The sequence below is a fragment of the Tamandua tetradactyla genome, chromosome 19 (genome assembly GCF_023851605.1).
Source record: "Tamandua tetradactyla isolate mTamTet1 chromosome 19, mTamTet1.pri, whole genome shotgun sequence".
Lineage (NCBI taxonomy): Eukaryota > Metazoa > Chordata > Mammalia > Pilosa > Myrmecophagidae > Tamandua > Tamandua tetradactyla.
The window spans coordinates 52,671,882-52,919,748 of record NC_135345.1 but is presented as its reverse complement, the minus strand read 5'-3'; the positions used below and the strand labels follow the sequence as shown (position 1 = coordinate 52,919,748).

Here is a 247,867-nt window from a genome sequence, read left to right as displayed (position 1 = left end):
AGTCCCTGTGTACCAGGGTGCTTCCATTCAGGGCCTTGCAGCTGCTACCAAGAAAATGGGCCTTGAGCATTTGACATTTCAAAAGAAGCTGACAATCTGGATTTTCATGAGAAATCTCTTGCTTTCCAATGTTGGCATTACTCCAAATGGTTTTACACCATGATAGTTAAACTAAACATGTCTGTGGGCCATGGTGTCAGGCTCTTGCTTTAGGGGATGCAGTACTTTAAATTAATACCACAATGAATATAAGATTACTCCTTTTTCCCAGATGAAGATGAGTGCAAGTTTGAGTCTACAGCTGGCTTGCTGATGCCATTAGTAGAGACTCAGGTGATAAAACTTATAGAGATAAATTTACTTTATTCTGGTCAGTAGACAGAAGCTAGACTTTTGCAGTTGTGCACCATGTGTCATGTAGGAACTCCGGATGAATGTGTATGGATCGGTGTGGAGTTATAACTCAAAGACCATGCTGTGCTGATAGTGGGCCAGCCGTGATATCTTCCTACAAGAAAGCTATCATGTTACCAAGTAAGTCCCATCTTGAGTTCTCAGAGGAAAACAGAGCTGAACATTTACATGGACAGCTTTATAAAACTCTAAGCCTTGACTTGCTGGCAAAGAAGATAGTGGAATTCAGACAGACTGCTTTTGTCCTTCTCAAGGGTGATAACCAGATAGCATGTTCCTTTGGAATTGGATTTCAGTGTTGAATTTGTCTTCTAATTAGTCAGGGAAAAAAAGCATGGCTATACAATTACAACATATGGACATACTGATCTTTTTTATGGTTAGCTAAGTGCACTTAGAAAATTAATCTGAACTTTGGGAAATTAGAATTGAGTTTAAAAGGAAATTTTAGTCCTAAGAAAGTAAGCCTAATAAAACCTGGGTACATATAAAAGGCTATGGGAGGCCTGCCTGTGCAAAAAAAAAAAAAAGAAAAAAAAGGCTGTGGCAGGTGCATGGGTGGTTCAGTGGTAGAATGTCTGCCTGCTATACAGGACACCTGGGTTCAGTCCCTGACCCATGCACCCCAAAAAATAAAAAAATAAGCAAAAGGCTATGGGTATATGGAATCGACTTCATCATTTTCGTTTTGGCTCTGCCTCCAAGTGGTTGTGGATCTTAATCATTTAACCTTGTCTGGCTCCAAGTTTGTTGATTTAGATATTCAGTTGTTCTACAGTTACCTTTCATTTTAAAAAAGCTTGTAGTTTCTCTGTTATTGCTTAAAGCCTTTGAATATCCAGTTCTCTATCTTGTTTTGTTTAAGAAAATATTAGACAAATCCTTCTGTTTACCAGATGATTCAGATGGACCTGCCACATATCTATGTTGCTGTTTTTGATATGGGCAGGCTCCGGGAATCAAACCTGGGTCTCCGGCATGCCAGGGGAGAATTCTGCCACTGAGTCACCGTTGCACTGCCCTATTTGCTGTTTTTATATTAGTTGTGACATGAACAGATTATTAAGATGGGCCTAAAAGGAAAGAAGATGTGAGCACATGAACAAAAATATTTTGCAAGCACCCTGTAGTCCTATGTGGTTATGTCTGCTCTGCTATAAAAGGAAACATAATTAGTTGTTTGTTAAAATATACCACTTTAATACTATAATGAAATATTACTATATACTCCCCGAATGGCTAAAGTTAGAAAGCCTGACAATAGTGTGGAGAGGACGTGAAACAACTGAAGCTCTGATGCTGTGCTGCTGGGAATGTATACTAACACTATCATTTAAAAAAACCTATTTGACAGTATCTACCAATGTTGAACATACATGTGCCTATATGACCCAGCAACTTTAAGTCTAGGCCTATACCCAGCAGTGATGCTGGCAGACAAGAATGTTCACAATAGCATTTTTGGTAATACCTTCAAGGTTGAATCAACCTAAATGTCCATTAATGTCGAATCTGTAAATAAATTGTGGCATCATCATATAATGGAATAATTTTCAGCAATGAAAACCAATCACATTCAGCTTTTCTGAAATACATGGATGAATTTCACAAATAAAACACTGGATAAGGGAAACCAGATACAAAGAGGACACATCGCTTACTTTTATTTATATAAAGTAAACAACAAACAAAAAAAAACTGGCAAAATTGAGCTTGGTGTCAGAAGTCAGGATGGGAGTTCCCCTTGGGGAAGAGAGGAATAGTGACTGGGAAGGGTTAAGAGGGGCCCTGTGGTAGTTAGATTCAGTTGTCAACTTGGCCAGGTGAAGGTGCCTAGTTCTGTTCCTGTGGACATGAGCCAATGGTATGTGAACCTCATCTGTTGCTGATTACATCTGCAGTCGGCTAGGAGGCGTGCCTGCTGCAATGAATGATGTTTGACTTAATTGGCTGGTGCTTAAATGAGAGAGCGCAACGCACAGCCTAAGCAGCTCGGCATTCCTCATCTCAGCACTCGCAGCTCAGCCCAGGCCTTTGGAGGTGCAGAAAGAAATTACCCTGGGGAAAGTTGTTGGAACCCAGAGACCTGGAGAGAAGGTCAGCAGAGACGACCCTGTGCCCTTCCCACATAAGAAAACCTCAGTTGAAAGTTAGCTGCCTTTCCTCTGAAGAACTAATTAAATAAATCCCCTTTTATTAAAAGCCAATCCGTCTCTGATGTGTTGCATTCCAGCAGCTAGCAAAATAGAATAGGCCCTTCAGGGATAATGTCTGGGTGTGTTCACTTGGTGACAATTCATGGAGTTGTGCACTTAAGATTTATGCACTAATCTGTATGCATGTTATGTCTTCATTAAAAATAGTTAAAAACCTAATGGAAAAACTAGGATGTTTTGTGTTTGAACATAACAATGGTTCTTTAAAAAGTTGTATTAATCTATAGGAATCAGTAATGGCTATTTTTACACTATATGAGTTGAAACTCATTATTTTATAAAACTGCCTTTGACCAAATGGTGCATAATTACCCCTCCAAAAAAAAAAAGATAAGAAAGCTCTGCTAGAATTGCCCTTTTCATTTAAAAAAAGGTCGAAACAGCAACAAATATAGTGTGCCTAAAATGGAAACATCTGCAATATCACTTTTTCAGAGATTCCAGTTGAACCAGAATTCTATCAACAACAACGTAAAACATTTGTATTGTTTGAACCAATCACTCCTTGGGAAACTTTTGAATCCACTTACTCTGCTTATGTAGATTTTCAAAGGCTTAATAGAATGAGTATAGAATACTGAGCAAGTCAATTTCCTTACAGCTCACCTCTTGTTGGCCACTGGTGACAGTAACAATGACCAGCGTTTTTACAGTGCTTTTCGGAGTACCACACCCTAAGAGGGTGCTCCTAAGGTGGGCCTTTCAGCGTAAACCGTAATCTGACCGCCTGACAGTATTTTTCAAGAAGAAATGGAAGGGTGGAGCCCTAAGCCCTGGCTGGAGACAAAGCTGTACAGTGAAGAGAGTCTGGAGACAAAGCTGTACAGTGAAGAGAGTTGAGAACAGCGTTACCTTGTTCTCAGTGGGCTACATAGTTTCCAGCTTTCCTGAAGGGCAGGAACACAGAGAATTTTAGGTGTCAGTTCTGAATCCTATGCCCTTCTACCAAGTGTTGGTAAAGCTATGAGTGTCATCACTGTAGGCTGGGGAGGATGCTGGCATATACAATGTCAAAAGTAAATGTTTCTTTTATTGTAAAACAGTGTTTATGGGCATGGAAGGAATGCAAATACCCCCATGGAAAGCCTGTTCTAAATTGGATCAGCCTATAGACCAACTATTCACTCTGCCCTATAGTATCTATAATTATAGTTCTTCCAATCTTATCCTTTTCCCACCTCCCCTTCGACAAATACTATTTTCTCTCAACAAATTCTTACTGTGTTGGATTTTAGAAAAAAGAATTCTAAGTACTAAAAGAACTCTTGATGGAGAGCCCTTTCAGCCCCCCTCCTCAGTGTCCTTGGTAGGTCCAAGGACCCAGATATGAACCACTTGCCATACTAGCTGGCATTGTATCCTCCAGACAGTGAGTGAAAACATCCCAGATAACTAGAAATACGGTTACAATTTGTTTCTGCTGATAACATCCTTTTCTCCCAGTTTCCCACCCTGCCCAGTGCATGCAGTTGCACATTAAAGGAGGGTAATGTGTCACTACCCCAGCAACCTATCATATCCTAAGTCAATAAGCCCCTTTGTTAGTGCAGTCTTGTTGGCACAATTTTTTCTTTAAAGGGCAGCCCCCCAAAGAGGGTGTCGGAGCCAGTTTTCTAACTTCCGCAGTCCTTTGTGTCGGTGGCTCCTGTCTGCTTCTTCCCGCTTTCCCTTCTCTAATAAATTTGTTAAGCTTTGACTCGCTGTCTTGTGTGGAATCCTTAACGACTCAATGCCTAACACTGAACAGTTACTATGCACCTACTGCTCTGTGGGATACAACAGTGACCAAAACAGTCAAAACTTCTTGGGGTCTTGGAATTTATATTCCTTCCTACTTTTCACTGAGAAAATTGAGTCCATCCCATGTTAATTTCCTCAACCTAATGGATGGGCTTCCTCCTTTCCAAATCTCCTGTGCTCTTGAATCTCTACTCCTACTTTCTAAAAATCATCCACACGAAGCCTCACTTCTAGGTTCACTGGTCCCACCTCCCCCCTTTGCTTTGTATGCTGTAATGTGGGGGTCACATTTCATTTTTTTTCCCATGTGAGTATCTCATTATTGTAGCACCATTTGTTGAATTTTTGTTGTTTGCTTGCTTTTTCCTTTGTTTTGCCAATGTTTGTTTTTGGGACATGCATGGGCTCGGAATCAAACCTGGGTCTCCCACATGGCAGGCAAGAATTCAACCACTCTTGCACCCCCTAGTCCCTCCCTTTTGATGATAAACATGCCATAAAATGAAACATAATGACAAAGTCTTCACTGATTCCCTTGTCCCCCTCAAGTTGCTGAGTAAGTCTCTTCTTACTTTATGGCCAAACTTCTCTAGCATGTCTTATTTCTCAGGAAGCTCATTTGCTTCAACTTCCTCACCACACACTCAACTTCTAAGTCCTGCCTTCTGAGCCTATCAGGGCCAGCAGTTCTATGCAATTCAGAACAGAACTTCGAAGAGAGAGAACGCCGTGAAACCAGGATGGTGAGTAAAGGGGTGCCAACCAAGTAAGCCATGTGTTTCAAGTTAAATGAGTACCTGCTAAGTTCTGAGAATCTCCTGTGTAGGTGCCTGGCATGGAGTGAAGCATTTTAGGTTTCTAAAGAAATATAAAAAATAATGTTTGATTTAGTATCCCTAAGGAAGATGAGAGTGAGAAGACTTCCTGTAGAAGGAAGGTGTGAGTTTTGAGGAATGAGTGGACTTAGAAAGAAGAATAACTGCCTCAGGTGGGGGACGTTGGGCTGCAAACCTGGAAGCATGAATAGCGTGTGTGCTGGTTTGAAAGGAACTATGCCCCCTAGAAAAGCCATGTTGTAATCAAAATATCATTTCATAAAGGTAGAACAATTTCTATTCAATACTGTACGTTTGAAACTGTAGTCAGATCATCTCCCTGGATGATGTGATTTAGTCAAGAATGGTGCTTAAACTGGATTAGGGGATCACATGTCTCCGCCCATTTGGGTGGGTCTTGAATGGTTTATTGGAGTCCTATAAAAGAGGAAATATTTTGGAGAATGCGAGATTCAGAGAGAGCAGAGCAGAATGACATAGCCACGAGAAGCTGAAGTCCACCAGCCAGCGACCTTTGGAAATGAAGAAGGGAAATACCTCCCAAGGAGATTCATGAAACAGGAAGCCAGGAGAAGCTAGCAGATGACGTCATGGTTGCCATGTGCCCTTCCAGCTGAGAGAGAAACGTTGAACGTCGTCGGCCTTCTTGAACCAAGGTATCTTTCCCCGGATGCCTTAAATTGGACATTTCTATAGACTTGTTTTAATTGGGACATTTTCTCGGCCTTAGAACTGTAAACTAGCAACTTATTAAATTCCCCTTGCTAAAAGCCATTCTGTTTCTGGTATATTGCATTCCAGCAGTTAGCAAACTAGAACAGCGTGTGATGTGTTTGTTTTACTTAGAGGTTGGAAGAGGTGGGACAGAGGTTAGGAAGGGTCTTACAAACCAGGCAGAGAAACCCTTACTGAAGATATTTTGAGCTCTGCCATGGTATCTCTATCCTTCTCTTCAAACATCTTTAGAGTTACCCACTTTTGTCAGATTTCTCACCTCCCTTTTGCTTATTAGCCCATTCCAGTATGTATTCTATCTAAATATTCCATCCAAACTGCTCTTGATGGAATTCAAAAGACTCTGATAATAGGTGAAAGAATTCTTACTTGACTCTCGGCAATTTACTTAGACCCTCTGAGCCTCAGTTTTCTCTTCTCTAAAATAGGGATTATATTATTTCTTCCCTCATAGTGCTGTTGGAAAGATTAAATGTCTGAATGCATGTTAAAGCCTTGTTAAAGAAGTGGATGTTGTTACCATTATTATTTCTCTTCCTTGATCTCTTAGCTGCATTTGATACATTGACCACTCTCTTCACTTTGAAATCTGCTTGGCTTGCCTTTTGAGATTTTTATATGGTTGTTTGCTTTCCTCCTACCACTTTGAAAGCTTTGTCTTAGCTTCCTTTGGCTCCTCTTCCTCCACCTAATCTTTGCAGGGTGGAGCTTTTCAAGACTTGATCCTAGCATCCTGTCTATTCCTACTCTATATGGTCTCCCTAGGCAATCTTATCCAATGTCCTCAATTATCTTCTCTATACAGTTACTCTTAGATTTTTATCCCTACTCCAGATTTTCTTCAGAGTCCCTGACTTATTTAGTCAAGGGCTTACTTGATATAACTATTTGGATGTGTCACGATTATCTCAAACTCAATGTATCTGAAACCAAACTCACTTCTTCCCAGCCACATATACCTGTAATCTCCTCTTTCCACATTTGCCATCTCAAAAAATACATTACTCTTCATTCAAGTCAGAAGCCTGGAACTTATCCTCAACTCATCCTCGTCCCTCATCCTGGCAATCACCAAGTTCAGTCAACTACTTCCCAAATAAGTCTTTAGTCCACCCATCTCTCTCTTTTTCCTTTGCTACTTATCTAAGACAAGGCTGCTAACAACTCACTCTGGGAGACTGTCCTCACTTTAGATTTCTAACTGGCCTCACCTAGAGCAGTCTTGCTTTTCTCCAACCCTCCTTCCTCATACTGTGGCCAAAGTAATGTTATCTCAGTTATTCAAAATGTATTATTGAATAAAAATCTAATTATGTTCCAAACTAGCTTAAAAATCCTTCAGTGCTGCTTTGTTCCAAAGGCTTAGGAAACCTTAACCGCACATAAATATATTCATAATTTTAGAGGTAGTTTCCTTGTTGGAGGAATTCTAATTTGCTCACTCCAAAATGTTCCTTATTTTATACTAGTAGCACACAAAAAATGGCAAAGACATTCATAAACAATGCCAGTGTCTCATATAGGGTCTGGCACAAAGTGTGTCTTTTAAAAAATATTTGTTGAATACATGATGAATAAAGAAAAAGCTTGTCAAACAGTTCTCACAGAATCAAAATATAATCCACAGAAACCAGTTTGGTAATTAAACTCAGGCCTACAGCCAGAAAAATGCTTTTTTCCCTTTGAGAGCCAAACATTTACCAGTCATTTATATATCAAATGAGCTGCAATAGTCTATTGCCAGTGAGAAAAAAGGGAAAGGAATTCATGTGCCAGGCATAGTGCTTAAGATTCCATGACATTAACAAAAAAGAGAGATTTTTAAAAAAGGCTCCTCCCCTCCAGGAACTTCCAGATCACTTACAGAGAGGCAGTTGTTCAAATAGTCAGTATTTGCTTTATTGATTCCTCCTAAGGACAAGACACCATACGTTTTACTGGTGTAAAACAGTGAGCAAAACCAGACACTGTCTTTTTACTTCATGACTGTAATAGTTAGATTCAGGTGTCAACTTGGCCAGATGATGGTGCTCAGTTGTTCTGTTGCTGTGGACTTAAACCATCAGGATGTAAAATTCATCTATGGCAGATTACATCTGTGGTCAGCTAAAGGGAGTGCCTTCCACAATGAGTGAGGTTTAAAAGCAGTCAGAAGAGAGATCCAAGGAGCTCAGCACAATGCAGCTTAGAGCTCAGAGCCAGCTCAGACCTAGACGTTTGGAGATATAGAAAAGACACTCCCCAGGCAAACCCGACTGATCCCAGAAGTCTGGAGATAGGACAGCAGATGTCACCTTGTGCCTTCCCATGTGATATAGAATCCCAGATGAAAGTTAGCTGCTGTGCTGGCTTGAAAGGATTATGTACTCTAGAACAGCCATGTTTTAATCATGAACCTATCTTGTGGGAGCAACCATTTATTTTAATCCCTATTCAGCACTATAGGTTGGAAAAGTTGATTATATTATCTCTATGGAGATTGTGGGGGTTAACCTTTGATTAGAGGGAGATGTGATGCCACCCATTCCAGGTGGATCTTGATTGGTTTACTGGAATCCTTTGAAAGAGGAATCATTTTGGAGAAAGCATCAGAGTCACTAGAGAGAAGAGCCACAAGAACCACTAGTGCCCATGAAGCCAGAGACCTTTGAAGATGAAGGAATATGCCCTTGGAGGAGCATCAAGAAACCAGAAGCTTGGAGAGAGAGTTAGCAGACATTGCCATGTTTGCCATGTGCCTTTCCAGTTGAGAAAGAAACCATGAATGTCATTGGTCTTGAACCATGGTATCATTCCCTGATAGCTCAGATTAGACATTTTTATAGCCTTGCTTTAATTTGGACACTTTCACAGCCTTAGAACTATAAACTAGCAACTTAATAAATTCTCCTTTTTAAAAGTCATTCCATTTCTGGTCTATCACATTCTCTGAAATCTTTCAGCCACTGAAACTGTATTTTGTCTCATTTCTCTCTTCTCCCTTTTGGTCAACAAGGCTTTCACAATCCCATGATGCCAGGTCCTGGCTCATCCCTGAGAGTCATATGCCATGTTACCAGGGAGATTTACACCCCTGGGAGTCATGTCCCATGTAGGATTAAGGGCAGTGCGTTCACCTACTGAGTTGGTTTAGAGAGAGAGGCCACATCTGAGCAACAAAAGTTCTCTGGGGGCAACTCTTACGCATAATCATAAGTAGGTTTAGCTTCTTCGCTAAGTTTCATAAGGGCAAACCCCAAGACTGAGGGGTCAGCATGTTGAATTGATTGTCCCGTGTTTGTGAGAATATCAGGAATTCCCCAGTTGGGAAAGCTTAGCATTTCCACCTTTCTCCCCTAGTCCCTCAAGGGGACTTTGCAAATACTTTTTTATTCTCTGCCCAAATTACTCTGGAATGTAGTAGGGTATCACACTAACCTGTACAAACAAGAAGATCTCACTTCCTATTCAAGGTTCCATGTAACTATGGTGTTAAAGTAAACTGACCCTACAAGTTAAATTAGATACTGTACAACCCAAAATATAAATTTTGCACCAAATAAACATTCCTTCCTTGGTTTCACATAAAGTTGAAGTTTTAAAATAGTATCATTCTTTACTCTGTATTCTGATTTAACTTAGTCCCATCCAGATCAGCTTCATTCATACCCATAGCCGAAGTCTGATCACTTTTTCAACTTTTTCAATAGTTGCTGACTTTCATAGCTTCAGAGCTCTAACACTATCTCATGTGTCATATAAATACTTGAAGGTCCAGGGAATGACCAGGCTATACACAGACAGCTCAGCATCTCAGAATTTAGAAATAACAGTTACAACTCTGGACTAGATATGACTGCTCCAAGAGCTTACCATCTAGGACCCTTTACAAAAGGACCCAGCCTGAGAACACATGCTCTCTGGGTCTGTATTTTTAACAAGTGCCCAGGTGATTTGTTAGCCGATGGACCACACTTTGCACACCAAGGAGATGGAAAGATTTCTTCCTTCAAACCTATTTAGGCTGTTTAAGCAAGCCTTTAACTCATCACTCCATCTGCCTGCTTTTCTCAGTCCTCACTCTACTGGTCCCTGTAAGGAACACTTTCCTCAAAGTTCTCTCATTAGCTTGTCAACATTTCAAAAGTTTACCTCTTATCACCTCCAAATAATGTTTACTCAACTGAGTAGAGCTGACATGATGATTATTCAGCCCAAGTCTCTTCAAATTTAAACCTGTGAACACCAACCTTGTAGTAGTGTAAAAATGTATTATTATTTATGAGTCTGACAAGATCTGCTGTGTGCAACTTATTAGTTGTGTATGTAATTCACTGCCTGATTTCAATCTGGATGTTTGTCCATATTTGAACACCTCAGTCTTAGGCTGTTAAAAAGACTTTTAACTTGCTAATATAGCACTCAGCAATGAGTGTTTTCAATCCTGTGAACTCTAAATCCATCATGCCAACGTCAGAAGATGGTATACATTTTCCATATCATGTAAGGCTTTGGATTAACATCTTTATAGTTGAACATCTGTGCAATTGAGTACTGAGGCCTGAGTTTCAGCCTGAAGTTGCTCCTGAACTTGTTTTATGACTTTCCTCAGAGCTTTAAAACATCCTGGACATCAGTTACACAATTGCCCATAGTCTGAGTGTCTTGCTTGTCTTCCCCTCCTCCTCCAATTTTCTTCAGCCAAATGAGCACACCAGCTTCTTCTGGAATTTGGGTAATAAGCTCTGGGTAGGATACTTGATCCTCTAAGTCTAATTCACTCGCCTGCAAAAAAGAGATAATAGCATCGACATCAAACACCTGATAGCTATTGTGCCAATGAAGGTGATCATGAATATAAAGCACCGTGACTGACAATAGTAAAAAAGCAAAGTTAACTATAACCATTGGCATTCTCAGGATCCATTTGGAAACAAGATTAAGGTAGAATGATATAAAATAAGCAGTAACTTTTTTCCTTAAATCCGTTGAAAATTATGTTCCCTCAAAATTTCAGTCAGCAGATGAATTTATCTTCTTTTATTTCCACCCTAGTTCCTGGGGATATTAGACATCATCTTCTTTCAAATCTTATGTGCATAACACTAAATAGATAATGGAAGATAAGGGTGGCATTTTCCTAGCACCCTGGTTAGATAAAAAGCTTTTTTCAATTATAATAATTCCTCTTCTAACTTAACTTACTAAATACATTTATTGGTTTAAGAATTCATTACGCGTTTAACATGCAAGAACTTCTTTTTGAAAGCATGCTTTGTATGGAAATAGGCTCCTTCAGTTCACCGAAACCTGTATCTGCTAAGGGGTGTACAGATTCGCGCTTTGAGCCAGTAGCCACGACCTCTATGGAGGAAATGAATATAATACGCTGGTACAGCATCCCTCTTAAAAAATAAAAAAGTTGGGTGCCCCTGGGAGAGTATGTTTTTCTTGAAATGCGAAAAAAGTTTTGTTTTTGCACTTTTCGGATTCAAATAGCTCCTTTGACAGTCCTTGCCCAGAACCGGGACTTTTCCTTTGTACCTGCTAATGTCACAAATTGGCTGAGTGCACCGTTGCTGGCCTCTGCTCAGATTCACTTTCCTGTCCCCTCCCAGCGCCCTTTACCAGGCTGCCGGTTCGCTGCCGGCCAGGGATTTCTGACCACTCCCTGATCCTGACCCCATTTTACTTTTGGGGTCCTCACCGGTACCATGCGGCGGAACCAAGGGAAGAAACGAAAAGCTAGATATAGTCACCCTGCCCCGCGCCAAAAATAAAACCCCAGGGTTGATGGCGTGGGGGAAGGGGAGCGGCGCAGGGAGGAAAAGGAAAAGCAGAAAAATCCAACACGGAAAACCGCCCCTTGTCCCTAGCGGCCCTTTCCGCGGAGGCCGGAGCCGGCGCCCGCCGTAGGCTCGGCCCCTTCCGCCCACCCCGTGAACGCCAGGCGCTGTCCCTCCTTCCCCGGCGGCGCCGGCCGAAGTTGATCTTTCAGTGTTGCCAAAGGCCCAGCGGTGGACCGAGGGGACCGCTGCTGCCGTGCCGGGGTCTGCTCCGGGGTGCAGGGCCTGGTCCTGCATTACTGCCCAAATAGTGAAGCAGGAAATAAAGGGGAAAAGAGCGAGCCCCGGCGGTGCGGGGCAGGGGCGGGCGGGCCACGGAAGGAGGAGCGGAGGCGCAGCGGCCGCGCAGGGGCCGCGCTGGGGCCGGGCCCGGGGCAGGGCGCACGGCTGGAGTGCTCGGAGGAGCCGGCGCGGACTCCACGCGGCGCGCTCGGGCCGCCCCTCTCTCCGCGCCGCCGGCCTCGGCCCAGGTTCCCCAGCTCCGCCACTCCCCGCCCCTCCGCTCCCCCTCCCCCTCCCCCGTCCTCCCCGCCTTCCCCGCCCTCCCGGCTGCCTCCTCCTCCTCCTCCCTCCCGGCCGCCCTCTCCCAGCCAAACTGAAAGCCGGACCCCAAGCCTGCTCGCCGCCGCCGCCCCGTCCTCCCGGCGACCGCTCCACCATGGACATTCCTGTTTTCACCTTATAAAGATGGCGGTGCGGGATCGCTGCAACCTTTAGACTAATGACTGTCCGAAACATCGCCTCCATCTGTAATATGGTGAGTAGTCGCCGCCTCGGGGGTCGCGCCCGAGGCGCGGAGAGGCGAAGAAAGGGAAACCCGAGCCGCACACACGCCCTGCGCGAAGGGGAGGGGTGGGCGGCGGGGTTGGGGTTCGAGGGGGCGGCAGCGCAGGCCGCCTCCGGAGGGGTTCGCCCCACCGTGCGGCTGGAAGTTGTCGGCCCCGGAGCTGGGCGGGCCGGCTGCAGCCCGGTGGAGCAGCCGTGGGAGGGGCCCGAGCCCCCCCCCCCCCTGCGCCCCTCTCTCAAACCCCGGACCCGGGAGCGGGCCCGCGTGTCCCCGGCCGGCACCGCCGTTCCCCGCCCTCGGGTTGCGGTGGAAGCGGCTTGGGGGGAAAGGGGAGGCCGAACCCTGGACGTCCCGGAGGAGGGGATTGGGGGATAAGGTGGGGGTGGGTTAGGGGGCACCCTCCTTTCCTTGCGATATAAATCAAGCCCTGCAAGGCTCTCTGACCGCTCCCTTCTCATTTTCGGTGCATTTACTTTGCAAGGGCGATCCATGTGTCTGGAAAAATTCGAAATGTAATAAAGCTGTAAAAAAGAAAAAAAAGTGTAAAATTGTGGTGAGAGGAATGAAGTTCTACCTGATTGGGAAAAGCCAGGTTGTTTGCTGTGGATATCCCAGTTTCCCCATCTCTGAAAGAGGCACAAGGTTATCTGGCAGTAATATTCGGAGGCCCTCAAGGTGGGGCTGGCAGTGGTCGTGGCGCTCCACTGTAGAGGAGGTGGATGGGCATGGGCACAGCAAGGGGACATCACTTGGTCTCTGATGGAGTCAGGGTCCATGATGCAGTGGCCACTTCAACTTGTTCCTCCCACTGCTTTCCCTTCCTTTTCATTTTCTGCACGAACTGCTTCCTGCCTTTAGGTCCCCAGAGTGCATTCTGCTGGTGCCCCTACTTGTTGGAGCCTTGGGGAACCCAGGTTGCCCTTAGAAGTGAGACATCACTTTCCTTTGCAGGAGGAAGGATGTGTGCTTTGCCTTCACTATGGAGGTTTCCCTACCCAACCCTGACCCCAATCCTCTCCCTCCACCCTCCTCCAGAGCTGGGACACATGCTTTTTTAAACCAGTTTTGGGAAAACCTCCCTTGAAGCTAGTAATAGAGGTCCCTAAAGGGAATCTGAGGTGCTTGGTTGAGAAGCCTTGGGGAAAGGTGATCTGGCTGCCCTCCCCCCATCACACAGCATTTTAATCTTCTGTCTCACATTCTGTTGCAAGATAAACACATGGCAAAGGAGCATTAAGGAACCGTGTGTTAGCTCAGGGGTGGAGTTGAGTCCCACTGATGCCGCTTCAGTTTTCAGCATTGTAGGGCCATTCCTGGAAGCAGATGCCAGGCTTCCCAGAGTGAGGCTGCAAAGGTGTTGATGCAGGGAGAGTTAGATGTAGTGGGTGGCTCCTGGAGCCTTTGCATTTGCTCTATCTTCCTTTCCCATGGGAAGACAGCTGGCCTGCTCCTTTTTGAGTGGCTTTAATGTTACTTGGTGTAGTGAAAAGGTGATGCCTTTCTCTCAAATTCTTTCTCTGCTACAACCAGCTCCTGAGGGGAACCATGAAACCAGAACAGTTGAATACTTTCTTTCATGCTTGCTGGGGTGGCCTCAGGCCTACAGGGGTGTCAGGCACAGTCCCAGCCCTTGGTGTGGTTCCTGTTCTGCCTGTGCTGGGGTGACACCTCTGCACTGAAGCAGGATGGAAACTGGAAAGCTATCATGACTCAAGAGGACAGCAGCCTCTAGCTCTTTCTTTTGTCCTTAGTGCAGCTGGGGGCTTCTTGGCAGACCTGGGCAGAAGGTCACAACCTGCTTCCAGTGAAGCTCAAGGCTGAAAGCCCCAGCCAGGGAGAAAGCTGTGGGAGGACACAAGAGGAGCAGCAGGCCAGGTACTGTTGTAGGCTCAGAATTTGTCCAGGGACTTGACATCTGATGTGAAGGTAAAAAGGTAGCAAATTTAGGATCATCACCAAGTGATGAACAGTTTGGGCTCGGAAGTCAGACTTGCTTCAAGTCCTGCTTCTACACATAGTAGGTTTGTATCCTTGAACAAGTTACTCTCTATCTTACTTTCCTTATCTATAAAATGGGAATGATAATGATTCTTACCTCATAGAACTATTGTATTACATAAGTTTTTTTTTTTTTTTGAGGTGGGTGGGTACAGGGCCTAACACAAAGCAAGTGCTCAGTGTTTAGCTGTTATTGTCAAAGTCATCTTCCTCATTATTATCTTGCCTTCTGATTATCTAAGGGACAGTGATTATGTCTTCTTTTCTGAAGGAAGCAGCTACTAATACAAACAACCTTTCAGCTTGGTTTATGCAAACCAAGCTGAAAGGCAGCTTAGAGAAAGGGCTGGGTGAGAATCCTTAACTCCGCCCCTTTTCAAACACTGCTCAGGTCACTCCTGCCCCACCCAGTCTCACTTACCAGAGGAGAAAACTTGGTAAAGAGACTGCTGCCTTCACCTGATCAGACGTAAATTTTCATTGGACCCCACTTTAGGTTCTTCACTCCATGATGAATTGTTTCCAGGTAGGACTTTTATGGGTCTCTCCTTACTGTTTAGCACCTTTTTGAGGCTCTTAATGTCCCTCCCCATTCTTTATTTCATTTGGTCCCAGCTAATTTGAATCCTTGTAGTAAAATCAAGTGGAGATTGCATTTTCTTTTAAGTAGGTCATTTGGAGTATTTTAAACATGCTGATGTGCATCCTGGAAGGGTGTTCAAAAACGCTACCATTCTGAGCGAGACTTGAACAAACCAACACCTAATATTGAAAAGCAGATTTGTTGTAGGGGGAACAAAGAAAGGACCAGGCAGGGCAGAAACAAAAACACGTAGCAAATCCTTTCATGTGCTTGAGAAAGGAACACCTTCTACTTCCCCGAAGTCCTCTAGTGCCAGTTTTTAGATACAAGGTACTAGGAAAACATCTGTATCTCTCCACCTCTCCCCTTCCCTGCTGAAGTTTTATTGTCCATTGGAAGTTTAATGCTAATCCCCATTTGCTTTAATTTTTCTTCCATGTGAGTTTCTGTCATAGTGATTCTTGATCAGCTTGCTTAGGGCATGTCAGCTTGGCTACACAGCAGTGTCTGGTTCAGAGATACTGAAGCTTGTTTGGCTGGTGTGTTGTAATTTTTTAAATGCACTAACTGCTACCAAGCATGAGGAAATGTCCCCTGTTGATAATCCACTGATTTTTGTCCAGACCAATGCATTTATCTTCCTATGTATTTTACAAAGGGAGGTTTTTTTCTTCTTTCTTTTAAGTTTTCTATTTGAAGTTGAAGAACTTGAGGAATTTTCGAAAAAGGAAGCATTTGTTAGGAGAAACTAAATGTGCCCTCCAGAAATGTGACATGTACCAATGCAAATTGGTTTAAATCATGTAATTTTCATTTCATTTGTTAATGTTGCTGTAGGATGTACTGCCGAGGAAATGCCATGTATCAAATAGATTACAAATGTTCTGGTAAATGACTGTTTGTCAAGGACCTGCTTTGTGAGTGCTGGCACTTGCTATGAGCAGGTGCTTAGTAAATGAATGAGGTGAGTTCCTATCCCCTAAAAGCTCACTGGTTCCTTTTCTTGTGGGCATGACATTAGTAAGAATGTCCATTCAATACAGTGTAATATCTGCACAGATATGGGTTGGATAGAATATTAAAAGCAATGCAATGGAGCGACTGATTAACATAACAGGACTTATCTTTAATATATTTTTGTTTGAACAAAATTTGATCTACTTTCTATTTGTGGTTTTTATTTTATATGAAGATGTGATTATAGTCAACATAATTTAGAACTGTAATTTGTAGCATGTCTTCAGTTAGGGATGAGTCTTATGGTACCCTTGAGCAAATTGTTGTATTTTGGGGGACTTTTAGTTTTTCTCAACTTGTAAAACTGATTTTTTTTTAGTCATCAAAAACTTTTTAGTTAATATTTTCTTAGATAAATGTTTTATAAAAATCTATGTTTCTTAATTGTTTAGCAACCACTTGTGTGCCTAACTACCTTGCTTACAATTGTGTCATTTACCAGATACTAACACTTAAGCGTCTGTTGAAAAAATACCAAGTATATTGTTTGACACCAGTTGAACACCAGATCTGAATTCTTTTAAATAAATGCAGTCACCTTCATATGAAGGGAAAGTAAAATTAATAAAAATTTGGAACAAAAACTAGGATTTGCTACAAATTTTTGTTTCTGTTCTACTGAGTCCCTTATAAAGATAGTTTCATCTTGGTAAGTGATTAATTTTCCTGAGGCAAGTATTTGAGAGTAGTTGGGAAATTTTTAAATTATTGAAAAATGTGTAGCCTTTATAATTTGGGGGATGAGAGAACTTTCCTCTTCCTCTGTTACTGTTATTCATGCTTTCCATTCTCAAAGATAAATTTGAAACTAAGTTCAGTTTAATGTATCAACTAGGAGTGGGTAAATTCACATATAGGTTCTACATTTATAGTTGTCAGATTTTAGAAACTGCAGCCTGAGGTGGCGTAGATTAATGTTTAAAGAAAAATTCTCTTCTGGCCCTTCGGGTCTAATTTTCAGGAATGTGTGTTAGGTCAGGACCTGACTTTTAGGTCTGCTGATTTTTCTCTGTTTTTCTTGGAATCTCAGGGAAAGAAACAAAGTTGAATGTTAATCTTTACTTAGAAGTACAGATTGTTATTCCGTTTTTCTGGATATCAAGTGTATGTTTTCTAGTTCACCCATATAATAAAATCTTATTTATTTGTATTTCACTAATGTGGAATTTTGGTATGGTCATATTGTACTTGAAAATAATTTTCAATTTTCATTCTCTCAGCATTAAAAAAAAATTCTCTCTAATTCATATGACTCTTTGTTCCAGGCTGGTTTTTCCAGTTAGTTTGAATGGGTTGAGGTTTTATGGTTATATTTAATTCTGGGTTATCCTCAGAGCAGTATCTCTTGGCTTTTTTTTTCATCTCTAGTCTGTTGGTGAAGCCAGCCCAAAGCAAACTGACTGAAACAATTGTGAAAGATAGTATCTTTTTGTCTAGTTAACCTCTCTGGTGTAAATACTTTAAGGCAACATTTTATAGTAAGCTTTCAATTGCCGGTAAGAGTTTGGAAGTCCTTGCTGGTATTTTAAGAGCCAGGCCACCAGCAATAAATTTTTTGCAATAAGTAAATTCTGTATCAGCACTAAAAGAATTTTGGAATATGTTTCTATTCTGGGATTATGGCTTAGCATTTTGGGGACATCAGAAGCTCTCTACATGGAATTTTACCACAATTCTGAGCATGATTATTTACTGTAGATAGTATTAACAGCATGGAGTGGGGATGGGGGGGCCCTGTTGGTTCCCAGGATTTCACTTTCTGTTCCCAGGTCCAACCATCCTCTCACTTGTGGCTGTAAATCACCCACATTCTGATGCTACTGTTAGACTCTCAAATGTTTTAGTAAAATTCAAACTCGGGACTTTTTTCTGGGTGGCAGTAAATTTCAGGCATCCAGAAAAGTATGGAGAATAACATAGCAAACACTCACAGACCCATCACCCAGTGAAGAAGTATTAAATATTACATATGCAATTGAAGCCCCCCCGCTATGTGTCCTTCCTCATCTCATTGCCTACTCTTCCCAGCTATTTAACCACTGTTCTGAATTTGATGTTTATCCCATGTTTTTATACTTTTACTAGATGTGCACATATTCATAAACCAGTACAATATTGTTTCCTCATGTTTTAAAATGCTCTGCATTACTGAACAAATCCTTCTCTGATTCATTTTTTTTTTTACATGGGCAGGCACAGGGACTCGAACCCAGGTCTCTGGCATGGCAGGTGAGCACACTGCTGAGCCACCGTGGCCTGTCCTAGCTTTTCTTATTGTATAATATAACATATATACAAAGCAAAGAAATAAAAAAGCATTAGTTTTCAAAGCAGTCTTCAACAAATAGTTGTAGGACAGATCCCAGAGTTTGTCATGGGCTACCATACCATCAGCTCAGATTTTTCCTTCTAGCTGCTCCAGAACATTAGAGGCTAGAAGGAATAAATATTTTTTTGAGCATCACAACCTTCTTTTCTATTTTGTGAAAAACAACTATATACAAAAAAGCAATAAATTCCAAAGCACAGCGCAACAGTTGTAGAACAGATTTCAGAGGTTGGTATGTGTTACAATTCCACAATTTTAGGTTTTTACTTCTAGCTGCTCTAAAATACTGAAGACTAAAGGAAATAATTAATGTAATGATTCAGCAATCTTACTCATTTGTTAAACCTTACCATCTCTGTATAACTCTACCGTTATCTTTGATCTTTTTCCCACTCTTTAGGGGTTATTTGAGCTATGCCCATTCTAACTTTTCATATTGGAAAGTGCTGTCAATAATATGGGGTAGGGAGATGGAACTAGCTGATGTTCTAGAGAGGCTGGCCCTTCTAGGTTTCAGGACTTACCAGATCCAGGGACCCATCTGGAGTTTGTAGGTTTCTAGTTACCCTAGTACATGAAAACTTTGTAGAATGTTATATATTGCCCAAGGTGTTCTTTAGGATTGGCGAAAATGGTTTTGGTTGGGGTTTGGCACGTTATGAGAGGTAGCAATGTCTAACTGAAGCTTGTGTAAGAGTGACCTCCAGAGTAGCCTCTTGACTCTATTTGAGCTCTCTTATTTTTATACTTCTTTTCCCCTTCTTTGTCAGGATGGCATTGTTGATCCCATGGTGCCAGGACCAGATGCATCCCTGGGTGTCACCTCCCACACCTCCAGGGAGACTGTCACTCCTGGATGTCATGTCTCACCTATGGGGGTGGGCAATGATTTCACTAGCAGAATTGGGCTTAGAGAGAGTGAGGCTACAACAAAAGAGGTCCTCCAGAAGTAACTATTAAGCATACCTATAGGTAGGCTAAGCTTCTCCACTACATACAAAAGCTTCACAAGAGGATGCCTAAAGATCAAGGGCTTGACTATTGATTTGGGTGTCCCTAAGGTTTGACACAATATCAGGGGTTTCCCTGTGGTAAAGTTTAATAGTTCCATATTTTTTTCTCCCATCCCTCAAGGGACTTTGCCAATACTTTTTGATTACTGCTTAAATTACTCTAGGATGTATCCAGATATTACATTAAGCTATACAGGATTAAAGGCCCTAATTGTTATTCTAGGCTCCCTGTGTTTGGGTTGTTTAAATGATCTATCCAGACAGGTTCAGTTAGATTGTATACTACAGAAAATTTGGGTTCCAGACTCAGTTTGCTTTTATTGCTTAAATTATGATTTTTGAGACTTATCCATTTAGATATCTGTAATTATGGTTTCTTTTAACTATTGTATGATATTCCATCATATGAATATGTTATATTTCATTTTACCATTGTAAACTTAGATTTACAATTTTGTTAGTACTATTATAGTACTGTAAATAGCCTTGAACTTGTCTCCCTGTGTATATGCTTGAAAGTTTCTCTGTGGTATATACCTGGAAACGAAACTGCTGGGTCAAAGGAAACAGGCATCTTCAACTTAAATGTATTGTCAGATTGCTCTCCAAAAAAGCAGCTGTACCCATTTGCATTCTAACTAGCAGTGGATGGCGGTTTAGTTGTACCATATGCTTGCAGACACTTGCTTCTTCTTAGCGTTGACATTTAACCAATTCAATGGGTATGAAGTGGTGTCTTTGTGGTTTAAAATGTGTATTTCCCTATTTTCTACTGTGGTTGAGCATCTTTTTATCTATTTATTGTGCTATGTTGTTTCGAATCCAGGGGCTCAGGAACACTTTTCCAAGACTGGAAGGTCAGGGTTTTGTCTGAAAACAGGGAAAGGGATGATAAAGAGGAAAATTGGAGAGACCAAAGAAAAAGGCAAGGAAGGTAAGGATGGAATGGAGTTTATAGGCTGAGGGAATGATGCTGAGATGGTTGCTGTAGTCATCAGGTGAAAACTATAGCGGAAGGATTATGGACTAGAGTCCACAAGATAGCCAGTGAAACATTGCTGTGCTAGTCTGGCCTTAGCTCAAGTCACCTTTTTCATGCTGGAGAACAGTTTTATTTAATAAAAAAGGGCTTTGGTGAAGTATGTCTGGGTCTCCTCTGGGTGAGAATAACAGCAGGGCTTGACTTGGGGGTTTTCCTGTTTACTAGTTGCTTTTTGAAGTTCTTTTAGAAGGACAATGTAAAATTTTGGTATTCCTCAAAAACATATTTCTTTGTCCATTGGGTTAAATATACTGTGCTGAAAACCAGCGTTTATCAGGATCTGCTTAAACATATTTGTGGAATTATTATCTCAAACATCTCAAAAACATTCCCTCCATTTTATTTTACTTTGTGTAGGATGACAAATGTCACCTTATTGAACAAAGATATATCAGCTTTAAAAATGTTATCCTTTAGTGGTTCTTTGGTGTACCAAAAAATTGTGCCCATAAGTGGATTACTCTTAGTAAACATTGAAACTCTGGGATTCTACCTCCAGAGTTTTTTTTTTTTTTTTTAATTGTGAAATGGAACATATATACAAAAAAGCAATAAATTTCAAAGTTCATTGTAACAAGTAGTTATAGAACAGATTTCAGAGTTTGGTATGGGTTACAGTTTCACAATTTTAGATTTTTCCTTCTAGCTGCTTCAAGACACTGGAGACTAAAAGAAATATTGGTATAATGATTCAGTAGTCATACGCATTGGTTAAATCCTATCTTCTATGTTATAATTCCTCCTTCTCCTTTGATCCTTCTCCCAATCTTTAGGGGTATTTGGACTGTGCCCATTTTAACTTTTTCATTTTGGAAAGGGGTGTTGATACTATGTGATGCGGGAATGGAAGAGTGGATGTTCTGGAAGGGCTAGACCCTCTGCATTTCAGGACTTATCTGGTCCAGGGACTCATCTGGAGGTTGTAGGTTTTGGAAAGTTATCCTAGTGCATGGAACCTTTGTAAAATCTTATATATTTCCTTAGGTGTGTTTTAGGATTGGCAGGAAAAGGTTTGGTTGGGATTTGGCAAGTTATGATAGGTAGCAATATCTAACTGAAGCATATGTAAGAGTGAACTCCAGTGTAGCCTCTTGACTCTGAGCTCGCTCAGCCACTAATACCTTATTTATTACATTTCTTTTCTCCCTTTTTGTCAGGATGGCATTGTTGATCCCATGGTGCCAGGGCCAGACTTATCCCTGAGAGTCATCTCCCACACTGCCAGGGAGACTTTCATCCCTGGATGGTCATGTCCCATGTAGGGGGCAGGGCAGTGGTTTTACTTTTTCTCTCTAAGTTGGGCTTAGAGAGAGAGAAGCCATATCTGAGCAACAAAAGAGGTCCTCTGGAGGTAAACTATAGGTAGTCTAAGCTTCTCCACTACATACATAAGCTTACAAGAGCAAGTCTCAAGATCAAGGGCTTGGCCTATTAATTTGGGTGCCTAATGTTTGGCACAGTATCCAGGGCTTCCCCAGTGGTAAAGTTTAATAGTTCCATAATTTTTCTCCCATCCCTCAAGGAACTTTGCCAGTACTTTTTGATTATCTGTTTGATATACTCTGCAGTGTATCCAGATATTACATTAAGCTCTACAGGATTAAAGGCTCTCATTCTTATTCTGGGCTCCCTGTGTTTGGATTGTTTAAATGATCTGTCCAGACAGGTGGAATTAGATTATGTGCTACAGAAAATTTAGATTCTGGACATAATAAAACTTTCTCCCTTTTGTCTCAAAGAGTAGATGACATTCTAAAATACTGGCAATATCTTCCTTACCCTTGTATTCTGAATTGCCTTAATCCTGACCTGATCAGCTTCTTTCTTATCTGTAAATACCAGGTTATACATACAAAAAACAGCCTCTCAAAATGAAGAAATAACAAATACCACTCCAGACTAAATGTGAATGCTATAAAAGCGTACAATCTTGGCCCCAGTTTTCTTATAAGTATTTTCTAAATGAGATTGTACAATATTTGTTCTTTTATTTCTGGCTTATTTTGCCTCATCAAATGTCCCACAGTTTCATTCACATTGTTGCATGCCTCACACCCTCATTCCTTTTTGTAGCAGCACCATGTTCGATCGTATGTTTATACCATCGTTTGCCGATCTCCTTCTCAGTCAGTTCATCTTTCAGCCTCCTCCATCTACGGAGCCTTATGTATAATGTCCAAAATCAACAGTCTATCAGTGCTCTCAATTTTAGATAATTTTATTGTTCCTAAGAGAAAGATAACCAATAAACACACCCTCACCAAATGGAAAATCCAAACCTCTCCTTAACTCTTGTCCCTGCCCAGAAATAGTACCACTGCTATTTCTGTGGTACAGTTGATGTTTTCCTGTTAAACGTAGCCCAAAGCATGCAATAGCAGTTTTCCCCTATACCCAGAAATTATACACTCTTTGTACAAAATTCACACCTTTGTAGTAGTTCATGCAAGAATTTACTTATATTTGTAGTGTTAATTGGTGGGACACATGAGTCTCCACAACCCCTTTGAATCATGTTCACCTTCAATGTGGTAATATTACTTATAGATCCACTAGTGAACTACCTTCATGTCTATCTATTCCTTTACAATTAAGTTCAACCTCATTAGCAAACTGTTCACCCATCTTAAGCTTCTGTGTATCTTTAGGTTCTCTATATTATAAGCCTCTGATTTTACCTTTATCATGGTCATAAAAGTGGAATCATACAGTATCTGTCCTTTTGTGTCTGGCTTATTTCACTCAGCATTATGTCTTCAAGGCTCCTCCATCTTGTCTTGTGGTTCAGGACGTCATTTCAGCTTATTGCAGCATAATATTCCATGGTATGTATATAGCACATTTTGTTAATCCACTTTTGATGGGCACTTGGATTGTTTTCATCTTTCAGCAATTGTGAATAGCGCTGTTATGAACAGTGGGGTACAATATCTGTTTGCATTTCTGCTTTCAGGGTATATATCGAGTAGTGGTATTGCCAGGTTATAGGGAAACTTGATATTTAGTTTTCTACATTCCCATCAGCAGTGCATAAGTGTCCCAATTTCTCCACATCCTTTCCGATGTTTGTAGTTTCCTATTTGTTTAATAGCAGCCATTCTTATAGGTGTGAGATGGTATCTCATTTTAGTCTTGATTTGCATTTCCCTTATAGTTAATGAGAATGAGCATCTCTTCATGTGCTTTGTAGCCATCTGTATTTCTCTTCAGAAAAATGTCTGTTCATATCTTTAGCCCACTTTATATTTGGGCTGTTTGTTCTTTTGTTCTTGAGTTGTATGCAGGGTATCAAATCTTTATCCAATGTGTAATTTCCAAATATTTTCTCCCATTGAGTGGCTGCCTCTTCACCTTTTTGACAAAGTCTTTTGAGGCACAAAGGCATTTGATTTTGAGGTGTTCCCATTTATCTATTTTTTTTTTCTTTTATGTTTGTGCTTTGGATGTAAAGTTCTAAGCTACCTCCTATTACTAGGTCTTGAAGATGTTTCCATATATTTTCTTCTAGGAACTTTATGGTACTGGTTCTTATATTTAGGTGTTTGATCCAATTTGAGTTAAATTTTATTTTTGTATGCTGTATGGCGGGGCCAAATTTCATTATTTTTCCGTGTGAGTACTATCCTTTTGTGTCTGGCTTATTTCACTCAGCATCATGTCTTCAAGGCTCTGCCATCTTGTCTTGTGGTTCATGACGTCATTTCAGCTTATTGCTGCATAATATTCCATGGTATGTATATAACACATTTTGTTAATCCACTTTTGATGGGCACCATTGTTGCAGCACCATGTGTTGAATTTTTTGTTTTATGGTTTTTTTTTTTTGCTTGTTTGTGTGTGTGTGTGTGTATGTGTGGTGGGGTGGGTGGTGGTGGGGGTGAGAAGTGCATGGACTGGGAATCGAACCCAAGTGTGCTGTATGGCAGGTGAGAATTCTACCACTGAACTACTCTTACACCCCCAAATTAAAGTTAATTTTTGTACAGGGTGTAAGGTAAGCGTCCTCTTGCATTCTTGTGGCTATTGATATCCCGTTCTCCCATGCTTATTTATTGAAAAGTCTTTTTTTATTGCAGCTCAGTGGATTTAGAGACTTTGTCAGAGATCAGTTTACCATAGATTTGGTGGTCTATTTCTATGCTTTCAGTTTAATTCCATTGACCAATACGTCTATCTTTGTGCCAGTACCATGCTGTTTTGATCACTGTGGCTTTATAATAAATTTTAAAATCGGGGAGTCTTATTCCTCCCACTTTATTATTTTCTAGGATGCTTTTAGTTATTCTGGGTCTCTTTCCCTTCCAGATGAATTTGGTAACTGGCTTTTCCAAGTTTTTAAAGTAGGTTGTTGGAAATTTTTTTTTTTTTTTTTGTATGGGCAGGCACGGGGAATCAAACCCAGGTCTTTGGCATGGCAGGCGAAAACTCTGCCTGCTGAGTCACCATGACCTGCCTGGTTGTTGGAATTTTGATTAGTACTGTGTTGATACTGTAGGTCAATTTGGGTAGAACTGACATCGTAACTACATTTAATCTTCCTATCCATGAGCATGAAATGTTTTTCCAGCTATTTAGGTCTTCTTTGATTTCTATTAACAATGCTATGTAGTTCTCTGTGCACAAGTCCTTTATATCCCTGGTTGAGTTTATCCCTAGATACTTGATTCTTTTAGTTGCTATTTTGAATGGAATTTTTTCATTAATTTACTCTTTGGTTAGGTCATTGCTTGTATATAAAAACATTACTGGTTTTTGCACATTAATTTTATAACCTGCCACCTTGCTGAATTTGTTTATTAGCTCAAGTAACTGTTGTAGATTTCTTAGGATTTTACAAGTATAATATGTCATCTGCAAATAATGAAAGTTTTACTTCTTCCTTTCTGATTCAGATGCCTTTTATTTCTTTTTCCTGCCTGATTGCTCTCGCTAGAACTTCTAGTACAATGTTAAATAATAGTGGAGGAAGAAGGCATCCTTGTCTCATTCCTGATCTTAGGGGGAAAGCTTTCAGCCTCTCACCATTGAATATGATGCTGGCTGTGGGTTTTTTATATGAGCCTTTTATCATGTTGAGGAATTACTTTTGCTCCCTATCTTTTGAAGTGTTTTTATCAGGAAAGGATGTTGAATTTTCTCAAATGCTTTTTCAACATCAATCAAGATGATCACGTGATTTTTTCCCCTTTCAATTTGTTAATGTGCTGTCTTACATTAACTGATTTTCTTGTGTTGAACCATCCTTGTATTCCTGATATAAACCCCACTTGGTCATGGTGTATAATTCTTTTAATGTGCTGTTGGATTCAATTTGCTAATTTTTTTTTGAGAATTTTTGCATCTATGTTCATAAGGGAGATTCATCTGTAGTTTTCCTTTCTTGGTGCATCTTTACCTGATTTTGGTATTAAAGTGATGTTAGCTTCATAAAATGAGTTAGGTAGTGTTCCTTTTTCCTCAATTTTTTTGGAAGAGTTTGAGCAGGATTGGTGTTAGTTCTTTTTGGAATGTTTGATAAAATTTCCCTGTGAAGCCATCTGGCTTTTATTTGTTGGAAGATTTTTGGTGACTGTTTGGATCTCTTTTCTTGTGATTAGTTTGTTGAGATCTTCTATTTCTTCTTGCATCAGTGTAGTTTGTTTTTGTGTTTCCAGAAATTTGTTCATTTCATCTAAGTTGTCTGGTTTGTTGATGTATAGCCGTTCATAGTATCCTCTTATGATTTTTTTTAAATTTCTTCAGAATCTGTAGTAATGATCCCTCTCATTTTTTATTTTGCTTATTAGCAACCTTCCTCTTTTCTTCTTGGTCATCCTTGCTAGTGGCCCATCGATTTTATGGATTTTCTTGAAGAACCAACTTTTGGTTTTATTAATTATTTCTATTGTTCGTTTGTTCTCCCATTCATTTAACTCTGCTTTAGTCTTTGTTATTTCTCTTCTTGTATTTTCTTTGGGGTTAGTTTGCTGTTCTTTCTCAGGTTCCTCCAGGTAAGCAGTTAAGTCCTCAATTTTTGCTCTTTCTTGCAGTTTTTTAATATAGGCATTTACGGCAATAAATTTCCCTCTCAGCACAGTCTTTGCCATATCCTGTAAGTTCTGATATGTTGTATTCTCATTTTCATTCATCTCCAAATAGCTACTGATTTCTCTAGCAATTTTGACCCACTCATTGTTTAATAGTGCATTACTTAATCTACATAAATTTATGGAAATTCTTGTTCTTTGGTGATTATTGATTTCCAGTTTTACTCCATTGTGATCAGAGAAAGTGCTTTGAATAATTTCAGTGTTTTTCAATTTATAAAGACCTGTTTTATGCCCCAGTGTGTGATCTATCCTGTAGAATGTTCCATGAGCACTAGAGAAGAATGTATATCTTGGTGTTTTGGTATATAACGACCTATGTATGTGTGTTAGGTCTACTTCATTTATCAAATTGTTTAAAGTTCTCTATTTTCTTGTTTTTAATTTATTTTATTTTATTTTCTCTATTTTATTGTTGATCCTCTGTCTGGTTGTTCTGTGTATAGGAGAGAGTGGTGTATTGAAGTCTCCTACTATTATTATTGAAACATCCATCGGTCCCTTCAGTTTTGCCAATGCCTGTCTCATGTACTTTGAAGCTCCTTGATTGGGAGCATAGACATTTATGATTGTTATTTCTTCTTGGTTAATTGTTCCTTTTACTAATATATTGTGTCCTTTTTTGTCTCTTGTGATGTCTTTACATTTAAAGTCTATTTTGTCTGATATTAGTAAAGCTGCTCCTGCTTTCATTTGGTTACAACTTGCATGGAACATCTTTTTCCATCCTTTCACTTTCAATCTATTTGTATCCTTGTGTCTCAGATTGAGTCTCTTGTAAGCATTATTTTGATGTAGTTCTTTTGCTTCCTTTGGTCAGGCAGGCATTGATGATCCCATGGTGCCAAGGCCAGGTTCATCCCTGGGATTTATATCCCTTATTGCCAGGGAGAATTTCACCCTGGGATGTCATGTCCCATGTTGATTTTACTTGCAGAGTTGGGCTTAGAGAGAGTGAAGCCACATCTGGGCAACAAGAGAGGTCCTCTGGAATTACCTAGTAGACGTAAGTATAGGAAAGCATCGCTTCTCTGCTATATAAATAAGCTTCAAAAGGCAAACCTTAAGATCAAGGGCTTAGCCTATTGACTTGGGTGTCCCTAATGATTGAGACAGTATCGGTTTTTCCCCAGTGGTAAAACTTAATTCCGTATTTTTTCTCACGTCCTTCAAGGGACTTTGCCATTATTCTTAATCATCTGCTCAGCATAGTCTTGGATGTATCCGGGCATTATATTAAGCTATACAGAATTACAAGCCCTCATTCCCATTCTGGGAATTCTGTTGCAAGTGAACTGAGGACCACACTTGGAGAAATATTGCTATACTTCAGTAATAAGCCTTGGCCTCCTAAAATATATTGCTTGTAGAAATCACCTGCCAGGTGAAAGTTTCTGAAAATCTGTGTACAGTTATTTAAGATAGTAGTTTAACTTCCAGAGTTGCGAATTAAATTATGAAACATTAACACCTACATAAATATGGGGAAAAGTATGCAAAATAATATATTATGTACTCCCATACCCACCCACCCCCAGATTTACTACATATTAAATTTTAACCGTATTTGGTTAAGATCTTTTTTTTTTCAGACCAATGTTTTAAGATACAACTAATCACCTCCATCTCTTTTCACTCCCCTCTCCTAGATCTAACCATTTCAGATCTAGTTGAATTTGGTGTTTTTTTTTCCTTACCATGCATGTCTTTATACTTTTATTTCATATTTCTGAATCCATAAGCAGTATATTGAAATTCGTATTTGTTTATGTAAAATATGTAGCATTTTTGAAACTTTTTCACTCAACAATTACATTTGAGATGATCTATTTTGACACATATAGATACTAGTATATCCGTTCTAACTGCTCTTTAACAGTATTCTTTAACTTAAACTTGGTTTTCTTATCTATTACTTTGTTTCCAAAATACTGTTTGCAAAGTGTTTTCTCTGAGATATTTTTTTCATATGTTCTTCCTGCAGTCCCTACTGTACTAAATATTCTTGTTCTTGTCTGTGCGCCTTCGTTGTTTTCAGGATATAAGTATGCCTCTCATAGGATATGTGTATGTACAGCTTTACTAGGTAATGTCACATTGTTCTCCAAGAGGAACTTTTTTAAAATGTAGGTTTCTAGAGCCCAGCCCCACAATTTCTGACTGTAGATAAGTATAGGTATGTTTGGAGTGGGTTTTAGGTACCTGTAGGTGTGTGCAGTCCTTTTTTAAGTGCCATAGCTGATGTTGATGAACATCCTGGGTTGAGAAACATGTAAGGCTGCAAACTTCATGGAGGCAGGAGCTATATTTTTCTTATTCACTATTTATTTCCCAGCTTTTAGCAGAATGCCTAGTGCATATGTGGTGGCTGCTCAGTAAATAATTATTAGATAATCGAATGAAGGGAAGTTGCTTAGTAGAATGGAAGAATTATTTTGAATGCAGTGAATCAGTGCACCCCAAATTTTAATAGGAATTGCCCGGAGATCATGTTAAAGTGCAGATTCTGATTCAGTTGGTCTGATGTGGGGCTCAAGAGGTTGCATTTCTAACAACCTCTGCTGATACAGATGCTGCTGGTTTGGGGAGCACACTCATATCAGCAAGTCCCTAGGGAAGAAATAAACAATTACTTTCTTCACTATAATTGTAAAGCAGAGGATATTGGAGTTTGAGCTCCTGCTCTGTCAATCTCAGAGCCTATTTCCTCATCCCTTTATGACAAAAACCCATCTTTTTTTTTTGTTAAGGCTCAAAGGGGGTCCTGTCCATGGAATCACATTTCAACTGTGATTCCTTCACACACGTTGTTTCATATGATTATTTTCACTTTTCTAGTGACGTTATATTTCCTTGCAGTTTGCTTAAAGCAATAGAGCCATGTTCCTGTTAGTATTTCAGGAACAAAGCATAGTAGGTAATTCTACTTTCCTTTGGCCAACTGCATTAGAGGGTGTTTTAGGAAGAGTGGGATTGGAGGAAGCTGGGCAGAAGAAGTAGAGGCAAAACTCACTGAGTGGCTTGGTTCTGACAATGCAAGGTGATCCTTATTTACTCTTTCTGTTGTATTAGGGAGAAAAGGACTAGAGGGAGGTCTGCTGCTTTCTTCTAACTCAGTTCTGCACTGTGGGAGATGATGGAATTTTGGGAGGACCCTCTCACATTGTCAGAAGCTTTTGAAAGTGAAGGGGGGCTTAAAAATAGTTTAACAGATACTAATTGATCTGCTTTAGGTGTAATCAGAGCTGTTGAGGGCAAAGTGGGTCCTCTGGTCACCCTTAAGTTAAGCCATCATAAGACAATACCATTTAAATCCAGGATTTCAGGAGGTTTTTGTAACTGGGGATCCTGTCTCATCAGTCTAGAAGAAGCAGTAAGGGCAGGCTCTGAAGAGAGCTGCCTGCATTTGGTAAGTTATGTAAACTCTCTGTGTCTTGGTTTCCTCACTTAAAAAGAAGGCTAACAGTAGTACCTGTTTGATAGAATTATTGTGAGGATTAATTGGAGTTGTATGTATCAAACACTAAGCAATAACTTGTGCTTACTTAATGTGCTGGTTTGAAATTGTTATGTACCCTAGAAAAGCCATGGTTTTTTTTTCCTGGTCCAGTCTTCTGGGGGCAGACCTGTTGTTTAGGGTTTAACCTTTGATTGGATTGTTTCCATGGAGATTGATCCACCCAATTGTGGGTGTGGCCTTCTGATTAGATTCAGATGTGACCTCACCCATTCCAGGTGGGTCTTGATTAGTTTACTGGAGTTCTTTAAAAATGGAGACATTTTGGAGGAAGCTTAGATGCCTGTATTGCTGACAGAGAGATCAGATGCACAGGAGACCTAGATGTTTGGACATGTACATAGAAAACGCCCCTGGGGAAGCTGTTTGAAACCAGAAGCTCAAGACTCCAGCAGACACTAGCCACATGACTTCTTAGCTGATAGAGATTTTCTGTACACAAGGGCCTTTCTTGAGTCAAGGTATCTTTCCCTGGATGCCTTAGTTTGAGTATTTGTACAGCCTTAGAGCTGTAAACTTGCAATTTAATAAATCTCTTTTTAAAAGCCATTTCATCTCTGGTTTATTGCATTCTGGCAGCTTTAATAAACCAATATACTTATGAAGTGTTCAATTAGTATAAGTGATCAGTAAAATAAAATTCAGAATTAGTATGCATTGTATGCTGGGATGGGGTGGGGGCGGCATACCCGTTATTCCTGTTTCCCTTCCTGTGGAGAAAAACTGTGGAATGGACCTAGTTCCTTAGTGATTCTCAAATATTGGTTTCTTGTCCTTCATGGTTTGCCACCTGAACTTATTTACTTAATAGTTCTCTTTAAATCTGTTCACCTTTTTTTTCTTTTTTTTATTTAGAACCATTCCATGCCAAGACACCTGTGAAATAATGGGTGTGATGAAATAGTTCTATGATTTTTAATACACATCAAATACATAATTGCTCAAGTTAAAAATGTGCCTACTTGTGTCACCTAAGATTATTTTGCATCTTTCCAGCATTCATGGACCAAGTTTGGATGACACTTGCCCTGGTAAAGATTCTTTATGATCATTCAAAAAACTGACTATTGAGGGAATGCCATTTAACTGGTTTCCTGATTATGGGTGAGTGAGCTTCCAGGTAAGGCAGGATAGCATTGTGGATGAGATCTGGTTGGAGTTTCCACAACATACTTAGTTCAGTGTGAGAGCTTGAAGTTATCTATGACATGAGAACGATGAGAGAACTTATTTCAGTGGGTTGCTGTGACCGTACATGGAATATGTCTAGTACTTAACCGACTGCCTGTCCATTTTTATTACTGTTTTCTTCTAGCACCTTTTTTTTTTTTTTCCCACTAGCAAAAGAGCTCAGACAATGTAAGGGAAAGAGCATTGAGTTAGGGATATGAGGTCTTGGGCTCCAATCCTGACCTTACCAAGTTAGTGATTTTGGTCGGATCACTTAGCTTCACAGGGTCTGTAAAATCATCAGAACTGTCCTTCCTGGCAAGGATGAGATAATGTCTATGCAAGCATATTGTTGGATGACTGTGGCTTTCAGTCAAAGAGAAGACCAGGGAAGGGAAATGGTCAAGGGGAAGCAGCAGCCATGGATTTGGACTAGAATGTCATTGGAAGATGCCATGCTGATGATGCCTGGCAAAACTCTTGTGATCATCAGTCACGATAAAATGTTTTTCCTTTTTCTGATAATGAGGGCACATCTAGTAGTAAAGGGAATTTAGTCATCTAGTAAGCTTATAAAATAGCTCTTTGTGTTATTTGGTATAGAATGTTGTGTTCCTAGTTGAACAGTGCATGAAACAGCTAAACGCAGTTTCTTTTCTTTTTTATTTTTAAAGAAAGTTTTTAAATATATAATGAGAATTCCCACAGTAGAAATTTAAAAATGTACAAAAGAGTGTATGTTGAAAATACGTGTTCTATTCAGTTCGTTTCTCTGGGATCTATCAATATTTGCAGTATTTATGGTTCCATCCAGGAATGTCTTACTCCTATGCAAGCAAATATATGTACAATTTTTCCCTAGTTGATTTTTTTAAACCCACAAGTAATACATATAATATATACTGAACTCTTCTGATCAGCACCTTGTTTATTTTGTTTTTGTTTTCATGTCTTGGAGTTGAATGTGAGCTAGTGTGTAAAGAGCATCCTCATTCTTTTTTTATGACTTGAGAGTATTCAATGTCTTGAGTGTATTGAATTCACTTACCAGACCCCTACTGATGAAGATAGTTTTCCAGTTTTTGGTTTTTACAGCTAAGGCTGTAACAACTTTATCCATACATCATTTTGTTTATTTGGTAGTATATCTGTCTGCTGACTTCCTGGAAATAGAATTGCATTTATACTTTGATGGATTTTCCTAACTGCCCCCCATCACTAATATGTGCAACTCTTGTTTCCTGCACCCTTGCCAAAGCAGGTATGCTATCCAAAAACTTTTTTGCTCTTTACCAGCCAGGGGAAAAATGGTGCCTTGGTATATTTTTACTTTGTATTTGTCTTATTCAAAGTGAGCTTAAGCAGGTATTCACACGTTTTAAGAAAACAAGTTCAATTTCACTGAAATGTTTTGCTATTGGCAATTATTTTCAAAGCTGGTAGGGAAGGGCAAGTTTTACTTTTAATCTGTCACAGATTGACTTTTTTATTGTATTTTACAAAAATATTACTAGGCTCTGCCTTAATCAAGTGATGGAATTAGATGTTTTAGTCCTCCGTCCTGCTACCAGAAGCTTTGAACAGCCCCAAGAAGTGGCAGAGACATTTTTCACAAAAGTTCAGAATATAGTTAAAGGAATGTACTAACCACATCAGTAAAATGGCTACTGAAAAGTGGTAGGGTCTTACGGTGCTCTGGCTGGCCGCTTCCCCACCCTCACCAGCCCAGTATGGAGCTGACCTTTGTTTCCAGTGCAGATCCCTGGTCCTGGTTGTGGAGGCTGCAGAGTAACCCTCGTGAATGTATGGTGAGCATGTATGTCTGGGCCCGTCTGTTTGTTGGTGGCCTGAGGACCTTGCTGTTCCTGCCTGTAGGTGGTTCACAGAGCTCTCTCACGGAACTGTGAAAAAGCAGCAACTGGCTGCCTGGGGTAAAGAATTACCGGTCCTAGGGATGTTCATATGGTATAGTGCTGGGACCTTGAGGAAACTATTTCCTGGGGCAGAGGAGGCAGTGAGACCATGCAGAATGGAGGAATTCCTAGGGCCAAACAGACATGCCAATACAAGACAAGGAGCATTCACAGAAAGGATCAGGCAAGCCTGGAAGTTTTCGCCTCAAGCTATTCTTTAAATTCATTGTATGGATAAATCCTGAAGGACAGCACTGGCACAGAACAATCTGCAAAGATAGAGAAAGGTGTTTTTCTTTCTTTATCTTCTTTTTTTGGTTCCTAACATTCAAGGAAAGCTGTGTAGTTAACGCTAAATGGATACAAGACTAAGGAACTGATGTGTCAGACTTTAAATTCCACAATAACACATTAAAATATCAAAATATCCAAATTTCAACAAAAAAATCCAGATCATAAAACACACAAAGAAACAGGAAGTGATAGCCCAGGCAAAGGACAAAATTAAACCTTGATGAGGAGGACCAGACCTGTGACACAACATGGTTTTCAGTTTGCTCAAAGAGCTAAAGAAAAACATGGACTAGTTTGTATTTCTCTTATTCGAAGTGAGCTTGAGTAAGTATTCACATGTTTTAAGAAAACAAGTTCAGTTTCACCGAAATTGGACTAATGGAAGTCAGGAAAATGATTGATGAACACAGAGAATATCAATATAGAGATAGAAATTATTAAAAGGAACCCTACAGAGCTGAGTGCCACAGTACCAGAAATTTTAAATTCCCAAGAAGGTTTTAACAGTGGGTTGAAGCTGGCAGAAGAAAAAAAATCAGAGAACTTGAAGATGAAACAATTGAAATCATTCAATAGTCTGAGGTGCAGAAAGAAGAAAGAATGAAGACAAGTGAACAGAACCTGAGGAACCCGTGGGAGATACCATCAAGTGTACTAGTCAAGAATTCTTTATCTGGTCAAACTGCCTTCAGAAATGTGAGAGAGTTAAGGCGTTCCCAGATAAACAAAAGATGAAGGAGTTTGTCGCTATTAGATCAATCATATTTGAGATGCTACAGAGAATTTTGCAGGTTGAGAGGCAAAGACAATAGACAATAGATTAACACCAGCTGAAGAAAATATCTGCAGTAAGGGTAACAGCATGGATAAACATAAGTGCCAGGACTATTGTATTTTTGGTTTGTCACTCCGCTTTTTAACTTCCTATAGGATCTAAAAGGCAAATGCATAAAATGTAATGATAAATCAGAGATTTTAGACTCGTAATATATAAACATGTTAGTTTGTGAAAAGAACTGTGTAAAGGTAGAAGGACAGTGGAGTACAGGAGCATAGTTTGCACATTCTATTGCATTAAGCAAATGAGATTTTTACAGATTCAGGGTGTTAAATGTAAGCCCATGACAACTGCAAAGAACTCTCAGAGACTGTTTATAGATGCAGAAGTTAAAAGAAGGTTGTCAAGGATGGGGGTGGGCAGGGGGAATGGGAGTTAATGCAGAATGGCTATAGGGTTTCTGTTTGGGGAGGTAAGAAGGTTTTAGTAATAGAAGGCAGTGAGGTACTGCAATCTGTGAATGTGATTAATCTCATTGAACAGTATGCTTAGGAGTGGTTGAGATGGGAAAGTTATGTGGTGTATATGTTCCCACACGAAAACAATAAAAAAAGAGCAGCTAAAGAGTCAATGGCAAATAAAGGCAATATATGATGTTGGACAGGACCTACAAGGGGTGGAGAAAAGGCTCAAAAGGACATTATCAGGGCATAAGAAAAAATTGGAATATAGAATGTAAGCTTTATATTAATGTTAAATTTCTTGAACTGATAACTGCACTTAAGATGGACACAAGTGAAAAATCTTGTTCTTAGGCAATGTACATGACAATATTAAGTATTCAAGGAGCAAATGTATATAATCTACACTCCAGTGTTCAGAAAATGGACTGATAGATGGATAGACAGACAGACAGATAGATGAACAGATGATTGATAGATTGTTGGATAGTTATAATGATATGGCAAATGTGGCAAAATGTTAAAATTGGCAGATCTGGGTGTCTGGGGGGATGGGGTATATTGGATTTCTCTGTTTGGTGTTTGTGTTATTTTTGTAATTGTCTTGTAAATTTGAAATAATTTCAAAACAAAAAATATAAAATTAAAAAAATTTCTAGAGAAATGAAATTTAAAAAACCCAAAGATATTAAAATACAAACCCCAATTTTTTTATTACTGTACTATAAAATGACTCTATCCATTTGTTAAATATGTTTTGGTTTCTGAACTTGGCTCATGGAAGACTGTTAACACTTGAAATAATCTTGCTGTCAAGGACCCCTTGTACATCTCTTTTCCCTGATTGCTACCTGATTTGGGTGTGGGAGGAAGGAACACATTTAAAATTTTATAAGTACATTTCAGGATGTTTCTGTTGTATTAGATTAAATTATCTTTGATGGTATGCATTTGCACTCAGACAAGTCCCCAGCACACTGTGAGAAGGGAATACTGATGTCACTGTTTTTACTGACGTGCTTGAGCAAGCTTGAGTTTGAGAAAAAGAGATGCTCAAACCGCCCTATTAATAATAATTGGGTCCAATGTGGGGCTTTGCCCAGGTGCCATGTCATCCATGCCACCTTTGGGAAGCGATAGGAAGTATACCTCTGGGTAAAAGTAGGGGGCAGATCCCCAAAGAGGAATCTTGGTGACATTGCAGAACACCAGATCTGGAATGAGGTTCCGGCTTCTGCCTCACTGGTTTCTGTGACTGGGTGAACATTGTATCTTTCTCCACCATTGGCCAGAAAACAGGCCCTGGGCCAGCTCTTTGTTCTGCTTTTGAATTAAAGTTTTACCTTTACTAGTGAGGAATTCTTTTGGCTCTCTCTCTATGTTATGAGTTGTTTTGCAAAATAAAGCCTATGGCTGTTCCTTCTGTAATGACTTGCAATAATTATAAAGTCACATATCTGTGGGTCATTTGTCTTTAGTAGATATTTTTGTTTCTATGTGCCATGAGCTAAAGGTTATTTAAAAAAAATCGTGTGTGTCTATGTGTTTTCAGTTTTATTCCCACTCCAATTCATGTTAGGTGTGGAAATGACGTGAGGATGCCCCTTACCTGCCTTCTTATTGATGATTGGCTCCCCAGGGAAGCCTGGAGAATCAGGGCATGCTGAATGAATGCAATTGGACCAGGAGTTGGGGTTGTGGCTGCACAGTATTAAGACTATACATTCAAATCTGACCTCTGCCCTGGTCTCTGCCCCATCTGTCCTAACTCTTGACCTTGGCAAGTACCTAACCTCCGTAAACCTCATCTTCCTTACCTAAGAGATAGGAACAGTGATTCCCTGTTAGTGATTTATCTGGAGAGGGAGAGTTATGCCCAGCTCTGGGCAGTTGGACAGAGGCTCTGTGGTGACCTGCCTGCTAACTAAGTGGGACCAACATCAGTAGCTACTTTGAATGCTGTGTGCTCAGCAGTCCACTAGCACATGACAGCCAGCACCCCCAATGGGTCATTGTTTTGGGTCTGGCCATCAAAACAAATAACCATGCAATGGATTGACTTAAACAGTGAGAATTTGTTGACTCATGGTTTTGAGGACAAGTCCAAATCAAGTTGTCATCAAGGTGATATTTTCTTCCTGGAGACTGGTGTTCTGGGGCTGGCTGCTGGTGATCCTTGGTCCTAGGCTGCCCGATCACATGGCAGTGCATGTGGCGGCCTCTCCTCTGCTCTGCCTTCTCTTCCAGTTTCTGTTGACCTTAAGCTTCTTCCTTCCTATGGGTTTTCTATGTACCTGAATTCCATTCTGTAATGAAGTACTCTAGTATTAGGGTTAAGACCCATCTGAATGAGATGGGTCACACCTTAACTGAAGTAACCTCATCAAAAGGTTCTAGTTACAGGGATGGATTAAATTAAAACCATGCTTTTTTTTCCTGGGTACATAAGGTTCTAAACCATCAAAGTCATGTTCAGAAACTGTCCTGGATATCTGCCCAGTCCCTACAGCTGCAGGGTGTAGGAATTACTAAAAGTGTGAATGAAAAGTTTACTGCTATGACTCGTGGTCATACTCAGAGTCTGGATCTGCATGTCTAGGTTTGAATCCTGGCTGAATAACTCTGGGCAGTTTGTTTATACCTTCAGTTTCTTTGTGTGCAGAATGAAGATAATAAGAATAATCTGCCTCGGGTTATTGAGCAAGATTAAATGAACATATGGATATAAAGTTCTCTGAACAATGAGTGGTACATACTGCTTACCCATCCCCTGTTTTCTGCATTAATTCAGTTAACAAGTTTATTGAGTCCCTTTTATATGCCAGACACTCTACTAAGTGCTGGCTTGTTCTTTTGGACATAATCCCTTCTCTCATGGAGCTAATGATCCAGTGTAGAGGTTGGCAGGCTTTTCTGTAAAGGGCTAGATAGTAAATATTTTAGGATTTGTAGGCTGTAAGGTCTCTGTTGTGAATATTCAACTCTGGTGTCATAGCATGACGATAGCTACAATTTGTAAGGATTGTGGCTGTGTTCCAATAAAACTTTATTTACGTATGTAGTTGGCAGACTTGATATGGCCCTGGTTTGCTGACCTTTGGTCTAGTGTGAAGACAGACATAACACAAATAAATATGTTATTACAAATTGGTATCAATATTATAAAGGAAACATATAGTATTCTGTGAGATAGGAGGTTAGGAAAGGCCCTTTGAAGAAGTGACATTCAAGCCAAATATGAGTAGAAGATACGTAGAGAAGTGAAGGAACAAGTGTTCCAGGAAGAGCCTATAGCTCCAAGGGGCAAGAGAACTGACTACACTTGTTCTGAGCTTCTTAAATAATCACCATATGCACTAAAGCCACGATAGATAGACTGCATGTTTCTTTAGATAAAAAACCATGTATTTTTCCCTATATATAATTCATATCAGTTCTCCCTACCTCCACCCCCTTCCCCCAACAATCCCAACACTGAGACATGAGCTATATTAACACATTTTGGTCTATATATTTCTGGTAGGGTTTCTTTCTTCTCCTTTTTTAAGTTTTTTTTTTTTTGTGTGTGTGTGTGTGTATGTGTTTGTGTGTGGTGGAATTATTTATTTATTTACTTTTTATTAGGAAACATAAAAGTTTACAGGAAAATCATGCAGAAAATACAGTTCCAATAAAATTCTCCTCACCCTGTTTTCCCTAATATTAACTCATTGCATTAGTATGGTACCTTCGTTACAATTGATGAAACAATATTATTATAACTATATTATTACTATAATCTATAGATTACATTAGGGTTCATTGTATAGTCCTATAGTTTTTTTTTTTTTTTTGATTTTCATTCAACAGGACTATTCCAGCCAATCCTAAAGAACACCTAGGGCAATGTATAAGATTCCATAAGGGTTCCATGCACTAGAGTAACTTTCCAGAAACCTACAACCTCCAGATGGGTCCCTGGTCCAGATAGGTCCTGAAACCTAGCCCAGCCTCTCCAGATGTTCTAGTTCACTAGCTGCTTGGTTCAAGAAGGCCAATGAAGTTCAGGGTTTCTCTTTCAAGTGAGAAGGCACATGGCAAACACAGTCACAGTTTCTCTCTCAGCTGGAAGGGTATCATCTGCTAGCTTTCTCTCCTATTTCACTTTCTATTTCATGAAGCTCCCCGGAAAGTGTTCCTTTCTTCATCTCCAAAGGTCACTGGCTTGTGGGCTCTCTGCTTCTTGTGGCTATATCGTTCTTCTCTGCTGTCTCTGAATCACTTCATTCTCCAAAATGTTTTCTCTTTTATAGGACTCCAGAAACCTCTCAAGACCCACCTAAGTGGGTAGAGACATGTTGTCATCTAAACCAGTTTAACAACCATTCTTGATTAAATCACATCATCCAGAGAGATGATCTGATTACAGTTTCAATCATACAGTATTGAATAGTGATTATTCTACCTTTATGAAATGAGATTTTGATAAAAACATGGCTTTTCTAGGGGGCATACATCCTTTCAAACCAGCACACCAGAACATCAGACAGTTCCATCTCCCTACCCCATATTAGTGACGGACCCTTCTAACATGAAAAATTTAGAATTGCCATAGCCCCAACACCCCTAAAGAGAGGGATGGAAAGATCAAAGGTGATGGTGGAGTTATACAGTGGAGATAGGATTTAACAAATGAATGTGAATGCTGAATCATTAAATGGATCTCTCTTTTAGTCTCCAGTATTTTAGAGCAGCTACAAGTAAAAACCTGAAATTGTGGAATTGTGACCCATGTCAAAATCTGAAATATGTTCTGCAACTATTTGTGTGTTGTGCTTTGAAATTTATAGCTTTTTTGTATATATGTCATTTTTCACAAGAAAAAGAAGGAAAAAAAAGTTGATTGTGATGATAAAAAGTATTTAAGCCCACTAGCCTCCTATATTCTGGAGCAGCTAGAAGGAAAAATATGAGAGGATCATATGGTAGCCCATGACAGACTCTGGAATCTGTCCTGTAACTACTTGTTGAAGAGTACTTTGAAAACTATTGCTTTTTTATTTCTCTGCTTTGTATATATGTTATACTATACAATAAAAAAAAGTTAAAAAATTTTTCATTCAAGTAACATATATACAACATAAAATTTCCCCTTTTAACCACATTCAGATATATAATTCAGTGTTGTTAATTGTATTCACAATGTTGTGCTCCCATCACCGCTATCCATTACCAAAACTTTTCTGCCAACCCAAACAGAAACTCTACACCAATTTAACTCCCATTCCTTATTCCACCTTGGTTGCTGGAATCCTGTATTCTAGTTTTCTCTATGAATTTGCTTCTTCTAATTATTTTATATCAGTGAGATCATACAATATTTGTCTTTTTGTGTCTGGCTTATTTCATTCAACATGAAGTCTTCAAGGTTCATCCATGTTGTCACATGTATCAGAACTTCAACTCCTTTTAAAGCTGTGTAATATTCCATCTGTAAATGGACACATGGGTTGCATTATCTTTTGGTGATTGTGAATAATGGCACCATGAACATCAGTGTGCAAATATCTGCTTGAATCCCTGCTTTCAGTTCTTTGGGGTCTGCATCTAGGAATGGGGTTGCCAGTTCATATGGTAATTCTACACTTTCTGAGTACCCACCAAACTGTTTTTCCTCCATGGCCATACCACTTTACCTCCTGACCAAGTGAATACCAATAGTGAGTATTCCTATTTCTCCACTACCTCTCCAGTGTTCATGATTTTCTTTTTTAAATAGTAGCCTTTCTAATGAGTGTGATCTGGTATCACATTGTGGTTTTAATTTGCATTACCCTGATGGCTTATAACATCGAGCATCTTTCCATGTGCTTTTTAGCCATTTGTGTATCTTCGGAGAAATGTTTATTCAAGTCTTAATGCTCATTTTAAAATTGAATTGTCTTTTTTGTTGTTGAGTTGTAGAATTTCTTTGTGTATTCTGGATATTAAATCCTTATTGGATATGTGGTTTCCAAATATTTCTCCAGTTCTGTACGTGGTCTGTTTACTTGAAGTCTCCTGCTATTAAGTAGAACCATCTACTTCTCCTTTCAATATATCTGTCAATATTTGATTCACATATCTTGAGTCCCTGCTGTTAGATGCATATATATTTGTAATTGTCATGTCTCCTTGATAAATTTTTCCCTTTATCAGTATATAGTGTCCTTTGTCCCTTATAACAATTTTTGACGTTAAGTCTATTTTATCTGGTATTTAGTATAGCTACCCCAGCTCTCCTTTGTTTACTACCATATGGAATATTTTATTCATCCTTTCATTTTCAGTATACTTATACCTTTAAATTTAAGCTAAGTCTTTTGTAAACAGCATATAGTTGTCATATTTTTAAAATCCGTTTTGCCAGTCTCTTTCTTTTGGCTTGAGAATTCTGTCCATTTACATTTAAAGTAACTACTGATAATGCAGTACTTTCTTCTACCATTTTGCTAACTGGTCTTTATAAAAGACATACCTTTTTTGTCCCTCAATTTTTCCATTAATGCCTACTTTCATATTTATTTGAATTTTTTGTAGTGCACCATTTGGAGACCCTTTTTCATAATCTTTATATATTTTTCAGAATTTTCTTTTGTGGTTACCGTGGAGCATAAATTTAACATCCTGAGTCTGTAACAGTCACCTTTAATTTGATCAGTAGCATACACAGATAATATTACTTTATCTTCCCATCCTTTCCTTTTGTTGTACTTTTTACAGATTATGTTTTTTCTCAATTGTGTTTCTATACCATAGATTTATCATTACATTTTATGCATTTGCATTTTAGAACTTGTAAGAAGTAAAAAGTAGTGTTACATACAAAAAATACAATATAATGGTACTGGTATTTATAATTATCCATGTTACCTTTACTGGAGGTCTTTATTACTTTATGTTGCTTTGAGCCACTGCCTAGTGTAGTTTCTTTTCAGTTTGCAGAACTCCCTGTAGCTTTGCTTGTAGGGTAGGTCTAGTGCTGACAACCTCCCTCAGTTTTTGTTTATGTAGGAATGTCTTAATCTCTCCTTGTTTTTGAAATACAGTCTTACTGGCAATGAAATTATTGGTTGGCAGTTGTTTTATTTCAGCACTTAAATCATCCCATTGCCTGCTTGCCTCTATAGTTTCTGATGGGAAATCAGCATTTAATATTATTGAGAGTCCATTGTACATAACATGTTGCTTTTATCTTGCAGTATTCAGAGCTCTTTATCCTCAGCAGTTTAATTAGTATGTGTCTGTGCATGGTTCTCTTTGAGTTTATACAAATTTGTTGTGCTGCTTGAATGTGCATATTCATGTCAGTTTTAGTTTGCTAATGTTGCTGAAATACAATATACCAGAATGGGTAGCTTTTTTTTTTTTTTTTTTTTTTACTAATTCGACATTTATTCAATCATTTCTAATACTGAACAGCATCCATAAAATTACTTTTTAAACACTTCTTAGTCCTAGCCAAAGATGGGGAATAGAGTTAAGTGCACAAATGACTTTGGACAGTCTGCTGCAGAGAACAGTTTTAAGCATGGCATTGACATGCCAACTCAATAACTTGTTTCTTTATCTGTATGTGCCATGAAAATCTGGCTATCCCTAAAGTGCCGGATCCATTAAAAACTGGATTTGCTATTTCCAGAGAGCAGATAGCTGAAAGCTCAACAGGGCCGGCAGGCAATAATCCAAATCCACATCTCCCTCTCTAGAAGAACAACTCAAAGCACTCTGTTGCTACATTATGTTATTCAAAGCACAGAAGGTTTGACAATACCATGGCTGCCTCAAGATTGAGCCAAAAGGCCATTGTTTTTCATACATAAGAGCTGGGGGAAGTGGCTTTTAGCTTAAATCACTAGACAAATCTGATGAGTTATCTGAGAAATGCAAATCAATAAATAATTTTGAAAGTGAAACTGCCCCTTCTGCTTAAGAGGTATGATATACATATTTATGAAACTCCATGCCACAGAGACTACTAGTCTGTTATGGAAAAAAGGATAGTGATATAATCCAGCACTTTTAAAATAGATTTTTGCTGTATATTTCTACTCAAGCAAAGGTGCAAAGATTATTATAATGCATTTTTTCAATTTATAATATTTCACTCTGCACAGGTAGATATGAATTCTTAGGTATGTACTAACAGCAGATCATAACAGTTTTTAGAAGTGTGGATTATTGAAATACATAACAATTATTTTTATATTTAATACTGTAATTACAAATCATTGTACTGAGTGCTTACTTATAATTATTCCATTCAAATTATGCCTAGGGCAATCTTTCTTTAAGATAAACATGTCTTATAATAATTCTCAAAGATTATAGTATTTTTATACTATCTAACTATATAAATAAATAATTTGGGGGGAATACTGATTCCATTTTTCTTTTTTATGTTCACACATCTTGGCCCCTTACCCAACTATCAACACCTCTTTTCCTATTTCTCTTTTATTCAATCACTGTCATTTATCCTACATTATTTTAAGAATGAACTGTTCCTAAGAATCTTAAGATAAGTTTATTCTTTTTCTTTTCTTTTTTTTTTTGGCTTTTAAAAGGGAGAATTTAATGAGTTGTGAGTTTACACTTCCAAGGCCGAGAAAATGTCCCAATTACAAGTCTATAGACATGTCCAGTCACAGGCATCCAGGGAAAGATACCTTGATTCAAGAAGGCCGATGAAGTTCAGGATCTCTCTCTCTAGTGAGAAGGCACATGGCGAACACAGTCAGGGCTTCTCTCTCAGCTGGAAGGGCACATGGTGAACATGGCATTGTCATCTGCTAGTTTTCTCTCCTGGTTTCTGGTTTCATGAAGCACCCCAGGAGACGTTTTCCTTCTTCGCCTGCAAAGGTTGCTGGCTTGTGGAGAATGGGTGGCTTTTATAAAGGGAATATAAGTTACAGGTTTACAGTTCTGAGGCCAAAAAGAATGTCCGAATTAAGACATTCAGGGAAAGATACCGTGACTCAAGAAAGGCCAGGGGCATCCTGAAAACCAGTAGTTGGAGAACCACATGACTGGCCTTCTGGTTTCAAACAGCTTCCCCTGGGGTGTTTTCTTTCTGCATCTCCGAACATCCTTGGGTCAGCTCTAAGCTTTTTCCAAATTGCCTCTGTATTAAAGGACTCCAGTAAGTGAATTAAGACTCACCTTGACTGAGGGGGATACTTCTCCATGGAAGCCATCTAACAAAGGTCCGACCCACAGTTGAGTGGGTCACATTGTTTCTCCATGGAAACAATGTAATCATAAAGGTCCCACCCACAGTTGACTGGGTCATATCTACATGGAAACAACCTAATCAAAAGGTCCCACCTTAAACAATAGATCTGCCTCTACAAAACTGGATTAGGAAAAAGAACATGGCTTTTTGAGGTACATAACAATCTTAAGCCAGCACAATATCTTTTGCTAAATTTGGGAAATTTTCTTCCATTTTATCTTTGAATATTCCTTTTGTCCCCTTCACTCTTTTTTTTTTTTTTAAAAAACTTTTTTTATGGTATAGTATAACATATATACACAGCAAAGAAATAAAAAAGCAATAGTTTTCAAAGCACTCTTCAAAAAGTGGTTACAGGATAGATCCCAGAGTTTGTCATGGGCTACCATATGATCCTCTCGTATTTTTCCTTCTAGCTGCTCCAGAATATAGGAGAGTAGTGGGCTTAAATATTTTTTATCATCACAATCGACTTTTTTTTCCTTCTTTTTTTTGTGAACAATAACATATATACAAAAAAGCTATAAATTTCCAAGCATAGCACCGCAATTAGTTGTAGAATGTATTTCAGACTTTGACATGGGTTACAATTTCACAATTTCAGGTTTTTACTTGTAGCTGCTGTAAAATACTGGAGACTAAAAGAGTTATCCATTTAATAATTCAGCAATCATATTCATTTGTTAAGTCCTATCTTCTATGTATAATTCCACCATCACCTTTGGTCTTTCCATACCTCTCATTGGGGTTGTTTTGGCTATGGCAATTCTAAATTTTTGATACTGGAAGACTAATATGGGGTAGGGAGATGGAACTATCTGATGTTCTGGCAGGGCTGGGATAGGTTTCAGGACTTATCTGGACCAAGGACCTATCTGGAGGTTGTAGGTTTCTGGAAAGTTACTCTAGTGTCTGGAACCCTTGTGGAATCTTATAAATTACCCTAGGGGTTCTTCAGGATTGACTGGAATGGTCCTGGTTGAGGGTTGGCAGGTTATGATAGGTAGCAAGGTCTACCTGAAGCTTGCATAAGAGCAACCTCCAAAGTAGCCTCTTGACTCTATTTGAACTCTCTCTACCACTGCTACTTTATTAATTAGGCTTATTTCCCCCCATTTGGTCAGGATGGAATTGTTGATCCCACGGTGCCAGATCTGGATTCATCTCTGGGAGTCCTCTTCCACGTTGCCAGGGAGATGTTCACATCTGGATATCATGTCCCATGTAGAGGGCAGGGCAATGATTTCACTTGTGAAGTTGGGCTTAAAGAGACTGAGGCCACATCTGAGCAAGAACAGAGGTCTTCTGGAAGTAACTCTTAGGTATGCCTATAGGTAGTCTAAGCTTCTGTGCTACCTACGTAAGCCTCACAAGAGTAAGCTTTATGATCGAGGGCATGGCCTATTGATTTGGGTGTCCCTAAAGTTTGATGCAGTATCCGGGGATTCCCTGATGTAAGGTTTAATAGTTCCATAGTTTTTCTCCCCTCCTTCAGGGGACTTTGCCAATATTTTTTGATTATCTACTTAATGTACTCTAGGATGTTTCCATAGGCATTACAATAATCTAAACGTGATTAAAGAACCTCTTTCTTATTCTTTGTTCACTGTTTCAGTTGTTCAAATGAGCTATACAGAAAGGTTGAATTAGATTATGCACTACAGAAAATTTCAGTTCCAGATCAAATAAACCTTTCTTCCATTGGTCTCAAAGAGAGTATCTGTGGTTCTAAAATATAGACACTGTCTTCCTTACCCCTATGTTCTGAATTACTTTAACCCCAACCTGTTCAGCTTCGTTCTTATCTCTAAATATCAGATTATATATAAAACAGCCTCTCAAAATCCAGAAATAATAATCACCACTGTGGACTTAGTGTGTCTGCTCTAAAAGCTTACAGCCTAGGCCCCTGTTTTCTTATAAGCATTTTCTAAAGGTGACCATACCATTGTTGTTCTTTTGTTTCTGGCTTATTTTGTCTCACCAAATGTCCCACATGTTCATTCACTTCGTTGCATGCCTCACGACAATGTTCCTTTTTGCAGCAGCACAGCCTACATTCATAAGTATACACTATTATTTGCCATTCTGCTTCTCTATCAGTGCATCCTTCATCCACCTGCTTTCATAGAGCATCATGTAGAGGGCCCAAAGTCTACAGTCCATCAACATTCTCAATTTTAGATAATTTCATTGTTCCCAAGAGAAAGAAAACCAATAAACACACGCTCACCAAGTAGGAGATCTAAACCTCCTTTTAACTCTTCACTCTTTCTTCTGTGGGGACTCCCATTATATCATTATATGTGTATTGGTATGCTTACTGTTGTCCCACAGGTCTCTTAGGCTCTGTTCACCTTTTATCATTCTATTTTCTTTCTGTTACTCTGCCTGAATCATTTCACTGACACTCTCTTCTGCCAGCTCCACTTGTTTTTTTTTTTTTGATACTGCATGGTTGGAAATCAGATTTCATTCTTTTTCCACATGAACATCCCATTATTACAGTACCATTTGTTGAATTTTTTTTGAGGGGTGTGCATGGGCTGAGAATTGAAACCAGGTCTCCTGCATGACAGGTGAGAATTCTGCCGCTGAACCACCCTTGTTCCCCTCCACTTGGCTTTTGAAGCCCTTTAGGAAATTTCTCACACCTGTTATTGTGGTCTTCAACTCATGTATTTCTGTTTGGTTCCATTTAAAAAGTTCTGCCTCTTTACTGAGATTGTCATATATGGCATGCATCATTTTCCTGTTATCCTTTAGTTCTTTCTGCATGTTTTCCTGTATCGCCTTGAGCATATTATAGATCTTTTTTCTTTCTTTCATTTTTATTAATAAAACCAATCAGCATACAATATGAACATTTTTTTGTCAGAGTTGTATATTCATCATCTTGATCATTTTTTAGAACATTTGCATCAATTCAGAAAAAGAAAGAGAAAGAAAACAGAAAAAAATTCATACATACCATGCCCCTTACCCCTCCCTTTCATTGATCGCTAGCATTTCAATCTACTAAATTTATTTTAACATTTTCCCCCTATTATTTATTTATTTTTAATCCTTATGCTTTACTCATCTATCTATAATGTAGATAAAAGAAGCATCAGACGCAAGGTTTTCACAATCACACGGTCACATTGTGAAAGCTATATCATTATACAATCATCTTCAAGAAACATGGCTACTGGAACACAGCTCTACATTTTCAGGCAATTCCCTCCAGCCTCTCTGTTATGCCTTAACTAAAAAGGTGATATCTTTTAACACACAAGAATAACCTCCAGGATAACCTCTTGACTCTGCTTGGAATCTCTCAGCCATTGGTACTTTATTTTGTCTCATTTCTCTCTTCCCCCTTTTGGTCGAGAAACTTTTCTCAATCCCTTGGTGCTGAGTCTCAGCTCATTCTAGGATTTCTGTCCCACATTGCCAGGAAGGTCCGCACCCCTGGTAGTCATGTCCCACGTAGAGAGGGGGGAGGGCAGAGAGTTGTTTGACGTGTTGGCTGAGAGAGGCCATATCTGAGCAACAAAAGAGGTTCTCTTGGGGGTGACTAAGATCTAATTTTAAGTAGACTTAGCCTATCCTTTGCGAGGTTAAGTTCATGTGAACAAACCCCAAGATTGGGGGCTCAGCTTATTGCTTTGGTTGTCCCCACTGCTTGTGAGAATATCAAGAATTCTCCACTTGGGGAAGTTGAATTTTCCCCCTTTCTTGCCATTCCCCCAAGGGAACTTTGAAAATACTTTTTTATTCATTGTTGAAATCACTCTGGGATTTATCAGGGCATCACTGGACAAACCTACAAAATCTCATGCCCTACTCAAGGTTCCATGTACTTATGGTGTTCAGTTAAGCTGTCCACAAACTATATTAGGAAATGCACTAGTTGAAATATAAATTTTGTACCAACTAAACATTTTTTGCTTTGGTTTCACACATAAGTTAAAGTTTTAAAATACAATTACCATCTATTTTCAACACCCTGCATTACTGACTTTCCTTTGTTCTTCCTCATGCAAAATATTTTTAAATTTATACCTTTAGTCACTATCATAATACAGTCTAGGCATTCTGAGATTTTACCATTTCAGTCTTTATCGTATATCTTTCCTTCTAATTTCATTTGTGCCCCCAGGCCTCCTCCCTCTATCATTCTCACATTCAGCTTCATTCAGTGTTCTAACATTATTGTATTACAGTTAGGTAGTATTGTGCTATCCATTTCTGAATTTTTACAATCAGTCCTGTTGTACAATCTGTATCCCTTCAGTTCCAGTTACCCAATATCTACCCTGTTTCTGTCTCCTGATGACTTCTGTTCTTAACTGAAATTATTCAAGTTCATTCATTAATGTTAGTTCATATCAGTGAGACCATACAGTATTTGTCCTTTTGTTTCTGGTCCATCTCACTTAGCATGATGTCGTTAAGGTCCATCCATGCTGTTATATAACTTCATAACTTTCTTCTGTCTTACAGCTGCATAATATTCCATCATATGTGTATATCATAGCTTGTTTAGCCACTCCTCTGTTGATGGATATTTGGGCTATTTCCATCTCTTGGCAATTGTAAATAATGCTGCTATAAACATTGGTGTGCAAATGTCTGTGTGTGTCTTTGCCCTCATGTCCTCTGAGTAGATACCTAGCAATGGTATTGCCGAGTCGTATGGCAATTCTATACTTAGCTTCCTGAGGAGCTGACAAACTGCTTTCCACAGTCGTTGTACCATTTGACATCCCCACCAACAGTGGATAAGTGTGCCTCTTTCTCCGCATCCTCTCCAACACTTGTCGTTTTCTGTTTTATTGATAATGGCCATTCTGGTGGGTGTGAGATGATATCTCATTTTGGTTTTGATTTGCATTTCCCTAATAGCCAGTGAAGTTGAGCATCTTTTCATGTGCCTTTTGGCCATTTGTATTTCCTCTTCTGAAAAGTGTCTGTTCAGGTCTTTTGCCCATATTGGAATTGGGCTGTCTGTCTTATTGTTGTTGAGTTGAGCAATCTATTTATTTATTTTGAATACCAGAACTTTATCTGATATTTAGTTTCCAAATATTGTCTCCCATTGTGTTGGCTGTCTTTTTACTTTCTTGACAAAGTTCTTTGATGTACAAAAGTGTTTAATTTTGAGGAGTTCTCATTTTTTTCTTTCTTCAATGCTTGTACTTTGGGTGTAGGTCTAGGAAACCGCTTCCTATTATAAGATTTATAAGATACTTACCTACATTTTCTTCTAATAGTTTTATGGCCTTAGATCTAATGTTTAGGTCATTGATCCATTTTGAGTTAATTTTGTATAGGGTGTGAGATATGGATCCTCTTTCATTCTTTTGCATGTGTATATCCAGTTCTCTAGGCACCATTTATTGAAGAGATTGTTCTGTCTCAGGTGAATTGGCTTGACTGCCTTATCAAAGATCAATTGTCCATAGATGAGAGGGTCTATATCTGAACACTCTATATGATTCCTTTGGTCAGTATATATATCTTTATGCCAGTACCATGCTGTTTTGACCACTGTAGCCTTAAAGTCAGGTAGCATGAGACCTCTGATTTCATTTTTTTTCTCAGGATACTTTTAACTATCTGGGGCACCTTGCCCTTCCAGATAAATTTGGTTATTGGTTTTTCTATCTTTGAAAAGTATGATTTTGATTGGTATTGCATTGAATCTGTGAATCAATTTATGTAGAATTGACATCTTAACTATATTTAGTCTTCTAATCCATGAACATGGTATGCCCTTCCATTTATTTAGGTCTTCTGTGATTTCTTTTAACAATTTCTTATAGTTTTTTCTGTATAGGTCTTTTGTCTCTTTAGTTAAATTTATTCCTAAATATTTTATTCTTTTGGTTGCAATTGTAAACGGAATTTTTTCATGATTTCCCCCTCAGATTGTTCATTACTAGTGTATGGAAACACTACACATTTTTGAGTGTTGATTTTGTAACCTGCCACTTTGCTGTGCTCATTTATTAGCTCTAGTAGTTTTGCTGTGGAGTTTTCAGTATATAGTATCATATCATCTGCGAACAGTGAGAGTTCTACTTCTTTGTTTCCAATTTTGATGCCTTGTATTTCTTTTTCTTGTCTGATTTCTCTGGCTAGAACTTCCAACGCAGTGTTGAATAACAGTGATGATAGTGGACATCTTTGTCTTGTTCCTGATCGTAGGGGGAAAGATTTCAGTTTTTCCCCATTGAGGATGATGTTTCGTATATTCCCTTCATCATATTGAGGAAGTTCCCTTATATCCGTATCCTTTGAAGTGTTTTCAACAAGAAAGGATGTTGAATTTTGTCAAATGCCTTTTCTGCATCAATCGAGATGATCATGTGGTTTTTCTGCTTTGATTTGTTGATATGGTGTATTACATTAATTGATTTTCTTATGTCGAACCATCCTTACATACCTGGGATGAATCCTAGTTGGTCATGATGTATACTTCTTTTAATATGCTGTTGGATTTGATTTGCAAGAATTTTGTGGAAGATTTTTGCATCTATATTCATAAGAGAGATTGGTCTGTAGTTTTCTTTTTTTGTAATGTCTTTGTCTGGTTTTGGTATGAGGGTGATGTTGGCTTCATAGAATGAGTCAGGTAGCTTTCCCTCCTCTTCAATTTTTTTGAAGAGTTTGAGCAGGATTGGTACTGACTCTTTTTGGAATGTTTGGTAGAATTCACATGTGAAGCCATCTGGTCCTGGACTTTTCTTTTTGGGGAGCTTCTTAATGAGTGATTCAGTTTCTTTACTTGTGATTGGCTTGTTGAGGTCATCTATTTCTTCTGGAGTCAGTGTTGGTCATTCATGCCTTTCTAGGAAGTTGCCCATTTCGTCTACATTGTTGAGTTTATTAGCATAAAGTTGTTCATAGTATCCTTTCATTACTTTCTTTATTTCTGTGGGGTCAGTGGTTATATCTCCTCTTCCATTTCTGATTTTATTTGTTTGCATCCTCTCTCTTCTTTTTTGTCAACCTTGCTAAGGGTCCATCAATCTTACTGATTTTCTCATAGAACCTGGTTTTGTTGATTTTCTTGATTATTTTCATGTTCTCAATTTCATTTATTTCTGCTCTAATCATCATTATTTCTTCCCTTTCGCTTGCTTTGGGGTTAATTTGCCTTTCCTCTGAAGTACTAAATAAATCCCCTTTTATTGAAAGCCAGTCTGTCTCTGGTGTGTTGCATTCTGGCAGCTAGCAAACTAGAACACTTAAGAATGATCCATGAGCAATTGACAAAAAGGTATATCCTGCTGTTGTGGGGTGTAATGTTCTATAAATGTCTGTTAAGTCTAGCTCATTTATTGTATTATTCAAATTCTGTTTCTTTATTGATCTTCTGTCTAGATGTTCTGATGAGAGTGGGGAATTGAAGTCTCCAACTATCATGGTAGATGTGTCTATTTCTCTTTTCAGTTTTCTCAGTTTGTCTCATGTATTTTGGAGCATTCTGGCTCAGTGCATAAATATTTATGATTGTTATGTCTTCTTGTTGAATTGTTCCTTTTATTGATATATAGTGTCCTTCTTTGTCTTTTTTAACTGTTTTACATTTGAAGTCTAATTTGTTTGATGTTAGTATAGCTATTCTTGCTCTTTTCTGATTGTTATTTGTATGATATATCCTTTCCCAACCTTTGACTTTCAACCTACATTTATTCTTGGGTCTAAGGTGCATTTCCTACAGACAGCATATAGATGGATCCTGTTTTTTCATCCATTCTGCCCATCTATGTCTTTTGATTGGGCAGTTTAATGCATTAACATTTAGTGTTATTACTGTACAGGCAGTACTTTTTTCTACTATTTTGCCTTTTGGATTTTATATGTCATATCTAATTCTCCTTCTTTTCACCTGTACTGATAGTCTTCATTTCTACACTCTTCTCTGCACCTCTCTCTCCTGTCTTTTCCTATCTGTCTCTTGTGCTCCGTTTAGAACTTCTTGCAGAGCCTGTCTTTTGGTCACAAATTCTTTCAGTGATTTTTTGTCTAGAAAAGTTTTAATTTCTCCCTCATTTTCGAAGGACAGTTTTGCTGGATATAGAATTCTTGGTTGGCAATTTTTCTCTTTTAGTAATTTAAATGTATCATTCCACTGTCTTCTCGCCTCCATTTTCTGCTGAGACGTCTACACATACACAAGTAGACACTACTAAGAGAGGGTGAAGACACCATACAGGCAGGGCAAGAAACAAGAAAACAAGAACTGAAAAATTCTTTTCTGTTAAACAAAACTTAAGCTAGAGGTCCACAAAAAGCTGAAATGAATGTCAAAGAACAGACAGACAAAGTCATCCAGGAAGAAAATCCTAGGTAAAAAAAGTGAAAACAATCTCCAGAATAAATTAAGGTAATTAAATGCCTAGACGCCAGCGAAAATAACAAATCATACCAGGAAAACTGAAGATACAGTCCAGTAAGGAACAAACCAATAATTCAAATGAAATACAGGAGTTGAAACAATTCAGAATGTTCAAAGAGACATGGAAAACCTCATCAAAAATCAAATCAGTGAATTGAGGGAGGATATAAAGAAGGCAAGAAATGAACAAAAAGAAGAAATCGAAAGTGAAAAAACAGGGATTCCACCTGAGCTTGGCCCCACCCCTCTCCTGGGAAAGGCACAGGCTCCAGACAAACACTCAGACAAGCCTAATTCTGTTTATGCCTGGGGCAGTGGAGCCTGTGAAGCCTTGCAGCTGTATCCAAAAAAACAGTCAAGATGTAGAAACACAGACACCAAAATGAAAGAGAAAAATCCTTTTCAGAGCAGGAGTCCCATTCCTTAGGTTTGCCAATCAAGAGCTTAAGTTGGTATGCCGCTCTGTGTATCTCTATATCCTATGTGTTCCCCCCTTTCCTTCAGGGCCCAGACCTTTTCAAATCCAAAAAAAAACTCTGTTTTTTTTTGTCTTTTTCTGTCAGCCCTGCCCCCTCTGTGCCAGGGCAAAAAGCAGGGACCTCAAGGTTCAGCTGAACTGGGGGCCTACTTTTAGTAGTCAGAATTTGTTAATTAATTCTACAGTTGGAGTTTGGTTATACTCAGCTCCTGCTGCTGGTAAACTCTCTTCCACCATTTTTAAAGGTACATTTTATTGATTTGGTTCTCCTTCAGTTTGCAACCCTTTAACTTTTTTACAAAAATTTTGAGGAAGATAGCTCTGCCAGTTTTTGTTCATTGTTCAGAGATTCTGTGCAGGAATGGCACCATGGGATGTCTTATGTGCCCACCTTGGTCAACCAGAAGTCCTGTCTCTTTCCTCTGTTTCATTATTCTGTTATGTTATTTTCAGTATTTATCCAGAAATTTAGAGGCTATAAAATTAAATTGCACATTATTCTATTGTTATCTGTAAGATGATTCTCTACTTAGAATTTATTTTTGCTGTTATGCTGTTTTCTCTTTATGTCTTTTTAAAATTAATACTGCTTCCTTTTCATATTTGATTAGATTAAGATTCACAACCCGGAAACCATTTTGAAAACTCTATTTTCTTCTTGACTACATCTCATGTCTCCCTTGATTCCCACCCTTAATTTTAAGTTCCTTATATTGTTTATGCTGTTTAAATCCTTAAGCAGCTTGCAATACCCTGTGGAGGTTTAACAGAACAGGACATGTATGTTTTCATTCTAAAATACCTTGAGGGGTTTCTCAGAGGTTGGGGTTTGTTGCTACAACTTTGCAAACCCCCCAATTACTTTAGTCCTTCAGCCTACAGTTCTGTGGTTCTGAGGAGATTTTCCTCCATGGGAGACAATACTGCATACTGGTTGGGAGCACCTGCTGCAGAGCCAAACTCAGTGCTGTTCCTTACTAGCTGTGCGAACTTTAGTGATATTAGAATATTATGTACCTCTCTGTGCCTCAGATTTCTAATCTGTAGAATGGAGACAATAATGAAGTATCCGCTTCATAGGGTTATTGTGAGGATCAAAAATGAGTAAAATGCACATAAAGTGAAAAATGATTAGACAGAGTACATGCTTTTTACCTATTATCTGTTATTGTTATTAATTATGTCCGAGGAATTTGAAATCTTGAAATCTGCCAGGCAGTTTCTGACTTGTGGTGCCTGTTTGAAAAGATTATATATCCTAGAAAAGCCATCCTGAGCCATCTCTTGGAGGTAGCCATTTTTTCATAATCTCTATGCAGCACAATAGGTTGGAAACTTGATTAAATTATCTCCATGGAGCTGTGGCTCCACCCATTCCAAGTGGGTCTTGATTAGTTTACTGGAATCCTTTAAAAAAGAGAAAGCATTGTGGAGAAAGTTTGAGAGCCAAGTAGAGCCCACACAGTCAGAGACATTTAGAGATGAAGAAAGAAAACGCCTCTGGGGGAGTTTCATGAAACAAGAAGCCTGGAGAGAAAGCTGGCAGTTGTCGCATGGTCCCCATGTGCCTTTCTAGTTGAGAGAGAAACCCTGAACTTCATTGGCCCTTCTTGAATGAAGGTAACGTCTTATTGGTGCCTTAATTTGGACATTTCTGTAGACTTGTTTTAATTTGGATGGTTTCACAGCCTTAGAACTGCGAATTTGCAACTAAATAAATTCCCCTTTTTAAAAGCCGTTCCATTTCTGTTATATTACATTCAGGCAGCTAGGCAACCAGAGCACTTGTCCTCAGACCTTGGGCTGCACCCTTCATCTTTGCCCAGCTTTCTCTGTAAGGCTATAGGGATGAACTTTGTCCTCAAAATTCTGGGAAGACTAGTCCTTTTGAAGATTAGTCCTTTATGTACTTTGAAGACATATTTAAACGAAGTATACTTTTGTACATAGACCTAAAAATGTGGTTTAGCAACAACATTCACTATCCCTGCCACATATTTTAATTCGTTTGTAATTAATGACTTGGTCCCTGGACACCTAGAACTGCTTGTATGTTATTTTTGGCATTTCTGTGTCCCTTCTCTCTCTTGTTCAAATTTGAGAGGCAGCATGTTCTAGGATGAAGATAAATGGACCTCTTTGTGGTGATGTTGGGCCTATAATTTTATTTCTGTGCATCTTATTTCTTCACTGTGAAATGGTCTAGCTGATCTCAGAGACCTTTTCTGGTTTCTGTGTTTTAGGCTCCCTTTCCCCCTGTTATGGCAGTGTTGTCCTTGGTCTTTATTTTATTTTATTTATTTTCTCATTGTTTTTTACAGACCTTGTGATGATGTAGTTCTTATTTTTTTCCCTTCTGGGCATTGATCTGTCTCTCCCCCACCCCCCACCCCCTTAAGGAAGATTCTAACTTGTTTTTCTTACAATTGCTTTAAAAAGATTCCTTTGCATACCGATATTATGCATTTATGATTCATCCTTCCTGGGCTTTTGTTATTGCTGTTTGTTTTGTGTTTTTAAGGCACCCCTCAGTAGTCCCAGTATTGCTTTCAGAGGTGTTTGAAGAGCTAACATTACAGTCTTCTTGTTGGAATTGGTCCCAGCCCAGATTTCTATTTTTAATAAGATTGGATGCATTGTTTTCCAGATTCCCATTATTTTTACTGATGGAAATAAGAACTCTATGTTTATTATTCTTCTAGACCTTGTGATTTACCCCCATAGACAAGTCCTTTGTTCAGCATCTGGTCATGTAACAATTATTTTTCAGTGCCACCCATTTTCCTTTTATTCCATTGTGCTGGGTGCTAGCAATAGAAGTGCAGTGTCTTGGGTTTGTGATGTACTTTACAATTTTTACAGCTCTAATAGCATTCCTACTTTGGCTTGATTCTCTCCACCACCCTGAGGAATAGGCAGGCTGCATATCAGCAGCCCCACCTCTTTGCCAGAAGACTAAGGCCAAGAGAGGTGAAATGACCAAAATCAGAGGCATTTATATGGACCGGGTGGGGGGAGGGAGAGGAGAATGGCTGCACACATACAACTCTGATATGTGTGCTGAGGGCCTTAGGTAACTGGTCTTCAGGGCTTTAGTGTAGGAGCCAAAAGTTTAAAGCAAGACCTACAGAATTTGTTGCAAGCAGCTGGCCTCAGGATGGCGGCAGTAAACTGTGGAGATTGTTATGTAGAGCAGTCTGGGAGGAAGAGAATGTTTACCCCAAATGGTTATGTTAAGTATGAAGAACACTGAAAGATAAGACCTTTGCTCCCTCAGGAAATGCATGCATGCCTATTGACATCCTGTGGTATATAACCAAGATCTGGTTAAGAATAAAATTGTCTGAAGTCTGTCTGAAGTAAACTCAAGCTTCAGACCCCCTGAGCCCGTCTGTGTCTTTCTTTCTTTCTTCCTTTCTATTTTTCTCATCATTCCTTAATATCCTTTGAGCTCCGTTTCAATAGGAAGCAACACTTTAGTTTATTAAAATTTTTGTTTCATAAATAACACATGCTCATAGTGAAAAATTCAAACAATTGAGAAGATAAAAAAGCCCCTCCTCAGATGCTGGTGACCTCTGTTAGTAATTTCTCAAGTATTCTTTCAGGCATTTTTGGTAGGCTGTAGGTGCTTGAATGTAGTGGCCTCTCTGCTCTATTACCATTTGTCTCCTCAGATGTAGAATGGTGCTTGTTTTAGTTTGCTAGTGCTGCTGAAATGCAATATGTCAGAAATGGATTAGCTTTTATAAAAGGGATTTATTAAGTTGCAAGTTACAATTCTAAGGCCATGAAAATATCCATGTTGAGGCACTAACAAAAAGATACCTTTTTGGAGGCAAGGCACCATCTGGGATTTTCCTGTAAACTGGGAAGGCATGTGGCAACGTCTGCTGGCCCTTTGCTCCTGGGTTTTGCTGCTTTCAGCTCTTGGTTTCAGTGGCCTCCTCTCTGAGCTTCTTCTGTCTGTCTCTAAGCGTCTAACTCTCTGCCCTTTGTGTCAGCTCTTTTAAGAATTCCAGTAAACTAATTGAGACCCACTTTGAATGGGCAGAGTCACATCTTCATTTAATCAAAAGATCATACCCACAATTGGGTGGGTCACATCTCTGTGGAGATGAACTGATCAAGAGGTCCCACTTTACAAAGCTGGATTAGGATTAAAAGAACGTGGCTCCTCTCTCTCCCCCAAGATTGAATTAGGATGAAAAGAACATGGCTTTTTTGGAGTACATAACAATTTCAGACCACAGTGCTGGACACAAAACAGGGGTTCAGTGTCATTTCCAGTGTTGTTTAATACACATTGCTAATCTGTAACCTGCTTTTACTTTATGAATGATCATGTACACATTCACATAGCAGTATCTGTAGAATAGTTTATTGTTTTTTAGATAGGTGCATGGTATTCCATCATATGGATTATTACACTTATTTAGCCAGTTCAAATTATTTAAAATTTTTTTTGTCTCAGATCTTGCTCTGAGGACCATCTGAGCCACTGACTGCTAATCATTTCTGTTTCTCTAAGAAAGTTTTAGCTGGATGGGCTGCTAAGATAACAACCACGTTTGCCTAGCTCCCTTGCAGCTGGGTATGGCCCTGTGTTAGGATAAGATTCTGTCCATCAGTGAATAAATGTGCTTCCTGAGGCATCCTTGAAATGGGAGAAGCTATCTCTTCCCTTCTTTTCTGCTTCCTGCTGGTGGCAGATGTTATTTGATGGCAGGAGCTGGAATAGCCACCTTGGCTTCAAAGATAGAAGCTGACTTTTGAGGATAGCAAAGCAAGCTAAAAGGAATCTGAATTCCCTCCATTGTATCCATTCCCTCCCTCCACTGTATGCTCTGCTTCTTGCTCTGAATGTTTACATGAAAGGGAGAAATCAACTTCCAACTTGTTTAAGCCATGCTTATATTATTTGGGTCTTATCTTTTTTGCACCTGTGTGGGTGTATTTGTAGGAAAAGAAATGTTTAAAGTATAATTGCTGGGTTGAAGAATATGCTTATTTAAAATTTTGATTGGTACTGCCTAATGGACTTGCAATTATAACAGTGACTGGTATATAATAAGCACTCATTCTTCATCATGTCTTTTATCATGGAGAGAGTTAGTTTTAATATGTCTAATTCCAAAAATCGGTGAAGGATGTTCACAAATTCATGTTTCCAGTGGAAAACACTAGCATATTAAGCAAGAGTTTGGTTTCATACATCAACATCAGTGACAAAACTGCCATTTTCTGTCTCCATGGGAACGATTTTCTAGAGTATATGTTTATAAAAAGTAAGAGGGCTTGAAAGTGGTGGAGGGTACCACTTTTGCCTCATTGCCCAGTAGATTGGGAGAGTACATACAATTTTGTTCAAATTATCATGCCCGTGGAAGCTTCAGACAGCCCTAATAACCTTCCCTGTCCATCCATCTATGGCATGATGGCAGGAATTGGGGTGTAAAGGTAGGTCTTCCGTGAATGGAAGTTAGCCAAGAAGAAGAGAAAAGAAGGGGTTTGTACAATGCGAGGAGGCATGGGCTTCAGGAAGGCAGGTGTTTTGACAAAGCAGTGAAATCGTGGTCTGGAAGCAGCACTGAGTGTCAGAGCCCTGCCAGCTTGACCTGCTGATGCTTCCACTTTGTGTGCATGTGGTGTGCAATCGAAATAACAAGCTTGACCTGATGGCAAGGGAGTAGTGACCTCCAGGAAGAGCCAAACTTCATTGAAGACGCTGTTAACTCACTTTATTCTCTCCTATGCTTTTCTCCATTCTATACCTCCTGATTGGTCCCTGTCTCTTGCCCCCAGGATATTTCTCTTAAGCCCTGCCCCTTAAGGGAACTGACCTTAGTATGAGTTATCACCCCTCTCCCTAAAATGGGAAAATGCTAAGACAGGCAGAAAAAAGTAGACTCTATCCTAGAATGGTGAGATGGCAAAATTATGGATTAATGTGAATATATTGCTGCTACCTCATGAAGAAAGATTTAATGAGGATCTAAGCAATATATTCTAATTTTGCTTCAAAAATGACTATGGAGGTATTTGATGTATATTATTTATATTGATTTATGGATGAGATATAGTTTTATTGAAAATTGTTGGTGGGTTTTGTCTATAGCATAAAATCCTGCCATAATTTGATGTGCTATTCTATATGGGGCCTCATTATTGTGAAGGCAATAAAAACCATGTACACATTCTAAAGAAAAGATAGTAAAATCATACTACACACAAAAGACCACTAAACTCAAACTCTCAGATGACAGATAAAGGAATTCGGATTATTGAAACAATATATAGGACCTAGTGAACAAATGGAAATAAAAGATATATGAGGGGGTAGGCAACAGTGGCTCAGTGGCAGCGTTCTCGCCTGCCATGCTGGAGACCCTGGGTTTGATTCCCAGAGCCTGCCCATGCCAGGGAAAAAAAAAGATATAAGGGGTTTGGAATTGCCATTTCTGTGGTTGGTCTATTTGCTTAAAATTGTTTTTGTTTTGTTTCGTTTTTCTTTTTTTTGCATTTAATGACAAGTGGCTGTTTTGGCCAGTTCTTACTCCACTTTTTGGCAGTTTCTTTCTGGAGGCAGTGATGTTAATTCTATTGAGTCAAGAATAGGTGGCATCAGAACACTTATTTTTTTTAAAGAAAACATGCTCATCTCTTTTTCTTTTTAAAATGCTTAGTTCCCAAATCTTTTAGAATCTGTGACCTGAGTCTTTCATGATAAAATGAGAATGTGAGGAAGCTGTATGTTGATGATGGGGCTACAGCTGCAAATGAAGGTTTATCCTGCTCATCCACCCCCAACTACTTACCATATTGGACTGAACTTTGGTCAGGTTTCTAATCCCAGCAGAGTCATTCACGCCTTGGGGAAGAATGATCATCAATTTGGTAGTGCCAGAGACTGGCCCTCGGTGGGGCTTAGGAAATGGTTTTGATTGCTATAATTGCTCTGTACAGCATTGGGTTTATGGTCATGGGCTCCCAAGTCAACTCCCTGCATACACATTCTAGCTCTGCCACTCAGTTGGAGTAAGCAGACACTTAGGGGCATACTGTTTAACCCTTCTAAGCCTTAAATTCCTTGTCTATTAAATGGGAATAATAATAGTACTTACCTAAGAAGATTGTTGTGAGAATTGCTTAGCACAGTCCCTGGCACATAGGAGAGATATAGAGTAGCTATTATTGCTACCAAGTTGGAGTGTAGAACTTGGGCTCATGAGGCTTATTAGTTTTATACATTTGGTAATTGTGAGATTTTAAATTGCATATCTCCACTGTTCACAGTATTCCTTGAGCATTTCACCTACTCAGTAAGGCCTTATCTGACCAGATATTTAAAGCTGCTCTGCACCATCCCTCTCCTCATTCCCTACTGCACCCCCATTTCCTACTTTATTTTTGTCCACTGCATTTATCACCCTCTAATATACTGCCTAGTAGACTAGTTTTTTGTTTGTTTGTTTCAGTTTCCCTCATTTACTAGGATATGAACCCCATGAAGGGATCCATGTCTGTTTTGTAAACTGTTCTGGAGTACTACCTGGAATAGTGTCTGGCACATAGTGGGTACACAGTAAATCTTTATCAGAAAGAATAATTGACTTTGGAAGTAATCCTATGGTTCTGTGTACCATGAAATATTACAAATGCAGCTGCAGCTGTCTGAGCTTAATATATTTTATTTGGAAATGCTCATTGATAGTCTGCTCCTTTGTCTATCTCACGCCTCCTTCCTAATGGAAGACAATGGAAGCCAGTAAAATAGGTTTAGGGAGGATGAATGAGTGGGATGAAGAGGGGAATAGGTGTGACATTATTAACTAATTCACCTGTTTACTTCTGAACTCTTTTCTTTCTACATGAGCATCACCAAACATCTTGGAGATGCTTGTGTCAATAGTTGACTCTCCATAATATCATTTTACTTTCTTGTCTATTTTGCCAGAAACAGAACTTTTATTATTTTTCTTCTTTAGGGCACCAATGCCTCTGCTCTGGAAAAAGACATTGGTCCAGAGCAGTTCCCAATCAATGAACACTACTTCGGATTGGTCAATGTAAGTATTTAAAATGTATTGCTTTTTATCAAATGGTTTAGAGTACTTGAAGTGACTTCGTTGGCATTTTCATCATTTCGGATCTCATATCATGATTTATCCTCTTTAGTTACTAGAAGTAGCAGATTTTGGGCATGGGGGGATTTGAATCCATTTTGAAAGATGTGCTGTCCCAGAAAACAAAAAAACAAACAGGAGATAGTTTACTTACTGCCCTGTTGGGTCAGAATCTTTTTAACCCCTGTGCTTTAAGCAATCTCCTTTTCACAGATAAATTTCAGACCTATTTTAGTAGGTTTTAAGCCAGATCTGCTTGTATACATTTCCCTTTTATCACTTGGATGAATTCTTCAGATAGTCTGTGTTTTAATTGCATCAGTCCAACCAGAATTTTTAAAATGTCCCCAGCTCATTACCAGTAACTAACACTATAACTTGCTGATAGTACCTGAAGCAGGGTGTGGGGGCAAAAACTTGGACCAGTTTACCTCAGAATTACTTGGCCTCCATTTACTTGCACTCAGCAGTGTCCCTTTGTATATGGCCAGATGTATCAGGCAGCTTCCTTGATGAGTTAATTGTAGCCTGGTAGTAAGGCAGTATTTATTACCCACCACCTCCTGACTTTTCTTCCTCACTCAGTCCTTTCTCTGCAGAAAGGCTCTGTTTCTTAGTTTGTGGAAGAATTGGGAGATCTAGATTTATTAATTCCCCCATTTTTGTTCCCTTCCAATGGTAATTTATGAAAGTCCCAGCTTCTCGGTAAAAAGAGAATGTCCTGCTGCCTAATTATGCCAGAGTAGATTAAAAATATATAAAAATAGGAAATGTTCTATTTTAGCATATGTAGAAATGTCACGTTAAGCATGGCAGAGCATCTGTCTCACTCTTGGATAAACGACACATAAGCCAACAAGCGTTTATGAGAAGAGGTTCATGTTCTATTTTAATCTTCTACAGATTTAATGTAATCTGTGTTAGTAACCTTGTCACCCCCTTAGATTTTACTTCTTTATATTTAACTGCATATGAGAAGTTGTAAAGTGATAGCCTCAACTGTGTTCTCCACCAGAATTGGTGTTACAGTCAGTTAAAAAACCCATAAGACTTTTCCCTTCTACAACCATAATGTGGGTCTCCATGATTTTTGAGAGGTATAAAATATTACTGAGTGGTCCCGAATCAGATTGTTGGAAACCAGAAGCTTGGGTTTCTCTAGGTAGAGAGTTGCCCCCTAGGTTGAAACAAAATTGAAGGCAATAGAAATTAAAATGGTGAGAGTTGGTAGAAGGGGGTGGGTACTTAAAAGAGTCAGCTTTCTGCCTCTGTTGCCTGGAGTACATGAGGAAATGTGATCTGAAGCCAGTGGGCAGAGATGTTGGAATCTTGAAAGTGAAATTCTAAAACAAGTTCCCATTCAATCAAGGCTATTTCAGCTGCACAATTGTTCCTAGTTCCTGTATATCTTTTTGATTTGGATTTTGTTTTCACTGTCATGGATGTTTTGATGTGTTGCAATGTGGCATCTTTTATTTAGCCAGCTGCCTTTCTGGGTTTCTATAATATATAGATTTTTCATCTCTGTATTTTTCGAGTCCAAGTATTTATCGTTATTTCAGAGACTTTTTGGGGCTAGAGAGACACCAGGACATCTTTCTCCTAGAAACAAAAGGTTCTAAGACTTAAGTATACTTTTATTTATTTTCCTCTTGATCTTGATCAGAGAGTCAATAGCATTTAGAATGGTTTTCTAATATGGAGCGCTGGACTCAGCTGAAGGGAAATCTGGGCAGGTTCAGAGGGTGGCATTCTCCTTTACTCATCCACTCCAGAGGTGGCACATCCCTGGACCGTGATTTGAACCATCCCTGTTGTCCTTTGCCAGTTCGGAAACACATGCTACTGTAACTCCGTGCTCCAAGCATTGTACTTCTGCCGTCCATTCCGTGAGAATGTCTTGGCATACAAGGCCCAGCAAAAAAAGAAGGAAAACTTGCTGACATGCCTGGCAGACCTTTTCCACAGCATTGCCACACAGAAGAAAAAGGTTGGCGTGATCCCACCAAAGAAGTTCATTTCAAGGCTGAGGAAAGAGAATGGTGAGTACTATGGAGCATAACATTTCTAAGAATTAGAAATAAGGAAAACTGGCAGTTCTGTATGTCCTCAAAATGGGAAGTTGTTTTTTTAAAGGGAAAATAATTATAGTCAGCTACTTAAATATTTTTTTAAAGAAAAGATATTTTTCCTTCCCTGCCCAGTATACATAAAACAAAAGTAGATTAGAACAGTCTTTAAAAATTTGGATATATCATCCCATTTTAGAATGATCTTTTTATTGGCCACACTTTGGGAGGAGTCTTTTCTGGGTTGTATTGTTGTAAGAGGAAAAATTGCCCAAGGCAGCCTTCTAAGTGAACTACTAAATATGTTGATGGAATAATTGAATAAAATAGTACTATCTCGTAAACTTGTTCTAAGTAATTAAAGTGAATGCGCATTGTCTAATCAGAGCCTCTGCTGTTTTAAAAATAAAATCTCCAGTTTTAATTTGCATGTCAAATTGGTATCTTTATATGATAAAAATGTCCTGCTATACTCTGATTTTTCTGTTGTTTTTTTTTTTTTATCTTGTTCTTTTGGGGGTAGGGGAGGAATAGGGTGGGAATGGTAGAAACTAGGTGTATATTCCAGTAGTTTTGTGTTGGTAATTTTTATGACTATATAAATATATGATATTTTAAAAAAAATAAAATAAATATGTGATGTTTAAACACACATAAATATGTGTGTTTATTTTAGATTCAGGCTTTTTCCAGCAGTTATATGGTTAATCAAATGTTTGTTTTATTAAAATCTCATTTAATTTGATTGCTGTCTTTTCAAGTCGTTATAGTTTATACGCGAGAATAAAAATAATTTGAGTAGAAGACGGCAAAGCAGTCCCAATCTAGTTGTGAATATGATTAATAATGAAGTTTCACAGCTGCATTCAACTCTTGATGGTTTGTCCTTATGGTAGGGAACAGCAATAGGCTTCTGGAATCATTTGTATTTGGTTTCCAAACACTGTCAGATGCCATTCTCATGCATGTCCCTCATCTACCTTATGTGTTTCAGTTAACTGCTTCCAGGATGGACCCAGGTTTAATAGGATCTTTGGGGAAGAGACCCCAGTTGCTCTGGATAGGTTACAGAATGAATGTGTGCATTGTTGATCACATCGTATTAACATTTGATTTTTTTTTTTTTTTTTTTTTTAATCATGGGCAGGCACCCGGGATCGAACCCGGGTCCTCTGGCATGGCAGGCAAGCGTTCTTGCCTGCTGAGCCACCGTGGCCCAACATTTGATATTTTATCAGGAAATTTCTTTGAAGAACAAATGCAAACTTTGGTAGCTTTTTATACATGTTTGATTTAGGGAGATATGAGAAATTTAGTTTTTGGCAGGTGGCAGAAAAATGGAAATGAACAAAAGTTATTTTAAAACTTACTCACTGAGCTTTACGCAGTGGCAGTATCATAGCCAATGAGGTTTATTTGAGGCACGGTTATTGCTAATTGAAAACTTACCCACTGAAGTTGCTAATAGAGGTGAATAGACTTATGTTGCATACCTTTCTACCTTGTCAATATAAAAAATGGGAAAAAAACGGAAGTAAATTTAAACATGTCCTTTTGCTTTTCAAGAAACATATTGAAATAATGATCTCCTTTCCAGATCTCTTTGATAACTACATGCAGCAGGATGCCCATGAATTTTTAAATTATTTGCTAAACACTATTGCGGACATCCTGCAGGAAGAAAAGAAACAAGAAAAACAAAATGGAAAATTAAAAAATGGCAACATGAATGAACCTGCAGAGAATAATAAACCAGAACTCACCTGGGTCCATGAGATTTTTCAGGGAACGCTCACCAATGAAACTCGATGCTTGAACTGTGAAACTGTAAGCATTAGGAGGGCATTCATTTAAGTTGTTTTTGCATATCTGTACAGATTATGCTGTGTATAAGTGCAATATGGTTCTGTAGCACTTAGCAATTGCCTTCAATGTATTTGGACAATTCTATTTATATGAATATAAAACTCTGATGTGAACTTTTGGAAGCTTGTGTCATTCAAGATCTCAGCTGGCTAAGGCAGAGTGTTGGTGGGGTAAACCTCTTCAGAGGCTGGTTTGCTTTCTGCCATGGGCAAATTTTAGGATCCACAAATTGAATGGTTTAATTAGACTGCAACCAGTTATCCTGCAAAGATTTGGGCCACAGGAGGCCATGTGTGACTCAGCACAGTCCATTGCTCCAATTTAAAGAGAATCACCTGTGGTGTGGTGGGGTTGACACTCCATTCCTGTTTTTACAGCAGTTAGTTGGGTACTCTGGATGAGTCAGTTATGGCACTGCTGTGTGAGGGTTGGATGTCCTTATGTGTTTGGATGAGTCTGACGTATGGTAGGCACTTAACATTAGTTGAATTTGAAGACATTCTCCAGAGTGTGATTCAGGATGTCTTGTTTTCTTGGTGTATTTGATTTAAACTCTATGAGTGGCCCCATAGAGTGGTGGTGAAGAGCCCAGCTCTTTGGCCAGGCTGCTTGAGTTGTTTACTGGCTCGGACTCTCAATAGTTGTAGACCTCTGGGCAAGTCACTTAACCTCCCTGTCCTTACTCTTCTAATCTGTAAAATGGGGATGATGAAATCATATATTTCATAGGGTTGCTGGGAGGATTTAATGATTTAGCGCTTATAAAGTACTTAGAATTAATTATGCTTGGTATGTGGTAAGTTTGCAGTATATGTCAGCTATTATCATTATTATGACTGCTGACAACACAGAAAGTCTGTGGGTTCATTGGGGTCTCAGTCTTTTGATACTGTACACAGATTTCTGCAGGACTGTGCATTTTTCTAGGGAAAGATGGTATAGTAGCTTTCATTAGATTTTGCAGAGGGTCTCTGACCTAGAAATGGTCAAGAAATATAGATTTACACATCAACATCTGCTTTTGTTTTTTAGCAGTCCTTCTTCTGTCCTTTTAAACAGTTTGTGTATCAACATTCTGATTTGCTTATTATAAAAACAATCAGAAGACATAGCTAAGCAAAAGGAGACTAAAAATTATCGATATTATCCCCCAGAGATGATACATTTGTAATGTTTTCTACAAATTGTAATCAAACTAGCCCAGAGATCACAACTTGGACAACTTGAATCTGCCAAAACATTTTTAACATGTTCTTATCCATCTAGAGATCCATTCTTCCTTCCTCCCCTGCCTCCTTCCCTTCCCTTCCCCCTCCCCCCTCCCATTATTCTTTATATTCTAGGACAATTCAAATAAATAAAACAGTCGAGGGACTAGTCTAAAAAATCCTGTGTGTGTATTATTCAGGAGTAATGATTGTTGACACATAGGCCCATCTTGATCATCTGTCTTCATATCCCACCCTCCATACCCATCACCAAACTGGTTTATTTTTCAACAAATCCCAGATATATAATTCCATTTGTAATTTCTTCATTACTTTGTTATTTATCTCTAAAAGTCAAGGAGTCTTTTTCTTTTTAAACCCAAGTCCAATACCATCATAATACCTCAAAATAATCCCTTTAAATCATTCAGTCTTCACATTTCTCTAATTATGTGATTTTTTTTAACAGTTGATTAATTCAAATGAGGATCCAAATCTAGTCCACACTACATTTGATCAATATGTGTTTTACTCTTCAGATTATCCAACTCTTTTTTTTTTTTTTTCCAATTTATTTGTTGAAGAAATCAGGGTGTTTGTCTTATATAATTTCCCACATTCTGGAAACATCCTTGTGGTTTGTTCAGCATATATAGTAAAATGGTGGTATGTTTTTACCATCCTATTCTCTGTTTTTATTCAACCCATTTTATGTTCCTTTATCCCTCTTGCCTTCTTTGTGATCAAATATTTTAATTTTCCCCCCATCTATTATGTTAGTTACAGATTCTTTTAGATGTTACTATAGAAATTACAATGTGCATCCTTGATTTTTTCATCTATGTTGTTCATTAATTTTCATTGCCTTATGGTATTCCATTTTATGACTATATCACGATTTACTTATCCATTTTACTTTTGATGGATATTTGGGTTGTTTTGCTTCTGATTTTGGGCTATTATAAACAATGTTGATATGAACATTCAAATACATATAATCTAGCATGCATAAGTTTCTCTAGGATATATACATAGAAGTAGATTTATTAGGTCATATGGTATGCTTATCATTAACCTCATTAGATAGTATCATATTTCCAAAGTGGTTGTACCAGTTTATCCAGTGTACCCAATGTATGAACAGTCTTATTGTCCCACATCCTTGTCTATACCCACTAATGTCAGACATGTTCACGTTTGCTAACTTGGTGGATATGTAGAAAAGTATTCTTTTATTCGGTGAATATGGTTTTTGCAGATGTGCTATATAGAAGTACTAGGCACTGAGGATATAGGCGAGAACTTTGCCTTTATGGAACTTGCAGCATGGAAGACAACAAAATGAGTAATTAATTGTGTAATTAAAATCACAATGAATGCTTTGAAGGAGAAGCACAGTATACTCTGTGAGTTTATGATAAAGGAAACAGAACAATGGGCATCACATTTCTACATTTGTAGTCAGGAAATCTGCACCATACTGCACAATTAATCTAATCCTTTTGGTTATCTTTGAAATTAACACTATTACTAAATCCATCTTGCAGTAAGTACCCTGTATGAATTTTCAGGAAGGCTTAGTCACATTTGCATAGTTTCTTTATTATATACCAACAGGTCACCTAATCCCAACAAATGCAAATACACTTCCTCAAATATTTATATTGCAAAAGTTACTACTTAGCCTATTATTTCCTGGAGAGTTACTGGAAAGTCTGTGTTCAAATATTTCTCCACAATTTTTTTTAATATCAAATAATTTAATATATTAGTAATAAACTTGGCAAAGATGTGAAATATTGCAAATCAAGCAATGTTTCGTAGCACTAAATACTAGGAAACATTGCTGAGAGAAATTTAAGAAGTTTTAAATAGTCTTCCACGAATTTTTGGATAATGTGTAGAGTTTGTTATAATGGAATTCCACCCATTTACACTTGCTGAGTGGAAATGAGATTGTGTGGGTGTGTCTTTCTGGAGGATAGGTAATCTGAAAAACCTACCCCCCCCCCCCAACACACACACTTAAAGTGATTAGTTCATTGTGTTTTTCTTTCCTCCGGAGATACTTGGATAACTACCTCCATTTTTCTTAGATCTTCCACCTAGATAAGATCCCAGGAGTCATTTAATCCTTTCTCTGCCAGTGCCCGAGTCCCTTCTATGACATCCCAGCCAGTTGGTCACTAGTATCTCCTGGAAACTGTCCAGAGCCAGGGAACTCAATCTCCCAAGGCAATGCATTCCATTTTTAGAAAGCTCTGATTGTTAGAAAGCCCTCTACTTTCTAAGAAAACACAGTCTATGGGATTTTTTTGTTATTGTAAAGTGTTGAATACTTAATGTAAAATACAACCTAGTATTAAAAATTTTTTTAGGCATAGAATGAGAAATATAGGATCCCCTTTGAGCAACAGTTCTCTGCCCAGAGCAGGCAGACCTTAGGCAATTTTTCAGTAAGAATCACCTAGAGTCTTTGTGGACTCTTACTGTGGGATTAAATTGTATTGGATCCTGAGAGCAAATTAGCCTATGGGTGGGGGCAGGGTGGGGGAGACTTCATGCTGTAGCTACCTCAGCCATGAGTTCCTCCCATTGTGGGAAACCCTTTGTGCAGGTCTTCATGTTTTTAGAAAACAATAATTTGATTTTTTGTGGGTCTCCCCCTTTGCAAATATTGCTTGTGATTACAGTGCAAATGTCAACTGAGAGATTTATGGAGACAAACAGTTTCATTCTGCAGTAGACTTAGAGAGACTGTTAAAGAATAATTCAGTGCTGACTTTTCCAGATAACCTTGATAAAGGCACTTCAATATTGGGTCCCGGGATTTTACATTCTACCCCAATCTCTCCCTTGGTTATTCCTTGGCTTGGTTCATAACATTTGCTGGGCTAGTGTAGCGTAATTTTGTTGTTTGCAATTTCCCCCTTTCCAGTTACTCTAAGTTCTTCCTCTGAAAGTCTGTGATTTTAAGTTCTTCTCAGTGACTTTAAGACACATTTATATGTTCTTACAGCCAAAAAGTTGTCTGAAGAATTGCATCATAAGTACCAATTTTACAACTCCTTATTGCTTTGTTTGCAGAGGTTAGGATGGATCCATTGAGCTTCCAAGACCTTCACAAAAAGGAAGGAGGTGATGGATGGTGTGGAAAGTGTGATTCCTTCCTCAATTACTGCAGAGATTCTGAGTTCTAGGGATTCAAATTGACTGATGTTGTGCTTTCCCCCAAGCGTACCATTTAGCACCGTTTCCAGCCAGCACAGTGTCAGTTCATGGCTGAGCAGCATAGAACTGCTGCCTAGTCTCCTTTTTTGTAAAGCCCAGGAAAAGAATCTGGGCATTTAGAAGCACATGTGAATATGAGTTTAAATAATTATTCAAGAACTTAGCCAAGCTAATGATTATGTGCATGTCCTTTACATTTATTTGTTCTATTAATTAATTAATTTATAAAAAGAGCAAGTAGAGCCTCTTTTCCCCTTTCTAAACTAGAGTTTTAGTGGAACGCCACACCCAGAATGTGAAGAAGAAAGGAGAATGAAATATAGCCTGTACTTGGAGCGTATTGGAGTATCTTACTGATATATGTGTTTCCTTGGAGACAAGCTGTATTTTCACTTAGACCAGAATGAGATCCCTAGGTGTGGGAAGAAAAAGGTTTTATTTTCTGGCAGCATTCTTGGAAGAGATAGAGGGGGGAAAATTTGCTTGATAGTTCATTGCATTTAAAAAATCTTAATAGGGAAGTTGTAGGTTTACAAAAAACTTATACCAAAAAAAATACAGGGTTTCCATATACTCCGCACACAAGCAGTTTTCCAGTCATGACTACTTTGCATTAGTATGGTCTTTTGTTCCAGTTGATGAAACAATATTATTATAATAGTGTTGTTAACTATAGTCCATAGTTTATATTAGGGTTCAAATGTTGAATAGTCCTGTGGCATTTAAAAATTTAATTCTAGTTAAGTATTGCAATCTACAATTTCCCCCTTTAACTGCATTCATATATATAGTTCAGTGGTATTAATTACATTCACAGTGCTGTGCTACCATCACTACCACCCATTACCCATTACAAATTTTTTTTCCATTACCCCGAACAATCTCTGTACTTATTAAGTATTAACTCCCCATTCTCTGCCCCAACCCCAGCTCCTGGAAACCTGTATTCTAGTTTCTGACTCTGTGAATTTGCTTCTTCTAATTAGTTTTTGTCTTTGAGATCATACAGTATTAGTCCTTTTGAGTTACTCAACCTGTCTTTAAGGTTCACCCATGTTGTCAAATGTATCAGAACTTCATTCCTTTTTACAGCTGAATAATACTCCATTGTATGTATATACCACATTTTGTTTAATTATTCATCTTTTGATAGACACTTGGGATGCTTTTATCTTTTGGCAAATGTGGATAATGCTGAGTTGAACATTGTTGTGTTCTGAGGCCCTGTTTTCAGTTCCTTTGGGGATATACCTAGAAGTGGGATTGCTGGGTCGTATGATACTTCTACACGTAACTTTCTAAGGAACTGCCAGACTGTTTTCCACAGGGCTGAACCATTTTACATTCCTACCTACAATGGATGAATGTTTCTATTTCTCCTTATCCTCTCCAATACTCTTTATTTTTCATTTTTTTAAATAGTAACAATTTTAATGGGTGTGAAATAGTATCTCATTGTGGTTTTGATTTGTGTTTCCCTAATGGCTCATGTTATTTAGCATCTTCTCATGTGCTTGATGGCCGTTTGTGTATCTTCTTTGGAGAAATGTGAGAGTATCCTGCCCAGTTTTTAAATGAGTTGTTTGCCTTTTTGTTACTGACTTGTAGGATTTCTTTTTATATTCTGAGAATTAAATCCTCATTGATATGTAGGGTTTCCAAATATTTTCTCCTATTCTGAAAGTTGTCTTTTTTTAATGCAATTTTATTGAGATATAGTTACATACCATATAATCATCTACAGTATACAATCAGTGGTTCACAGTATCATCCTATAGTTGTGCATTTATCATCATAATCAATTTTTGAACATTTTCATTACACCAGAAACAATAAAAATAAAAGTAAATAAAGAACACTGAAAACATCCAATATACCCATTCACCCTTATTGTTTATTTTTTTGTCTTTTTTGTCTTTCTCATCCATACACTGGATAAAGGGAGTGTCAGGCACAAGGTTTTCATAATCACATGGTCACACTGTAAAAGCTATTTAATTATACAGTGATCTTCAAAAATTAAGCCTATGGGATTACAATTCAATGTTTTAGGCATTTCCCTCTACCTACTCCAATACATCAAAAACTGAAAAGGGATATAATGTATAAGAATAACCTCAGAATGACCTTTTGACTCTATTTGAAATCTGTCAGCCACTGACACTTTATTTTGTTTCGTTTCTCTTCCCCCTTTGGTCAAGAAAGCTTTCTTATTACCAAGATGCCAGGGCCACGCTCATTTCCTGGAGTCCTGGCCCATGTTGCCAGGGAGATTTATACCCCTGGGAGTCATGTCCCATGTAAGGGCAGGGAATTTACCTGTGGAATTGGCTTTGAGAGAAATGCCACTCCTGAGCAACAAAAGAGGTTTTCTGGGGGTCACTCTTAAGCATAAGGATAAGTAGACTTAGCTTATCCTTTGCAGGTATAAGTTTCCTAAGGGCAACCCCTAAGATTGAGAATTTGGCCTATTAAATTGGGAGTCCCCAATGCTTGTGGGACTATCAAGTCTTCCTCAGGTGGGAAAGTTTAATATTTCCACCTTTTTCCGCAGTCCCGCAAGGGGACTTTGCAAATACTTTTTTACTTTCTGCCCATATTACTCTGGGATGTTTTGGGGCATCACACCAACCTGTACAACCAACCAGATTTTGCTCCCTGTCAAGATTCCATGCAATTAAGGTATTGAACAAACTGAGCATACAATGTGCTAACAAAAATATAAATTTTACACCAAATAAACATCTCTTCCTTTGGTCTCACCAAAAGTTGAAGTTTTAAAATAAAGTCAATATCATCCTTTACCCTTTAGTCTGATTTACTTTAGTCCTAACCAGATCAGCTTCATTCATATCTCTAATGAAGTCTTCTTTCTTTTTCAGCTTTTTTAGACAATTGCTGTATGAGGTAATGCTAACCTTCATAGCTGCAGAACTTTAGCTCTGAGTGGCAAGTGTCACACAGATATCTGAAGTTCCAGGGAATGACCAGGTTCTGCACAAAGAACTCAGTAGCTTAAAATTTAGAAATAATCATTAGAACTCCGGAATAGATGTCACTGCTGTAAGAGCTTACAATCTCGCTTTACAATAAGCCTTCCCCTGATAACCTGTGTTCTCAAATTCAATTCTCAGAGTTTACACATTGTAGTTAATGCATATTAGTGAGGTGTTATAATATCTGTCCTTTCATTTCTGGCTTATTTTACTTAACATACTGTCCTTAAGGTTCATTCACCTAGTTGCATGGTTCACAACTTCATTCTTTCTGCTGTATGTATACACTGTAGTTCTCCCTTGTATTGTTCATCAGTTGATGCACTCCTAAGCCACCTCCTTTCATTGCAAATCATGAAGACTGCTAATGATAAATGTGCAAATGTCAATTCATGTTCCTGCTTTCAGTTCTTCCAAGTCTGTACCTAATATCAGGGTTGCAGGATCATATGGCACCCTATACTTAGCCTCCTGTGAAACCACCCCATGGCCCTCTACTTTTCCTACCAACGCTGAATAGGTACATCTCTTTTCACATCTTCTCCAGCACTTGTGTCTTTCTGTTAATTTTTAAACAGTTTTATTTCACATACCATACAACCAGTGGTTCCCAGTATAATCACATAATTATGCATTCACCACAAAATCTATGAAGACGTTCCCATTTCTTCCGCAAAGAAAGAAGAGGAAAAAAAATATATATATATATAAAATAATAATAAAAAAAAAAGGTAGAAACCATACCACCACCAAGAATCTCACACCCTTTCCTTATATCCCCCTCTTTTTGAAATTTAGCTTTGGTATATTGCCTTTGTTACACTTAATGGAAGCATTTTACAATGCTACTGTTAACTATAGACCCCAGTTTGCATTGATTATATTTTTTCCTGAATGCCATCCTACTTAAACACCTGGTGCTGTTGACGCTCATTCCTTCTCTTGCATGTAAAAACATTCTTGTATTTGTTCATTTAATCACCATCATTGTCCACTCTGGGTTTTGCTGAGTTACACAATCCCAGTCTTTGTCTTCTGTCTTTCCTTCTGGTGTCATACAAGCCCCTAGCCTTCCTCTTTCAACCTTATACTCAGCTTTGTTCAGTGTACTGAAAATATTTGCTACCATCAGATAGTATTGTGATATCCATTTCTGGATCTTTACAATCAGTCCTGTTGAACATTTTGTACATCAGATGCCCAACCTCTAACTTCTGTCTCCTGATAACCTGCTCTCTCAACTTTAACTCTCAAAGTTCACTCATTAATGTTAGTTCATATAGTGAGACCATACAGTATTTGTCCTTTTGTTTCTGGCTAATTTCACTCAACATAGTGTCTTCAAGTTTTATCTATGTTGTTGTATGTGTCATGACTTTATTCTGATATATCTTATTATTTTTTCTCTTTTTATCCTTCAAAGAAGGACACTATATGTCAATAAAAGGAACACTTCAACAAGAAGACATAACAATCATAAATATTTATGCACTGAGCCAGAGTGCTCCAAAATACCTGAGGCAAACACTGAGAACACTGTAGAGAAGTAGACACATCTACCATAAAAGTTCTTTATGGTCGCCCAAAGTCATCTTTATATCCTTCCTCTCTTTTACCATATCTCCCCTCAATTCATTGATTTGATTTTTGAATTGATTCAGCATGCTTGTTTGAACATCTTTAATTAGTTGTTTCAATTCCTGTATCTCATTTAAAGTATTAGTTTGTTTCTTTGACTGGGGCCATGTCTTCATTTTTGTCTAGTATGACTCATAATTTTTTGCTGGTGTCAGTCATCAGATTTAGTTTTTTAATACTTTTTTTTTTTTTTTTTTTACATGGGCAGACACTGGGAATCAAACCTGAGTCTCTGGCATGGCAGGCAAGAACTCTGCCTGCTGAGCTACCATGGCCCACCCTGTCATCTGATTTTGATTAATTTATTCTGAAGGTCATTGTCACTATTTTGCTTAGAGTTTTCTTGTTGGTTGGCTTTGTTCTTTATCTGTTCTTTGGTGCTCATTTCAACTTATTCTAGACTTCTAGCATAACTTCTGTTTAACTGATAAGAATTTTTCAGCTCTTGTTTTTCTGGTTCTTGTCCTGCCTATATAGTACCTTTTTTTGAGGAAGGTCTCAACAGATGTGTTTGACCCCAGTCAGATTTTCCCAGATGAGGTAGACCCAGGTCTCAGGAGGAGGAGGGTGTAATCAGCATCAAGTTTCCCTGATGATGAGACTCAGCAGGTTGCATGTGGAACCTGTAGACTCTGCTTTTCCTATCCTACGCAACAGGTGGTATTTGTCTTCTAGATTCAGCCAAACTCAGACCATAGCTTCCCATCAGTGTAATGTGTGTGGAGCTTTTAATTTGCAGCCTGCCAGGGACATGGTTGAGACAGGCTGAGGTGGAGGCAAGCTTAAGCTGTTTCTGATTCCCAGCCCCTGGGGTATGAATTCACTGAAGGAGGGTGGCCACTTGAGCTGGGCCTGCCGCCCTTTTCAGGGGAAGATATGCCCTTTAGGCTTGTTACTTTGTCTACCAGACTTTTCTTAACTCTGCCCTTGCCTGGGTCTGCACTGACAATTGAGAATGCCTGAAGTTTTCTGTAATGAGCTACTTGGAATATTCTATAAAAAAGAAAAAAAGAGAGAAAAATAGTAAAATCCCTTTTCAGAGCCAGTCTCCTCAGCCCCCAAGGTTCCCCAGCCAAGAGCCAGAGTTGGTACCCGCCTCTATGTGCCCCTTTTCTTGGGCTCAGCCCTTTTCCAGTATTCTGAGTTTCACTGACTCCAGAAGCCTCTGTTTTTTGTGGGGTTTTTTTCTTTCCTTTCTTCAGTCCTGTCTCCTCTCTGCCAGGAGTGACCTCAGTGTTACTTTCTTGCTTTCTCAGGTTTATCTGTTCTTGGAGCTTGTATTCAGCATTTTAAATTTGTTAATTAAAACTGCAGTTGGAGCTTGTTCAAGCTACTTTCCCTTCCTCCTAGAAGAGGGCTTCTGTTTCCCACTGGGGAGATACTCCAAATCAGCCTGCCATGCCAGTAGGGGAGGGACACCAGCCTCCACAGTTTGGAAGCTTTACTTACAGTTATGTGCAATGATCTCAGTCCTTCCACCCGTTCCAGACTGGTGTACAATGTGTGTCTTGTTGCGGATATCCCCCAAACAGTTGTTCCAGACAGTTCCTCGCTATTTACTAGCTTCTTTAGAGGACTAAAAAATTCCTCATCTACCTACACCACCCTTTTGCCCTGCCTTTGAAAGTTCTTTTTACTTTGAGGGTGAAATTCTTTCATGCACAAAAGTTTTTAATTTTGGTAAAGTCCTAATTATCTGTTTTCTTTTGTTACTCTTGCTTTTGCTGTATGGTCTAAGAAACCATTGTCTAACAAAGTGTCTAACAAATTTTCTTCTAGGAGTTTCATAGTTTGGGTTCTTATATTTCAGTCTTTGATCAATTTTGAGTTATTTTTTTATATGCCATAAAGTGTAGGAGTCCACCTTCATTCTTTCGCATATGGATATGTTTTCCTAGCCCCACTTGTCAAAGAGACTGTATTTCCTTATTTTGTGGATTTGGCACCTTTGTGAAACATCAGTTGTCCATACACATGAAGGTGAATTTCTGAACTCTTAGTTTGGTTCCAGAGAGATCTATTCATCTCACGTCTGTCTTTGTTCCTGTGCCATGCAGTTTTGATTAGTGTAACTTTGGAATAAGTTTTAAAATGGGAGAAGTGTGAGTTCTCCAACTTTATTCTTTTTTTTTTTTTTTAAGACAACGTTGGCTATTTAGGGCTTCCTAGCCTTCCATATACATTTGATAATTGGCTTTTCCATTTCTGCAAAGAAAGTTCTCAAAATTTTAATTGAGATTGTATTGAATCTATAAATCACTTTGCATAGAATTGACATCTTAGCAATATCCGTGTTGTAATCCATGAACATGGACAGTTCTTCCATTTACTTCGGCAATATTTAGTAGTTTTCTTTATACAAGTTCTTTGTATAAGCCTTGGTTTAATTTATTCCTAGATATCTGTTTTAGTTGCTATTAGAAATGGAATTTTTTTCCTTGATTTCCTCTTCAGATTGTTTATTACCAATGTATAGAAACACTACTGATTTTTGTGTGTTGATCTTGTACCCCCCCCCTTTACTGAATTTGTTTATTCTAGTATCTTTGTTGTGGATTTTCAGGATTTTCTCTATATAGGTCATGTCATCTACAAATAGGAAACTTTTTGGATACCTTTTATTTCTTTTCTTGCCTAATTGCTCTAGTAAAAACTTCCAGTGCAATGTACAATAAGTGGAATAACTGTGGTAACAGTGAGCTTCCTTGTCTTATTTCTGATCTTAGAGGGAAAGCTTTCAGTTTTTGCATCAACTGACATGATCATGTGGTATTTCTCTTTGTTTCTATCAATGTGATGTTTTATATTAGTAGTTTCTTATGTAGAATCACCCTTACATACCTGGGATAAATCCCTTTGATCATGGTGTATAATTATTTTAATGTACCATTGGATTCAGTTTGTTAATATTTTGTTGAGGATTTTTGCATCTAGAATCATTTTCTTGTGGTATCTGTATGCAGATTCTGTGTTACGGTGATGTTGGCCTCATAGAATGAGTAAGGAAGTCTTCCTTCTTTTTCAATTTTTGGAAGCATTTGAGCATGATTGGTTTTATTCTTCTTGGAATATTCATTCACATTTACCAGAAGCCGTCTGGTTCTGGGCTTTTCTTTGTTGGGAGGTTTTAGATGAGTCTCTTTACTTATCACTGTTCTGTTGAGATCTTCTTTTTCTTCTTGAGTCATTGTAGGTATTTTGTGTATTTTTAGGAAGGTGCCCATTTCATCTAGGTTATCCAATTTGTTGATGTGTGATTGTTCATATATCCTCTTATTATCCTTTTTATTTCTGTGGGGTCAATAGAAATGCCCTTCCCTTTCATTTATGATTTTAGGTTTTTGTATCCTGTTCCATTTAATTTTTTTTATCAGTTTAGTTAAAATGATGTCAGTTGATCTTTTCAAGGGATCAACTTTTTGTTCTGTTGATTCTGTTTTCTATTTCTCTATTTCATTTGTCTCTAATATTTGTTATTTCCTTTCTTCTGCTTGCTTTGGGTTTAGTTTGCTCTATTTCTAGTTCCTCCAGTTGTGAGTCTAGGTGTCTGATTTGAGATTGTTCTTCGTTGCTGTTAAGGTCTAAGAAACCTTGCCTAGCAAAATGTTCCCTATTTTGTTTGTGTACAGCTATAAAGTTCCTTCAGACCTTTGCTGAGTCCCATAAATTTGGGTATGTTGTATTTTCATTTTCGTCCACCTCAATTTCTTCCCAAATTTCCCTTGTGGTTTTTTATTTGACCCATTGGTTTTTAAGTATCTGTTATTTAATTTCTACTGAATTTTCCAGTTCTTCCTCTGTTATGATTTCTAGCTTCATTCCATTGTGGTCGGAGAAGATATACTTTATCATCGTCTTTTTAAATGTATTGAGATTTTTGTGACCTAACGTGGCTTTTCCTGAAAAATGACTCGTATTAGGTCTCATTGGTTTCTAGTGTTCTTCAAGTCTTTTTTTTTCCATGTTGATATTTTGTCTAGATGGTCTGTCCATTATTGAAAGTGTTATATTGAGGTCTCCTACTATTAATGTAGAACTGTGTATTTTTTTTTATTGAGAAATCTTCCCATACATGCATTCTATATCTTTACACACATACATTCTATAGTGGTACACAATCAGTTGCTCACAATATCATCACATAGTTGTGTATTCATAACCATGATCATTTTTTAGAATATTTGCATCACTCCAGAAAAAGAAATAAAAAGAAAAAACTCATATGTACCATACACCTTACCCCTCCATCTCATTGACCACTAATGTTTCCATCTATCCAACTTATTTTGTCCTTTTTATTTATTTACATTTTTAGCCATAGTTTTTACTCATCTGTCTATACTCTGGATATAAGGAGCATCAGACAAAAGGTTTTCACAATCACACAGTTACGTTGTAAATGTTATATCTTTATACAGTTGTCTTCAAGAATCTATACTACTGTAACACAGCTCAACAGTTTGAGGTACTTCACTTTAGCCACTCCAAAACACCATAAACTAAAAATGGATATCTATATAAGGTATAAGAATAACCTCAAGGATAACCTCTAGACTCTGTTTGAAATCTCTCAGCCACTGAAACATTACTTTGTCTCATTTCTGTCTTCCCCTTTTTGGTCAAAAAGCTTTCTCTGTCTCTTGCTGCCACGTCCTGCCTTATCCCAGGCTTTCTGTCCCACGTTGCCAGGAAGATTAACAACCCTGGGAGTCATGTTCCACGTAGAGGGGAGGGCAGTGAGTTCACCTGCTAAGTAGGCTTAGAGAGAGAGGCCACATCTGAGCAACAGAAGAGATTCTCTGGGGGTGTCCCTTAGGCCTAATTTTAAGTATACTTAACCTATCTCTTGCAGGAATAAAAGTTTCATAGAGGTGAACTTCAAGATCGAGGGCTCAGCCGATTGATTTGGTTGTCCCCATTGCTTGCGAGAGTATCAGAAATTCTCCAAGTGGGGAAGTTGAATATTTCTTCCTTTCTCCCCATTCCCCCAAGGGGACTTTGCAAATACTTCTTTATTCACTGCCCAAATCACTCTGAGATTTATTGGCGCATCACTTACCTGGACAACCAACAAAATCTCACACCCTATTCAAGATTCCATGTACTTATGGTGTTCAACTAACCTGACCATACAAAGAATTGCTTATTTTTCCTTTCAAATTGTCAATGTTTGCTTTTTGACTATGCTATTCTGGAGCAGGGAGCAAGCAGAAAGGATAAATAGAACTTTTTTTTTTTTCACATGGGCAGGCTCTAGGAATTGAACCCAGGTCTCTGGTATGGCAGGTGAGAATTCTGCCACTGAGAATTGCCCAGTCCAAGTAGAACATTTTAGTGCCATATTTTGATTACCCCAGCAGGATTGATTTACCTGAGCAAGCTTTCTCACACTCTAATTCTGGGATTAATTTCCATTTGCAATTGAGAAAGTTTCCGTAACTTTCTTCAGTTAGATAATTAGATTTGTGTCTTTTCTCCCTGTCTCCCTGAAGCCATTAAGTAGTGAAAGAGATTTGCATACAACAGAAGAAATTTTCTCCTTCCTCTACCCTCAAATTCAAGAGTTTAGTAGAAGGGGGTCCTAGCTATCTTAAATTATGTATCATTCAGTTGCTTATCTTTTTATTTTCTCCAAGATAAGGACAATTTAGACTAAAATACCTTTTCCTAATTAAAAAATCTAATGCAAATATATAAATAGGAATGTATAAAAAAGAAAGTAAATCATTCATAATTCTGCCATTGAGATGCCCCTGTTGGCATTTAGACATCTTTCTGGTTGTTCAGACTTTTGTTCAGAATTAGTTTAGGTACTAGGGATTTAGTAGTGAAAAAAAAGAAGACAACCTTCTTTCTTTTAGTTATTAATACACATTTAAAACTATAAATTTCCCTCTAAGTGCTGCTTTAGCTGAATCCCGCAAACTTTGATATGTTTTCTTTGTCAGTAGTTCAAAATATTTTCTAATTTCTCAGGTGATTTATATGCTCTTCATTTTCTAAATATTGGGAGTTTTCCTAGATAACTTAATGTTGGTTTCTAATTCAATTGCTTTGTGGTTAGAGACTATATCTGTATAATTTCAAACTTTTTATCTTTATTGAGTTTTTTTTTTATGTCTTAACGCATGATCTATCCTGGTAATGTACCGTGTGTACTTGAAAACAAGATGTCAATCTTGGAACTTTTGACCTTTTAGATTAGATAATTCTTTGTTGTCGAGGGATATCTATGCATTGTTGAATGCTGAGCAGCATCCTTGGCTTCTGCCTGCTATATACCTGTAGCATGCACCCTGGTTGTGACAGTCAAAATATGTCCACACATTGCCAGATGTCCACTGGAAGGCAAAATTTCCCCTTGTTAAGAATCACTGACTTGAAAAAAAAAATGTATATTTTGCAGTTTTTAGTTATAGTAATTTTAGTTCTGTAATTGCTAGTTACACCAATGTGGTTGATAGTATTAGTCAGATCTATGCTTTTGTTGATTTTTAAAATTAACTTTTTCTATCAGTTGTTGAGAGTGGGGGTGTTAAAATCTCTGTGCTTGTGGAATTGTCTTTTTTTCTCTATTTCTGATATTTGCCTTATGAGATTCTTTTTAACTTTTAAAAATAACTTTGTTGAGATATAATTTACACACCATAAAATTCATCCATTCAGTGATTTTTAAAAATAATTTACTGAGTTGTACAACCATCACTATAATTTAGTTTTTGATATTTCTTTCACATCAATAGAATCCTTTGTATCTGGCAGTTAATTCCTGTTCCCAGCCCCAGGAAATTACTAATTTACTTTCTGTCTATAGATTTGTCTTTTTATGCCATTTTATATAATCTAACTATACAGCATATATAGTTTTTTGTGCCTAACTTATTTCATTTACATGGTGTTTTTCAGGTTCATTCATGGTGTAGTATGTATCAGTAGTTAATTCCTTTTTTATTGGTGTGTAATGTTCCAGTGTAATGTATTCTTGAGGCCATGTTATGAGAAGACTGCATATTTATGATTATTATGTTTTCCTAATAAATTGACGTTAGTATTAGGAAGTGTCCTCTTTTACTTCTTTTAATAATTATTTTTTGCCTTAAAATCTATTTTATCTGATAATAATATAGCCCTCTACATTCTTAGGTATATCCCCTTGCACAGTATATCTTTTTCTATATTTTCAGCCTATCTCTGTCTTTATATTTAAAGTGTAGCTTTGTGGATAGCATATAGGTGATCTTGTTTTTTCTATCCATTCTGCAATTTTACCTTCTTCTTGGAATGTTTAGTACATTAACATTTAATTTTATTATTGATATGGTTGAATTTGGGTTACCATTTTATTTTTTGTTTTCTGTTTATTCTCTCATGTTTTTTTCATTCTTGTGTTCCTCCTTTTCTGCCTCCTCTCCCCTATTATTTGGATTATTTGGATGTATAAATTCTTAGAATTTTATTTTAATTTTGTTTTGTCACAAACTATTCCAAAACTCTGTGGCTTAAATCACCTATCATTTATTATTTTAACTCATACAACTGTAAGTTGGCTGAGGGTCACTGATCTAAGCTAGACTTGACTGAACTGGGCTGGATTTAGCTGACCTTATGTGTCTGTCATTTAGCTGGTTCACTCATGTGTCTGCAGGTCAGCTATGGGTTATGCTTTAGACTGGGCTCAGGTGGGACCCTTTAATTGGGGCAGCTCTCCATGTGTCTGTCTTCCACCTGGCAACGGTAGGCTGGGCTTGTCCTTGTCCTGGTGATGACAGAAGAGCAAGAAAGCAAGTGCACAAGTGCTTTTTCAAGCCTCTGTTTTTGATAGGTCTTCTACATTCCCACTTGTCAAACAAGTCATATGGGCTGAACTCATAATCAGAGGTAGGAAATATACTTGCCTCCTGATGAGAAGATCTGTAAAGTCATATGGAAAAGAAGTAATAAAGGGAATGGTGAGGAATTTGGGCCATTAGTGCATTCTGCTGCAGCAGAAATTAGTTCCATAAAAAATTAAAGCAGATGGTAGAGAGTGATAAGCATGTGTGTGTAAATATATGCATACTTTTAAACACAAAATTAGAATTAGCCTGTTTTTTTGTTTTATAGCCTACTTTTTCATTTAATATGTTAACCGCAATGTAGTAAACCATTCCCAACTCTTTGAATGTTTTAGGCCATATTCTCTTTTTCCCCTCCCTAATTTATTGAGTGCTTACTACGTATTATGTACTTTTTTTTTAGCTTTTAAAAAGGGAATTAATAAGTTGCTAGTTTATAGTTCCAAGGCTGAGATAATGTCCCAATTAAAACAAGTCTATAGAAATGTCCCATCTAAGGCATCCAGGGAAAGATATCTTGATTCAAGAGGGCCGATGAAGTTCAGGGTTTCTTTCTCAAGTGGAAAGGCACATGGCAAACATGGTCGGGGTTTCTGTCTCATCTGGAAAGGCACGTGGTACTTTTAAAGCACTTTACATGTATTATCTTATTCAATCCTCACACAGCCTTAAGAAATAAAAACTCTTACTGGCCCCACTTTAACATGAGGAAACTGGGGCAGAGAGGCCAAGTGACTGGCCCCAAATCACCCACTTTATAAGTGGCAGAGATGGGACATCTCCCTGGACAATCTGCCTCAGTATACATCCTTAGGTATAAATCTGTGTCACATCTCTGAGTATTTCTTTAGATAATTTTCTTAGCAGTGGAATATTGGGTCAAAGACAGTTGTCAGACTGTTAAAGGAGAGTGGTATTTTCCTTGTTCTGCCACTGGTTGAGCAGTTCGAGATTGCTGCTGGCCCAGTTTGTCCTCCTTACTCCAAGAGCAAGGCAGTAAAATGCCAGGCTTGCCAGTGCATGGTGGAGTGTAAGCACTTCTCCGTGAGCTTCCATAAGTAGGAGACCCTGAATTGGTGTGCTGTGAACTGCACAGTGCTGAGACTGCTATCCAGAGTGTGGCGGCCTGTATGAGCCCAAGCCGCAGGCCAACTCCAGCTCCAACTGTTATCACTAACAGTGCAGAGTTCCACAAACGATGCCCACTTCCTGGGCCAAAGGACAGCAATATGGGTGGTAATTGTGATTTTCCAGCCCATTGCACCTGGGGCTTCCTGTCCTCCCTGCACCCACAACGTGAATGACAAGCCACAGAATGAAGAAAGTGATTTCATGGGACTTGTAGAAAGTGAAAACAAATTAATGAAGGGTGATCATCTGGCTAGTCAGATTTTTACATCTCTTGTCTTTTTTCCATTTCCATTTTTATCATTCTGTCAGTTGGGCTATGTGGATATTAATCTGATACCTCCTACTTTGAAGCAGTGAGGAAAATGAATGGAAAGGCAGAGAAATCTGTTTGAGTTTTAGTTATTAAAAGTTGTGAATGGGAATTTGGGTAAGGATGAGGTTTAAATTGAGCATTTGGGATTTTGTCTAGATTTGGTTATTTTTGAGATAATTCTGTGGTTGTCATTGAGCATGTATAAGCCACACATAACTTTTCCTTCAGTTACAGTTTTTGATTACCTATAAATATGTTTGCTCCAAGTTTTATTCACTATGTATTTTCTGCCTAACTTTTTATTGCTTCAGGTTAGTAGCAAAGATGAAGATTTTCTTGACCTTTCTGTTGATGTGGAACAGAATACATCTATTACCCACTGCCTAAGGTAATGACATGAATTCTGACTGTAGTTCTAGCTTTTGACCAGGCTAATAAATAATGGGGGTGGGGGTGGAAATCCTGTACTTCTTTAGGAGATAACTTCCTTTCTCTTAAACCAATATAATCCTATTATTTTATATTTTTTCTTAATTGAGATAAAAATAAGTACGATCTGGAGAAGAATCCTGCTCAGAGAGAGAGAGAGAGGATTGCTTTTTGGAGCTCATTAGTCTTTATGCTTAAAAATAAGTGTTTAATCTTGAATACAAGGTATATACTTTTGGCTTTCGTTAGTCTCACACACTGTATTCAATTCTTAGGAAAGTTCTTAGGATTGCTGTAACAAAGTATGACAAACTGGGTGACCTAAAACAACAGGAATTTATTCTCTCACAGTTGCTGAAGGCCAGAGGTCCTAAATCAAGATGTCAGCAGGGCCAGTCTCCCTCCTGTAAGCTCTAGGGGAGGATCCTTTCTTCCCTCTTCCAGCTTCTGGTGGCCCCAGGGTTTCCTTGATTTTTGGCAGCACAACTCCAATCTCTGCCTCCAACTTCACCTGGTTGTCTTCCCTCTGTGTCCACTTTTTCCTCTCTTTATTAGGACACCAGGCATCTTGGATTTAGGGCCCACCCTCATCCACTATAACCTCAACTTAACTAATTACATCTGCACAGAGGTGTTTCCAATTAGGTCACATTCTGAGGTTCCAGGTAGATTTGAACTGGGGCTGGGGAGTGGAAGCACTATTCAACCCAGTACACACGCAGTCACATAATTAAGTTATTCCGTGCTATGGATGCCTACCCTTACTCTTTCTAAACCAAACTCTCTTATTTTAAAAATTGTGTACTTTGAGCTGAGACTCAATCAGAGAATTGCCTTTTAGGATTCTGTGGGAAAGAAATTCCTCTTTATTAGGGTATAGAGAAGATAGGAGCCAAGAGTGATTGGATGAGATTTTCTCACTGCTGAAGGCAATCTCCTTTGTTGATTGTAGATGTAATCAGCCATGGATGCAATCAGCTGATTAATGATTTAAATCCACAAAACACCTTCCCTGGGAAGCTTGCCTTTCTCCTCAAAGTTCTCTGAATTCTAAAGCCGTCTTCCCCTTCTTCTGTCCCAACTCTCATTTAAAATTCGCATTCTCCCAGTGCTGAAGACATCAGTAGGGTGTGAGGAGAAAAGCAGTCTTTTAATTCTCAAGAGCTCCTTTATCTTAAAAGTTAACCTTCTTTAAAAAAAAAATTCTTCTTTTGCTACGTATTTTGAAAAACTTCTTTTATGTACTCAGACATGTACATCCCTACCATATACCCATTGCCTTGTGCTTATCTATTACACATACATAGGCTTGTGCTCGTCTGTTACCCATACATAGGCTGGTTTCTCTATGTTCTTTCCTTGACCTGCATTTCTGTTTGGGTTATTAATGATATATGGTGTTTTCTAACATCTAACATGTAAGCCTTTCTCGGATTTAAAAAAAAATCTTCTGTAATACTTCGAGCCAGTGATTCTCAAACTTTGATGTGTTATCAAAATCCCCTGGGTTGCATGCCTGTGCAAAAACAAACAAACAAAAAACCCCTGGGGAAGCTGGTTAAAAACTAGAGGCCCAGGCCAGATTAAATTCTAGATGTTTGTAACTCAGGATTGGCCCATGTGAGTGCCAAGGGTCTCGCCTGGAATCTTACTAGAAACACAGCATCTCGGGTCTCACCCGAGAGTGAATCGATCTGTATTTTGACAAAATTCTCAGGAGATTCTGGTGCCACATCAATGTTCTGGAAGCATTGAAACAGTGGCTCTCTATCCTGGCAGCACAGTGGAACCATCTGGGAAGGAAGCTTTACAAATGTGAATGCATGGGGGATCCTCTGGAGGGATTCTGATGTAATTAATGTAGGGTGGGTCTTGGGCATTGGGATTTTTTTAAAAACTCTCCAGGGAATTCTAATGAACAGCCTAGAAGGGAAACTCTGCTCTAGATTCTGGAACTTGGCTTCCCAACTGGGTGCCAGAGAAAACGGGTCATAGGTATCAACTGATCCCCTCAGCTCCTTGGGGGCTGGGCAGAGCCTAGAACCACCAGAGCCTTCCTACAGCAGCAGCTGTGTCAGTTTACCCCAGCATGCTGCTCAAAGCGTATCATTTTCTGTGTGGGTCAGGAGGGGAAAATTATTGGGAAGCATTGCTTGAGATTTTTTTTTTTTTTCAAATAAAATTTTAAACTATTGTGTTGGATGAAAATTTAATTTTAATTGAAAATGTGTTAAGTATAGAAATTAACTCAAATATGATAACCACCTTTATAATGAATGTCCTTCCCTTCCAGGAACATAATAGTTCTCCATGTTTTCACATTGTTTTGTATGCATTTCTGTAAGGTTTTATAGTTTCTTTATAAATGTGTTTCTTACTAGATTTGTTCCTGAGGTATATTTTAAATGTTTTGTTGCTATTATGATGCTTTTAAAGAAATGCAAAGAGTTTTGTGCTTTCCCCCCCAACCCTCTTCTGTGTGCTTTCATAATATATCTCAAGTGTGGGAAAACCTCACTTCTCTCACCCTCCTCTTTGACCTTTCCATTGAAAAGCTTCCTCGACTTTTGTTGCCTACTTTTGTTTCAATAACTGAACATATAACTTAATTTGTCAGTATTATCAATTGAAATATTCTTGATTTGTGCCATCTTGTGGGAGTAATGTAGAGTTTTTACCTACTCAGATAGTTTTAAGAGCTTTCATCCATTGGTTTTGCTGTCTTTGCATGAGTTGTTCTTTATTTCCCACCCCTTGCCCTTGGAAAAAAAAAAAAAAAGAATGTTCAAAAACCTAAATGAATCTCCATTTGGTAGGACTTTAAGCACTATAGCAATTGAAATTTAAGCCAGACAGTCTTGAGGTAGAAATTTGGGGCAGTTCTACCTCAGCATTTACCATGTGGGTCAGCATCTTCGTTTCCTAACTTGCCCTCATTTTCCAATTTTCAACCCATAAGATGCTTCCAGAGTATTTACTGTTGCTCATGGCAAAAGGTTTCCAACAGGCTGGTACTAGGCAGAATGGTGGCTGTTTGTAAATTGGGTCTTTAAATTAGGAACTAATTATTTCTATATTTCTACTTATCTCTATCCACAAATACTTCAAAAAAAATTTTTTTTGATAAATCAGAGTAACTACAAAATACTTAATTCCTTACCTCATTGCCATATTTTCCTTGGTTAATTCTGATTGTTTAGCTGGACAAAGAAATTTGCCTGTGGTAGCCCTTCAAAAAAGTCACCCATTCTTACTATGCCCCCCTACTGCTGGTGCACCCCCTTTTGCCCCAGTAAATCCTGTGCAGAGAGAAAACATTTCATCTCAGCTACTCAACTAAAGAGTCGACTAGTTCATTCAGCTAGTCCATTCAGCTAACATTGAGTCTGTATCATGCATTAACCCTGGAAATCTGAAAATTGAATATATTTGCTTTTGAAGTTGGATTTGCCTTTCAACCCCCTCTAATCTTTCCTCTACAGTGATGCCAAAATTTCTAAAAAGTTCTGTCTAATTAAGTCTTTTCCTTATTCTAATTCTTTCATTGGACTCTCAAACCATAGGGTCCATGCTTGCTTCTAAGCATAGTACAGGAGGTTGCATGACATAGCCAGCTGCGGTCCCTACTCTGGGCCCAGACCTCACTTCCATGCCTCTGTACTGCAGCATTCCCTCTACCTGGAATTCTTTACTCTTGTCCACCCACTCGGACATCACTCTTTGGAGAAATGTCCTGAATTATCCCAGTTCAAGCTCACTTCTCCTTCCTCTGATTCCCTCGACTTTATACATGCTTCTGTCTGTATTTGTTTATTCATTGAGCCAATAAATGTTGTTGTGAACACCATTTTGTCTCAGACTTGATCACAGTGCTGGAGATAAACAGCAGTGAGTAAGACAAACAGGAGCTGCCCACATCGAGGGGAAGCAAGTAGTCAAATGAATAGAAGGGTAGTTCAGATAGCAGTATGTGCTCAGAAGAAAAGAAAATAGCAGTGTGATAGGATGGGTGGGATAGTAAGGGAGACAGCTTTGGATAGGGTAACCAGGGAAGTCCTCTCCAAAGAAGTAGCATTTAAGTTGATCTCTGGGCAATAAGCAGAGCCAGCCATGAAAGCACCTGGAATAGAGCTGTTAGTGCAGTGAAAACAGCACCTACAAATGCCCCAGCACTTCAGAGGGACAGAAGCAGCCAGTGTGACTGGAGCAGAGTGAAGGAGGTGGGGAGGGGTAGGAAGAGGTCAGAAGAGTAGGCTGGGGTCTGATAACAGAAGGCCTTACAAGCCATGGCAGGGGTTTGGATTTTATTTCTAAGTCCAGTTAAGAAACTTTTGGAGGGTTTTTTAGGCAGGGGAATCCTGTGAAATGCCTTACATTTCAGCTGCATGGAATGCTTCCTGTAATAAGTGGTTCATTTGTGTATATCTCCTGGGCTGTGAGCACCCCTGGGGCTGTTAATTAATTTGCATCCCTAGCACCTATCCTGGGGCACTGCCAGCAAGCATTGGGGATCTAATCAATGAACAGTTGATACGTTTTGCTTTGTTTTTGTTTTTACCATTTAAGTAGTTAAATCATTCACACGGCTTAAATAACATTTTCTGTTGAATATAATCTAATCATTTTGGTGCTAGGACACTTCCCTGTGAATAAAGAAATGCCATGGCCTTATTCAAGACTCCAGGGTGTTGACAGTCTTCTGGATGTTCTTTTCAGCCTTTGAAATAACACCACAAGAATGTTAAGTAGACTCTCAGTGACCAGAAATGAATGAAAGGCATGGCATTTAAAAAATGAAAATTATTTAGTACAGTAAGATGTCATGATAAAGCAAATTCAGATATAACAAATACATTGGCATTTGTTCTTAAAAGGAGGTGGGCTTAAGCTCTTGCCTTCTGAGGAAGGCAAGCAGGGAGCTAGCTGGTGGGGGGCAGTCATCTCCTGATACTTTGGGATTGTATTAGTTCAGTATTAGGTCAGTTGTGTCTCATTTGAATTTCACTGTCTTTACTTTTTTGGGGGGTGGGGGGTGGGGGCCGAGGTGCATGGTCCGGGAATTGAACCCAGGTCTTCTCATGTAAGGCAAGCATTCTACCACTGAACTACCGTGTACCCTCACTGTCTTTACTTTGTGCTCTTTGACAGTATGGACCACCAGAAAAATACTGTTTTTCATTAACTCTACAAGACAGTATTCCTTTATATTTTATGTGATTGAATTTTTTGGACCCAACTTACAGTATGATGATGAACTTGATAGGGTTTTACTGTAGGTATACTTCTCTATTGTAATTATTTAATTTTAATACAAAGGTATTCGAAATCCTGAGTTTTTTTCCCTTAAACCAATTGAAAACCCTTTCTATCTGTGTCCCACTAACTAAAACTTGGTTTGAAAATCTCTCACAGTGAAATTGAAACCCCGCATTGTAGCACCCCGTTGGTGAGCTCTCATGGCATAACAGCACCTAGTCTTTGGAAGGAAAGATCTTTTCTGATGACTTCTTTCTCCAAAGTCACTTAAAAATTATCCTGTAAGTGGCAGAGAGGTTTAAAACATGGTATACAAAGTAAATTTTAGACTTTTTTTGAAGATGAAAATTTTTTTCTCTGCAGAGACTTCAGCAACACAGAAACACTATGTAGTGAACAGAAATATTATTGCGAAACATGCTGCAGCAAACAGGAGGCTCAGAAAAGGTACGTAAAGGGTTTAACTCAGGATGTGGCTTTGTCCTGAGTTAAAGTAGTGTAAAGGAACCAGACCATGGAGCCCAGTAAGTCAGGTTTTGGAATCCCAGCTCCATGAACTCAGAACCATGGAGCTCTGGCAAATTCACTTACCTTCCTGGCCCCTCACTGGTAAACATAAGAATGCCTAACTTAGGGAGATATCCATACATCCACTGCTCGTTCATTCATTTATCTGTTTATTCGACAAATATGTATTGAGGGGTCCTATGTACCAGAAATGGTGCCGGGGAAACAAACAATCAAACATTATCCTTTTCCTCTGGGGATTAGAGATAAATTATATAACGACTTAGCATAGCATATAACAAAAGTAGATACCCAATATTATTGTTGTTAGTATAACCTTTAACATTGACACTTCCTATTTAGAGACTTAAGAGATTTTTCTTTTTTTTTTTACAAAAAGGCCATGTTTAGTAGTAAAGATTCCAGTTATACTACGTACTGAAAAATTTTCTTTAGCTCTTTACTTCTAAATGTAACATTCTCATTTTGACATAATTTATCTATTTTCATTCTAATTACTACTGTGCCCAACAAAATTTTTCCAAGCTTTCCTTATCACTTAACTGTTTGTCTTAAGAGTTCCTTAAAAGCAACTTGAAATTTAAACTTTCACCTTAAAATTGTTAGATCAGGGCGGGCCATGGTGGCTCAGCAGCAGTGTTCTTGTCTGCCATGATGGAGACCTGGGTTCGTTTCCCTGTACCTGCCCATGCAAAAAAATTATTGTTAAATCAAAAAATATAGGCTGTCACTACCACTTGAGTTAAACAAAAAATGGAGTAAAAAGCAGCGGTGGAATATATATAATAAACAAATTACCTGATAAGAATTTTAATTATTTCACATTTCTATTGGTATAAGCAAAAATAAATAGTTCTAAGGTACTAAAATTTGTACTGCAAGCTTTACATTATAATTTTATTCTGTTTGATAAGTCATCTCTAAGAAAATAGCCGTTCTTATAAATAAAAAAATTGTTATATCCAGCAAGCGGTGTTCTACTAGTCAGGAGACAAGTGAACTCTTTAAAAAATTAAGGTAACAAAATACAGAATGTCTGATAATTATATTACCTGTATAAAGGTTAAAAATCAGAAAAACTATACAGGAGATGAAGTATTGAATGATTAATATTATTTTGCTTTGATAAAGCCAGAAATGATTATATTCCAAGAAATAAGCAATAATGACAAAAAATGTGATAAATGTACTGTATTTTTTTTAAGCCCAAACACACTTTTCATCTCAGAGAACACAATTCTGACTTTTACATTCTTTGGCCAGAATAGGACCCCAATTTTTTGTTAATATTTTTATTGATAGAACAACATACAAACACAAATATTCTTGACATATGGAAATTCCACACATGGTATACAGTGGCTCACAATATCATCACATAAGTTGTATATTCTTCACCATGATCATTTTTTAAAATATTTGCATCACTCCAGAAAAAGTAAAAAGAAAAAACTAATACATACCATACCCCTTATCCCTCCCTCTCATTGATCACTGGTATTTCCGTCTACCCAATACATTTTAACCTTTGTTCCCCCTGTTATTTGTTTATTTTTTTATCCATATTTTTTACTCACCTGTCCATAGCCTAGATAAAAATCACACAGTCACATTGTAAACGTTATATCTTTATACAGTTGTCTTCAATAATCAAAGCTACTGGAACACGACTCAACAGTTTTAGGTACTTCACTTTAGCCACTCAAATACACCATAAACTGAAAAGGGTTATCTATGTAATGCATAAGAATAATCTCCAGGATAACCAGTCAACTCTGTTTGAAATCTCTCAGTCACTGACACTTTTTTTTTTTTTTTTCCATTTCTCTCTTCTCCCTTCTCCCGTTTGGTCAAGAAGGTTTTCTCAGTCCCTTTAGGCCAGGTCCCGGCTTATCCCGGGATTTCTGTCCCATGTTGCCAGCAAGATTTACATCCCTGGGAGTCATGTCCCATGTAGAGGGAGAGGGCAGTGAGTTCACTTGCCATGTTAGCTTAGAGAGAGAGGCCACATCTGAGCAACCAAAGAGGTTCTCTGGGGGTGGCTCTCAGGTGTAATTTTAAGTAGGCTTAGCCTATCTTTAGCAGGAATAAGTTTCATAGGGGCAAATCCCAAGATCGGGGACTTGGTTTATTGACTTGGTTGTCCCAACTGCTTGTGAGAGTATCAGGAATTCTCCATATGGGGAAGTTAAATCTTTCCCCCTTCCTCCCCATCCATCTAAGGGTACCTGCAAATACTTCTTTATTCACCGTCCAGATCACTCTGGGATTCATCGGGGCATCATAATAACCTGGACAAATCAACAAAATTTCATGCCCTATTCAAGATTCCCTGTACTTATAGTGTTCAACTAAACTGACCATACAAGTTAAATTAGGAGATGCACTACCCAAAATATAAATTTTGCACCAAATAAACATCTCTCCCTTTAGTCTCACATAGAAATTGAAGTTTTAAGATATGGATGATATCATCCTTTACCAAGTCTTCTGATTTACTTTAATCCTGTCCAGATCAACTTCAAGCATATCTATACTTGATGTCTGATCACTTTTTCAACTTTTTAAACGGTTCTATATGGGGTACTGTGACTTTCATAGTTTCAGAGCTCGGACTCTAAGCCTCAGATGTCACATAAATACCTGAAGTTTCTGGGAAAGACAAGATTACATACAAACAACTCAGTATCTCAGAATTTAGAATTAACTATCACACTTCCTGAGTATATGTGACTGCTGTAAGAGCTTACAATCTAGGACTCTTTACAGTAAGCTCCAACCTGATAACCCATGCTCTCGACTTTATTTTACCAAATCTTTATATTATAGTTAGTCCATATAATTGAGGCATGATAATATTTGTCTTTTTTGTTTCTGATGTTTCATTCAACATACAGCTTTTCAGGTTCATTCATCTAGTTGGATGCTTTACACCTTCATTCCTTCTCTCTGCGGCTCAGTAGCCCATTGTGTGTATACACCACAGTTCCCCCTTCCATTCCTCAGTCGTTGTACCCTTAGGCCACCTCCATTCATTGTGGATTATGATCACTGCCACCAGAAACACCAGTGTGCAAACAGAACCCCAATTTAAGCTATTATTTGAATGAAGTTTATAATATAGTCATTTTTTCTCCATAGAATATTTTAATTTCAGTTGATAGTCTATAAAATGGCATATGACTATGTCAGTTATAAAAATTTTGCAGCATAATAAATGCTAATTTACCTAAAACTGTTACAGATACCAGCAAATTTCTATTGCCAAGCCTGAAAGTTACTACAGTACTGAGTTTGTAGACATGATTCTTCCATATGGTCGCTTCGTTTACTGTATAATACTGTATAATACTGTATAATACTGTATAATACTGTATAATACTGTATAATACTGTATAATACTGTATAATACTGTATAATACTGTATAATACTGTATAATACTGTATAATACTAAAACCTAAAGAAACCTCAATGAGTCTTTCCAAAGGTGTGCACTTTTCCAAGTGATTTTCCTTCGATTTCAGAGCCTTTTATTTTCTTCAGTCCTTTTTTAATCATTTGGCTTTTGCACTGTTTTCTTGACATTTTTGTTTCTTCTCCTCCTCTTTTTCCCTGGCCTCAGTTATCTTGGCCAGTCTCCAGGACAGTACAGCACTTGCTAGGATCAGTGGAGTAAGAGCCAAAAGTCGCTGTTGTAAGGAAGCCATGTAGGTCCTTTGCAGCCCATTCCACAGCATACTCAGGGCCCGCCTTTGTATCAAACATCTTTGTCTTAGGAAAACTAACATTTGTGTTGATTTATAACTTTGTTTTGGGTTTGTTAGAGAGCCAATCACAATTTCAAATGACCCAAAGTTGTCATCTTCTTTAGTTCTCCCATCTACTTTAGAGAGAAGGTGTAAATTTGTCAGACTGGAAGTCCGTAAGAGAAGAGATTTTTTAAAAAATAATCATTTAATAAAGAATTATGAAGAAATCAGTGACACATTAGTTTTATTAGGTGGATTTGTGAGAAAGTTGTTGCATTCTGAATTGATATGGGACCTAAGGTTCCCCATCTTTTTATCGACATTGACCAGTTACAGATCTTGGACAATCGAAATAACTAGTGGGGTTCCCCATTGTCTGCACACAGAAGCCAAGAAAGCTGACATTTTAATTAGTGTAAAGCTGTACTGTGAGATAAATTTGCCCTGCCAATGGCTCTGCAATATTCACAGGAACTCACAGATGCTCATTACTGCCTTAAAAACTGTCAAGGGTCTTAGAGAGCTGAGGTCGAAATCATTTCTGTGCCCAGCCTCCCCACTCTCCTCCCCCATATATGCACACTTTTTACTGCATCACAACTTACAAAGGGATAGTCATTGTGACAGGCAGGAGGTGGGGGAAGTGGACAGGTGAGCTCATCTCTGCTCTCTGTCCTTACGATCTCAGTCTGCCCACGGCCAGCCCCAGGTCTTCCTATGTGTCATTAAGGCATTTTTTGTTCAGCCCTGGAAGTTTTATCCATGAAAATATCAGGTGTTCCTATAAAAATGGGCTTTCCTATAATTCTTATTTTTCCATTGCTATTTTTAATGCAATTTTATCGATATATTCACACAACATACTGTTCTTTTAAATTTGTTAATTTTTATGGACAGAGTTTCACACTAATAAGTATTGATAATAATCAGTATTCTTTTAAAATGTTATCCTTTCAAAGAGTATGAATTGAAAATGTAGATAAGCTGAACAGCATTTAAACCAAGTCACTAAATTCATACATCAGTGGAACTGGAAGGTAATAGGAAAACCCTCTATTCTAGGAAACAGTCATCTGTGTAGACTGTTATCTGTGTGGCTCTTTAACAAGGAATATTAATGGTCATCTAGTGAAAAAAAACTTTTTTTGCTTATCTAAGTTTGGGAAATGTATTGAAAAAACTGAAACAGTTCCTTTACTGTGGGAATTCTCAAAATCTCCAGTATGCAAATGTGCGTGGAAGATCTTCAAGATGGAAAACAGCATTGTCCAAATGTACTTGGCCACAGAAAACCACCTCTATTAACATCAGTGGACAGTGCTCTGATGAGTCGGGTTTGGGGAATGTTACCCTAGCCGACTCCTGCATTTTATAATGAGGAAACTGGGAGCCAGAGAAGGGAAATGACTTACCCAAGCTCAAATGAATCAAGACTGAGTGAGCCTAGTACTTTGGGCTTCCTGATATCTAGGAGGGTGTAGTTTCTGAAACATCCTTCTGCTGATCCTCAGAACCTGTGAGTTCAGTGAGCCTCCTTCTACCTGTGCTCTGCCTAACTTCTTTTCTCAATAGCTGCGATCCTTCCTCTCCATTATGTTGGGGTGTATTACCCAAATGTTGTTATCACTCACTGGGAGGCAGAGGGCGGTGGCAGAGGGACACTGCTGTGCTTGTGTCTCTTTGGAGTCCTAGTTAGAGGAGGGAGGGCGAGTCAGGTCTAGATTAGCGAGCATCTAATATTCTTGTGAACCGTTATGGTATGAAGTTTATTGGACCCCTTCTGTTCTCCATTCGGTTAGGTGATGGTGGATTGTGTTTCCCCAAGAGGTGTTGGGTACAATTAATTTTCCCACATTGTGCGTTCTTAGGATGAGAGTGAAACAGCTGCCCATGATTTTGGCCCTCCACCTTAAGCGGTTCAAGTACATGGAGCAGCTCCACAGGTACACCAAGCTGTCTTACCGGGTGGTCTTCCCTCTGGAACTCCGGCTCTTCAACACCTCCAGCGACGCAGTGAACCTGGACCGCATGTACGACCTGGTCGCTGTGGTGGTTCACTGCGGCAGGTAGGGCGGCGTGGAGGCGGGCGGCGCGCTGTGAGTGGAGAGTGCCCGGCTGCACCCCTGCTGGACTGGGAGACGTATTCATGGTGCTTTAGGGAATCTCTTCCGAGGTCTTGTTTATTTATAATCTCAAAATAATTGTCAACATACCTGCGTACACATGTGAAATAATAGTATTAAAATAAGGATAATAATCTAAACGTTCTATTGTAAGGAAAATAATTTTAATCAATCTCTATTGGATAAAATTATTCTTAAGAGGAGTTTGAAAAGACCTGGAGAAATAAATGCTTATGTGATGTTTTCTATTTTCAAAACGTCAAATTACGTACATATAGTATGGTCACAAATGTATTTTAAAATGTGTGAATAAAGACTGGGAGAAGAGTTCAAATTTAATAATCTTCAGGTGATTGAAAATGGATTCTTTATAACTTTTCCAGTCTTTCTCTAATATTCTGTGAGTACATAATCAGAAAAAAACAGATATTAGGAGAGGGAGAGACGTCCCCTATATGTGGAGAAGCACAGTGTTTTACTGAATGTCCTGTGAACACATATTTCTTATTCAATAATTTGGTATAAATGTGGAAAAGTATACTGAAAATTCACCTGTTCATTATCTTTTGCTCAGTTGGGGCAGGCTGCGTTCCTTCCCAGACATAGTACAGCTTCCTCCTTGTCCTCCTAGAAGTAAGACTGCAGCATGTGGGCGGGCCACCGTGGCTCAGCAGGCAAGAATGCTCGCCTGCCATGCCAGAGGACCCGGGTTCGATTCCCGGTGCCTGCCCATGCCCATAAAAAAAAGAAAGAAAGAAAGATTGCAGCATGTTGTACAGCAAGCATCTTTTCCTCTCCATCTTCTGGATCGGATTGTGGTGAATCTGTCATTACTAAGAGGTGCCCTGTGAACACTCTCCCTTAATTTTCACTCTGTGTTTAGGTGGACTGGTACCGGAACCTATCACCAATCCATTTGAACACCCTTTGACTTATCTCATGCTTCACATTTAAGCCACTGGATATTTTTTTACATCCTCATTTGAGAAATATTGGCCAGTCATAAGCCACCTTTGTGTTTCCCCTGAAGAATAATTCTAACAGACATCCTTTCAAAGGACACAGGGGTTCATGATCGGGAAACTAGCTGTGTACACTATGTGTAAACCCATGGTAGGGCGGGAAGAAGTCTTGGGGAGGCTAGTCCTAGAACGCATAATGGTTGAGATGGGTGGTGGTGGTATAGACAGGTAAATGTGCCAGGGAGGCTTGGTGGGGGTGGCGGGCATGAGTGCTTGGCTGTGCCCTAAAGAGACCTGGGCTTCCATGGACCTCTGTGGGTGCCAAGAGGTTTGGGAACAAGAGTCTCTTTCCTGGGCGGGCCACAGTGGCTCAGCAGGCAGGAATGCTTGCTTGTGATGCCAGAGGACCTGGGTTCGATTCCCAGTGCCTGCCCATGTAAAAAAAAAAAGAGTCTCATTCCTGGGAAGACTGGGGATGCCACAACAGAGAATCACTTAAGGAAACGGATGACCAGCAGTATTTGGGCTCTGGAATGGTCAGTTTCAGTAATAGGAACATGAGGTCACAGCAGCCCAGCAGCAGGAATGAATTGGTGCTGAGTCACACATGTCACTGAACTAGAGTTCTTTAAGTTTCCATGCACCAGGGTTAGCCTGTGCATAGGGGTCACGTGGCTTTCAGGTACAGGCGCCCAAAGGCTCTGAGGTTCTGGAGCTGAACCTCGTCTTCCTCTTCCATGCCAGGATTTTTCTTCTCTCAAATCTCATGTCATTACATAGGCCTTCTGTCACCACCTTGTATCAAACATACCCCACTTCTCCAACCATCACTCTCCTGTTACTCTACTTAATTATTCTTCATGGCACTTAGTCCCACTTGACATATACCTATGTTCAGTTCGTTCATTGTCTACCCAGCCTCGACCCCAAGCTCCAAGAAAGGGGGATTTTGTTTTGTTCACTGCGTTTTTCCCCCAACAGACAGTAATTATTTGTTCATGGTTGTTGAATTTGAATGTCTGTTTTCCCCATTGGCTTGCGAGTCCTTAGAAGGCATATGTTTTATACATCTCTGTTTTCCCCTGTGCCTGGCACGGTGCTTGCACACGGGCACTCCTCCATAAGTTGTGACAAACGCTTGTAGAGACTGTAGCGAGTTATATCAAGTTCTTTTGCCAATATTTAGTGCTTTCTAGTGAATCACTGCTTACGAAGAGCTAAATCGAGTTTTATAAAGAAGTAAATACTAACCAGCTAACTTTCCTTTGTTTTCGTTCTTTTCCAGTGGTCCTAATCGTGGGCACTATATCACTATTGTGAAAAGTCATGGCTTCTGGCTTTTATTTGATGATGACATTGTAGAGGTGGGTATGCAGATTGTTTTCCTCTAAGAGTAAGGCCTAGATGGCATTTTAGAGTATGTGGGTGTGTGGACATTTTAAAAATAGACCTGTTCCTCATAATCTAACTTGAAAACAACTTAAATTGCTCTCAAAACTAAATTCTACCACTCTCCATTCTCTGTGGGCAGTGAAGAAGGGGCATGTGTGAGCATGGACTCCCTCTCACTGTGTTCTTGCTGAGCTGCAGTCACCCACAGACATAGAGTTGCTCTGCAACTGCAAATTTTATTTATATCTAAGTCCTCTTGCCTCCCATGTCTAAGGCCTGCTACAGACTAAGTAAGAGACTTCAAAGTTCTATTACAATTCTTTCATTGTAGTAGACACTTCTGCACAATGCATTGATTGCTGTTTAAAAACAATATAAATCTTTTTCAGTCTGTTGGGCCTTGAAATCTTTATCTTACACAGCACTATTCCCTGTATTGATTTTGTTGTAAAGGAACGCTAGCTGGAGTGAACTCGGCTCTCAAAGACATCATCTCACTAAGGTTACTGTTTTATTGGGAAAGTAATAAATACTCAGGTAGTCTGAAAGAATCAAAGTTATCCCAAAGACACACCCAGTTTGCCATTTGAAAAACAAAAGTACTGGCATCTTCGAAGAGTACCTACCTATGCTTGCTGATAGATGAGTGACATTCTTCCATAGCTATTTGTAATTTGTGTAGTGTTGTCCCTAGGTCAAGTCTATTGAATTATCCATTTGCTATTGAGAGTTCCTAATTGTGATGCTATAACAATAAATACTGTTTGCTACGTTTTATTGTGTATTCCTTTAGTTTTTCTTTCCTTCACCTGGTAATCGTGCCAAACAGTTGTATTGTTTTCTCTCTCTTTTATTGCAGAAAATAGATGCTCAAGCTATCGAAGAATTCTATGGGCTGACATCAGATATATCAAAAAATTCAGAATCTGGATATATTTTATTCTATCAATCAAGAGAATAACTTAAAGAACTTGGAACTAATTCAAGTGGGGGGAAACGTTCAAAGCACCATTACCTGGTTTCTCTCCAGGTTTTCTTCTTCCCCAGTGGCCCACCAGTGGTATCACTCTGAGTCTCAATGCTCTGGATATGTTAGGCTCTCTCCCATTTTTTTTTTTATTACATGGGCAGGCACCGGGAATCGAACCCGGGTCCTCTGGCATGGCAGGCAAGCATTCTTGCCTGCTGAGGCACCGTGGCCCACCCCATTTTTTGTTTTTTACATGCAACACTACTCTTGGTTTTATTTTAGTCTGAGGTAGAGTTAACTGCAAACAGATTATAGTAAGATTTATTGAGTAACAGTTGCTAATTTTAGGATTGGGTATATGCTGTGCCACTCACTATGTCTGGCTGAATTAGAACATTTCCAGTGAAATGTCTGATTTGTATTTTGGGTCTTTGCTAAACTTCATAAGTACCTTCCAGGGTCTCCTTACAATGCATTCCTTTTATCTCATCCTTGGAAGCAGTGCTACCCATTTTTAGCTTCTCTGCCTCTTTTCTGACAGAAGAACCGGGTAGATGTTTACTTTCTTGGGCTGCAACTATAGCTTTAAGTTTGTATAAGTAAGAAAACTTACAAGTGAGTAACCTCGGTATTAAAACCGTCCTCCTTGTGGAACCAGAGTGAAGAGAGGCTGTTGCGAGTGGTAGCATCTGCGCTGGCTGTGCTTCCTTAGCCATTAGAATTCCAGGGGTTAAGAAGGTGTGGAGCTCAGGGCAGGCAGAGCCAAGAGGAGGAAGTGTTGTGGACCATGACAAGTTAACTTTTCTTACCTTTCTACCAAAACGAAGTTTCAGGAAAATGACTATACACGGATTGTTTTTAGCGAACCCCTTAAAAACCTTTTCTTCTGTGAGGTCCTGTGAGAAGTACGTATCCTTTCTGACACCGCTCGGCTTTTCAAGGTATCTTTCCAGTCCTTCTGATATTTTACAGCCTGTGGTTGCAGAGCTGAGATACCACGTCGACTTCACCTGGCACAGCTCTCCTTAGCCAGAAAATACCGACATCATTCTTGTATCAGGAATAACGAAAGCGCTGCACCCTGACAGCCATCCACTGTACAAGTGTTAACTTTTTAACAATTTCAGTCTGTTTCCTGAGGCACTGGCAAGTCCCAGGGCTAATCCAGGAATTTCCAAGAGGAAATACTGGAATTAGCTGGGTATGAAGGAGGGTCATGGGAAGTGTCAGTGAGCAGGTGAAAGAAGGAACAAAATGGTGGCTGTCCCTTCGGCTAGTCTCCTAGAATGCTTGACAAGATGGAGTTTTTGGAATAACCTCATCTCGCTATAGTTACTTTTACTTATTTTCATTTTTGTTGTATCTGTATTTATTAGAGCATTTGAGTATTAGTACCTTTTATTAAAAGGGTCAATTCGGTGTTTTGCTGTTAAGCTGGTTTTTGGTTTCCTACAAATATTGTGAGTTATATTTATTGGCTTCTCTGTGGGAAGTCAGTGAACTTCCATACACAATATACTGTGAACGTATTTTGTTACCTAATAAATCAGTGAATGGACATGCAAACTTTTGGCAAATGTGAACTAAAATTGAAATTGAAAATGTTAGTGGCCATTTTGCAACAAGTAAAAAGATAGCACTTTAGCTGAAAACTGGATTTCTTATCTTCGAAATATCTTGAGCTGCTTACTGCTCAGAACTTAAATAAGCATGCCAACGCTTCATTTGTTCATGTTTGAGGTGAAATATTTTACTTTTCACTGGAGAAGACAAAAACAGGGTGATCTTCATGTTATTGTTTTAAGCAAGTGACAGAAATATACCTTGCCTTGTTTAGAGGCTAATTCATATTTATAAGTATTTTGTCATTTTTTCCTCCACTAAACATATGCAGTAATCACTTACCTCAATGGTAATTCTTTATTTTGTTTTTAAGGAAGGGTACTTCCCAAGTGAAGCTGATTGACACAGGGAAATATATTTGACTATACGTTATAAAGTTTTAAAAAAGTGATGTCTGGTTTCTAATATATTTAGAACTGATTCATAAGAAAAACTGTTAAAATTATCTTTGAAATGACTCTTGGAGCTAATTTGTTAGAAAAAAGTTTCAATTGGAAACCTACAAAAATAATACTTAAATGCTAAAACATAGGTTCCATGCATTTCTTTTTCCTTTGGGGGTATAAATAGTTTTTCCCAGTAACTTAACTGCAGTTATTCTTTTTAATAATATAAGGTCAATTAAAATTCAGTATTTGTGGATAAATTTTTAAAATGAAAAAGGTAAGGTATGAAAAATATTGCAAAGACATTAAAATTGGTTGTATGATACAGGAGAAGATTGGAAAAAGATAAAAATGCATTTATCCACCAACTCTATCAGTTTTTTTAAACTTTAGTAATTTCTGCCCTCTTCTTCTTCTATCAATGAAACAAACACTAGGCAGCTACATTTTCTCCCCAATCATTTCACTATATGTGAAGATAATAGCATGCAAACGCATTTTTTTTTTGGTTTTACTCTCTCATTTTTTGTGTAAATCAGAGACTGGTATGGGATATGTGAGACCATCCTGTGGTCACTAATAGCACAAAGGCTCAGCAATATTCTCTCAAAGGGCCAAGCCAGGGCTTTTGTATGCCAATTCCTGGCAGGAGTGAGCAGGCCTGCTGTATTTCTTTTAACTGCTGAGTATTTTAAAATAAATTACAGTGTTTGACATTTTCAAAAGAGAGGAAGTAAATATTTGCTTTATTGGGTTAGTATCTAGATTATGGTACAGTATGTTAAAAAGAAAAGTTGTTTGTTTAAAAATAAATTTTGGTAAAATCTGACATCCAGTCCTATTATGTTAATACATTTTCCATTCCAAGGCAATATGAAGTTGGCTGGCTTAAAGAGAGCCAAGGAATAGCATGAGTAGGATGTTGGTTTGAAAAGGAGGCCAGTTATATTTGGTTTTGTGGTCTGGTATATTTTACATTTAAGATAAAAAATGGGGGAAAAATCACAGACATGGTTCCTATGCATTTATTTTCATGGATACCCTTAAATTCATGGGCATGTCTAACAATGAACTATATTCTAACTGGAGCTTAGGACTTATTTTAGATATTGGAGTGTAGCTTTATTACAGATGGATTTTTATCTTTAAACATTGCATTTTGATCAACTTTGTATATTCACGTGTATTAAAATATTGTGCACTAAATGTTTTGCCCTCGTTTGCTATTATATGGTCAAGGCATTTATCAGCACTATTGTGACTAACTCATGTAAGTGGCATGGATCAGGGAAAATTATTTCCTGTTTTTCTGCCTAATTAATTTTCTGTTTTCCAGTGCTACATTAATTTATTTTTGGCTTCCATTTCTGTATAATCAAAAATAGTTGTGTATTTGTGTGGTGTTCATTTGATTTTGTTGCTAAGAAAAGTTTATAATTTTTATTTAAAATAATCTGTACCTTATTTTTTTTTAATGTAACCAGTTCAAGCACTTTAAGCAATAATGTCAATCTTGTGAAATTTCACTTAGTTTAATCCCCTGCCTCTAAAACTGTTTGCAAAAAAATAAATAGGAGTTCTCTTCCCAAGAGAATTCTATCTGGGTACTCTTACAAACATGAATTTAAACTGCTGTGTATGACATATGAGTCAGTGGTAAGTGTCATGTTCAGGTCATCACTCAGATATTAATTTTGAAGCAGCGGACATGTAAACAACATTTTAGTCATTGTAATATGTAGAGTTGGAGCTACTGTGAAGGTTTATAAGGTCAGTGTTCTAGAGATAGCTTACCACTTTTCCGAGTGAAAAAGATAACAGAATTAATCTAGAAACCAGTATCAGAGGCATAGCAAATTAAGACTCTCCGTGACAATAAGAATTTAGGGGTAGATAATGGCATCACAATATGTTGCCTGGCTGGGATTGGCATATAAAATCCCCTTAACCAGTTACAAAATAAAAGATACAGTCCCAAGATAAGGAGACCTTCCAGCTCTATGAACCTGTCTTAGTTTTTAAAGACTGCTGTAACAAATACTACAGACTGGTTGGCTTCCACAGAAGGAATTTGTCTCACAGTTCTGGAGACCAGAAGTCTAAAATCACGGTTGTTAGCAGGATCATGCTTTCTCTAAAGTCTAGCATTCTGGTGGTGGCTTGTCAGCAATCTATAACTCAATCCCTGCCTCTGTCACATGGCCATTTCTCTCTCTCTGTCTCTTGTGTCCAAGTTTCATCTGTTTATAAGGACTCCAGTCATATTTGATTAAGGTCCACCCTGATTGAATTTGGCCTCATCTAAACTAAGAACATATTCTACAAATATGTTCACATTCACAGATGAACACAGGGTTAGGACTGGAACATGTCTTTGTGGGTGTTTTAGTTTCCTGGGCTGCTCGAGCAAATCGAGTTAAAAATGGGAATTTAATGGCTCATGGTTTTGAGGTTAGGGAAAAAAAATCCAAGGCAATGCTTTCTCCCCCAAAACTGTGGTGTTCTGGGGGCTGGCTACTGGTGATCCTTTGTTCTTAGCTTGTCATATGGCAAGGCATATGGTGGCATCTCCTGGTCACTCCCTTATCTTCTGGGTTCTGTTGATCAGTTTTTGGCAGCTCCCCCACCCCCCCCCCACCATTTCATCCCACTTATAAAGGGCCCCGGTAGTAGAATTAAGACCCATCCTGATTGGGCTGGGCCACACCTTCACTTAAGAAACCTCTTCAAAAGTTCCCCTTACAATGTGTTCATACCTACAGGAATGGATGAAATTTAACTCCAAACCACCAGAGAGGGGGACATGATTCAGTGCATAGCAGGTGGCACCAGCAACTGGCTTCTAGGCAGGAACAGAGAGTGTGACCCTGACTCTGCTATACTGGTTGCCAGTCTTCAGCTTCTGGATCTTTTAATGAGCTGCAGGGAGCCCGGCTTCAGGAAGCACCAGCAAGGGGCACACCACTCCCTGCATTGGGCTGCCAGAAGGGGACAGGTGTGGGTTCCTGCCCTGTGGCCTCACAGTGTTTCTCTGAGAACCAAGACTCAAGCATGCGCTTAACATGTTGTGGGCTTCTTTTCCCACCCAGTCACTTCCAGGAGTCTGAGTGTGGCTGTGAGATTGTCATCTAAACTGGTTTGCCAGGGCTCGGTCATGGAAATAAAACCCCACAGACCAAGAACAGGGGAATGTGAATTTCCAGGTTCCCATCCATCTTCTCTTGGGGCAATAAGGTTGAACCTGCCTGCAGCCTATTGGGAAAGTCACCTGCATCTGCGAAGGCCACAGGAATGGAAGTCTTTCTTGGGAATGATTTTTACTTTTCTAAACTTTTTTTTCTCTGTCTATTTGATGGAATTTGTATAGGGTAGGCCTGTCACCAGTATGACAATTTCTGGAGAATGAAAAATACTCCTCATTTCTCCAAATTTTCTTCCATCTCTGTTCATTAAACTTAAATACCTTTTATAGGAAGTGAAGCCTTCCATTTCCATTGTCTTTTATTGACATGAAGATAAAAATATTTGCCCTACCCCACCTCAGGGGTACTTTTGATGGTTGAGAAATTAGAGGGAAAGACCACTGATAGTTCTAAAGACAAACCACTTAGATTTTTCCTAGAGATGCCCCATGTGGGAGATTTTTAATAAGGCTTTTATTTAGCACCTATTACATGCTAGCCATTGTGATACAAGTTGGGGGATAAACAGGTATACTGGCAAGGATCTCTTCCTTACTTTCTTGCCTCAGAAGAAAAGTTTGTGGAAAATAAGTTTGAATTGCGAAGATCACATGGGAAGCTCATCACAGTTCCACAGAGTTTAGTGTTAAGTCCTGAGTCTTATGGTGCAGATGGTACTGTTATTTAAAGCAGGCCAGCTCCTTTTTTCTCTTGGATCCACTTCTGGAAGCCCAGCTTTCCTTCCTGCTTGCTTTTGGTGTTGCCTTAGCGACCAACATAAGCCTTCCTTTCAGCTTCTTCTAGGGGTTACACAGTTTCTAACACAAAGTTGTAAATCAGTTAATTGCAGCAATCGTTTTGAGTATTTTGCCTCAATTCTCAGGTTAAAAGAGCCAGAATATTGAAAAGTCCTAATAGTGGGTTTTATGAACTAAATATCTGTCATTTATAAGCACTCTGATCCCATTATTACAATAATGGATACAGTCTACCCAAATTTACCAAAATAAATAAGAACATGAGCGTGTTTAAGCTGTGTGACTAGTGATTTTATTGGTTTGTCAATTGCGTCTGTTCCCTTTTTTAGGTTCCCTAATAAACCACATTAGAAGCTCATAAATAAGAGGAGAATAACTTCATTTTGGTCATGAGACACCAGAATCAGAATTGACATTAGGTTTTGTAAAAAAGGATTTCTAATTTTGTGCTCATTTCCCACATATTTATTCATAATAAACTTTTATTAGCAACCTTGAGGCATCATATTCAAGGCATAAGTTACAGTTGTGGATCTTTCACTTTTTTTTCCTCTCGAAGTTGTATGTCAGGTAGTGTGGAATTCCACAAACTCCACAGGAAGGTTGGACACTTGTGTTGTAGATTGAAATTCTATTTTGTTTTCCCTTCCTCATTTTAGGGGGCTTAGAGGGAAGACGGACACTTAGTTCTTACTTGGCTGGAAGCAAAATAATTTGATAGTTGACACCATTTATATATATTCAACCAACTCCTCCTGTGGTCTGACTCAACTGTATTTGTACTTCAGAATCTCTCAACTCACCTCTGGAAGAACATTCTGTGCTGAGGCAACTGAAAATAAACACAAGAAAAATTTTAAAATGAGCCTTCAAACCTTTTATTGCAAGCTAAGTCTTTTCATTTTAGAGCTTGTGTCTAGTTGGGCTAAGAATTGCCTGTTTTCCAATCTAAGGGGATTAGAAAAAAAATATTTTTTAATGGTTATGAAACGTGAAGAAGAGATTCATTCTATTAAGGGAACAAAAGTTGTTTTCTCTGTAGAATAAATTGCTTGGAAATTGTACTTGAATGAGTCGTAGGAGTGCACAGGACGTTCAGTGGTCAGATGATCTCACCTTCCATGCAAGAGACCTGGATTGGATTCCCAAACCATGCACCACACACACACACACACACACACACACACACACACACGCAAGGTAGATAACCTCTAATTAGCAGGTTCTACCAAGTCTAAAGAGATTCCAGTTGCCCCTGAACTTTTGCCCATCTCTGCTACCCCCAAACCCAGAGAACAACAACAGAAAGTATAAATTGGTAGGCTGGATTTGTTGTATGTGCCAACTTTTTACTTGAGTCTTAGCACAGGGTGGTGCAATGGTGGCTCGGTGGCAGAATTCTCTTCTGCCATGCTGGAGACCCGGGTTCAATTCCCGGTGCATGCCCATTCAAAAAATAAGAGTCTCCAGCAGAAGTTGGGACAAAGGCAGTGGAATGGAGAAGAAATGCTATCCTGGATGTTTATTAACTGAACTTGATCTTTAAACTGGGAGGCCATTTGAGAAGTCTGTGTAAAGGCTTGATGAAGAATGAACTCATAGCAGAGCCTACCCTCATATGGGAATTTATGCAGAACACAAGAGAATAAGGAGGCGTGAGCCTCAGAGGAGTTAGAATAGGGGAACAAGGATAAGGTCCTTGTAGCATTACTGCTTAGCTTATAGTCTTGAATCTCCTTGCAGTACTTGCCCCATTGGGTTAGATGAGCCCCAGTAAAACCCACAAGCACCCTAGCTGATATGTGACTTGCAGATTCTATGCCCTTTCCACTGTTGCCCTTATCTTGCTCTCTGATGAGAATTTTATACTCAATTCAACAGTAGTGTGCAAAAGCTCTGGACTTGGGACCACAAGCCCAGTTGGGTGCGATACAGGGGAGCCACTAGCTCATGCCACCATCATGGCATGTCCGGGATGCAAAGGATCTGGAGGCACAAGATAGGTGTTCAAGTCCTGATGTTGCTTCCTGGTTGGGTGGTATTAGAGGTTTGTGGCCCAAGTCAGATGTGGGACATAATGTTGGGGTTAGAGTGCTATTAAATGGTTATTTTGTCAAAAGGGACCCTATCCTCAAGCCTTCAAGGGAGATGTCAACACAACTGTCAAAGTAATGGAGAACATACGGTAATGGCTGAAGTTACTGAAAATACTTAGGAATTAAACAGGCATTATCCAATGCTATTTGCATTCCATTCAATCCTCACAATGTCCACAATGCATGAAAGGTAAGATTGAGGAAGGATGATGTTCTAGTTTGCTAGCTGCCGGAATGCAGTATACCAGAAATGGAATGGCTTTTTAAAAAGAGAATTTAATAAGTTGCTAGTTTACAGTTCTAAGACTGAGATAATGTCCCAATTAAAGCAAGTCTATAGAAATGTCCAATCAAAGGCATCCAGGGAAAGATACCTTGGTTCAGGAAGGCCAATGAAGTTCAGGGGCTCTCTCTTGAGTGAGAAGGCACATAGTGAACTGGGCCAGGGTTTCTCTCTCATCTGAAAAGGCATGTGGCGAACACGGCATCATCTGCTAGCTTTCTCTCCTGGCTTCCTTTCATGAAGCTCCCTGGGAGACATTTTCCTTCTTCATTTCTAAAGGTCATTGCCTGATGGACTCTGCTTTTGTGGCAGTGTCATTCTGCTCTCTCCAAATCTCCTCCTTTCTCCAAAATATTTCCTTTTTTTTATAGACTTCAAGTAAGCTAGTCAAGACCCACCCAAATGGGTGGAGACACGTCTCCACGTATTCCAGTTTAACAACCACTCTTGATCACATCAAGATCACGTCAAGATGTGACTCCCTAAGTCACATCTCCAGGGAGACGATCTAATTACAGTTTCAAACATGCAATGCTGAATAGAGATTAGAAGAAACGGCTGCCTTTACAAAATGGGATTAGGATTAAAACATGGCTTTCCAGGGGCCATCCATCCTTTCAGACCAGCACAGAGGAGAATAAGAAAAGTAGCCTGACTGATAAGAATTAGCTTGAGCACTTCGGAGGCCTGGCACTCACATGTGCCCCTGGGTGTTCTGTTGTTGGATATAACAATCCCCCAGGACAATAACATCAGGCAAGTAATTTTGGATAACTCTGGACTTCAGTTTTTTCCTAATCTGTAAAATGGGGTTAGAGCAGGATTGTGAAAATTGAGATAATGTTCAGAATCTGCTGGAAGGCACTGGGGTGTGGCATGGTAAAAGTGACGAACTTTGTTCATTGTATGTGGATTCCTGGTACCTTCACGCCTAGGGGCTCCTACCTAGACCCCTCAGGCGTGGCTGTCTCTAGAACTCATGAGCTTACTGAGGTGGCAGAGCCCCTATTTAAGGCAGGGTCTGACATGGTAAGATCCAGCCTGACCTCAAGGTTGCTGGGAGTGGAGGGCATGGAGTTTGTTTCAGGAATCCCATAAAGGAAGGTCCCAGTTCTGTCCGGATCTTGCTGTATATGCCAAAGAGCTTTCTAGAATCATAAACTGGGGGACAGTGAGGGGTAGGGTGGAGAAGCAGACCTGTAGAGGTGACGGAGAAGACAAGTGCAGGGTCTGGTGCCCTCTAGTGGGCAAGGCCTAAAATTCCCCCTGATTTTCTCAAAAGTTCCCAGAACTTAAAGATCACAAAGCTGTGTCTTCTTTTTATATATTTTCCATACATTAATTGTCCATGGGTTTTTGTTCTCAAAAAAACTGACAACTGATATTTTGAGTCTAAACCCAGGCTTAAGTCACACTCAGCTTTCTCCAAAATCAGACAATATATTGAACAAAGAATGACCAGGATCAAAGGAGAGAGGAAAATGAGCTCCAAGAAGACAGAGTGTCTATTCACCTCTGAAGTTTTTTGCCTGAAAATGGTTGTTGAGTGAACAAATGCATGAGTGGGAGAACCTAAGACATAAGAGAAGACAGTCATTCCTGTTCCGTTTAGCTTCTTATTGTTAGAAAACAGCGAGGGAAGAAAGAGAAAAGAAGGAAGGAAAGAAAAAATGGCATCTTTGAGAAATTGATGTAAGGGTTTATCAAGATCTCAGAGCCCTTATTTTGAGAAGTACAGAGAGCACAACTGCCATAGCAAGCCGACTAAGTAACAAATCCTCATGGCCATATCTGAGGGTGACTGACTATATTGTCTTTTTTGTGCTATTCAAGTTTTGACTAAAATTCTTTTTATGACTGGATTTTTGTGGAAAAATATCATAAGACTTCTTCAAAAGGTCTTATGATGGGGAAAGGTATGCATTGATTATTTTAGAATTTCTGGAGAATTGCTTTGCAATCTTGGAGCAGTCCTATATTATTATTATTATTATTATTATTATTATTATTATTATTATTTTGCAAGGAGGGAAAGAGTTCATTACTAGACACATAGTAGGAGAGCCCAAAATCTGTCTTCTTGAACTACAATAATTCAGGTTGTTTTATTAGAGTAAAGATGGGCAGAGTTTAGGATAATGAGCACAGTGGCCCCAGATGATGTAATTAGAGATGATTTAACTATTGAGCATGTGCAGATTGATTACGTGCTTAGTCACAGAATGTAAGAAAGAAAATGGCAGATTGAGACATAGGTAATTTACAGGTTAAAGTGTAAGCTACTGTGTATGTCAGGTGGGCCAACTTTGGCTAGATCCGATCTTGGTCATCAAGATAATTTCAGATTTAGGGTGGGTTAGTTCTGGGCTGACCCAAGACCCTTCATTAATACACATTTTGGGGCAGTCTTTAGTGATTACAGTACTCTAAAGTTGTAAAACCAGATAACGGTACAAATGAAGGTTAGTCACAGGGTTTTTACAATCACAGAGGCAGAAGATTAAGGGTTATACAATTACTATCAGAGATCAAGGCAGCTGGATTACAATTCAGAGATTTCAAGTATTTCCCTCTGTCTACTCCAATATGCCAGAAAGCAAAAGCGAATATTTTATATAACAATTCAGTAATCAAAATCATCCCTTAAATCCTGATTTCTTGGTTACAATTTTTTCCTCTAATTTGATAATTATCTCTCAATCTTGAGGGATATCTGGGGGACAACTCTCTAACTGCTTCAAGGCTGAAAAGGGGCATAGTTATTAAGGTATAAGGAGATGAAAATGGTTGTTATTCTTGGAGAGTCCAGTATTCTGAGTTTCAGAGCTTCTCTGGCATTGGAACAATCTGGAGGTTTCAAGTCTCTGAAAAACAAACATAATAAGTAAAATTTTATAGAGCACAGGGTTTCCAGGAACACTGTTACTTGGGGGCTGCCATATTATGGAAGTTTGCAACATCTGGCTGAAACTTGCATAACAGTAACCTCTAGGATGACCTCTTAACTCGATTTGAAATCTCTTAGCCATTGAAACTCTATTTCTTTACCTCTTTTCAGTCAACTAATCCAGATCAGTTTCATCACATTTTTAATTGAAATTTGATTTCTTTCAGTTTTTTTTTTTTAAACCATTGCTAAGTTGACCCATGGCCATGTTCATCCTTGGATCTTATGTCTCATGATGCCAGGGCCAGGCTTACACCCCTGGAAATTATGTCCCATGTTGCGGGGAAGCTCAGAGTTTGGCTTAGAGAGAGACCCCATTTGAGTAACAGCAGAGATTTTCTGGAAATGGCTCTTAGACACCAATCCCAAGTATGTTCAGTTTACTATTATAGAAAAAATTCTATAAGGGCAAGCCTCAAAATTGAGGCCTTGGCTTATTAAATTGGGACCCCCTCTTGCTTAAGAAAATGTCAGGAATTCCCCAGGTGGGGAATCTTAATAGTTCTATTTTTCCCTGTCCCTCAAGGGACTTTGCAAATACTTTTTAATTTTCTGTCCAAAATACCCTGAAATGCATCATTGTGTAACATTAACTTGTAGAAAACATTAAGATTTTGTTCCTTATTCCAGGTTCTGTATCAAATAAAACTGAATTAGGTTGTTTAACTAACTAGACAGATTAAATTAGATAGTGTCAATTTTGGACAAAAACATTTTTCTTTTTGTCTCATACAAATGTTAAAGCTTTAAAATATAGGCAATATTTTCTTTGCCTTGTATATTGATTTACCTTAGTTTTAACAATGTCAGTTTCATCACATTTTTAATTGGAGTTTGATCTCTTTCAGTTTTGTTTTAAACTGTTACTAAGTGGACCCATGCTGACTTTCAGAGCTGGAGAACCAAATCTGATTTTCAGGTGTCATACAGACACTTAAAGTTCCATGGAACTACTAGGCTATACAAAGAGTAAAGCACCTCAGAATTTAATAATAATAGTTAAAGCTTACACTCTAAGCTCTAATTTTTATGAGGATTTTTAAATGAAGCTGCTTTCAGAAATAAAACATTAAATAGTTGTTTTATATTAATTAACCATAGCAGAGGTTTTGTTGTGATTTACTGTTACACATTTACCAGAGTTGTTCATTAAAACAGATAAAATATAATTTATATATTTGTTCTCCCTCTCTTTTAAAGTTTTTTCTTGTTACAATGGAGTTCTGACCTATAGCTGAGCACATATACTTTTAGAAAAGTATTAGAACAAATCAGTGCAAGTGACAATTTGGCTGTTTCTGTGATCTGTAGCCTTTTTTTAAAAAAAACTTTTTTGTTGTACAGTATACCATATATACAAAGGAAAGAAATAAAAAAGCAATAGTTTTCAAAGCACTCTTCCACAAGTAGTTACAGGATACATCCCAGAGTTTGTCATGGGCTACCATACAATCCTCTCATATTTTTCCTTCTAGCTGCTCCATAATATAGGAGGCTTAAATTTTTTTTTATCATCACAATCTACTTTTTTTTCCTTCTTTTTTTGTGAAAAATAACATATATACAAAATAGTTATAAATTTCAAAGCACAGCACCACAATTAGTTGTAGAACATATCTCAGAGTTTGATATGGGTTACAAATTAACAATTTTAGGTTTTTATTTCTAGCTGCTCTAAAATACTGGAGACTAAAAGAGATCTATCAATTTAATGATTCAGCATTTATATTCATTTGTTAAATCCTATCTTCTCTGTATAACTCCACCATCACCTTTGATCTTTCCATCCCTCTCTTTAGGGGTGTTTGGGCTATGGCAATTCTAAAAATTTTTGATATTGGAAGGGTCTGTCACTATTATGGGGTTGGGAGATGGAACTATCTGATGTTCTGGAGAGGCTGGGCTAGGTTTCAGGACTTATCTGGACTAGGGACCCATTGGAGGTTGTAGGTTTCTAGTGCCTGGAACCCTTGTGGAATCTTATATATTGCCCTAGGTGTTCCTTAGGATTGGCTGGAATGGTCCTAGTTGGGGGTTGGCAGGTTATGATAGGTAGCAAGGTCTAACTGAAGCTTGCATAAGAGCAACCTCCAGAGTAGCCTCTCGACTCTATCTGAACTCTCTCTCCCCTGATACTTTTATTAATTATACTTCTTTCCCTCACTTTGGTCAGAATGGAATTGTTGATCCTATGGTGCCAGGTCTGGATTCATCCCTGGGAATCATCTCCCACAACACCAGGGAGACTTTCACCGCTGGATGTCATGTCACACATAGAGGGAAGGGCAATGATTTCACTTGCAGAGTTGGGTTTAGAAAGACTGAGGCCACATCTGAGCAAGAACAGAGGTCCTCCAGAAATAACTCTTAGGCATGCCTATAGGTAGTCTAAGCTTCTCCGCTACCTACATAAGCTTCACAAGAGTAAACCTCCTGATCGAGGACATGGCCTATTGATTTGGGTGTCCCTAAAGTTTGAACGGTATCAGGGGATTCCCTGATAGTAAGGTTTAATAGTTCCGTATTCTTTCTCCCATCCCTCAGGGGACTTTGCCAATACTTTTTGATTATCTGCTTAATATACTCTAGGATGTTTCCAGGCAGTACAATAATCAATACAGGATTAAAGGACCTCTTTCTTATTCTGTGCTCCCTGTGTTTCAGTTGTTCAAATGAGCTATACAGATAGGTTGAATTAGATTATGCACTACAGAAAATTTCAGTTCCAGATCAAATAAATCTTTCTTCCATTGTTCTCAAAGAGTATGTGTGGTTCTAAAATACAGACACTGTCTTCCTTACCCCTATGTTCTGAATTACCTTAACCCCAACCTGTTAGGCTTCATTCTTATCTCTAAATATCAGGTTAAATGTATAAAACAGCCTCTCAAAATCCAGAAATAATAATCACCACTGCAGACTTAATGTGTCTGCTCTAAAAGCTTATAGTCTAGGCCCCTGTTTTCTTATAAGCATTTTCTAAAGGAGACCATACCATTGTTGTTCGTTTGTTTCTGGCTTATTTTGTCTCACCAAATGTCCCACATGTTCATTCATTTCGTTGCATGCCTCACAACAATGTTCCTTTTTTGTAGCAGCACAACCTTCATTTATAAGTATACACCTTCGTTTGCCAATCTACTTCTCTGTCAGTACCTCCTTCGGCCACCTGCATTCATCAGGTATCATGTAGAGGGCCCAAAGTCCACAGCCCATCAACATTCTCAATTTTAGATAATTTCATTGTTCCCAAGAGAAAGAAAACCAATAAGCACACCCTCGCCAAATAGGATATCTAAACCTCTTAATTCTTGCCCCTCTCCTCATTATTTACCTTTGCTGTTGCTGGGTATTGCTGATGATTTCCTTTCGAACATAGCACATAGCATGCAAAAGCAGTTTTTCCCCTGCACCCTGGACTTAAACACTCTTTATACAAGAATCATATCTTTAAAGTAATTCTTATGAGAACTAATTCATATTCCTAGTGTGAATCAGTGGGACACATAGGTCTATACAACCCCTTTCAATCTTGTTCAACTTCAATATGGTAATATTCCTTTTAGACTCACTAGAGAATCACCTTTGCTCCTATCTATTCCCTTACATTGGAGTTCAGCCTCGTTAAGTAATGGTTCACCCATCTCTAGCTTCCATGTATCTCTAAGTCCCCTGTATTCTGTATTATAAGCCTCTGATTATACCTTTATGCTGGCCATAAAAGTGGAATAATACTGTATCTATCTTTTTGTGTCTGGCTAATTTCACTCAGCATTATGTCCTCAAGGCTCACCCATCTTCTCATGTGCTTCAGGACATCCTTTTGTCTTACTGTTGCATAATATTCCATTGCATGTATATACCACATTTTGTTGATCCACTCATCTGTTGATGTGCATTTGGTTTCTTTCCGTCTTTTGTCGATTGTGAATAATGCTGCTATGAACATCGGTGTGTAAATGTCTGTTTGTGTCATTGCTTTCAGTTCTTCTGGGTATATACCAAGTAGTGCTATTGCTGGGTCATAGGGCAACTTGATATTTAGTTTCCTAAGGAACCGCCAAACAGTCTTCCATAGCGGCTGCACCATCGTACATTTCCACCAACAGTGCGTAAGTGTTCCAGTTTCTCCACATCCTCTCCAACATTTATAGTTTCCTTCTTTGTATATACAGGAAATCAAACCTTTGTCTGATGTGATTTCCAAATATTTTCTCTTTTTGACTAAGTCTTTTGAAGTGAAGAAGCATTTGATTCTGAGGAGTTCCCATTTATCTATTTTTTCTTTTGTTGCATGTGCTTTGGGTATAAAGTTTAGGACGCTACCTCCTACTACTAGGTCTTGAAAATGTTTCCCTACATTTTCTTCTAGAACCTTTATGGTGTTAGTTCTTATATTTAGGTGTTTGATACACTTTGAGTTAATTTTTGTGTAGGGTATAAAATAGGGGTCCTCTTTCATTCTCTTGGCTATTGATTTCCAGTTCTTCCATGCCTAGTTATTGAAAAGACTATTTTGTCCAAGTTCAGAGGATATGGGGCCTTGTCAAAAATCAGTTGACCATAATTTGGTGGTCTATTTCTGCACTCTCAATTTGATTCCATTGGTTAATGCTTCTGTCTTTGTGCCAGTACCATGCTATTTTGACCATTGTGGCTTTATAATAGGTGTTAAAGTCAGGGAGTGTTAATCCTCCCACTTTGTTCTTTTTTAGGATGCCTTTAGCTATTTGGAGTCTCTTTCCCTTCCAGATGAATTTGGTAGTTAGCTTTTCCAAATCTTCAAAGTAGGTTGTTAGAATTTTGATTGGTACTGTGTTGAACCTGTAGATCAGTTTGGGAAGAATTGACATCTTAACTCTATTTAGCCTTCTTATCCATGAGCAGGGAATATCTTTCCACCTATTCAGATTTCCTTTGATTTCTTTTAGCAATGTTATGTAGCTTTCTGTGTACAAGTCCTTTACATTCCTAGTTAAGTTCATTCCTAAGTATTTGATTCTTTTAGTTCCTATTTTGAATGGAATTTTTTCCTTAACTGACTCAGCTAGCTCATTGCTTGTGTATAGAAATGTTACTGATTTTCACACTTTAATTTTATATCCTGACACTTTGCTGAATTTGTTTATTAGCTCAAGTAACTTTGCTGTAGATTTCTCAGGATCTTCCAAGTATAGTATCATATCATCTGCAAATAATGATAGTTTTTCTTCTTCCTTTCCAATTTGGATGCCTTTTATTTCTTTCTCCTCCCTGATTGCTCTAGCTAGAACTTCTAGCACAATGTTGAATAACAGTGGTGACAGTGGGCATCCTTGTCTTGTACCTGATTTAGGGGAAAATCTTTCAGTCTTTCTCCATTGAATACGATGCTAGCTATTGGTTTTTCATATATTCCCTTTATCATATTGAGGGATATCTTTTGGAGTGTTTTTATCAGAAAAGGATGCTGAATTTTGTCGAATGCTTTTTCAGCAGCAATCGAGATGATCATGTGATTTTTCCCTTTCGATTTATTAATGTGCTGTATTACATTAATTTTCTTCTGTTGAACCATTCTTGCATTCCTGCTATAAACCCCACTTGGCCATGGTGTATAATTCTTTTAATGTGCTGTTGGATTCAATTTGCTAATGTTTTATTGAGAATTTTTGCATCTATGTTCATTAGGGATATTGGCCTATAGTTTTCCTTTCTTATAGCATCTTTACCCAGCTTTGATATTAAAATATTAGCTTCATAAAATAAGTTAGGTAGAGTTCCTTTTTCCTCAATTTTTTTGAAAAGTTTGAGCAAGATTGGTCATTAGTTCTTTAGGGAATATTTGATAAAATTCCCCTGTGAAGCCATCTGGCCCTGGGTTTTTCTTTGTAGGAAGATTTTTGATGACTGATTGAATCTCTTTACTTGTGATTGATTTGTTGAGATCTTCTATTTCTTCTTGAGTCAGTGTAGCTTGTTTGTGTTTCTCCAGGAATTTGTCCATTTCATTTAAGTTATCTAGTTTGTTGGCATATAGTTGTTCATAGTATCCTCTTATGATTTCTTTTATTTCTTCAGGGTCTGTGATAACACACTCTTTCTCATTTCTGATTTTGCTTATTTGCATCCTTTCTCTTTTTTTCTTTGTCAGGCTTGCTAGTGGCCCATCAATTTTATTGATTTTCTCAAAGAACTAACTTTTGGTTTTATTGATTCTTTCAATTGTTCTTTTGTTCTATTCATTTATCTCTGCTTTAATCTTTGTTGTTTCTCTTCTATTTGCTTTGGGGTTAGTTTGCTGTTCTTTCTCAAGTTCCTCCAGATTTGCTGTTAAATTCTCAATTTTTGCTCTTTCTTATTTTTTTAATATAGGTGTTTAGGACAATAAATTTCCCTCTCAGCACAGTCTTTGCCACATCCCATAAGTTCTGATAAGTTGTATTCTCATTTTTGTTCATCTCCAGATAACTACTGATTTCTCTAGCAATTTCTTCTTTGACCCACTGGTTGTTTCAGAGTGTGTTATTTAATCTACATATATTTGTGAATGTTCTCATTCTTTAGTGGTTATTGAGATCCAGCTTCATCCCATTGTGATCAGAGAAAGTGCTCTGAATTATTTGAATATTTTAAAATTTATAAAGACCTGTTTTGTGCCCTAGTTATTAATCTACCCTGGAGAATGTTCCATGAGGGATAGAGGAGAATGTATAATCTTATGCTTTGGGGTGGAATGACTTATATATGTCTGTTAGGTCTAATTCATTATCAAGTTATTTAACTTCTTTATTTCCTTGTTGATCTTCTGTCTTGTTGTTCTATCTATAGAGGAGAGTGGCGTATTGATGTCTCCTACTATTATTGTTGAAACATCTATCACTCCCTTCAGTTTTGCCAATTTGTCTGTCTCATGTACTTTGGAGCTTCTTGACTGGGAGCATAAACATTTATGATTATTATATCTTCTTGGTGAATTGACCCTTTAATTGGTATATAGTGTCCTTCTTCGTCTCTTATGATGTCTTTACATTTAAAGTCTATTTTGTCTGATATTAGTATAGCTACTCCTGCTTTGTTATGGTTACAGTTTGCATGGAAAATCTTTTTCCATCCTTTCACTTTCAATCTATTTGTATCCTTGTGTCTAAGATGAGTCTCTTATAAGCAGCGTATAGCTGAATTATGTTTCTTAATCTATTCTGCCAATCTGTACCTTTTAATTGGTAAGTTTATTCTGTTAACATTCAAAGTTATTACTAAAAATGCATTTCTTGATTCCACAATCTTATTTTTTTTAAATTTTATTTGTCAGATCTATGTATTCTTTTCCCTCTTTCTCTTTGTATTCTTTAAATTGCCCATAATGGTACTCTTTAATTCTGTGCCCTCTTCCAGACCTCCCTCCCCTGTCTCTTTTTTTCAGCCAGCAGAACTCCTTTTAGTATTTCTTGTAGGACTGGCCTCTTGTTGACAAATTGTTTCAGGACTTCTCTGTCCATGAAAACTTTAATCCCCCCCCTCAATTTTGAAGGACAATTTGGCTGGGTACAGAATTCTTGGCTTGAAGCCTTTCCCTGTCAGGATCTTGACTATATCATGCCACAGCTTCTCATCTCCAGGGTGCTAGTTGAGTAGTCTGAGCTCAGTCTTATTTGAGTTCCCTTGTATGTAGTAGATTATTTTTCTCTTGCCACTTTCAGGATTTTCTGCTTCTCTGTCAAATGTTGATTTTGACAGACTGATTAGTATGTGCCTTGGGGAAGGCCTATTTGGATTTATTCTGTTTGGAGTTCTTTGGGCTTCTTTGACTTGTATATTTATGTCCTTTATGAGGGCTGGGAAGTTTTCCCCCAGTATATCCTCAACTACCCTTCCTAGCCCTTTACTCCTCTCTCCTCCTTCTGGGACACCAATGATTCCTATATTGCGTGCTTTGTTTTGTCTATTGTTTCCCTGAGTTCCCATTCAATTTTTTCCATCTTTTTTGCCATTTGCTGTTTTGAGTCTTTGAAGTCAATTATCCTGTCCTCTATATCGCTTATCTTTTCTTCTGTCTCTTCAACTCTGGTGTTGTGTGCCTCTAGTATGTTTTTGATTGGGTCAACAGGATCTTTAATCTCTGTGATTTCCACTACTTTTCTATTTATTCTTTCAAATTCCTCTTTACACTCTTCTACTGTCTTCTTGATCTCCTTTTATGTCATTGGCTATCCCACTTATTTTACTAAGTAGAGTTGTATGAACATCTTTGATTAGTTGTTCCAATGTCTGCGTCTCCTCTGGTGTTTTAATCTGGTCATTAGGCAGGGCTGTATCTGTCTGCATTGTGATATGCTTAATGATTTGTTGTCTTGTGGCATGTAAATATCTTGATTGATTTACTCTTGGAGTTGATTTCTTTCAGTAGTCTAAGGCCTTGTGTTTGTGGGATGGTTGTGCAGCAGGGAGCAGGGCATGGGGTGGGCACTCAGTGCAGTAATTTGTTTCAGGTCAGGTATAGGTGCAGGTTGGGGATGCTACATTGATGCTTGTGAACGTGGGTGCCCAGTGGCCAACGAGGATGTAGCTGTGCAGGTGCACCAGTCTGGGGGCATAGCCCTGGTGTATGCTGGTCTAAGGCATGGGGCCGTTTGTGCGAATGTGTAGAGCTGTGGCAGCAGGTCGGCATTATGCCATCATGGATGGGGGCACATATAACCCGGCTGCGCAGGTTGGCACTTTCTCAGAGCTGGAAAGTGAGGCTGAGGGCTGTGCACATGCACGGTCCTAGGACTTTTATAAAGTGCAGTTCCCAGAGCTGAATGACATGATTGGGGGCCCCTGCACATGTGTGGCCCTGGGAGTGCCATAAACAGATACACAGAGCTCAGGCGGACTGGAGTGAGGCTGTGTGACACTATGGGTAGGTGGGAGGCGGGGGTGGGGGGCATAGCCTGGATATGGAGGTTAGTGCCCACAGCTAGTGCCTGCAGCCTTTATGTGCCAGCAACAGCTTACAGGGGACAGGGAGGGGGAGGTAGTGCTCAGGAGGGGTGCAGGAGAGGTAGGTTGGGCTGCACTTGGGATGGGGGGGTGGGGCAGGTACATGCATTTGGGGCTGGTGGGGTAGAGGCACCTGGAGTGCAGGGAATGGGAGTGGATGACAGGGTTTGGGTGCATGGGGTGTGGGGTGAGTTGCAGGTCACTGGGCTGCACTGGTGAGGGTAGTACGCACAAGGAAAACAGCCTGGCTTACTTCCTAGTCCCTTGTTCCCATCGTGCACTCCTGTGGGCTTCGTGGCTCTAGGCTTCTGGGCCTCTGGGCCAGGCTCCAGCTTTCTGCCTCTCAGTTCCTTGGCCTCTGCAACCAGGACTGCCACATGTGGTCTCAAAGGCTCTCCTTGGTCAGCTGCACTTCAGAATTGCCACCTCAGTCGCCCTTCTGTCCCTTCTCTATCTTTTCCATGGAGCAGGGCTAAGCTCTAGCTAGTCTATTTGGCCATCTTCCTGGAAGTCTGCTCTTGTCGTAGACTTTTTTTTTTTTTTTTTTTTTTTTTGCATGGGCAGGTACTGGGAATCGAACCCAGGTCTCTGGGTTGGCAGGCAAGAACTCTATCCTGCTGAGCCACCATGGCCTGCCCCCTTCTCATAGCTTTTAATAAACAAGTGCTGGACTTTTCCTGAAAGGGGCAAAAAGTAATGGTCTAGATATATTTATAACTGATTTAAACATTTTCTATAAGCAGAAAAATTAAGACCACTTATTTGAAAAAAAAGGTGAAGTCTTACCTTCCAGTCTGCTTCCTTATTAGTTCCTTCCAAAGTAAGGTCCTAAAGCTGTGACTGACATTTTTCTCACAGTGAACCCTCTCAGGACATTGTGTAGGGAGAGGAAGATACTGTTAACTTTAAGAGCTTTATTATCTGTGTAAACCTCCCTAGTTGAATGTTGATCTCTTCTTGTTCCATTTAGTCAAAACACGAATCAGCACAGATACTTAGTTTTTAATATTTTAAAGTGTAATGTTACTCATGAAAAGTGTTTTGCATACGATTGTGTATGTATTGTGTGTACACCTCAAGTTCAAGTTATGGCTTTGATTTATGTTCTGAAGAGAAGTCACACAAAAATTAATTATCCTTAATTGTAATAACTATATGAAATGAGTACGGGCGTTGGTGTAAGTGTCATTTTGTAATTTCCCCCTTAAGTTCTCCGTATAGTACTAACCAAGCCCAAAATTACTGTGCTGCTCTAAAAAGAGTGAGAGAGAGAGGAAAAAAGAGAGAGAAAGAGAGAGAGAGAGGAATGGAGGGAGGGAGAAAGGGAGTGAGGAAAGAGAAAGAAAAGAGAAAGAAAGGAAGAAAGAGTAGACTATAGTGACGTGACCTTCTAAGAACAGGAGCTGTGAGTAAAATGAGTGATGGCAGTATGAGAAGGATATTCAATGAAGAAAACTTGCAAAGCAAAGCAGAAGGGAACAGGAAGAAATGATGCATTCTTCTCTGTAGGCACGGACGGTTAGTCATTTCTGCCATGCTAAGATTTGGATGAAGCTGACTGATAGAATTTATTTAAAAATAGATTTAAGGGAGTCTATCATTTTAAAACTTTTTATTATGGAAAATTTCAAACGTGTACAAAATTAGAATAGAATACTGAACCTCTGTGAACCCATGGCTCACTTTCAACAGTTATTAACTCTGGCTGATCTTATTTTAGACTGATAGAATTTTCAGGTAGTACTGGAAAATTACCAAACTAACAAACCTCCAGCTATTCAGGATCTCTAAATAGATACAGGAAAAATATATGAGGTGTTGGTTCAGTTCAAATTGACAACCAGCTCTAAGGGGCTATCTAGTTATATTGTCATTACTCTAACTTGAAATAATGTAGTTAACCTAAAGGCAGAAATATTTTTGGGGATGTAGAAATTTTATTGATGTTGAAAGGGTTTAGCTTGTTTAAATGGCTAAATAATATGAAATATGATGAAACTGAAGCTGCAGTTTTGGGGGGATGACCGCATTTATTTGGAAAATTGTAATGAAAGCAATAGCACTTTATAACTAATGCTACATAAAATATAGCTAACATGGGATGTGGTCTTATGTAAATTTATGCATGAGCAAAACCTCTACAGGAAGGGCCTTATCAGTTCAAGGCTGTTTCATGTGCTCTCTCTTCCAGGTTTTCATCTTTCCATTTATCCCTTACTTTTCCGGAATTTTTCCAAAGGGAATGGAGCTAAGCTCAATGTTTCTATTTGTCTCGACCCTTTCCTGTTGGGTTTTTCCCTCATGGCATGTCACTAGCAGGTTTTCCTGATCAATGGATTAAATCAAAGAAGGTCTGAGCCAGAGATTGCCTAGATAATAATCCAGACTTTCCAAAGTTGAGCTAAGGAAACGGAAGCCCTGAGGTCTTGTTTGTATTAGTTTTTGAGCAGTGTTACCTTGAGCAGGAAAGGAGGGACTTGGTGGGGGTCACCCTGGCATTGAAGCAGGTATGGTAGACCCCAGCAGCAGGGAGGAATGCAAGTTTGCATTTTGGCTCAGCTGTTGGTGGGACTGAAGCAGAGACCAAAGGATCTTATTTGTGAAATCTGACCATAACACCAGCTCTGGCTGCGATTTTCAAACTTTCTTTTTAGTAGCACAACCTTTTTAAGAAAATACAATCTTCTGTAGAACTTCAATGGGTGTATATATGTTATTTAGTGGCATTTTATAAGATTTATAAGTCGTTTTTTATAAAGTTAATGAGATAACGAGGCCATTTGATGAACATGAAACTGAAATCAAGGATTATTGAGGCCGGTAGCTATCTTTTATTAGCCTCAGAAGCCAGTTTGTATCTGAATTTTGTTTTGCTTACATAGAATTAAGAAAATCAAAATTCACACAGATGGGTTGCAAATGAGAACGTTTTTTTAAATTTTTAATTAAAAAAAAAAGCTTCTTTGTAATCCAAGATTCTTTCCAATAAAGCAGATAGTGGGATAACTTTTTATTTTTACATCATCATAAAAATTAAGCTAACCTTCCAAGTTATGTCACTTAAGGTCTCCAATGAGTTAAAATTTGATTTATGACACACGTGGGTATGTCTGTTGATTGTTAAACTAAGATTTATGTTTACAAATGAAACTCTAATAAAAACATTTGGGGAACCTCTGAAGCAGTGTTCTGTGTAACACAATTTGAAAACCATCAACCTGGTATGAAGAGGTAAGGCTGCTTTTATTTCCTTACTTGAACATCTTTCAGCCTTTCAACCTACTCTTTCATGGCTCATTTCCCACTTCAATAGTGTTGGGTTCATTTTTAACTCAATTTCACTAAGATAACACTGTTGGTGGGAAGATTGAGGAAGAGAGTAAAGACCCCAGCAGGTTATGTCTCAGACCCTGGATTTCTGCCCCTTCCTTCCACTCCCCACCTCCCTTAACAGAAAGAGGGTGGGTTTAGAGCCAGCTCTGAGCAAAATCAAGTAGGTGGGCTTCCATTCTCACAGATGTAGATTTTTGGCACCCCCTTCCCTTTAGAAACCCTTAATACTTGTTTTTTTTTTTTTTTTTTTTTTTGCATGGGCAGGCACCAGGAATCGAACCTGGGTTGCCTGCATGGCCGACAAGAACTCTGCCTGCTGAGCCACTGTGGCCAGCCCTAAAGTTGCTTTTATTTGCACATCCTCTGCCCTACCGCACCCCCTCCATCTCCCAAGGAGTCATGATCCAGATTTTCTCAGCCGTATTACCTTCCATCATGACTTCCCTCCTCAGTGTCCCATGCTTGGACCTGCTTTCTGTTGGTTGTTTGTAGGCTATACTGGTAAACCAATGTTGCTGATAGGTTTGTTGGTCCTCTTTTACTGTGCTGGTTTGAAAATCTTGTGTACCCCGGAAGAGCATGTCCTTTAGTCCTGATTCAATATTGTAGGGTAGAAACCTTTGATTAGATTGTTCCATGGAGATTAACCCACTCAATTGTGGGTATCATTTTTGGATTAGATGTGACACACCCAACTATGGGTGTGGCCTTTTGATTAGATGGAGATGTGACTCTGCCCATTCAAGGTGGGTCTTGATTAGTTTACTGAAGTCCTTAAAAGGGAAATATTTTGGAGGAAGCTCAGATGCTTGGAGAGTTTCCTTCAGAGCTGACAGAGATGCAGACATTTGGAGATGCTTGGAGTGCCAACAGAGAGAGCAGTCGCCTAGACACAGATGTTTGGAGATGCAGGGCCCAGATGTCACCATGTGCCTTCCCATGAAATGCTAAGCAAGCCAGAATCCAGAGTTGTGTCCTGGAGAGGCTAAGTGAAGGCCCACAGATGCTTAGAGAGGAAACCACTGGCATCACAAGCTGGAAACAATAGAACTGGGAATAAGGACCAGCAGGCTCCAGCTACATATCTCTCTATGTGAAGGACTTGAGTCAAGGTTTTTTTTTCTAGATGCCTTAGTTTAGACATTTTTATGGCCTTAAAACTGTAAACTTATAACTTAATAAATTCCCTTTTTAAAAGCTGTTCCATTTCTGGTATATTGCATTCCAGCAGCATTTAACAAACCAAAACATTTACTAATATTAGTTATTTTTATCCCACATTTATTTAGCAACTACTTGGTGCCAGATACGAACCTAAGTACTTCACATGAGTAACTTTATTGGGCTCATGCAACAGCTGTATGAAATAAGTTCTATTATAATCACTCCCATTTAGAGATGAGAAAATGAGGCTGTGATTTCAGGCATTGGCTAGGAGTCCTTTGGAACCCTTTGCTCTGATCACCACTCAGGTTCCTTGATGCAAATTGCAAGTGCAAATAGTGATGTAATTTAGAACCAAGCTTTTGTTCATTTGAGAGAATAGCTCTTTCCCCAAATAACACAGTAATTAAGAGAACAGACTTTGATATAAAATTAACATAGGTTTGAATATTTTCTCTGCGCTTACCCAGCTATGTGACTTTAGTCAATCTCAGCTTTCTTATCTGTAAAATGGTTATAATAATAGTACCTCCATTTAAGTGTTGTTATGAGGGCTAAATGAGATAAGCACATAATACAATGCCCGGTACACAGTAAGTTTCTGGAAAGTATTAGTTATTATCTTGTTTTACCTTTTTTTTTTGCACGGGCAGACACCGGGAATCGAATTCCCATCTCTGGCATAGCAGGCGAGAACTCTGCCTGCTGAGCCACCACAGCCCACCCTATTATCTTGTTATTAAATCATTATTAGGCCTGAACTAGCTGAACATGATAATACTAGACATATCGTCCAATAAGCACATGTTTAAAATAAAAATAACTCGTCACTTGGATTAACTGAAATAAAGAAAAGTGAGATTGTGCTAACACCATTTATCTTAATTATTTTATTCCTTGGAGGTGTGAGCTGTCTCTTGGAGAAACACCAAATCGTAAGCTGTCTCTGCCGTGGCCTGGTTCTGAAGTTAGCTATTTAATATTTTTTTCTTCCTTCAGGGCAATGAGGCCTGCAGAGTTGGGTCTCGGGCATAGATGGATGCTGTTTTGGCCAGCCAATGGGAGAGAGCAGAACACGCTGACATCATCAAGTCAGAATTCTTGCTTTGGAGGCAGAACTTTTCTATACTTCGCTTTGAGAGAAATTTTGTCTCTGGTCGCTGGTGCTGCTGCCGGTGTCTAATTCCGGCAGCGTGTCCTCCACGAGGGCTGTAGCTGCCCCTCCCAAAGGACGTAGGACCTTGCTGGCGGCAGGCCCCCCTGCACGTACAGCACTGGGTTCTGTGCTTGCCGAGGCCCAGACTCCCAGCTCTTGGAACCTCTCCGACCTAAAGGAACAGTGAGTAGGGCCAGCCAGACCTGAAGGTGACCATTTCCGTTCCTGCCCATCCATGAAGACTGCCCCAACAGCACCAACCACTTCAAATCTCTAGCAATTTGGCAACCCCTTCTCTGAACTATTTTGGAATCCCCACTGGCTGTGTTCTAGAGAAACATCAAGAGTGTACATAGTTCCAATCAAATAACATGCTCATCTTTTCTTTTTAAAAATATTTTTGTATTATTTTTTAGATTAAAGTAATACATGCTCATTATCCCTACTTTGGAAAGTATAATTTAAAAATAGAACCTTTCACAATGTGTTCTTGCCATTTGTTTTTTGTATATTTTACTTTCATATGCAATTAAAAAAAATGCATATGATGCACAAATCAATTCAATATAATTAAAAATTCACAAATACCAAGTTAGTAGAGGAAAAACTGAAAGTTCCCCTTCAGCCTCTCCCAATTGTACTCCCTTCTCCAAAGGTAACTACCAATGAAAGTTTGTAGAAGGCCCTCCCAGACCTTTTCCTTTGGATTAATGAATGTGTAAATATACATGTATACATAATTACATTTTATATACATTCTCTTACATAACCACAGAATAATGATTAAATTCGGGGAATTTGGTAGTGATACAATATCATTATCTAATTTACAGTCCATATTCAAATTTTACCACTTATTCCCTGAATAATTATACATAATTATGTATACATATGTATTTAGTTTTGATTTTTTTAAAAAATAATAAATGATATTCTACAACTTTTTAAATTTTACTTAATAGCCTTGAAGATCTTTCTACACTAGACCGCCTTCCTTCCTTTTTTTTAAAAAAAAATTATTTTTATTTATTATTATTTAAAAAAAAGGTCACTGCATATAATGCCATAGTATGATGCTCCGTAATTTATCTGAAGAACATTTAGTTTCTTCTTTGTTTTGCTTGCTCTTACGAGCAACTTTGCTGTGAATATCGTTGCATGTATATCTCTGCGCAAACAGTATTATTAAACTTAAAATGCTTTTCCCCATAGGACAGGAAGGAATTACACTGGCAGGCTCCAGCAGTTTAACTGTATCCACTTGCAAATTTTGATCTCGTCCAGGGAAAGTGCTTGGGGAAATGAGAGAGACTCATTAAATCTTTTGGACCAAGAGCTAACATTGAACCCTCAAACTACTTGGTTATATTGATGCCAAAAGATATTTTTTAGTTTCACATTTGTTTAACACTGGGAACTTAATCTAAGAACAACAATTTGAGGCATAATTTTAAGATTGCTGGAAGACACTGTAAAGGGTTTCATGTCTGTCCTCATCTGGTGTTTGGAATTCTTTCCTCTGGAGTATCCTAGAGCCAAGAAGGGCTTGAATGCTGATAATGTGTGTTTTTTCATTGTTACCCTTTCAACAGGGTTGAGAATTTCTGACTGGTCCAATTGTGAAGCATCTATTTTTGCTGAAATGTTTTTTCTTGATTTGGGACTGTTTTGTAACGGGTGCCAAAGTCACATGATATAAATTGTAAATGCCACAAAAATGTATGCTTATTATATTATTCTTCAGATAAAATGTAAAAGCCTGAAAGTTGAAGGGGGACTTGGAAAGAAAGCTTAAGAAGTTACTGTTTCAAACAAAGCTCTTAATGGAAGGAATGACATCACCCCTGTGATGACTTGAACGTCTCTTGAATAATCTTGTTTGTCTCTTAGATAGTCCCTGCATCAGTGATTAATAAATATGCTTTAGCCTGAGTGGGTGTGGGGTTTCTCTGAAACCCAGAGAGAGGCAGAATGCAACAGGAATCAGTTTGGAATCCAAATTCAGACTATGCCTAAAGCAGTGTGTGTTAGTTAGATTCAGTTGTCAACTTGGCCAGGTGAGCATACCTAGTCTTGTTGCTGCGGACATAAGCCAACAGTACGTGAACCTCATCTGTTGCCAATTACATCTGCAGTCAGCTAGGAGGCATGTGTGCTGCAATGAGTGACATTTGATTTAATTGGCTGGTGCTTAAATGAGAGAGTGCAACGTAGCACAGCCTACGCAGCTCGGCATTCCTCATCTCAGCACTTGCAGCTCAGCCCAGGCCTTTGGAGATACAGAAAGAAGTCACCCTGGGGAAAGTTGTTGGAACCCAGGGGCCTGGAAAGAAGACCAGCAGAGACCATCCTGTGCCTTCCACGTAAGAAAGAACCTCAGTGGAAAGTTAGCTGCCTTTCCTCTGAAGAACCAACAAAAATAAATCCCCTTTTATTAAAAGCCAATCCATCTCTGGTGTGTTGCATTCCGGCAGCTAGCAAACTAGAACACGGTGGTTCACAAAACCATGCATCAGAACCACTGAGAAGTTTAAACAACAGCAACATAGTTTCCAGGGTCTCGTCCCAAATCTCTTGAACCACAGACGCCTTCCTGTAGCTGCAGTTTATAAGTATTAATTATATCAATGGAAGCAAGTTATTAGTCGGTAGTTTATAATAATTTCATTAGTGATAATACTTATACATTTATGCTTATGGTGATTTTAATGATTATTACGATATGTTGAAAGATAATGTTATATTAATACACCGATCAGAAATAAGCTGACATGTAGGTTTGTGACAATGACGAGTGTAAAGAAAGATACCTCCTTTCCCTCATTTCCCACATCCATTCCTCAGCTCTGAGTCATACATCAACCACACTGGCATCTTTTCATGTCCATTGCCAGCCCCTAATCCATGCCACCTTTCTTTCTTTCCTTGACTAACTTCTCTCTTGCTTCTTCCAATCCATTTGTGGTATAGCAGCCTGTGATAGTTAGGTTCATGTGTCAACTTGACCAAGTGATGGTGTCCAGTTGTCTGGTCAAGCAAGCACTGGCCTGTCTGTTGCTGTGAGGACATTTTGTGGACGTTAAATGATCATCACATTGATTGCATCTATGGCTGATTATATCTGCAATGAGCTAAGGGGAGTGTGGTAGATAGATTGATAGTTAGGTTCATGTGTCAACTTGACAAAGTGATGGTGTCCAGTTGTCTGGTCAAGCAAGCACTGGCCTATCTGTTGCTGCGAGGACATTTTGTGGACTGTTCTAGTTTGCTAGCTGCTGGAATGCAATATACCAGAAATGGAATGGCTTTTAAAGGGGGAATTTATTGAGTTGCTAGTTTACAGTTCTAAGGCCAAGAAAATGTCCCAATTAAAACAAGTCTAAAGAAATGTCCAATCAAAGGCATCTAGGGAAAGATACCTTGGTTCAAGAAGGCCGTTGAAGTTCAGGGTTTCTCTGTCAAGTGAGAAGGCACATGGTGAACACAGTCAGGGCTTCTCTCTCAGTTGGAAGGGCACATGGCAAACACAGCGTCATCTGCTAGCTTTCTCTCCTGGCTTCCTATTTCATGAAGCTCCCCGGGAGGTGTCTTCCTTCTTCATTTCCAAAGGTCGCTGGCTGGTGGACTCTGCTTTGTAGTGTTGCTCTCTCTGAATCTCTCTGAATCTCTCCAAATGTTTCCTCTTTTATAGGACTTCAGAAACTAATCAAGACCCACTCAAATGGGTGGAGACATGTCATCCGCTAATCCAGTTTAACAACCATTCTTAACTAAATCACATCAACCAGGGAGATGATCTCATCACAGTTTCAAATATACAGTATTGAATAGGGATTAGCCTACTTTTAAGAAATGAGATTTATATTAAAACATAGCTTTTCTTAGGGGGCACACTTCCTTTCAAACCAGCACATGGACGTTAAATGATCATTACATTGATTGCATGTATGGCTGATTATATATGCAATGAGCTAAGGGGAATGTCATACATAGATTCAGTTGTCAGCTTGGCCAGGTGAAGGTGCCTAGTTCTGTTGCTGTGGACAAGAGCTAATGGCATGTGAAGCTCATCTGTCGTTGATTATATCTGCAGTCAGCTAGAGGCGTGCCTGCTGTGATGAATGATGTTTGATTTAATTGGCTGGATGCTTAAATGAGAGAACGCAATGTAGCACAGCCCAAGCTGCTCAGCATCCCTCATGCCAGCACTCAACAGCTCAGCCCAGGCCTTTGGAGATGCAGAAAGGAATCACCCCGGGGAAAGTTGTTGGAACCCAGAGGCCTGGAGAGAAGGCCAGCAGAGATCACTCTGTGCCATCCTGTGTAAGAAAGAACCTAGGTTTAAAGTTAGCTATCTTTCCTCTGAGAACTATATGTTTTTAACTAAGGGAATCCCCTTTTATTAAAACCAATGTATCTCTGGTGTGTTGCATTCTGGCAGCTTTGGTAGACTAGTACAGGGAGTGTCTCCTGCAATGAGTGACATTTAATTTAATCAGTTGAAAGCTTTAAAGAAGAAGTCAGAAGAGTCTCCCCACTTCAGCCAGCCAACCTCTCTTGGGGAATTCATTGAAGACCTTCATCAGAGTTGCCAGCTTGTGTCTTACCCTGTGGAACTTGGACTCGTGTATCCCCACAGTTGCATGAAATACTTTTATGAAATCTCTCTTATTTGCAGGTATCTCCGTCAGTTCTTTTTCCCTAGAGAAACCTGACTACTGCACAGCCAAACAAGATGTCTTTTTTTTTTTTTTTTTTTCGCATGGGCAGGCTCTAGGAATCAAACCCGGGTCTCCGGCAAGGCAGACAAGAATTCTGCCACTGAGCTGCCTTTGCCCACCCTCTTTGTCTTTTTATTTTGAAAAACTGCAAACTTACAGAAAAGTTTCAAGAATATAATAATAAATACATCTATATCTTTCATCTGTATTTACTGATTTTAATATTTTGCCATATCTGCTTTAGGTGCTTCATCTTATTATTTAATTTTTAATTTATTTTTTTGCTAAATACTTATCTATTTAGGAGTGAAGTGTCATAATGTCTCCAGATGCCATACATGTCTCCAGCATATATGGCTCATATTTCTTCAAGATGCAAAATATATGCTGGAGACAGATACATGCTGGAGACATCATGACACTTCACTTGTAAATACTTAAGTCTGTATCCTCTAAGAGCACAGGCATTCTGTTAGATAACCACAGTATAATGATCAAATTCAGGGAATTTGATAGTGATACATTAACATTATCTAATTTATAGTCCATATTCAAATTTCACCACTTATTCCCCAAATGCCCTTTATAACATTTATTTTCCTTCCAAGATCCAATACCAGACAGGCATTGCACTTAGTTCTTCTTTATCTCTAGCTTTCCTTAGCTCAGACTTTCTTTGTCTTTCTTGACATGAGGAATTTTGAAGAGTACAGGCTAGTCTAGTGATTTATAGAACACTCCTCCATTTGGGTTTGTCTGAGGTTGCCTCATGAATAAATCCAGGTAATTCATATCTGCCAGGGTCCTTCTCAGAGCATCACATCAGTGGGCAGAAGGACCTTATAAATTTGTAAGTCAGATCATGCTTCTCCTCATTTTATCATCCTCCAGTGGCATCTTGCTGAATGAACATTTCCATACCAAAGTGGACAAGGCTCTGTACAATCCGGCCTCTGCTTCTCTCTCCAACTTATCTCCTGCACTTCTGCTTCACCTCACCATGCTCTGGACACGTGGGGCTTCTTTCAGTTCCTTGAGCAGGTCAAACTCTTTCCCTAGAAAAATGATACCCACTCTGTTCTCCTGGAAATTGACCGGTTGCTGTGTTCCAGGATGTGCTGTGGAAGAGAGCTACGGTAAAGAATTGGCATTATTTTAAAATGGAAGTAACTGCAAGTGATTTTTTTTTTCTGGCTAAGTTCTTTTTTCAAAACATGCTTTTACCTATTTGATTAATCAGAGTTGCTCTGAAGTCAATACTGACAGTTTATACCTATTAAAAAATGTTATTCAACATCAAATATTTCAATATTTCTACAACATAGATGATCAAGTGAAACTACCAAGTACAAGGAGTTTTGTAAGCAATGGTATTTATAGCCGGCAAGTGATTTTTGTTAAATAAATTTTATGCCCTTAAGGCTACATGTCATCTGTTTTCTTTGCTTTATCCGTTTAGCTTAATTCTGGATCATTCAAAAGGCAGAACAAGCCATAAATTGGTTCTTAGGACAATGAATTATGGCCTCCACCCCATAATCACAATTAAAATATATATATATATATATATATATATATATATATATTCTGTGATCAGAGAATCTAAAAAGCACTTTTTAAAAAGCTTATAATTTTAGAATAATTTAGATTTACAGAAAAGTTACAAAGAAAATACAGAAAGTTCCTGTATATTCCTCATCCAATTTCTCTTAATGTTAAGTATATACCTTGGAATATTGTCAAAATCAAGAAAGCAATATTGGTACATTGTTATTAACTAAACTCCAGAGTTTGTTCAGATTTTACCAATTTTTTTTTTCCCATTAATGTTCTTTCTCTGTTCTATCATCCCAGTAGGATGTGGTAGATTGAATTATTGTTAGTATGCCTTTCATCTTAATTTGCGTTCCTGGGGGTTTGGACCCATTTATAAATAAGACTTTTGAAAATGTTATCATTAGTTAAGGTGTGGCCACCTGAGTCATGGTGGATCTTAATCCGTGTTACTGGAGGCTTTATATAGAGGAACCGGAAGCTGGAAGCCAGTGGAAACCAGAGGCGCAGGCACAAGGAGAAAGATTGCTATGTGACGGGAGGAAGAGAGACAAGCCAAAGAACTCCAAGGATTACAATAATCCAGTGCTAGAATGCTACAGACTTTGGAAAGAAATCATGGCTCTGCCAAAGCCTTGATTCTGGACTTCGAGCTCTGAAATTGAGAACAAATAAATGCTTGTTGTACAAGCCAATACATTGTGTGGTGTTTGTCATAGCAGCATGGAAAACTAAGACACAGCATACCACATTCTCTTAATTGTATATGTTCTTAGTCTCCTCCGGGCTGTGACAGTTTTTAAGTCTCTCCTTGTTTTTCATTCTCCTTTGCACTTTTAAGGCATTTTGGTTAGGTATTTTGTAGATGCCCTTCAGCATTCATGACTACATTGGGGTTATGAGTTTGTGGAAAGAATACCATAACGGTGAGGCACCCTTTCATTGCCTCAGATCAGGGGTATGTGATATCAACATGACTTATCACTGGTGATGTAATCCTGGATCTCTTGATTAAGATGGTGTCTACCGGGTTCTCCATTCTAAAGTTACTTTGTTCCATCACGTGCTTTCTTCTTTGGAAGAAAGTCCCTAGGTGCAGTCCATACTAAGGGGGAGAGGTAGGAGGTAAAGGACAACTTTAAAGCTTTCAGTATCCGTGTCGATTTGATGATTCATAGTTTAATATTGTTTTTCTTTTCAATTACTTGAAGGGGAGTAGGTAAGACATTCTTTTCAAATGTCTTAATCAGGCTTTGCTTCAATACCTCCTAAATACTAACTGCAAATGCTTTTGTTTGATTTGGCATTTCCTAGCTGGTTCATAGCCAGAACCAATAAAGATTTGATAGGAGGTTTCTTTATGTTGAAAACAGTTTGACTTTTATAAATAAAACCCTACAGTCACACACTTATTTGATAAATAAATATTGATTGAGTGCATACTCTGTGCCAGGCAGTGCTGGGTCTCATGGGGAACATTTCTCTGCCCCCTGGATTGGTGTAGCAGAATAAATATAATTATGTATAATATATACACTATATAAGAATAAATATAATTATGTATAATATATACACTATATAAGAATAAATAGTTGCTGGGCACTGGACTGCCACTCATTCATTATCTAAACCTCTGATGGCCCTGCAAGTTACTTTTTACTATCCCTAATTTATTTTGTTTTAAAAATTAATTTATACATTATTAAAAGATTACATGCATGTAGTTTAAAACCTCAAGCAGTACCAAAAGTTTACAACGAAACATACAATTTCATCACCCAAACTTCGTGCAACCCCTGAGAATGGCATGCGCTCACTTCTTTTAGCCAGCTCTCCCAATATTTACCTCCATATTTGTAAATAATATGCTTAAATTATTATCATTATTATTTTATTTTTAATGAGTTTATGGTACAGTAAAAGACAGATAAAGAAAATCACACATAGCCAATGAATGATTAAACATGTTGTGACCTGAATACCATTTTGATCACCACCCAAGAAACAGATCTTCTCCAGATACTCCAGAAGTCTCTCCATGGGTCCTGTCCTAATCACCACCCTATCCTTACTTTGGTTTTGTGTTTATATGTGTGTATTTATGTTTTTTGTATGCTGTATGGTGGGGGTCACATTTTATTCTTTTTCAATGTGAGTATCCCATTATAGCATCACCATTTGTTGAACTTTTTTTTTTTTTTTTTTTTTTTTGGTGTGTGTGGGGTAGTGCATGGGCTGGGAATCGAACCCAGGTCCCCTGAATGGCAGGCAAGAATTCTACCACTGAGCTACACTTGCACTCCCAATACATGTGTCATTGCTTTAATACCCAGTGTGTACCCCTGGACACTAAAGTTTTATTCTTGTCTATTTAAAAAAAGTATATCTTTTAAATCTCTTTCATTCTACAGATTTTCTCTCCATTACTTTCTTTTCTTTATGAAATCCAGTCTGGATTTTCTCGGTTTTAATCTTATCTTTCTTAAGAGCTTGTCCCCAGTGCTTGGAGTCTCTTACATGCTGGTTAGATACACAAGTAGACACTGCCTGCCCTGAGAAACATATTTACACCTTATCATTTTTTGGACAAAGGCATGTAAAACACACGTCAAATTATCATGTGAGAAGGAAGAAAATGAAAGCTGAAGAGAGGCATGGATACTTGGTAGTGCCTGCCAGGATTTTACTCAATGTAGATTTGCTTTTATCAGAAAAATGAAATAAAAAATAAAAGTAGCTTGAAAAATAGCATACTCATTAAAAGTAGGTGCTCTGATATCTGCTTGGGTATAAATCCTGAATCTCTACTTCTAAGTGGATTGGTGACCTCAAACAAGTTACTTAACCTCTTGTTGCCACGATATTCTCTTCTGTAACATGGGAATATTAATTATCCTGAAATTGTTGTGAGGATCGGATGAGATAATATACATACATTTTTCAAGCAGTGGTTGGCAAATACATGGAGAATGCTTAATTTTTAAAGCTGTTTAAAAATGGGGAGTAGGTGGAAAATGATCAGCTTAAGGCTAATGGACATGCTAGGATTTCCGATTAATTTATTTGCCTGTATTCCCGATAAATTTCCAGCTCTCATTCATGTGATTGGGGATAAAATTAATTCACCCACAGCTGTTCTTTAATCTCTTGCTATTTTCTGACTCCTTTCCATATAATTTATCAGCCCTTAAACTAAACAGTTAGTTCTAGCTTGAAATGGATTGTATATATCTCCAAGGCCATGCACAATGGAACAAATCCTTCGTTTCCTATGTTTATACATAAACTGTGTATAAACTGAAAACCTCTGGGGCATTTCAGGGATTAAAAAAAGACTGTGGTAATTAATATTTGGCAACAAAGAGAAAACTGTTGTGTTTCTATGTGCATGCTTACAATTCAGAAATCTCTCTGTGGATCTGTTTCCTACAAATATATTTTTGAGTACAGGTGGTTGAACTCTTATGATATGCTACATTCTAAAATTCTTTAATCAGAAATTGTAAAAGTTAGAGATAAATCCAGAATTCTACTTCTATAAAAATACACACATACACACACCTCTTTTACTTACCCTCAAGACTAAATGTAGTTGGGAAAAGGGCAAATTCTGATTAACTACAGTATCACATACCAATGCCCATGTTTTAAAAAAATTGAAATATTTAAACCATGTTGATCGTAAACTAATCTGTCTCAGATAATTCAGGTACTTCATGTCTTCAGAAACCTGCAAGTTACCTGTGATACCTCCATCACTCTCACCCTGAGATAAAATTATTCACCAAGTTCTATAAACGTAGTCTAAATAGCTCGTGAAAGCATCCACTTCATTCTATCCCCACTGTCTCTCTCTAGTCCAAGTCACCTAAATGGCCTCTGCATAGCCTCTTTTGCCCTCCTCCCACTTAATCACGCTACTGCAGGCAGCACAGTCTTTTAACAATACAAGTCTGATTATGTTACCTACTGCCTAAAATCCTTCAATAGGGCATGCCAGGGCACTTTGGCCAAAGAACAACTCCTTGAGAGAAGAAAATATTTTTCTTTTCTCCTGTATGCCAGTGCCTGAAATAGTACATGGCACACAGTACATGCTCAATAAATATCCATAGACCAAATGATTTGCACCTACAATGTCTCTCATAATCTGGCCCCAGGATCTAGTCCAGCTCCCCTATAGTCAGTTTCCTGGCTATAGAACTTTGGGAAAGCCATTTAAAATTTCAGATTTCTTCCAAGGCCCCACTTCTCCTTGCTCTCTATGTTTTAGCCACATGGAGCTTCTTGGGTCTTTGCATATGTTTGATTTCTTCTTGCCTCAAGTTTTATACCAGGCAGTTCTCTCCTTTTGGAAGGACTTTCTCATGCCACTCGCCTTGTTAGCATCTGAACAACAGACATCACTTTCTAGTGGAACTTCTGAGATGAGGTGTTATCTCCTTATTCTAGACCCTTGTAGGACCTCGTACATTTCCTTTACATCACATATGGCTGTTTGTAATTATATATTAATTTTGTGGTTACTTGCTTGTCATCTCCCTCTTTCACTAGGCTGCAAGTTCCATGAGGGGAGAGACAGGCTCCACCTTATTCACCACTATATTCTAAGAGCCAAACACAGTGTCTGGTACATAATTGGTGCTCAATAGATGTTTGTGGCATGAGTGAATTGTCTTATGATGTCTCAGCATAGTCATTGTGATGGTCAGTGTGCATAGCATGTTCTATCAAAAGAATTCTGGAGCTTTCTGACTTTGGGATTCATGATAAGGACATTCACAGTAATATCCTCTGAGGCCCATTATGGATGTAAGAGTCTATCTGTTTCAAGTTCTCCATGAACACATTGCTGGGTATGGTGGGAGGTGGGAGAAAAGGTAAGCAAAAGGGGTGTTTGGCAGGCAGGTTGTTCAGGGGAAAGGCATAGAAAGCCACAAGAAAATTAGCTTTTGCTCTGCTCCTGTCCTTTGCACAGTGCCATTAGAGGGAGGAAAATAAGATGGGGGAAGGATGAGGATAGAGGAGAAAGTTCCTGAAATGCTTGGTAGGCTACAAGCTAAAGAGAGATGGAGCATCCTTTTGGGAAAAAAGTTTTCTAACTCTATACTTCATGATTCCCCTGAAAAATTAAATAATTTCTAGCGGCATTAAAAAGTTTCATTTTCTCCTTGATTAATCTATTATGATATTGTAGGATGTCACTGGACTAAGAGACCAGAAGGCAGGATGAGAACCAATACTTATTGAGAATCTTTAGTGGACCAGGTACTGGTTAGGGCTGTGTTTTGGTTTTCCAGGTTGCTCAAGCAAATATCATGAAATGAGTCAGGTTAAACATGGGAATTTATTTGCTCATGGTTTTGAGGCTAAATGAAAGTCCAAATCAAGGCATCATCAAGGCAATGCTTTCTCCCTGAAGACTGAGACATTGGGGCGTTCTCTTGGTTAGCCATGGTCCTAAGTTTATCACATGGCAGTGAACATGGTGGCCTCTCCTGGTCTCTCCCTTGTCTTCTGGCTCCATTGATGTTCAGTTCTTGGCTGCTTCCTCTGTGCCTTTCTGACATATCTATGGCAGCACAGTCTTTTAAAAATACAAGTCTGATTATGTTACCTCCAGCCTAAAATACTTCAATGGGGCATTTTATTTCACTTATAAAGAGCTCCTTAAGACTCAAACTGGTTGGGCTGGGCCAGACAATAACTGAAGTAACCTCATCAAAAAGTCCTATTTATTAGAAAGGCAAACTGTGCTGTGTACATATAATGGAATATTGTGCAGCTACAGAAAGGAACAAAGTTTGAGGCATGTAATGAGGTGAATGAAACTTGGGGACATTATATGGGGCAAAATGAGCCAGAAACAAAAGAACAAATATTACATGCTCTCTTTTAGAAAGTACTTATTAGAAAATTGGGGCCTAGACATTCAACGGGTGAAAGTCTCCCTGGCAACGTGGGATGTGACTCCAAGGGATGAGCCTGGCTTTGACACCATGGGATCAACAATACTTTCTTGACCAAAGAGGGTAAAAAAAATGTAACAAAATAAAATATCTGTGGAAAAGAGAGTTCAAATAGAGTTGAGAGGCTATTCTGGAGGCTACTCTTACAACAGCTTAAGCTAGATATTGCCAATTACCACAGTTTGTCAAACCCTAACCAAAACCATTCTTGTCAACCCTAAAGAACACCTAGGGCTTTATCTGAGATTCTACAAAAGTTTCACACACTAAGATTACTTTCCAGAAACCTACAGCCTCCAGATGGGTCAGTTTCTAGGCCAGGTAAGTCCTGAAATCCAGACAGGCCAGCCTCTCTAAGAACATCAATCAGTTCCATCCCCCATCCCATATTATTAACATTGCATCCACCATAAAAGCGTTAGAATGGGTATAGCTCAGATACCCCTAAAGATTGGGAGAAGGATCAAGGGAGAAGGTGGAGTTATAACAGAAAAGATAGGATTTAACAAATGAGTATGACCAATGAATCATTGTATTGATATATCTTTCAGTTTCCAGTGACTTGGAGCAGCTAGAAGGAAAAAACTAACATTGTGGAACTATAACCCATAACAAACCCTGAAATCTGTTCTATAACAACTTGTTATAATGTACTTTCACATTTATTGCTTTTTCGTATAAATGTTATATTTCACAATTTAAAAATGTTAAAAATTCCTACTTACAATGTGTTCACACTGACATTAATGAATTAAATTGAAGAACATGTTTTCCTTGAGCACATGCAGTACCAAACCATCACAGCAGCTTCACATTTTCCTTAGTTTATTCATCAGTCTGTTTATTCATTTTTTGGTTCACTCATTCATTCATTCATCCATTCCCAAGCATTGTGTTAAATGCTGGGAATATGATGATGATTAAGACATACATGGTCCCTGCTGTCATGGGGTGTTTTATTTTGCTAGCTGCTGGAATGCAACACACCGGAGATGGATTGGCTTTTAATAAAAGGGGATTTATTTTGTTAGTTCTTTAGAGGAAAGGCAGCTAACTTCCAACTGAGGTTACTTCTTACGTGGGAAGGCACAGGGTGATCTCTGCTGGCCTTCTCTCCAGGCCTCTGGGTTCCAACAACTTTCCCCAGGGTGATTTCTTTCTGCATCTCCAAAGGGCTGGGCTGAGCTGCTGAGTGCTGAGATGTGGTATGCGGAGCTGCTTTGGCTGTGCTATGTTGAGCTCTCTCATTTAAACACCAGCCAGTTAAATCAAACATCATTCATTGCAGCAGGCATGCCTCCTAGCCGACTGCAGATGTAATAAACAACAGATGAGGTTCATGTGCCATTGGCTCATGTCACATTAGAAAGGCGAACCGTGGTATATACATATAATGGAATATTGTGCAATATGATATCATAGCTGGTCAAAGGAGAGTTCAGGGAATACACATATATTTAAGCAATCAGGAATGCTGAAATGAATTTGCTAATATGCTAACCTGGTCAATATCCACAGGACAGGGAACAATTTTCATGTAATTTTGGATCTCACAGCTTTGTTGAACAATTCATAAATGGGGCAGCATCCCACTGAAAAAGTAAATGAAGCTCCACCAAGGGTGTGTGTGTTTGAAACTGTCATGTACCCCAGAAAAAGCTTTTTATTTAATCCTCATTCAATATTGCTGGTTTGGATCTTATAGATTGTTTCCATGGAGATGTGACCCACCCAATTGTGGGTGTTAACTTTTGATTCGTTGGTTTCCTTGAAGATGTGTCTCCTCATCCATTCAAGGTGGGGTTGCTTATTCAAGTCCTTTAAGAAGGAACCATTTTGGAAAAAGTGTTAGTGCTGACACAGCCCGCACAGCCAGACACTTCTGGAGATGCAGAAGGAAAATGCCCCTGGCGAAGCCTTACAAAATGAGGAGAGAAAGCTAGCAGATGTTGCCACATGCCTTCCAAGGTGAGAGAGGTGTCCAGAAACGAGAGACCCAGCAGAGGTCTTCCCAGCTGAAAGAAGTGTTTCAAATGGTATCAGCCTTTCTTGAGTGAAGGTAACCTCTTCTTGGTGCCTTAATTTGGACATTTTCATGGCCTTAGAACTGTAAACTTGCAACTTAATAAATTCCCTTTTAAAAGGCCATTCTGTATTGTTTAAAAAGTTGGAAAAGTGACCAGACTTCAAGTAGAGATATGAATGAAACTGACCAGGATAGGACTAAGGTAAATCAGAATACAGGGTAAAGGAGGATGTCATCCATATTTTAACACTTCAACTTCTATGTGAGATCAAAGGGAAAGATATTTGTTTGGTGCAAAACTTATATTTTGGGTAGTGCATTTCCTAATATAACTTGTATGGTCAGTTTAGTTGAACACCATAAGTATATGGAATCTTGAATAGGGTGTGAGATTTTGTTGGTTTGTCCAGGTTTTTGTGATGCCCCCAATATATCCCAGAGTATTTTGTGCAGTGAATCAAGAAGAATTTGCAAAGAAGGATTTCATTGACTATTCCATGTTAGACTTTGCTATAAGTTCAGGATTTGCAGTACTTTTTCATAATAATGATGCTGGTGAACCTAACTATAGAGATTAGCATTAAATTGTCACATGAGAGCATCTTTGAAGTTTTGCAAATCTGGGTCTGGCTCTATGATAGATTTTAGAACAAGCAATATTTTTTTTTCCGTTTTCATTCACCAGCTTGAGGTTTTGAGTGGCTTCCTCCTTGTTCACTCCTAACTGCAAAGTCCCTCTAAAGGGCTGCAGTAACTACCCCCTTATGGCCTGGGACATTAGTTATCAATGATGGTGTCATACACTGGTGTGTCACAATTGGTGGTAAGTTGTATCACATGTAACATTTTAGTGATTATATTCAAAGAACTGAAATTTTGAATTGATTTTTAAATAAAATTAGTGTGAAAGAAAGGGAAAAAAAAGCCATTCCATTCGTGGTATATTGCATTCCGGCAGCTTTAACAAACTAAAACAGGATGGAATGCAGAAGCAAACGAGGAAATGTGCCGGTTGGCTGATATAAAGTTTTTATTTTATATGGAGGAAGGGAGTCACACAGTAGGAAGCAGATATACATTAATTAACACGGTATCTTACCCATTCCGAAAAGCTGAAACTGGTTTATCACCAGCATTGCTTATCTGCAGTTCCATAGGATAAGCTCCATTGTTCCATTTTCTCAGAAAATCCTTGCAGGGCCATTGTTTTTTGTCTTCTGAAAAGTCCTTTCTCGAAAAAGAGTCCCTTTCTGGCAATACCCAATGCACGTGGCCTTTTATTTTACTTACAGCTAATGGGAGTTCAGAGGTAGGAAATCAGCATGGGTTCAAGGGCTTCCTAGAGGTGGTGGGTGAAAGATGGAAATTGTTTGATGAGGGGGAAGGAGCAAAGGGGGGGACATTTAAAGGATGAGCACAGACTGTCGTGATGGATGAGGACACGCTGAAAGTGGGTCTGGAGAACCTGGTAACCAGGAATTTGGGCTGTCCTTAGTCTCATGGTCCTACATAGTCTTACCTTTGATCCTTTTAGGTGACCAGAGAGCACATTCCCAGTGTGTTTCACAGGAAGGACAGCAGTTTCATCAGATAATAGGCACCCCCAAAGCAAAAAAATCAAATAAATGAAAAGCAATCTATAGTCAGATTCCCAGTAGAGAAAATTCTGGGTTAAAAAAAGTTAAGAGAAGTTGCTGTAGAATTTCTCAGAATATTTAATGGACTTATGTACCACGAATCTCTAAGTGGGATATTAGTGTTTCCTAATATTACTCAGCCACAGGATGCCTTAAAAATATTTTTTTCTCCAACTTTGGATTTTGAGAAATTTTTAACTTAAGGAAAAGTTGAAGAAATAACATCATTCATATCTGCATACTCAGACTCACCAATTGTTGACAGTGTTCAGATAATTTGCTTTATCTTCCTCTATGTATGCATTTTTCTCTAAAAAAAATAGAAAGTAAATTGTTGATATCATGATACTTCATACCTAAATACACCAGTGTGAATATCCTAAGAACAAGTACATCCTCCTACATAACAGTACAATTATTACTGCCAAGAATTATATACATTGACTTCATAATATTTGTAAATACCCAGGGCCCAGGCCCTCCCCCTCCTTCATCTTGAGAGCAAGTCACGCATGACCCTACATGACCACGACAGACATTAAAGGTCAAAGAAGGTAACACTCCCCTCCCCTAATCACTGTTGGTAAGCAACTCTGACAAATCCCATGAGAGTCCATTGTCACAAAATCTTGCGAGAGTCTGCTGAACCTTATAAATCGCCCCACCCACCCACCCATCTTTGCATTCCTCTCTTACTTTGTTTTGAAAGACCAAGCTTCAATTTCCCAACCTGCTGCTGTTGGGTAGAATTATTCTCCTGTTTGTAAGTCCCAAATTAAAACTCATGGGTGGGAGAAGATGGCGGCTTAGTAAGACGCGCGGGTCTTAGTTCCTCCTCCAGAAAAGCAACTAAAGAAATAGAAACAATACGAAACAGCTCCCGGAGTCACGACAGAGACCAAAAAGACAGCATACCCCATTCTGGAACAGCTGAACGGGCAGGGAGAATCTGCTGCGGTGAGATACCTGAGGGGCGCGCGTTTTCCCGGCCGGGGCGGCTGGCGACTGGGGTCCCCTCCACGCACATGGCTCCCCGGTCTGACTGGGAACGTTGGATAGCGGGGCCCTCCCGTCACGCTTGGCGTTTCAGGCCAGCTGGGCAATTAGGACCGGCACTCTCCCAAGCCGTGGCGGCCAGCGACCCCCCCTCCACGCGCGGTTTCCCGGGCCGACTGCCGTGCAGACAGATGAGCGCCACGAGCGCCACCTACTGGGCAGGAAAAGAAAAACAGAGCCCAGAGATTTCACAGAAAAACCTTTCAACCAGCTGGGTCCCACACCCAGGGAAATCTGATCAAATGCCCAGACACCAGCAGAAAATAATGGATGACGCTCGGAAAATTGAAGATATGGCCCAGTCAAAGGAACAAACCAATAGTTCAAATGAGATACAGGAGCTGAGACAACTAATGCTGAATATACGAACAGAAATGGAAAAACTCTTCAAAAACCAAATCAATAAATTGAGGGAGGACATGAAGAAGACATGGGCTGAACAAAAAGAAGAAATAGAAAATCTGAAAAAACAAATCACAGAACTTATGGGAGTGAAGGACAAAGAAGAAAAAATGGAAAAAACAATGGATACCAACAATGGTAGATCTAAAGAGACAGAAGCTACAATTAGTGAACTGGAGGATGGAACATCTGAATTCCAAAAAGAAACAGAAACTATAGGGAAAAGAATGGAAAAACTTGAGCAGGGGATCAGGGAACTGATGACAATATGAAGCGCACAAATATACGTGTTGTGGGTGTCCCAGAAGGAGAAGAGAAGGGAAAAGGAGGAGAAAAACTAATGGAAGAAATTATCACTGAAAATTTCCCAACTCTTATGAAAGACCTAAATTTACAGATCCAAGAAGTGCAGCGCACCCCAAAGAGAATAGACCCAATTAGGCGTTCTCCAAGACACTTACTAGTTAGAATGCCAGAGGTCAAAGAGAAAGAGAGGATCTTGAAAGCAGCAAGAGAAAAACAATCTGTCACATACAAGGGAAACCCAATAAGACTATGTGTAGATTTCTCAGCAGAAACCATGGAAGCTAGAAGACAGTGGGATGATATATTTAAATTACTAAAAGAGAAAAACTGCCAACCAAGACTCCTATATCCAGCAAAATTGTCCTTCAAAAATGAAGGAGAAATTAAAACATTTATAGACAAAAAGTCACTGAGAGAATTTGTGACCAAGAGACCAGCTCTACAAGAAATACTAAAGGGAGCACTAGAGTCAGATACGAAAAGACAGAAGAGAGAGGTATGGAGTAAAGTGTAGAAAGAAGGAAAATCAGATATGATATATATAATACAAAAGCCAAAATGGTAGAGGAAAATATTATCCAAACAGTAATAATACTAAAAGTTAATGGACTGAATTCCCCAATCAAAAGACACAGAATGGCAGAATGGATTACGACCCAGCAATACCACTGCTAGGTATCTACTCAAAGGACTTAAGGGCAAAGACACTGACGGACATTTGCACACCAATGTTTATAGCAGCATTATCTACAATTGCAAAGAGATGGAAACAGCCAAAATGTTCATCAACAGACGAGTGGCTAAACAAACTGTGGCGTATACCTATGATGGAATATTATGCAGCTTTAAGACAGACTAAACTTATGAAGCATGTAATAACATGGATGGACCTAGAGAACATTATGCTGAGTGAGTCTAGCCCAAAATTAAAGGACAAATACTGTAAGGTCCCACTGATGTGAACCGACATTCGAGAATCAGCTTGGAATATATCATTGGTAACAGAGACCAGCAGGAGTTAGAAACAGGGTAAGATAATGGGTAATTGGAGCTGAAGGGATACAGACTGTGCAACAGGACTAGATACAAAAACTCAAAAATGGACAGCACAATAATACCTAAATGTAATGTAACTAGGTTGGAACACTGAATGAAGCTGCACCTGAAATATGGTTTTTTGTTTGTTTGTTTGTGTGTTTGTATCTTTTGTTTTTGTTTTTTTCTTTATCCTTTATATATATATATATATATATATATATTATTAGTATTATTACTTTAATTCTCTTCTCTATATTGGCATTCTATATCTTTTTCTGCTGTTTTGCTAGTACTTTTCCTAAATCGATGCAAATGTACTGGGAAATGATGATCATGCATCTATGTGATGAAACTAAGAATTACTGAGTGCATTTGTAGAGTGGAATGATTTCTAAATGTTGTGTTAATTTCTTTTCTTTTTTTTGATTAATAAAAAAAATTAAAAAAAAAAAAAAACAGCAGCTGACACAATAATCTCATGCAGTGATTCCTACCAAACGTGTTCAAGAAATCTACTTTCCAATTTTTATAATAACTTCTTAAAAACTAGAATCAAGTAATAAAACTTAGTGTCCAACGTGGGACAGAGATCCTGGAAGGAGCTGAGACTCAGTATCAAGGGACTGAGAAAAAACCCGAGAATGAGCTGAGAATTAACATCAAGGGATTGAGAGAACCTTCTCAACCAAAAGGGGGGAGAGTGAAATGAGACTAAGTGTCAATGGCTGAGAGATTCCAAACAGAGCCGAGAGGTTATCCTGGAGGTTATTCTGATGCATCAAGTAGATATCACCTTGTTGTTCAAGATGTAATGGAGAGGCTGGAGGGAACTGCCTGAAAATGTAGAGCTGTGTTCCAGTAGCCACATTTCTTGATGATGATTGAACAATGATATAGCTTTCACAATGTGACTCTGTGAATGTGAAAACCTTGTGTCTGATGCTCCTTTTATCTACTATATCAACAAAAGAGTAGAACATATGGAATAAAAATAAATAATAGGGGGAACAAATGTTAAAATAAATTTAGTTTGAAATGCTAGTGGTAAATGAAAGCGAGGGGTAAGGTGTATGGTATGTATAACTTTTTTTTCTCTATTATCATTTTATTTCTTTTTCTGTTGTCTTTTTATTTCTTTTTCTAAATCGATGCAAATGTTCTAAGAAATGATGAATATGCAAATATGTGATGATATTAAGAATTACTGATTATATATGTAGAATGGAATGATATTGTTTTGTTTGTTGTTAATTTCTTTTTAATTAATAAAAAAACAAATTAGTTCTAAAAAAAAAAAAAAAAACTCATGGGTAATTTTCTGTGTGGCATGTCCTTTGCTCTTGGGGCTGTGCTGGACTGGAATAATATTATCTAGAGTTTTGTTGTATGTTAGAATTACCTGGGGAGTTTTTTTGATGTCCAGGCTGCATCAGAATCTCTAGGAGATATCAGGATTTTCTAGAACTCACCAACACTCAGCTAAGACTGAGAACCAGTGATCCAATAACATCCGGTTGGAATGACTTTCCATGGAACAACTCATAGGACTGTTGTGAGGAAATGGGAAATGCTGCTGTAGACCATCTTTCTAGGTCTCAGTTGGAACAATAGCATCTCTCATAGATCAGAGAAACATTTCTTGATGGAGGGAAGGATTTTAAAAATCATTGAACACAGTAGCCTTGAAATTTTTCTTGAGCAGTAGATTCCTTAAAGTGGGAGTGGGGGAACCTTGAATTCTGCTCAGTTTCCTCTGCGTGCATCGGAGGGGTCCCCAGAACACTTCTATGGAGCTCTTGCACTCTCTGGAGCATCTGACATGACCCCCTAATTTTACAAATAGGAAACAAGGCTCCAGAGAAATTCACTAATTTATCCAGTGTCTCTGCACTAGTTTTCTATTGATGAAAAATGAATTTTCAAAAACTTAATTACTTAAAATCACACTCATTTATTCTCAAAGTTTCTGGGGGTCAGGAGTCTGGACATAACTTAGCTGAACCTTGTTGCGGTCAAAGTGTGAGCCAGGCTGGGGTCTCTTCAGAATACTCGCCTAGAAAAGGGTCTGCTTCCAAGTTCACTCAGGTTGTTGGCACAATTCATTTCCTGTGGCAATAGGACTGAGGGCCTCATTTTTTGCTGACTCTGGGTAGGGAGCCATTCCCTGACCCATGAGTTTCCCAATATGGTTGCTCACATCATCAAAGCCAGCAAATGTGCAGGTGTCTCCTTCATCTTGTACAACTTATCACGTAGAGTAACTACATCCATCCAGTCACCTTTGCCTATTCTATACAGCTAGAAGCACGTTACAAGGGTGTGAAAACCAGGAGGCAGTGAACGTAGGGGCCACTTTAAGTGTCTTTCTACCACAGTCTCCTGGCTCAGTGATATCAGAGTTGTAACAGATCTCTTAATTCCATCCACCATCTTCTACCTGTCTCAGCACCTGTTTGGACTCAGTTACAATTGGAAAAGCACATCCTTTGCAGGTTCCCAGTCATTCTTATGGTCATTCTTGGAACAATGTATGACTGCCTGCAATTACATATTGCGGGTTTGTCATTCAGGGGAGAAGAAACTGTTCAAGAAGGGCAATGCTCCTCATGTGTGTAGCTTGGAGTCCAGCCTGCCTCGTTTATGATCATCAGCACTTATTACCCAATAAGGAAGGCTCTGCATAAAGGAGCTTAACATTGGGAACTCTCTTGGGAACTGTGATTGAGAGGTATTTGGCAGAGTAGAGAAGAATGCACAGACAATCTGAGCTTGCATCCCAGACCAATTACTAAGCCTCTCTGAGTTTTAGTTTTTAAAACAAACTATGAAGTCAGTGATGATAATAGCAAATATTTAGAAAGTGCTTATTATGTGCAATCAAAAGTCCTAATGTATTTAAGTTGTACAATAAGGTAGGTATTATTATGCCATTTAATAGATCGGAAACTGTATAGATGAAGCATAGATAAGTCAAGTAATTTACCCAATGCCCATAGCTAGTAAGTAGCAGAATTAGATTTGAAGACAGGTAGGCTGGTTTCAGAGTCCACATTCTTACCACGGTGCTGGTCTATGACTTGCTATACAAGCTAACTGAGAGCACCAGTGAAGTACAGAGCCTGGCACCTGGTGGGCTGTTGGCTATGAGAGTCATCAGAAAAGAAAGGGTATTTAAAAAGAGAATGCCCTGCCCTGCTTTTTTTTTTTTTCCTAAATGTTTTTATTGGCAAATCTTTACACACATACAGTCCATACATGGTGTGGTAGTTAGATTCAGTTGTCAACTTGGCCAGGTGAAGGCACCTAGTTTTGTTGCTGCGGACATGAGCCAATGGTACGTGAACCTCATCTGTTGCTGATTTACATCTGCAGTCGGCTGGGAGGCATGTCTGCTGCAATGAATGACATTTGACTTAATTGGCTGGTGCTTAAATGAGAGAGCGCAACGTAGCACAGCCTAAGCAGCTCGGCATTCCTCATCTCAGCACTTGCAGCTCAGCCCAGGCCTTTGGAGATGCAGAAAGAAGTCACCCTGGGGAAAGTTGTTGGAACCGAGGGGCCTGGAGAGAAGGCCAGCAGAGACCATCCTGTGCCTCCCCACGTAAGAAAGAACCTCAGTGGAAAGTTAGCTGCCTTTCCTCTGAAGAACTAACAAAATAAATCCCCTTTTATTAAAAGCCAATCCATCTCTGGTGTGTGGCATTCCAGCAGCAAGCAAACTAGAACACATGGTGTACAATCGATGGCTCACAATATCATCACATAGTTATGTATTCATCACCATGATCATTTTTAGCACATTTGCATCACTCCAGTAAAAGAAACAAAAAGAAAAAGGAAAAAAACTCATGATCCCATACCCCTTACCCTCCCTCTTATTGACCACTAGTATTTCAGCCTATCCGATTTATTTTACCCCTTATTCTCCCATTATTTATTTATTTTTTATCCATATTTTTAAACTCATCTGTCCATACCCTGGATAAAAGCAGCATCAGATGCAAGGTCTTCACAATCACTCAGTGACATTGTAAAAGTTATATCTTTATACAATAGTCTTCAAAAATCAAGGCTATTATAACACAGCTCAATAGTTTCAGGTACTTCCCTCCATCCACTCCAATACACCATAAACTAAAAAGGGATATCTATATAATGCATATGAATAACCTCCAGGATAACCTCTTGACTCTGTCTGAAACCTCATAGCCACTGAAAGATTGTCTCATTTCTCTCTTCCCCCTTTTGGTCAAGAAGGCTTTCTCAATTCCTTGATGCTGAGTCCCGGCTCATCCCAGGAACTCTGTCCTACATTGCCAGGGAGATTTACACCCCTGGGAGTCATGTCCCATGTAGTGGGGAAAGGCCTGCCCTGCTTTGAATGAAATATAGTGCCTCAGCAGCACTACGAAATAGAATCCGTTCTAAGGCTCGAGGTGTCAAGTTCATGTATCTAGGTTAAGCTCATTGACCATGCTTATTAGATTCCAGATGCTTTGCTGGAATCTTGCACCTCACTGCCCTTAATTTTCACAACAGCCTATGAGAGGGATACTCTTAGAATTGGCCCTGTGCATAGACTGGGGCCTGGAGAAGTAAAAAACATGCCCTAGGGTGGGCCACAGTGGCTCAGTGGCAGAGTTCTCGCCTGCCATGCCAGTGACCTGGGTTCAATTCCTGGTGCCTGCCCATGCAAAACAAACAAACAAACAAAAAACAATGCCCCAGGTGTGCGATCAGCTAGTGATCAAGTTCGAGTTTCAGCCCAGGCTGTCTCTTCTTAGCCCAGCTCCTTAGCCACCTCACTGCTGTGCCTCCCTTGGGGAGTAGAGCAGCTGGAGTTATAAGACCTGGGTTCAAAATTCAGCTCTGTTGCTCATTTACTGGTTTCAGTTTGCTTATCTTTAAAGTGGGGATCAATGATCTCTGTCTCTCAGAGCCACTGGGAGAATTAATTGAAGTAATGAAAATGCAAGAGATTTGTAAACTGAAAAATATTATGCAAATCCTGTAATTTTGGTAAGGATTACGTAGAAGATAGAGAAGAAAGAGAAGCCAGTGTGCCAACTTGGAGCAATGGACAGAGCGCAGGTGACAGCAACCAGCTAGAGGTTCACCAAACCCGTGTCCTCCTCTTCCTGGGAACAGAGCAGGATTGTTTCCCAGCCTCCCTTGCAGTTAGTAGGTACTCCTGATTAAATTCTGGCCAGAGGAGCATGGGCAGAAGTGATGCTTACCACTTCCAGCCTGTCTCTAAATCCTCCTGCATGAAACTTCTTGCTCTCCTTCCTTCCCTCATCTGCCAGCCAGGTGCAGAGGGTCTAGTGGACAACCCCAAAGCTCATCTAGAGGATGGTTCACCCTCTGAACATCAGCAGGTTGGCCTTCTAAACAGCCAATGGGTGAGAAAGAAAATTCTCTTGCATGAAGTCGTTACATTGTTAAAATAGTTTACCATAATAGAGCAGATGACAATATTTACCTAGTTTTGTTCACTTTTTGCTCAGGCCATATAGAGATCATGCCTTGGAATTCAAAGTTATATCAGTGGGGTAAAGAATGCTCTGTTAAAGCTGACCAAAGATGAATTCTTGCTTCATATTGTTTTCAATAACAAATAAGCAAGCAAATAATTTGTTGTCCCTTTTACCTCATTTTCTAACAAAATGAAAAACATAATTTAAAGAACAGTAATTTTTTGAAAATTTAGGAATAGATATTCTGGTGTTAATCCTATTCCCAAATCTTATTATCCCGTGGAGAATCCCCAATAAAATTTGCAGGACCTTAAGCTCTATTTAAAACACAAAAGTGCAATCATGTATTTAGGATGGAGGTTTCTCCTGGGGGGTGTGTGATTTGTGGAATGTGGTTTTAGTTAAGCTCTTGCAGCAGGGGACTTTCATAGGAATGAGGATTACTTTCTCAGCAGTACTGCTAAACCCCTTTAGAAGGTCATGCGATGGTTGGCAGCAAAGGGCGACATGTCCAGTTTAGAATTCAGGCTCAAACTTGGAATTGAAGAAAAGCACAGGATAAAATCCATCCACTCATGAGAACAGGGGCACATCTGTTTTGGGTGTTGGGCCAATACTTAGGCTCAGAAATCTCAGCTATCAAAATTGCCACCGCAGTCTCTGAAAAACCAAAAGATATTTGTAATAGCATGAAACATCAGGAGTCCCTTGAATATCTGCGACATTGAGGAGGTTTATTTTGCACTTCAGCTTAAAAAGAGTTTCTGGGGTTTAGAATGCAGGAACTGTGTCTCTTACTTTGGTCCATCATTCTTTTGATGAATTCATATGTTAGAATCCTATAACAATCACATTCCTTTCTGGAATCTGAGAAGCCAAGAATTCTACCCTATTAGCCAGTTTGTTATTCTCCTAACTGCAGTCACTTCAATCATATGACCACCCCCAATTAAACATACTAGCACAATATTTCCTGACATGAAAGTGGCACCCTCTTTCCAAGTTCTTGGTAATTGATAAATGTCCATTACCAGTCCTGCCTATGTTTTGTTCTACATTAAGATGACATAAAATATCTTTAATTAACTAAATATTAAAAGGAGACCTCAATTTTCTCAATAATTTTGCTCTGAGTACATGAGTTTTACCTACATTGTAAATCTGGATGCTCTGGGAGAACAAAGCTTCACATGAGAAGTGTGTTTCTTGGAATAACCGATTACGCTCTCAACCTTGAGCAAGAAGTACAAAGGGGTGCTGTTAAGTAGAGAAGCTATAATATCAACATTTATTCCTTGAGCACTGTGTTCAGCACTTTACATGTGTTTTCTATGGCCAATAGAGAAAATGCAGACATTTTAAAGATGAAAATGTTTGATCATCAGCACCTTAATGGATGGGGCAGGGACATCTGGTCCAGTCCTTATTGGGTGGTCAGGAAGGTTGCTGACTCATGGCTGGCCCTCTAACTTGCCATGTGGCTATTGCTTTCACTCTTTCTGAGTTTATAAAGATCTTGTGCTTTCTAAGATTTAGAAGCCTAAATGCATCACTTGTATTCCTTTTTCTAACCAAGTTAAAATGAATGGATAGGTTCTTCCTAAAGTTGGTCTAGTTGCCTTTAAAGTTAATTTAAACTTCATTTTATTCTCACTAGAATATAAGCTCCATGAGCACAGGGATTTTTCCTATATTTTCCCCTGTTGTATTCTTGGCATGTAGAATAGTGTGTAACACAAGACAGACAGCAGCCCAAATATCTCCAGCCTCCCCAATGCTCCTGGGTTTGAATTTGCTTGGGGGTCACTTGCAGACTGGTCACTCTGGAAGACACTGTAAGGACCCTGCAGAGATGATAATCACAGAGAAGGAGTTTGGGACCCACTAGCAGAACCCTAGCCCGTGATCTAATCTGGAACTGCCCTTTTGAGAAAGTGGATCAATAATGTCCTGGTAAATATCCATACCTCCTCCAGGAAGGCTTCTACAGTCTATGGAGTCTCCAGTAATTATAGGTAGTCTAGAGATGGCAGACACAGTGGGAAGTCTTTTTCTGGAACTCTTAGAGATGGATCTTTTAAGTCTCCTAGGAAAACACTTGGCTAATAGGTCCAAGGAACTGCAGGTGAGCTGAAGAATATCAGCTTGTTCCCAATAGAGAAAGCTCAGTGAACATTCTCCAGGTCTTGTGGTCACTTGCCATTCTTGCTCAGACAATCACTCACAGGGGACCCACCCTCCTTGGCAAATTGAAAACACATGCTTACCTTAATCTCTCCCCACCCTCCAATGCAGTAAGAGGACAGTCTCAGAGGATACCAAGTGAAGAGTGAATATCCTCTTTTGTAATTCTCTTTCCCCACTAGGTTCTGAAAACACATGCAGATAGGGAAAGATTCTTTGTAGTTCTTCTTAGTCAGGAGAAGAGACACCTAATGTAACAGACAAATCAGGATTTAAGGGATGATTTTGATTACTGAATCATTATATAGATATTTCTTTTTGCTTTCTGGCATATAGGAGTAGAGGGGGAAATATCTGAAATCTCTGAATTGTAATCCAGCTGCCTTGATGCTGATAATGGTTATATAGTCCTTATTGTCTGCCCCTGTGATTGTAAAAACCTTGTGACTAACCTTCATTTGTACCTAGTTATCCAGTTTTTCAAACTTAGAGTCTTGTAATCACTAAAGAGAGCCCCTGATGTTTGTTAATAAAAGGTCTGGGGTCCCCCTGGAACTAACCTACCCCAAGTCCCAAGTTATCTTGATGATTGAGCCTAGATCTAACCAAAGTGGGCTCTCCTGATATGTGTAGTAGCTTAGACTTTGACCGACAAGTCACCTAGACCTCATTCCACCATTTTCTTTTATACATTCTATGACTAAGCATGTAATCAGTCTGTGCATGCTCAATAATCAGATCACCTCTAATTACTTCATCTGGGGCCACTGTACTCATTATCCTAAACCCTGCCCACCTTTTCTCTAATAAAACTACCCAAATTACTGCAGTTCTGGGAGACAGATTTTGGGCCATTAGATTGTCTGCTCTCCTACTATGCTCATAGTAATAAACTCTTTCTCTCTTTGAAACCCCAGTGTCTCAGGAATTGGTTATTGAGCACGTCCGGGCAGAAGAATCCAAGGCCTTTGTCTGGTAAGATGTCAACTCACTCCAATACAGGTGTCGGGTTTGTCAACAGAAGCATGACTCACACAGCACTGAATAGAACAATATTTTACTCACATAGAGAAGAGACAAAGAAAAGTCAGCCTCACTAGTGGGTATTGGTTCCTCATAGCCAGAGGGTCTCAATCTACGGCCAAAGGAGGTTTATGTTCTATACACAGCACTCCTCTCTGGTGTTTGTGTGCTGTAGTGGAGGAAACCCGCTCCTTCTTGCCAGGGACAGACATACCTCCGCGGTGGGAGCTGGATGTCATCAAACATACCCAACCATCTGCACAGGCATCAGACTGCCTTCAGTGAATGTTTACATGTGGACAATAAGGAAATAAGGAAAGAAATGTACCAGCAGTCCCCTATCTCCTAGGAGTTTGTGTTTTATCCCGCTAGGCTGACCCACCTGGTACTAAGTATAAGATATATTTGTGGGTCCCGGGGAAAGGTTGCAGGCCATGCTAACACTCTCCCCTACCACAATAGCCCTCCCTATCCCAGCAGGGAGTGGGAGGATTCCTCTCCATCCAAACTGATTGACCCAAGACAAAAAAAATTAGTAGTATCTAGCTTGACCATACAAAGAATTAATTATATCTAGTTGGATATCCCACCAGAGAAGCCCACCAGCCAATAAGCCCCGTATATACAGAGCTTCTGTTATTTCTCACTTCTCACCATACTGATTTATGAGGGCTTATAAAGATTCGGTAGAGGGATAAAACGGTGTCAGCATAGAGATGGTATACAATTCCTAAGGATGGGCCACAAATTTGGCTCACTCTTTCATCAGCCGACTTCAAAAAGGGAAGTAAGAGCAGCTATGAGTTTTGCAATATCTACAAGATGAAAGCTAATCAGTTGCCCCAGCTCTCTTCTCCCTTACTTTGCCCAGATCCCCTGGTGACGGTTGCCATGGAGTCTTCCTCTGGACTCTACTTCTGTAGATTCAGGGGCATCTCAACAAAATTCCGGTAACTTCTGGTTCGTTTGAGCTGAAGTTGTCCTGATGAGCCTATCAATACCAAGCCTGGCACACACATTTCTGTTTTCATAACAGTTGATGAAGATACTTCTCGAGTAAATTCTGTCATGGCTTTTTGACTTCTAACCCACCAATCTACTGGATCCCTAAAGAAGGTTAAAGCGATGATAGAGATTAATTTAAAAAATCCATTGTAAGGTTGACTTCTAAAGCTTTCACACAGTGGGAATCTGTGACTGAGATGTCTAATTTTGCCATGGAGATTACTGTGAGGCAGCAAGAGTTGTTTGCTTCCTCCAGACATTGTGTTTTGAAACTTCAGGGTACGCCCATAGCGGCAGTCAGTTCTGAGTTTAAACTCATTCAGGGCACACTTTGTGCTCTATAATTTACTCTGTGGAAGTACAAAGCAAATACCTTTTTTTTTCCCTGAAAGCTTAGGAAGACTTCCTTCTGATGTCCCCCAAATAACCAGACAGTACAGTATGGGTCAAATTATCTTTTCATGTCCCCAAATGGCCCACAAAAGCAGAACTTTATTCCTTAATTGGAAACAGATAGGATATTTGTCTGTGCAAATAAGATATTTTCAGTTAGGATAGTCTATTGCACTTACTCATTACATATATTGAGTGTCTATTATGTGTCAGGTACTGGGCTAAGTGTTTGTGATAACAAAGAAGATCCTATCCTCCTCTAGGGGTTCAGGCTCTATTGGGGAAATAGACATATAAAGAAAACCTCATAAAACACAACTGTGATAAGTACTTTTAAGTAGGTTTGTACAAAGTTCTGGGGAAGCACATGAAGAAGCAATGAATCATTTCCCACAGAGCTGAGGGTGAGACCAAGGAAGGATGATGTTACGGAAAATTTTATGTAGCCATGCTCAGCTTTTCAGGTCTATACAATAAAAGACAAGTAATTGCCAGAGTAGTTTAAACCAATTATCTATTGAGTTATAGGCAGTAGATATAAAAAGAAATACCAGGCAGTTCTTGGCTTTGAGAAATACCTTATAATGGGTCTGAAATTTATTTTATTTCCCATAAACAGTGTTGACTAGGAAATACATACTTCATATATGTTGATAAGTATCCAGAATGATTGTTCTAAAAACCAAAGAGTAGATAATTGCCCAGTTTGGGAAATTTCTTGAAACACTCAAGGAATAAATGATGGGCCAGGGATTGGATTTATTCTGTGTAGCTCAGGAAGGAAGAACTAGAGCCATAGGTGGAAATTACAAGAAGGTACATGTGATCCCATTTTAAGGAAGAATTGTTTTTCTGACTGTAGAACTCTCTAAAACTGGAATAAGCTTTCTTGAGGAGTGGTAAGTAACTTATTCCCATCAAGTGCAGCACAGATGATATATATTCAGGTATTATAAAGGGTTGGACTAGATTCATTCATCCAACAATTATCTACTATGTGCTCAGCAGTTGTTAGACTCTAGGCATTTCAATACTAAGTCATAGATTCTGCCCTCAGGTAAAAAGACAGGAATACAGGCAACTACAAACAGTAGAATTAATGTGCTGGATGGGAGTAACGGAAGGCTTCCCAGGGAGGTCACTGCTAAGCTGAGATCCAAAGGACAAGAAGAATTTTAAAAAGCCAAGGTATGTGTGTTGGAGGGTTGAGGGAGGAAAAGTGCCAGGAGATCTCTAATAGACCATGCAAATTTATTGACCAACACATTTTTAAAAATCTGGGGGTGCAAGGGTAGTTCAGTGGTGGAATTCTCACCCGCTATGTCGGAGACCTGGGTTCAACTCCCAGTCCATGCACTTCCCAAAGAACAAACAAGCAAAACAAACAGAAAAATTCAACAAATGGTGCTGCAATAATGGGATATTCACATGGAAAAATAATGAAATGTGACCCCACCATACAGCATACAAAAAAAAAAAAATCCATATATTACATTTTACCCGGAGTGTGAAATAAACAAGGCTATGTTTATTAGGCATTAAAAATTGTGTTTAGTTTGATCATGTTGCTGGTAGCAATAACACAAATGGAAAATAGAAATTCACAGAGGATTGGAATGTTCCTGAGTTGTGCCCTCATGCTCTTCCTGCCACCCACCACCTACATCCTTGAATCTTCCCTCCTTTTCCCTAAACCACTGCATAGGGGAAGCATGAGAATCTTAAGATGGGCTGTTATATGACAGTGGTGACTTGCATACTTTCCAGTGTTCCAGCGGCATGAAATGAAACTTTAGATGGAAAAGTTTTGTCTTCTCAGAGAGAAGGTTGATAGTGAATGGCTGGCCTTCATCCTGCTTTACTAAAAGCCTAGTTATATTCAATAGGTAGGGCCACTGTAGGACCAAGTGACAGAGAGTATCCAGGCTTGTTCATTATAGATACATCAGTCCATCAATCACACCACCAATAAAGTGCTGAATGAGCACAGTTGGGAGTAGGACACAGTGTCCACATCAAAGTCACTTTGTATATGATCAAGGGCTAAAATTTAAAGGCATAGATGGAAACAACTATAAAATATTCAGAAAAGTGAGAGAATAAAATTTCCTCTATTAGAGAAGATTTCTAGGAGTAAGGGGGTATTTAAATTTAAAGGATGAGAAGAATTTGGATAGGTCATGGAAGAAGGTGATTCCAGATAAGAAGATAATATAGGCTCACACCCAGAAATGAGACTGCCTCAACCCTGGGGACAATTGCTTTGGTTAAGAACTTGGGCTTGGGAGTCTATCCAACCTGGCTTCAAATCCCTGTGTACCAATTTGCCAGCTGTATAACTTTGGGTAAGTTATTTAACCCTTCTGGGCTATGGTTTTTAAAGCTAAAATGTGAAAATAAAATACTAATCGTAAATCTATTTTGAAGAATGAATGACATAATAAATAAACGTATCTTAGTACAGTGCCTGGTACAAAATAAATGATCGATATTGGCCATTATTAATGATTATGAAAATGATGATGATGATGATGAAGTAAAGAGCAATGATCAATATAGAATTCACTCAAGTATATAGGGTGATTTTTTTATAGTTTTTTTTTGCCCAATCTATAAAGATTAGTGTGCAAAACCCAATAGAAAGGAAAACTAACACCCTCATGTTTAGAATATAGCAAGTGACGATGAAACTATGAAGAGTCTAAATGCAACCCTTTAGGCATTCAGCTATGCACACACATAGTCAGATCTACTTGTTCGAGTGCTCCAAACTCTAGGCTGAAGTACTTCCATGTCAACAGTATCTTTGAATCAAAAAGACTGTCTCTCAGAAATGGTAGGCTATTCCTCCACCTAGACTTCAAACTTCAAGGTGAATTCAGAATTGCCAAGGGAACAAAAATTTAATTTATAACCAATATCCTGGAGAAGATTTACTTGGAAGGCAGTAAGAGAGGTTGTGTTTCTCTTGGAAACGTCTGAAGAAGATACATAAATACCTTGAACTAATGTGTTTTAGAATATTAACATCCCCATCACACTGTCCAGTTGCTGCAGTGGAGACCTAAAACAGACACCTTCAGAAAGGGTCCTGTGGTCCTTAGCATAATGCCAGGCATGGGCCATTACTGCCTCTGAAAGGCCAATGCTGTGTACCTCCATTGCTAGGGTCAATTCCATGCCCCTCTCTTCTGAATCAGAGGTTCACAGGATGCATCTAATTGGTAAATACTGGGTCAGATGCCTGTGTTTTTAAGCAGCAAAAAAAGCTGGGAAAGAGTATCTGACTTCTGCCCAGAGGAGCTGGCACTTAAGGTAGGAAATTCTTCAAATGGAGGACAGTTTTTAAAGAAAATTGGGTGTCTAAAAAGCATAGCAAGTGTAGATGACAATACCCAAAGCTAGAATTTCCAGTATGAAGGCATGCACATCTTCCACCCTACTAGATATTGCCAGATTACTCTCCAACTGGTTGTACTTCCATCAACAATGCATCAGTTATCTATTGTTGTGTCACAAGTTAGCCCAAATGTTTGCAGCTTAAAATGACAAAAATTTATTATTTCACAGTTTCTATAGATCAGGAATTTTGGTATGGCTTAGCTGTCTATTTCTTGTTCAGGATTTCTTATGAGGTTGTGATCAAGCTCACTTGGGCCACTGGTGGCCAGCTATAGCACATCTACTTCCAAGCTAATTCACATGGCTGTTGTCAGGTCTCAGGTCCTTGCTGGATGTTGCATGGAAATGTCGGTTCCTTGCCTCCTTAGGGCTGCTCATGGTATGGCACCTGGTTTCCTGCAAGGCAATGACTCATACAGCGAGAGTGGTGCAATTTTGAAGGTGGTATTTCTTCACTTCTGCCATACTCTATTCGTTAGGAGCACGCCCCTGAATCTGACCCATACCCAGGGGAGGGAGATCTCACAATGACATGAATACCAGAAAACAGGGATCACTGGGGGCCATCCTGGAGTCTTCGATAAATTAATGATGTTCAGCCACTTCTCCACATCATTGCCTACCTGTGGTATTAACTTAAAATCTATTCCCCACTCGTGAATACAATCTCTCTCATACTCCCACTCATCTTTCTCTGGTACTTTAATGCATGTTGGTCTTTTGTCCCTAACTAGATTATATGCATTTCATAAGCAAAGATCACATCTCCCACATCTTTTCTATCTGTTACAACCACCTAGAGTGTGCAAATACATTTTTATGGGACTCCATGTATATAAACAATTTGATTAAAATGCATTACATTTAAAAATTTTTATTAATAAAACCAATTAACATACAACATGAACATTCTTAAGGTATGAACATTCCATACTTGGTGTGCAATAAATGGCTCACAATATCATCACAAAGTTATATATTCATCACCATGATCATTTCTCAGAACATTTACATCTCTCCAGAAAAAGAAATAAAAAGAAAAAAGAAAAAACTCATACATACCATCCATACTGCCCCCCTCACTGACCACTAGTATTTCCCCCCACCCAATTTATTTTAACATTTGTTTCCCTTATTATTTATTTATTTTTAATCCATATTTTTTACTCATCTGTCCATACTGTAGATAAGAGGAACATCAGAACAAGGTTTTCACAATTACACAGTCACTTTGAGAAAGCTATATCATTATGCAATCATCTTAAAGAAACATGGCTACTAGAACACAGCTCTACAGTTTCAGGCACTTCCCTCTAGCCTTTCTAATACATCTTAACTAAAAAGGGGTTATCTGTATAAGGCGTAAGAATAACCTCCAGGATAACCTCTCGACCCTATTTGAAATTTCTAAGCCATTGACACTTTATTTTGTCTCGTTTCTCTCTTACCCCTTTCAGTGGAGAGGATTTTCTCAGTCCCTTGATACTGAGTCCCAGCTCATTCTAGGATTTCTGTCCCATGTTGCCAGGGAGGTTTACACCCCTAGGAGTCATGTCCCACATAGAGATGGGGTGAGCAGTGAGTTTGCTTGCCATGTTGGCTGAGAGGGAGATAGGCCACATCTGAGCAACAAAAGAGGTTCTCTGGGGCGACTGTCAGGCCTAAGAAGGCTTATCCTATCCTTTGCGGGTATAAGTTTCATATGAATCCAAGACTGAGGGTTCAGCCTATTGATTTTGTTGTCCCCACTGCTTGCGAGAATATTAGGCCTCCAAATAGGGAAGTTGAATTTTCCCTCTTTCTCACTATTCCCCCAAGAAGACTTTGCAAATAGTTTTTTATTCACTGTTCAAATCACTCTGGGATTTATTGGGGCGTCACTCTGGACAAACCTACAAAATCTTAAGCTTCCATGTACTTATGGTGCTCCATAAAACTGTCCATAGAAGTTATATTAGGAGATGTGCTAGTCGAAATATAAATTTTGGCATTACATCTTATTGAAGTAATGAAAATGTTTTAAAAATGATTGTGGTGATGAATACACAACTCTGTGGTTATACTGTGAGCCATTGATTATACACTTTGGATGGATTGTATGATATATGAATATATCTCAATAAAAATGCTTTAGGAACAGAAAAGAAGGAAAAGAAAAATGCATTACAAAATTCATAAACCCATGTGAGGTATGACATTCTATTGAAGAGGATTTAGAATGCTATGTAAAGGTACTCACATATTTGTTTTCTGTCTAATCTGTGCACATGAAGATTTTTCACTGTGTCCAGACACTGGTTCTATCTATTCAGGTTCAGAAACCCATTTCTTTGTCTTCTGTGTTACCAAATGAACCATTCCTTACTAATTTCATTTCTTTCATCATCATAAGAAAAAGTTGCAATGTTATTATTAGTCATAGCATTGGCTCTTCAGAATCTGTTGTATTGAAACAGTATTGCTTTTCTTGCCTCTGCAGTTTCCTTTTATCATATATGTAACGTTGATTTCATTATTACCCTTTCCTATTGATATTATAACAAATTACCACAATCTTATTTATTATCCTACAGTTCCATAGGTAAAAAGTCCTAAAATCAAGCTGTCAGCAATATTTCATTCCTAAAAGAAGCTCTAGGGAAGAATCCATTTTCTTGCCTTTTCTAGTTTGTAAAGGCTGCTTGCATTCCTTGGCATGTGGCCCCTTCCTCCATCTTCAAAGCCAGCAGCAATCCCTCTCTCTCACTTTCTCCTTCCATCATCACGTTTCCTTTTTAAACTGTGACCCACTTGCTTACCTTTTATAAGGACCCTTGTTCTTGTATTGGCTCACCAAGATAATCCAGGATAACTTTCCCATCTCAACACTCTGAATTGAATGGCATCTGCAAAGTCCCTTTGGCCACATAGGGTAACGTTCATAGTTTCTGGGGATTAGAATATGGACATCTCCAGAGAGCCATTATTTTGCCCACCACAATTACTCATGACACTGAATCATCCATTGTGCCACTACTGGCATGTAATAACTCTCTCATGGGTTGTTATTGTGCTTCACTGATTGACCCAAATGCAAACCTTACCCAGAATATATAGGAAATTTGAATGATAACCTTTTCTTTACTTTCAAGAGTATTTTAGCATGAACACAGAAAAACTGCATCTTCCAATCATGTCTTTTCTTGAACTCTTGAGGTCATAAACGCTGCACTCTTGGAATGATGGAGTATAGATAAAGGGGCCTGTGGGTGAAACATGAAGAGGGATCCCATTTACACAAAGGATATCTGTCCTTCACCCAGCATGGTTACGATTAACTCCATCAATTGAAAGCAAGAGAGAAGACTGATTAGGAGGGGACACTGGTATTACAGAGCAAAGGTCTAGAAAGCTCTCAGATGATTTAGTCATAGTTCCCCCAGGACTGCCAGATGTGGTTCGGAACTTGAGGAGACGGTGGGGGTGACTGCCCTGGGTGCACATGGGAAAAAGATTATTCTTGCCACTCCTGCCCACATGCAGCTCAAACCTGAGGGTTGGCCAGTTAACTACCAGTTCCCCAGAGCCCCAAATCCTTCCTATGTCTTAATATGAGTCACTCCAAATCATCACATCAGCACCATTTTAGTGCAATCCTGAGAAAGAGATGGTGTGCCATTCAACTGGAGTGATCTTCTCACCAGGCACCCTTCAGGAACTGGTGCCCACACATGGGTCCCAGGACAACCTAAAGGGGGCAGGGTCTGGAGCCTCTTGAGGCATCTGGTTGACCCTACACCTGAAGGAGAGAGTCAGAGTATGCCCTGAAGAGGAGAATTGGGGCCGTGTTCACGTGAGTCTTGGTCCAAGAACAGATGGCACTGCTGGCCCCGCTGGTCCCAGGCATGGAGGAAAAATACTGAGGTAGGTGCTTCCTATGATAGGAACCCATGTAGAATCAGGTCCCAGCTCAGGTTGTCTCTGCCCAGACAGTACTTTCTGGTCCCTACAAGTAATGGACACAAAAGAGGGTCTTATTTTGAGGAAGGCACTTGAAAGTGTTGGTCCCCCTAAGGCACAGGTATAAGGGCAGTGCTGCCCACAATAACCTCTTGAGTATCATCCATATAGGGCGTGTAATCAATACGGCTAACCTTTGGCATTGTCCAAGATTCTTACTAATCCTCAAATTCCAGAAAGCCTCTAATGATGACAAGACTGCTTGATGGCAAACTGAGTCCACAAGTCAGGTGTCCCAAAAATTGAACTCTGAGACTGAGATTTGCCTGCAGGAGGTGTACTGGGGAGTGCTCTCAATGTTAGCAAATGTGGGGAGGGGATGGTAAGCGAAGCAAGTTTGGGCAGAGAAAGAAATTAAACCAAGATAAAATTATAATAAAGGCCTCAGCTGGAAGCTGAGGAGCCAGAATGATCCTTCAAATTCATTACAAATTAAGGCAAAGGGGCTGGATTTTTATGCCTTCCTCCTACCTCCCCACACAGATTAACCCAGCACTGGAGGCGAGCTGCTCCCAGGAAGGAGGCATGACCTTGGGTGAGACATTCTTTTCTGCTCAGAAAATTCCTGGAGCAGGACTCAGCTGAGAGCTGTTAACTGCCAAAACGCCTAGGAGTTTTGGAAATAAGTGCTTCCATCTTGGCTACGGATAGGATTGGGGGGTGGGGGCGGCGTTTAATTGTCACAAGAACATTGTGAAATAAGGACTTCTTGTTGTGAATGAGGCGTCATGACTATCAGGATAGTTCACAAATCATAGACTTTGAATGATAAATCTAAGATTACCAAAGTTTTTCTTGTTGAATTAAATAGTAAGAATTTGGTACTTGGAGTGTAAGTATGTGCATGTGAGAAGAAAGAATGGGGAAGAGAGGCTGTGCTGGTTTGAAAGGATGCATATACCCTAGAAAAGCCATGTTTTAATCTTAATCCCGTTTTGTAAAAGCAGCCGTTTCTTCTAATCCCTAGTCAGTACTGTATGTTTGAAACTATGTATCTCCCTGGAGATGTATTTCAATCAAGAGTGGTTGTTAATGGCAACGTGGGACAGAGATCCTGGAATGAGCTGAGACTCAGCATCAAGGGACTGAGAAAACCCTAGAATGAGCTGAGAATTAACATCAAGGGACTGAGAGAACCTTCTTGACCAAAGCGGGAAGAGTGAAATGAGACTAAGTGTCAATGGCTGAGAGATTCCAAACAGAGTTGAGAGGTTATCCTGGAGGTTATTCTTATGCATTAAGTAGATATCACCTTGTTGTTCAAGATGTAGCGGAGAGGCTGGAGGGAACTGCCTGAAAATGCGGAGCTGTGTTCCAATAGCCATGTTTCTTGATGATGATTGAACAATGATATAGCTTTCACAATGAGACTCTGTGAATTTGAAAACCTTGTGTCTGATGCTCCTTTTATCTACTGTATCAACAGAAGATTAGAAGATTATATGGAATACAAATAAATAATAGGGGGAACAAAGGTTAAAATAAATTTACTTTGAATGCTAGTGGTAAATGAAAGCTAGGGGTAAGGGGTATGGTATGTATAATCTGTTTTTTTCTCTGTTTTTGTTTTATTTCTCTTTCTGTTGTCTTTTTATTTCTTTTTCTAAATTGATGCAAATGTTCTAAGAAATGATGAATATGCAACTATGTGATGATATTAAGAATTACTGATTATATATGTAGAATGGAATGATATCTTATTGTTTTGTTTGTTTGTTGTTAATTTTTTTAATTAATTAAAAAAAGCCCCCCCCAAAAAAGAGTGGTTGTTAAATTGGATTAGGTGGAGATGTGTCTCTACCCATTCGGGTGGGTCTTGATTAGTTTACTGAAATCCTATAAAGGGGAAACATTTTGGAGAATGAGAGAGATTCTGAGAGAGCAGAATGATGTAGTCACGAGAAGCAGAGAGTCCACTAGCCAGTGCTCTTTGGAGATGAAGAAGGAAAATGTCTCCCAGGGAGCTTCATGAAATAGGAAGCCAGGAGAGAAAGCTAACAGATGACACTGTGTTCACCATGTGCCTTTCCAGATGAGAGAGAAACTCTGACTGTGTTTGACATGTGCCTTCTCACTTGAGAGAGAGACCCTGAACTTCATTGGCCTTCTTGAACCAAGGTATCTTTCCCTGGATGCCTTAGATTGGACATTTCTATAGACTTGTCTTAATTGGGACATTTCCAAGGCCTATAAACTGTGAACTTGTCACTTACTAAATTCCCTTTTTTAAAAGCCTTCCGTTTCTGGTATATTGCATTCTGACAGCCAGCAAACTAGAACAGAGGCCAAGACAGACACACAGAGAGAGAAAGAGAGAGGGAGAGAGAGAGACAGGGAAAGACAGACAGATAGACAGACAGACACACAGAGACAGACAGAAAGAGGTGGGAAAAGACAGGGGAGGCAGCAAGAGAGATAGAGAGATAGGGAGGGAAGATGGTGAGAATCACACACAGAGACAGAGAGATGGGGGGGCACTTGGGCTGTAGGGAGTAGAGGAAGGCCAGTTTCACTGTCTCTCCTTCCCTCTCCCTCTCTCTTATTTCCTGATAAAACATGTCACTGTCACATGCACCATGCCCCTACTAGTAGAGAAAGCCCCTGCCCCCAGCAGTGTTCTTTTCCCTAGTACAATTGGGAAAAATGCTACTAACTTTTCACTGAATTGTCAAATCACATTTTCTCTTCTCCAATCCAGGCCTGGGCTCGATAGACAGGGAGTGTTCAAATAAGGAATGGTTCCAAGAAATTCTAAATAATAACTAAGCAGTATACACAATTTCTCTTGCTAAAAAGTTCTCCAAGAATTTTTCTGTGAATAAGAAATACACAGATTCTGGAAGTGCATGTAAAACTGAAAATATTTGCTGTGGACACTTTTGGAAAATCCAACCTCCATTAGTGTCTTATACACCCTGTATTGTAATATCTACTACTTCAATGTAATTGATTTCTTTCATGTATGTCCTTATGACTAATATATGAAGTTTTGGACTGTGTTTTATTCACCTCTATAAATCTATGTTCAATAAATGGTTTAAATTGAACTCTCTGGGTCTCATATGTTAAAAAAAAAAGAAGCATCAGAAGCAGTAAGAATTTTGACCCAGCTTCTCAAGGTCTTTGCCAACTCTAAAATTGTGAGTCTGTCTGTCTTTAGAGAAGAACAGGCCCAGTTGGTATAGATACTGACCAATATTTGCTTCTTCACCTGTCAAGTTCTATAGCAGTGCTGACATAGAACTTTCTGCAATGATGGAGATGCTCAATATTTGCACTTTCCAACTACTTTGGCTATCAAACACTTGAAATATGGTTAGTGTGACTGAAAAATTGAAGTTTGAATTTTATTTAATATCATTTAATTTTTTTTCAGGAAATGAAATTATCATTCAATTTAAATAGAATTTTCAATAGCGTATGTGGCTATTGGTTGCCGTATTGTACTGCATAGCATAGCATTAGATGATCAGTTTGGTAGCACTGTCCCTACTTTATTGCACCAAATATTACTGGCCTTTTCTTCTTTAGCCAAAGAAACAAAGCTACAAAGTTTTTGTGTCTCCACTGGCTCCAACCTTCCACCAAAACACTCCTTTAAGTTCCTGAGACAGAGCTTAATTGCTGATTTCAACAACTTCCCTCTCTATTCACATTCTTTTCTTCATTTTTCCAGTTGGTTGCTCAGTTGATCTTGACATGTAATACTTTGTATTCCTACTTTGTTTTCTACCTGGAAAAATACTTCCTTATGTCTAATCTGTATAACATACACTAATGTAATTATCTGTGTTGAAAGGTTGTAGATGCTATTTAAGCCGTTTACCATTTGTATGCACTTTAAACCCCCCTTTAATGATTCTTGTTGATTGTATTCATTAAGTATCTTTAATCTGCCTTCTCCAGCTCCTTGTTTAAATCCAGTTGTCATAACCTGGATGCTTCCTGTTTGACATGTCCTGTTTTTTATTAAACTGTCAGCAGAATGTACTTGCCTTACATGTGGCTTTTGGAGAGTAACAAGCTTTGTTTTTTTCATCATTTGGAAAGTAGGGGGTGAGGGAGCTTGATCTTTATTGACAAAACTAAGTAGCTTTGTGACCCTGTTTTGACCAATTTAAGGGTAAAAACAAATGGGTTTTCTTTCTGAAGTCCAGAGTTACTACTGCGCTGAGAGTTTGGGAAGCATGACTGGGGCTGGGAAGAACTTACGTTTGAAAGGTAAATTTTATTTTCATAAAATCGAAGGTCTGGAGTGACCTGTTGGTCAAAGTTTTGCACCAAGTCACTTTGGCTGCTCTGGAAAGAAATCACAGGTTGCCTTGGCTTCTGCAGGGAAAGACTGGAAGCTCAGGACAGGGTACTCTCAGTTACCTGGATTTAACCCATGTGAACTCAGTTGTATGTATGGATGGAAAAAGAGAGAGAGAAAGGGAAGAATGTACATTTCCAGAGGGCAGAGAGATTTGTCCATTTTGTTCACTCTTGAATCCCCACCACTCATTTAAGTCACTCACTCACTATTTACTATTACGAGCCAGGCACTGTTCTCAGTGTGTGGTAAGCATCTGAACAAAAGAGGCTAAGATTCCTACCTTCATGAAGCTGAAATTCTGACATGGAAGGAGAAAGACAACAAATAAGGCAGCAAAAAAACAAAATATACTAAGTTCCTAGGTAGCGCATGTCCTAAAACAAGAAAATATAGAGCAGAGTAAGGGGAATTGGGAGGCTAGGGCAGATTGTAATTTTAAGTGTGGTGGTCCAGCAAAAGGTCACTGAAAAGATATTTGAACAAAGACTCAAAGTGAAGGGGTTTAGCACCTAGAACAATGTCTGGCACAAAGGAGGTGTTCAGAAAATATTTGTTAAATTAACAAACAAACTCTGTCTATCCTTCCTCTCACTTCTTGTGTGCCTCGGAGTGAGCTTGAGATGGGGTATGGAATCTTCTGCCCTGCAGTGAGCTCTACGTACCACAATGCATATTTCCAATGTTAAGGATTTTCATACACCTTGTGCTGGTTTGAAAGGATTATGTGCCCTAGGAAGCCATGTTTTAATTCTGATCCATTGTGTAAAGGCAGCCATTTCTTTTAATCCCTATTCAGCACTGTGGTTTGGAAATTTGGTTAGATTATCTCCATGGAGATATGACACACCCAATTGTCAGTATTGACCTTTGATTAGAGGGAGATGTGACTCCACCCATTCTAAGTGGGTCTTGATTAGTTTAATGGAATCCTTTAAAATAGGAAACATAATAAAGCCACAAGAACCATGAGCGCCTATGCAATCAGGTACTTTTGGAGATGAAGAAGGAAAATGTCCCCCGGGGAGCTTCGTGAAACAAGAAGCCTGGAGAGAAAGCTAGCAGATGATACCATGTTCACCATGTGCCCTTCCAGCTGAGAGAGAAACCCTGAACGGCATCGGACTTCTTGAACCAAGGTATCTTTCCCTGGATGCCTTAGATTGGACATTTCTATAGACTTGCTTTAATTTGGACAATATCACAGCCTTAGAACTGTAAATTTGCAACTTAATAAAGTTTTATTTTTCTTTTGGCTTTTCAAAAGGGGAATTTAATAAGTTGCTCATTTACAGTTCTAAGGCTGAGAAAATGTCCCAATTAAAACAAGTCTATAGAAATGTCTAATCAAAGGCATCCAGGGAAAGATACCTTGGTTCAAGAAGGCCGATGAAGTTCAGGGTTTCTCTCTCAAGTGAGAAGGCACATGGCAAACACAGTCAGGGCTACTCTCTCGGCTGGACAGGCACACGGCAAATACGGTGTCATCTGCTAGCTTGGTCTCCTGGCTTCCTGTTTCATGAAGCTCCCTGGGAGGCGTTTTCCTTCTTCATCTCCAAAGGTCGCTGGCTGGTGGACTCTCTGCTTCATGGTGCTGCAGCATTCTCTGCTCTCTCTGAGTCTCTCCATAAAGTTTTTTTATTAAGTTTTTAAAAGCCGTTCTGTTTCTGGTATATCGCATTCCAGCAGCTAGCAAGCTAGAATACACCTCAACATCGAATTTCACTTACAGAGTGAAAACACTAAGGCCAATAAAAAGTTTAGGCCAGAAACTTAATCCCTCATGCTAAATAATAGATCAAAGTGGACTGAGTTTGGAGGACTTGGAGTTGAATAAATAATTCATTCATCTGTTTGAAACATATGTTTGAGCATTGTGGTAGACAGCTTCAAGATGCCCCCCCCAAATTCTTGACTCCTGGTATTCATGCTCCTATATGTTCCCCTCTATAATGACTAGGGCATTACAGAGAGGACAGGGTGTGACTTACAAGGCTAGCTCATAAAATGCATTACAGCTTTTATCCTGCTCTCTAGGATCACTTGCTGTGGCAGAACCTATTATGTCCTGAGCAGTCCTATGGAGTTACCCAAGTGGCGAGGAACTGAGGCCTCCTGCTAACAGCCAGCACTGCCTTGGAGCCATGAGAATGAGCCGCTTTGGAAGTGGATCTTCTAGACCCAGTCAAACCCCAGCTGACATCTTGGCTGCAATCTCACAAGAGAACCTAATTCAGAATCATCTGGATAAACCACTTGCAAATTCCTAACAGAGAAATTGAGATAATAAATATTTATTGTTTTAAGGCATTACACTGTGAGATAATATTTTATTCAGTAATCAATAACTAGTCCAGATGTTGGTAGCTGGAAGACAATGCTGCCAAAACAAAAACCTGAAAGCTCAGGTGGGGTTTTAGAACCAGATGGTGGGTAGAAGGACTTTGAGAAGAGCTTTAGTGAAAGCCTAAAAAATATTGGAGACACCCAGCATCAAGCTCCACGGACATTGGGTTGTAACTTTACATTGCAAGAGAAAATGTGCAGCTGAACTCCAGATGGCAGTTCCTCTTTCAATGAATCCCTTGTTTGTATAGAAAAAGCTTTCCTAGATAATTTCCAGAAAGGTTCTTAAAATGAATGACTTTCAGATGCTGGGGATGGAATGAAGTCAAAAGACTTGCAGAAACACTGGTTTACCGGGGGAAAAAAGCTACATCAATCCATTTTATTTTTTTGTGCATTTATATAACATATAATGTACTGAGCATCTTGCCCGTGCCAGGAACTATTTTAGGTATTGGAGATATGTAAGTAGATATGAAAGATAAAGGCCCTGCTCTCTGTGAACACATTCTAGTGGGAGGAGATGGAGAATAAACAATTGAATGGACAAGATAGTATCAGATGTATGTATCCTGAAGAAATGAAAGTTTATGATAAGACTGACCCTGATAAATAGTGCCCAATACCTCATTCACCTCACACTGCCGCAACTTCTAGATTCTAAAAATTCTGCCTAGACCCTGCTTTTCATCCTACAGCATTTTTTGCCAATAGGCTGCAAATGAGAATTTTGGCACTGCCACCGTGGGTGGAACATCTGCAGTAGCTGGTTCTTGTAGGAGTGCTACACACCCAGCTGCAGAGAGAAAAATTAGGTCTTAGGTCATGAAGTGGATGGGCAGACATTGGGAGCCAGCCACCTGAATGATTTTACAAAGCTTGTTGAGTTAAACCCCAATTGCTATTCCAGAAGCAATCTCATTTAAAAGAAATTAAAACATATTGATTTCCTCCCTTTTTACACTTTAATTTACATTTTAATTTACTCCCCACATGTATCTATTGTGCTTGAAAGCACCTTGTGTTTAGTTTGATTGCAAGATATAATAATCCCACTGGATGAAATGGATGTTTCCAAACGTAGCTGGTCCCTGAATGCTGAGCCCTGAGAGACAGTGGCTGTGGTGTGTCAGCTTGATTAAAAACAGAAGAAAGAGGGGAGCGCTTGCATTGTAGGTATGCCCTGTGCAGCAGATTTAATTTATGCTGATATGGTGGCTGCTTCCTGGGATTAGCCCAGCATGCTTGGATGGAATCTTGCTTTCTCAGGCTTGGAACTCTTTACACAAACTAAAGAGTCTTGCCTCCTGCCCTGTAACTGTTGGTTGTCCATCAATTACTATGTCTTAGACACATAGCTATTTGAAGCATAGTGCATGTAAGAACTAAATAAAGGCAAGCTTCAATGAATTGGGCAAAAAAGGTGGAGAAGATTTTAAGAATCAATGGAATAACTTGAAAGGTAGTTCTATTACTTATATGAGTGTACAGGACTTGAAGGAAGTGTATGAAGAGACCAAGTTAATTTCTCTTAACCAACAAAAATAGCAAATAACAGGGTCAGGGACGTGCAACGGATTTCTCATGGAATCCAAGGAAGAGGTAAACAGCCAATCCTGGCTGTGACATTAATGCGACTTAGCTTGTTTCTATGTCTCTCCATTTAATATTTGCAAAGAAAAAACCATTATGTTATGACTTGTGCAAAGAAGTATGACAAAATAGAGTTGCTGCGGCTAAGGGTTTTAAGATGGAGTTGGGAGACCATTCAGGAAATTACCCTTATGCTCATCTCAGCTGCAAAAGTAGGCATAGCCTCAAGCAAGAATATTTCTCAAAACCCTGAACACAATAAACAAACCACAAGATAAGGAAATCAATAACTATTTAATTGAAGGATACTTGGAATATCCCCAACATCCACCAAGCACAAACAACTTATATAATCTTGTTTTTCTTTAGAAATCCTTACTTGGAAGCCCCAAGATGGGACACGATTTGGGTTGCTACCTTAATCTGTGCTCCCCGAATTGCAATTCTAAGACCCCAAATAAACGCTTTTGTTGCCTTGCAACTCTGTTATTTCTCAGTCAAGAGAAAGTAGGACTGGCCAGAGTGCTCAAGGGCCTAGCTCTCCTATTTCCACATGGGGATGTTAGACACACTTTCTTCCAGTAATGAAGAAAGGATAAGATGGGATCTGCTGGGTCACTTCTTTAAGCAGCCTGAATCCTTCCACTATCACATTCCCCCATCTCTGCTTTTTAAAAAAAAGAACGAAAAAATTTTATTTTTAGAGCAGTTTTAGCTTTACAGAGAGATTGTTGAGAAATTTCCATATCTCATTCCTAGCCTCACAGCCCCCATGGTTTCCCCTATCATTAACATCTGCATTAGTGTTATATCACTACAATTGATGAATTATTGATGCATTATATTAACTAAAGTCCATAGTTTACATTAAGGATTTATTCTTTGTCTTGTTTAGTTCTACAGATTTTAGCAAATGCATAATATCATGGTCCACCATTGCAGTATCATACAGAATAGTTTCACTGCCCTAAAAAGCCCATGTTCCTTCCCACCAAACCCATGGCAACCACTGATCTCTTTATTGTTTCTACAGTTTTGCCTTTTCCAGAATGTCATATAGTTGGAACCAAATAGCACACACACAGCCTTTTCAGACATGCTTTTTTCACTTAGCAATATGCATTTAAGGTTCCTCCATGTTTTTTCGTGGCCTGATAGCTCATTTATTTTGATGGCTGAATAATACTCCATTGTACAGATTATCATAGTTTGTTTTTCCATTCACCTATCAAACAGTACCTTGGCTGCTTATGATTTTTGGCTATTATAAATACAGCTGCTATAAAATTTGCATGGTTTTTGAGTCTGCATAAGTTTTCAACTTCTTTGGATTTTAAAGCCTAGGAGCACAATGGCTGGATTGTATGGTAAGCCTATGCGTAGCTTTGTAAGAAACTGCCAAACTGACTTCAAAGTGGCTATACCATTTTAAGTCCCTCCCCCCGTTTCAAGGCAAAACATGAAAAGGTATAAAACAGATGCTCTTTGAAATGCCCCAAATGTGAAATTTTCTGTAATAATTCTTCTCTTGGTAAAAAATAACCAGTAATAGCTGTTGTGCTAGGAACTACTTTAAGTATTATATATGTGTTATCTTTTTTAAGCTACACAACAACCTTAAAAGGTAAGTGTCATTTTTAGGTCCATATCTCAGATCCTCCCACATGCTCAGGAGGTGGTCCTCCCCCGGGCCTGCAGTACTGCCAAGCAGGGAGCTGGATGTTCTGCAAAGCTCAGGGATCCTCTCGGATCACTCACTTATGAATTAATGTGGTTCAGGATATACTGAAGGGAAAATTTGTCCTAAAAATTGTAATCTACATGCATCAGAAGATTAATCTTCTCAATAGTCCTTTCACCAACATTGGATCAAGCAGACTCCTTTTATTTTTATTTAAAAAATGCTATTGTATGGTGGGAAACAGTGGCTCAGCGACAGAGTTCTCACCTGCCATGCTGGAGACCTGGGTTCAATTCCTGGTGCCTGCCCATGCAAAAAAACCCAACCAAACAAACAACAAAACTATTGTAAAATATATCTTATATTCCAGAGTTTATACAACATATTTGTCCAAAATGAAGACTAATAATACAACACACAGGTGGGCACGGATACCGACTGCCAGGAAATAGTGCATTCCCTTAGCCCAGGATTCTCCTTGCATTTCCCTGACAACCCCCTGCCCCCACCTCTCCAGGTGACCATGCTCTTGAATTCTGTTAATGAAACCTTTGCTTTACTTCATAGGCTTACCACCTGCAATTGATTGTCTCCCTAAACAATACGCACAAAGATATCTGTATGAACTTAGCTTCAATGGAATCATACTCTATTTATTCTTGCTTGCTTCTTTGTATGACAGTTATGTTATTGAGATTTATGCTTATCTTTGCTTGTGGTTGTGACTCATTCCCTTTCACTGCCCTACACTATGCTGCTGTTAGGTGATACCATTTATTTATTTATTCTCTCATCAATGGACTTTGGGCTGTTTCCCAGTTTTGCTGTGACTGACAGTGGTGCTTTCAAATTTCTGGTAAGTAGCTCCTGGTGCACAGGTGCATGAGTTTCTCTGGGAATGGAATGACCACATGGAACTCTGCTTTTCAATCTGTAATCTTTGTGTTTTTCCCAGCTCCAGGGATGGTATGAGAACTGATGAACCAAGGCAGTACAGTGGAGAGGTTTAAGCACACCTGCTCTCCATCAGGCTGCCTGGGTTCAAATTCAGGTGCTACCACTCATTAGCTGTATGATCTTGGGCAGTTTACTTACTCTCCGCAAGTTTCCACATTTGCAAAAGGTGATTAAATGATAGTGCTTTTTTTCATAGGGCTATTTTGGGGCTTATGTGCTCTAATGTCTTTTAAGGAGCTTGTTAGTATAGTGCTCCTAACTGAGTAAGGGTTGAGGGACATGTGTTCCTCACTCCTAGTGTTGCCACAAGGGAACAGGGGCTTAACTTTGGGCAATGCTCTTGGCCTCTCTCTTCAGGGAAGGAAAATTGATCTAGCTGATGTGAAGTCTGGGAGAAGAAACTGAGTTCAACACCTCAGTCACCATCTTTTCAATCTAGCCCAGTTTAGGAATGAGATGTATGCTCATTTGTCTGCAATCTAAAGTTTTGTTCTTCGGTCATTTCATTAGTGACAGAGCTGACATTCTGGTCACAACTGTGTCTCACTGCTCTGTTGGTTCATACTCTGTAGAGGGAAGAAAATGGCATCGCCCATCGACTCCCCAAGACTCCAAAGGTAGGTGCACCACAAGCATTAACCACAATAATGCAAAACACTTTTAGAGCCTCCAGGTTAAAGACACAGGGCAAGCTCCCTTGTGTGGAACTGTGCCATCCAGGTAGGTTCTGAGACCCAAGTTCTGTCTAGAAATAATCACAAATAGCCAAACAAGCTTCATATTTCATTTTTTGGATATGAATGAGATGGATGCATCTTTTGTATCTTGTTGGATTTCAGATGTTCCATCCTCCAGTTCACTAATCCTAACCTCTGTCTCTTGAAATCTACCATTGTAGGTGTCCATTGTTTTTTTCATCTCTTCTACTGTATCTTTCATCCCCATAAGTTCCGTGATTTGTTTTTTCAGACTTTCGATTTCTTCTTTTTGTTTGTTCCTTGCCTTCTTCATATCCTCCCATCAATTCATTGATTTGGTTTTTGATGAGGTTTTCCATGTCTGTTCGTATATTCTGAATTAGTTGTTTCAGCCCTTCTATCTCATTTGAACTACTGGTTTGTTCCTTTGACTGGGCCATATCTTCAATTTTCCTGGTGTGATTTGTTATTTTTGGCTGGCGTCTAGACATTTAATTACCTTAATTAGTTTATTCTGGTGATTGCTTTCACTTCTCTTACCTAGGGTTTTCTTGCTAGATGAATTTGTTGTCTATCTGTTCTTTGACCTTCAGTTCAGCTTTTTCTGGACCTCTAAGCTTAGGTTTTGTTTAACAGAGGATAATTTTTCAGTTCTTGTTTTCTTGTTTCTTGCCCTACTTGTATGGTGCCTTTTCCCTCCCCACGCTTAGGAGGGTCTACGTAGGTATTATAGACTCAAGCCAGGTTTTCCTGGACTAAACTGGCCCCCTATCAGGGGCAAGGAGTAACCTGTGTCAGTTTTCCCTGAGGGTGAGACCCAGAAGGTTAAAAGACTTTCCTGTGAAGTCTCTGGGCTCTGTTTTTCTTATTCTGCCCAGTATGTGGTGCGTCTGCCTGCGGGCCGCATCAGCAAAAGATGTTGCGGCACTTTTAACTTTGGAAGACTCTCCCTGTTGGGGGAGTGGTGGAGATGGAGGAGAGGATGTAGGCTGGTTTTAATGGCTTCAAATTGCCAAGCCCTGGGGTCTGAATTTCTTGAGGGAGGGATTCCACCTGATTTTTGTTTCACCCCTCTCCTGGGGAAGGCACAGGTGGGAGACAGCCCTGAAAGCAGCCCGTTTCTGCCTATGCCTGGGGCAGTTGCAGCCCGAGAAGTCCCACCGCTAAATCCAGAGGCTGCCAAGTCTCCGTAGAGACACAACCACTAAACCCTCTGTTTCCTCCCCTTTCCTCTTTTTCCGTGAGCCCAATGAGCGACCTCTGCCTTGACCAGGTTTAGAGTCTCTTTCCTTTCCCTCTGGGAAGCCGCCTGTGGGGGAGGGGCGCCGGGCACTGGCCGCTGGCCACCACGGCTTGGGGAACTCATGGTTTTGGGGAGGCTTGCAGCCGGTCCAGCTGGTCCAGACTGGGGTACGCTGTGTATCCGGTCACTGACGTGGCTCTGGGAACTGTTCTGTACTGTTTCTGGTTGTTGTTCTGGAGGACGAACTAAAATGCGCATATTGCTAAGCCGCCATCTTGGCCCCTCTCCTGGATGCATCTTTTTAGTGTTGCCCTTAGACAGACAGCTGATTGAAGGATTGAAGCCTCTCCAGCTAGCAGTACATGTAGGTTTCAGAAGGAGGAACATCCTGGTAGGCTGATGCATTCCTCATTTGGCAGTCAGTTTAAGATCTGATTCTCTAGTCCCTCAGTCAAGAAGGAAGAGTGGGCCATGCTGATGTGTGTGAGTGTGTGTGTGTGTGTGTGTGTGCAGCATTATTGTTCTGAATTGTTTACAAACAGCAGAGCTCCCTAGATTTGCATGGTTCAAACCATGTGAGAGAGAGAGAGAGAGAAGCAGAAAGAGGAAGGCAGAGCAAACTGAAACAGACATAGAGACACAAAGAGATGGGGAGAAAAAGAGAATCCTAGATGATCAATGATACAGACATAGATGACTGTTTCAGTTTGCTAAAGCTGCTGGAATGCAATATACAGAAATGGGTTGGCTTTTACACATTGTTCTAGTTTGCTAGCTGCCAGAATGCAATATACCAGAAACGGAATGGCTTTTAAAAAGGGAAATTTAATAAGTTGCTAGTTTACAGTTCTAAGGCCGAGAAAATGTCCCAATTAAAACAAGTCTAATAGAAATGTCCAATCTAAGGCATCCAGGGAAAGATACCTTGTTTCAAGAAGGCCGATGAAGTTCAGGGTTCCTCTCTCATCTGGAAGGGCACATGGCGAGCATGGCATCATCTGCTAGCTGCTTCTCCTGGCTTCCTGTTTTATGAGGCATGTTCCTTCTTCATCTCCAAAGGTCTCTGGCTGGTGGACTCTGCTTCTCATGGCTATGTCGTTCTGCTCTGCTCTCTGAATCTCCTTCATTCTCCAAAATGTTTCCTCTTTTATAGGACTCCAGAAACTTATCAAGACCCACCCAAATGGGCGGAGACATGTCATCACCTAATCCAGTTCAACAACCACTCTTGATTGGGTTACGTCTCCAGGGAGATGATCTAATTACAGATCCAAATATACAGTATTGAATAGGGATTATTCTGCTTTTATGAAATGGGGTTTTGATTAAAACATGGCTTTTCTAGGGGACATACATTCTTTCAAACCAGCACACACATTAACCTAAAATTTACAGTTCTTAGGCCATGAAAATGTCCCAGTTAAGGCATCGACAGGATGACACCTGGATTCTGAAGACCGGCTGCTGGCATCTGGGACACCTCTGTCACATGGGAAAGAACATGGCTTACGTGTGCTGGACTTTTGTTCCCTACTTTCATTGCTTTCAGCTACTCGTTCCAGTGGCCTCCTCTGTGGGTTCTCTCAGCTTCTCTGGGGCTTTTTCCTCTAAGCTCTCTTGACTTTTTCTGTCCTTTATCTTCTCATAATAGACTCTAATAAAAGGATTAAGACCTACTTTGAATGGGATGGGTCACATCTCAAATTGAAATAACTTAACCAAAATTTCCCACCCATAATAAGTCTGTACCCACAAGAATGGATTAAAAGAATATGGCCTTTTCTGGAGTATATACAGCTTCAAACCAGCACAATGATCAATGAGACAGACAGAAAAACAGAGAAAAGATTGCAGTGAAAGTGAGAAGGTGAGTGAGAGGAGAGAGGGAAAGAGAGAGGGAGAGGGAGAACAGGAGACAGAGACAGAGACAGAACGTAGAGAAAGCTAGACAGCAAGATAGGGGTGGGAAGAGCAGGCAGTGAACCTGCAAACTCCTGGCTGCATGTGGCCCTCTGCTTACCTAATGTTAAATGCTGCTTTTTCCATGACATTTATCAGATTAATGAATTGTTTTCAAAGACACCAAAGAAGAAAAAAAAGGTCTTTTGAAAACCGTAATGGGGGTCTGAGATCTTAAATTTTCTATAAGCAAAAAGCCTTCCTTCTGTTCCACCCCTGCCCCTGACTGCTCCCCCCACACTCATACACACCCATGCACACACTTTCCCCAGTGCATCTTCTCTGGGTTTACAGGCAGCAGGGGCACCTCCAGACAGGCTGCCAGCACATGTGGAGATGCAGTTGATGCTGGCCCTTCTTCCTGGCTCCTGGGCCAGTGACCGTGGATCTCCCGCTTGTGGTTTCAATCACTGACGTTTCAGACAGCAAAAAGGTATTGTAGAAGAGCAGGACTGTGTCAGGTTTAGAGCTGTGGGTTTTCAGGTCGGCCACTAGCTGGCAGCTGACAGCATAGTCCTTTCAATGACTGGAGCCTCACTCACTTCACTGTCCCAGAGTTCCAACCCCGACAATCTATCTCATGACCTGGTTCCTCCCTTCTCTGGGCCTGTGGCTGGACTGTGACTAGCTCCCAGGCTTGGCCGTCTGGTCAGTCTTGGTATCGGTGTGCTGGCACTCCCATCTGCCCAGGCTCCATGGACAGCCTGCCCCCTGGGCCCTCACTTATCTCTGGGAAATCATTGAGGACTGTGGCTAGGTTCAGTCATTAGCAGGTGCCAAAGATGCTGAAATAGTTGCATTCCAGTTGGTAATGGCCACTACCCTGGGTCCCTTAGGAGTCCTTCAGCTGCCCCCAGTTGCCCAGGTTCCTCTTTCAGAAACCCTAAGATCTAGCAACCAAAGGGGATAGTACAAGTACAACATGGGGCCTCCAAGAAATCCTACTCCCATCTTGGCAGGAGCAGGTCTGGTTGCTTGCGCCCATGGGAAGGGCAAGGGAGACCATGATGCTGAGGCTGACTATAGGTCAGGTGGTACCCTGTGAGAGAAGAGGGGATGGCACTGTCCAGTTGTGAGCTGACAGCTATGGCCATCAACACTCCTCCAGCTCTCATCCCTTCTCCCTCCCTTCCACAGCCCCCTCATCCTCTGGTCCTCACTAAGTATTTTATCCTTGGATAGTACCCACTGGAGAGGCCACCTGGCTACCCTGCCTGGGCTTAAAGCTAGCTCCACCTCATATTCCTGTGATTTCAAGCAAGTTACTTAATCTCTCTGTGACTTAATTTTTTCCTCTGCAAAATAAGGATAACAACTGTGGACCTTATGGGGTTAGCAAGAGGATTGAATGAGTGCCTAGAACGGGGTCCAGCTTATAGCACTTAATAGGTATTATCACTATTCCTATTACATACACAAAGGAACTGAGGCACAGGTAGAATGTCTGACTTCCTCTGGGCATGTAGCTAAGTAGGAGAGTTGAAATTTTAATCCAGCCAGTTTCAAACCAGAGCCTACATTCTCAAGGATTAGGTTTAGACAAACACCCTTTGTCAAAACATGTTCCAGTCCCTATGTCTGCACCAGTAGGCTAGTTCAGTCTACTCCTCAGAGGTTGGTCAGCTCTAGAAACCAGAATAGTGACTCTTATTGGTTTCCTATTGCTGCAGTAAAAATTACTACAACCTTAATGGCTTAAAACAATGCAAGTTTATTCTTTTTTTTTTCTAGCAGTGAGAAGTCTAAAATCAAGGTGTTTGCAGAGCTGTTTTCTTCCTGCAGTCTTCAGGGGAGACTTTGTTTTCTTGCCTTTTTCAGCTTCTAGAGGCCACATATATTCTTTGGCTCATGGCCTCTTCCTCACAACACTCCAACCTCTTGCTTCCATTGTACCATCTCCTAGGACTTACTCTGATCTTCCTGCTTTCCTCTTATAGGGACCTGTGTGTTTACATCAGGCCCACCCAGATAATCCAGAATAATCTCATCTCAAGATCCTTAACTTAATCACTCCTGAAAAGTCCCTTTTATTGTATAAGGTAACACAAGTCACAGGCTCCGGGGACTAGGTCGTGAGCATCTGTGGGGGACAATTATTCTGCCTATCATGCTCTTATGTTGTCCAGTTGCCCAGGTCGGCCAGCTGACACTGTGATCCCAGTGTGTACAGGTCAGCCCATCAGCTGTGGGAAAGGAGACCAGAGTATGAATTAAAATTCATATGCCATTCCGTCAAAGATTCTGCCCAACCAGATTTATAAAGTTATTCTTACAAAAAGTTATTCATGTGATAGTATGAAAATAACACATGTTGGCTTTGCATTAAAATATTGTTGTGGAACATATTAAAAATTACATGGACTTGGGGCCCTCTTGGAAATTCTAGCAACTCTCTGGAGTATGGTCTGCACAATGACAAAAGCATCTCATGCCCCAGCATTTCTCTCTACCTCTTAGCCCCAAATTTCTGCCATTGATTCCTCTTGTGTGTCTTCAGAAGGTTCAGTTTAGACCTTAGGCAAGACCAGGGAAGGCCAGCTCATTAGGAGCAAAGACATGTCAATCTGATTAATGAATATACTACATGTTTTCCATAAAAATTTAGAGTGCCCTTAAACTCTCATGGTAATGAAATAAAAGATACTATAAATTATCTTAACTGACGCCTAACAAATATCAATGTTGTTCTTTGCATTGCATACCATCTCTCTTAATTCTATTAACAAATCCTTGAACTGGTTTACTGTACAGCAGGGGAAACTGAAGCCAGATAGATTACAGAATTCATCCAATATCCCACAGCTGAGAAGCAGTTGCTCAAATTTGAGCACAGCTCAGTCAGACAATGAAGCCAGCACTCTCACCAAGGCACAGTAATCAATTGATCATATTTGTGCTGTGTTTAGTTCAGAGAGTGTTTTTTCACCTTCACATCCTCACCATATTCCCAACAATCTGGAAGGTTGGGCATTATTAGTATACCCTCTTTAGAGATGATGAAGTGGGGACACAGGTGTTGGGGACTGAATCATTACCCCATAAAAGACATGTTCTTAATCCAAATCCCTGTTCCTGTGGGTGTGAACCCATTTGTAAATAGGATCTTTTGAAGATATTATTAGATAAGTGTTTTAGTTTGTAAGCTGGTGGAATGCAAGATACCAGAAACAGAATGACTTTTAAAAAGGTGAATTTATTAAGTTGCAAGTTTACAGTTCTAAGTCCATGAAAATGTCCAAACTAAGGCATACAGGGAAAGATATTTTGATTCCAGAAAGGCTGATGGGTCCACAACACCTCTGCTAGCTGGAAAGGCACATGGTGACATCAGCCAGCTTTCTCTCCCAACTTCTTCACTGGCTTTCCCAGGGGCATTTTCTTTCATCTCCACAGGTCTCTGTCTGTGTGGGCTCTCCTGGCTCTAAAGTATTTTCCAAAATGGTTCTCTCTTAAAGGGCTCCAGTAAGCAACCACACCTTGAATGGGTAGAGATGCATCTCCATGGAAACCATCTAATCAAAAGTTACCACCCACAATTGGGTGGACCATATCTCCATGGAAACAATGAAAAAGATCCTACCTAGTAATATTGAATAAGGATTATAGAAGGTGGCTTTTCTCGGATACATAACCTTTTCAAACTGGCACAGTAAGTTATGGCTAAATCGAATCCAGGGAATCATAATCTATTTTACTGGAGGCCTTTTATAGAGAGGAAACAGATGTAGTCAGAGAAGCCAGAAGATGTAGAATCTAGAAGTCGGAGAAAGTCACAGGAGGAGACAAAGTACATTGCTAGGTAATGGAGGACTGCCATCCAGGAAGCGGCTGACCCTGGGAAAGAAGCATGGCCTTGCTGATGCCTTGACTTTGGACTTCTAGTGTTCAAAACTGTGAGACAATAAATGTTTGTTGTTTAAACCAACCCACTGAGTGGTATTTGTCATAACAAACTGAGACACACCACTTATTAGGTGTTCTGTCCCAGTTCATACACAGAAATAGGTGATGAAGGGACATCAAGCCAAGACTTCTGCCCCCAAAGTTTTATCTGAAACAGCAGTTCACCAAGTCAATTACTGTAATTTTACAGATATGGGATGTCTGTAGAGAAAGTTTTGGTCAACAGAATGCCTGAGACCAGATCTATCAGTAGGAGACCGATGCAGAACTCCGGAATGGGTCTCACCCTTCTTACTCAAAGTATGCTTCATGGCTTAGGAGTACCAACAGCACCCAAGCCTGTCACAACATACCTAGACTCACTGAATCAGAATCTCCATTTTAATAAGAGCCGAGTGAGCTGAGTGCATATGAAAACACTTTTAAAAAAAGATCCAAGGAAAGTATCCCCCCATTATAGGATCAAAGGTATAATAATCATTTAAACATATGCTTTAAAGGGCTCTTTTCTTCAGCTGCTGTTAGAACACAACAGTGAAACCCCAGTTTTGTACAAACCAGTGAGGCTATAGAGTTGGTTTTCAAATTCATCATATTTGATCACTTTGTACATTTGTTAAAAGCATATATTATAAGGCTCCATTTCCAGAGATTGTGCTTGAGAAGTATAATGGAGGAGTTAGGATTTAGGGGATGGTTATGATTACTGAATTATTTTATAGATATTCCTTTTTTATTTGCTGGTGTGTTAGAGTAGACAGAAGAAAATACCTGAGGTCTCTTAACTGTAATCCAGCTGCCTTGATCTCTGATAACAATTGTATAACCTTTATCTTATGCCTTTATGATTGTAAAAACCTAGTCACCTGAACCCCTTTTATCTGTATTTTTTTTTAAATTTTAGAGTCTTAAATCACAAAGTCACCCCCCTAATGTTAATGGAGGAATTTGAATCAGCTCAGAACTAACCACTGACTTGTTTTTGTAATAGTTAGCTTGGTTCTAGCCTAACTTCTCTCTTTTACATTTGTTGCTGTCTCTGCTTATACTTGTTATTGAAATAGTAACATCCATCTTCCTTATTTCTGCTTATACTTGCTATTAAGATGGTAACAACTCCATCTCCCCTCATTTGAAGCCATAAAAGCCTAGAACTCCTTAGACTCAGGAAGACAGATATTTAGGTTGATTAACTATCTAATCGCCTATTTCACGTCTAGCAATAAACTCTTTCTCTCTTTGAAACCCCAGTATCATGGATTGGCTATTACGTGCATCAATCAGAGAGCCCACTGCTTTTGCCCAGTGTCAGTACTTCTAGGGTTGGTTCCAGAGAATCTTCATTTTTAAAGAGGACCATATCCTACATCCCTTCCTTCTTTCCCCTCCCACCTTGGGTTTTTGATGTTGGTTGTCCATGGATTATGCTTTGGGAATACATTAAAACAAAATGCTATTCTGTGACCATAGTTGGAGATTTAAAACACAGATTCCAGAAGCAGGAAAAAGTTAAAAAGAAAGACCAGGATGTCTGATACAAGAAAAGACTCCAAATAGGAGTGGTGGTGTGCAATGCTGTGATTCTGCTCCATATTTATGAGCTCTGTTGAAGGTTGCAATCATTAGTCACAGAGATTGAATTATTATCATCAAGGTCAATTATATTCAAAGAATTTTACCATATCCCTTCCTGCTGGTCCCCAACTAAAAGAAACATTTCATGATGAAGAAAGGATTTTTAACTCACTCAGGTGAGTAGACTTGGGTCAAATTTCTTCCTGGCCAACACGGTCAATAAAGTACAGCTAGTGATACTATTTTCAGTCATATTATCTAGGCAATTCCACTAACAAAATGCATCTTAAGTCAGTATCTTTTTGACTTGATCCAAAGTTTAATAAACAAAAACAGAAACAAAAAAGTTGGCATTGGTTTCATGACCTGTGAACTATTTCAGGGATGTTTTACAGATTTGTTCAAAATAGAAATGCAGAAAAATACCTCCACGTCTTTTTTGTGCATGACCTTGTTGCCTGATTCAGCTTCCTAGGTTCTTGGCCATGCTGCAAGAAAGAATTCAAGGGCACAGCACAGCATAGAGTAAAGTAGGCAGAAAATTTAATAGGAATGCATGGGATGGTAACATGTGGGCACTCTTGCAAGAAGAGAGATCAGAGGAAAGAGGCCCCACACTATTAGGACCATCTGCTTTAATTGCTTTCCTTGACTTACAACCCTCCTCTGTCCTTGTGTGGGGCTCTTCCTCCTACTCTCCCTTCTCTCCACAGTGGTGCCTGGTGGTAGATAGTGCATTTTGGTGGGTTGGCTGCTGCTGGGTATTTTGCTCAAGCGGGTAGCCCTCGGTAAGTTGTCTAACCTTGATTAACTATCCTTGTGCAAGGACTCCAAGTTATCTTCTCCCTGCTCTTTCCCTTTTTTTGACTTGCCTCATCTCCCCCCTCCTCCCCCGCCCCAGAGAATTCTCATTCCTTAATCTTAAGGGTTTCTAAGGAACAAGGGTTTGTCTCCTGTAGCTTCTTTCTGCTTATCAGAGGGTGTAAGTCCTGCTTGATGGGGTATAGAACTTTCTGTCTATCTTGTTTAAGTTGAGAGGGGAGGAGTCTGAAAGGGTGGTTGAAGCAGCTGAAAATCCTCACATTAGCACTGGTTTGGTGTGAAAGGCTTCTAGTTTGGAAGAAATAAACTTGGTGAAAAGTTTAAAAATGCAAGGGTCAATTGGAAGCAAAAAGAGAATAGAAGTGAGTTAGCCTAGGAGAGGCATTTGTCAAGAAAGGCTGGGGAAGAGGGAACAGACATCCTTTATGTGCAAGGGTGAATCTTAGCTTGGCAGCCCATTCTTGCTGAACTGGGAATAAGAAGGTGCATGTGGCAAGTTAAGGACTGTAGAAATAAGACTTAGAAGGGGCTTGATTAATCAGGCTGTGGCTTTGGCTGCTATGTTGGCCTGGTTATTTCCTCAAGAGATATTAGTATTATTTGTTGATGGCCAATAGAATGAATTACAGCTGTTTCTTTGACAAAAACTCAGCAGTTAAGAGACTGAGGATCTCTTGATATGATAATTGGGAGAAAGCCTCGCTCCCTTTCTACACTGCTATGTGAGCATGTAGGATTAGGAAGGCATAGACCTTTTTCTTTTCTTAGTTCTAGAGCTCAGATGAGGGTAATTAGTTTTGCTTTTTTGAGCTAAAGTCCCTTGGGGCAGTGCTTTGACTTCACTTTAGCTTTGCTGACTATTGCATACTTTGCTTTTTTGTTTGTTTGTTTTTTGTTTAATGAAGCTACTTTTAGAAATAAAAATATTTGATAAACTATAGCATAAGTTTTGTCCTGTTTTATTTTTATGCATTTTTAAGATTATGTTAATTAACAGGTAGAACATAATTTATATATTTGCCTTGTTTTTTTTTTTTTAGTTTTTTTTGTTGTTGAAGATGAAGTTCTGGCTTATAGCTGACAACAGGTACTTTTAGAGATGCTTTAGAGTAAATTGGTGTAAATGACAAGTAAATTTGGTTGTTTAACATCATACAGATCAGTACTAAGATAAAACATGGACAGTGAGAACATTGTTAAGTTTTTAGGAATTTAAAGCAATTTTAAAATATATGACAAATTTAGCTTAAAAGAAGGATAGAAATTCTCTTTCAAATTATTGTAATACTTTCAGAACACTTTCTGTGTAATGTTAAATTATTTCAGCACTTCACTTTTATAAGGTGAAAGAATAAATCTTTTGTAACAGTTTTTTTTAAGAATGAGGGATCCCTATATTTTGAAATAAAGGATGAGAAGATCAACATAAACATGTAGACAGAGTTCTCAGATGATTAAGAGAGCAGCACTATGACAGACAGAATTCATTTTTATAAGCTCTCTATAACTTTTTATATCTATCTAGGGCTCATAGTCAGCAGTGACTACAAACAAAACCTACTTTCTCAAACTCTCTACAACTTTCCACATCCATCCAGGGTTTGTAGTCAGTAATGACTGCAAAATTCACTTTCTCAAATGTTCTGTGACTTTATAAATTTATTCAGGACTTATATCAGTAATGATGACAAAATTTCCTTTCTTAAACCTTCTGCAACTTTCCATATCCATTCAGGGCTTATAGTCAGCAGTGACTACAAACAAAATTCATTTTCACGAACTTTCTGTTTATTTCCATATCCATTCAGTCAGAAAAGACTACAACAAATGAAATTCACTTTCATGTTAAGAAAATGTTAGCTCACAAAATTAACATAATTCAAGACTGTACTTTGAGGCAGTTGGAGGTCAGTAAGGTCTGTGCTGAGGCATTCTTAAAGATGGGGACTATTTTTAAACCCTTGGGGCAGCACTGTTTAAGTGAGCAGGGTGGGAATCTTATTTTTAAGTCCCTGCCATTTAAAAGCAAATCAGTATTGAGAATTAGGGCGAAGAGAGATACAAAAAAAAAAAAAAACCACTTTCAGGTTTAGGATTGAGAAGTTGAATGCAGATAGGGGCTACTCACAGGCTAGCCCTGGGATGCCTTCATCTCATAAGAAGGGTTTATTTGCTTAAGAATCTCTTTTGGGAGGCTAAGAGGCCTCAATCTAGTAGGGGCTTCAGGAAAAACAAAGGGGGAGAGTTAAATACTAGCTGGGTTTTCTAGTTTTAAGGTGGCCCCTAGGGAGTGAAGAAAATCCCTGCTTATAAGGGGGTGAGCCACAGGAACAATGAGAAATTGATAGGACACTAGAATGTCCTCAAGCCTACAAAGGAGAGGGGTAGTGAAGATCTTAGTTTTGGCTTTACCATTAACTCCCAGACTATGAAGTCTGAGTGGTGGTATCTCTAAAGTTGTAGTTCCAGAAAGAATGGCTTTAGGTTTGTGAAATTAATAATCTTACCTGCTACATTGAGTGTCACCTAAGGCTCCTCTAGGTTGATGGTCAGATGTGAAGTCAACAGCACCATAAGTAGCCTCAGAATACTCAGTCTGCTTCACTTGCCATGAGCAGAGCTCTAGGAGCTGTCCTGCCCCCCACTTTGAAAGACAGTGCAGTTGCCAGCCCAATGCCCATGTTGGTGGCACTTGGGGCAAGACCTCTATGGGTTCTGAGGTTGAGGGTCATCTAGGGTTTTCTGGCACACTCTCTGCCAGTAGTCTTCAGACCCAGAGTTGGAACAAGGCCGTTGAGGCTTGGAGCCACAATTTGGGTGACCTCAAGGGGACAGGGAGCTTTTGACAGTGACAACAACAAGCTGAGCCTGTCCTCTGACCTTTTGCTTACTCTCTTTGCCTTCTCTTCCTCCTGGGCCTTGTCCCAATTGTTGAAGACAGAAAAGGCAGTTTCTAATAGTGGGAGTTTTCAGGCCTGTGGAGAGCGTTTGCAGATTTCTCTGAATGTCAGTGGTAGACTAGCTTATAAAATGGATACCTAGCAAAATCTGACCTTCCTGGAAATCTGGGCTTTCATTAGTATGTTTTGGGGGCTTCAACTAACCTCCCCTGAAACAGAGCTGAGCTTTCCTCTTTCTCTTGAGTGATTTCCCCTAGTTTATTACAATTAACCAGCTTGGTAGTACATTCTCTCATGCTTTTTGGCAAATGAGTTTTAAAAGGGGATCATCAAGAAGACTTTTTCCCTAATGGAAATTGAGACATAGACATAGCATAAGCAACAAGTCCCTGTCAGGTTCTTGTTGTGATAGAGAGCTATAAACATCTAGGCATAGGGAATTTCTGATAACTTTTCCTGTATTTTACAGATTGGACAATGGTATTGTAATTGAGAGACCCATTTGAGGGCTATGCTTTCCCATCTTTTACCTTATATTGACTGTTGGCAGTTCCCAATTTTTCTGGAAAAGGAAATAGAGGAGGCTCACTAGCACCAGTGTGATGGCATCACATCCCAGTGCATGTCAGAGCTGGCCATTTCCCTCTATGCTGGCCCACACTCTTGGAAACATGGTGAGTACAGTTGCTGGTTGTCCCCAGGACACCTTCTCTGAGTGATTTCTGGGCCTGTGTCTCCAGGGGTTGCCTGGTCCTTCCTGGAAGAAGTCCAGGACAATGTTCTTGAGGAGTCTTCCCTTTCTGCCTATCCAATCTCTTGGGAACATGGAAAATAAAGTCACTGGGAAGCCCTGAGATAAATCTCCAGGTACCTCTGGGATGTTCTCTTTGGGAGATGTCTAGACTAAACTCCCAAGGTGGGGGCCCTAACCCCACATGAAAGAAGTCTAGGACAATGCTCCTGGAGATAACTTTGTCCTCTAAGTTTCCTCTTTCCTGGGGGTTAAAAAGCAAGAATGATTTAGAAGGGAAGCTTTATGTTTGGCCACATGGATCTCAATAGAGACTAAATCATCAAGGACAAGAGAGGAAACACTCCTACTGGAAAGTACCCAGTTCCCATGAACCTAAACCTGCAGTGACTCCCTTTAATATTAAAGTCAATACCTTGTTTGGTACAAGAATCCTTATCCCAGAATCCTGTGTTACAAAATATGGAATGCCTCAGAAGGCATTGAAAGACAGACAGAGGAGAAAGGGAGAGATTCTCATGGAGGCAGGGAGAGGAGCTCTGCCAAAAAGATGAAAAGAGGACCAGATTCAGCAGGAAGAAGGGTCCTCAGAGGGGAGGAAAAGAGAGTGTGGATGAGTCTCAGAGACCTGAGGTAGGAAGGAGGAGAGAGAGAGGGAGGGAGAGGGAGAGGATTTGATTTAGCTTCCACTGGATTCCTGCTTGACATAGGAAGAGAAAGAGACAGACAGACAGACAGGGGACTTGATTTAACTTCCACTGAATTCCTGCTTGACATGGGAAGAAGTTCCCGGTTAGGTCCCAAAGGTGGTATTACCCACTGGCCTGAGCCTCCTTGGATCTGCACGGCATGGAGATGGGCTCCTGCCATCTCTGAGAAGGGAGCTAGAAGCTCAGAGTGGACAGAGTTTATGCCCTGGAGGAGCTGGATCAGAGTCCCTAGATTCCTAGTGACACAGAATTACGTGAGGACATAAGAGAGGATAGCAATGAGCCAAGTGAGAAGAAAAAGTGAAGGCATGTGGCCAAGCCTTCTGGTCAGTAGCCATAACTTACCAGTCCAGATGGTCAGAGAGAACTGTCTCCTAGCTGGCTCACCAAAATATTTTGCTGGATTTGGTATCCTAGATTCTTTGTCATACTATGGGAAAGAATTCAAGGACACAGCACAGCATAAGGAATACAGGCAGAAAATTTATTAGGAATGCATGTGAGAGGAATATGTAGGCACTCTTACAAGAAAAGAGGTGAGAGGCAAGAGGCCCTGCAATGTTGGGGCCATTTGCTTTTTTTTCATACAAAAAACATTTTTAAATTCGTATATTTAGTCACTATCATTATACACTTTAGGCATTCCCAGATAATACTATCTCAGACTTTATCATCTTTCTTTCTTTCTGATTTCATTTGTGCCCCCAGCCCTCCTCCCTCTATCATTCTCACATTCAGCTTCATTCAGTGTTCTAACATAATTGTATTACAGTTAGGTAGTATTGTGCTATCCATTTCTGAGTTTTAACAATCAGTCCTGTTGCACAATCTGTATCCCTTCAGCTCCAATTACCCAATATCTTACCCTATTTCTATCTCCTGATGGTCTTTGTTACCAATGAAATCCTCCAAGTTTATTCAGTAATGTCAGTTCGTATCAGTGAGACCATACAGTATTTGTCCTTTTGTTTCTGGTTAATCTCACTCAGCATAGTATCCATAATGTCCATCCATGTTGTTACACACTTCATAACTTTATTCTGTCTTACAGCTGCATAATATTCCGTTGTATGTAATATACCACAGCCGTTGTATGTAATATACCACAGCCACTCATCTGTTGATGGACATTTTGGCTGTTTCCATCTCTTAACAATTGAAAATAATGCTTCTATAAACATTGGTGTGCAAATGTCCATTTGTGTCTTTGCCCTCATGTCCTCTAAGTAGATACCCTGCAATGGTATTGTCGGGTCATGTGGCAATTCTATACTTTTGAGGATCCACTAAACTGCCTTCCACGGCAGTTGTACCATTTGACATTCCCATCAACAGTGGATAAGTGTGCCTCTTTCTCCACATCCTCTCCAGCACTTGTCGTTTTTTATTCTGTTGATAATGGCCATTCTGGTGGGTGTGAGATGATATCTCATTGTGGTTTTGATTTGCATTTCCCTAATAGCCATGGAAGTTGAGCATCTTTCATGTGCTTTTGGCCATTTGCATTTCCTCTTTTGAGAATTTTCTGTTCAAGTCTTTTGCCCATTTTGTAATTGGGTTTTCTGTCTTTTTGTTGTTGAGTTGAACAATATTGTTGTCTCTTTATATATTCTGGATACTAGATGCCATCTGCTTTTATTGCTTCACTTTACTTACTCCCCCTACCTCATCCTTCTTTGGGCTCTTTCTCCTGCCCTCACTTTCTCCAGGGCAGTGCCTGGTGATAGATAGTGCATTTGAATTGGGTTGGGTACTGCAGACCCATCCTAGGTGTTTTGCCTAGGTGAGTAATCCTAGGCAGGTTGTCTGTCTAGGACAGGCTGTCCTGATATTGATTAATCATCCTTGCTCAAGGTCTCTGTAGTAATTAGGTTTAGGTGCCAATTTGGTGAGGTGATGGTACCCTGTCGTTCTGTTGCTGTGGATTTAAATCATTAGCATGTGAAATTCATCTATGATTGATTAGCTCTGCATTCAGCTAAGGGGAATGCCTTCCCTAATGAGTGATGTTTAATGTAATTAACTGGAGGCTTAGAGGAGAAAGCTCAGGAGCTCAGCACGGCCAGGCACAATGCAGCTTAGAGCTCAGAGCCAGCTCAGACCCAGATGTTTGGAAATGTAGAAAGGAAATGCCCTGGGGAAAGCCTTTGAACCCAGAAGCTAGGAGAGGAGGCCAGCAGACATCACTGTATCTTCTCCCCCTCTCTCCCTGTTATAGCCTATTGCAGTGTGATGCTGATCTGTTTTCAGATTTCACAGGGGTCTGCTGTTGAAGCCCAGTAGAGGAGCCGTGGTTTAGCTGCGAGTTGAAAATCCCTGACCTGTGGAGGTGGCACATTTCCATATTCCAGGGCTCAGAGAGGGGGAATGGGCTGATTATGGCCTTTACCTCCTCACTGCCTCTGTGATTAGAGAAAAGCATTTCCTATCCTAGCATTATTCTCTTTGGGGGTACTGAGACAGGTAAAGGAAAATAAATAGAGGAGGGATGGTTGGTATTCTGAGTCGAGGCTGATGAAAATTGAGAAAGCAGAATTTGGAAGAGCTAGACATATTGTATTCAGGGGGGAAAAAGGAAATTAGCTCCAAGAAGGAGATGCTCAGGTGAGTGAAATATCTCATTATCCAAAGCTCACCCTTTTAAGCACCAACTTTTTTAAAAGCATATTTGAAAAAATATTTCTAAAATTTTACCATGTATTTTTCAAAATCTTTAAATAGGGAATATGGAATACAATATAATGTTAGATCAGGGAGGTCAGATAGAGATAATCCATTTCAATCCTTCCATTTTGCAAATGAGATAACTGAGGGCCTCAACTTTTTTTGGTTTCCACTGAACCACATAACTTGTTCATGACTGAACCAGGTCTTCATACAAATATTTGGCTAGTTCTTTCTATTACATCATGTGAATCTATACTCCTTGAAATCTCATTTTCTTGTTTAATGCTATTTATATATGCACACATGTATGTGCATATATATGCACACACATATATTGGCTAAGGGAATGCATCATGACTTTTTCCCCTTGAGAACAAGTCTAATTTTCTAGGAGGTCAGAATGAAGGGCTGTAAGGATAAAGGTAAACTGTCATGTCATATGCTACTGTTTCCCTCTGCTCAAGTTTGTTTTTAGTTTTCTGTACATTGCTTCCAGATAAAACCCCACATTTCTTAAATTTTATCTCAATTTATACAACACAGTCTTCTATGCCTTTCAATTTTCTGTGTAAGGTGGCTACTTCTATGGTCTGTTTTGCCTGGAGCAGAAATCTGGTCAAGATTTATCTTTACCAAATCAACATTTTGTTTCCTGTTTTCCTAGCAAACAAGAGGAAGTGTGGGAAGCACTTGTATTATATTTGCATTGCCCACCCAGAGAAGAAACACACCTGGACAGTGTTAATAAGTGCATTCTGTTTTTTCTCTATAGAAATCTATTCAGTCTTTCTCATTCAGATTTGAGAAGATACAAATAGCCTGCTTTGGCTTTTCTTAACAGAAATTCCAAGAAGGGTTAAGGGTAGTGATTGTGTTGTGAGTTTAATTGTTAAAGTTAAGTTGTAGATTGTAAGAAAATTCAAGATCTCCAGAGCATTTAAACATGGACAGTATTTTCAATTAAAAAATCCCTCCCAGGAGCCTCCTATCTGTTAATAAGATTATTGTAGCATGTAAGAGTTTCTTCCTAAAGTATATGATATCTGCCAATGTTTTTTAAAATCCATATCACTTATGTAAACTGAGTGAATATATGGACTTTTTAAAAACCGATTTTAAAGATCTTCCAATATTATTAGGCTATAATTATTTTATAGACTATTCATGATTCATTACTGTGCCAGTGCTATTAATTTCTACTTCCTTACTTCATTATGGTTTCAAACACAGTCTAGAAAAGTCATAAAATGTGAAGAATTATTGCATCCACCAATTAATCTCTTAGAGAGAATTTTTTTATGACTTTTCTATTGATATACAAACTTGAATTGCACACTGAAGTTGCAAAATGTATGATCTTAAGTGTAGAGTTCAATGAAATTTTACCTATGTGTACATTCATGTAACTACAATCCAAATGTAGTTACAAAATTACAGCACCTTAGAAAGTTTCCCCATGCCTCTCCTTGTCAATATTCCCCAACTCACACCAGAGCTAATAGAGGTTTTAAAAATCCAATCCATTAGTTTTCCCTTTCCTTGGATTTCATAGCAATGGAATCAGACAATATTTCCCTTTTGCATATGGCTTCTTTTGCTTCATATAATGTTTGTGAGATTTGTTCATGTTATTACTTGTATTAGTAGATTTTTCTATTTTATTGCTGTATAGAATTCCATTATTTGACTATATCAGAATTTACCCACTTTCCATTTGATGGATATCTGAGTTGTTTTCAGTATTATGTTATATGAATAAAGTTGCTAAGAACACACTGGCATATCTTTTGGTTGGCACACTCATTTTTCTTGATGTCTACTCAGGAGTGTAACTGCTAGGTCATAAGGTAGGTGTTTATTTGACTTTAGTGGATATTGCTGAACAGTTTTGCAAACTGACTAAACTGCCATCAGCAATATCTGAGTGTTTCAGTTGCTCCATATCTTTACTGATGCTTGATGTCTCAGTCTTTTAAATTTTAGCTATCTGGTGGCTGTGTAGTGTTATAGCTTTGTCCTTGATTTGCATTTCCTCGAGCAGTAATGATATTGGCCACCTTTCCTATGCTTCTAGGCCAATAGGATAATTTTTTTAAACCTTTTTTTTATTGTATTTTATAACATATATACAAAGCAAAGAAAGAAAAAACAATAGTTTTTTTCTTAAAGTACTCTTCGACAAATACTTGCAGGACAGATCTCAGAGTTTGTCCTAGGCTACCATACTATCATCTCAGATTTTTCCTTCTGGCTGCTCCAGAATATAGGAGGCTAGAAGGAATAAATATTTTTTTATCATCACAATTGACTTTTTTCTTTCTTTCTTTTTTGTGAGAAATAACATATATGCAAAAAGCAATAAATTTAAAGCATGGCAAAACAATTGTTTGCAGAACAGATTTCAGAGATTGGTGTGGGTTACAATTCCATAATTTTAGGTTTTTCTTTCTAACTGCTCTAAGATACTGGAGACCAAAAGAAATACCAATTTAGCGATTCAGGAATCGTATTCATTTGTTAAGCCCTACGTTCTCTGAATAACTCCACCACCACCTTTGATCTTTCTATCCCTCTCTTTAGGGGTATTTGGGCTATGACCATTCTAACTTTTTCATGTTGGAAGGGGCTGTCAGTAATATGGGGTAGGAAGATGAAACTAGCCGATGTTCTGGAGAGTCTGGGCCCTCTAGGTTTCAGGACTTATCTGGACCAGGGACCCATCTGGAGGTTGTAGCTTTCTGGAAAGTTACCCTAGTGCATGGGACATTTGTAGAATCTTATATTTTCCCTAGGTGTTCTTCAGGACTGGCTGGAATGGTTTTGGTTTTGGTTTGGTAAGTTATGATAGGTAGCAATGCCTAACTGAAGCTTGCATAAGAGCAACCTCCAGAGTATCCTCTCGAATCTATCTGAACTCTCTCTGCCACTGATACTTTATTAGTTACACTTCTTTTCCCCCTTTTGGTCAGGATGAAATTATTGATCCCATGGTGCCACAGCTGGACTCATCCCTGCAAGTCATCTCCCATGCTGCCAGGGAGACTTTCACTCCTGGATTTCATGTCCCATGGAGGGGGGAGTGCAATGATTTCACTACAGGGTTGGGCTTAGAGAGAGTGAGGCCACATCTGAGCAACAAAAGAGATCCTTCAGAAGTAACTCTTAGGCACACCTATGGATAGGCTAAACATGTCCACTATCTACATAAGCTTTACAACAGTAGCCTCAAAATCAATGGCTTATCCTATTGATTTGGGTACCTTAATATATGACACAGTATCAGGGGATCCCCTGATGGTAAAGTTTAATAAGTTTCATATTTTTTCTCCCATCCCTCAAGGGACTTTGCCAATACTTTTTGATGATCTGCTTAATATATTCTAGGATGTATCCAGGCATTACATTAAGATATATGGGATTAAAGTCCCTTATTCTTATTCTAGGCTCCCTGTGTTTCAGTTGTTTGACTCAGCTGTGCAGACAAGTTGAGTCAGATTATGTGTTACAGAAAATTTGGGTTCTGGACAACATCAATCTTTCTTCCTTTGGTTTCAAAGAGTAGGTGCGGTTCTAAAATATAGACAATATCTTCCTTACCCCTGTGTTCTGAATTGCCTTAATCCTGACCTGATTAGCCTTGTTCTTATCTCTAAATACCAGGTTATACGTATATAAAACAGCCTCTCAGAACCAATTAGATCCTTTTTGAGTGAAATATCTGTCTTTGCCCCATTTTCAAATTGATTTATTTGTCTTTTTTCTTATTGATTTATAGGAGTTCTTAATACATTCTCAGTAAGCCTTTTGTTACATTATGTTTTGCCAATATTTTCTCCAGTTCTCCAGTTTGTTATTTTGTAGTGAAGTGCAGAAGTTCTTAAAAAATTGAAATCTAATTTATGAAAAAATTTTCCCTTTGCTCTTATGTTTGTGCTTTTTATCTACTCTTTAATAAATCTTTGACTACCTCTAGCTGAAGAAAATTTTCTCCTATGTCTCTTCTAGAAGGTTTATCATTTACCTTTCACATTTATATGGATGGAACATCTCAAATTAACTTTTGAGTGTGATGTGATATGAAGTAGGGGTCAAGGTTCATTTTCTGTCTATATGGATATCCGATTGTTCTAGTATTATATGTCTGTCCTTCTGTCAGTACACACTGTTTGGATTAGTGCAGCTTGTAATAAGTTTTAGAATTAGGAATTCTTAGTCCAACAATTCTATAATTCTTTTTCAAGATGTTTTTGGCTATTTGGGGTATCTTGCCTTTCCACATAAATTCAAAGATTAGCTTTTCCATTTCTACAAAGAAAGCTGTAGGAATTTGATAGGGATTGCATTGAATCTATAAACTGATTTGAATAGAATTGACATCTCAACCATATTTAGCCTTCCAATCTGTGGTAGTTAGATTCAGTTGTCAACTTGGCCAGGTGAAGGCACCTAGTTCTGTTGCTGTGGACATGAGCCAATGGTACGTGAAACTCATCTGTTGCTGATTATATTTGCAGTCAGCTAGGAGGCATGCCTGCTGCAATGAATGATGTTTGACTTAATTGGCTGGTGCTTAAATGAGAGCACAACGTAGCACAGCCCAAGCAGCTCAGCATACCTCACCTCAGCACTTGCAGCCTAGCCCAGGCCTTTGAAGATGCAGAAAGGAATTGCCCCAGGGAAAGTTGTTAGAACCCAGAAGCCAGGAGAGAAGGCCAGCAGAAATTACCCTGAGCCTTCCCACATAAGAAAGAACCTCAGATGAAAGTTAGATGCCTTTCCTCTGAAGAACTAATGAAATAAATCCTCTTTTATTAAAAGCCAATCCGGGGGCAGGCCGCGGTGGCTCAGCGGGCAAGGTGCTTGCCTGCTATGCCGGAGGACCTCGGTTCGATTCCCGGCCCCAGCCCATGTAACAAAAAACGGAGAAACAGAATATAATAAAACAAGAAAATGTTTCCCTTTCTTCCTTCCTTCCTTCCTTCTATCCTTCCTTCCTTCTCTCTGTCTTTCCTTTAAAAAAAAAAAAAGCCAATCCGTCTCTGGTGTGTTGCATTCCAGCAGCTAGCAAACTAGAACACAATCCAAGAACAGAGAATGTCCTTATATTTATTTAGGACTTCTTTGATTTCTTTAAGCAATGTTTACTAGTTTTCCATGTATAAGTTCTGTACAACCTTGGGTTTATTTATACTGAGACAATTTGATTCTTTTAGATGCTACTGTAAATGGAATATTTTTCTTGGTTTCCTCATCAGAGTGTTCCTTACTGCTGATTTTCATGTGTTGATCTTATACCCACCACTTTGCAGAATTCACTTATTAGTTTTAGTAGCTTTTTTTGGTTGAATTTTTGAGCATTCTCACTTATAGGATATACCACTGGCAAATAAGGGAAGTTTCAATTATTCCTTTCTGATTGAATACAATTTGTTTTATCCTAATTGCTCTGGCTAGAGTTTCCAGTGCAACATGGAATAACAGTGGTGATAGCGGGCATCCTTCTCTTGTTCCTTGTCTAAGGGGGAAGATTTCAGTCTTTCACCATTGAGTATGATGCTAGCTGTTGCTTTTAATATTTGCCCTTTATCATGTTGAGGAAGTTTGTTTCTATTCCTAGTTTTCTGAGTATTTTTATCAGGAAAGGTGCTGGATTTTGTTCAATGCCTGTTCTGTATCAATTGAGATAATGATGTGTTTCTTTTTTTCTCTTCATTTTGTTAATGTAGAATATTACATTAATTGATTTTATTTTGTTCTACTCCCCCTCCTGTATCTGGGATAAATCCTGATTAGTCTTTGTTTATAATTCTTATAATGTGCTTTTGGATTCAGATTGCTATATTTTGGTGGGAATTTTTGCATTTATTTTCATAAAGCATATTGATCTGTAATTTTCTTTTCTTGTGTTGCTTTGTCTGGCTTTAATGTTAGGGTGATGTTGGCCTCATAGAATGAACTAGGCATTTTTCCCTCCTCTTCAATATTTTGGAAAAATTTAAGCATAATTGGTGTTAATTCTTCTTTGGGGTATTTGTTAAAATTCACCGGTGAGGGTATCCGGTCCTGAGCTTTTCACTTTGGAAGGCCTTTGGTTACCAATTTAATCTCTTTACTTGTCATTGGTCTGTTGAAATCTGCAATTTTCTTTTGAGTCACTGAACATCATGTGTTTCTAGGAATTTTTCCATTTCATTAGGTTATCTAATTTCTGGGTATACAATTGTTCATGGCACCCCTTTATAATCCTTTTAATTTATGGGGGGTCAGAAGTAATGGCCCCCTTTCATTTGCTGTTTAATTTTTTGTGTCCTTTCTTTTTTTTCTTTGTTGAGCTAGTTAAAGGTGTGTTGATTTTATTGATCTTTTCAAAAAACCAACTTTTGGTTTTGTTGCTTCTCTTTATTGTTATATTATTATCTATATCATTTATCTTTGATCTAATCATTATTTCTTTTCTTCTACTTGCATTGGACTTAGTTTGCTCTTTGTTTTCTAGTTCCTCAAGTTGTGAGTTAGACATCTAATCTGAGACCTTTCTTCTTTTACAATGTAAACCTTTAGACCTATACATTTCCCTCTCAGCACTGCCTATGCTGCATCCCATAAGCTTTGGTATATTGTGTTTCATTTTCATTCACCTCAAGACATTTCCTAATTTCCCTTGTGATTTCTTCAACACATTGGTTGTTTTAGAGTGTGCTGTTTAATTTCTATGTAATTGTGAATTTTCCAGTTCTACCTCTGTTATTGTTCTCTAGCTTTATTCTATTGTAGTCAGAGGAGATACGCTGCATGGTTTCAATATTTCTAAATTATTGAGACTTTGTGACCTAACATATTGTCTAATCTTGAGAATAATCCTGAGCATTAGAGAATAATACGTATTCTTTTGCGATTGGGTAAAATGTTCTATATATGTCTGTTAGGTCTAGTTGTTTTATAGTATCATTCGAGTCTTCTGTTTCCTTATTGATTTTCTGACTAGATATTCATTGTTGAAAGTGGTGTACTGAAATCTCCTACAATTAATGTAGATCAGTCTATTTCTTCCTTCAAATCTGTCAATAATTTGTTCAGATATTTTGAGACTCCACTATTAGGTGCATATTTATTTATAGTTGTTTTATCTTCTTGTTTAACTGACCACTTTATTTGTATAAAATGACATTCTTTGTCCTTTGTAACAATTTTTTACTTAAAGGTTATTTTATCTAATATTTATATAGCTACCCAAGCTCTCTTTTGATTGCTATTTGCATGGAATACTTTTCACATCCTTTCATTTTCAACTTACTTGTGTCTTTGAATTTAAGGCAAGTCTCTTATAAACAATCGTGCTGGTTTGAAAGGATGTATGGACCCTAGAAAAGCCACGTTTTAATCAAAATCCCATTTCATAAAGGTAGACTAATCCCTGTTTGTTTGCAACTGTAATCAGATCATCTCCCTGGATGATGTGATTTAGTCAAGAGTGGTTGTTAAGATGGATTAGGTGACGACATATCTCCATCCATTTGGGTGGGTCTTGATAAGTTTCTGGAATCCTCTAAAAGAGGAAACATTTTGGAGAATGAAGAAGATTCAGAGAGAGCAGAGCAGAACGACATAGCCACAAGAAGCAGAGTCTGCCAGCCAGCAACCTTTGGAGATAAAGAAGGAAAATGCTTCCCGGGGAGCTTCATGACACAGGAAGCCAGGAGAGAAAGTTAGCAGATGATGCTGTGTTTGCCATGTGCTCTTCTAGATGAGAGAGGAACCCTGACCATGTTCACCATGTGCCCTTCCATTTGAGAAAGAAACCCTGAACTTCATTGACCTTCTTGAACCCAGGTATCTTTCCCTGGATGCCTTAGATTGGACATTTCTATATACTTGTTTTAATTGGGACATTTTCTCAGCCTTAGAACTGTAAACTAGCAACTTGTTAAATTCCCCCTTTTAAAAGCCATTCTGTTTCTGGTACGTTGCATTCCAGCAGCTAGCAAACTAGGACAACAATATATGTTTTCATCATACTTTTAAAAACATTTTGTAAATCTCTGCTTTTGACTGGAGAGTTTTACCCATTTACATTTAAGTAACAACTGCTAATGCAGGGCTTTGGGATGGGGGCAATGAGCTCACCTGCTGAGTTGGCTTAGAGAGAGAGGCCACATCTGAGCAGCAAAAGAGGTTGTTTGGGGGTGATTCTTAGTCATTATCTTAAGTAGGCTTAGCTTCTCCTTTGTAGGAATAATTTTCATAAGAGCAAGCCCCACGATTGAAGACCTGGCCCATCAAATTGGCAGTCCCCAGTAATTATGAAAATAACAGGTCTTTCCCAGGTGGAGAATTTTAATTGTTCCACTTTTTCCCCAGTCCCTCAAGGGGACTTTGCAAATACTTTTTTTATCTTCTGCCCAGATTTTTCTGGGATATATTGGGGCATCACACCAACCTGTACAAACTAAAGATTTTGCTTCCTATTCAAGTTTCCATGTAATTGTGGTGTTCAAATAAACTGACCATACAGGTTAGATTACTACTGTGCTACTGAAAATATAAATCTTACACCAAATAAACATCTCTTCTTTAGTCTCACACAGAAGTTGAAATTTTAAAATACAGACAATATCATCCTTTACTCTTTAGTCTGCCTTTCCATAGTCCTAACCAGATCAGCTTCATTAATATCTCTTGAAGTCTGATAACATTTTCAGTGTTTTTAACTGTTGCTGTATGGGGTAATGCTGACTTTCATAGCTTCAGAACTCTAACTCTGAGTCTCAGGTGTCACACAAATACCTGAAGATTCAGGTAATGACCAGGTTATACACAAAGAGCTCAGCATCTCAGAGTTTAGAAATAACAGTTACAACTCTGTAATAGATGTGACTGCTGTAATAGCTTACAGTATAGGAATCTTTATAGTAGCCCTTCACCTGATCATTTATGCTCTGAAATCAATTCTCAGAATTTGCACATTATAATTAGTCCATATTAGTGAGGTGTAATAATATTTATCTTTTTGTTTCTGGCTTATTTCACTCAACATACAGTTTTCAAGGTTTATTCACCTAGTTGCATTCCTCACAAGTTCATTCTTTCTTGCAGCCTCTAAATAATCCATTGTATGCATACACCACAATTCTTCCTTCCATTCCTCAGTTGATGTACCCTTAGGCCACCTCCATCAATTCACTGCCATCATAAACACCAGTGTGTTCATTCTGGTCCCTGCTCTCAGTTCCTGCAAGTATGCAACTAACTACCGGCTTGCAGGATCATACATCCGCCTCATTTTTTTTTTTTTTTTTTTTTTTTTTAAGAGAGAGGAAGGAAGGGAAGGAAAGACAGAGAGAAGGAAGGAAGGGAGGAAGAAAGGGAAACATCTTTAAACATTTTCTTGTTTTATTGTATTTTGTTTGTTTGTTTGTTTTTTACATGGGCTGGGGCCGGGAATTGAACCGAGGTCCTCCGGCATGGCAGGCAAGCACTTTGCCCGCTGAGCCACCGCGGCCCGCCCTCCGCCTCATTTTTGAAAGATGATCTTACCAGAAATAAAATTCTTCATTAGCAATCATTTTCCTTCAGCACTTTAAATATTTTATCCCAATGCTTTCTTCTTTTTACATTTTGTTTATAATCATAATTAATTTATTTTTAATACTTTTTATTAGATGTAGGTTTACAGAAAAATCATGCTGAAAATACAGTTACCACATATCCCCCTTATTATTAACACCTTGCATTAGTGTGGTACCTTTTTTACAATTGATGAAAGAATATTATTATTATTATAATCTTATAATTATCCTATTAATTATAGTCCATAGTATACATAGGATTCATCTTTGTGTTGTACAGTCCTTTTTTTTTTTTTTAATTTATCCTAGGAGCATACATACAACCTAAAATTTCCCCTTTAACCAAATTCAAATATATGATTCAGTACTGTTAATTATGTTCATAATGAAATTTTACCTTCTCCACTGTCCATTGGCAAAACTTTTGCAACACCTCCAATAGAAATACTGTACCAAATTAAGCTTAACTACACGTCTTAGTTTTCTAAGTCAGCCAGAATGCAACACACTGGAGATGGACTGAATTTTATAAAGGGAATTTATTTAGTTATAAATTTACAGTTCTTCAGAAAAAAGACACTAAACTTTCATCTGGGTCTCTGTCATATGGGAAGGCACACAGCAATGTCTGCTGGCCCTTTCTCCTGGCTTCTTGGTTCAAATGATTTTCCCCAGGACATGTCCTTTCTTCATCTCTGAATGTCTGGATCTGAGCTGCTCTTCTGGGCTGTTTCTCTCTCTTTTGACTTCTCCTTTTAAGCCTCATAAATTGTGGAAGTCATTCCCCTTAGCTGACCACAGATGTAATTAGCCATAGGTGAATTTCACATGCTGATGGTTTAAGTCCAAAGCAACAGAACAACTGGGCGCCATCCCCTGACCGAGTTGATACTGGCATCTAACTACTACAGAGTCTATCCCTTGTCAACTTGGCAGCCATACACATCACCTTAAATCATAATTAACCTGTAAATAGGAAATATAACAGACTTTTTTTTTGCCTGACAGTGATCATCTGTCCTGCGTACAGTGTACTAAATCTTTCCATATACAAAACATTCATTTCATCTCAATATTACAAAAGTCTTAAACCATTTCAGAAATAATATGAATACAATACCAACTCAAAAAATAGTGCAGTCTCATCAAAGTCAGTTACAGGCATGGTCTGTCTTAAGGCAAAATTCTCCTCTGACTGTGGACAGTGAATTTAGGGCAAGTTATCTGCTTCCAATATACAAAGAAGGAACAGTTATAGGATAAAGAGTCCCATGGCCATAGGGAGAAACTGGAAGGAGTCACTGGATCTAAAATGTTCTGAAAATCTGTAGGACAAACTCCATTAGATTTTAAAGTCTGAAAGTCATTCATTCTCAGGGTTTTAGAGAGCAGAAGTCCCACCCTTTCCAAGGACCTATACAGTGGCTCTGTTCTCTCTAAACACTGGAACGAGGGTTTGCAACATTGGGGAACATTGGCAAGACCACCTTTTTATTCAGCCCTACCCTCCTCAAGTATTTTGGTGGCACCAAGATTCTCTGCAATCTCTGGGGCACATGCATAACCCTTTCAGAACAATGGGGTGGCATCTAGGCTTTCCCCAATCCCCAGGTGTTTCGGTTTGTCAAATGCTGCCAGAATGCAATATACCAGAAATGGAATGGCTTTTTTTTTTTTTTTTAAAAAGTATTTAAGATTTTGTTTATTTTTATTTTTCCTGTATACTGGTACCAATTTTCTTTGGGAGCATTCCTGAGACTGTCACCCAGTTCTAAAGCAGCTATTTCCTCTTACTGTTAAACATTTCACTGGAATCATTGAGAGTATTGAAGAGGAAATAGATGTAAGAAGAAGAATGAATGCATTTTACTTGCCTTTTAGAGAAAATGAGCATGTTGAAAAACAAAGTTTGAATCAGAGGCCTTATAAAAAGATAGCATAAACAATTTACTTTTTCTCTTCCCTCAACTAGCAACTATTTATTGAGTACCTCCTCTGTGCTCGCCACTCTGGCAGGCACTCAAGGTACATTGGAATGTGACCCTCTCTGCCTTTAAAGCGCTTATATCCTTGTGGGAGACAAGCACTTAACAAGGAAACACATACATGAAAAAAAGTAATTTGAGGCATTGGTAACATGGGAAGAAAACAGAATAGGGTGCCAAGAAGGAGAGTGATGGGGAGACCTGTTGTATTTGGGTGATCAGGGAAGGCCTCTGAGGAGGAGACATCTGAACTGAGATCTAAATGATAGGAAGGGATATTTATGTGAATCTGGGAGGGGTTGGCTCCAAGCAGAAAGAATAGTGAATTCAACTTTAACTGAATCTATGGCACAAGGATAACCAGCTAACGGTCAAGTTACAGGAAAAATAGGAACATCACAGTTGAGAAACCTGGTAGACACTATCTTATAATGAAATAAAGAGGATCATATTGGGTTAGTACATCATGTCACTGAAAAGGACATAATACCACTATGAGAACAAGAACTGTGTATACCACTATGAGATATTCCTGCCCAAACTCATCCAACTAATCATCAATTTAATAATGAAAAAAAAAAAAAAAAAACCCAGACATCCAAAACGAGGGTTTAATTTAATTCTGGACTGTACTATTTACTAAATTTTTTAGGGGGTGGGGCTATAAAGGAATTATTACGACAACCAGAAAGTATGACTAAGGAGGTGTAAGCTAGAGAATGGCATTTTATCAAAGTCAGTTTCCTTTGATTTTGATAACTGCACTGTGGTTATGTGAAAGGATGTCTTTCTTAGGAAATTCACACTGAAGAATTTAGGAGTAAAGGAACATCATGTCTAACTTGCTTTTATATGGTTTAGAAGAAAATGTGTGCATGTGTGTGTGTGTGTAAACACAGAGGAGAGAGGATAAATGATCAATAAGTGGTAAAATAATTGGGGAATCCAAGAGAAAGTATACAGTAATTATTTGTGCTACTCTTGAACTTTTCTATAAACCTGAATTTACAATAAAAAATTACAGAAAAAGAAATAAAATACACTTAGAAATAAACCTATTAGCAATTAAAAACAAACAAACAAAAAAAAACAAAAAAAGGTACTACAGGAAAAAAGAGGAAATGGTCCATCTCTTCCAGGTAGTTCAAGTTGCCAGAAAATCACAAAGCAATTTCAAAGCTCCCTCCTGAACCAAGACTGATTGACAGACCTAGGGTCATCTGTGTCTACTTTCTCCTCATTTGTTGAAAGTTGAGATTCATACTGGGACAACTGCTTCTTAATCTCCATGTCATCATCATTTTCAGTTTTTTTCTGATTCTTTTTCCTTTTGTCCTTAAGTGGCTTAATCAATGTGAGTAAATGTTCAACAAGAAACATGAAATACAAGCATCTAGAGCTATCATACCTTTCCATGTGGAATCAAAGTAAGTACTTTCTTCTATGTTCTGAGAAGGCAGATGACTGAAAAGCAGCCCTCTCTTCATTTCCATTGCTGGTTCTTCATGGCTATGGCAATGGTGGTGATTTGCATGAGAATGTGGAAGAAGATATCAAAAAGCATCTTCATTCAATGCACCAATGGCTGGTGTCACAAGAAAACTTAGGAGAAATTTGAAAAACACCCAATTCATAAGAGACACATAATACCCAGCGAAGACAGGAAGTTGATGATGGAAATGGCTATAAAGCCACCAACCAAAGCTATTTGTAAAGCATATGTCTTTTGAGGCATTTCAGTCTTCTTTTTGCTCATTTGGTGAATCAGACAAGATTTAGCATCAATTTGGTTGATGATGGATGGGCAAAGATAGTTGAAGTCTGATGCATTCAGCAGAAATTTGATGCCCATGCCATGAGATGTTAGCAGCTTTGACACATTGAAACCCTGCTGAGTATTTTCATTTGTGTTTTTGGAACATATAAGGTCTTTGCTGAGCTCATTCACAGAGTCATTTGTTTTCTTACTAGCAAGTCAGCTCACAAACTCGTTTCTCTGATACTGGGTGGAGTGGAATTTCTCACACCTTTAGAGAGAACTTTTCTAGGTTTTGGAGTCTCTATAGTCTCTACGAGTGAATTCCCTCAGATATAGCATTGTACATAGTTGAGGTCACTTCATGAACACCAACTCCATCTTTGATGATCAATGAGAGCTTTTCCCCAGACTTTTTCTAGGAACTTTATCTGAACCATCAGAATCATGGATTGGGCAAAGAAGTTTCCAATTATTTGTACTGGAAGCAGCATAATTATGATGAGAGTGATGATCATGGTCAGAGCGATAGTCATGGTTTATGTAGAGTCTCTTAATTTTATCTGTGCCTGCAGGCAATTTTCTGAACCCTTCAACTGACAGGGAATTATTTTCTCCATAGCAATGGAAAAGCTGCTATAAAATGATGTTGCTGCATGATAACTGCCAAGTCAACATCAATGCCTGATTCCCAATTTGGGAAAATTTTCTCAGTAGCCTGAGTGAAAGCGCTGGTGGTTCTGGTTCATGAAGGGGATTTGGACACATCACACCAACAGGGCCAAGATCAAGATCAAGCCAACAATAAATTTCTTGCCATTGCACCTTCTCATCCACAGCCTTGTGGTTCAACTATTAAGTTCTCTGTGCTGGTCCAGTACCCCCAGGTGGTTCTACCTGAGAAACCTGTGCAAGGCACAGAGAAGCGGAGGTCTCATCCAGTTGGCTAGCCTCTCGATCCAGGGTGTTGCTGAGCAGCCACTGGGAAGCTGTGCCTTGGAGCCTTGCCTCCCAGGAGCATGAGGCCGATCGCTAATTACTGCCAAGCAGAGCCCACAGCCCAGAATCTTGTCCGCCCACAATGATATGGAATGGCTTTTAAAAAGGAAATTTATTATTACAATTTTACAGTAGTAAGGCCATAAAAATTTCCAAACTATGGCATCCAGAGAAAGATACCTTGGCTCAAGAAAGGCTAATGTTTGGTTTATGGGAACGCATGTGGCTGGTGTCTTCTGATCCTTGTTCCCAGGGCCATTGCTTCCAACTTCTGACGCCTGTGATTTCCTCTCTAAGCATCTATGTACCTTCACTGAGCTCCTCTGGGACATAACTCAGAGTTCTGGCTTCCTTAGCATCTCATGGGAAGGCACATGGTGATGTCTGCTGGGCTTCACATCTCCAAATGTCCATGTCTAGGTGTCTGCTCTCTCTGTCAGTATTTCAAGCATCTCCAAATGTCTTTGTCTCTGTCTGCTGTGAAGTAACTGTATTTTCTCCAAAGTGTCTCCTCCTCCCCACTTTTTTTTTGCATGAGCAGGCAGTGGGAATTGAACCCGGGTCTCTGGCATGGCAGGCAAGAACTCTGCCTGCTGATCTACCCTGGCATGCCCAAAATCTCTCCCCTTTTAAAAGATGAACTAATCAAGTAAACTAATCAAGACCCACCCTGAATGGGCAGAGTCACATCTGCATCTAATAAAAAGCCACACCCACAACTGGGCACACCAAATCCCCACAGAGTAATCAAATCAAAAGCTTACACTCACAACTTGAGTGGATCAATCTCCATGGAAACAATCTAATCAAAGGTTTCCACCCTATAATATTGAATCAGGAATAAAGGTCATGGCTTTTCTGGGTTACACAACACTTCCAAACCAGCTCGCCAGGGAATGCGCTCCACCCTCCCCTGGGCCTGGGTTACCAGAACTCTCCCTGACCATTGAGGCAGAAGGCCCACCCTATGCCTCCAGGGCAAGCTCCCCCATCCTCCACATGCACAGGTGGATCTGCTTTCATGACACAAGGTTTCTTGACTTCAGACTTTAGTTTCCATGGTTCTGTCTCTGAAACTGTCTGTCTCTATCTCCTTCAGTCTGTCCTTTTTCATCCCTTTTAGTCCAGACTGACAGTAGTTCCGTTTATATAGGTTTCACAAAAAAATCTGTTTACTTGGCATACAGCACACAGGGATTGAAGCCATCAAACTATAGGACCTTTCAAAAATCCTTTCTGGATAACTCTATCTCCAATCCTGGCTTATCTTTTAATGGCTAACTGATTCCGTGCTTGGTTAAGTCCTCATGTGGAACACTGTTCTTTGGGTCTCACTTTCTACATGCCCAGAATTTTCCAGATGATCAACTTCTGGTTTCCTTACATCTGAAGTTCAGTTCTTGGCCTATCCCTTTCTTGTCAGATTTTACTATAAGCTACAAGGAGAAACCAGGCTGATTCCATCACACTCAGTTTAGAAATCTCCTCAGCCAAGCATCCCAGATCATCAAATTCAAATCCTCCCTTCTATCCAGCACCAGGATTAAATTTTGCCAAGTTCTCTACCACCTTAAAACAAGGGTCACCTTCCTCCCAATTTGCAATGGAAGTTTCCTTGGAGTCCATATTTCTACCAATAGTCTCCTCCAAGAAATCTAGGCTTTATCTATCAAGTGCCCCACAATTCTTTCAGTATCCTCCCCTTATCCATTTAAAAAGTCATACCAATATGTTTGGTATTTGCAAATGCAGCAGCACCACACTACCTTGGCACCAAAATCTGTTTTGGTTTGCTAAGGCTGCCAGACTGCAACATACCAGAGATGGATTGGCATTTTTTTTTTGCATAGACAGGTACTGGGAAATGAATGGATTAGCTTTTAATAATGGGATTTATTTAGTTACAAATTTACAGTTTCTCAGAAGAAAGACAATTAACTTTCATCTCAGGTTCTTTGTCACATAGAAAGGCACAAAGTGATGTCTGTTAGCCCTTTATCCCAGCTTCTAGGTTTAAATGCTCTCCCAAGGGCATGCCCTTTCTGCATCTCCAAACATCTGGGTCTGAGCTGCCCTGCTGGGCTGTTTTTCTCTTCTGATTTCTCCTTTTAAGCCTCACTTCTTGCAGAAATTACTCCCCTTAGCCAACTGCAGATGTAATCAGACATGAATGAAATTCACATGCTGATGATTTAGGTACACAGCAACAGAACAAGAGGGCACTGTCATCTGGCCAAGTTGACACCTGAAGCTAACAACTATACTTCCTATTCCCTACCCCTACTGACCTATATTTTAGTTTCTGACTCTATGAATTTACTTCTAATTATTTTATATGAGTGAGATCATACAGAATTTGTCTTTTTTGCCTAGCTTATTTCATTCAATGTGATGTCATCAAGTTTCAACCATATTGTAGCCTGTATCACAATGTCATTCCTTTTTTCAGCCAAGTGTAAATATGTATATTCTACATTTTATATATCTATTCATCAGTTGATGGACACTTGGGTTGCTTCCATCTTTTGGCAATTGTGAATAATGCTGCTATGAACATCTAAGTACAAATATCTATTCAAGTTCCCACTTTCAATTCTTTTGAGTGTATACATAGAAGGGATTGTCAGGTCATATCCATATTTAACTTTCTGAGGGAGTGTCAAATTGTCCACAGTGGCTGCACCATTTTATATTCTCACCAACAATGAATGAATATTCCTATTTCTCCACATCCTCTCAAACACTTGCTGCTTTCTATTTTTTTAATAGTAGCCACTCTAATCGGTATCTCATTGTGGTTGTGATTTACATTTCCCTAACAGCAAATGATGCTGAGCAACTTTTCATGTGCTTTTTGACTATTTGTATATTTTCTTTGGAGAAATGTCAATTTAAGTCTTTGGCCCATTTTTTAATTTGTGTTGTTTACTGTTCTGGTTTGCTAGCTGCCGGAATGCAACACACCAGAGACGGATTGGCTTTTAATAAAAGGGGATTTATTTTGTTGGTTCTTCAGAGGAAAGGCAGCTAACTTTCCACTGAGGCTCTTTTCTTACGTGGAAGGCACAGGATGGTCTCTGCTGGTCTTCTCTCCAGGCCCCTGGGTTCCAACAACTTTCCCCGGGGTGATTTCTTTCTCCATCTCCAAGGGCCCGGGCTGAGCTGCAAGTGCTGAGATGAGGAATGCCAAGCTGCTAGACTGTGCTACATTGTGTTCTCTCATTTAAGCACAAGCCAATTAAGTTAAACGTCACTCATTGCAGCAGACACACCTCCTAGCCGACTGCGGATGTAATTAGCAACAGATGAGATTCACCTACCATTGGCTCATGTCCACAGCAACAGAACTAGGTGCTTCCACCTGGCCAAGTTGACAACTGAATCTAACTACCACATTTACCTTTTTTGGTGTTAAGTTGAAGGATTTCTTTCTTTATTCTGGATAGTAAACCTTTATCATATATGTGGTTTCCAAATATTTTCTCCTATTCTGTAGGTTTTCTTTTTACTTACATAATTAAGTCCATTGATTCACAAAGGTTTTTACTTTTGATGAGGCCCCATTTTTCTATTTTTCTTTTGTTCTTAGTGCTTTTGGTATAGAGTCTAAGAAACTTAACAGAAGTTCCTGAAGATAGTTTACTTGTTTTCTCCTAGGAGTTTTATAGTTTGGGTTCTTATTTTTAGCCTTTGACCCATTTTGAGTTAATTTTTTAATAAGTTTGAAAACTTGATTTTTTAAATAGATTTCATTCTTTTGCAAATAGAGATCCAATTTTCCCAACACTGTTTCTTGAAGAGACTTGTTGTGGACCTGGAATCCTTGTCAAAAATCAATTGCCAGGTGGCTCAGTGGCAGAGTTCTCACCTGCCATGCCAGAGACCTGGGTTCATTTCTTGGTGCCTGCCCATGTAAAAAAAAATCGATTACCATAGATATGAGGGTTTAATTCTGAAATCACAATTCTATTCCAGCGTTGAATATGTCCGTCATAAAGCCAGTACCATGATGCTTTAATTACCATTGCTTTGTATTAACATTTGGAGATATGCTAATATTACTGATTTAAGTGTAGATAATGTGCACATAGATTGTAGTCCATCATTTCAGGGTAGAGCTAATGATTATCAGAAAGTCTTCCCACACATGGTCTGGTGTGGTCACATATTCTGCATGGCTAAATATTTCATAGTCTCTTTTGTCAACATATAAAAAATAGATTGCAAAGACATACACAAAAAATAAACAAGCATTACACTCCTCAGGTAATTTTATCAGATGTATTAGTATTTTATTGTTTTGCACCAAATATATCCAATATTTATCTTTGTAGCAATGATGGAAGCATAATTTTTGTTTTCTAATTTGATATAAAATATACCCCCAAATTTGCCAATTTTGGACTTCAATGAAATTGATTTGTAGACTTAACAAATCAAAAGCATCATAAGTATGGCTATAAAATTAAGAAAATTAAGGGTGAACAGTGATGGAATAGAAAAAAAAGCAGATCAAGAGAAATGTGCTGACATAAAATAACTGCAGCTTCAACATTTTGGATACCAGTTTACTGGCAGATAGTCAAAATCCAATCATAAGGGCTCTTTTTCCTAAAGGGTGTAAAGCAGGTTTGAAAATTTTTTCAGTCAAAGAGAAGCCTACAAATGCCAATTAGAAACTGACAAGACACTAGATGTGCATGGAAGATTAAACACGACGTACAGAAACAGCAGTTACTAAGCTCCTAAGTAGTTTTTTTTGTTGTTGTTGTTAGTCTTGCTGAAGCGACCATTTGCACAATGTATGGGCTATATTCCATGAGTCAAAAGCAAGTAAATACTACGTAAAGTTGGCAAATGGTCATTTTTCCAACTAAAAGCAAGAAAAACCAAAATTTCTGATAAAACAGAGGATTTGAGTCAGTCATGTTCTAAAGTGCAAAACTGATGGTCCACAATCTCAAACAGCTAAAATTTCTGAGGACAGAAGGGAGAGACGTGAAGCAGAGAAATAAATTACAGTCAGGGCTAGTTAATGTAGGAAAGGAGAAGAACAAACCAAACCCAAGGAGGTAAAGTTTATCAAAATATTCAATGTGATGTGCTTTCCCCACTCTGTCACACATGCTTGCTAACAGGTATACTAGGTAAAGGCTAAATTTAATCTGATTGCTTTTCTATTTATTAAGATCTGAGACAGGAACGATCATATTTAGTTCTGACAAGCAGAAGATAAAATGAGCTGTGAAAGGAAAAAAAAAAAGGTACTGTCTATTATTCAAGGGATTCAACCAGAGATAAAACCTATACACACATAGGTGAAACTCAAATAAAATAAAAATAAAAGGGCTATTTCATGTCATGACTGTTTGTTGGCTTCCTCTTCATATGCCTTCCCTGTGTCATTCTGTACATAGGATGAACCAAAACCAAGGCTATACAAATGACCACTGTATTTGGCATCATCAATAATGATCTTCAAAGAACATTTCTCTCATTTTGAAAAAGGCCATTCCTGTAAGCAATGAATCAGATCCTGCCTGCTGTTGTGGTCCTATCCATTCCAGCTCTAAATGTAATTTCTTGCAATCCCCCTTTGAGATTTTTGCAGCTCTTCATGAGGTACTTCACATCATAAATGACAGGAAAAAAAAAAGTAAAATTCTTCAAAGAAGTCAAATTCTTCTTCAGGGAAGTTTGAATGGGTCAGGATTTTGATTAAATAGCCAAAGTCATTACCACTATGAAATGATAACCATTTGACCCCTTCACAGAGCAGTACTCCAGATGTCCTAAGAAGTTCTGCAAAGGACGGGTCTCAATTCCTTCCTCTTCATGTTTTTTAAGCTCAATACCAGATGTTGTTAGTAGATCCGTAGAGCCTTGGACATATAGGCCCTCCGTCAAATTAAATTTAAAATTAAACTGCCATGTTGATGTTCCTGGAGGGCATTCTCCTTGCTTATTCATAAATGTCAGCCCTACCTGAATTATCTTTAACAAGTCTACATTCCACTGCAGGAGTTGGTAGTGATAGCCAGCATTGCTTCTGAATTCTCCAATGGGCCTTACAACCCCATGGAAATTCGGTGTCCTTAGCAATGCAATTATATTTTCAGATAACTTGACGAATTTTCTTCATCTCTTCACCTAGTTTGTAAGCCCAAACTTCACAAATTCTTTGGCTATGATCTACAGTTGCTGCTGGCACAGTGAGGGCACAAGGGAGTCTATATGCCAAACATCAAAATGTTATACTTGATTGGAAATTTGTTTCATAATATTTATTGTAATTTATCACTGAGCTCCCGCTCCTCCTCCTCCTCCTTCTTGCCACAGAGACAGCACCTGGTGGCAGTATCCGATGCCCCATAGACACCCTAACCCATTAAGGGGGAAACAGGAGTGGGAGCTGCATCCCAGCACATTGAACCATCACTTTATCAAAAGTTCTGGCAGGGGCATGAGATCAGCTTTGTAGTAAGTTTTATATATATATATATATATATATATATATATATATATATATATATTTTTTTTTTTTATTTTGAAAGGTATAATTTAATGCCATAGTTTTAAAACACAGGTAATTCTATTAATAGTCTCAAACATTGTAAAATATTGCTGAGAATATATTTTACTGGTACCATTATTCTAGAGAACAAAATAAATTCTTGTATTAATATTAGGATTATTTTGGTCTATCACATGAATAGGAAAATCATTCCACTAGAAATTCACATTAAAGTAATACTATTGACAATCACTCTCACAGCTGTCATTGTAAATTCAAACATAAGAAATAATTTAATTATCAGAAAATATAATAATTCTTTTTTTTAACACAACATTTAGAAATCATTCCATTCTACACATGCACTAGTAATTCTTAGTATCATCACATAGATGTATGATCATCATTTCTTAGTACATTTGCATCGATTTAGGAAAAGAACTAGCAAAACAGCAGAAAAAGATATAGAATGTTAATATAGAGAAGAGAATTAAAATATTAATACTACTAAAAATATATATATATATATAAAAAGGAAAAAGAAAAAAACAAAAACAAAAGATACAAACAAACAAACAAACAAAAACTATATTTCAGGTGCAGCTTCATTCAGTGTTCCAACATAGTTACATTACACTTAGGTATTATTGTGCTGTCCATTTTTGAGTTTTTGTATCTAGTCCTGTTGCACAGTCTGTATCCCTTCAGCTCCAATTACCCATTATCTTACCCTGTTTCTAACTCCTGCTGGTCTCTGTTACCAATGATATATTCCAGGCTGATTCTCGAATGTCAGTTCACATCAGTGGGACCATACAGTATTTGTCCTTTAGTTTTTTGGCTAGACTCACTCAGCATAATGTTCTCTAGGTCCATCCATGTTATTACATGTTTCATAAGTTTAGTCTGTCTTAAAGCTGCATAATATTCCATCGTAGGTATACGCCACAGTTTGTTTAGCCACTCGTCTGTTGATGGACATTTTGGCTGTTTCCATCTCTTTGCAATTGTAGATAATGCTGCTATAAACACTGGTGTGCAAATGTCCGTCTGTGTCTTTGCCCTTAAGTCCTTTGAGTAGATACCTAGCAGTGGTATTGCTGGGTCGTAATCCATTCTGCCAGTCTATGTCTTGATTGGGAAATTCAGTCCATTAACTTTTAGCGTTATTACTGTTTGAATAATATTTTCCTCTACCATTTTGGCTTTTGTATTATATATATCATATCCGATTTTCTTTCTTTCTACACTTTACTCCATACCTTTCTCTTCTGTCTTTTCGTATCTGACTCTAGTGCTCCCTTTAGTATTTCTTGCAGAGCTGGTCTCTTGGTCACAAATTCTCTCAGTGACTTTTTGTCTATAAATGTTTTAATTTCTCCTTCATTTTTGAAGGACAGTTTTTCTGGATATAGAGTCTTGGTTGGCAGTTTTTCTCTTTTAGTAATTTAAATATATCATCCCACTGTCTTCTAGCTTCCATGGTTTCTGCTGAGAAATCTACACATAGTCTTATTGGGTTTCCCTTGTATGTGACGGATTGTTTTTCTCTTGCTGCTTTCAAGATCCTCTCTTTCTCTTTGACCTCTGACATTCTAACTAGTAAATGTCTTGGAGAACGCCTATTTGGGTCTATTCTCTTTGGAGTGCGCTGCACTTCTTGGATCTGTAAATTTAGGTCTTTCATAAGAGTTGGGAAATTTTCAGTGATAATTTCTTCCATTAGTTTTTCTCCTCCTTTTCCCTTCTCTTCTCCTTCTGGGACACCCACAACATGTATATTTGTGCGCTTCATATTGTCATTCAGTTCCCTGATCCCCTGCTCAAGTTTTTCCATTCTTTTCCCTATAGTTTCTGTTTCTTTTTGGAATTCAGATGTTCCATCCTCCAGTTCACTAATTGTAGCTTCTGTCTCTTTAGATCTACCATTGTAGGTATCCATTGTTTTTTCCATTTTTTCTTCTTTGTCCTTCACTCCCATAAGTTCTGTGATTTGTTTTTTCAGATTTTCTATTTCTTCTTTTTGTTCAGCCCATGTCTTCTTCATGTCCTCCCTCAATTTATCGATTTGGTTTTTGAAGAGTTTTTCCATTTCTGTTCGTATATTCAGCATTAGTTGTCTCAGCTCCTGTATCTCATTTGAACTATTGGTTTGTTCCTTTGACTGGGCCATATCTTCAATTTTCCGAGCGTCATCCATTATTTTCTGCTGGTGTCTGGGCATTTGATCAGATTTCCCTGGGTGTGGGACCCGGCTGGTTGAAAGGTTTTTCTGTGAAATCTCTGGGCTCTGTTTTTCTTTTCCTGCCCAGTAGGTGGTGCTCGTGGCGCTCGTCTGTCTGCGGGTCCCACCAGTAAAAGGTGCTGTGGGTCCTTTAACTTGCCAATCCGAATCTCGCAGTCGGCCCGGGAAACCGCGCGTGGAGGGGGGCGTCGCCGGCCGCCGCGGCTTGGGGGAGTGCCGGTCCAAATTGCCCAGCTGGTCCGAGACGCCAAGCGTGGCGGGAAGGCCCCGCTATCCAATGTTCCCAGTCAGATCGGGGAGCCACGTGCGTGGAGGGGACCCCAGTCACCAGCTGCCCCGACCGGGAAAACGCGCGCCCCTCGGGTATCTCACCGCAGCGGATTCTCCCTGCCTGTTCAGCTGTTCCAGAATGGGGTATGCTGTCTTTTTGGTCTCTGTCGTGGCTCCGGGAGCTGTTTCGTATTGTTTCTGTTTCTTTAGTTGCTGTTCTGGAGGAGGAACTAAGACCCGCGTGTCTTACTAAGCCGCCATCTTCTCCGGAAGTCCTCTGTAGTTAAGTTTTAAAATCCAGAAGTGTGAGTCCTCTAACTTATTCTTCTTTTTCAATATGGTGTTGCCCAATTATTTCTTGCCTCTTTGTTTGCTGACAAGTAATTGGTACTTAATATAATTGGAGATTCCTTGTATTTAACATGTTCCTTTTTTACTTGCAACCTTCCATACTGTCTCCTTGTCATTGGCATTAGACAATTTGACTACAGTATGTCTGAATATGGCTCTCTTTGAGGTCCATTGGGCTTCATGAATGTACACATTCAAGTCTTTCATTAAGTGTGGTCTGTTTTTATTTTTTCATTATTTCTTTGAATTTTCCTTCTGCCTTTTCCTCTCTTTCTTCTTCCAAGTATTCTATAATTTGTTTATTGGTAAGCTTGATTATGTCCCATAGGTCTCTTTGTATCTGTTCCCCCTCCCCTTTTTTTCCTCTTGTTTTAATTCTGTTCCTCACCCTGAATCAAAGCAATTGTCCTATTTTTGTTTTCATTGATTCTTTCTTCTCTCAACTCTCATCTGCTGTTGAAACCCTCTAGGGATTTTTTAAACTTTTTTTTAATTGTATAATATAACATATACACAAAGCAAAGACAGAAAAAAGCATTAGTTTTCAAAGCATTCTTCAACAAGTGATTACAGGACAGATTCCAGAGTTTGTCATGGGCTACCATACCATCATCTCAGATTTTTCCTTCTAGCAGCTCCAGAATATAGGAGGCTAGAAGGAATAATTTTTTTCTTTATCATCACAATCAACTTTTTTTGTGAAAAATAGCATATATACAAAAAAAGCAATAAATTTCAAAGCACAGCACAAAATTAGTTGTAGAACAGATTTCAGAGTTTGATATGGGTTGCAATTCCACAACTTTAGGTTTTTATTTCTTGCTGCTCTAAGATACTGGAAACTAAAAAAAATCAATATAATGATTCAGCAATCATATTTGTTTGTTAAACTCTACCTTCTCTGTATAAGTCCACTATCACCTTTGATCTTTCTATCCCTCTCTTTAGCAGTACTTGGACTGTCAGAATTCTAAATTTTTCATGTTGGAATGGGGTGTCAGTAATATGGAGTAGGGAGATGGAACTAGCTGATGTTCTGGAGAGGCTGAGCCCTCTAAGTCTCAAGACTATTCTGGACCAGGGACCCATCTGAAGGTTGTAGGTTTCTGGAAAGTTGCCCTAGTGAATGAAACATTTGTAGAATCTTACATATTGACCTAGGTGTTCTTTAGGATTGGCTAGAATGGTTTTGGTTAGGAAACCCTCCAGAGGTTTTTAAAATTTCAATTACTGTGGTTTTCAACTGTAATATTTCTGTTTGTTTCCCATTTAAAATTTTTATCTCTTTATTGAGATTCCCATATTATCCCCTCATCATTTTCCTGATATCCTTAAGTTCTTTCTGCATGTTCTCCTTGATCTCTTTGAGCACATTGAAGAATCAAATCTTTGTCTGGTATGTCCAAAGTCTAGTTTACTTGATTGATGGTTTCTCATTTTTATTTTGTTTCTGTGTATAATCCATCATATCCTGTTTCTTTGTTTGTCTTGTAATATTTTCTTGAACACTATTCATTTTAATATTTTAATGTTACCAGGAGAGTTAGTCCCTGGGCTATGTCTTCCTTAAGTTTGTATTGAGCTAGTGATATGACAGAGATCTTCTTGATCTTCTAACAAAACCAAACAACTCAATGCAAAAAAAAACCCCTCCTTTCACAGTCTTTGAAAATTACTTCTGTGTTGGCTGGTACCTGAAAATCCTTGAAATTTTAGTTCACCTATCAAGAAGATCAGCTCAATCAAGGGATTGAGAAAGTCATCTTAGCTAAAAGGGGAAAGGGAATTGAGACAAAATAAAGTTTCAATGGCTGAGAGATTTCAAACAGAGTCAAGAAGTTATCCTGAAGGTTATTCATATGCATTATATAGATCCCTTTCTAACTTATGCTGTATTGGAGTGGCTGGAGGAAAGTACTTGAAACTGTTGAGCTTTCTAGTAGCTTTGATTCTTGAAGTTAATTATATAAAGATATAACTTTTACAATGTAACTGTGTGATTGTGAAAACCTTGTGTCTGAAGCTCCTTTTATCCAGGGTATAGACAGATGAATAAAAAAAATATGGATAAAAATAAATAAATAATAGGGGTAACAAAGAGTAAAATAAATTGGGTAGATGGAAATAGTAGTCAATGAGAGGGAGGGGTAACGGGTTTGGTATGTATGAGTTTTTTCTTTATTCTTTTAATTTCTTTTTCTGGAGTGATGCAATTGTTCTAAAAATTGATCATGGTAATTAATATACAACTATGTGATGATGTTGTGAGCCATTGATTGTATACTGTGTATGGAATGTATGTGTATCAAGATTTATCAATAAAAATTTTTTTTAAAAAAAGAAGATCAGTCCAAGTTAAAAGTGCATGGTTCGCTTCATCTTTCCTGAACTTGTATCTTATAATGGGCTTGGTTTGTGGCCTTAGGTATTGCCCTGGTTACAAGAATTTGAATGTTCCCTCTACACACTCTGAAATAGATATTCTCCCCTTCCCAATTTCTTTATTTTTTATCTTAAAGCCAGTAATCCTCTGCCCCTGGCTGCTTTTATTTTTTTTTTTTCTTTCATTGCTTTAGAAGTGCACAAGTTGCTTCTGTCCACATGGCAAGTTTTGGGAAAGCAAGCCAGAAATGAATGTGCTGGTTCAGTCTTTCAGGCTCCCACCCCACAGATTGGCACCAACATATACATACTCTAGTATGTGCTTAGGGATCACTCTGCTTCCTGCAGATCAGGGCCAGCTCCCTCAGGGGGAATGCATGCTGGCACCACACTGAGCCATGAAGGGATTGGGGTAGCCACCAGCAAGATACCACGAGCTTGTCCTACAAGTTTTAATCTTCATTTTCTTGATTCAACACTCACCCCATTACTGCACTTTAACTGTTTCCAAAGTTTTGAGGAAGATGACTCTGCCTGTTTGGCTAAATTTTCAAAGATTCTGTGAGTGAATGGAACCCTAGAGAGTCTTATGCTGCTATATTAGTTGGCTGGTGAGATTTATTTTTAAAACCTTCTCATCATCACCATAGGAATCATTCTGTGGGCTGTAATTTATAAAGGCATTCATAGGAGCTTTGCTGCAGGTGCTTAAGAAACTCATTTGCATTGTAAGGCACTCATATTTTCAGAATTGTCTGCTTTTCATCATTTGTGGTAGAAGAAATAGGAACAGAAATAGAGCTATCAGTACTTTAAAGGCAGCATGCCTTCTAGATTAATAATCTATTGTTTTGGTGAACCAAAGAAGAGTTATCAAGAGTTTCTGGGAATCGAGTGGACTCACCCAATGTTCAGTACCCAGACTGGACAGTAACTTATCTACTACAGAATAATCTCAGAAAGTATTATGGATATGCAACTTATAATTATTGTGTTATACATACAGAGGCACAGCAGAATCCGAGATATCATTGTTTTATTCCCAAAAGCAATGGATAGATTTTAAGCATAAATATTCCAAACACTGCAGATCTATGCAATATATATATTTAATTTTGGCATAATGGCATTTGTTAATGGAGATAAGTTTTTCTAAGAGGAAGGGCCAGTCTGCATACCCAGAAGAGAAAAATTAGTGCTTCTTGTGCTGAGGCATAGCTTCCCAGAATTCTGGGGATTTTGCCAGAGTCCAGTTGGCTCTTGGATAGGGTCATTGGAACTCTCTGGGGAGCATATCAAAGGTCCCCCTCTAACTGCTGTGCAGCCAGAGCCAACTTGTTCTCTGGCACCCTCTGCTCCAAATTTATGAGTGATGAGAGGAAACAGTCAAGTTTGAGTTGGTGAAAACAGAACCTCTGTTGCCCTAACAGTGTCTCTATGGCTTCTGATGATTAGCTGTATTTTACCAAGCACTATTTTATTCATATGCTACTGGCCACTGCCAGGATGTGATTGGTGTCTAAGGAGCAATGGCCTCGAATTAGAATTGGGCTGAACAATTTATTTATTGAGCATCTCTATAGGGGCAGGCATTGTTAAATGAGTTAGGGTTATACTTGTGCTAAAGTGGACAATAATTCTTGCTGTCATGGAGCTTCACTCAATTGGATCGAGAGAGACAATAAGCAAAATGGTTAAGTGAAATATATCTTATGTCAGATGTTGATATATATTATGGAGGAAAATAAGTCAAGGAAGGGGAATGGAAATAGGAAGTATCCCAGGTGGTGGACAGTATTGCATTTATAAAGGTTGGTCAGAGAAGGCTTCTGGAGAAAGTGACATTTGCAAAAAGATGTTAGGAAGTGAGAGATCAAACTATGCAGCTATTTGTGCTTGGAGTATTTCAGGCATAGAGAATACCTCGTGCAAATGCCCTGAGATAAGTGCAGAAAAAGCAAGTGCAAGAGAAGCACAGAAGTCAATGTGACTAAAGTGGAGAAAGCAATGGGAAAAAGTGGGGAACGAGGTGACAGAAGTTGGGAGTGGGGTGGGCAAGTCACCTAAGGCTTTACAGGGACATTGTAAGGGCTGGATTTTACTTAGAATGAAATGAGAAGCTGTTGGGGATTTTGAGCAGAGACGCAACATTATCTAACAACTTTTAAAAGGGATGAGAGTATTTTGAAGGGGAACAAGAATGGAAGCAAAGATACCAGTGAGAAGGTTACTGCAGCAATCTAGATGAGAGGTGGTGGAGGCTTGGACCAAGGTGGTAGCTGTGGAGGCACAGAGAAGTGTTTGGATTCTGGAGATGTTTTGAAAGTAGACTTATTAAGATCCACTGATAGCTTGAATGTGGGTTATGAGGAAGAAAGGAGACAAGGTGATCGGCATGTTTTAGGCTCATAATTACTAGAAATCCAATGCTAAAGTGACAAGAAGCATTACTAGAAAGTATTATCAGTCAAATGGATAGACTTTAGAGTGTCTGATACTCAGTCATTCTTCTAGGCTATCTGTGAGTCCTTAAAGTATAAGTTGCCGAAATCATCCAGTCTAGCTTTGCAGAAACTGATGACTCCAACTTTCAATCTAATCATTCATTCACTTATCAATTTCATTCATTTAACTATAGCACAGATATCAGCTAGGAACTTCCTGTTCCTTGAGATCTAAAGATTTACTTGAACACTTCCATTCAATTGTGTGTGAAAGTTCAAAACTCTTCCAAGGACTTCCACCAAATGCCAGGGGATTCAGGCTCTATTGGCCTATCCTGGACAATACCTGCCACCCATGCCACTTTGATTATGTCCTTACACCAAGCATCCATGGGTATCAAGGACTCTTCTGACAATTTGAAATGGGGCATCTGTTTACTTTTCATCATCTTCTTTAGGAGTAAAAGTAATTTCCCTATTGTCTTCTCCATAGTAGTTTAATGTTTAAGTTTTTGACTTAAGCTTGGTCTTGACGTTTTATTTTCCACTCCAAGAGCTTATCATAGAGAAACAATGTCCTTAAAGGTTTTTGTTGGTGGTGTTTCAAGATTCCTCTATCTGTTGATTGAGAACGGACTGAAGGTGAGAGAAAGTGCATGGAGCCTCTTGTTCTTACACTATCTCATTGGGTGGTTATCTGCATTTTGTTGTGTCACACTGTTAGTGTCAATCACCCTATTTGCGCTCCAATTACTCTTTAGCCAAGTAGCTATTATAGCGTTTACTTTTAGCCCTCTTTAACCTTGGAACCTAGCTATTGAGCTGGACCAGGGAAGGAGCTGAGTTACAATCACCATGCTCTAAACAGAACCACCCCTCTTTCCAGTCATTAAAGATGCTTTATCAGTTCCACTTAATTCTATCTGGTATCCTCTTCCAAATAGGATGAGTTATCCTAGGAGGCACTCAGAACTCCTGTCAGTCACCATCTTGCGGATGCATCTCTCAGTTTGCTAGGTGTGTCCCCAGACAGGTATAATTCTCATTTAGACTCCAACTATAGCCTATAGGTCTTAAGGAAAAGTTTCTTCTTTTTACCTTGTCCCCAGTCAATGACATCTAATAATTGCTTTTGAATAAAACTACTTTTTCATGGAAAAGATACCCATACCCTATCATGATCATGGTCATAGTTAACAAACTACGTGATAATTGGTTTGTTTCTTTCACTCTCCAACACAAATCAATACTCTTAAAAATTAGTTTCTAAATGTCCTGGCATAGTTGTTTCTTTTTTTTTTCCCGGCATAGTTTTTGATAATTTTGAAAAGGATCTTTCTGCTGACACAACTGTTACAGGAGTTTTATTATTTTATAGGTTGTGACAACACTGGGCTGTATTTCTGATAAATTATTTAAAAATATAAATTTTAATACATCTAGTGTTCTCATAGAAAAATTTTAATAAAATGATTAAACTTTTCATATAAATCAGTTTTGTATATATATATATATATATATATATATATATATATATATATATATATTTTTTTTTTTTTTTTTTTTTTTTTGCATGGGAAGGTACTGGGAATTGAAGCCGGGTCTCCAGCATGGCAGGTGAGGATTCTACCACTGAGCCACTGTTGCACCACCCTGTATAATTTTGATTTTAAATGTAAATTTATACAACAATATTTTTAAAAAGAATTTTTTATTTCATTTTTTTAAATACCAAAAAGACACAAAGCAAATGCAAACATTCCTATTTTGATCATTCCGTATAAAACAATATTTTAATGTTTTCTCTTAGAGTTCTTATACTTTGTGGAGGTAGTGCAAGAAACTGAAAGTGATTTCATAATATATATATATAACTCAAAATGCCTCTTTATTCATTCTATTGCTGTATCTTCAATTACAGGGAAAATTCATTTTAAAACTGGCCTTATTAATTGACAGCATTTACTGCCAATTATAAAATTTGTGCTTCAAGTGAACGTCAGAATTTTGGAACATTTGTGTCTACTGCAGTAAGCTTGACCGCTTCCCAGTACTTGAGGCCTTTTTTAAATAGGGTCAGTGTCAATATTACTGAATGTTTTATATATATAATAAAAGAAAGGTGTCCACACTTGGAAGGTCTGCATAATTCAGTGAACCAGTGTTTTCCAAATGGCAAATGCATGTTATAAAATTATGTATGAATAAATGATCCATTCAATGTATAAAATGGAACAATGGATTTTTTTTTTTCACATGTCAAACCTGGGTCTCTGGAATGGCAGGCGGGAACTCTGCCTGCTGAGCCACCATGGCCTGCCCAAAAAAGCTACAACAGAATAAAAAAGGACACAGCAGTCCAGACCAATGGATTTTAACATAACGGAATAGGAAAACTTCATTAATTTAGTTTCAGATTCCATACAGCAACTAATCTTCCAGAAACCATCATTTGTCACGTTTTGATGAGGTATCAAAAAAGAATATTCACAATGACCTGAAAAGGCTATTAAAATATGCCTCCATTTTCCAACCATATACTTGTGTGAAATTGGATTTTCTTCATGTCCTTAAACTAAAACAACATAATGCAATATATTGGCTGCAGCACGCAGATATGAGAATCCAGCTGTTTTCAATTAAGCATGACATAAAACAGATGTGTAAAATGTTAAGCAATGCTATTTTTCTCACTGTTATGGAAAATATAGTTATTTTTAAAAACTGCATCATTAAGGTTAATTGACAACAAACTGCATGTTTAAAATGTACAATCAATAAATTTTGACTTATGAGTATCTATGAAACCATCATTCCAATAAAGATAATGAAAATATTTACACACACCCTAATGGTTACTTAATATTCCTTTGCAATCCCTATTTCACTGTCCTCCATGCCTCCCCATCTCAGAACTACTGATCTTTCTGTCATATTCTTTTAGTTTGCATATTCTAGAATTTTATATAAATTAAATCATAGGATATATATACTATTTTTTTCTTGCTTATTTTGAACAAAATATCTCAGCATAGTTACTTCGATGCTTTTGTGGGTATCAATAGCTCATTCATCATTTTTATGGTTGAGTACTCTCCATTGTATGGCTATAGTATAATTTGTATATTCGTTTACCTCTTGGACATTTAGATTATTTTCATTTTTGGCTATTGTCAATAAATTTGCTATGGACATTCATGTACTAGTCTTTGCATGGACATACACTCATTTTCTTGTCAAAAAATACTTTTGACAGAAGTAACTGGATTGTATGGTAGGCATATGTCTAACATTTTAAGAAGTCACCAAACTGGTTGTGGCATTTTACATTCCCACCAGCAGTATATGAGAGTTCCAATTCTTCCGTATCCTCACCAACACTTGGTATGGTCAGGTTTTTAATATTTGACCATTCCAACAGGTATGCATTGACATTTTATTATGGTTTAAATTGTATTTCCCTAATAAGTAATGATAAGCATTTTTTTCATGTGCTTATGGTCATATGTATATTTTATTGTAGAAATGTTTATTCAGGTCCTTTGCCAATTTTAATTGGCTTTTTTTTTTTATTATTGAGTTTTCAGAGTTAAAAAAATACATTGTAGGTAAAAGTCCTCCATCAGATATGTGATTTGTGATTTTTTTCTCCACCTGGTTTGTATTTTCATTCTTGTAACAGCATCTTTCAAAAAAACAGAATTTCTTAATTTTGAAGAAGACCAATTCATTATTTTTTTTCTTTATGGATCATTCTTTGTTGTTATATATAAGAACTCTTTTGCCTAGTCCAAAGTCACAAAGTTACACAGCCTACTTGGCTTAACCAATAGGAATTTATTGTTTCACAGTTTTGGAGACTAGCACCCCAAATCAAGGTGTTGGCAAGCTGTGCTTTCTTTTAAGTGTAGAGTGTTCCGATGGTGGCTTGCTGACAAGCCATAATTCAATCTCTGACTCAGTCACATGGCCATCTGTCTCTTTTTATCTCTTCCTACTATTGTGCCCTACAACTCAGAGAGATTGCCAGGCTACACTTTGATTTCTTCTCATGGTGTGGTCCAGAAACTTTCTATAGACTAGCAGTTGACAAACTTCAGAAAATAAGTCAAATCTAGTCTATTTCTTGATTTTCCCTTTATATTTTAAAGGTTTTTTTTTTAAGTAACATAAAAGATTATCTGACAGAGGCAAGCATGTGGTCAAAAAAGATTAAATATATACTATCTGGGTCTTTACAAAAAAAAGTTAGCTGACACTGATCTTAAGATGATGTAATTATAGGGTTCATACCATTTGTTTCCCACCTCTCAGGAGTTACTATCCTTTGTTGCTTGATGTTCAATGTCATCAGAGTTATTATTTCATAATTTTTATCTTGTTTTTTTAGTTAATTCAGATGGGAGGGTGTTTCAGTTTGCTAAAGCTGCCAGAATGCAATATACCAGAAATGTTTTTGGATTTTATAAAGGGGATTTATTAGTTTACACATGCACAGTTCTAAAGCCATGAAAATGTCCAAGTCAAGCATAAAGAGGAAGATACCATCTTTGAGGAGAGGCTGCTGACATCTAGGACCCTCTGTCACATGGGAAAGCACATGGCGGGCATCTGCTGGTCCTTCAGTCCTGGGTTCTGTTGTTTTCTGCTTCTGATTCCAGTGACTTTCTCTTTGAGCATCTGTGGATCTTTTCTTAGCATCTCTGGGTCATTTCTCTCTAAGCTTTCTCTGTGTTCCTGCCTTATATCCTCTCCTAAAGGGCTCCAGTAAAGGATTAAGACCCACCTTGAATTGGGTGGATCACATTCCAATTGAAACAATCTAACCAAATGGTCCCATTCACAATAGGTCTGCCCCCACAGGGATGGATTAAAAGCACATGGCCTTTTCTCAGGTACATAACAGCTGCAAACCAGCATAGAGGGTAAATCTGTCTTTGTTATTCTCTCTTGGCTATAAGTGAAAGTCTATAATACAGATTTAATTATTATTAATACTTAATATAATATAGACTTTAGACTTAGTTATTATTAATACTTAATATAATATGACTTAGTTATTAATACTTAATAAAATGTTATTTATGTTAACACAAAATTGTTTTATTGTTGCCATTTTTAAATGAATTAATAAATATTTTAAAATTTCTCATTTTACTTTATAATTTAGTAAACATTGATAGCTATGATCTATGTAAACAAAAGATCTTTGGAGATCTTCAATAGTTTTTAAGAATACAAAGCGGTCCTGCAATCAAAATATTGGAAAACCATTAGGCTAGGGCTAGTATTTCTGATGAGAGGAGCAAAGAAATTGCTTTTGCTTCAATTCCATTTACAACATCATTTCTTATGAAATAGATCCATTTAATGAATATTAATTGAGTTTTTTATGGCATCAGCCATCTTATGCGAAGGGGATATAATAGAAAAAGAAAAAACAGAAACAATCTCTGCCCTGGAGAAACTTACAGTTTAGTGGGAGAGGCAAGCATTAATCAAATATTTAAACAAAGATAAAATTGCATTTGGGCTGAGTTCAAGGAAAGAGAGAGCCTATAATGTGTTGTGACTGGGCAATGAGGTCAGGGAAGACTTTCCTGTTGAAGACACAAATTACACTGAGAGCTGACAGATGGCAAGGTGTTAACTTGGTGAAGCTGGAAAGAAACAAGAATCATTGACAGGCTATTTTCATTACTGCATTTGACCTCTCAAAGGCTGATTTTTTGGCCTTTTTGCCCTTTTTCTCCTTTTCCTATTTCTCTTCATCCTCTTCCTACTCTTCTTCCATTTCCCTCCTACTTTCCTGCCTCCTCCTCTGTGTTTATTAATTTTAAATAATTGTTGAAATTTTTCTTGGTTGGAGAAGCAAACACTAGAGCTTCTGTGCATAGGATGTTTGCAAGCAACTGTGTAAATTTCCAAAGCAGGACACCTGTTCTTGCTTGGGTAAGCTGACCCTGTTTTGAAGAAGAGTCAAAGTTTCAGAGTTTTGATGACACTTGGTTTATTTTGGGGAGTGGAATTGTGGCATAAGGGTGAGAGTAGGAGGAAGAAGCTAGAATCAATCAGATCATAAGTTGAGCTGCTTCCAGATAGTAAATTTAATTTCGGCCACTGAATCATTGACCAACCCAAATAAATAAATAAATGTTATATGTATTTGTGTTTTAAACACACTTGGACTATCTAACCTAATGGAGACTATAAAAGGGAATATAAGAGACAACATATTTCTAGAGTTAGACTCACTTTGGCCCTGCACCAGGTTACCTGTAAACTGTAGAGATACAAGCTATAATGGCTAGTCCTTTGGCGTCTTAATTCTGTGATTAAACTTCAAGTCCTTGGTTTGGCTGAGATGTGTGACCTTTTCAAATCAAGTAGAATTTCAGCTTAACTATGAACATAATTCTCCTTTCCTGTCAGCAAAGAAACAGGCAGTTACAAGAAGGTCAAAGCAAGAGGCCTCTTTCACTGAGAATATTAAAAGCTTTTGTTCCATAATTACTGTGTCTAGGACAACAAACAAACTCTATTGAAGTTGACAGCCACATTAGATCTGTGCAACTGAGTTCTTTAGGCTTTTTCTGTATGGCCCCAGTGAAAGTACAGTAGGTTTTCACAGAGCAAGCAAAAGATGCTAAGAGACCATTTTACTCCAAGAAAGTTATTGTGAAGTACAAGCAAAAGGGAAGCATTTTATTAGGCTTGCTTTGAAATGGAGTAAAATTTCACCAGACTGGGTTAAGAGTATGTACCCTATCCAAAATAATGAAATATGCAGGATAGTTTTAAAAAATGCACTTTACATTTCAACTAGGCCAGACTTGCTACTGCAACTTTAACCCATCTATATGGGGACCATCATATAGATATTCATTTTGTCTCCACTATTCTGGGGCACATTTCACATAGTGGTTACTCAAGATGTATTTATTAGGTTGTAGTGAGTTGAGCTAGTTTCAGTTCCCCAAAGTTCTTTCTTTTAGTAGGGGAGATAATGGGGAACTTATGCCAGAATTTCTCATGCAGTGACCTATTTATTCTTGAAGCCCAATTTATTCAGGCTGTTCTTATGCATTAGGGTCATAGTCACCAGCTAACCAGTCTTCTGGATGTGGTTACAGGAGCTTCTAGGAAAGGCAACACCGTCTCTCTTTGAATGGTGGCATATTCACAGACTCACGCATGAATTAGGGGAGGCAGATGTTGCAGTTTGGAGGCTATATGTACCTCATAAAGGATCAAGTTCTTTTAATACATTCCTGTGGGTGTAGACCTATTGGAGGTGGGACATTTTAATTATGTTATTTCAATTGAGGTGTGTCCTTTATAAGAGGATAAAACACATACAAAAGCTAAGAGATAAAATCAAGAGAAGTTTACAGAGGAAGCCCCAGGGAAGCTAAGATGAAGCCACTCAAACTGGAAGCAGTGAAACCCAGGAGAGAAGGACCAGCAGATGTCAGCAAGTGCCTTGCTATCTGACAGAGTAGCACAAACTTTCCAGTGGATGGTCTTCAGAGAAGGCATTGTCCTGTCTGTCAATTCCTTAATTTGGACATTTTTCATGGTCTACAAACTGTGAGCTTGTGAGTTAATAAATTCCCATTGTAAAAACAAACCCATCTCTGATATATTGCATCTCATCAATTTAGCAAACCCAAACAACAAATATCAGTATATTACCTCTAGAAATTTCCTCAGTAGGTTTTCCTAGCTTTTTATCTTTGGTAAATTTTCTATTACAAGATCACAGCAAAATTGTAAAAACCAAAGCCACAATGGTCATCAGTATTTACAAAGATGTTTCCATCTTTCATCACAAAAGACCTATCAGAATTCCACAGCACACAGAAATTTATCTACCCAAGAGCCTAACTTAGGAGGAAGACATTTTATTCTAGATTGTGGAGCATACTGGTTTGCCTTAAAGGTACTACACAATAGATAACAGCATTTATTGAATTCTTATAAATTGCCAGATATTGTTCTAGATGATACAGTGATGAATAAAACAAAGTTCTTTCCTTTTTGAGGCCTCCATTCTAGTAAGAAGACAATAAAAAGACATGAATATATATAATATATTGTTAAGTGGTAAAATATACCATGGAAAATAATTCAGAGTAAGCTAAGAGTGACAGGGCTTCCAGGGAAGAACTCTTTAAAGTGACATTTGATCAGAGACCCACTTGAATTGGGGAACTGAGCTATGCAAACATCTGAGGGATAGCATTCCAGAAAAACTAAGGAGTACATGCAAAGCCCCTGAAAGAGCTTTAATTAATTGAAGAATAGTCATGAAGACAGTGAGGCTAAAATGGTCAAAATGATCCAAAGTTTGTGAAAACAACAGAGAGAACAAAGAATCTCAATAGCCCCAAAGAAGACCAATATAAAGAATACTATGCCTAGACACATTGTAGTCAGACTGCTGAAAACCAAAGAGAGAAAGAAAAACCTTTAAAGCTGCAGGAAGAAAAGTTACATTACTTACAAAGAAACAGTGCTATCATACAGCTGACTTCTTACCAGGAACTATGGGAGCAGAAGACAATGGAACAACATCTTTGAATTCCTGAAAGGGAGCTAACTCTGTTAATTGTGAATTCAATACCTACTAAAAAATTCTTCAAAAAACAAGAGGAAATAAGCTTTCAGATAAATGAAAGCTGAGAGAATTCTTTTCCAAAAGATTCTCACTATCAGAATTACTAAAGGAAGTTCTTCAGGGAGAAGGAAATTGAGACCAACTGGATATTCAGAATGAATGAAGAGTATTATGAATGGCTAATTTGAGTAAATATAAAAAATATATTTTGCTTAATTACTTAACTATTTAATAATTTTAAATGACAATTGACTATTTAAAGCAAAAAACAATGCTAATGTGTTGTGAGGCTAATATAAAATGTACAAGCAAAATATAAGATGACTATAGCATAAAAGACAAGAGGAAGTGTAAATATAATTTAACTCATGATATTCTTACATTATACTTTAAATAAATTATTTAAATACTTTTTAATATTAATTAAAAGTATTCTGTAATAAGATAATGACACATATTAAAATCACTATGGCAACCAATAATTCCAAAAGAAAACAAATAGTAAGATGGTAGATGTCAATCTATCCATATAAATATTTGCTTTAAAGGTAAATGATCTCAACATTCCAATTTAAGGCAGAGACTGTCAGGCTCAAATTATAAAAAGGAAAATATCTGTTGTTTATAAGAGATTTACTTGGAATATAAATATTAAGATAGTCTGAAAGTAAAATGATGGAAAACTACCATATAAACCCTAATCATAAGCAAGTCAATATATTTATATTAATACTGAACAAAGTAGACATAAAGAAAAACTTTTTGCAATGATAAAAGGGTAAATTCATATTATAGACACACACATCTTAAGTGCATCTGCACCTAATAACTGTGTCTCAAAATATACACAGCATAATCTGATAGAACCAAAGGAAGAAATGTACACACTACTATTGAAGTTTTAAATACGTGTCTTTTGGTTATTGCCAGAATAGTCAACACCAGGCTTTGGTAATAATAATCATAACAATGGTTGCTTCTACAGGTGCAGAAGGAGGGAGTTTGACTGAAAAAGGCATGAAGGAACTTTCTGGACTGATGAAAACATTTACATCTTAATATTTTTTATAGACAGGTTTATATATCAAAAGTTAGACAGGTTTATATATCAAAAGTTTGCACTTAAAATCTGTATATTTTACTGTAGGTAAAATATACTCAGAATTTAAATTGAGCTCAAATTTATAAAATTTCATTTTTAACATGCTTTTGCTGAGATTACTATTAGGCATCAAAGTGAGATAGCACAGAGCTATGTCAGTTGGATATGTGAATCTGGAGCTCAAGGGAGATATTGGAACTGGAATTCTACATCTGAGAGTTTTCATTATATAGTTGGTGTTCAAAGTCATAGAACTGAATAAGATGACTTGTGTATTGAAAGTAGAGATGACATTTGAGGACCAAGGTATGAAGAGGCATGCCAGTCCTTATTTTTGGGGACAAAAAAGGGGAGCAAACAAAGGAAGCTGAGAATAATCAGTAGTAAAACCAGAAGAGACTACCAGGGATGAGTCTGGCTCTGGCACCATAGGATCAACAATTCCATCTTGACCAGAAGGGGGAAAAGAAATGTAACTAATGAAGTATCAGTGGCTGAGAGAGCTCAAATACAGTTGAGAGGTTACTCTGGAGGTTGCTCTTATACAAGCTCCAGTTAAACATTGCTACATATCATAACTTGCCAAACCCCAACCAAAACCATTCCAGCCAATCCTAAAGAACACCTAGAGCAATATATAAGATTCTACAAAGTTTCCATGCACTAGGGTAACTTTCCAGAAAGCTACAACCTCCAGATGGGTCCCTGGACCAGATAAGTCCTGAAATCTAGAGTTGCCAGCCTCTCCAGGACATCAGCTAGTTCCATCTTCTTACCCCATATTATTTGCACCCCTTCCAACATGAAAAATTTAGAATGGTCAAACACCCCTAAAGAGAGGGATAGAAAGATCAAAGGTGATGGTGGAATTATACAGAGAAGGTATGGTTTAACAAATGAATATGATTGCTGAATCATTAAATTGATATTTCTTTTAGTTTCCAGTACCTTAGAGCAGCTAGAAGTAAAAACATAAAATTCTGGAGTTGAGGGTGGGCCATGGTGGTTCAGCAGGTGGAGTTCTCACCTGCCATGCCAGAGACCAGGGTTTGATTCCCAGTGCCTACTGATGCAAAAAATTAAAAAAAAAAATTGTGGAATTGTAACCCGTAACAAACTCTGAAATCTGTTCTACAACTAATTGTTATGCTGTGCTTTGAAATTTATTGTTTTTTGTATATATGTTATTTTTCACAAAAAAGAAAAAAAAAGTTGATTGGGATGATAAAAACTATTTCTTCCTTCTAGCCTCCTATGTTTTGGAGCAGCTAGAAGGAAAAAATCTGAGAGGATGGTATGGCAGCCCATGACAAACTCTGGAATCTGTCCTGTAACTACTTTGAAGAGTGTTGTGAGCACTATTGCTTTTTTCTTTCTTTGCTTTGTATATATGTTATATTGTATAATTAAAAGAAGTTAAAAAAAATAAACCAGGGGAAAGCCAGAAGACTATAAAAGTGAAGTTAAGGTGTTTGAAAGAGGACAGAATAATCATGCCAGATTTTGCTGAGAGATACAATAAAATGAGAACTAATAACTACATATTATTTTTTCCAAGATGGAAATCATTGATGACTTTGAAAGGATATACAGGAATAGTAAAACGCAAGCCCAATTGGAGTGGGTTCAGGAGGGTAATTATGGTAAGGAAGTGGAAACAGTGATTTTAGAAAATTCTTTCCAGAGGCTGTGTTTCTATGTTACTCAAATGAAATGACATAACTGCTTCCAATAATTGAAATGCTTTTGGGTCTTGGATGATATTATTTAGTTAGAACAGACCAGAGAATAATGAGACTGAAAGGGGAGTTAGGAATTATTCTCCAGTGACTTTTGACAGGGGCTTCAAAAAAGTTCCTAGAAGTGCCCCTCAAGATATGTATGGGAACATGTGATCACTCTGAGAATGCTAATATTCATCCCTTTTCAAACACATATTTTTGAAAGCATGTTCCATTTTATTTGGAAAAGAAAGTGAGCCCTGACCTGTGTGTGGGAGGGGAATAAGGAAGTCTGCTGATGGTGATGATCGGCCTTTCCTCTTTTGAACCAAACTATCTAGCACTGGCCCAATATACCTAGCTCACTAAGGATATCAAATATTTCTCTGTTAAGCATTTTCTTTATTAAACCCCTTGCTTTTCTACTTCAAATGACTTCGTCAGGTATTCCTTCTACACGTGCATATTGCTCTTCTTTCAACATATCCTGGTAGATTCATATTTTCTGTTAGTCTAAAAGTTCAATTCCATGTAACAGAGACACAAAATAACAATTGCATAAATGAAGAAGAAGTTTATTTCTCACATGAAAGTCTTTGCTTTTACAACAGCTTTGCTCCACACGTTCACTGGAGGTCCAAGCTCCTTCTTTCCTATTTCCCCAACAACTGTGAAGTGTTACTTTCATCCATATGGTCCAACACAATCCCAAGGCCTCCTTGTTTTTACTCCTTCTACTGGGGATGGGGAAAGAGGAAAGGGTGAGTGTGTCCTTTTAAGAGCAGAACCTACAGTTACAGACTTCACTTTATTCTGATCCTTTTAGTGATCAGAATCAACCCACTTGTAAGCTGCCTAAGGAATAGTCTTTTTTCAGAGTGGCCTTATGCTCAGTCAAAAAAAAAAAAATCACTGTGGAAGATGGGAAGATGGAGGCTGTGGTCAAATCAGCATTTTCTGCCATAATTATGTATTTTTGTATGTTTTCAGTGGCACCAGGGCAAGTGGTTGGTCTCTTAGCGCATCTAACCTTGGACTCACCACAGTCAATCATCAAAAACAGCACTGTCTCCTTCATTTTGTTTCACATTATTTGGCTTCTGTGTAAGAAACTGCAGAAAGGGTTTCAAAGTTAAAAAACATCGGAAGTCACTGATTTAGTCCCTATATGTAACAGATGGGAAAACTGGGGCCCAAAGCCATTAAGTGGGCCCCACAAATTAGGTAGCCCCACATTCAGGACTCATCTAGGTCTCCTAAGAAAGAGTTGACTTTTCTTTTCTTTGCAGAGTGCTTTCTTGTCTATTCATTTTCATTCAAGATGAAAATACACTGTGTCTTACCAAAAGACATATTTGAATACTGCCTCTCAAGTATAGTTGATTCTTAGATTTCCTATTATTTGTACAGTCTCCATAGAGACTGTCAAATAAAAATTCACTTTTCTAGAAAGTTTTTTCTAGGTTGAAATGATGAGAAGTTGTGGAAAACAAACATCATTTGTTATTTTAATGGTCAGCACTGGAACAGAACATCCTTTAAAATCTGGCTGGTAGTTGAATTGATGATTGAATTCCACAATCAAATGCCAACATCACCAGAGCAAAAGCCCAAGTGTTAGAACAGAGAAACATTGTAAGTGCTCTGCATTCAGCAAACTAGAATCTGTTTTGATTTGTCAAAGCCAAAAATAAATTAATCTCTTACTGTCACAAAGTTTACGTAAGTAACACCATGCCCCATTCTTCCTTGTGTGTGGGTGGAAGAAGTGAATTTGTTAGACTCTCTGGAAAGATATTGGGAGGGATTATAGATTTTATGCATATAATGAAAATATTTTCTGTACCAAAAATGAGGTCATGTCAGGAATAGCTTCTAGGAAGGAGTTAATATGAAATCTGGCTCGATAATTACAAGCATTCTGAGAATTTATACCAATCATTATATTTCTATACTATACTCAAAAGTAGATTTATAACAGAATATACAATAAAGTTCACTCATTTAAAGTATACAATTCAATGTTTTAAAATCTATTCACAAAGCTGTGTAGTAGTCACCACTTTCTTCCAAATCCGAAGTCATGAAGGTTTACCCTTGGGTTTTCTTCCAACAGTTTTATAATTTTAACTTTTACATTTGGGGCTCTGATGCACTTTGAGTTAATTTTTGCATATGGTATGGGAGAGGGGTCCAGCTGCACTTTTTTGCATGTGGATATTTAGTTGTCACAGCACCATTTGTTAGAGAGACTGTTCCTTCCCCATTGCATTATCTTGACAACCTTGTAGAAAATCAAGAACTGTAAACACAAGGCTTTATTTCCGGACTTCCACTATTTTTTAATTGTGAAAAATAGCATATATTTAAAAAAAAGCAATAAATTTCAAAGCACATTGCAACAGTTAGTTGTAGAACAGATTTCAGAGTTTGGTATAGGTTACAATTACACAATTTTACATTTTTACTTCTAGCTGCTCCAAGACACTGGAGACTAAAAGCAATATCAATATAATGATTCAGCAATCATACTTGTTTGCTAAATCTTATCTTCTCTGTTGTAACTTCACCTTCTCCTTTGATCTTTCTCCCGATCTTTAGGGATATTTGGGCTATGCTCATTCTATCTTTTTTATGTCGGAAAGGGCTGTTGATAATATGGGATGGGGGATGGAACTAGCTGATGTTCTAGAGAGACTGGCCCCTCTGGGTTTCAGTACTTGTCTGGCCTGGGAACCCATCTGGAAGCTGTAGATTTCTGGAAAGTAATCATAGGGCATGGAACTTTTGTAGAATATCAGATAAAGCTCCAGGTGTTCTCTAGGGTTGGCAGTAACGGTTTAGTTGGGTTTTGGCAAACCAAGATAAGTAGCAATAACTAGCTGTAGCTTACAGAAGAATAGCCTTCAGAGTAGCCTCTACTCTATTTGAACTCTCTCAGCCACTGACATCTTGGTCAGGAAGATTTCCTCCTTTTGGTCAGGAAGGCATTGTCAATTCCAAGGTGGCAGGGCCAGGCCCATCCCTGGGAGTCATATCCTACATTGCTAGGGAGACTTTCATCCCTGGATGCCACGTCCCATGTAGCAGGGAGGGTAATGATTTCACTTGCAGAGAGAAGCCACATCTGAGCAACAGAAGGGGTCCTCTGGAGGTAACTCTTAGGCATAGCTGTAGGTAGGTTAAGCTTCTCTGCTACATGAATAAACTTCACAAGGGCAAATCTTAAGATCAAGGGCTTGGCCTATTGACCTGGGAGTCCTTAATGTTTGAGACATTATCAGGGGTTTCCCTGGTGGTAAAATTTACTAGTTCCATATTTTTTCTCCCATCTCTCAAGGGACATTGCTAATATTTTTTTAATGTTTTTTTATGTGTGTGAAAAAGATATATATATATACAAAAAAGCAATAAATTTCTAAGAAAATTTTAACAAGTAGTTATTTAGCAGATTTTTAAGTTTGGTTCCAGTTCCATGATTTTTCATTTTTCCTTCTAGCTGCTCGAAGACACTGGAGACCAAAATAAATATCAATATATTTACTCAGCAGACATATTCATTTGTTAAATACTATCTTCTCCATTATACTATTCTTTATCTTTTTATGTTTTTGTGAAAAATAAAATATATACAAAAAAACAGTAAATTTCAAAGTACATTGCAACAATTAGTTGTAGAACAGATTTCAGAGTTTGATATGGGTTACAATTCCATAATTTTAGGGCTTTATTTCTAGCTGCTGTAAGGTACTGGAGACTTTAAGAAATATCAATACTGATTCAACACACATATTCATTTGTTAAACCCGACCTTCTCTGTATAACTCCACCATCACCTTTGATCTTTCTCTCACTCTTTAGGGGTATTTGGGCTATGCTTAGGATATTTTGAAGTGTTAGTCCTCCACTTCATTCTTATTTTTTTCTAAGATTATTTTGGCTATTCTGAATCCTTTGCATTTCTATATGAATTTTAGAATCAGCTTGCTAGATTTTAAATTTTTCATGTTGGAAGGGGCTGCAAATAATATAGGGTAGGGAGATGGAACTGGCTGATGTTGTGGAGAGGTGGCCCCTCTATACTTCATGACTTATCTGGTCCAGGGACCCATCTGGAGGTTGTAGGTTTCTGGAAAGTTACCCTAGTACATGGAAACTTTGTAGAATCTTATATAATGCCCTAGGTGTTATTTAAGATTGGCAGGAATGGTTTTGGTTGAGGATTGGCAAGTTGTGATAGTAGCAGTATCTGACTGAAGCTTGCATAAGAGTGTCCTGCAGAGTAGCCTCTCTCGACTCTGTTTGAACTCTCTCAGCCACTGATACTTCATTAGTTGCATTTCTTTCCCCCCTTTTTGACAGGATGACATTGTTAATCCCACAATGCCAAGGCCAGACTCATCCCTGTGGGGTCATTCCCATACCACCAGGGAGACTTTCATCCCTGGATCTCATGTCCCACATACGAGGTAGGACAATGGTTTCACTTGCAGAGTTGAACTTAGAGAGAGAGAGGCCACATCTGAGCAATAAAAAGAGGTCCTCTGGGGGAGACTCTTAGGCATACCTATAAGTAGGCTAAGCTTCTCTGCTATATACATAAGCTTCACAAGAGCAAGCCTCAAGATCCAGGGCTTGGTCTATTGATTTGGGTGTCCCTCATATTTGAGATAGTATCAGGGTTTTCCCTGGTGGTAAAATTTACTAGTTCCATGTTGTTTCTCCCATCCCTCAAGGAACTTTGCCAATACTTTTTAATTATCTGCTCAACATACTCTGGGATCTATCCAGGCATTACATCAAGCTATACTGAATTACAAGTTCTCATTCCCATTCTGAGCTCCTTGTGTTTGGGCTGTTTAAATGATCTATCCAGATGGGTTGAGTTAGATTAGTGCTACAGAAAATTTAGGTTTTGGACAAAATAAACCTCTCTTCCTCTGGTCTCATAATAGGTGAAGTTTTAAAACACAGAACAAAATCTTCCTTACCACTGAATTCTGATTTACCTTAGCCACAACCTGATTGGCTTCATTCTTATCTCTAACTGAAACTTGATCTCTTTTTCAATTTCTTTAATAGTTGCTGTATGGACTTTCAATTTTATACTGTTGATCTATAATTCTCTCCTTATATCAAGTACTACAGTGTCTTGATTACTATAGCTTAGGATTTTTTCATGTGTTAGTCCTCCAACTTCATTCTTGTTTTTTTCCAAGATTATTTTGGCTAGTCTGAATCCTTTGCATTTCTATATGAATTTTAGAATCAGCTTGCTAGAGTCTGTAAAAATGGAATTGGGATTTTTTTAAGGCATTCCATTGAATCCATTTAACTTTTTAATGACTGCAAACAATTCTTTACTGAAGAATAGTTAGGTTATTTTCAGCATCTTTTGTTAAATCTTTCTTTTAACCTGATATATTTTTCTAATTAGAGCAGTTGTAGGCTTACAGAAAAAAATCATTCAGAAAGTAGAGTTCCCATATACACTTTCACATCACATGCAGTTTCCCTATTATTAACATTTTGCATTAGAGTGATAACTTTGTTACAATTGATAAAACAATATTATTATAATTATACCATTAACTATAGCCTGTAGTTACATTAAGGTTTCCCTCTGGACTGTATAGTCCTATATATATATATATATATATATATTTAATTATCCTGGTAGCATATAAACCAAAATTTCCCATTTTCAACCCCTTTTGAGTATACAATTCTGTGTTAATTACATCTCCGAATGTTGTGCTACTATCACCACTGCTCTAGCTTGCTAGTTGCCAGAATGCAATACACCAGAAATGGAATGGCTTTTAAAAAGGGGAATTTATTAAGTTGCAAGTTTATAATTCTATGGCTGTGGAAGTGTCCTAATTAAAGCAAGTCTATAAGAATGCCCAGTCTAAAGGCACCTAGGGAAAGATACCTTGGTTCAAGAAGGTGAATGATGTTCAGGTTTGCTCTCTCAACCAGAAAGGCACATGGTGAATATGGCAACATCTGCTCACTTTCTCTCCAGCTTCTTGTTTCATGAAGCTCCCCCAGGAATGTTTTCCTTCTTCATATCCAAAGGTCTCTGGCTATGCTTTTTCCAGATGGTTCCCTCTTAAAGGACTCCATTCAGCAACCCCACCTTGATCAGGTAGAGACACATCTCCATGGAAACCATCTAACTAAAAGTTACCACCCACAATTGGGTGGATCACATCTCTATGGGAATAATCAAAAGCTCCTGCCCAGCAATATCAAATCAGGATTAAAAGGTATGGCTTTTCTGGGGCACACAACAGATTCAAACCAGGACAACCACCATCTGTTGCCAAAACTTTTCCACCACTCCAACAGAATCTCTGTACCAATTAAACATTTACCCACCCTGCTAATCTATATTCTAATTTCTGATTTTTTAAATGGTAGGTATTCTAGTGGGTATGAAAGAGTCTTTCAATGTGGTTTTTATTATTGTTTCCCTAAAGACTAACAATGTTGAGCATCTTTTCATGACCATTTTGGCCATTTGTATATCTTCTAGGGAGAACTATCTACTTGAATCCTTTGCCCATTTAAAAATGGGGTTGTTTGTCTTTTTGTTGTTGAATTGTAGGAATATTTTATATATTCTGGTTATATGGTTTCCAAATATATCCCCCCATTCAGTGGGTTGCCTTTTTACTTTCTTAATAATATCTTCTCAAGCATAAAAGGTTTTAATTTTGACGAAGTCCCATTTATCTACTTTTTTCTCTTGTTGCTCTTTTACTTATTAGAGAAGTTGTGGGTTGACAAAAAAATCATTCAGAAAATACAGGGTTTCTATATCTCACCTTATTATTAACACTTTGTATTGATGTGGTGAATTTGTTACAATTGATGAATTTACTAATATTGATGGCTTAACTTAGGGTTCACTGTTTGTGTTATCTAGTTCCATGGATTTTTTTCAACAATGGAGATTTATTTGCTCATGGTTTTGAGGCTAAAAGAAAGTCCAAATCAAGGCATCATCCAGGCAATACTTTCTCCCTGAAGACTGTGGCATTCTGGGGCTGGTGGCTGGCATTCCTTGTCCTTAGCATGTCACATGGCAAAGCACATGGCAATCTCTCTTGACCTCTCAGTTTTCCTCTGGGGTTTTCTTGATTCAAGCTTACTTCCTGTGGCTTTCAGTCTGTCCTTATGAATTTCATTCTGTGTATAGAGGACTCCATTAATAGTGTTATAACCCATTCTGATTTAGGAGGACCACACCTTCTTAACTGAAGTAACCTCATCAAAAAGTCCTACTTACAATGGGTTTACACCCACAGGAATGGATTAAATTTGAGAACATGTTTTTCTGGTGTACATACAGCTTTAAACCACCACAGAGGGAGAGACAGAAATTAAACAATATTTATGCAAATATATATATATATAACTACAATGTTTTACAAGAGCTACAAAGAACAAAAATGATTCTACAAAATTGTTTAAAAGGAGACCCAATTTAGAGTGGGGGATCAGGAAAGATGTCTCTGAAAGAGTAATAATTAAGATGAGACCTTAAACATGACCAGTCATTAAGCAGATGAAGAGTGAAGGGAGGAAGTAGCACATGGTGGGACAGGCATATTTGGAGACCACCAGACTGGATGTTTTATGTACCAATGTCATAGTAAGAGAAGAAGAAAGTAGGGAGTGAAGGAGAGAAGGACACAAAACGAGGTTGAGGAATAGGCAGAGTCTTGTAAGTTTTGTTAACATTTTATATATGATGTCCAATGGAAACTTGGAAAGGTTTGAATAAAGAAATGACACAATCTTATTTGTGTTTCAAGACTAATCAGCCTTTCCAGGAATGCTCCTGTACACAGGAAGGCAAACCTGTGTTTCCCAAGAAGTCTGGGTTCTCCAAAACCTAAGCTGTCTCTAGAGTCCATATTTTCGATGCCCAGTTTCACCCCAGAGTCTCTACCACTGGTATCCTGACCCTTGCCTACTTAGAGTCATTCCTTACTCCTCCTTTGTCCTTCAGTCTCCAGGAGAAATCAAATATGACGTATACCTTTAGCCCCCTGCAACTGCTCAGCTATAGAGAAGTACATAAATTGGTTTGGAGGATGAAGGCACTACAGTTTGAAATGATCCTGCCATAAACTCCCTACTTTCCTCACCACCCACTGTCCTGGGGCTAAAAGGAGAGTCAGATAAGCTAGAGCAATTTCAGCTGAATTCAGGTACTTTAGATTTTTAAAAAACATTTTGTTCTAGTAACAGATAACAAACTTAAAATTTTCCCTTTTAACCACAATCAGATACAATTCATTGCTGTTAATTAAACATGCTCACAATGTTGGGCCACCACCACTACCTTCCATTATGCAAACTTTTCCATGTCCCATACAGAGACTCTGGCATTATTCCTTACCCCCACCCTATCCCCTGTAATCTCTGTTCTTTTTTCTGACCATAAATTTGCATATTCTAATTATTTCATATCACAGAGATCAAATTTGTCTTTTTGTGTCTGGATATCAAAATGATATTTTCAAGATTCATCCATGTGGTCACATGTATCAGAGCCTCATTCTTTTTTAGAGATGAACAATATTCCATTTTGTATATATGCCATATTTGGTTATCCATTCATCAGTTGGTGGATCAACTTAACTTCAGTAGCATAGCTATACCCTGGTTTTTTACCCCTCCACCCCCACACTTTTCATTTATACTTGTTACAAATTTTTTCTTTGTGCATCGTATGTCCCAAACCATAGACTTATCATTAATTTGCATTTTAACACGGGTAAGAAGTAATACGTGGTGTTATATATAAAAAATGCTATACAACAGCACTTGCATTTATATTTCTTTTTGCTGCTTTGAACCACCATCTCATATCCTTTCTTTCCATCTGAAGAACTCCCTTTAACATTGTTTGTTAGGACAGGTCTAGTGGTGATGAACTCCCTTAACTTTTGTTTATCTGGGAATGTTTAATGTCTCCCTCATTTTTTAAAGTAAGTCTCACCAATTATAAAATTCTTGGTTGACAATTGTTTTCTTTAGCACTTTAGGTATGTCAACCCACTTGCCTCCATGGTTACTGACGAAAAATGAGAACTTAATCTATTTGGAGCTCCCTTCTACATGACATGTTAGTTTTTCTCTTACAGCTTTCAGAACTCTCTCCTGTTCTTTGCATTTGAAAGTTTGATCAATATGTTATGGGTTGTATTTTTCTTCAAGTTTACCCTTTTTTGGTGTTCATTGGGCTTTTTGGATGTACATATGTACGTTTTCTGCTAAGTTTGGAAAGCTCTACCATTATTTCTTTGAATATTTCTTATACTCCTTCTCTCTTGTCCTTCTGGCACTCCCATAATGCATTTATTGGTGTGTCTGATGGTGTTACAGAGGTGTATTAAGCTATTTTCACTTTTTATAATTCTTTTTTTTCCTTTAGCTCCTCAGTATGGCTCATTTCAAAGTCTGTCTGCAAGTTTGCTGATTCTCTCTTCTGCCAGCTTCAATAAGCTGTTGAAATCATTCTGGGAATTTTTCATTTCAGTTATTGAGGTCTTCAACCCCAGCAGTTATATTTGGCTCTTTTAAAAATTTTATATCCTTTTACTGAAATTTTCACATGGTTCATTCATTGTTTTGGGATACCCGTTAGTTCTTTCTCTGTATTTTTCTTCCTTTCCTTAAGTATACAGAAGATCATTTTTTAGAAGTCTTTGTTTCTTTGTCCAGTTTGTTCACAATCTGGTCTTCTTCATTGATATTTTCTAGATTTTTATCCCCTCCCTTTGGATCAACCATCATTTCCTGTTTCTTTGTTTGTCTTATTGTCTTTTTGCATTACAAGTAAAGTGTACAACAAAAGGCCTCTTGGGGTCTGTTTCTTGAGGTTATATCCAGCTAGTGCTATGATACATTTTCTTGAGTGTCAGAAGCTAAGAAAATCAAGCAAATCTAAACATAAAACACCTTTATTTTTGCAAGTTGGCTTTGCATTGGCTGATGTTCTCCATCAGAGTTCAGCCCTCCTATCAGGAGGGTCAGCCCCAGGCAAATGAAATGCAGGTGCTCCCTGTGGTTTCTGAGCCTGTGTCATATCCTGGGCTTGTGCTTCTCATGGCCTTGGAAGTTCCTCTGTTTACAGGAGTTTGAATGGCCCCCATCCCAACCCCCACCCGCCCGCTTCCCAGGAAACAGAGCTTCTCTCTCTCCTGGATCATTGCACTGCTGAACTTTAAGTAGGTAAGCCTTTGCCCTGGGCCATCTATCTCATTTTTTTTTTTTTTATGAGCCCCTGATCTTTTTTTTTTGTCTTTGAACATTTTTTATTGTGAAATATAACACATATAAAAGAAGCAAGAATTTTCAAAGTGCATTTTAACAAGTAATTACAGAACAGATTTCAAAGTTTTGTATGGCTTACCATTACAAGTTTTCAGGTTTTTCCTTTAAGCTGCTCCAAAACACTGGAAGCTAAAAGAACTATCATAGTGATTCAGAAGTCATACTCATTTGTTAAATCTTTTCTTCTCTGTTATAATTTCTCCTTCTCCTTTGTTCCTACTCCCAATATATAGAGGTCTTTGGGCCATATTCATTCTAAAATTTTCATGTTGAAAAGGAGTGTCAACAATATAGGATAGGGGGATAAGATTAGTTGATAATCTTGGAGAGGCTGTCCCCTCTGGGTTTCAGGACTTCTCTGGCCTAGGAACCCTCTGAAGATTATAGGTTTCAGGAAAGTAAAATTAGTACATGAAACTTTCATAGAGTCTCAGTTAGAGATCTAGTGTTCTTTAGGAATAATCTTGGTTGGGGTATGGGAGACCACGGCAATTAACAATTCTAGCTGAACTTGCATAAGAGTAGCTTCCAGAATAGCCACTTGATTTCATTTGAACTCTCTTAGTCAGTGATACGTTATTTTGTTACATTTCTTTTCCCTCTTTCAGTCCAGAAGACATTGTCAATCCCTCAGTGCCAGGGCGGGGCTCAACTCAGGGAGTCATGTCCCCTATTATCAGGGAGACTTTCATCCTTGAATGTCATGTCCTATGGACGGGGAGGGTAATAATTTTCCTTGCAGAATTGGGCTTGGAGAAGGAGGCCACATCTAAGCAAACAGAGGTTTCTTGGAAGCAGCTGTGAGGCATAAATATAGGTAGTCTTAGCTTCTCTGCTACAGAAATAAGTTTTGTAAGGGCAAGCCTCAAAATCAAGGACTTGGCCTATTTTCTTGGGAATCCCTTATGTTTGAGAGAGTACCAGGGACTTCTCAGATGGGAAAATTTTGTATTTCCATATTTTTTCTCCAGTCTCTCAAGGGGACTAAAAATACTTTTTAATTATTAGCCCACCATAGTCTGGGATGTCTCTGGCTATTACATTATGCTATATAGAATTACAAGGCCTCATTCCTGTTCTGGGCTCCGTGTATTTGGGTTGTCTAATGAACTATCCAGAGAGGTAGATTGTGTTTTACAGAAAACTTAGGTTCTAGACACAATAAATCTCTCTGCCTTTGGTGTCATACAGTGGGTGGAGATCTAGAGTACATACAACCTTCATCTTTCACCCTGTATTCTAATTTACCTTAGTCCCAACGAGACCGGCTCTGCTTTTATCTCTAATCAATGCCTGGTCTCTTTCAGTTACTTTAACTGAAAAAGAGCAATGCTGACTTTCAGAGCTGCAAAACTCCAGCTCTGAATCTTAGCTGTCACAGAGGCACTCAAAGTTCTAGAGAAATACCAGCTTATATACATATAGTTCACTGTCTCAAAATCTAGAAATGCACTTATAATTTCAGACTAAATATGGCTGCAATAAGATCTTTCAATCGCATCTCCAATTTTCTTATGTGTATTTTCTGAAAGAAACCATAGCATATTTTTTCTTTTTTTCTGGCTTATTTTGCACAACACATTGTCCCCAAGTTTCATTCAGTTCATTGAATGCCTCATGATGGCATTCCTTTTTGTAGCAGCACAGTGTTCCATCATATATATATATGTATATATACATATACATGGATTAGAAGTCTTCATAATATTAAGATGCCACTTCTCAAATTTTCTTCTCAGTTGGTATATATATATATATATATCAACTGAGAAGATGAACGGTGACCTGTGATATCTTCTCAGTCATTATATCCTTTGACCTCCTGCATCCATTTGGCATTATGGATAATCCAAGATAAGCAAACCATGTCTTACAGTGTCTTCACTTGATCATACAATCAGTGGCACTCTCAATTTTTGACAGTTTTCATTGATCTAAAAGGACAAAGAACCAATAAACCCAATCTTACCAAATATCAATTCAAATCCTCCCCTAATCTCTTGTACCTACACCCCCACTCCCGCCCGTAACACCAATTATTTATTCCTGGTATTGTTGTGGTACTGTTGCTGTCTTCTGGCTAACAATAGGCCATAGCATGCAATTTTAGCTTTCCCCCACGCCCCTGTATTATTGACTGTTTGCACAGGATCAATCCTTTCAAGGAGTTCATGCAAGAACTTATTTATATTGTAGAGTTAATCAGTGGGATACACAGCTTTACATATTCCCTTTCAATCATTCACCTTCAATATGGCAGTGCTACTTATAACCCCACTAATCAGCTGCCCTCACTTCTATCCATTCCTTTACATTTAAGTTCAACCTCATGAACTTAAGGTTACTTCATTGGGTAAACTTCCCCCCATCTCTAGCTCCTGTGTTCTATAGCTTAAACCTCTGAGAGACCTTTACCAAAGTCATAATAGTGAAATCATACAGTATCTATCTTTTTTTGTCTGACTTATTTCACTCAGCATTATGTCCTCAAGGTTAATCCATGTTGTCATATCCTTCAGAACCTCATTTCATCTTACTGCTGCAAATATTCCACCACATGTAAATACTACATTTCATTTATCCGCTCATTTGTTGATGGGCACTTGGAGTGTTTCCATCTTTTAGCATTTGTGAAAAGTGCCATTATGAACATTGGTGTGCAAATGTCTGTTCATGTCACTGCTTTCAGTTCTTCTGAGTATTGGCATTGCTGGGTCAATAGGGCAACTCAATATTGAGTTTTCTAAGGAACCGCTAAACTATCACAGAGGCTATAACATTATACATTCCCACCAGCAGTGAATAAGTGTTCGAATTTCTCCACATCCTCCCCAATATTTGTAGTTTTCTGTTTGTTTAACAGCAGCCATTCTTATAGGTGAGGGAATATCTCATTGTAGTCTTGATTTGCATTTCCCTTATAGCTAATGAAATGAGCATCGTTGTGTGCTTTTTAGCCATTTCTATTTGTTCTTTGAAGAAACATCTATTCATATCCTTTGCCTATTTTGTAACTGAGTCATTTCTTCTTTTGTTGTTGAGTTGTATAATTTCTTTATATGCACAGGATATCAAACATTTGTCCGATATATGGTGAACCTAGCCTACCCTACTCTGCCATCTTCTCAGATTCTCATTTGTTTCTTACACTGCTTTTGTTGTCTATTAGGATAATCTCATCAATTAGTACAAGAAAAAGCTGCTGGAATTTTGATTGGGAATATTTTGGAGTTATAGAAAATTTGAGAAGTGGCATCTTAATATTATGAAGACTTCTAATCCATGAACTTGGGTAACTCTTCATTTATCTCAATCTTTAATTTCTCTCAACACTATTTTATGGTTTTCAATATAAGGATAACATGAATCCTTAAGTATTTTTATTTTTTGATGTTTATTTTAAATGTATTGTTTTAAAATTTGTTTTCCACTTTTTGTTGCTAGAATAAATAAATACATTTCAATTATGTACATTGACTTTGTATTCTGTAACTTTGCTAAATTTGATGAATTATTTTAGCATTTTTGTACATTTATTAGGATTTTTGCCCTCAAAAAATTATGTTGCTTGTGAAAAAAGACAGTCTTATTTCTTCCTTTCTTTTCAAGCCTTTTGCCTTTTATTTATTTAATTTTTTGCCTTATTGCACTGGCTAGAACCTCCAGTGTGATATTGAGTGGAAGTGGTAAGAGTAGGCATCCTTTCCTCATTCCTGATCTTAGGAGGAAAGCATGCACTCTTTTGCTGAGAGATTTTAGCCATGAAGCCATGTAGAAATTTGTTAAATGCTTCCTCTGCATATATTGAGATGATCATATAATTTTTCTTTTATTCTATTAATACAGTAAATTACATTAATTGATTTTCAGTTATTAGTTTTATCTGGCATTCCAGGGATAAACACCATTGTTTGTAATGGATTTTCCTTTTTATATATCGTTGGATTTGTTTTGCTAATATCTTGTTAAAATTTTTTGCATCTGTTTATTATTTCTTATAATGTCTTTGACAGATTTTGTCATCAGGTTATGGTGGCCATATAACATGAATTAAAAGTGTTCCCTCCTAATCTATTTTCTGATTTTGTGTATGATGTTATTATTTCCTCCTTAAATGTTTGATAGAGTTCACCAATGTGGCAGATTGGATTCTCTATAAGCTAATGCTGGGACGGAGTTTGTTGATGAAAGATTTTTATTAGGGAACAGGTATGATGTAAGAGGGAAGAAGCAGGAATGTGTAACGGTAGAAGTTAAACTTCGGTGAATACCCAATAAGCCTTGGCCAATCCAGCATGGATCTCTGGACTACATGTTGCCCATTAGAGTTTCTGGTGGCCTTTATGTCTTGTCTTGCTCAACCATTACATGTAAGCTGCTACAAGAAAGCTATGACAGTGGATGAGGCAGCACTGTGCAACTAAATGGACCCTACAAACTCTAGCCAAGTCAGTCGTCTGAATTCTAATCTCTGTCCTTCCGCTCACAGAAATGAACTCACTTCATTAGGCTTTGGCATCCCTGTGTCAGGATCTGGAAAGTGCCAGATTTCCTGTTTCCCTTGAATCAGGGGCCACAGTTCTATGCCTCCTAAAATCAAAGAAAATAGTTGTTCCATATCTTTTCCACTTTCGTAGTTGTTTTCATCAGAGGGACTAGCCTGAAACCTATTCCTCTATCATAGTGGGAAGGAAAAAATCTCTTAATTTAATTTTGACAACCAGTTACATAGATAATTGCTTTCACTATAAGATTCAATTTTTATTGTGGTAACAAATATACAACACAAAATTTCCCATTTTAACCACTTTTGTGTGTGTAATTCAGTGATATTCATAACACACGTAATACTGTCACTACCATCTGTTACCAAAATTTTTTCATCACCTCAAATGGAAACTCTATCATCCTTGCTTTCCCTTGTCCCTGGTAACCTGTATTCTATGTTCTGTCTCTATAAATTTACGTATTCTAGGGTATTTCATATAAAGGAAATAATACGATATCTGTTCTTTTATGTCTTGCTTATTTCACTCAACACAATTTCTTCAAGGTTCATACACATTGTAGCATGTATCAGAACTTCATTTCTTGTTATGGTGGAATAATATTTCATCATATGTATATGCCACATTTTGTTTATCCAATTCGTCTGTTAAAAGATACTTAGGTTACTTTCTAGGGATTCGTGTTAGACCCAGCATTATATACTTAAAATGTATTTTTCCTTAGTTGACTAGAACAAGTTAAATGTCTTCTAAGTACAAAAGGTGGCAATAAGCCCAGATCATGGTTTGGGATTGTCTTTGCTAGTGGAGACCCCTTCTCAGGTGTCCACTCTTTCCCTACTATCATAATAATATTCTTTTATAAAAATAAAATGAATCATAAAAGCAAGTTTCATAGCAGATTTCCAAACTGTTCACATTGTGCCTTCATAACTTGGTTCTGTTCCTGGGCCATTTCAGCAGAGCCCTCGCAGGTCTGAGTGGATTTACCACACTTGCAAATGCATGATGCTTCTGTTACTCCTTCCCTATGGACACCCTTTGAGCTGTCAAGATTTTTTGTACTCACATTCTGATGGCCTGGCAAGGTAAGCCTGGGAAGATTTTAAAGTCCCTCTTTTTCATGATGGAGGAGTTAAGGTAAAAATGGAATGGTTAGAGTGAGGGGAGCAGGAGGTTAGATCAAAGAGGAGATTTTGATACATTTTGTTTTCCTTTTCATACATTGGTAGGTATGCATAACAAGACACTTGGTTATTGGTTAATGTGGAATTTCAATATTCAGTGTAACTGGTGCTTTTTTTTTAAGCAGGCAGCTCATTTTCAGCCCTACATTTCCCTGTGGAAGGAATCATTGCTTTATTTTGTCACATTTGAAATAATGGCAGACATTCTGAATGCAGGAGCAATAGCAATGAAATGGAAAAAATTTATCAGCAATTGAGATTTCTAGTGTGGGTGTTGAAAAGTAATGAAATGCTGTATTATTTGGTGTTCTGCTCTAGAGAACTTTTAATATTCTTCTTCTTAGGTTAAATCTGACTTTATTACCTATTATCATTGCAGAAATGTGAAGAATAAAAGTTCAGAAGCTATTTGTGCTCAAATAGAGTGCAATTAAAAAGTCCTCAGCAGGCATTATAAGCTCATAAACAAGAGAGTTAGCAAAAAGAATAAAATCAAGAAGCAAATGCTAAAGCAAGTTATAACCTGCCAGACATGAGAAAAGCAATAGAAAACCAGAAAAGGAAAAAACCCACAGATATGACCATTAATTAGCAAATGGAAAAGATAATCAGAGGCCCCAAAGAAGACTGAATTATTTAAAATGCTACTTCAGTTTCAACAAAAAGATTCCAAGCAGTGACAAGCTTTTAAATTTACAATGAGGATTGATGAACAGAAAAGAATTGGTATTAGGATATTTCAGGGAACAAAGAAATAGATGAGCTGAAGCTACAGCTTAAAAGAAAAAGCTCTTGAATTAAAAAATTCTGTTAACAATAAAAAATGTTACTGTACTCTCATGCTTTCCTTTGTGTTTCCATAACTATTTCAATTCTTCCCTTTTGGATTGTCACATCTCAGATAAATTTCTCTAGAAGATACTGGGATTTTTGTTTGTTTGTTTTTTGTTTTTTTGCTTGTCCTAGGGACACTGCCATCTTCCATAACTACACACTCCCAAAATGCACAAACAAACCAATTTCCTACGGATCTTCATCTTAAGGATGCTTCTGACTGGTCTCATCCATATTTTGCAATTCTCTTGACTGTGGTCTAATGATTACTGTAATCATAGCACTGAAACAAGGCTGCAAAGAAGAGTACCCTTTGACCAAAATTGGTCAAAGAAACATTACTAATGCAAATGGCTCCTAACAGTAAAATTGCCATAATTTTTTGAGTACCTACTATGGGCAGATCCTGCATACATAATGTCTGATTTGATCTTTACTTCTTCACTTGTAGAATTATCTTTATTTTACAGATGAGGAAACTGTGACTCATAGGGATTCAATAACCTGCTGAAGAGCTCACAGCTAAGTGGCAGACTTGGACCTGACCCAAGCACCCTCTTACTATGACCTAACACTTCCGTTATTTGAGAATTCTTTTGCAACTTTAAGGGCTTTCACATAAGCAAAGGTAACTAGCAATATATAAAGACATTTTGAAAAAAAGAAACTCCTATGGTAAGAGAGTAAGATTAAATCTTAAGAAGGGATTTGAAGTCAATGAGTAAGATGAAAATAACTTCTAGAAAATGGGAAAAAGGGTCCATGATTTGCCTTTGAGATGGACCCAGTCATAGAAAGAGTGTGACAGTGCAGGGAGAATAAAAATTCAGTTTTCTAATCATGGAACCAGGAAATGGAGCCCCTGGGAGCTGGAGAGTGTGGGAAAAATCATGGAGAGAAGGGAATTGGGCAAAGGGATCTCCTAAATTTTTGTATCAAATGTTGGACTCACCTGTGAGTTACAGATGCTTGGACCTGATCTGAAGTAGCATAGCAAAGACTCAGAGAACTGAACTGCAATGAAGAACACTTCCCAGGTCCCAAGTATGGGTGGTGCACTCATTGGGCAGACCTAAATAGCACAGTAAAGGCTTGGAAAACCAAACTGACATTAGAACGACAGCCCACAACATGTGGGGTCAGGGTTGTACTCTGAACCTAATCAGATTGATTGCTTTACCAAATCAAAAACGTCTACATTTTCCAGGGGATTTTTAACAGGTCCCATAGATTCAAAACAATATATTGAAAATTTCTAGGATACAATCTGCAATTACTCAACAAACAAAGAATCAGGATACAACTCTCATGGGACAATGCAATCAATAGACTCAACCCCAAGATAATCCAGATATTGAAATTACCAGACAAAGAGTTCAAAGCAGTTAGAACCATGCTCCGTGAAGTAAGTGTGAACACTACTGAAAGGAATAGAAATTTTCGGAAAATAAACACTATAAATATCAAAAGGAAATTTTAGACTTCAATATTTTTACAATACCTGAAATAAAAATCTACTGTAATGAACAGTATCGGGATGACAATTACAGAGGAGTCAGGGAACTTGAAAATAAATAAATAAATATCATCCAAGGAAAATTTAAAAATATTTTGAAAATATAAAAATGTGTGGTATACAACTAAAGCAATTCTTAGAGGAAAATTTAAAATATTAGAAAAAAAGAAAGATCTCAAATCAACAATCCAAGATTCCACCTTAAGTAACCGGCAGAGGAAAAACAACAAAACCCAAAGCAAGCAAAAGGAAGGAAACAATAAATATCAGAGCAAAAATCTGAAATTGAAAAGAGACAAATAACAGAGAAAATCACTGGAATTAAAAGCTGGTTATTTGAAAAGATTAATAAATTCCAGACTGAGTTGAGAGGAAGCGAAGAAAAGAGAGAGAGAAAGGAAGAGCGACATATAGAGAGAAATTACATAAATTACCAATATCAGGAACAAAAGCAGATATCACAATAGATTCCACAGACATTAAAAAGGTAACAAGGAAATACTATAAACAACTCCATGCCTATGAATTCAACAACTTAAGTGAAATGGATCAATTCTTTGAAACTTATGCAAGAAAAAAAATTGATAACCTGAGTAGTTTTATGTCTTAA

General features: G+C 38.6%; 1 protein-coding gene, 3 long non-coding RNA genes, 1 other non-coding gene and 3 pseudogenes across 14 annotated transcripts; 4 read left to right on the top strand and 4 right to left on the bottom strand.

Moving 5' to 3' along the window:
• Positions 1-4,899: 4,899 nt before the first annotated feature.
• Positions 4,900-100,557, top strand: USP46 (ubiquitin specific peptidase 46). 4 transcript variants are annotated; one of them, XM_077136856.1, is made up of 9 exons: positions 4,900-5,113; positions 60,866-60,946; positions 62,832-63,045; positions 64,670-64,899; positions 83,602-83,678; positions 89,339-89,422; positions 95,122-95,319; positions 97,624-97,702; positions 98,590-100,557. In XM_077136856.1, the coding sequence occupies exons 1-9, from the start codon at positions 5,111-5,113 to the stop codon at positions 98,689-98,691; spliced, it is 1,068 nt and encodes a 355-aa protein (XP_076992971.1). In that variant the 5' UTR covers positions 4,900-5,110; the 3' UTR covers positions 98,692-100,557. The 4 variants fall into 4 exon arrangements, with proteins under 4 accessions (XP_076992971.1, XP_076992973.1, XP_076992969.1 ...); XM_077136858.1 differs by lacking the exon at positions 4,900-5,113 and adding an exon at positions 12,310-12,523 and having other exon boundaries at positions 95,122-95,283; XM_077136854.1 differs by lacking the exon at positions 4,900-5,113 and adding an exon at positions 12,310-12,523.
• On the top strand, positions 64,449-64,586 carry LOC143663780 (U4 spliceosomal RNA). Its single transcript, XR_013166163.1, has one exon. It is a non-coding gene; the product is annotated as a U4 spliceosomal RNA (small nuclear RNA).
• LOC143663238 (small integral membrane protein 15-like) lies at positions 93,044-93,427 on the bottom strand (annotated as a pseudogene).
• Positions 100,558-124,542: 23,985 nt separating the features above from the next.
• Positions 124,543-131,667, top strand: LOC143663620 (uncharacterized). The gene is made up of 3 exons (XR_013166080.1): positions 124,543-124,775; positions 130,205-130,354; positions 131,275-131,667. It is a non-coding gene; the product is annotated as an uncharacterized LOC143663620 (long non-coding RNA).
• A 3,935-nt stretch (positions 131,668-135,602) lies between these two features.
• Positions 135,603-167,406, top strand: LOC143663618 (uncharacterized). 6 transcript variants are annotated; one of them, XR_013166076.1, is made up of 4 exons: positions 135,603-135,679; positions 151,880-151,937; positions 154,441-154,571; positions 167,134-167,406. It is a non-coding gene; the product is annotated as an uncharacterized LOC143663618 (long non-coding RNA). The 6 variants fall into 6 exon arrangements; XR_013166071.1 differs by lacking the exon at positions 154,441-154,571 and adding an exon at positions 152,857-152,935; XR_013166075.1 differs by having other exon boundaries at positions 135,618-135,747.
• LOC143663619 (uncharacterized) lies at positions 149,251-152,913 on the bottom strand. 2 transcript variants are annotated; one of them, XR_013166079.1, is made up of 4 exons: positions 152,848-152,913; positions 151,046-151,210; positions 149,931-150,010; positions 149,251-149,438 (listed from the first exon to the last, which is right to left on the bottom strand). It is a non-coding gene; the product is annotated as an uncharacterized LOC143663619 (long non-coding RNA). The 2 variants fall into 2 exon arrangements; XR_013166078.1 differs by having other exon boundaries at positions 152,744-152,851.
• Positions 167,407-201,625: 34,219 nt separating the features above from the next.
• On the bottom strand, positions 201,626-204,000 carry LOC143663393 (zinc transporter ZIP6 pseudogene; annotated as a pseudogene).
• A 4,566-nt stretch (positions 204,001-208,566) lies between these two features.
• LOC143663616 (CCR4-NOT transcription complex subunit 7 pseudogene) lies at positions 208,567-209,412 on the bottom strand (annotated as a pseudogene).
• Positions 209,413-247,867: the final 38,455 nt, after the last annotated feature.

Coding starts and splice junctions, on each gene's coding strand:
- USP46 (XM_077136854.1), top strand. CDS start 12,488: ATGACTGTCCGAAACATCGCCTCCATCTGTAATATG. Junction 89,423..95,121: donor AAACAGGAGGCTCAGAAAAG/GTACGTAAAGGG, acceptor GTGCGTTCTTAG/GATGAGAGTGAAACAGCTGC. Junction 97,703..98,589: donor TTGATGATGACATTGTAGAG/GTGGGTATGCAG, acceptor CTTTTATTGCAG/AAAATAGATGCTCAAGCTAT.